This window comes from Melospiza georgiana, chromosome 19, assembly GCF_028018845.1.
Source record: "Melospiza georgiana isolate bMelGeo1 chromosome 19, bMelGeo1.pri, whole genome shotgun sequence".
NCBI classification, from domain to species: Eukaryota; Metazoa; Chordata; class Aves; order Passeriformes; family Passerellidae; genus Melospiza; species Melospiza georgiana.
Genome location: NC_080448.1, coordinates 2,934,381 through 3,201,533, shown reverse-complemented (window position 1 = coordinate 3,201,533; position 267,153 = coordinate 2,934,381). Strand labels below are relative to the sequence as shown.

Here is a 267,153-nt window from a genome sequence, read left to right as displayed (position 1 = left end):
AGGAAAGGGGAAAGGAAAGGGGAAAGGAAAGGGGAAAGGAAAGGGGAAAGGAAAGGGGAAAGGAAGGGCTCTTGCTTTGACAGCCAACACTCCAGGGGGGAGCTGCCTCCAGGACTGAGGGAATTTGGGGGATCTTAAAAAGAGGCTTCAGGATCCAAATGCTCATGATCAGAAATCCTGATCCTTGAGCTGATTCCTTTTTAGAAGTGCGGCATCATCTCCTGCTCAGAAACAGATTTGGAGCATTGCAGAAAGGATTAAAATCCATCTGTGGAGCTTGGGAAAGGCAGCATCACCTGGGGGTGGGAACTGGCCTGGGTGACCCAAAATCGACTTGAGATTTTTATGTAGGTATTCCCTATAGGTCTGAGCTCCCCAAAATGCATTTGAGTTTTTTATACTGGTCTTTTCCCAATCAAATCCAGATTTAATTTGAGGGAAGCCCTGTTGGGTGGGGGAGGTTTTAGGGCTGTGCACTGGATTATTTTGGGATGCCATGGCAAAGCCCTGCCCATCCAGGTGCTGCCTGGCTGCTCTGAGCCCAACCTCCCCCACTCAGATCTCAGCCTGTCCTGCCTCCCTCCACTGAATCATCTTTATTTTTACCTCTCAGCTACCAGGGGCACACTGCAACGGTGTCTCTTCTAAAGCAGAGTGAATAATTCATTAGGAGATCATTACAAGCATTGTAATGGAAAATTGCTTTCCCAGTTGTGTTTAATGATCTCTGGGAGAGATGAGAGCAGGAGCTGGAGCAGAGTGGGAGCCCAGGCAGTGAGGGAGTAGGGGCTGCTGTGCCTCCTTTGGCTTCCCTGCTGCACTGGCCCCAGATGCCAGGGTGGAACAGGGGGGAGCTCTCCAGCCCCTGCTGGGTTATTGCTCAGGGCCAGCTGTGTCTGCAGAGCACTGGGAATGTTCTCTCCAGGGAGAACATTCCACCCTGGAATTGCCCAAACTGCCAAGAGATTTTGCTGAGCTTCAGCCTCAGCTTTTCTTCTCATGCAATTTTTATCCTTTATTCTCAGCTGTCTGCCTCTGCTATATTTGAATCTTGAACCTTTCTCTCTTTCCTTCATTCTTTTCCCATTTATTTTACACCTTTTACCCCTCCCTTCCTCTGGGCTGTGTCTCAGTGGGGTCAGGGAAGGGTTTGGTGCTCAGTGCCCAGCCAGGGTCTGCATTTCCATCTTTTAAATCCTGATATCCACTTGCTGTTAAACCTGTGCCTCAGAACCCAAACAGGAGGGGAAATATTTTAAAAATACCTTGTTTAAAAGTACAGATCAGTCTTTATCAGATGGATCCAAACCCAGGAGAATTGGGAGAAGACTCCCCCAGTTTCACTGCACCTCCCAACCTTCCTCCAAACCTTTTCTTCTCCCTTTGGCTCCTCTTTTGTAAATTATCTCTGAGGGCCTGTCCAGCATCAGCCCATGGCCATTGCAAGGGGCCTCAAAACCCAACAGAGAATTTGGTGTCCCCCTCTGGAAGCCACATCTTCCTTCTGATGGTTTCAGCCCTGGACATCCCAGAATTCCTGGAATTACTCAACCACGGGCAGTTCCCAGGCAGTTTGAAAAGGATCTCAAAGCTCAGGGAAATACTTTCATTGTAGCTTTTTTTGGAAGTGTGACCATTCAATGATGTCCTGTTGTTGTTTTTCAGAATCCAGGGATTGACATTGGGGATGTTTCTGAGAGGAAAGCCTTGAGGAAGAGCCTGAAGTGTAAAAATTTCCAGTGGTACCTAGACCATGTTTATCCAGAAATGAGGAGATACAACAACACCATTGCTTATGGAGAGGTAATTTAGTCCCTTAGCTCAGCCTGCTAATATTTACACTCCCTGATGAGAAACAGCCTCAAAGGAGAGGAGTCTCAATCAAAACTGACTTTTTCTGTATAATTATCTAAATTTGCATAAATCTGCTCCCAGTTTCTTCTAAAAACCAGTTTGGGGATTTGTTGCTGATCTTGAAGACTGTATAAAGTAAAAGATGTTAATACATCATTTAGTGAATTGACAGAAATTACCCATATTTCCCATTGACTCCATGGATTAAGCAGCTGTATTTGTATTTTTAATACACAGGCATCTTCTAAAACCCTGAGACTTGAACTCAGCCTAATTCCTGACAAGGTCTCTGGAGGATTCAGTGCCTTGTCACAGCAGCTTAAGGACAAGATAAAATAAGGGAACTTAATTCAATCTCTGCTGGCTTTGAAACCATTCTGGGGATATAGAAAGAGTCATTTATGGGAACTAATAACAAATACTCTGCTGTAGTGGAATTGATGGAGTGGTGGCACTTGGAGCAGGCTCCTCAAAGCCTGGGCACCCCATATGGGTTATTAATTTTTATTCATTTCAAGAAAGATTTGTTATCAAAGTTACTTAAGGCCTTCAAGCTAAAACCTCACAAAAAATTATATTTTCATAAAAATGAAATTTCAGAAAGGTGTGGGGTGGAAAAAAGCCCATCTGGAACAAGGATGTGATGATTCCAAGGTGATCCTTGTTCCAGTTGGGCTTTTTTCCCTGCCTTGTTAAGCACTCTGAGATTTCACTGAAATCTGAGGGGTTCTGCATTGACTTCTGGCAGCCTAAACCTGGGTTTGTCCCCACCTCCCATGACCAAACACAGAGCCAGCTGTGACCAGGGATGCTGCTCCTTAGAATGGGATTATGACACAAAACCAGCATCCTTAGCCCTGGATTTAAAGAAAGGTTCAGTGCTCTGCAAGTTTTCCTTGCCTGATTATTCCTGGTGACACAGCAGTGAGAGCCAGAGAGGGTAGAGAGGGCTGAGCATCCATTTTCTGCTTCTCTCTGATCAGAGAGGGCCTTAACTCTGCCCCTTCTGTGCCTTAACTCTGCCCTTTTTGTGCCATAATTCTGCCACTTTTGTCCTTTATCTCTGCCCTTTTTCAGCAATAATTCTGCCAAATTTTTGTGCCTTAACTCTCCCCCTTTTATGCCTTAACTCTGACCCTTTTTTGCCATCATTCTGCCAATTTTTGTGCCTTAACTCTGCCCTTTTTGTGCTATAACTTTGCCCTTTTTCTGCCATAATTCTGCCATTTTGGTGCCTTGTCTCTGCCCTTTCTGTGCCATAACTCTGCCCCCTTTATGCTTTAACTCTGCCCCTTTTTGTGCCATAACTCTGCCCTTTTCCTGCCATAATTCTGCCCTTTTTCTGCTATAACTCTGCCCCTTGTTGTGCCATAACTCTGCCCTTTTTCTGCCATAATTCTGCCCATTTTTGTGCCACAATTCTGTCAACTTTTGTGCCATAACCCTGCCCCTTCTCCTGCCATAACTCTGTCCCTTTTCCCCTGGCAGCTGCGGAACAACAAGGCCAAGGACGTGTGCCTGGACCAGGGCCCGCAGGAGAACCACACAGCGATCCTGTACCCGTGCCATGGCTGGGGCCCCCAGGTGAGGCTGTGTCTGTGTTTGGAAAGACAGGAGTCTGCTAAGGAAGGCAGGAGTCTCCCCTGAGATGGAGAATGTAAACCCTCCCCACCCCTCTGAATTGCTATAAATTTTAAATTAAGGGGCTCTCAGGCAAAAATATGGGAGCAGGAAATAACAGTTCTTTAATAGGGAAAGGGGGGGAAAAAAGGATAAAATAAACAATGCAGCCTGACACCCTGTGGGTCAGGGTTGGCAGCAGTCCCATTGGAATTGTGGCTCAGCCCTCCTGCAGTGTCAGGGGTGGTTCTGCTGGAGCAGGGATCCTGTAGAGAGGATGGATTCTTCCTCTGAAGATCCAGTGGGAGAAGAGACAGCTGCTGTTCCTCTGGGGAATCCAGTGGAGAAACCAGTGTGCTGGTTTCTCAAAACTTCCAGATTATATCCAGGTAGGAATGCTTGGCTCCTCCTTCTGGGCTCACATCTCCCAATGGGATGCTGTAGTTCTTATCAGCCATGCAGGGACATTCAATAGCTGTTATCAGCAGATGTCCCCTCCTGAGGGAGGTGTGAATGTGGTCACTCAAAGAGAGAGATAAGGCAAACTGCCCACTTGACAAAAGACAATCTGCCACACAGATGGTAATGGAAAACATCTTGCATTGCAATCTGGGACAGGCTGACACTGCCTTTGCTCTCCAGGGTTAAAAACACCTGGGCATGTAGGAATGTGCTTTTTGTCGAGGGAGTGACAAAACTATCTTTTGTCTCCTTAAAAAGCTCAGAAATTTCTCTTTTTGATTGGGTGAAAAAGCCACTTCATAGGCTTAGGGGATTTCACCTCAAACTTAAGGATAGCTAATTGGACAGAAGCTAAAAATCTTGCTTAGGCAATTTACTAGAAAAAGAAGTGAATAAAGAAACAAATCACTTTTGTAAGGTGTTTTACTAAGAGCAAGAACTTCTGGCACCTAGCTTGATTTTTCTGTTTTTTATTTTGCCTTTTATTGAACATTTTTGTTTTTAACACTGCAATAGAAGCTATCCTACTGATTTTTATGCTTCCAAGGGTAGCTGAGCTATCTTGAGTGTTGTTATAGACCTCTGAGAGCTTATGAGACCTAACTTGAAGAAGCTCCTATAACACAGGTCTCACAGGGGGTTTTCCCAGCTGCTCCTGCAGTGTTTTCTGGATTCCCATCATCCTGCCAGAGCTGCAAGGAAAAGCCTTGAAAGAAATTGGAAACCTGTGTAAATATAAAATGTTGGAAAGTTGATATTTTTGCAATTTGAAACAAAAAAAAATTGAAATTTGTAGTTTAAAATAAAATCTTCCAGACAAAGGTAAATAGCAGTAATCATGGACACAATCTGAGAGCTTCCTTCCCAAGGCCAGGTTGGATGGGAGTTGGATGGAAGGCTGGAATAAAATTATCTTTAAGGTCCTTTCCAACCCAGCCCATTGTGGGATTACTTCTGTTCCACCGGCAGAATAAACCCAGACTAATGGGGTAAAGAAAACAATTAGTGCTGTGGTAATGAGCCATTTCAGCTTGGCTGGAATTTGTTTTCCAGCACTCCTTTTGCCTTTCCAAAAGTTTTGGAGCATCTGGGGCCCAGCAGGCTCGAGGAGGTTCATTGTCAGCTAAAAAATGTGCAGTTCAAGGAATGGGAAAACATAAAAATCCTGTTTTCACTCCACAGTCAGGCTGGACTGAGGGATCCCAGAGCTCACCTGAGCTGGGAACTGGAGGAGCTGGGAGGAAATTCCACTTTGAGTCACCCTGGCCTGAAACAGAGATCAGTTCCTGCTAAACAGAACCTGCTCTTATTCAAAATCCCCATTTTTCTCTTAAATGGCACCAAGTGCCTTTTGCACTTTGTGGCTGGAAATCTGAGCCTCTAAGTGCATTATTGTGTGAGAAACTGTATTGGGCTGCCATTGCCTGCTCACCCTGGGCTTTAGGGTGAGTGGCTGAGAACAGGTTATTTATTTTTCCCTCAGTGTTATTGAGATGAAGCTTATTAATGTTTTCTTTCCCTACTTGAAGTTCTGAAGTCAGATTTTGCTGGCTGCCTGGAGCTTGCCCATTTCATCCTTCCTGGTCTTCCCTGTCCTCATTGTCCCTTCCCTCTTCAGCTGAGAGCCAGTTCTTGGCAGCTCCTTTGTTTCCTGATAAATCCAATTAGTGAAACTCCTGGAAAATGCTGCTTTTCAGCAGCTATCAGCAAGTGCAGAAGCTTTGAAATGGCCTTTGTGGCACCATGAAGGAAATTGGACTTTCCCTACAACTGTTTAATTAATGGGCTGCAGGTTGTAATTTATGGCTGGGGATGGAATTAGAAGTAATGGGAACTCTGGTTTGTATATATATATATATATATATATATATATGTTTAATTTTTATTTATTTGTATGTGTATGAAACCCCTCAGTGAGTTGTTGAGCTCCTTTAGAGTTGTTCACGTCCCAAACCACTCTCTCATGCTCTGCATGCAACTGAGATCTTGCCTTTACTCACTCATCCCTCACTGAGTAAAATTTTGGGGATTTTTCTCTTCTTTTCCCTTCAGCTTTCTGTTCTCCCTGCTTCCATTCACTTCCAGGTCAAATAATGATGAGACTCCATCATCATCCTTTTATCCTGTAATTATATTGAGACTGCTGATGGGTTTTTTCCCTGCTTGATGGCTTCATCTTTGAGGCAATCCCTCATGGAAGCACCTTGCTGTAATGATGTATTACACTAATAATGCAGCCATAGCTCATTGCAGTGACACAGCTATGGTGATATATTAAGGTGATAGAAAGCACTATAATGCTATAAAACTTAAGATAATGTTCACCCAGCAGAGCATTTCATTTAATTATAGGATAAAATATGTTTTGCCCATTTAAGCAGCAGAAGTTGAGGACAAAGCCATCAATACTGAGCTCATGGGGGACACGGCAGGAGCAGGGGTGACCAAACAGCACCCTTTAATCAGATTAAATTGTGGTAAAAGGCAAATCCTGAACATTTTACTGATGGCTGCTAATTGATGTTCTGCTCAGAGCAGAAGGGAAGCTAAACAACCCGAAATTATTTTCCAATAGAGTCAATGAAGGTCATCAAGGCTTTTATTTCCCAGGTGCTGGGATGTCTAATTAACTTTCTGCCATCCCTGAGATGCAGCCAGCCAGAAATCACAAGCACAGGAGATGGATTGGAGGTGCAGCTTTGCCAGGGGGATCAGCCCCAGCCCTGGGGCAGCTGAGGGAGCTGGGCAGGGGCTCAGCCTGGAGCAAAGGAGGCTCAGGGGGCCCTTGTGGCTCTGCACAGCTCCTGACAGGAGGGCACAGCCGGGGGGTCGGGCTGTGCTCCAGGGAACAGGGACAGGAGCAGAGGGAACGGCCTCAGGCTGGGCCAGGGCAGCTCAGGGGGGATTTGGGGAACATTTCCCCATGGAAAGGGTGGCCGGGCATTGGAAGTAGAGTCTCCATCTGTGACAGTGTTCACAGGGGTCTGAAGATGAGGGAAGAGACGAGGATCTGACTCCATGTTTCAGAAGGATTGATTTATTATTTTATGATATATATTACATTAAAACTATACTAAAAGAATAGAAGAAAGGATTTCATCAGAAGGCTGGCTAAGAACAGAAAAGGAAAGAATGATAACAAAGGTTTGTGGCTTGGACTCTCTGTCCGAGCCAGCTGACTGTGATTGGCCATTAATTAGAAACAAGCACATGAGACCAATCCCAGATGCACCTGTTGCATTCCACAGCAACAGATAATCAATGTTTACATTTTGTTCCTGAGGCCTCCCAGCTTCTCAGGAGGAAAACTCCTAAGGAGAGGATTTTCCATAAAACGTGTCTGTGACATCCATTCCTGGAGGTGCCCAAGGAAGAGCTGGAGGTGGCACTCGGTGCTCTGGGCTGGGGACAAGGTGGGGATGGGACACAGCTGAGACTGGATGGGCTGGGAGGGATTTTCCAGCCCCGGTGATGCTGGGATTACCCCCAGGGACAGCTGGAGGTGGGAAGTGGCCAGGTGCAGTTTCCTGGATGAGGGTTTATGGAAGGATGTTCCAGGGGCTGGGCCTGTCAGTGCCTCTGTCTGGGGATGTGGCTTTGGGCCACCCAGACTGGGGAAGGGGTTAAAGACCTCCTCAGTTTGAGCCACTTTGAAATGCTTGGCTTGGAATAGTTCTAAACTGTTTTCCGTTGTGTTCTTTGCTTTGTTTCTTGTCCTGTTCTAGGCTGGGCTGGGGCCCCTGGGTCAATCTGGAGAGGAGCAAATAACAAAAGAGCAATTAGGGCTTGTAATTAACCTGTTCTGTGAGGAGAGGCTGGGATAGCTGGGGGTGCTCACCTGGATAGGAGAAGGCTCCAGGGAGAGCTCAGAGCCCCTTGCAGGGCCTGAAGGGGCTCCAGGAGAGCTGGAGAGGAACTGGGGACAAGGATGGAGGGACAGGACCCAGGGAATGGCTCCCAGTGCCAGAGGGCAGGGATGGATGGGATATTGGGAATGAGGAATTGTTCCCTGTGAGGGTGGGCAGGCCCTGGCACAGGGTGCCCAGAGCAGCTGTGGCTGCCCCTGGATCCCTGGCAGTGCCCAAGGCCAGGCTGGACATTGGGAGCAGCCTGGGACAGTGGGAGGTGTCCCTGCCATGGCAGGGGTGGCACTGGGTGGGCTTTGAGGTCCCTTCAATCCAACCCATTCCATGGCTCTGTGATCACAGTCTGGGCTGCCCCTGACCCCTCCTGTGGGGAGCACCTGGTGAATGAGCATCAGGGAGGTGTGAGGAGCTCGGGGCCTGCTCTGGTACAGAACATTTTCACTCTGGTGTGACTCCAGCAGCCCCTGGGAGCAGAGCCAGGCCCAGCCCAAGGGATCTGGGCACCCTGACCGTGTCTGGGCTCATGAGCTGCAGCCTGACCCTGTTACATTGTTTTAACTTGATTTCAGTGTTTAATTATTACAGCCCAGATAACCCAAACTCCCAGTGGGATTTACTGCCTCTTCCCTGGCATCTGGGTCACAGATATGCTCAGTTAATTAACGGGCTGAATCCTCCTTATTTGTCTGCTGGATAATGGCCTGATTCATAATTTAAATAAGCAGCTGTGGAGATCTTTTCCTTGAACTATAAAAGGCAGGACACTGGCATTCCTTTCTCCTCACTCCAGAATTTCGATGTGTTTAGGGAAATATTGTGGTGGCATTCCTTGAAATGGAGGAGTCCTTTGTGCGCCCAGTGTCCCCAAGGGCATCACCCCTGCCCAGTGCTCCCATCCTGCCTCTCCTGGCAGAATGGTCTGAATTGGAGGCACCTTAAAGCCCACCCAGAGCCACCCCTGCCACGGCAGGGACACCTCCCACTGTCCCAGGCTGCTCCCAGCCCTGCCCAGCCTGGCCAGCCGCTGGCAGCCCTGGGCAGTTGGATCCCATGGGAATGTCTGAGGTAGCTGCAATCCTGGGCCTTTCCCAAGGGCAGATCCAGGCTCCCATCCCAGTTCTTGTGACAGTGTTCACAGGGGTCCCAGGATGAAGGAAGAGATGAGGATCTGACTCCATGTTTCAGAAGGCTGATTTATTATTTTATGATATATATTACATTAAAACTATACTAAAAGTATAGAAGAAAAGGTTTCATCTCAGAAGGCTGGCTAAGCTAAGAATAGAAAGGAAAGAATGATAACAAAGGTTTGTGGCTCAGAGAGTCCGAGCCAGCTGGGCTGTGATTGGCCATTAATTACAAACAACCACATGAGACCAATCACAGATGCACCTGTTGCATTCCACAGCAGCAGATAATCAATGTTTACATTTTGTCCCTGAGGCTTCTCAGCTTCTCAGGAGAAAAAAACTCCTAAGGAAAGGATTTCTCATAAAAAGATGTCTGTGACAGTTCTGGCCCCTGTGGCTGGTGCTGCTGCCTGGCTGGAGCCTTGGAGGCTGTGCCAGGCACCCAGAGGCACCAGCCCAGCCTGGGCTGCCTCACCCAGCAGGGCTGCAGCTGGAATCCAGGGAAAACCATCCATTGCCCCATCCCACAGCAATCCAGAGGCTGCAGGAGTCTGCTCCAGGAGGGGTTTAAGATTTGGAATTATTCCTACCCCTTCCTGTGTCTCAATTCCTCACCTGCATCTGGAAAAACTAAACCCCAGCAGGAATAAAAGGCTGGAGGAAGTTGCGCTTTATTCCTTCCAAAAAACAGTCCCAAGCAGGGCTAAAAGGCTGGAGGAAGTTGGATTTTATTCCTTCCAGCTCTTGTTTCCTTGTGTATCCCCACAGAACGTTCCCAGGGGATCTGGGTTATCCTGGCCCTCTGTGCTGCTGCTCTGGGGTGCTGAGGGACTGGAGTCCTTTGGAAAGGATGGAATATCAACCGGAGCTTTCTTCTTGTTCCTGGGACAGGACCTGGGGCAGATGGGCACTTGTAGGCTTTATTTTTACCACGTGTGAGTCTCCCCCAGCTGATCCCAGCTGTGTGGGGCTGGCTCAGAACTGCTGATCCCTCTGGCCAGCTCTCCAAGAGGTGTCCCATTCCCTGCTGGAGCAGCCTGGCAGCATTTACTGACAGGGAATTTCTGCTTTCCCACACAAGTCCAAGCTCTCCCAAAGGGCTGGGGAGGTTTGCACCACGAGCCTGGACAGACCTGCCTGGCAAGTGTGGAAACTGAGGAGCTTGGGAGAGGAGAATGTTCCCATATGCTAAAGGAGCTGTGTTTGAAGGATATGAGATGTTGAGGGAGATGAAACAGGAAAGCCTTACAAATATGATTGTCTAGCAAAAGATTTTTAGAATATGGAAACTATAAGTGAGATTGAAATGAAAGCAAGCTTTGAGATACCTCAGTTACTGAACAACTGGAAAACAATGGTGTGGCCAGCTGAAGGTGATCCCCTTTTGATGGAACAACACCCTCTGCTTGCAGACAGGCCCAAGGGTCAGAGCAGACCCTACAGCTTGGCAGAAGGGGCCCAAAGAGGAGTTTTTAGGGTTTAAAATGTAACACTGTATGGTAATGTAATGGTTCTTATAGGCTGTATGGAAATGCTATAGGATTTGTATCTTGTACTAGATTGGTTAGTGAGAATCAGAATATTCAACACAGAAGAAGATTTATGGTATTGTAACAGGAACTTCACTCTCTTACCTCTTGTCTCTTAGCTCTTACTTTTCCATGCTCTTAACCCTTTTACTCTCTTACCCTCGCATCTCTGGGGCCTGCTCTGAGCTGTGTTTGGCAGCTCCCAGCAGGGCCCTGCCCCCAGGCCCTTTGCAATAAACCCCAAGTTCGCTGCAGAGATCTCTGCTCTCCATCCATCCCAACCATCCTACCCCCATCAATCCTACAGTGAGGTCTTACTGTTCCCTGTGGCCAGCTCTCCGAGAGGTGCCACATTCCCTGCTGGAGCAGCCTGGAGCATTCACTGACAGCATTTCTGTGTGTCCCCAGCTGGCTCGGTACACCCGGGAGGGTTTCCTGCACCTGGGGGCCCTGGGCACCACCACGCTGCTGCCCGACACGCGCTGCCTGGTGGACACGGGCAAGAGCCGCTTCCCGCAGCTGCTGGACTGCGACAAGGTCAAGAGCAGCCTCCACAAGCGCTGGAGCTTCATCCAGGTGGGTCTGGGGCTGCCCTAGGTGTGCCCACCTCTGCGTGGGAACAGGTGACCCCCAGCGAGGGGAGGAAATGATGCATCTGACTCCACCGATATCAGAAAGCTAATTAATTGTTTTATTATATTACTTTATTAATTTTTATTATATTATTAATTTAATTTATTATTATTTTTTCTTATTATTTACTTAATTATTTTTACTTATTATTGTTTAATTTTACTTATTATTTATTTAATTTTACTTATTTTTATTTAATTTTACTTATTTAATTTATTATTGCTTTTACTTTTTTATTGTTTATAATAAGTAAAATTAATAATAAATTAAATTACTCTAATAAAAATATTAGAGTAATATAATAAAATATTTTTATTATATTACTCTATTAATATAGAGTAATACAATAAAATATTATTTTATTTTATTATTCTATTTTTAATTATTATGTTACTATTATATTATTTAATTTTATTATATTATTCTATTTTTTAATTATTATGTTACTATTATATTATTTAATATTATTATGATTTTTATTATTATTCTATTATGGAGAGTATATAATATATGTTATAATATATATTACATTCTATATATTCTATAATTATATATAATATATGTAATATATTGTATTACATCTAATAATAGTATAATATATTAATATATAATATGTATTATATACTGATATAATTATTATATTATTCTGTATTATATTGCACTAAATCTAAACTGAATCTGCACAAACACCCAACTCAACTGCACTCATCTCGTGACTCTCAGCCCACAGTCCCCACACTCAGACCTGGATCCAATTGGTCAGTGAATCACAACACTCACACCAGACTCCAATTACCAATTCCCTTTAGGTGAACAATTTTCCACAGTGCATTCCACTTGTGGACAACACAGGAGCAGCAATTGAGATAAGAATTGGTTTTTCTCTCTCTAAGGTTTCTCACTGACATTCCCAGAAATATCCTTGGGAAGCTGTGCCTTGGTTTTCTCTGTGAGGAGAAATGTGGCCACACCTCTGCTGTTTCTTAAGGCTTGGCTGGGACACAGCCCCTGGGATGGGGTGGGACAAAGGGGAAATGCACAGCAAATTCCTGAGGCAGAGGTATCAGGGCAGCATTTCGGGACAATTTCTAATCAAAGTTTTCCTTCCGGGTAGCAGAAAAGTGGATCTGGTTATGTCTGATCTGCCAGTGACTTCCAGATTCCTTTGTTTCTTGTGGATGGAGAGTGAAATTCCTTTTGTCCCAAGCAGAGTGTAAATAACTGTAAATAACACTTTTGCCCCAAAGCAGAGTGTGAATAACTGTCTGGGTTTGAAAAGCCAGGTGTCTGCTAAGAAAGGCAGGAGCCTCCCTAGAAATGGAAAATGCAAACCCCCTCCCTCTGAATTATTATACTTTTGAAATTAAGGGTTCTCAGGCAAAGATATGGGACTAGAAATAACAGTTCTTTAATAGGAAAAATAAAAAATAAAATGCAGTAATACAAAGCACCACAGCCAGAGTGAGAGCAGTCCCTGCCCCTGTGTGTCAGGGGGTGTCCCAGCCCCATCCCAGGGGGGCTCAGCCCTCCTGCAGTGCCAGCTGTGGCTCTGCTGCAGCAGGGATCCTGCACAAGGGGGGAGTTTTCCTCTGCAGCTCCAGGGCTGCTGCAGATGGGCCTGGGCTCCCTCTGGCCATGCAGGGCAGCAGAAAGCTGCTCCTCTGGCAGTGCAGGGGGCAAAGGCTGCTGTGCTGTGCCAGGCTCAGATCGGATCCAGGCAGGAATGCTTGGCTCCTCCCCTGGGCGGAGCATCTCCCCATGGGATGCTGGGATTGGATCAGCCCTGCAGGGACACTCAGTGGCCATGGACAGCAGAGATCTGCTGGAGGGAGGGTTGGCTGTGGGAGAGAGAAAGAAACAACTGCCCCAAGGACAGCAGAGAGCTGCCCCAGCTCTGACAGATGGGGATAGAACACACACACACATCTCACAGCCCAGGACAATGATGCAGCTTTTCCAGAAGGGTCCCAGTTCCCAGCAGCTCTGGGATTTAAAGGTTACAGGAGTCCCTTGGGTGCTGTCAGGGACAGGGGATGCTCACTCCATTTATTTGGGGAATTATTTTATTGTTTGCCTTGCCTTCCCACCCAGCTGTGTGCCCCTTCCAGCAGTGCCCAGGGCTGCCCTCCTGTTCCTGCTTTGTTTCCCAGGCAATTAATTCAGCCTATTAATATCTTCCTTTTTCTATCTTTTCCCATCTCCCCACGTGCAGAACGGAGCCATCCTGAATAAGGGCACAGGCCGGTGCCTGGAGGTGGAGAACAGGGGCATGGCTGGCATTGACCTGATCCTCCGCAGCTGCACGGGCCAGAGGTGGACAATTAAAAACTTCATCAAGTAGAGGCTGCAGGAGTCAGGGGAGTCTGACTCGAGCCACGACTGAGGGGACTGATCCACCTGGACTCCTTTGGAAAGGATGGAATATCAACCAGAGCTGTCCTCGTGTTCCTGGGACAGGACCTGGGGCAGATGGGCACTTGTGGCTTTATTTTTACCATGTGTGAGTCTCCCCCAGCTGATCCCAGCTGTGTGGGGCTGGCTCAGAACTGCTGATCCCTCTGGCCAGCTCTCCAAGAGGTGCCCCATTCCCTGCTGGAGCAGCCTGGCAGCATTTACTGACAGGGAATTTCTGCTTTCCCACACAAGTCCAAGCTCTCCCAAAGGGCTGGGGAGGTTTGCACCATGAGCCTGGACAGACCTGCCTGGCAAGTGTGGAAACTGAGGAGCTTGGGAGAGGAGAATGTTCCCAAAGCCTAAAGAAGTTGAGTTTGAAGAATGTGGTGTTTTGCTGGGTCCTTGTTCCCTTTTCCCTTCCCTGAATTTTGGAGAAGCAAAACACCCCCAGCAGCTCCCAGAGATCTTTCCAAGCCCTAATTACAGCAGTTACCCAAAACAATGCAGTGAAATAAACCCCTGAGCTCCCCTTGCCCCTCTCCATCACCCACACACTGCTGGCCAAGCCAGCACCTCCCTCCATGGAGAGCCCAGAGGGATCCCTGGGATGTCTGCCTGCCCTTCTGGGTGGCAGCAGGAATGTCCCCTGAGCCTTGGACACCCCTGTCCTGCCTGCTCAGGCCTGGCCAAGGTCCCCCCGAGCCACTGCAGCCCTTCCTGGGCTGGGAAAGGGACAGGCAGGGAGGCCAAGGCCCCAGCAAACGCCAGCTTGGCTCAAATTCCTGGCCCTGAGGCCAGTTCAGGCTTATTGCTTTGGTGGAGGGATCTCACATGATTTATTTTTGGCTCATAATAATCCTGGCTACCAACTCTTGGCTGCCAAATCCACCTGGGAGTCCTCTGCTGGGGGCTGCCTGGAGAAGGGAAACAGGACCCTGCAGCATTGCTGCACGTGGGTGGGCACAGGCTTTGCTCAGCAGGGAGGAGAAACCAGCCCATCTCCTGCCCTCCTCCCAGAATAATCCTCTTTGTGGCTGCCCTCTGGCTAGGGTGCACTCAAATAGATTAATATATGAGACGGATGTGTAAATATGTTTCCCAAGCTGGGATGTGCACAGAGTCCTTTGCTGCAGAGCACTCATGCCTGTCTTCCATTTGCATCAGGATGAAGCTCCCTGGATGTTTAACGAGCTGGATTTCCAATGCCATGCAGCAGGTTTATAACTGATGTTTTAGTAATTTATTGATCAGAAGCAGATCTATTTCATTGTTCCTTCTACAGCAAACTAGCATCACCTAGGACTGATTGTTCATTTAGGCTTTACAAGGCTCCCTCAACCACTGGGGCTGTCTCTGATTTTTTCCCCCTGCCTTCCTTAATGAAGTAAAACCTCTTAGTTGTCCTGACCTGCAGAGTAGAGAGTCAATGTAGAATTTTGCTCTCTTTTTCGCTGTTGCATCATCCCTTGTGTAATAAATTTGAGCACTTCCAAACCCAAAATTACCACAGCTCTGTGGGTGCATGAGCCAGCTCCCCCTGCCTTTGTTGCTGCCTTCTAAGAGAAGCAATTTCCTGGTGATCCAGGACACCCTGAGGGAGACCCCACAGCTCTGGTCCAGCTGGTAAAACGCCCTTAAACTGAGCAAAGATTGCAGGGAGAGGCTGTGTGGGTGAGGATCAGCAGCCAGACAGCCCCTGGGTGCTGCCTGTGCTGTGATTCAGCCCAGCTCCAGTGCCCAGGGTGGCAGCAGATGGCTTTTGTCACATGTGAGGTGAGGTCCTAGCCCCACAGATGGGATGTGTGGCTGCTCCTGGGCTCCATCCTGGCTGTGCTGAGCCCCTGGCCAGGAGGGCCTGGCTCTGTCCAGTCCCTGGCTCTGTCCAGTCCCTGCCTGTCCCCAGCCCCTGGTGCCACTGAGGTCCCCTTGCCAGGTGGCACAGACACCCAGGGACAGCACGAGGATCCTGCTGCTGCTGCTGCTGCTGAGCCCGGGGATCCCTTGGGATGTTCAGGCTCACCCCTGCCTTCCCTTCGTGCCCCAGAAGGAAGAGCAGCCCCTGAGCCAGCAGCAGGAGGGGAAGGTGGAGATGAACCCTGGGCTCCAGGCCCCTCAGCTGGGCAGAGCCCCGGGGAGGTGTTGGCCCCTTCTCCCTGCTCCAGCTTCCAAACCGCTGGAAACAGGAGCAGAATCAGGCTGGGAAGTGGGAATTGTCTCTGCTGTTCTGTCCTGACACCGCTGGTGACTGCAGGGTGACCCCGGGAGAAATCTGAGATCTGGGTCTCGTTGTTGCATCTCGCTTATTTCTAATCATCTGTTAATTGCTTTAAGAAGTGATCTCCAAGTGATTCTTATTAAATATCTGGTTTGAGCCTTGCCTCTTGAGTGATTTTCAAAAGATTCTCTGCTGCTGAGATACAGAGGCAGTCATTCCTCTGCATTTCATAGAAAAGTGCTGCTGTTTTAATAAAGCTTCCATTTATGAAAGAAATGGAAATGAAGAAGAGTTCAAGAGAGATGGTGGGCACAGATTAATTCCCATTCCATCCGTCCCTGCTGCTGCCACTCCCCAGGATAACAGTTTCACCCCACAAGCTGGAAGGAGATGTGATGTGGCCAGTAAAGCATCACCTGCATTCCCAAGCCCTGGCTGTCCTTAAATGTTCCTGGTGTCACCTGGAGCTCTCCTTGAACCCATTCCTTTCACCCAGGATCTCCTGAGCCCTGGGTTTGAGCTTTCCTGGGTCAGGGAAGGGTCTCTGTGACCAAAGGGAGGTGGGGCACCCAGGTGAGGGCACCCAGGTGACACCTGGGCAGGGGCACAGCCAGCCCCTGGTGGGCTCTGGAGCCACAGAGTTCCTCACGATGGCACAGGATGGAAACCTGAGCCCTTGTGGGGAGCATTTCCCACACAGGGGCAAGATCCATGTTGGAAGATGGCTCAATCTGCTTCAGAGCAGATGGAATCATGGAATCTCAGAATGGTTTGGCTTGGAGGGACTTTAAAGCCCATCCAGTGCCTCCCACTGTCCCAGGCTGCTCCCAGCCCTGCCCAGCCTGGCCTTCGGCACTGCCAGGGATCCAGAGGCAGCCACAGCTGTGCCAGGGCCTGCCCACCCTCACAGGGAACAATTCCCAATTCCCAATATCCCATCCAGCCCTGCCCTCTGGCAGTGGGAGCCATTCCCTGTGTCCTGTCCCTCCATCCCTTGTCTCTCTCCATGTTTTCTGTCAGCTCCTTCAGGCCCTGCAAGGTCACAATTCAGTCACCCCAAAGCTTCTCCTGTCCAGGTGAGCATTCCCAGCTGTGCCAGCCCATCCTCCCAGCAGAGCTGCTCCATCCCTCTGCCCATCCTGGAGCCTCCTCTGGGCTCCTCCAGCAGCTCCAGCTCCTGCCTGTGCTGGCCCAGGGCTGGGGCAGCTCTGCAGGTGGGGGCTCACCTGGGCACAGGGGCAGAACCCCAATCCCTGCCCTGCTGCCCACACTGGGATCAGCCCAGGGCTGTGGGTTCAGGGCTGGGCCATGCCCAGTGCCACCCACTGCAACCCCAGGGCCCTCTCCAGGGCTGCTCCAGCTGCTCATCCCAGCCTGGATGGATCCCTGGCGCTGCCCCAGCTTGAACTTGGCCTTGTTAAACTTCCTGAGATTCCCAAGGGCCACTCCTGGAGCTGTCCAGGTCCCTCTGGATGGCCCCAACCTCCAGGGGTGTCACTGCCCCCTCAGCTTGGTGTCACCTGCTGGGTGCTCTTGATCCCTGTGCGTGCCATTGATGAGGATATTTAGATTCCAGTGCTCCCAAATCTGACCCTGAGGACACCACTGGCCACTGATGTCCAGCAGGACTCTGAGTCATTGGCCACAACCTCTGCAGGCAGCAGGGACTGCTCCTGTGCAGGAGCTTTGTGCTGCCCAGGACACAGAGCAGAACATCCAGAAGGTTCTCTCTAAACCCTCAAATGACAATAAAATCTCATTTCAATGCTGAAAGTTGAACTCATGGGCTCCCAATGGCCATGGAGCAGTTTGGGCACTGATCCACTGCCAATGACCACTGAGACATTTGGGCACTGATCCACTGCCAATGGCCACGGAGCTGAGCCCTCCAGGGGGAAGGGGGCACTGGGAACTCTCCAGCTCCTCCTCACAGGTGGGAAGAAGCCATCCTTGCTTGGGCTGGGACTGGGAAAAGCATCTGTGGCCATCAGGAGTCTCAGCTGGATTTCCAAGGACAGTGGGATGGACTCACAGAATCACAGAATGACTGGGTTGGAAGAGACCTCAAAGATCATCGTGTCCTACCCAGCCCCATCCCTGGCACCCAGTGCCAGATCCAGGCTTTGTTAAACACACCCGGGGATGGGGACTCCACCACCTTTCTGGGCAGAACATTCCAGAACTTTATCTCTTTCTGTTTATCACCCTAATATCCAACCTGTATTTCCCTTGACTTGATGAAGGACTGAGGCCTCTCCTCTGGCACTGCCAAACAAACAATCCTTTAAACACCAGAAAGACTTTGGGCCACTTTAGGGACAGAAATAAACCCTTCCAGCTGAGAAATGTGGGGGGCTGAGCTCATTTTACTGCAAGGCCAAGATCTTGAGGGATGGCTGATCCTGAGTGTTGGGGGCAGGTGGTTCCTGGAATCAATGTTCTCATAAATCAAAAAATTCCCCAAGTCAGTGATGGCTTTAAGTCTCCCTGCAGGCCCCACAAGGCCCTGGAGCCAGGGGAGCTCCTCAGCTCCCTCAGGATTCAGGGAAGTTCCCACTGCTGGGTTGGGAATCTCAGCTGTGCCTTTGACAGCAACACAACCAAATCCCAGCAGAACCGAGGAGCTCCAGCGCCCAGCAATGTCCAGCACCCAGGAGATCCTGTCAGGAGCATGGGGGTCGAGTGTCACACCCCAGAGGATCAGTGTGACTAACACTGCCCATCCCTGCTGCTCCTCGCCCAGGAAGGGCTCAGGTGGGGATTTATCCCAGGGAAAAGGGGCAGCTCCCATCTCCTGCAAACCCCAGCTGGGAATTTGGCCCAGAGGCTTTGGATCCCACGTGGACCTGAGCTTGGCTGTGCTCAGGGCAGTGAGGAAGGAACAGCCTGGGGAGGGGCTCCAGGGGCTCCTGATATTCCTTCTGGAATGTTCCTTTGGGCCTCACTGTCTGCAGCAGCCACCCTGCTCCTCTGTGTCAAGGGTTGCTCCTCTGACAGGAACAACAGTCAACAACCAAGATCTTGAGGGTTGGCTGATCCTGAGTGTTGGGGGCATCAACATGGAGTCAATGTTCTTATAAATCAAAAAAATTCCCCAAATCAATTGTGGCTTTAAGTCTTCCTGCAGGCAGGAGCCCCAAAATGCCCTGGACCAGGGGAGCTCCTCAGGGAGCTTTCCACAGGAGGAAAATCCCACCTGGTATCTTGGAGGTGTGAGGGGTAAGAGCTCTCCAAGTGTCTTTCCTGGCTGTTGCAACCCCAGGTTTTATTGTTACGGGCAAGGACCCAGGCAGGAATTAATTCCTGATTGTGCTCTTGGAAATCCAAGCCTGGGGGAAAATGATCCAGAGGGGCACAAGAGGCTGAGCTGAGCTGCACTCAGCACCAGACCAGGGGCAGCAGCTGAATTTTGAGAGTGGAAGAGCCACCACAGGGATCCTTCCAGCCTCCTGAACTCCTATGAGGAGCTGAGGTGTTTCCAGCAGGATTCCCCACCATGGAAGCATCATCCTTGGAAAACTGGCCCAGGAATGCAGCTCTGGGTGGCAGGACAGAGCCCAGGGATGCCAGGCAGTGCAGGAACTTCCCGGGGTGTGGGAGCATCAGGGGTAGGACATTGGGGATGGACAGAGAGCAGAGATCTCTGCAGCCAGGGCAGGAACTTGGGGTTTATTGCAAAGGGCCCGGGGGCAGGGCCCTGCTGGGAGCTGCCAAACACAGCTCAGAGCAGGCTGAGAGAAGAGAGGGGCAGAGAGGGTGAGAGGGTGAGAGAGTAAAAGGGGTAAGAGAATAAACAGGGTAAGAGCTAAGAGGCAAGAGAGTGAAGTTCCCGTTACAATACAATAAATCTTCTTCTGTGTTGAATACTCTAATTCTCATTAACCAATCTAGTACAAGATACAAATCCTATAGCATTTCCATACAGCCTATAAGAATCATTACATTACCATCCTGTGTTACATTTTAAACACTAAAAACTCCTCTTTGGGCCCCTTCTGCCAAGCTGTAGGGTCTGCTCTGACCCTTGGGCCTGTCTGCAAGCAGAGGGTGTTGTTCCATCAAAAGGGGATGACCTTCAGCTGGCCACACCATTGTTTTCCAGTTGTTCATTAACTGAGGGATCTCAAAGCTTGCTTTCATTTCAATCTCACTTATAGTTTCCATATTCTCAAAATCTTTTGCCAGACAATCATATTTATAAGGCTTTCCTGTTTCATCTTCCCCAACACTGGGTCTGTGGAGATGCTGAGCTGGGAGAGCTGTGGTGGGCATGGCCTTGGCTGGCTCTGGAGAACACCCAGCTGCTGCCAGCCACCCTCCATGGCATGGCAGGGGGAGAAAATCCCATAGAAAATTCCTGAGTGGGAGAGGGCACTCACCAGGCACCACCATGGGCAGGATACTGATCTGGGGAACAATAATTGCATTAATTACAGTTACAGATGGGGTGGGTGGTGAGAGACAAACTGAAACCCCAACAGCCCAGGCTGACCTTCCCCCAGCCATCCCCAGCTCTGCCATTCCAGGAGCTGCAGGTGGATGGGATGGGCTTGGTCCATCCCACTCTGCCTGTGGATCCTTCCTCAGGAGCTCCCCCTGTGCCACCCTGGGGTCCCTCTCATGGGATAAAGTCCTTCAGGAGCTGCTCCAGCGTGGATCCCCCATGGGCCACAGCTCCTGAAAGAGCTCCAGGGGGTTCTGCAGGGGCTTCAGCTTCCCTTGGGGCATCTCCCCCTGCTCCAGGGGCTCTCCAGGGCTCTCTGCTCCCCTCTGGATCCCCAGGGGCTGCAGGGGCCCAGCTGTTCCATGGAATCTTGGGGGAATCTCTGCCCCTGGAGCAGCTCCTGCCCTGGTTGGTCCCTGCTGGGCTGGTTCTCACCCATGTCCCTGCCTGGCGTCTCCCCCAGCAGCTGCACAGAGATTTTCACCCTTCCTGGGAGGAGTTACCCAGAGCTGGCAGCAGCTCCAGCGCTGGCCTTGGCCCTGGCACGGCTGCCTTGGGGGCAGCTGGAGCCCAAAGTGACAATGGGAGCAGGGAAAGGACAGGACAGCTCAGAATGGGGAGGGAGGGGGAGAACACTGTGGAAAGGAGGGGTTATATGGAAAGGGGGGATCATTAAGGAAAGGAGGGATCATTAAGGGAAAGAGGGATCACTGTGGAAAGGAGGGATCGTTATGCAAAGGAGGAATCATAAAGGAAAGGAGAGATCCTTAAGGAAAGGAGAGGTCGTTAGGGAAAGGAGAGATCACTATAGAAAGGAGGGATCACTGTGGAAAGAAGGGATCATTAAGGAGAGGAGGGATCATTAAGGAAAGGAGCGAGCATTAAGGAAAGGAGGGAGCGTTAAGGAAAAGAGGGTTCATTAAAGAAAGGAGGAATTGTTATGGAAAGGAGGGATCACGGTGGAAAGGAGGGATCATTAAGGAAATGAGGGATCACTATGGGGAGGAAGGATCGTTATGGAAAGGAGGGATCATTAAGGAAAGGAGGGATCTCTATAGAAAGGAGGGGTTATTATGGAAAGGAGGGCTCCTTCTGCATTTCTTGCCTAGCTCAGAGCATCAGAGGATGCTCCCCCTCGGAGGGGTCCCTTGGGCAGATCTGTCTCCTCTCCAGCAGCCTGGGGCTGAGGGGACAGTCAAACTGGGGCTCTGCTGTCCCCTCTCCCTCTGTCCCCAGCCCAGGAGCTGTGCCTGGCCCAGGCTCACCCCCTGCCCAGAGTCAGCTCCCAGGGACCTGCACTCCCTTCATGTTTCCACTTTGGTGCTATTTTTGTTCCACTTTGTCTTCAGTGCTGTCTTGTCTCAGTTTTGTGTCTTGGGCTGCCTCACATCCCCTCTTTGTTCTCTGCAGGAGTTTGCTCCATCCCTGTCCCCTCTTGCTCCTTTATTCTCTGTGTGTTTTCCTTTGTTTGCTCCTTTTCCTTTGTTATTCCTTTTGATTGCTTATTTCCACTTCAGCTTTTTTTCACTCTCTCATTCTTTCCTGTTTCATCTCTCTTCTTCTTTTCCTCTTGCTTTGTTTTCCCCTTATTCTTGTTCTCTCTCCTGATGGTTTTGTTCTTTCTGTGTGTTTGGATTCCTCCCCTCCTGCTTTCCTCCCTGAGCTCTCATTTGGGGTGGGAAACCAGCCCTTGATTAAATTTTAATCAAAGTGCCTAAAATCAAAATCCAACTCCTTTTTCCCCCCTTCTTTTTATTGCTAAGAAGGAGACATTAGCACAGCTCCTGGCAGCAACTGGTGCCCATCCTGCTGCAGTGCCCTGGCACAGGCTGGCACATGGGGCTGCCCTGGCCAGAGCCATGGGTTTTCCAGATTCCAAGGGCTCCCAGCTGTTGGGAAGGATGAAAGTTTGACAAGAAAGTCTCACAGATATGTGTGCTTAGCAGAAAGATTTTTAAATGTAGAATCTGAAGAAGGAATAGAGATGGAAGCAAGTTTTGATAGAGAAGAAAAGAATTGCTGAGGCAGTCTCACTGGATAACCAAGGAGGCAAAGGGTGTGTTAGTTAGAAGGGGTTTTTATGGCTTAGAGCAAAGGATAAACCCACCCCAAACAAGAAGATGTTTTTACCAAGCAGAGAGAGAGCACAGGCAAACAAGGCAGCAAATGTGGCAAGTAGAAAAAAGGTCTCAGAATTTTCCACTGCAAGAAAACTGAGAAACAACTTCTAGCTTAAACTGTAATGTACTGACTTTTAGTGATTGGAGAACAGTGACATGAATATGGTAATTACAGTAGTTATGATGGGCTATAGATAAAAGTTAAGGTATAGATTGGTTCTACTGCATGAAGATGCTCAGCAAAGAAAAGTCTATAATGCATTGTAACCTAAACCAAAGGGTCTCCAGGGCTGCCTGCAGCTGGAGCTGACAGCTGTGGGCACAACTCTGTCACCCACCACCCTGGGCTGCTGTGACACCTTGGATGGAATAAACTGCATTTTGTATACAATAAACTGCATTTTGGAGGCTGCCTGGAGTCCCACATCCCTTATTTTGGCCCTTACACCCTGCCATGGGTAGGGGCAGACAACTGGTGGATCCTGGTTTCAAGCAGCAAAAATCCTGGTGCTGGGGAACAGGTCTCTCTGAGGTGTGGGATGAGCCTGTGACGGTCTGGATCACTCATGGAGATCCAGGGGAGTGGCATTCACATTCTCTGAAAAATCCCTTCACCCAGGATTTTTCTCCTGGGAAGCTGAGAAGCCTCAGAGAAAAGGGAAACAATTCTTATCTCATTTGCTTCTCCTGTGTTGTGCTCATGTGGGATGTGTTTGGAGATTGTTTACCCACAGGTGATTGTTCCATTGCATTCTGCTGGGAGTTGTTTTCATTCATTGGCCAATCAGGGCCAAGCTGTGTCAGGACTCTGGAAAGCATCAGGAGTTTTCATTATTATCTTTTTAGCATTCTGTAAGTATCCTTTCTGTATCCCTTAGTATAGTTTAGTATTCTTTAATGTAATATAGTATCATAAAATAATAAATTAGCCTTCTGAAAATATGGAGTCAGATTCATCATTCCTTCCTTTGTCGGGGCACCCCAAAAATACAATACAGGGGGAAAGGGATGAGATCACTGTCACTGATCACTGGTGTCACTGTCATATTTTCTGAAAAAGCCCCTTTGCCCAGGATTCTTCTTCTGGGAAGCTGAGAAGCCTCAGAGAAAAGGAAAACAATATTATCTCATTTGCTTCTCCTGTGTTTTGTTGTGTTGGAATGTGGTTGGAGATTGTTTATACAACATGTTAATTGTTTTTTACTTAATGACCAATCACAGTCCAGCTATGTCAGGACTCTGGAGAGAGTCAGGGGTTTTCATTAGTATCTTATTAAGCCTTCTGTAAGAATAGAATAGAATAGAATAGAATAGAATAGAATAGAATAGAATAGAATAGAATAGAATAGAATAGAATAGAATAGAATAGAATAGAATAGAATAGAATAGAATAGAATAGAATAGAATAGAATAGAATAATACATTAGCCTCCCAAGAACATGGAGTCAGATTCATCCTTTCCTTCCTGCCACGAGGGACCCTGAAAACACCACAGGATGCCCTGGGTTTGGGACATTTGGGAGGGTCACTCGTTCCTGTGGCAGCCCCTGAGCTCCAATCAAGGTGTCAGGCAGGGATCTCCAGCACTGGGCAGGGAAGGAGGAGTCCATGGACACAACTCTGGGAGGGGCCAAAGGGTTAAAAGGGGAAACCTCCATGGTGTGGGTGAGCACATGGTGGGAAACATCCTCTGCTCCAGGTGCTGTAATATTTTCTGTATTCAATCTTTTGTTGTGTTTTTTGATAAGGCTTTAATAAACCTTTTAAATCTTTTTGGAAGTGGGCAGCATTTCTCACACCCTGGAGCCAGGAGCCCTCCACGTTTGGTGCAGAGGCTTCACCCATCCCAAATCCTCGCTGGGAAGAGCCAGAAGAGCCCATCCAGCTGCCGAGTGTGTGACCCAGTGGCCTGACAAGAGCTCGGCCTCACTATCAATTATAATTGCCATTAATTATCGGCAGTCCTCGGAGCCAGGCCGGCTCTCCCTTCCCTTCCCGCTCGGGTAATTCCCTTGACCTCCTGTGTTTAAGCGGAGCAGCTCCTGCCGAGCGGCTTTGTTGCAGTTGATAGCAAGATAATTATAATGCCATCAGTGGTTAAACTGCTTCAATAGCGGCAGGCCCTCTCCTCAGGCCTTTGATGGATATCTCACAGCGCCAGAGATCGCAGATTAATCACTGCTGCTGCTGGCAGCAGAGCGAGCCCAGGCAGAACAGTGTTAGAGATGTGAAACATGCCAATCCCTTGTTTTTAAAATTTTAAAAGTTTAATCATAATAAAATGGTTATTAAAATAGCAATATAATTAGAGTAATAAAAATTTGAACAACTGAGATTAGGATAATACGAAACAGGACAAACAAAGAGTTAGGGACAGTCCGGAAACCTTTTTCTAGGCATAATAAGCCCAAAAAAGGACTCAAGTTATCAGAGTATTAACCCTTACAAGCAACAGCCTGTTGCATATTCATACACCTCATCCATGATGCATAAATTCCATTCAAACACAGGATTCTGTCTGGGCAGTGTCAGCTTCTTCCTCTGAATCCAGACTGCATCTTCAGGTCTGAGCAAGGCAGGAAGAAGTTCATTTCTTCTGATAATGGAGCAATAAATTCTCTTTCTCTGAAAGATTTAGGTGTGCTGTGGCTGCTATCTTGCTGTGAGTCCTTTCTTTATAAAAAGTATCTTACCTAGCATAGTTTCTATTTTAACATTATGTTATAACCTAAAACTATATTTAACACACAACTTAAGAGAATTAATACAGCATAACTTTCTGACATAACACATATAATATTCATTTAAATATCTGTGAAAAGCCAATCATAAAATACGCACTTTTCACATAGACACACATTATAATATTGGCTTGTTGCAAATGTTAAAATGGATTCTCTATGTGTGATGTTAAAGTAACTTTGTTATAAAGATACAGCTTTTATTTCTGTTGTTAATTAAGCTTAGACATATGTCCTGGTTTAGCGCAAATTTAGGAGAAAACCTCCAAAGGGAGCCTCTCCAGAAAGCAAACCCACACAAAACAAAACTCAAAAGGACAATGATGGAATGACACATATTGTTCAGGACACTTGTGGCAGTAGGTGACCACCCAAAAGGAGTATCCCACCACCTGTGTTCAGCATCTTTCCTTACTCTCTCTATGACATGGTGTATTTTTTCACCTTGTGGTGAACAGTTACCAGTGCTTTCTGTTAATTCTTCTTTATCTTCTCCAATATTTTGATTAAGTCCTGACGAAGCAACAATTGCTTTATTGAAGTAATATTCATCCCAATGGGATTAGGTAAATGTCCTGGTTTACGGCAAATTTGGGAGAAAACCTCCAAAGGGGCCCCCCCAGAAAGCAAACCCACACAGCTCCTTCCCACAACCAGTTCAGGAAGGATTCCTTGGAGAGAAGTGGAAAGAACCTGTTTATTTAACAGGCCCAGCACCCCCAGCACACAGAATGAACAATACCAGGTGACAGCACTCTGTCACTGCTCTGACAAAGATGACAAATTCAGAAAGTCTCTCTGGGGGTGGTCGCTCTGTTCTCAGTCCCTCCTGTGCTGGGGCAGCTGCTGCAGCCACAAGGTGCAAACTCTCGGTGTTCCCAGGGCCCAGCCCGGAGCAGGCTCAAGTGGGTCCAAAAAGGGAAAGGAGAAACAGCCCAGGGAAAATTCAGACTGCTTAGCTAAACTAACTAATGAGCAGAAGCAAAAAGCAGGAGAAAGCAGAAGCAAGAAGCAAAAAGCCAAAGCAGCACCATGTACTGCCCTGTCTCTGTGCCCCACCAGCTGTGGGGAAGCGGCTAAGAGCAAAAACAAAACAAAACTCTGCTCCTCAGAGCCAGTCTTGAAGGCACAGAACATGATATCCAGCATGAACAGAACACACCAATGGGGATACAAGCATCATAACGTCGCCCTAGGACATAGTGAAAGAGCTGATATCAGTGTGCTAAAATGCCTGCCTGGATGTGTGAAAAATGCATATTTTATGATTGGCTTTTTGCAAATATTAAAATGAATATTATATGTGTTATGTTAGAAAGTTATGCTGTATTAATTTTTTAAGTAGGGCTATGTTAATGTTTTAATAGTATAGTAAATGTAGTTTTGTAGTTAAAATTTAATTTTTTTAGTTAAAATAGCAACCATGTATGTGGTATTTTTTTTAAGAAAGGAATGAGGTATTTGCACCAGATAGCAGCTACAGGACACCTAAATCTTTCAAAGAAAGAGAATTTATTGGTCCATTATCAGAAGAAATGAACTTCCTGCATGGCTCAGCCATGAAGACACAGTCAGGATTCAGAGGAAGAAGCTGACACTGCCCAGACAGAATCCTGTGCTTGAATGGAATTTATGCATCATGGATGAGGTGTATGAATATGCAACAGGCTGTTGCTTTTAAGGGTTAATCCTCTGATAACGTGGCTCCTTTTTTGGGCTTATTTTGCCCAGAAAAAGGTACCTGGACTGTCCATAACGCTTTGTTTTTATTGTCCCATATTGTCCTAATCCAAATGGTCCAAATTATTATTGCTCTAATTACAGTACTATTTTATAACTATTTTATTACTATTAAACTTTTAAAATTTTCAAAATAAGTGATTGGCGTTTTTCACAGATGGGATAACATCCCATGAACACAGAATGAGGACACCTGTACAGATCTGCCAACCATCAGCCCTCACCCTGTTACAGGTGGATAATGAGATAATTTGCTCTCACAATTAAAAGATAACTATTGTGTGAATATTCAGAAAAGCTTCAGTGATGTACAGTTATGTTATTGTAGTTTAGATGCCCTCTGTTCTCCCCACAGTTCCCTTTCCCCCTGTATTGCTGCCATCACACAGCCTGGGCTGTCCAGCACAGGTACAAAGAAGCTGCACAGGTGTCCCTGGCATGGGGCAGGTGGGGATGGAAAAGCTTGGGGGTGCTCAGGGGGTGAGCATGGCAACACCTGAGCTCCAATCCAGGTACAAAGCAGTCTGCACTGATAAATGGCACAGAAGAGCTGAATGACAGACTTTGGGAGAGGCAGGGCTGGCTGATGCAACCCCCAGGGGTATAAAAGACTGAGCATCCAGCTTGAAGATGAACTGGCCATGTGGTATGCACAAGAGGCAGTTTTCAGCACTGCAAATTTCCCCCTATATAGTCCTTTTGTTGTATTTTTGTCAAGGTTTAATGAACCTCTTTTAATTTCCAAAGTGAGCAGTTGTCTCTCACAACCCTCTGAAGAAAGCACAGACCAAGGGCCAAACTGGAAGTGATACAGAGGAGCCAAAACCACAGCCAAGAAACACACATGCTCTGAAAAGGCAGACCAAGGAGGGGCCGTGTAAAATAATCCTGGAAAATGTAAACTAGTTTATGGATATGCATCAGGGTCTGTGAATATGCAACAGGCTGATGTAATTAAAAGGTATTTAAGGGTATCCCCAAAAATGACAGAGTGCTGTTGGCTGAGTGCCAACCCTAATAACGTTTGCTCTATGGTCCTTATTTCCTATTGTCCTTTATTAATTTTTTTACATTTTCACAGGAGAGTGAACGTGTTTTTTCACTCCTTTGCTCTATGGTTCTTGTCTCCTATTGTCCTTTATTAATTTTTTTACATTTTCACAGGAGAGTGAACGTGTTTTTCACAACATGATGTTCCCAAGATGCACATCCCAAAACCAGAATGTGGGGAGCGTGCTGGGATGTGGAGCTGGCTGCTCACCAGTCCTGCAGGGAGCAGGGAATGCACCTGAAATCCTCTCCCAGCCCTCACCCATCCCCACTAGCACCAATTTCCTTTCCTGGGGGTGCAACAGCAGCAGGCAGAGAAAGGGGATTCACCTCTCAATCTGGCAGGAATTACAGAAGAGTTGGAGTTGCAGGGTAAGGAGGGGAAAATGCTGCTTAAGATGTTCCTTAATATCTGATTGTTGCTGTAAGGTAGAAAAATTATAAGAGAAAGGCCTCATAAAATGAGGCCTGCTCTGTTATTTCAGTCCTTTGCAAGTTCCCTTGTGAAAGCAATCCTGGTGTGAGCAGTTTGTTAACATAACAATCTATTCCTGGGTAAAAAAACAGGCAACAGCACCTGTATAAACTGTTTTTGCACCATTAATTTTCATTTTTCTATCTCTCACAAACAAGTTTTCCTGCACATACACACCAAGGTTTGAGTGACCAATCAATACAGGGTAACAACTTGTTACTAGAATAACTTGGTTTTAGAATAACAACCAATAAAGTAATTGGCAATAAAGCTCCTGACCAACTGGAGTCCCACACAAGGTCTGTAAAGCTGTATAAAAAGGAGTTATGTGAATAAAGAAAGGTTTTTTCCACCATGAAGAAAATGGAGTCTGTGTGATTTATTCTGACATTTGATGGCCCATGGAATGAGGGGCCCACAGTGCTGCAAACCTCCCTGGGAAGAGGCAGGAGGTAAAACATTTATTACCTGAGCCTTTAAACCTTAAAACCTTGGGATCAACCAGCTGCTTTTCATGTTTTAAGGAGGGGTTTCCCCCCACCCCACAAGTTTGTGTAGGAAATTATGGACAGTAATCCACTCCCCTGTAATCCACTCCCCCATTTCTCTGTGATTGTGCTGTTGAGCTGCACCGCGGCACATCCAGCCAAAAATGCTGCTCCTGCTCCTTGAGGGGACCCAGCCACACCTGGAGCCAAAACTCCTCCTGCTCCCACCCTGGGCAAGAAGGATGAAGTATTCTGGAATCACAGAATACCCTGGAAGGTATTCCCAGGGATCATCAGTGCAGTTCTGGCCCAGCACAGACACCCCAACAACCCCAGCCTGGCATCCCTGGCAGCTCCTGGAGCCTCAGGGCTGTGCCCATTCCCTGGGGAGCTTCTTCCTTGGAGAAGTGGGATTGGTTACCCTGTGTAACTGCTTCCTAGAATGTCTCACTCAATGCCTGCACCCGTGCGAGGCTCTGAGCAGCAGGGAAAAGGTGTGATTGTTTTCCAGAGGGTTTTATTTTCCCGGCTGTGATGTGGTGGGAGCACCCGTGGTTCTGTTGGGTTTGCTTTAATTATTGTTATTTGTGTGTAAACACACCAAGAGCTTGTTGGAACCACTGGGCTGGAAAACTGCCTGGGAGGCTCCTGCTCCTCTCAGCAGTGTTTAAAATGGTTCATGACTGTTATTCCCCAGCTTCCCTGCCTGCCTCAGCTCTGGGTGTTTATCAGGACAGACCCTGCGTGCCCCAGGCTGGGCAGGATGGAGCTGCAGCACCTGAGGGGAGGGATGGGGGCTGGGAAGGGGTTTGGGAGTGTCTGCCCTAAGGAGATGTCTGTGTGCAATGTGCTCACCTTTGCCCCTTCCCATCCTGGAGCTCCTGGAGAGCCAGGGAGGAGGTGGGTGCTTTATTCCTTGCTGGATTTGGGCTTTTCCCCTTGCCCTGCATCCCCTTGAGCCCCAGGGATCTCTAAACACCTTCTGTGTTCATATTCCCTCTACAGCCCTCAGCTCTGCCCAACTCTCACCTGGGAGGTGCCACAGGGCACTGCTGTCACCACAAAGCCACTCCCTGTCCCTCTGCAGGGGCTCCTGAGTGTCACCATCCCTGCCCATTGTCCTGCATGCCCCAGGGCTGTTCCCTCTCCCAGGTGGCCCCGGCAGGTGCTGGTGCCCCTTGGACAGGGTCCCTGGTGGCAGCCAAGGGGGGCCTTTCCCCATGTCTCAGGACATGCTCAGAGCACTCCCACCACTGAGGGGCTGGCAGGTACAAAATAAGTCAGATTAAAACAATAAAACCTCCCCCAAACCAGTCAGAAACCCCAAGAGCAGGAGTGGCCTGGAAGAGGATGGGTGACCCTGCTGGGGACAGCACCAGGGCAGAGGAAGGAGGAGGGAAGGGGGGTCACACAGGGTGGGGGGTGCCCCATGCCCAGTGCCCTGGGACAGCTCAGGAGAGCAGGGAAATCAGGAAAGGTGGGAGTGGGGTGGGTCTGGTGCCCAGGGTGGCACTGGCAGCTATGGGTTTGGTGCCCAGGGTGGCAGTGACAGGTTTGGTGCCTGGGGTGGCACTGGCAGTGATGGGTTTGGTGCCCAGGGTGGCAGTGACAGGTTTGGTGCCTGGAGTGGCACTGGCAGGGATGAGTTTGGTGCCCATGGTGGCACTGGCAGTGATGGGTTGGTGTCTGAGGTGGCACTGGTAGGGATGTATTTCGTGCCCAGGGTGGTTTGGTGCCCACTGGTAGGGGTGGGTTTGGTGGCAGTGACAGGTTTGGTGCCCAGGGTGGCACTGGCAGGACGTGTCTGGCTGTGCCCACATCCCTGTCTGTGGGGGGATCCTGCCAGAGCAGGGTCTGAACCCCACAGGGCTCACAGGGATGGGATCTCCTGCACAGAGGGGGAACCTGTGGGGTGGGATTTGGGGTTTTAGGATGGGGGGCACTGGAGATGCCCAGGCTGGGCTGTGCTGGCCAGGGCATGAGGGACAGGGGAATAAGGGGGAATAAGGGGGAATAAGGGGGAAAAGGGGGAAAGGAAAGGGAAAGGGAAAGGGAAAGGGAAAGGGAAAGGGAAAGGGAAAGGGAAAGGGAAAGGGAAAGGGAAAGGGAAAGGGAAAGGGAAAGGGAAAGGGAAAGCTGCTCTCCCACTGCCACCTTGTGCCTGAAAACCAAACAGCCTGGCAGGTCTGCAGGGCTGCCACAGGGGATGGCAAAGTCCAGGACATCCCCACGGGGCTGGAATTCCCAAATGGGGCCAAAAATGACTTTTGGATGAGGCTCCCCCAGAGCAGTCCCTGCTGAGAGTGTGGCTTTAGGTGAAGCTTTACCCAGGCAGGCTGAGCCTGGCCTTCCCTAAAGGTTTAAAAATGCTTTATGTTCACCCCTGCTGGAGGGGGCACAGAGCTGGAGGCTGTGCCTAGGCAACCTCAGGGTACAGCTCCCTGTGCCAGGGCCTTCCTTCCCTGCCTCACAGGAACAATTCCTTCCCAATATCTAACCTAAATCTCTCATTTTTTAGTTTAAATCTGTTCCCCTCTGTCCCGTCAGTATCTGCCCATGTCAGAAGTCCCTTTCCCTCTTTTTTATGAACCCCCTTTAGGCTCTGGAAGGGGCTCTGAGGTGTCTCTGGACCCTTCCCCTGTTCAGGTGAGCACCCCCAGCTCTGCCAGCCTGGCTCCAGAGCAGACTTGGAGCATCCTCATGGCTTCCTCAGGATTCCAGCAGCTCCATGTCCTGTCTGTCAAAGTCTCCAATAACGGGGAAGGAGGAAAGCCTGACCTCTGAGAGCTCCATGGTGGGACACAAGGGAGGGCTGGAAGTGTCTGGGGAAAACAGGAATCTGGGGCAGCCAGAGGTGACACAGTGCTGTGCAAGCTGCAAAAGCATCAGCACAGGGAATTCCTGGGTCTTGAGAGCCTTGGAGTTTTCCAGCACAGAAACCCTGTGAACTTCCAGAACTCTGCCTGAATTACTTGGGAACTCTTTATTAGAGACATCTCTGCACACTACAAGAGACAGAGAGGGCTTCAAAAAGAGGGAAAAGGAACCCAGGAGGAGAAACAAGAAGGGAGGAATTATAAATCTGCCCTTTGGAAAGAGCACCTGGGGCAAAAGGCCTGGAATTCCCAAACCAGACACCCCTGGAGCACCCAGAGGAACGATCCAGTCCTATGGCTCAGAGAAAAACCCCAGAGAAATCCGGATTTCATCTGCAGCCCATGCCAGATCCCTGCTCACAGTGTGGGGCACAGGCTGAAGGATGGGGTGTCCTGGGCTGGGCTCTGCATTCCCCAGGAAAAGCCCAGATTCCCTTGGGAGCAGGGGGGTCCCAAAGCCTCCGGGAGAGGCACTGCAGGCAGTCCATGGTGTGGTTATTATCCATGGTGTGGTTATTATCCATGGTGTGGTGGTTATCTCTGGTGTGGTGGTTATCCATGGGGTGGTGGTTAACCATGGTGTGGTGGTTATCCATGGTGTGGTGGTTATCCATGGTGTGGTGGTTATCCATGGGGTGGTAATTATCCATAGTGTGGTGATTATCCATAGTGTGGTGGTTATCCATAGTGTGGTGATTATCCATGGTGTGGTGTTTATCCATGGGGTGGTGGTTATCCATGGTGTGGTGATTATCCCTGGTGTGGTGGCTATCCATGGTATGGTGATTATCCATGGTGTGGTAATTATCCATGGTGTGGTGGTTATCCATGGGTGGTGATTATCCATGGGGTGATTATCCATGGGGTGGTGGTTATCCATGGTGTGGTGATTATCCATGGGGTGGTGGTTATCCATGGGGTGGTGATTATCCATGGTGTGGTGGTTAACCTCGGGGTGGTGATTATCCACGGAATGGTGGTTATCCATGGTGTGGTGGTTATCCATGGGGTGGTGGTTATCCATGGTGTGGTGATTATCCATGGGGTGGTGGTTATCCATGGTGTGGTGATTATCCATGGGGTGGTGGTTATCCATGGTGTGGTGGTTATCCATGGGGTGGTGGTTATCCATGGTGTGGTGGTTAACCACGGGGTGGTGATTATCCACGGAATGGTGGTTATCCATGGGGTGGTGGTTATCCATGGTGTGGTGGTTATCCATGGGGTGGTGGTTATCCATGGGGTGGTGGTTATCCATGGTGTGGTGATTATCCATGGGGTGGTGGTTATCCATGGGGTGGTGGTTATCCAACCCCTGGGAATGAGAGAGGGGGAGATGGGAGTGGGGCTGGGCTGGGGTTGGAGCTTCACTTGGAAAGCTTGGAATGGCAGGTAGGGGTCTTGAGGCTGCTTAAAGGACTTGCAGGGCTGCTGCAGAGGGGCTTTGCCTCCAGCAGCACCTCCCAGTGCTGGGACCCCCTTGGGGCCAGGTTGGGCAATCCCTGGGGCATGGGAAGGGAATCCCCACCTGAGCTGTCCTGGAGGTGCTGAGCAGGAGCATCCATTGGGGAAAAAGCCCTTTAAATTGCTTCAGAACTTCTTCATAGTAAGAAAGTCCTTGTAGATGACAGAATCATGGAATATCCTGAGTTGGGTGCGACCACAGGGATCATCCAATGCAGCCCTCGGCTGAGGATGCCACCCTGGGCATCCCTGGCAGCTCCTGGAGCTCTGGCAGCCTCGGGGCTGGGACCATTCCCTGGGCAGTGCCAGCACCCTCTGGAGGAAGAACCTTTCCCTGGCAGCCCCTTCCAGAGCCTGAGCACCCTTTCCAGGAAGAAATTCCTCCTGATGCCCAGCCTGCCCTCCTGGGGCCTGTGGGGAGCCCCTGCCTGGTCTGAGGTGTGAGGTGTGACCTCCCCACAGCACTCCAGGCTCAGGAGGGGTGGAACAGCCCCCACTCACTGACAGCTCAGGTCTGTCAGGTTAAGCTGAAAAATACAAAATAAATGTAATTAAAGTGTTAAAAATAACACTTTATAACAAAAAAAAAGTAACTAAGAAGTGTTTTAAAAACTTTTATTCTATTTTTAGCCTCATATAAAAAGTAAATGTTATAATTTACACTATCACAATCAAAAACTATTTCTTAATTATAGTATGTTATAAGTGTTTCCTAGCCTATCAACTTTTGTTACACTATGTTGTAAATACTTTATTATCTAAAATTACTCTTTATAAGCCTTACTACAATACATCTTTTATAGTTCTATTTCTCAAAAAAAATTAGTCTTATTTATAAAACTGTCTTTTAAAACTTATTTCTGATTCAATTTAGATAATAATAATATATATCAATATATATAAATATTAATATTAATATGTAGTAATATTATTTTAGATGTAATATTAATATATTAAAATCTATTAATGATATTCTATTAAATTTAATGATTTTATGAAATGTATTATAATAATGAAAATTATAATGATTATACATTTAATATTTATTAAAATATGATTGATATTTCTCCTATTTTTATTATATTTCTCCTATTGCATAATATTTCTAAGTCAACATTTCTTCTCTCAAAGTTTACATACACATACATGCTATGTGAACCTTCTATTAAACTTTAAAAATTCTCTACAATTCCCACAGGGTCTTCCTCACTGGAACTTTCCCCTGCTGAAAAAAATCCTCAAATTAAACATCCAGCAGAGGCAGATTTATGGGACTGGAGGGCTGAAACACCAACAAGCAGCACAAAGAATTCCAGCTGTGCTCAACCCCAGGCTCTGCTCCTCCAGGGAGGCTCCTGCAAGGAAACACCCCCAGAATCCAATTCCCAGGGGGTTCGTGGTGACTCCCAAGTGTGGCACAGCTGGCCTGGCACCCCTGTGTTAGCATTCAGAAACACATAATCACAAGAATGATTATATGTAGGTGCTTTTATTGAAGAGCTCTGGGTGTCAGGGGTACCAGCCCAAATCTGACTCCGATATGGGTTCAGCATGAACATGTTTTTATATTCTATTGTTATATAACTTTCATGTTAATTATTAAACTTATATTGTTCTATTGTATACATAGATTTCAGCCAAACATGGGCTCCTCATGCCCCCCCCCCAAACTTCTGAAATAGTTTCTCATGATTCTTATGATTATACAATAATTATACTTAATTACTAAACAATCATCACATCTAACAATTATACCATTTATCATACTGCTTACACAGGTGCAACTTCACCTGATCTGGCAAAACACAAAGCCTAACATTTTCAGAGTCCACCTTTAACATTTTTCCAGGGCCCCACTATCACCTGCAGCTCCAGGGTTGTGTGTTTGTGCTGTGAAACCAGGAGTTATCCCCTGGAATCTGCAGGGACCTCACCTGGCACAGGTGGGTGTCCGCAGCTTTCCGAGGGCAGGGGCAGCTGACGCTCTCTGGGGATATCTTCTCTCCTGCTTTCTGATCCCAAAGTTTCTTTAGAGGAGCCGTTCATCCAGCCGGGACCTTCCCTGCCCTTCCCAAACAAACGTGGTTTTACTTCCTACCACGAGAGGTCTCCAGGAACCGAAGGAAAAAAATCCAGTTGGAAAAAGCATCCAGGAGCAAGGCTGGAAGCAGCCGGTGCCCGAGCTGGGCAGGAAAGGTCCCGTCCTCTCCCAGGTGAGACTTCCAACACATTCCTGCCTGCTGGGATTGGGTCTTTGGGGTGAGATCCCCAGATTTCCCAGCAGCTGTGGGAAAACTGAGGTGCTTTAAGAACTCTTCAAGGGAAGAACCAAATTAGGGGAAAAGCAAATTACAGGACCAGGATGCACCAACACAGCTGTGGTGAGGTTGTTCCTCCTCAGTGCTAAGGGGGTCTCCAGTGGCTGGAGTCAAATGTCCAATTTTCAGCTTTTGCCCCTTTCCCAGCCAAGAGGGGCTTGTTCTGTGCCCACAAACCCTTTAGGAGGATAAACACATTCCTGTTAACACATTCCTGATAAACACATTACTGTTAACACACTCCTGATAAAAACATTCCTGATAAACACATTCCTGTTAACACAGAATCCTGGGATGGATTGGAAGGACCTCAAAGCCCATCCAGTGCCACCCCTGCCATGGCAGGGACACCTCCCACTGTCCCAGGCTGCTCCCAGCCCTGCCCAGCCTGGCCTTGGGCACTGCCAGGGATCCAGGGGAAGCCACAGCTGCTCTGGGCACCCTGTGCCAGGGTCTGCCCACCCTCACAGGGAACAATTCCCAATATCCCATCCATCCCTGCCCTCTGGCAGTGGGAGCCATTCCCTGTGTCCTGTCCCTCCATCCCTTGTCCCCAGTCCCTCTCCAGCTCTCCTGGAGCCCCTTTATGTCCTGGAAGGAACTCTGAGGTCTCTCCAAAATCTTTTCATCTCTACTCTGAAGAGCCCCAGCTCTCCCAGCCTGGCTCCAGCTCCTGGACCATCTCTGTGGCCTCCTCTGGATTCATTCCACCAGAATTCATTCCATGTCTTTCTTGTGCTGGGGGCAGTTGTTGCTTTCCTCTGGAAACTGAAGACCACTGAAGAAATTTTTCCTCACATCCAGCCCCAACCTGCCCTGGTGTAAATGGTATTTGACAAAGTCTCTCTGTGCCAAGGGCTGTGAATGGGTCACCTTGTCCCTCCCCTGGCATCTCCACAAAGATATTGGCTTGTGAGTCTAAGGCAGAAACCCAGGATTTGTGCTGATCTTTGAGTTTGGGACTCTTTAGAGAGGGTTTGTAGCAGTGGAAGTCATTCCAGACTAATCAATCATTCCTTTCTAATCAATACTTCAGCAGTTGAAAGAATTGCTTTAAAGGGCCTCGAGCGACAGAGCTCAGTTCATGTAAACACTGCTATTGTCCTACCCTGATCCTCATTAATCCACTTGACACCTCTGAGCCACTCATTGTGACAGCAGGTCGGGGTCTGATGGCTCAACCTGGACCTTCCCAGAGAGGAGTCCTACAGGAGACAACTTTCCAGGGGACTCAGGCGGTCCTTCAGCCACTGGGTAACCTCAGCAAGGGGCAGAAAATTCAGCTCTGAGCAGTGATTTCAACTCTTAGTGTCACTGTCATATTTTCTGAAAAATCCCTTTGCCAAGATTTCTTCTCCTGGGAAGCTGTGAAGACTCAGAGAAGAATGAAAACAATAATTATCTAATTGCTTCTCCTGTGTTTGCTGCTTTGGAATGTGGTTGGAGACTGTTTATCCAACAGGTGATTGTTTGATTGGTCTAATGTGAATTGTTTTTACTTAATGACCAATCACCATCCAGCTGTGTCAGGACTCTGGAAGCAGTCATGAGTTTTCATTATCATTCTTCGTAACCTTCTGTCTGTATCTTTCTCTATTCTTTAGTATCATATCATATCATATCATATCATATCATATCATATCATAATAAATTAGCCTTCTAAGAACATGGAGTCAGATTCTCAATTCCTCCTTTGTAGCCATGATATTTTCTGGAAAATCCTTTCCTTAGCATTTTTCCTCCTGAGAAGCTGGGAGGCCTCAGGAACAAAATGTAAACAATGATTATCTGCTGCTGTGAAATGCAACATCTGTGCATCTGTGATTGGTCTCGTGGTTGTTTCTAATTAATGGCCAATCACAGTCAGCTGGCTTGGACTGTCTCGGTCAGTCACAGGATTTTGTTGTCATTCCATTCCTTTTCTATTCTCAGTTAGCCTTCTGATGAAATCCTTTCTTCTATTCTTTTAGTATAGTTTTAATATAATATAGATATCATTAAATAACAAATGAAGTTCTCTTCCCTCATCCTAGGACCCCTGTGAACACCACCACACTCCTTCATCCTGGGGACCCTGAAAATATCACACTCATTGATTTCAGGTCTGCCTTGTGAGGTATACCCTGACCAACACAGCGACAAAGATACAGGAGCATCGTGTGGCTGTTCCAGAGAGTTCTCTTATTCCAGCACCCTGCCAAGGAGGCCAGGGACAGCAGCTCCCTCCTGAACAGGGCAGAAATTGGGGGTTTAGGGGTTTTTATGGGGAGAATCAGGGGTGGTACAAAGGGGAAAAACCAGTGGGCCCCAACAAATCTACATGGGCTTCTAAAGCATGCTGGGAACTCATGACCACGGAGGACTTCTCAATCCAGGAGGGTTTGAGATGATCTTATCATAACCCATTCAAGGGACAGCTCTCCAAGGGAGAGGGTTGGCATGCTTGTGTGTCTTCCCAACTCCTCCTGCTGTATTTAGTAAAAAGGCATCCCCAACAGCTCTTTTAAAACAACATAAAAGGCAGGAGGACATAAGACAATAAGAATCGCCATAAAAAGCCATAACATACCCTTAACTAAAGATGAAAGCCATCTAGTTAATCCCCATTGTCTGAAAAGTTCACTAAAGATGAAAGCCATCCTGTTAATCCCCATTGTCTGATAAATTCATTGACCCACTACAGTGCTGTGGTTTGTGCTGAGGGCTGGGCCAGCAGTGGCATTTGAACCTCACCAAGGCTTTGTGAGGTGGCCAGGAGTGCACTGCAGCATTTTCCTCCCCCTTTTCCTTCCCTCTTCCCCTTCTCTGGGCTTTTCCTTGGCTTTGTGGGTCCCTGGTGCCCAGGGTAGGGCATCACCTGCCCCCTGTTCTCTCAGTGTCTGTCACAGCAGGAGCAGACTGGGCTGGGTGCTCCAGCTGGGAATTCAGCCCAGGATCCCTGGAGAAGTAGCCTGCACCCCTGGCATGGTGATTCCATGGGCATGGATGCCAACATTAGCAGAAAAACTCTGCCCTCAGCTCCTGAGGCTCCTGAGGCCCTTTGAGTGAGGGGTTTTCCCTTTCAGGGCCCACAGATCTCTGCCAATCCCTGCTGGGCTCTGGGATCTGAGCAGAGCTGTGGGAAGCAGAGCTCAGCCACCAAAGGTGCTGGGTGACAGCCAGAGGACAAGGACAAGCTGGATTTAGGTGGTGGTTGTTGAAGTGCCCAGATCTGGATTGGATTCCTGAAGGTAAACACCCACTGTCCCCAGGGAGGCCTTCCAGTGCTGAAAGGGGCTCCAGGAGAGCTGGAGAGGGACTGGGGACAAGGGATGGAGGGACAGGACACAGGGAATGGCTTCACATTCACAGAGGTGGAATGTTGGGAATGAGGAATTGTTCCCTGTGAGGGTGGGCAGGCCCTGGCACAGGGTGCCCAGAGCAGCTGGGGCTGCCCCTGGATCCCTGGCAGTGCCCAAGGCCAGGCTGGGCAGGGCTGGGAGCAGCCTGGGACAGTGGGAGGTGTCCCTGCCATGGCAGGGGTGGGATGGGATGAGCTTTAAGGTCTCTTCCACCCCAAACCATTCCTCAGTTCTGTGCCAGCCCCTTCTGAGGGAATCTGGCAGGGGGTGAGGCCCTGCTGGGGCAGAGCCTTTTCCTATGGACAAGGCCTGTCCAGCTCCATGGGATTTCTTCCAGCCCTGGGCTCCTGCAGGGCTGAGGCAGCATTTCCATGGAGGGCAGCACTGATAAACTGAGATTATCCTGCATCCTGCATTGACAGCCTGTTATGGTTGCAGGGCCCAGAAGGAATGCCAGGAAGTGGCTCTTTGGAGGACAAGGTGGGAATGAAGGGCACAAAAAGGATGTTTTTGCCCAAAGGTGCCATCTCTTCGTGCTGCAATCAGAGAAGAGCACAGCTACAGCAGGAACTGTGTGCTCTGGGACGTCCCAGAGCCTCTGGGGGGGCCCCCATCCTTTTTTTCAGTGATCCTGCTCACTTCAGACATACTGGGGCTCTTTTCTCACCGTGCCTTGGCCATTTTCCAAAGCAGCAAAGGATGCAGGCAGTGATCCTTTCCGAGAGAGCAGCTCCAAGGGCTGTGATAAAAGCTGGGAGCTCTGTGCTGTTGTTGGTGTGATATCAGCCCACACAAAGGGCTGTTCTCCGTGCCCAGCCTGGAATTGGAATCACTCAGCCGTTGCATGTAAAGCCCTGCCTTTGACAGAGCTGCCCAGAAAGGCTCACACTTTGCACACAGATTATTGTCAGGAGTGCAGTGGGAGTGCAGTGAACCTGCTCTGGAATCAGCCCTGACTGGCACAGCCAGAGCTCCATGCAGGGGGGCATCTCCTCTTACCACTAGATGTCATAAACTGGTTTTTTTCCACATTTTCAGAACCTGCTTTCCGTGCTTTCAGCTGCTCCATCACTTGATGAAGGCAGTCACGTTGATAATCCCTGAATAAACTCCTCTTTTTTGGATTTTGGGCATTTTTTCCCCTCTAAGTCATGCTTAGCTTCACGCTTTTTTTCCCACCTCGCACACACGTGCCAGCACATTCTTGCTGCCATGCTGCAAATGCCACACTGTGGCACGCCTGCTGCAAGCTCTGAGCTCTTTTGGGCTTTGATTTGCATTTTTAAACTTTCAGCTGCTCCAGCATCTTCCCTGAGAGTGGTGGTGACATTCCTGTTCTGTTGCTGAGCAGAAAAAATTGTGAGGTTTGGCTTTTCTCAGTTAAGTCCAGCTCAGAGTTCGTTGTGTGTCTGCTCTGTGCTGAGCCTGGGAAAACTCAGCCCAGCCCTCCCAGGGGAGGCTGCATTTTGTCCAGAGGTGCTGACTCCTGGCTGGGGCACTGGGAGTGGCCCAACAAACCCCTCTGCTCTGGAGCCAGGCTGGGAAAACTGGGGGTGCTCACCTGGAGAGGTGAAGGATCCAGGGAGAGCTCAGAGCCCTTGTAGGGCCTAAAGAGGCTGCAGAAGAACTGGAGAGGGACTGGGGGCAAGGGATGGAGGGACAGGACACAGGGAATGGCTCCCACTGCCAGAGGGCAGGGATGGATGGGATGTTGGGCAGGAATTCTTTGCTGTGAGCCCCTGGCACAGGGTGCCCAGAGCAGCCCCTGGATCCCTGGCAGTGCCCAAGGCCAGGCTGGACAGGGCTGGGAGCAGCCTGGGACAGTGGGAGGTGTCTCTGCCATGGCATGGGTGCCTCTGGATGGGCTTTAAGGTCCTTGCAATCCATAGCATTCCATAATTCTCTAAGTGTCCCAGCTTTTTCAGAGCTGGAGGAGCTGTGCTGACCAAGTAGGACAAACCATCAATTCCCACACTTCATCCCGGTTTAGTCTGAGAACAGTCACTGTAAAATCCCTGCTCTGAGCTGGCCTAACAGACAGCCAAGACTCCCCCTGAATTGTTTCTGGGACATCTCCAGATCCCAAATGGAAAAGCACATATTTGTATGTGAGGTGAGCTTTGCTTTGCAAGGTGTTGGCCCTGCACACCTGGGAGAGATCAAACATTCCTGAAGGCCCAATTACAGATCCAAGACAAATGCTGAGCTAAAAAAATAAGGGCCAGAAAACCTCCTCCTGCTCTTTCATCTGTGGTGCTTCCTCAGAACTGTTCTATTTCCCTAAGGAAAAAGAACTGGGGAATATAACAGAAGGAAAAGACAAATGAAGTCATGCTGCTTCTTCAGAGCAAACAGACTGCAAGGATCTGAAATGCACCCTTTGTTCTTCCAGAATATCCACCTTGCAGCCCAGAGCACTGGGAAGCTTTAGGAATGTCTGACAGCCTGAACAGATTTCTTTTACCCCACACAGATTCAAGAAGGGTCTGGGGATGGGGCCTCTCCAGGCTTTTTGGTGCTCCCAGATGTTGCTTCAGGTGAGGAGAGCACAGGAAGTGCTGGATCACAGTGACAATGCCTCACAAAACCATGGAATCAGGAAGGCTGGAAAAGACCTCAGACTCCCTCAAGCCCAGCTGTGAAACCAGCACTGCCAAAGCCACCTCTAATCCATGTCCCCAGCATGTCCCTGGCCTCAGTGTGGCAGAGGACAGATGGAACCAGCTGTGGCCTGAGGGATCTGTGTCCTGCAGCAGCTCCTGGGCTGTCCCTGCAGTGTCCCCATCCCAGCTCCAGGGCCTGGGCTGTCCCTGCACTGTCCCTGCAGTGTCCCCATCCCAGCTCCAGGGCCTGGGCTATCCCTGCACTGTCCCTGCAGTGTCCCCACCCCATCTCCAGGGCCTGGGCTATCCCTGCACTGTCCCTGCAGTGTCCCCATTCCAGCTCCAGGGCCTGGGCTGTCCCTGCTCTCTCCCCTTTCCTGGGGCTGGTTTGAGGCATGGCTCTGGGGACAGCCCAGCCCCACATTGGGATTTTAGTTTTGTAGTGGTAACGAAGAAGGAAATGTCACTTTTTAGGGAGTCAGTTTTGAAATGGATGGAGTTGAATAAACGGAGGAGCTGAAGGTTGCTGTGGATGTTTCTCCAGTATTTCTGTGGATGGATGTAGAAAGGAGGGAAGGAAATGTCTCCACTAACCCCAGAGAGACCTTCAGGAGATGTGGAGCAGGGCTGTTGGTTTGTCCTGGCTGCCAAGCCCATGAACAGCCTCATTCTGGGAGCCAGCTGAAGGAGGCAGGACTGGTTCTCATGGATAGGATGGATTTATTGGAGTTAATTTCCAAAGATAAACACAATTATCTGAACTGCTCATTACCCATGAATTATCTCCATGGAGTGTGGTTCCCCAGGATGGAAGATTTGCTCTGTCAGAAGTTTCAGAAATATCAAAATAAACCAAACAAACCCACAAACTCAGAACAACAAGGGAAGCAAACCTGCCATAATTAGGTCCCAAGGGATGCTTATTCCCAGCTCGATGGAGAAATTAAGTCAATACAATGGAATGGTTAAATATTGACTGAGCTGTAATATTTAATCAAGAAGGATTCATACTGCTCCTCTTTCAAAAGAGCTTGAGCTGCTTGTTTTATTGGCTTTTTAATCAATGTTTTAATTATATCAGTGCTCTAATTTCATAATAAGCTTACATTAATTAAGACAACTCTTCTATATGCAGAGAGTAATAGGAAAACCAAACCAAATAAGAGGAATGTGATGTTTTCCTGCTTCAGAAGAGACTGAGGCTGTGCTGTTTACACTCATTTACTCTTGCAAAAGGAAATGATACCAGGAATTTGTGGGACTCAGAGTGACCATGAATTCTTTATTTATGTTTAGGGCAGCTCTGCCTCTGATTCAGTGAAGAATTAGTGGAAATAAGAACTTGGCCAAGCACGTAACCAAGGTTGTGCCAGATGTGTACCAAGCTGTGCATCAGATTACTGGGGGAAAAAAGTATTTGGGTCTAATGGAAGATAAATGGGGATCTCCCCCAAAATGAGCCTTGGAATCTTCTGGTGGATGTCAGCTCTGCCAGAGGGATGAGGGTGAGTGGAGAGGACTGAGCTGTTTGTTAAACAGGGACATTCTCCCAGGGCCCGGGACACTCACAGGTTCACACAGGCTGGGAAGCATCATTAAGTTTTCCCAGCATTTTTTCCTTCAGATGGGGAGGAGTGGATGGGTTATCCTGGATCAGCAGAGTGTAGGGCACTGCCTGGACCAACAACTCATTAAACTTCTGATTAGCACTGCTGATTAGCACTGCCCCTCATTAAACTGCTGATTAACACTGCCCATGCCTCACTGCCACTGTCAAAAACCAGTGACTGCTTCAGGGTAACCACAGTTAGGAAAAATCCTGGAGGAAAGATGTTTAGTGCTGTGGTTGGAATAAATCAGGGACTGTCTCTGTTCTTTGCCCTCCCCACCTCAGTGGCACTGGGGACACCTCAGGGCTGTGGCGGCCTGTGAGGTGCTTGTGGCTGGACACTTCTCCTGCAGCCTAATTCCCGCTGCAAACACCAATGGAAAAGCAATTCCTCATCTGTTTTTCCAGAGGCAGAGGCAGGCAGATTCCTCCTGCTGAGCAGTGGCTGGGGAAGGCAGCAGAGTGCTCCTGGTTTGGATCAGGACAGAGTGGGAGCAGCCAGCCCTGCTCCTGAGCCTACCTCAGCATGCCAGGGAAGGAGTGATTCCCTGGGACACAGAGCAGCACTGTCTCAGCCAGAGGCACTAAAACCTTGTGGTGAGATCATGTCTTGGAGCAGGCCATGTTTGGAATGCCAGGAGGATGCTGTTATCCCAGGATTTCTTTGCCATGCAACCAGACCTTTGCAAAGCTGGAGCCTTTGGATACAAAGGATTTTCATTAATGAGGTCACCTTGGCTGGAAGGGCTCCTCTGGCCCTGGGGTCACAGTGACTTTAATAATGCATTATTTCACACTTAGACATGATGCAGACAGAAGAGGATTTGTGTAGCCAGTGAGATAAGGTGTCCCAAAAGCATTAAAAAATGTCTGTGACTGTATAAATAAGTTAGTGGGAACTGGAAAGGGATGTGTTGAACTGGCAGCTTTTTGGAGCTGCCCGCAGCTGACGTTGCCACATCTGGTGATTGTCATCTTCTATCAGCGTGAGGAGGCTGTGAGCTGTAAAGGGAAACTGTTTGCCTTGTGAGGATGCTTCATTGATTTTTATTAACACTGGGGTTTAGCTCTACCTGCTGCTGGAAGCTCAGCTCAGCCAGAGGCGTTCTCCAACAATTCCATCACAAATCCTCATGATCAAACCCAGTGAAAGGGGCAAGAGTATAAACAGCACTGAGCTCCTTCTGCCAGGGTGTGAAGGATGTCTCTATCAGTTACTGTGAGGGCATCAGGATGTCAGTGTCTCCTAAGCTAAGATTAAAAAGAATTAAATGTTAATGCTCCTTTGGAAGGGTGGCAGTGGTGGAACTGCAGCAATAACAAACAGTGAAGGGATTTCTGCCTTGCCCTGGTGTGGGGTTCCTGCCTGTGAAAAACGCCAATCACTTGGTTTTTTAAAATTTTAAAAGTTTAATGAAAATAAAATTGTAAAAATAGCAATATAATTAAGAGTAATAAAAATTTGGACAATTTGGATTGGGACAATATGAGACAATAGAAAAAAAGAGTTAGGGACAATCTGGGTACCTCTTTCTGGGCAACATAAGCCCGAAAAAGGACCCACATTGACAGAGGATTAACCCTTAAAAGCAACAGCCTGCTGCATATTCAAACACCTCATCCATGATGCATAGATTCCATTCAAACACAGGATTCTGTCTGGGCAGTGTCAGCTTCTTCCTCTGAATCCTGACGGTGTCTTCATGGCTGAGCAGGCAGGAAGAAGTTCGTTTCTTCTGATAATGGAGCAACAAATTCTTTTTCTCTGAAAGATTCAGGTGTCCTGCAGCTACTCACAGCTATCTCACTGTGAGTCCTTTCTTTAAGAAAAGTATCTCACATAGCAAAGTTTCTGTTTTAACATTTTATTATAACCTAAAATTATATTTAACACACTACTTAAGAGAATTAATACAGCATAACTTTCTAACATAACACATATAATATTCATTTTAATATTTGCAAAAAGCCAATCATAAAATACACATTTTTCACACTGCCCTAGCAGTCAGCACTGGCACTGGCCCTGCTGGGGCCCTTGGGAGCTGCCCCCACTGCTGTCCCCAGGGTGGCACAGGGGCCAGAGCACATCACACGTGCTGTGTGAGAGGACCTTGAGAGCCATTTCCCAAAGAGCCATTTCCCAGGTGATGGGCAGGTGGGGGTGGTGCTTTCCCAGTGGTCAACTCCCAGTGATAGTGCATCAGTGTCCCCTGAGTGCCCAGCGTGTCCAGGTGTGCAATGTCAAACTCCCAGTGACAGCAGAGCAATGTCCCCTAAGTGCCCAGCAGGTTCAGGTGTGCAGTACCAAAGTCCCAGTGGCACCAGAGCAATGTCCCCGGAGTGCCCAGGATGTCCAGGTGTGCAGTGCCAACGTCCCAGTGACACCAGAGCAATGTCCCCTGAGTGCCCAGCATGTCCAGGTGTGCAGTACCAAAGTCCCAGTGACACCAGAGCAATGTCCCCTGAGTGCCCAGCATGTCCAGGTGTGCAGTACCAAAGTCCCAGTGACACCAGAGCAACGTCCCCTGAGTGCCCAGGATGTCCAGGTGTGCAGTACCAAACTCCCAGTGACACCAGAGCAATGTCCCCTGAGTGCCCAGCATGTCCAGGTGTGCAGTGCCAAGGCCCTGGGCAGGGGCTGGGACGAGTGGAATTGTCATTGATTCCCTGGAGGACACTCAGAGTCTCCTGTGTGTGGACATGTGGGCACACACCTGAGGTGCCCTCACTTGGTCCTGCCCAGCCAGAGCTCCCACAGCCCCTCTGGAATGCCTGGCACGGCCTGGGAATGCAGAGGGAAGCAGAGGAACATCATCCCTGCAGCCATCATGGTGTCCAGCAGCTGCTGTGCCATGGGGCCCCTGAGAGCTCCTGTCAGAGGCTGCTGGGCAGGGATTTCCCTGTCCCTCCTGAGTCCCACACACACCCTGGGTTTGCCCATGGCATGAGGTCAGGTGGATGCCATCAGCTCCCACCAGATCCAGATCCAGCTGCTCCAGGGTAGATCCTCAGTCCCAAACCTTCAGCACCCCCTGCACAGCCAGACATTCCCCTGCTGAGTTCCCCTTCCCAAACCCTGACCCCTGTGTCTGGGAGGTCACAGGAGAACAGGACGTGCTCCTCAACCTTTCAGCCCTGTCCCTTTGGACACTCAGAGGGTGTCACAGCACCAGCAGCCCAGTGTCACCCTGCAGGAGTGACAATGACCTCTGGGGCTCAGCAAGCCTCATGTCCTCCCAGTGCCATCCCACATGTGAGCTCCTGCTGGGCACCAGATTCTCTGGAGAAATCGCAGCCAGGAGCTCTTAGGAGAGAATCCCCAAGTGCTGATCCCTGAAGGGCTTTTTGGGGCCCTGGTTCTGACAGGAGGAGCTGCCTCAGCTTTGCCTTTTGCCTTTGCTGCTGCTCTTCTCAGAGATGCTGTAGCACAGCAGGGCTGTTAAAGGAGATGATGTTTAACTGCAGGTTCCTTCCCATCCCTCGATCACCTGAAATGGTTTTATCTTCTCCAGCTCCTCCATAAAGGAGTCTTTATTCATGGACATTGACTCTGATTCGTTTGAAAATGCTGCAATAATTGCAATTATGAACTGAACTCCAGCTTCATGCCTGACATATCCTGAATGGTTTAAGCAGTTTATCATGGCAGCACTGAAACTGCTTTCCCAAGAAATGCCAATATTTTGTAGGACCCCTGATGTATCACATCTTCCTCTAGAGTCTATTACTGAGACCAGCACAAGCAAACCCATTTCATCAAAGTTTTTTCAGTTTTATCCCAGTCTTGTCCCTCTCATTTCTTCCCTTCTGCCCTATGAACTGATGCTTGCTTTTCCTCCTTATAGGGGACAATAATTTTGAAATACTTGCAAGGTTAATTTCTCCAAGAGGGAGTGAACGCTGTGATCACTCTCCATGTGAATAGGACAGGAGTTAATTGATTTTAAAAATCCTCTCTGAAATGGAGTATAAGAAATAATAAATATTCCAAGCAGAATGTCATGGATTTTCAGGATTAAAGTACGGGTTCTGCACTTTCAAATAAATTTAATTTTGGCAGGTCTGTGTTGACAGGTCCTAAGCTGGAGCCTGTTCCTGGTACTTGGAGATTTCTCTCACCATAAGAAGCAATCCTCATTTTCAGTATTTTTCAGGCTTTTAGGTTCTCTCCAGTTCAAAGTGAGAGAAGACACTAAAATTGGCACCAGCACAGTGGGAGCTCACACAATGTGGCAGGAAGCAGCATCCCCTCTCCCTCAGATCCCAGGGCTTTGGTCACTGGGTTCTTCACGCATCTTCCTGGATCCGTCTGTTCACAGCCCTTCCAGGCTTCTGCTTGTGCTCAAAAAGGCTCCCTGAGAAATGGTGAGAAAATTGCTGTGTCCTGGGCTCTGTGACAGTGCTGCATCCTGGCATCCTGCTCATGAACTACCTTGGAGGGGTGATTGCCATTCCTGACCACTGAATTCAGGAAACCAGTTGTCCCTCCCCAGAGCAAGGCTGGGTTTCAGCCCAAGGTCACCAGAGCCATCCTGAGCAAGGCAGGAGAAGCCCAGAGGTGTTCCAGACACCTCCCACGTGAGGATGCTCCGAGCTGGCCCCATCCCTCCTGCACCAGGGAGCTCCCTGCTGCTCCCCTGGCACAGACGGTGGCAGGAACATGGTGCCAGCCCAGGGGGCTCTGGATGATAATTCAGATTTAGAAATGAGGCTCCATCCCCTCGTACAGGGGGGGGGAGAAGATGAAGAAATCTCTTCTTATGAGAGCCAGGATGCTTGGATAATTAATCACTGTGGTCTGTCTGATAACTTCATGGCAAGGGCTTGTGGAGGCCTCAGGGCATTGCCAGGAACCTGAGGAAGTATTTCTGTACCAAAGGGGTGCTCAGACACTGGGACAGGCTGGTCACCTCATCTTCTCAGAGACATGGTTGATGCCCCAAGCTGGTCAATGTTTAGGAAGAGTTTGGAAATTGCCCTTGAATACCTTGAAAACTTTTGGTCAGCCCTGAAGTGGTCAGAGCTGGACTGATCATAATCATTGCAGACCATTTCAGCTGAAATAAACTGAACTGGTCTGGTCTGGTCTGGTCCATCCCAAGATAAAGAAGTGCTTGGGGAAGCTGAGCGCAGTGAAGACAATTGTCGCAGACATTTTTCCACAGAAATCCTTTCTTTCAGATTTCTGTGTCTTCTGGAAGGCAGAGGCCTCAGAAGGGAAGGTAAACAATTGTTATCAGCTGCTGTGGAATGCAATAGGATTCACCTTGATTGGCTCATTTTCTATGTTTATAATTAAGGGCCAATCACCAGTGCAAGCTAGGGGACTGAGTCCCTGGACACAACTTTGTTTGGGATTCTTTTCTATCTATTCTTAGCTTAGCTAGCAGCTCTGCAAACCTCTCTCTATATTCTATTAGTATAGTAATAACGTATTATATATAATATCGTAATAAATCAAACCTTCTGATCAAGAAACAAGATTCACCGTCTCTCTCTCACCAGCTGCGACCCACTCAGGAGCAGTAATAGACAATCAGCAGGAATGGAATGTGGCAAACAGGGAACTGTGTCCTCTCCATGATCAACCTAAGGCTGATGAATTCCTTGTTCATTCTCTACCACCTCTCTGGAAGTTTAATGCCAACAATCTGCAGATGCCAAAGCTGCTGGTGCTGGCCTGGAAGCTCCACAGCTCCATGTGTGAGACATGCCAGGCCAGGGATGAGCTCCCCTAAGGCCAGTGGGAAGGATGCTCTTGCTATTCCATTCACATTCCTCACTGAACATGCAGATGAGTTTAATTTCTATTTAATCAGCCTCTGAAAACAGCAATCACTTGAGAGTTTTCCTGCCTCACATGCAGTGATTACCCTTCTTCCACCAGCACTGCTCGTACCAGGCTGGGGGCTCTCAGCCCCTCCAGGTGACATCTTTCACTTCAAGGAGGTTCTGGTGCTTTGCTGTGAAATGCTCTGTGAGCTGCAACTTGCTGGATCTGGAGGTTGCTCAGTGGCACCGTGATCACCTTGGGGCTGAGGTGCCTGTGGGATCTCTGCTCTGCCCCTGGAGCAGTGCCAGGCATGGAGACATCAGTGGGGCCTTGTCCAGATCAGCCCTCACTACAGGGGGTGACCCCAACTGCACAGAGAGCCCAGTGCTGGGTGTTTGCAGCACCCCCAGTGCTGTATTTGCAGCACCCCCACTGTTGCATTTGCAGCACCCCCAGTGCTGTATTTGCAGCACCCCCAGTGCTGGGTGTTTGCAGCACCCCCAGTGCTGGGTGTTTGCAGCACCCCCAATGTTGCATTTGCAGCACCCCCAGTGCTGGGTGTTTGCAGCACCCCCAGTGCTGTATTTGCAGCACCCCCACTGTTGCATTTGCAGCACCCCCAGTGCTGTATTTGCAGCACCCCCAGTGCTGGGTGTTTGCAGCACCCCCAGTGCTGGGTGTTTGCAGCACCCCCAATGTTGCATTTGCAGCACCCCCAGTGCTGGGTGTTTGCAGCACCCCCAATGCTGTATTTGCAGCACCCCCAGTGCTGGGTGTTTGCAGCACCCCCAGTGCTGTATTTGCAGCACCCCCAATGCTGTATTTGCAGCACCCCCAGTGCTGTATTTGCAGTGCTTGTGCTCTTGCCCTGCAATCTGTGTGTGAATTCAGCGCTGCAGAGATCAGGGCCAGCTGCTGCTGTCCCAGCTGTGGTGGCAGGACACAGGGAATGGCTCCCAGTGCCAGAGGGCAGGGATGGATGGGATATTGGGAATGAGGAATTGTTCCCTGGAGGGTGGGCAGGCCCTGGCACAGGGTGCCCAGAGCAGCTGGGGCTGCCCCTGGATCCCTGGCAGTGCCCAAGGCCAGGCTGGACATTGGGAGCAGCCTGGGACAGTGGGAGGTGTCCCTGCCATGGCTGGGGTGGCACTGGATGGGCTTTAAGGTCCTTTCAATTCAGACCACTCTGGGATTCTACAGTTTTGGTGTCTCAAACCCAACCATGTGGGCCCCATTCCTGCACCTGCTGGGGTTGTACCCAAAGTCTGCAGTGCAAACACCTCCCTGGCAGGTCCAGCTCCATGAGTTCAGGCTGAGAACTGATGGGCTGGAGGCAGAGACCTGAAATTTTTGTGAAGATTTATAGAGAAAGAGCTGAAGCTTTTGCTCAACTTTACCTCCCAGAATTTTGTCCCTTTGTGTTTATAATTTTAGCTCAGACCTAGAAGCATTTTGCCTCTAACAAAGGGATGATATTTTTCTTGCCCTATGGGTAGAGGACACTGCTCCTTCAATTAAAAGCTGCTCCTTCTGTGGCCCTGAGCAGTCTGAGGATGCTGAAATTGGCTTTCCTAGACCACCAGCATCCTGCTACAGGTTGTGGGCCATGGGCTGACACTTGCATTTAATTCCTGTCTGCAGTGACACCCCTGTGATCATCTCAGCTGTCTGTCATTGCGTGGGCAGTTATTTCTGACAGCTTGTTCCAAAGCAGGTCAGCATGGGCAAGGGGAGATTTAGGCAGTAATTAGGGTTAAAAGAGATTTATTGCAGTGTGCCAGGCGTGGCATTTGAAATCTTCAGCCTGATACTGCCACTTCCAGTGGATTTATCATCTTCCCTTTTGGGGAGGTGATGGTGGAGCAGGGCCTTTCTGCCCAGGAATGGTATTAGAGTAAAATAAAACATCTGTCAGCCATCCCTCACTGTTCTGTGTCCAAATCCCTGTATCCCTGGCAGTTCCTTAATTCTATCTCCTCTTTTCTTCCCCATTCTCCCCTCCAAATTTCCCTGTGCCTTAGCAGCTGGCTGAAAGTGGAATGAAATCATCCCAGCTCCTACACAGACTGCCTCATTTCTGAGGGAGGACCAACGATGGAAATTTCTGCTTCACAAAGCTGCAAAAAAGTAGAAGTCAGGGGACTGATGTGCAGCATTCAGCAAGCCTGGTGCTACAGCAGAGATCAACATCTGCTGCAATTACTTTCTTTAGAACTTCACAATTGTCCTGATAATTTTGGTAGGAAGAAGAACAAATGGGAAAAGATCGGGAAGATACTCTTGGTGAATTTTTTAATTAAAATGTTTTTGATTTGTTGAGGAACACTGAAAGAAGCAATTAAAACAAGATGATATTGGTCTATACTTACAAGGCAGAGCCTTGCCAGGATTAACTGGCTTGGCCCAAATAAATTACTGCCTCTGGATTTGCATTAGCAAATACTTCCTCGAGATGTTAATGAGGAAAGAGCGAGAATGGAGTGGGTGAGATCATAGCAACAAAGGCAGCCTGCAGGGCCACAGAGTCCCAGAAGGGTTTGGGGTGGAAGGAACCTCAAAGCCATTCCATCCAGTGCCATGGCAGGGACACCTCCCACTGTCCCAGGCTGCTCCCAGCCCTGTCCAGCCTGGCCTTGGGCACTGCCAGGGATCCAGGGGCAGCCCCAGCTGCTCTGGGCACCCTGTGCCAGGGCCTGCCCACCCTCACAGGGAACAATTCCTAATTCCCTAATTCCCCTAATATCCAACCTAAACCCATTCTCTGTCACTTTGATCCCATTCCCCCTTGTCCTGTCCTTCCATTCCCCCGTCCAAAGTCTCTCCATGTTTCCTGTCAGTTCCCTCAGGCCCTGCAAGGCCACACTGAGGTGACCCCAAAGTTTCTCCTGTCCAGGTGAGCATTCCCAGCTGTGCCAGCCTTTCCTCCCAGCAGAGCTGCTCCATCCCTCTGCCCATCCTGGAGCCTCCTCTGGGCTCCTCCAGCAGCTCCAGCTCCTGCCTGTGATGGGCCAGGGCTGGGGCAGCTCTGCAGGTGGGGGCTCACCTGGGCACAGGGGCAGAACCCCAATCCCTGCTCTCCTGCCCACACTGGGATCAGGGCAGGGCTGGGGGGTCTCTGGGTCAGCCTGGACCTGCCTGGGGAAAGTGTGGGGTCAAACCAAGGCACTGATGCAGGTTTGAGCCTGGGAAGCCCAGCCACGGCCAGAGGGGCTGTGCCTGAATTTCACTCAGGGTGAGGAAAGGTTTATTTATTTTCTTCAGGACTCATATTTCAGTGATTCAATTCCAGGCCTTGGCCAGGCTCCATTTAAACAAAGCAAGGATCCAGGGTGTGAAGTGTTGTGCTGTGTGGTGACCTAATCCAAATCCCACAAAGTCTGGGAATGTTTCCACTGCCTCCCTGGGAGCTGGATTCGACCTGCACCATCGCTCCTGCCTGGTGCCAGTGCTGGTGCCACAGCAGCAGCAGCCCCCAAAAACCCTGATGGGGCAGGGCTGAAGGATGGGGCTTTTGGGTGGTGTTTTCACAGCATTTCTCCATTAATGGAGAGCATTAAATTAACCATTCAAGTCTCCATTAATGGAGAGTATTAAATTAACCATTCAAGTCTCCATTAGTGGAGAGTATTAATTTAACAGTCCAAATCTCCATTAATGGAGAGTATTAAAATGAAAAGGGAGATAAACAGGCTTTGGTGGAGCTGGGACAATGGTTGTGCTTGTGGCATGGTTCTGGAGAGATAAAGCTGTTTGCTCTCAGGCCAGTTGAGGGGTGTTTTTTCCCTTTTAAAGCTGCTTTTCTCCTGCAGCCAGGGATGATTTCCTGGTGGTGTCACACTCAGCTCTCCAAGGGCTGGTGGGCAGAGGATCTGTAGGAGCCTCAAATTTCAATTTCTGGGCAGCTCTGGTGGCTGAAACTCAAGGCACAAGCCTGGCTTTTACTGAGGGCACTGAACACACTGACCTGCAGGAGAACAGCTCTCAGAGCGGGGTGCAGGTTCTTCCTTCCAGCTGGGAATTCCTTCAATTGCTCACTCTTCCTGTGGTGAATATACAGGAATTCCTGGAGTACATCTGATTAATCCCTGTCATAAATCCAGGCTCATTCCTGGGCCATTTATTGGAACACTCTCCACTGACATGAGAGGTCAATGAGAGTGTGCAGTGCCTTTTTTCCTGCTTTAAATTTGATAAACATGGATTTCCTGCACTGCTTGCTGTCCAGTGGCAATCCCTGCCTGGACTGCAGGGATTGCATGTGTCAGGGTCTCCAGCTTGTCAGAGTGGTCCTGAGAAATGTTAGAAAGTCTCTTTTCCCAGCCCAGCGCTTGAAGAAGGAGTCAGAACTCTTCATTTCTTGGTCTCAAGGTTGTTTATTGTATCTTATCTATAAGATATATTCTTTCTCCTGCCCTGCTGAGGTCTGCTCAGCATGACAATCAGAGGCACTCTGCCTCCCCTGGGGTAGTGTTATGTCTTTATACCCAAAACTGTGTGTACAATATTTACCATAACTTCCCAATACCTATCACCTATGTTACACAGTGAGCTTCTACTCTAAACCAATCTAAGAGTGCCAACATCACAGCAGAAGATGGAGGCCAAGAAGAAGAGGGAGAAAGGCTGGACACACCCAGATCCCTCCACCTTGCCTCCTGAACCCCCTTCTAGAAACCCCAAAATCTACTTTTTCACCCTGTGATAAATTCACTGTCATTCTACTTAATTTGTCGTGGCTTGCAGATCTTCATCTAAGGTTGGTAATTTGCTCCATGGGTCATGATCAAACCCACAGGAGCACCTTGGGCTCTGTGCCAGGGTCTCTGAGCCCCCTGGCAGGGTCTGGGCTGCTCAGGAGAGCCAGAGGGATGTCCTGGGTCCTGACATGCATGGAATTGCTCAGACCCCGCAGATCCACTGTCCCAGGATCCCAGAATGGTTTGGGCTGACAGGACCCCAAAGCCCATCTCATTCCATGGGCAGGGACACTTTCCCCCAGCCCAGCCTCGTCCTGCCATTGTGGCTTGGCCCCACCTGGGGGAAGCTGATTTGCCGACACAACCATTCCCTTTTCAACCTGAATTCAGGCACCAGTGCCAGGAATGGTGTGACAGTCATTAACCTGTCACCTTCTCCAGCAGGACAGGCTGGGCTGGCTCCTACGCAGGAGGGGCTCCAGGGAAATGAGGAATTCTGGATGTTTTAAGGGACAAAGGGCTCTCCAGGAGACCTGAGTGCAGTTAATCCTCCCAGAGCAGCTCTCAGGCCTTGGTAGCACCAGAGTCAGGATTAAAGCTGTGCTCAACATCCTCCTCCCAGCAGTAACAGTGCCCCCAGCCCTTCCAAGCTCAGGGATCAGCCTCTGGCTCTCTGGAGGGATAAAAAATGGCTTTTAAAGCAAGTGCTGACCTTTCTCTCTGAGATCTGACCAGTTGTGGCTTTGCTTTCCACAAAAGAAGTTCAATCCCTCCCTTTGGCCTCCTGTGCATCTGGAATTGCTGATCTCATTTCTCCAGCCAGGAGCTCCTTCTGTAGTAACAGGCTTTTAAATATGTAAATCTATTTTCAAAGCAAAATAACCCCCCAAATGTTCATGTATCTCTCAGAAGGAATAAAGGGTCTCTGTCCTAATATTTTATGCAAATCTTGCTTTTGCTCTTGTACTCGGGCATGAATAAATATCAGTGCTTCAAAAGAGGAAAAAAAAGCTTCATCAAAAGAAAAAAACCTTTATTTCTATTGCATAAATAATGGTAAAATTAAAATATTTTTATACAGATTATATATTTACAGTAGAGTTTGGTTAGAGGGAACAGCTGATACATATGGCATTCAGTTTTCCTTTATACACTCCTTTATACACTCAGATAACTTGTAATAACATAGGATTTATTTCAGTTGCATGCCCAGTTAATTTATATTAATATTTACAGTATTTTGTACAAAGGTTTTTTGTTAGGATTTTTTTTTTTTACTACTATGCTGCTGACTTTGTGAAGTTTTTTCTTTAATTAAAAAGCCATGTCTTTCGTTAACGAGCCAAAAAAACCCAGTGAGTTTATAAACGAACAGTAAATGGCTGGAAAACATGAGCTGGTGACAAAAGGGAGACACAGGGATTAGTGGAGACCTTCCTAGAGATGAATCAGGAGGATTCCTAATAAGGAATTGATTCCTTAGATCCTGCTATGGATTAAATGGCAGCAGCCTGACTCCTGGCCTTATTCCAGTTAACTCAAATGAGTTATTTCTGACTGACCCTGGGGCCCACAGGTAACCTGCTCTCCCCTCCTCACCCAGCCCAGAGAAATCTGAGGAACCACAGCTGGAAGGGCTTTGGCTGCTCTGGAGGGGATGCTCAGGAGGGTGAGCCCACCCCTGGGCTGCTGCAGGGGGAACAGAGCAGGGATTTGGGGATTGATGTCACCAACATCACCTGCACCCTTTGGGATGGCCCCCAGCAGGGACACACAAGGTGCCCAAGGGCTGGTGGCACCAGAGCCACCCCAGAGCTTCCCAAGGTCTCCTGGCTGGCTGATGGAGACACAGCTGGGAAAGGAAAGCTGGAACACGGATCTCACCTAAAGAGGGGCAAATCCAGCTGCTGGTTTGGGATGCTGGCAAAGACAGGCCAGGAACAGCTGGGGAAATGATTGGGTGGGAAATGGCAATTTCATCTAGCAATGGTTTTCAAGGCTACAAAGTATTTTGGTCAGTCTTGGCAGAAAATAAAAAAAAAAACCCTGTGGTACTTTCATCATCAAATTGTCAAGTACTGAGCTCTAGATCCAGAGGATTTCTTTTTTCTCCTTTCTCCCTCTTCTGGGGCTGCAATTATTTCATAGTGAAGATGCCAAATTACAGCACTTTTCCAGACTTTTGCCATTGGAAAGCTGCAAGTGATCACATTTCCAGTTAAAAGGGTCTTAGATTTTCTGCCCACCTTGCTCTTGGTGAAGCTTTGTCACTTCCTAGAGCTGCCCAAAATGTCCTTCTTGAACTGGAGAAATACAGAGCCCATCCTGATAGCAGCCAACAACATAAAGATATGAAAATGTGGTGAAACTTCTTTTTCTGCAATAAATTCCTGGGAAAGGAACAGGTTTTAAGTGATGCCAGGGAAATGTAATTGCCCTGTCAGAGCACAGGAGGGTAAAATAATAGATTGAAACCCAGCAAGTTCTGTACATCTTCATCAGTGGAATGGAAGCATGATTCAGAGCCAAGAAAAAAAGACACTTCATCAGATTCTCATTTTTAGAAGAGTTGGTTTTTCTTCTTTCAAACACTCATCCATAAAGCAGGAACTAAATCATGGATTACAGGGGTGGGTAAAATAAGGGACTTCATTCTTAGAGATTTTAATGTCATTCCTCCCACTGCTTCTCCCCTCACTGATGCAGGGCTGACGGGGGCTGTGCTCCTGTCACCTCGGGGTGGTGACAGCCCTGGCAGCTCCCAGCACGTGCAGGGGCTGAGCTTTCCATGGGAAAAGCTGAGTCTCCCTTTGTCCTGGGGCCTTCTCCAGGAATGGAGCCCCTCCCAGTGCCAGGGGTGGCCCAGGAGATGTTTGGCTCTTCTCCAGCAGGCAGGAGGATGCAGAGTTGGGTTTTGGGACAAAATATTCCTAAACTTCAGTGGAAGAAAGGACCAGTGGCTGCTCGGCTCATCCAAACAGATTTCAGCCACCCAGAGTGGCAGCTTTGGGAATGTTTTCTAGCTTGCCTTGCTTTGCCTGCTTCCTGCCTTTGAGTTCTGGATTTAAAACCCCTCTTTACTTAGCCCAGCTTATAAAGAGGGGGTACCCAAGCTGCTGGAATTAAAGCAACCAACATCCAGCCCTGCCAGTGCACGTGTCCAACAGGTGAAACCTCTGGATAACCGGGATGGAATCTCTCTCATGAACTGGATTTCACCCAGAAATTCAGCCTGGCTCACCGGGGAGCAGGGACAGGAGCTGGGGGTGCTCCTCCCTCCCACCCTCCTGCTCACCCTGGACCTGGGCTCTGTGATCACTGTCCCAGGTGCTGGCAGCGACTGGGGGATATGGGGGTGCCCATCAAGCAGGAAGGAGAATTATTTTGTGAACTCTCTCTAACTCCCTGTTACCTCCCACAGCATGAGGACCAGAGTCCTAACAAAGCCAAGACTTCCAATTTAAATCTTGCAATTATGCTGACATTGGTTCTGATCAGAAATTCCTCCTCAGTGGTGCACTCGTGGAGGGGCCAGGCTCCCATGGGTGGCACCAGAGGTGACACCTCCCAGGTGTCACTGGCTCTCCTGGGCCACCAGCACCACAATCATGGAATATCCTGAGTTGGAAGGGACCCACAAGGACCTCAAGTCCAGCTCCTGGCAGTGCACAGGACAAAGCCACTGCATCTGCCCTGCCTGGAACTCCCCAGCTGTGGCTTTCTCATGGCTGCCCTGAAGGAATGGCTTTGGCTCTGACAGGTGAGCAGTGTTCCTTCAGCAGCTTTTGCTGGAATTCACTTCCCTCCAAATTATTTCAGCATTGGTGAGGCTGCTGTTCCTTCTGCTGGCTTCTCCAGGAGCACGGATCAGGATCACTGCTGAAGCCAGTGGCTGAAGCCAAGGTCAGTGGTGATCAGGGGTGCAGGAGCAGGAACCCAAATCCTTCCCACCAGAGCTTGATCCCCACATGGAGAACCTTCCCAAAGAGTCCTCAGCCAGCCCAGGACAGGCAGTGCTCAGGCTGAGAGGATTTCACTCCCTCCTGAGTTAAACCAAAGCCTCTCTGGGGCTGAAATCATCACGTCCCTTTTGAAGCCTTCCCTGCACGTCAATCCCCTTAATTGCACACAGCTCTTTGTGGCCAAGCCAACAGAGTTGCTCACGAATTCCTAATAATTTCCTAATCCATGAAAAGCCCCTGTGCCAGTGCTGGGAGCTGTTTGCCCATCCCTGGCAGTCTGGGATCATGTGTGCTCTGCCACGGTGGCACCCATGTCACGAACAGCCAGCGTTGCCATGGCAATCTCCTGTTCCTCCAGAACTGCAGGGCTGAAAAGACACTTCAATCCTCCTGGAACTGGCAAGAGCAGAAGTTTAGAGCTTTTTCTGACAGCTCTGCTGCAGTCTGGGTATTTTTTAAAGTATGTTAATTAGCACTTAAATAAGGTTTTTTTTTTCCTTAAAGTATGGGATGTGGGGTTTTTATTTTTATGTCTTTGATTCTTCTGCTTTCTCCCCCCTCAGCTTTTGCCATCAGGTTCCAATCAGAATTTTACTGCTCTATTTTTACCTCCTGTCTGTAAAAGCAGCAAAAAGCCCTATTTTTCCCCTCTTGTGTAGAAAAAAAAAAAAAAAAAAAAAAAAAAAGAGATAAATGGATGTTACATAAATGGAGCCAGGGAGGGAGGTAGGAGACATTCAGTGCTGCTGGATGGGAAGGTTGTGGGGAAGGAAAGGATGGAATAGCTCGGCCTGATCCATCCTGCATTGCCAGGAGCCACTGATTAAAGAAGGGATCTCTTCACAATGCCTGGGGATGGAGGAAGGCTGCTCTAGGAAGGGAAAGGAGACCTCTGGCAAGACATGACCCTGATTCATAATGGAAAAGTGAGGCTCCCTACAGAAAAATCACACCCCAAAGCCCCAAAAATCCTGTACCCAGTAAAATCAGTGGGGAGTTGTGCAATGAACTCTACTGACACCAGGCTATGGCTTTTACCAATATATTCATTATAGGTTTGGCTTTACAAATGGAGCTGGGAGGGGAAGGGTTGGGCTGGAGAATGGCACTATTTACAAAGGTCTATGGGGCATGCAGGAGGCAATTCTGGAGCATTCCAGAAAGCTTCAAGGAATGCAGACAATCCTTGTGCATGAGGTGCTGCTGGGCCTGGAGTCTGCTGGGGGTTTGTGGCACATGGGTGAGGAAATGTGGGGAAATGCCTGGTTTGGGGTTGTGAGTTTGGGGTTGTGGGTTTGGGGTTGAGGGTTTGGGCTCAGTGGAGGCACTGCTCCACCCTGTGCTCCCCCATCCCTCCCCTCCACCTCCATCTGCCCATGCTCACTCCAGCACAATCCCAGGGACAAAATGAGTATTCCTTGGTGGCAAGGAACATTTAGACTTTTTTCTCACAGCTGCCACCTTTCCACAGAGCCCTGAGACCTAAAAGTGGGGATGAATTTCCTCAAAATGATCTCCAAGTTCATTATCTGCAATGCTCAGCACAGAAAATGTGTCTGGGTTCCCCAGTACTGAGAATCCCACACCAGAATATCCCACAGATATTCTGGTGCTGCCCTGTAGCAAATGGAAATCTCTCTGTCTTCTGAGAGACAGAATCATTTTTTAATGGAATATTCTGCAGTTCACCTCTATTGGTCACAGCAGAACAGAAATGCAGGAATTATGTGTTTGGGAAAGGCAGAATAAACCAACTCAGCTGCTGTGGAAAAGGTGTTGTCTTTAGGATGGAGGGGACACCAGGAAAATGGCAGGAAAAGGTGGAGGTGGGACACTGAGACACCTAAAAGTGACATGAGTTTAAAGGGGTGGTGGGAGACAGGACAAGGAACAGCAGATTTTTAAATTAGGCTGCTAAAAATACAGGTAAATGTCACTCAGAGTGGTAGAAAAGAAAGAGCTGGAATAGGTGTTGGGGATGGATCCAGTGTAAGTCAGTGGCTGCAGGGTGGGATGAGGGAAGCTGGGGCTGTGCAAGCCCTGGGGAAACCATCCTGCCCCTCCTGTGGCACAGGGAACAGTCACCTCCACTCCAGGAGCAACATCTCGGGGGTCCTGGGTGTGCCTGGAGCTCTCCCAGCACAGCCACCCCACTCCAGCACCTGAGTGCCTCCATGGAACTGCCTTGGAGCACTCCATGATCACCAGCTGGGATCTCCCAGGAGGGCAGGAGATCATTTCTGTCCTGGTGTGGCACCCAGGGGCATAGTTCCTCCAAAGGGAAATGCATGGATTTGTGTCAAGTTTCAAAGGAAAAACACCTTCCCAAGTCCAACTGGCTGCTTGCACTGCCCCTGTGGTGTCCCTGCTCTGCTCCATTCCATCTTCTCCTTGCTGCTCCCTAAAATGTATTCCAGGAAAACCACCCAAGGCTCCCCAGACCTGGAAGTCTGACATACTCCAAGCACACAGGGTGGGCTCAGGTTGGGCTCCTTCTTCTCCTGCAGAGCTCAGCTTTTCCAATGGCCCCCATCGGAGCCTGCCATGGGATGGGTTGGTGGGATGGATCCTGGGAAGGAATGGAGAAGTTGGCTGGTCAAATCAACACTTTATCATGTAGGAGAAAATAAAACCTCCTCCACAGGATGATGTTCACCATGGAGGTTTCACTGCAGATCATAACCAGGCCGCATGAAACAGAATAAATCAAAATTGTGCAGGCAAGGAAAGGAGAGGAAAGCTCAGGAAGAGCTTCCCTCAGGATTTTCACCTGGGAAAAAATTCTTGAAGACCAATAAAGAAGAAGGGTAAAACTGCTGGAGAGGAAATGTTGAATATGCAGAGAGGCCAGAGGAGAGGGAGGTTTAGCTGGCGCTGGTGGTGGCAGAGTCCCTTGGAAGACTTTGCACAAGTTCAGCAATGCCCAGGTGGGAAAACAAGGGGTGCTCCTCAAGCCCTGATTCACAGTCGGAAAAAAACGTCCAACAGACTCCTGCTACCCCACAGTCTCGTGTCAAAGGTGGAGTTGATGAAGCAAAAAATAGACATTTTGTATGGTGCTGGCAAATTCTCCCCTTTTTTCCTCAGAAAATACTGTACAAGGATGCTCTAGCTCCCCTCTAATGCCGTAAACTCCATGGCATGGTCATAAGGGAAAAGGAAAGTGAAGCTGGAACACGTGGAACAAAAGGAACAGGACTTGCTTGTGGCAATGCTACGATGAACTTCCTGGGAATGCGGGCCCGGCGGGAGCTGCGTGGGACAGTCACTGGGCCCTGGGTCAGGACCAGTCACGAGGCTGGGCCTCCTCCCACCCGCAGAGCGCCGGATCTGAGCGTCCTCCGCGCTGCCATTGCTGTTTCGAAGCAATAATTCGGGACTCCTGGATGTGGGATTATTGCATTAGGAAACAAAACCTTTAAAGCATTAGAACAGCCCTTTGATGTCCCTGCCAAAAGGATGTGGTTGGTTCACAGGACACGCTGCTGGCTCCGGCTCCCGCCGCAGGCGCCGGCTGTGCCCGCGTGTCGGTGCCGTGGGATCGGGGCGGGAGCTCTCCCGGGTGCGCATGCATGGCGGCCATCCCGTGCCAGGACCACTCGAGCCGAGCCGAGCCGAGCCGAGCCGTGCCAGCTACTCCATGCCGCTGCGCAGGATCTGGTTGGCCGCGATCAGCATCACGCTGATGATGAAGGCCATGGCGAAGGCGCAGATGAGGCTCTTGCGCACGCACGTCTGGCGGTTCTGCTTCTGGGCGTGCACTGCGGGGACAAGAGCGGCGTCACACAGGGCAGGGCATTGGTACATGCTCTTTCTGAGCTAGGTCTCACAACCTTTTGGACATTTATATCACAATTAGGATAGCTTAGCTAGCTTAGAAGGCATAAAAATAGCAGGATGGCTTCTGTGGTAGTGTTGGAAACAGAAAAGTTTTAATAAAAGGCAAAATAACAAAAGGTTGTTTATGTTATTTTACTCCAACAATTTTGTTATATACAACAACCATACCACTCTCCATTAAAATAAATAACTGCTCTAGCTGTAACAGCCCTAGGCATTGCTTTAGCCCTAGAAATCTCAAAAAGAGCCCAAACATCCTCACAAAACAAACCCCTCTCTCAAACTTCTCCACATCCCCAGGGTACTTTAACCCTTAATCCACCACCTAAGAATAACTAACTTCCTCAACAGAGGACAAAACATTGCCTCTCACCTAATTTTTCTTCTTTATAGAGAAAACTTGAGCTAGGTGCAAGAGGTTCTTGCTTTTGGTAAAATACCCCACAAAAGCAATTTGTTTTTTCTTTCTTTTCTTTTTCTAGTAAATTGCTTAGGCAGGATTTTTGGCTTCTGTTCAAGTGGCTATGTTTAAGTTTGAGGTGAAGTTTTTCACATCTTATGAGATGTCTTTTTACTTAATTGAGGAGAGAAACTTCTGGGCTTTTATCCTTTTTTAAGGAGACAAAGGATAGTTTTGTCACTCTGTCAACAGGGGGCACATTCCTACAGGAGTTCTGTTCCCTCCTGGAGCAGCTCAGGAACCCTCCTGTTCTCACTGTCACCTCTGCCTCCTGGGACATTCCCAAACAACACACCCAGCCCTGCAGGACTTCCAAACCAGCCCATCCCCATCCTTCCCAACCCTTCAGGAACTCCTTTTCCTCATCATGGCTTTTGATCCTTTTAAATGCTCACAGGCACATTTGGGGTTAGCTGTGTATTTCTTTTAAGTTCTTTGTGAAGTTGGAATCACAGCATGGGTTGGGTTGTGTTAGGTTGGGTTGGGTTGGATTGGGTTGGATTGGATTGGATTGGATTGGATTGGATTGGATTGGATTGGATTGGGTTGGATTGGATTGGGTTGGGTTGAGTTGGGTTGGATTGGATTGGATTGGATTGGATTGGATTGGATTGGATTGGATTGGATTGGATTGGATTGGGTTGGGTTGGGTTGGATTGGGTTGGGTTGGATTGGGTTGGGTTGAGTTGGGTTAGGTTGGATTGGATTAGATTGGATTGGATTGGATTGGATTGGATTGGGTTGGGTTGGGTTGGATTGGATTGGATTGGATTGGGTTGGGCTGGGCTGGGTTAGGTTGGGTTACGTTGGGTTGGGTTGGGTTGGGTTGGAAGTGACCTCAAACCTCATCTTTGTCCCATGAGCAGGGACACCTTCCACTATCCCAGGGTGCTCCAAGCCCTGTCCAACCTGGCCTTGGGCACTGCCAGGGATCCAGGGGCAGCCCCAGCTGCTCTGGGCACCCTGTGCCAGGGCCTGCCCACCCTCCTTCCCACTCTCTGACCTAAACCTCCTCTCTTTCAGTTTGAATAAGTTGTTTCTAAAGTTCTTTAATAGCAATTATCAACCTTGTATGAATCCCTCCGACTCACCCAGGTCAACTGGGAATGAGTGGAAAATCAAGGAGTGCTCCCTGATGACACTCAGGCCCCCACTGTGACAATTCCCAGGAGCATCCATGGCACATTTTCCAAACTTTTTAGGTTTTAGGTTTTCTGTGCTTAAGCCAAATCAGATTTATTAAGAACCTTTCCAAGTGAATGCTTGCAGAATAATTGTCAAAAGAAATGAGAGCAGCAATTAAAAAGCAGATAGAGTTGGGATTTTTAGCACTCATTTTATTTAATTTTACTTTTTGCCAAGCTTGTCAGCGAGAATTCGTGCTGTGACTTAATAAAGCCAGTTCATGACTCTGTCCTGGTCTTTCCACATCTGAATGTCAGAGCCACGGGTGCTGTTGGGGCACTGTGGAGATTTGTTTGCAAAGGCCTTGAAGGTTCCCCCAGGTGATGGCTTCAAGAGCCCAATTATCACCCCAGAGCCACCACCATGGTCACCACTAAACCTTCTCCTAAGTGCCACATCCATACTTCTTGGACATTTCCAGGGATGGGGATTCCACCATTGTTGGACAACTCTTTCAGTGAAGAAATTGTTCCTATTTTTTCATCTAAACCTCCCCTGGCGCAGCCTGAGGCCGTTCCCTCTGCTCCTGTCCCTGTTCCCTGGAGCACAGCCCGACCCCCCGGCTGTGCCCTCCTGTCAGGAGCTGTGCAGAGCCACAAGGGCCCCCTGAGCCTCCTCTGCTCCAGGCTGAGCCCCTGCCCAGCTCCCTCAGCTGCTCCTGGGGCTCCAGGCCCTTCCCAGCTCCATTCCCTTCTCTGGACAATCTCCAGCCCTTGGGGTCTGCATTGTCCTGAGGGGCCCAGGGCTGTCCCCAGGGTTTGAGGTGGGACCTCAGCAGTGCCAGCACTGGGGACAAGCCCTGCTCTGGTCCTGGCACAGCCCAGGTGCCATTGGCCTTTTTGGCCACCCGGGCACACCTGGGCTCATGTCCAGCCACTGGCACCAGCACTCCCAAGGCCTTTCCCATCTGTCCAGCTCCTCTGTCCCAGCCTGGAGTGCTCCATGGGACATTCTGCTCCTGTTGTGCCCCATGGAACAAGTGCAGGACCTGGCACTTGTCCTGTGCAGGTCAGTCAGGGACAGCCAGGAAATCATCCCACCCAGGATGGAGAGCCCTGCCTGCCTGCTCTGGACCTTGCTTTGCCCTGGGAAGCGATGTCCCTGTCACCTTCTCCTCATGGATGGGTTTGTGATGATGGGAAACTTTCAGATGGTTGACAACAACCCCAAAGCAAACCTAAAATGCAGCCAAGGACAGGCTCCAGGTGCCCATGTTTAGAAAGCTGGAAAGGAGAATATTTTTAGAATTTGTGGAAAATCCCCTTGTTCTGATGCAGCCTTGAACCTCATGGCACAGAGAGCCCTGGATGCCAGGTTTGAATCCCAGTTTCTTCCCCCATCACCTCCTCTGGCTAGTGCTCAGCAGTGCCTGTGCCCCAGTCCCAGCTGCCAGTGGCCCCAGCTCAGTGCTAGGGGCACAGAGCCCTCCTTGGGAAGGGTTGGAGCCATCCTGCCCCAGGCAGGGAATGTGAGTGAGGCCTGGCTGTGTTCTGGGCAGGGAATGAGATCCCCCCTGCCAGCAGCTCTCCCAAATTCCTCACTCTCTGCTTGCACTGCTCTGCTCCCGGATTCCTTCTCTGGCTTTTATAACCCACACAGGATCAGTGCTGTGGCTCCCTGGCTTTGTGCACGGTGCCCTGGTGCTTTGGAAAGCTCATTCCTGCCCAGCTGTAGTTGTTGTTTTTAATGTATTTTCTATTATTTCTGTACTTTGAAAGCACTCCCAGGCAGCAGAGAAATCACTGCCAGCACCAGCATTGCTGTCAGGGTGGGGCTGGTGATGGGAACAGCAGCCTGAGGCTGGCCAAGGGTTTATTGGGATAACAAACTCACCTCTCCAGAGGAAAAGAGTAAAATATGCTCGGTGTTTTTGCAGAAATGTCCCTGAACTGAACAACTTCTCCAGGGTTCTGTTATACAACAGAGCCTGAAGGCAGCAGGATGCAGGGAAGTCCCATTTACTGCTCTTTGCCCACTAAAGGGACACCAACCATCCAAATTACCTACAAATAACCCCGGGGGAAAGGGGAATGTCAGCCCAGCCATTCCTCTCGCTGTTGTTTGGGAATGACTCCAGGAAGGAGATGGATATCAGCACTGCCCTGCTCCCTGGAAATCCACAGGGAGGCAGAGGAGCTGGAACTCCTGATGCCCTGATTCCTGGAATTCTTCCCTACAACATGAAGTTCCATTTACCCAGCCCTGCTTACTGGGGAGGGCATGCCCTCAGTTCTCTCCTTTCTCTAATCCATCATCTCTGAGCACAGAATCTGCTTTTCCTGCTGGTTTCCCACAGCTGGCATTGTCCCAGGGCTGGATGCCAACATTTGGGTGCCACTGGCAGCTTTTGCCACCCACGGGACACACCAGGGGTTAGATGTGGTTCATGGGACATGGGCAGAGCCTGAGGCTCCTCTGGAGAAATCCTCAACCCTTTTAGGGGGAAGAGCAACCCAGAGGTTTCCAACATCCATCAGAGCTCTCGAGGCAAAGGCAAATCAAGGCTGGGCCATTCTTCATTTTCTCAACAGTCCCAGGAAGGGCTGGGGAGGAGAACTTGTCCACTGGCACAGACCACAGCCCCCAGGACTCCTCAAGCAGCTGGGGCTAATGGGGCCAGGCTGTTTCCAGGTCACCCTGCCCACGGTGGGTCTGGGATGTGCTCCCAGCACTGGGAGCCTTCTCTCCTGCAGGAGAACAGCTCCTCACAAGGACAGCAGCAGTGTATTTATAGAGGCCTGTCCCAGCCCTGCCACAGGTGAGTGATGGTGCCTTGCTCAGGCTGCCTGGAGTTATTTTTGGTTTAACAAGTCAGTTTGTCATCCCCAAACTGAGCTGAGCAGGACAGGGGGGCAGGGAGGAGCTGCTGGCTGCATCCCGTGGAGGTGAGGGTCATGGCTGAGGGTGGCACCCCCTGGCAGTCCTGTAACCACTGACACTGCTGTGCCACCAGCTCTGTGCCCTGAGTGCTGGATCAAGGGAACTGCCAGGAAAAGGCAGCTGGGCTGTAAATCTTTGGGAGCTGCAAACTGTCCTTTGCCTGTGTCCCAGGAAATCACACAGCCTTCACTGTCCTGCTCTGAGTGCTGATAAAAACAGAGATAAAGCTGAGGACAGAACTGTGCCTCTGCCCTGGGCATGTCCTTCCCCTGAAATGACTGCAGTGTTCAGAGGGAGCTGAGGAAATCCTGGCCTTGGCCCTGACTGTAATACAAATATTGCATTTGGGGTAAGCTGTGTGCTGAGGGGTGCAGGGTCTGCCATTCACAGTGATACTGAAGAAGATTTCATGGTCATAAAGACCTTATTATCTCATTATTCCATAATTGTATGACAGAAATTTCATGGCTTTGTACTGATGGTGATATTACCTGTGCAACACTCTTCAGCACCTGAGCCAGCTCACTCAGGTGTGAAGAAGGGGAATGTCCGGGTGTGGAAAATGGGGATGTCCAGGTGTGGAAAATGGGGGCATCCAGGTGTGGAAAATGGGGACATCCAGGTGTGGGAAATGGGAATGTCCAGGTGTGGAGAAGGGGAATGTCCAGGTACGGAAAACAGGGGTGTCCAGGTGTGGAAAACAGGAATGTCCAGGTGTGGAGAAGGGGAATGTCCAGGTGTGAAAAACAGGGGTGTCCAGGTGTGGAAAATGGGGATGTCTAGGGGTGGAAAATGGGAATGTCCAGGTGTGAGAAATGGGGAATGTCCAGGTGTGGAAAATGGGGATGTCCAGGTGTGGAAAACAGGGGTTTTCCAGATGTGGAGAAGAGGAATGTCCAGGTGTGGAGAAGGGGGATGTCTCTGCCCACAGAAGGAGAAGGGTTTGGGGCTGGTCTGGGATCCAAGAACACCCCCAGAGGTGACACTGAGTGGGGATCCCCCTTTCACCAAGCTGCTCCTGTGTCTCTGCTGTGTTTCCTCCCTTAGGAGACCCCAAAATCTCTGTGAGAACCACTGGGGCTCATCTTGGCTTCATTCCTCCCAGAACTAAAGGCCCTTTCAGTGGGGTGGATGGTACTTTAAATACGGATGGGAGTTGAAAGAAATATTTGAATTGCTGGAATTGAACGAAGAAAGGGAGTTGTTTTAGGGCAATTCATCTCATCCCAAGGTGGCACCTAAATTAAACTCAAAGAATTCCACCCAAAAAGCATCTCCTTCAGTGCACTAATTGGAAGTGAGTGACCCCAGGGACAGCTGTCCCTTAGTGCCACAATCCATGCCATGTAATTCCTGTAGGGATGCTGGTGTTTGAGAGCTGGGAGCTCTGGGGGTCATTCCTGGCAGCCTGGAGAGCTGCAGGGACCCAACCTGTCCTCTCCTGGCAGAAATGCTCCTGTCAGAGCTGTCAGACCAGAGCTGTCCCCTTCCACTGGGACCTGGAGCAAAACTTTGCCCCATTGTTGATGGTTCAGCTGATCTTTATTTCCTGCTGGATTTGTGTGTGTTCCCAACATCTAAAAAAGGGTCTGTTTTGCTTCTAGGTTCTGCCTGGCACCAGCAATGCCAAAACATCCCACGAGAAAAGCTGTTCCTGCTGCACTTTTGGAAACTGGAGCTTCCAAAATGAGACGCTGAGCATTAGGAACCCAGGTTTTTTCTGGGATGGCTCAGCCAAGCTCCCAAAACTCTGCAGCAGTGACAGCTGGCTCCTGTCCCCAGGGATCAGCAGGTCAGTGGGCACCAAGAGCTCCAGGCAAGGAAGAAACATCTCTTCCTCTGTACTCTTCTCCAAGAGGAACACAAAAATTATGGCTTGGCCTGATTCAGGGAGTGCTGCTGCTGCTGCCTCCCTCCTGCAGGGTTTTTAAAATTCAGCTCTGCTCCTACAGCTTCTCTGCCCTGTTTAGTAGAGATGAGGGTGAGAATGGAGCTGCTGCACCCTATTCATCAGCCAGGCCAAAGACTGGGCTGTATTTTCATCCTCTGCTCTTTGTCTCTGCCTGGTGCCCTTTCTGAGCTGTTTGACCCCACAGAATGTCAGAATTCCCCCCAAAATGGTCTAAAGTGGGATTGCTGGGTAGGACACACAGTGGCTCCACTAGGGCACAAACTCTGAGCTTCTCTGTTCCACTTCCCTGGGCTCTTCTGCTCTTGAGATGATTTCATGGAATCACAGATCAGTTTGGGTTGGAAGGGAACTTAAAAACCATCCCATTCCTTGGCTAGAGACTCCTACCACTGTCCCAGGCTGCTCCAAGCCTGTCCAGCCTGGCCTTGGGCACTGCCACAGGCTGAACAACCAGGATCTCTTTGGTTGCTCTCAGCAGCAACACTTCAGAGCAGCGTGAGTTCCTCTGGCCAAGGAAATGAAAATGCTTCTGCTGAGGTGGCTTAAAATGGGGAATGTCCTTGCCAGTGTCAGCCCTGTCCAAGTGCAAGATTTACTGCAGATCCCAGTTCTGATCCCAACTCCTGAAGGAACCACAAGCCCCAAACCAGACCAGCCCCAAACCCTTCTGATCCCCTGAGGCTCTGCTGAAAGAAGGAAATGTTTCCTTTCTCTGGGTGCCTCCAAGCACTGCTCAGCCCTTGGCTTTGCAGAGCTCCTCCTGTGCTCAGAGGAGCTGTCCTGGCTGGGGCAGGTCCTGGCAGCTCAGAGCTAAAGGTCCCCAGGGCAGCAGAGCATGGACCTCTGCTCACTGCTGGTGCTACAGTGCAGGAGAAGACTCGTCCCAGCTGCTCCCTGGGAGCTTTTTTGGGATCTCAGCAGAAAACTGGAGAAGCCCAACACAGTTTGGTAGGGCCTGCCAGTGCCAAGAAAGTAATTCCATGGTAGGATGAGGGAAATGAAGGTGTTTCTGTAGGGAAATTCAGCCTGGCTTAGGCACTGACCTCAGCACATCCCTCTGCCTGCATCCCAGCAGAGAGAGGGGAAACCCCCAGTGCTTCATCCCTGTGCCTGGAAAAGGATCAGCTTTGCTGAGGGACAGAAGAAGTCTGAGGGCAGCTCTTGAGCTTTCTGGGTGTCCAAAACAACTCCGTGCCACTCCCAGGCACCCCTATCCCAGATCAGAGGGAGTTTTAGAGTGTTCCAGATTGCAATGCAAGTTGTTTTCCATTACCCTCTGTATGGCAGATTACCTTTGGCAAGTGGGCAGTTTGCCTTATCTCTCTCTTTGAGGGACCACATTCACTCCTCCCTGGGGAGGGGACATCTGCTGATAACAGCTATTGAATGTCACTGCATGGCTGATAAGAACTACAGCATCCCATTGGGAGATGTGAGCCCAGAGGGAGGAGCCAAGCATTCCTACCTGGATATAATCTGGAGATTCTGGAACACCAGCACGACTTCTCCACTGGGTTCCCCAGAGGAACAGCAGCTGCCTCTTCTTCCACTGGATCTTCAGAGGAAGAATCCATCCTTCTCTGCAGGATCCCTGCTCCAGCAGAACCACCCCTGGCACTGCAGGAGGGCTGAGCCACAATTCCAATGGGACTGCTGCCAACACCCTGACCCACAGGGTGTCAGGTTGGGTTCTGACTCTGTCACTGTTGTTCTAGTGTACTGCATTGTTTATTTTATCCTTTTCTTTTTTTCCTTTCCCTATTAAAGAACTGTTATTTCCTGCTCCCATATTTTTGCCTGAGAGCCCCTTAATTTAAAATTTATAGCAATTGGGAGGGGTGGGGAGGGTTTACATTCTCCATTTCAGGGGAGGCTCCTGCCTTCCTTAGCAGACTCCTGTCTTTCCAAACCAAGACATAGAGACACAGGAAAATTGAGGAGGACCCCAGGACTCTCTCTCACCTTCAAACTCCGTCTGGCAGTTGCCAGAGTTCTCGTTCAAGCTCTCCTCCTCGTTGATGATGATGTTCTCGATGTCCTTCATGGTGAGGTGGTCGCGGAAGGCGTGGTACAGGATGTGCTTCAGCTCCTCCAGTGTTATCCTCTGCATGTCAAACTGTGGGAGACAGCCCAGTTAACCCAGGGATGGGCTCCCAGGAGAGCAGGCCTAGAGCAAGGCCACAATTCCCAGCTTGTGTTTATCAGCCTCATTTCAGCACCTCAGGTGGGTTTGTGCTCTTTGGGGCTGGTTTTACTCCAACAGTTGATGCTGTAAATGGATCTTGGCACTGGTGGAGCAGCAGAGAAACCCAGAAACCCAGCCCAGGGATGGAGAGGCAGCAATCCAGTCCATCCCAACAAAGAGAAAACCCTCAGGGATCCCCCTGGTAGCTCTCACACCTCCCATGAGCCACAACCCTGTTTGTGCCCCCTTCTTTACATTCCTAACCCCCCAGTGGTGCCTGGAGGGAGAAACAAGCAGAGGACACTTCCCTCAGTTGTGGATCCATTAGGAAGTGCTGTTCTTACACCAACCAAGTGTTAACCCCCCAATGTCCTGCTGAATGTGAACATTTTGCCCCAGCAGGACATTGGACATGTGCAGTTTGTGGTAGTAATTAATCACTGCTCATGGTGCAGCAGAGAGCAGACACACTCTGGCTGCTGTGCAGTGCCAGGGGAGCAGAGGAGTCTCTCTGGGTGTAGGAAAGAGGGATGAAACTGCTCCAAGCCATGGTGAGTTTTCCTGAGTGCTGCAGAAGCTCCTGAAAGTGAGGCCTTGCAGCCCCAGCAGGGCTCAGGCACAGCAACCAGGGCCCTCCAGGGCTGCTCCACCCCATTGAGCCACCTCAGGACACCCAGAAAGGCCAAATCTGTTGGGAAGGATGAAAATTTGACAAGAAAGTCTCACAGATATGCATGCAAGACAGAAAGATTTTTAAATGTAGAGTCTGATGAAGGAATAGAGATGGAAGCAAGTTTTGATAGAGAAGAAAATAATTGCTGAGCCAGTCTCACTGGATAACCAAGGAGGCAAAGGGTGTGTTAGTTAGAAGGGGTTTTTATGGCTTAGAGCAAAGGATAAACCCACCCCAAACAAGAAGATGTTTTAACCAAGCAGAAAGAGAGCACAGGCAAACAAGGCAGCAAATGTGGCAAGTAGAAAAAGGTCTCAGAATTTTCCACTGCAAGAAAACTGAAAAACAACTTCTAGCTTAAACTGTACTGTACTGACTTTTAGTGATTGGAGAACAGTAACATGAATATGGTAATTACAGCAGTTATGATAGGCTATAGATAATAGTTAAGGTATAGATTGGTTCTGGTTTATGAAGATGCTCAGCAAAGAAAAGTCTATAATGCATTGTAACCAAAACCAAAGGGTCTCCAGGACTGCCTGCAGCTGGAGCTGACAGCTGTGGGCACAGCTCTGTCACCCTGGGCTGCTGTGACACCTTGGATGGAATAAACTGCATTTTGTATACAAGAAACTGCATTTTGTATACAATAAACTGCATTTTGTATAAAATAAGCTGCATTTTGAAGAGCTCCCTGGACTCCCACATCTCTCATTCAGGCTCTTACACAAACCCCTCTGGCTCAATGCCCCAGTGGAGGGAGGGCAATGCCAGCTCCCAGCTCCCTCTGCCCTGGGAGAATGTGGATGCAGCAGGAAATTCCCATTCCTTCCCCAGCCTTGGGGAGAACAGGACAGAGCAGGCAGGACAGGACACAGGGAATGGCTCCCAGTGCCAGAGGGCAGGGATGGATGGGATATTGGGAATGAGGAATTGTTCCCTGTGAGGGTGGGCAGGCCCTGGCACAGGGTGCCCAGAGCAGCTGGGGCTGCCCCTGGATCCCTGGCAGTGCCCAAGGCCAGGCTGGGCAGGGCTGGGAGCAGCCTGGGACAGTGGGAGGTGTCCCTGCCATGGCAGGGGTGGCACTGGATGGGCTTTGAGGTCGCTCCCACCCCCAGCCTTTCTGTGATCCTGATTCCCTGAAGGCAGAAAAGCCAAACCCACAAACTACAGCAAAGCTGAGATTTGTGTTAGCCTTGAGAATCATCCCTGAGGCAGAACTGGAAGACAATTCCAGCAGAGGTTGAGCATCAGCCCTGAGGAGGTGGAATGGGGTCACCACAGGCTGAGGGGCTGCTCCTGCAGGCAGGGAGTGACAGTGGGGATGGAATGATGGGGTTGCCATTGCTGGGGCTCAGTTCCAGGCTGGAGTTTCCCAGGATGAAGACCCCAAGGAATGCAGGAGAGGGTGTTGGGTGGGAATCCTTGGATTCACCCCCATGCAATCAGCACTGCAGGAACCCTGGGCAGCTTCACTGCCCCCTGCAAACCTCCAGCAACACCCCCAGCACTGCTGCAAGGCAACCAGAGGAATGATCCCAAATTTCCACACCTTCAGTTGCCAGGAGAAACGCTTTTTTTCATGGAACAGGGTGTGAAGAGCACAGCTACTCCCTTTTCAACATTAAAGACAGCAGAGCAGGGCTGGTGAGATTTGTTCATGCACAACAAAGCAGGATGGAAATTGGTGATTAAATCCCAGGGGGATTTGCAGCCCAGCTTTGAACTGGGCACCAAGGAGCCTTTGGTGACAATGGGGTGCTCACTATTTTTAGCTGAATCGCTGAGGAACGAGACAGCAGAAAAACCAAACCCATCAGCCCTGCTGCTCACAGAAATGCTTTCATCTGGACAGAGGCAGAACTTTGTCTCTGGTCCCTGCTGTCTCCTCCCCTGCACATTCCCTGCAGCAGGGTTGGGATGGTGCAGGAAATCAGTGAAGGGAGTTGGGGAAATTGGTGTTTCTGTGGGTGCTGGATAAAACCAGAGGGACGTGTGCAAATCTGCCTGCACACACAGGGATAGATGGGAATATCGCAGGGATAGATTAAGTGAAGCGCACTCATTGTCTTTCATTCACCCCTTGGAGGATGAATGATTTTGCACCTGTGCAATGAGCAGGGGTCAGGGAAAACCTCAGGCTGAGCAGCTTAGGAGTGATGAGAATCCCAGGATGGGAGGGGTTGGAAGGACCTTAAAGCCCATCCAGTGCCACCCCTGCCATGGCAGGGACACCTCCCACTGTCCCAGGCTGCTCCAATGTCGCAGACATCTTTCCATGAAAAATCTTTTCCTTAGGATTTTTCCTCCCGAGAAGCTGGGAGGCCTCAGGAACAAAATGTAAACATTGATTATCTGCTGCTGTGGAATGCAACAGGTGCATCTGTGATTGGTCTCATGTGGTTGTTTCTAATTAATGGCCAATCACAGTCAGCTGGCTCGGACACAGAGCCCGAGCCACAAACCTTTGTCTTTGTTATCATTCCTTTCTATTCTTAGCCAGCCTTCTGATGAAACCTTTTCTTCTATTCTTTTAGCATAGTTTTAATGTAATATATATCATAAAAAATAAATCAGCCTTCTGAAACATGGAGTCAGATCCTCATCTCTTCCCTCATCCTCAGACTCCTGTGAGCACCATCACACTCCCAGCCCTGTCCAGCCTGGCCTTGGGCACTGCCAGGGATCCAGGGGCAGCCACAGCTGCTCTGGGCACCCTGTGCCAGGGCCTGCCCACCCTCACAGGGAACAATTCCTCATTCCCAATATCCCATCCAGCCCTGCCCTCTGCCAGTGGGAGCCATTCCCTGTGTCCTGTCCCCCCAGTTCCTGGTGCAGGGTCCCTCTCTGCGTTCCCCGTGTCCCTCCAGACCCTGGCAGGTGCTGGGATGTCTCCATCACCCTCCTGTTCCCCAGGCTGCACAGCCCCAGCTGCCTCAGCCTCTCAGTCTCTGCCATCCTCTCCCTCTCTCCCAGCACTGCCTCTGAAAATTCTCTGCAGATTCTCTGTCCTCATGCCTCTGCTCCAGGCTGGAGCACAAACACAACTGTGGGGATCAGCTCATCCTCCAATTGTGCCAGCAGTAATGACTTGAGGGGTTTGGGGTCTTCCTGTTCCAGTTAAAGTCTGTGTGGAGGGAAGGAATTGTTCTCTTGACAAACGCTCAGCTGCTGCTGCATCTCAAATGTTATGCTAATAGAGAGAGAAATTATCTTTTTAACTTGTTTTGTTGTCATTTGTATCCTTTAGGAGGTGGAACAACCTCAGATGGGATTCAGAATCACCCTCTTTGGCTCACAGGAGCTGGGCTTGATCTTTGGGGGTCCCTTCCACCTCAGAACACTCTGTCAATTTATGCAGTGATTTTTGGTCTCTGCTTTGCCCTGTGTCACCCTGGCAGAGTGTCCAGGGTGGCTCCAGCTCGGGGCAGGCAGGGACAGGCTCCGCTGGGGCTCCCAAGTCATTCCAATTATCCCTGCTCTCCGAGCCAGCAATTTCCCTGATTCACTTTTCAATTACTCTGGGTTTTATTGTGGTAATGACAGGAACCAGGGAGCAACTCTTAACTTTTATTGACTCTGTGGGGAGGAAAATGGGGACTGTGGCAAGCTGGAAACTTTCTATAGGATTTATAATTAGGGGAAATCAATGGAGCTGCTTGTGAGCCTCAGAATAATTCCCTGTGAGCAGTAAAACAAACTGAGCTGAGGCTGCTCCAGATGCTGCTGTGAATGGAGAGCATCAGGACCTGGGTACTCAGCTCCTGAGGGACCCTGAGGCTGGAGGATGCTGTCCCATGAGATATCTGGGAGGGAAACTGGACCTGGTCCAATCCATCCTGTAGCTTCCTTTGTTCTTGACTTAAAATTCCTGAAGGAAATGAATCCCTACCTCAATTCCTTGAGCCTCCCCAATTGAAATTTCCCAAATTTGTGTCTGCCTTGCCTGCAGAGCCCCATTCCCAGGGAGTTCTGTGTCCTCTGCTCTGTGTAGCAATGGCCCAAACGGAAGGGCTTGCTCCTTGAAGGGGTTAAATGCTGGAGCAGCACTCCTGAGCATTTCATATCAGCTCAGCCTTAAAACAAAAGAGTGGGAGGCTCCTCTGCAGCCCCAGGGTGGCCCTGCAGGTGAGTGAGGCCAGGGGACCCTGCAGGGATGGGAGCAGGGCCACTCTGGGCACCTGCAGGGATTTTTAAAGCCACTTTGCTCCACAAGAGGTGGGACTGGCTGCTCTGGCAGGGAGGTTTAGCTGGGGGAGAACTTAGACCCAGGTTTCCCACATAAACAACCTGGAAGGGTCAGCTGGGGCTGGTGAGGGCTCCAGGTGGAGCAGGACTTTGCCTCGTTCTGAAAATTAACTCTCCAACCCCAAAAGCTCCAAAGGATCAGAGAATCATCTAGTCTGGATGTTGGATAAAGCTTTTTTCTGACCCAGAGATGGGGCAGCTGAGAGGTGTTTTAAAAACTTTTATTCCATTTTCAGTCTCATGTGATGGGTGAGACAATACAGATGTTATAATTCACACCCTCACAATCAGAAGCCAATTAGTTCCTAATTAAAATACACTGTAAGTGTTTCTTGGCTATCAGCTTTTGCCACACCATGCTGTGAATGCCTTAAAGCTAATTATCTAAAATCACCCCTCGTGGGTCCCACAAAGCTGGCGGAGCTGCCATCCCCATCCCACACTCCCAAGGCTGCTGGGAGCAGGAAGGGAATCCTGACACTTCCATGGAGAAATTCCCTGTCCCCTATCGCGACAGGCTCCACCCCTCCCGGAGCTCCAGCAGCAGGACTGGGACACGCGGTGACAAATGGCCCTGGTGACAAATGGCCCTGGTGACAAATGGTCCTGGTGACTGTGAAATACCAAGCTGTGTTTCATGTCAGGTACATACAGGCAATGTGTGTATTTGTGATTGTGATATGTGTGGAAACCGACCATGGGACACCTACAAAGACGAATTCTAATAATAACTGAGAAAAATAAAGCATGGAAGAAGGCCTTTGAACCTATCCTTTGTTCACAATTAACTTTTATAAGTCTTCAGTTGATTTAGGAGCATTTGAATTAAAGCTTTAAGGATGTTACTTTTTGACAGGAACTTTCTGCTCATAAGCCTTAAAGAGTTTGCAATAATAACCTTTTGAAGTATAATTTTAGAATATTGCCTGTAGTAAGGATCTTTTGAAACTATAGCTTTAGAATATATAAAAAGGAAACATGCAGCTTGAGAAAGGAAGATGGACATCAACTCAAGGGCTAATAGTTTCGACCAAGGGAAGGTGGACATCACTGTCATGAGATTTATAGTCCTTGCAATCAAAAGGTGGATCCACATCTGGAGACTGGACTTCACCAGATGGGATACTTCTTCCTTCTTTTGGAAACCGGACCACCACCATCTGGGGATACTGCTTTCGTGATGTACATCCTGAGAAAAACTAAATCACAATGGTGTATAGAACTGTGATGTAAAAATTTGGAATAGAAACTGCTGAGAAAGCTGATGAGTACCCCTATAAATACCTGTAAGCCCCAACTATCAGTGTGCCATTGGAGGGAAAAGTTCCCCCACTGTACCCAGCACTGTATTGCTCATACTTTACCATATTAATTAAAAAATTCATTGTTGCTTGAATACTGGCCTAGTCAAACTTCTAGTTTATAAGTGACAAATGGCCCTTGTGACAAATGGCCCTTGTGTGTGACAAATGCCCATGGTGACAAATGCCCAGCGGGGCTCAGGGCACACCTGAGACATTGCAGCTGGGTTTTAGGGCACAGCACCCTGACCCCAAACACCCAGCCCGAGTCTGCACTGTGAAATGAGGAGGAATTCCAGCCTCAGCCAGCCCTGGGAACCTCCTGTGTGTCCCTGCACACACCCCACAGCCCTCATGGGATCACCAGGGATCATCCCTGGGCAATGTGGGATCCTCTGGTGTCTGTGGGTCCCAACCTGCTCCAGCCTGGGCTCCAAACACCCCAAACACCCCAAACAAACACCCCCTTTGCTCCCAGGGATGAGGGATTTTGTGGCTGTCCCGTGCAGGGCCAGGAGCTGAACTCAATGGTCCCTGGGGGTCCCTTCCCTTGGGATATTCCACAATGCCCAGGGTGGATCTGGAGCATCCCTTAGAGCTGCTGCTGTGTGACTCCTGGGACAGGGGCTGGAGTGGCCCCCTCGTGTCTGCCAGGAGCCCCCAGGGACACCTTTGGCTCTGGAGATGGGAAATGCTGCTGGGCTGGGCTGCCAGGAAATGCTTTTCCATCCAAAAACAAACCCAGAGCTGTAATTCCCTCCTGGAGATTGAATTCCCTCTGCTGAGGCTGGTCCCAGCCTTCCCTAGGCCCAGACTAATTCTGGGGCAGGATTTAAGCAGGGCAGTGGGAGTTTGGCTGTGCCTCCCCTTCCCAGCTGGGATCTAAAATGGTTCTTAACTGGGCTGAGAGGAATGGGCCCCCTGAGAGGCACCACCTCCCCTGCACACAGCAGGAATGTTAATGCTGGCCACATTCAATTAACTGGAAATAGTTTAGTAAACCACAGAGAAGTGGTGGTTTGGTGGTTTTTTAATTAGAGAATGCTCGGAGGCTGCAGCACAAATTAACAGGCCCCAGCAATTTCTGTGGTGTGGGTTCAGGGCTGCCAGGCCTCGCCTGAGGGCTGATCCCAAACCAAGGGAATCCCTAACGAGGGCTGCACCTTCCTGACCATCCATGGCAGCTTGGGGGTGCCTCTGGGGCAGCAAACTCCTCACAGATAATGGGGATGAAACTGGGAATTCCCATCTGGCCCTGACCATCCTCTGCCTCCCTAGATCTGGAGCTCTCATTGGCTCCTGTGCTGGGGTAAATCCAGCACTGGGCTGAGGTAAAACTGCCCTGATGGTGCTGTTTGGAAATGGCAGGTGGCAGCCTCAAAAACAGCAAAATAATTCACACAATAAATAATTCACACAGAAAAAAAAAAAAAAAAAAAAAAGGACAGGATTTTTCAGTGTAGGACACAACAGTTGTTAAATATTTCAGCAAAAATTCACAGCATGACTGGCTTGGAAGAGACCTTCAAGACCATTGAGTCCAACCCAGCCCAAACACCTCAACTAAACCCTGGCACCCAGTGCCACATCCAGACTTTGTTAAACACACCCAGGGATGGGGACTCCACCACCTCCCCAGGCAGCCATTCCAGAACTTTATCACCCTTTCTGTGAAAAACTTCTTCCTCATATCCCACCTGTATTTCCCTTGGTGCAGCCTGAGGCTGTGTGCTCTGGCTGTGTCAGTGCTGCTGGAGACAGAGCCCAGCCCCAGCTGAGCACAGGCACCTTCCAGGAGCTGCAGAGTGATGGGGGCAGCCCTGAGTCTCCTTTTCTCCAGGCTGAGCACCCCCAGCTCCCTCAGGGGGTCCTCACAGGGTTTGTGTTCCCAGCCCCTCTGGATGTGCTCAGTGTCCCAAGGTCCTTCCTGGTGATATCCCATGATATCCCATAATATGAAATCCCATGTCCCTCTGCAGGAACAGGATTCCACCCTGAGCTGTTCCCCCTTGGCTCACAACAAGGGAGTTTGGGGTAGATCACTCTGAGGCTGTGCCAAAGCTCCAAATATTTCAGGAAGGGAAAATCCTTCTGTGCTTGCCCCACAAACCCTCCTCCATCAGGGCAGAGCAGGGGCTCTGCACCCCAGGGGGACTCTCAGGCTGCTGTGTCTGGTGTTAGGAAAATTAATCCACAAACACCAGAGGTTTGTGTCCAAAGAGGAGACAGAGGAGCTCTTTTACTTTATTCCAATAAAAGGAGAGGCCATGGGGCATTCCCCTGGGATCTCTCAGATTTGTGGAGCACCCAGCCTCCTTTTTATCCCAATTTCCCAGCCACATTTCCCTTCTCTCTTTCCCCCTTGGCTGAGGTACTTGAGAGGTTCAGACTTCCCAAAACAGCTGACCTCAAAGATTTCCCACTAATGTATAACCCTCCCTTTTAATTTTTAATTCTTACAGAATTTAGGAGCTTTTCTTCCCCATTGTTTCTTTCATCTTTCAATGTCTAATTTCATTTATCAGCAAACCTAAAGTTTATTTGTAAAAGCAAATCTCTTTTTCCATTCATCAATCAGTGGAATCCTTCCCATTGTTTCTTTTAACTCCCAGTGCTGGTTTTATCTACCAGCAGACCCACAGTGTGTTTGTAAAGACAAATCTGCCATTCCTCTCACTGGGAATGCTGGAATTCCTGATCCAGGCAGCAGCAGGATGTGAGGGCACCTCTGCTGTGTGCCAGGTGAGGCTGGTGCCACGCCAGGTGCCCAGGACAGATACAGCCTGTGACAACAGTGACACAGACACAGTCTGGGACAGCAGGGACACAGACAGAGTGAGACACCTGTGACACAGTGACAGCAGGGACACACCTGACAGCACAGGGACTGTGGGGCCAGGGGAAGGCCAGGCCCTGCAGAAATCCCCTCCCCTGGCAGTTTCACTGAGCACTGACCCTCAGGCCTTCTCCCCATTTCCCTGCCTGCAGAGGGGATCTTGAATCTACTCCTGGGTGGGATGAGGCAGCAAAATCTCGAGTGAGGGGAATGAATGGGCCCTGCTGCTGCTGTCTCCTGCAAGCCCTCAGCCAAGGGAAACCAATTTTTATTTAACAGCTACAAATGTCCTGAGAACGCTGGGAGAAGTGGATTAGAAGGTGAGACCTGTTCCTGGGCTGCACAAAGGACACAATCATTAATAAAGGCTTTACAAACCAGCCCCAGAGCTGCTGTAGGGGACTTGAGGCATCCTTGGCACTGGTGATGGTGGTTAATGAAAAATAATAACAAGGAGGCAGCAAGGAGAGCTCCTAATCCTGCTGTGCAGCACCGGCCAGAGCCAAGACAGAATCCAGAATGGGTTGGGCTGGGAGGGACCTCAAAGTTCATCCCTGACATGGCAGGGACACCTTCCACCATCCCAGACTGCTCCAAGCCCTGTCCAGCCTGGCCTTGGGCACTGCCAGGGATCCAGCTGCTCTGGGCACCCTGTGCCAGGGCCTGCCCACCCTCTTAAGCAGAAGGGAAAAGAGAAAAAAATCCCAACGTTTTTATTCTCTATTTCCATCAGCAGGCGATGTTCAGCCACTTCCCAGGAAGGACTCCAGCCCTGGAGTTTCCCCAAAGGCAAATATGGTAAATAACAAATTCCCCTTTCCTCCCACTTTTCTTAGCTTTTATATCTGAACTGACATGGTCTGGAATAGCCCAGGACCTCAGGACTGGCACCTTCTCATTTGCAGGGCATGAAATATTGAAAAGACAATTTTTTTTTCACAGTGAGAAATTCACCTGAAGCAGGAGAAATTCATCTGTGCTGGGAAAAGTCATGATTTGTCAAACTGGCACTTTGTAAGGAGAAGTAAGAAATAACAAATTTGAAATGTCACCCATTCCTGACATGGCTAATGGGGCCCAGGAGCTGCCAGAGAGGAGGTGGAAGTGCCACCAGCAGCATGTCCCAGAGGGGCCTGCCCAGTGCCCCAGCCCAGCATGCACAGCCAAGGCACACAAACACCACTTTGGGGTTATTTTCCAACTCTCCCCTAAGCTGCAGGAACCAGAATGTTGCAGTGTGTTTTTATTTTGCAGGTTATTGTTTGATTTGTTGTTTGGTCGTTTTTTCGGCCTTTTCCCCCTTGCTTTTAGAGTGACACAGACTTGTCTTTGTTATTCAGTTGAGCCAGGTGTTGGTTTATCTCTTTGCTACTTAGCTACTTTTCTGCCAAGTTTCAAACCCTTTCCTCCCACATCCAGTTGTTAACCCCTCCTGTCCCAAGCAGTTTTCCTCCCTTGTATCCCTTGCCCTTGTGTTCCACCCCCAGTTCTCCTGATTAGCTGAACATTGTATCCTCCCTCGAGACCTGCCCCTGTGACCACTCTTCTGAGGGAAGAGATGAGAATGTTGACTCCATGTTCAGAATGCTTGATTTATTATTTTATGATATATATATTACATTAGAACTAACTAAAAAGAAATAGAAGGAAAAGGTTCATCTCAGAGGGCTAGCTAAGAATAGAATGGAATGAATAACAAAGGTCTGTGGCTTGGACAGAGAGTCCAAGCTCTCTGGTCTGTGGTTGGCCATTAATTGTAAACATTCAAGATGGGCCAATCACAGACACACCTGATGCATTCCACAGCAGCAGATAACCATTGTTTACATTTTGTTTCTGAGGCCTCAGCTTCTCAGAAGAGAAAAAATCCTCAGAAAGGATTTTTAGTGAAAAGATGTCTGCAACATCGGAGAGTGTAACATCAAATAAAAGAACCCAGTGCCACCCCAGGCCCATGCTGCTGCTGTGGCCTTTTTGTTCTGTGTTGCGCCTCCACTGGTAGCTGGGATCCTGTGGGGCCCCAAAAGAGGGGGACTGTCACCCCCCCCACTGTCACCATCCAGCCAGGACAGGTGACAGCGGGCGCCCAACGTGGGGCACAAACCTACAACCCTGGGATTAAGCATCCCATGCTCTACCAACTGAGCTAGATGGGATGTGCAACAGCTGGCACCCAACGTGGGGCACCACCTGTGACTCTAAGAGGAGCTGAGCAGTAAATTTAAAAGGCTCCTGGACTCTCTCCTGCCCTTCCTGGTGTTCGGATGCGTACCCAGAGGCAGAGAGAGAAAGCTCACCAGAACACCCTGAGCAGACAGCATCAGGGTGTCTCTGAAGCCCACCCCATCACCCCCACAGCCCCACATGTGCTGAGAGTGGCAGGGCAGCTCCCCTGGTGCGGTCATGGATCTCTCCAGACATATCAGAAGCCCTGAGGGAAGTCAGTGAATCTCAAATTCACACAGTGCAAACCCTCCCCTGCTGCAGCTCAGCTCAGCAATTCCAGGGCACAGGATGTGAAAAATTGGTGCTGGTGCACCAAGGCTCAGAGGATGGGAAGGAAGGACAGAAATGATTTGAATATTTTGAATTTGTTTCTCTCTGTCACCTTGTGCTGGGACGCGGATTTGTCTTTCCTTATATTTGCATGTTGTAATTATTTTTATGCCACCTTTTGCTCTCCACATAGCAACCATTGTTTGAAACCAAGATTAATTCAGCTGAAAACCACAACATCAAAACTGAAGCCTGGAGTATCTGCTCAGTTACTCCAGTGCAGAGAGTCCATGATTTTTTTCTTTGCCATGCTTCAAACAAGGTGATCACTTCTGAAGTCCCCTCCAGCAATTCACTTGGCATTTGTGAGCTCCTGGCAGCGACCAATAACATTGTGAGAGAGCAGAAAATACAGAGCAGCTGTCAGTGCTGAAAAATAAACTTCAGCAGAGTGATTTTAATGCCTGACTCAGTCTGCAGCAAGGAGGGAGCCCTGGCTCTTCCACTCTGGGATAAATGAGCAGCTTTTCCTGGAGGAAAGCTCAGGGAAAGCAGGGGCAGAGCTGGGTCCCTGCACAGGGGATCCCACAGCAGAGTGCAGGTGAAATATGGGAAGAGCTCACCTGGGGAACTCCTGGGGACAGCAGGGATGGTGCAGATTTGGAACACATTCAGGAGCTCCATGTGTTTGTTTGAAGCCCACTGGGAGTGCAGTGGGACCCTCCCAGCAGCACCTCTCCATCCCATCATCTGCACCAGGAACAGGGCACAGGAGGACCCCAGGGCTTCCTCAGAACAGAGCACACAGCAGATGGGGCAGGTGCAGGGAATTTTCCTTCCCTGCCTTGTGTGAACTGCCCCATCATCAGATTTTGCTGGGCTGTATCACAATATATAAATGCCTTTGGATTGTATTTTATCTTTTATTAGAGGGTTTGGATTATCTTTTATCTTGGGGTGTCTTATGGCAAGTCTGACCATGAGTCTCTGGGGAGCTGAATGTAGAATCACAGAATAATCACAGAATATCCTGACTGGAAGGGGTGCCCAGGGATCATCCAGTCCAGCTCCTGACACCCCAACAATCTCAGCCTGGGCATCCCTGGAGCTCCTGGAGCTCTGGCAGCCTCAGGGCTGGGACCATTCCCTGGGGAACCTGGGCAGTGCCAGCATCCTCTGGGGGAAGAACCTTTCCTGAAATCCAGCCTGAGCCTGCCCTGGCACAGCTGGGGACTGTCCCCAAGGCAGGAGAGCCCTGCTCCATCCCAGCCCTGAGCTCCCACCTTGGAGCAGCCACAGCACAGGAGAGAGCTCTGACCCAAGCCTGTGACATCAGGCTGCTAATTGCACTTCAGTTCTGCATGAATTAGAGAAATATTTAGCTCAGTGACACTTAAGGGCTCTTGTCCCACTAAAATAAACGGAATAAATTGTCACATGGCAGCTCAGCTCCCCCACCCTGTGCCTTGGAGAGCCCAGGGACAGCACCTGGGGCCAGATCAAAGCTTCCAAACAGAGCCCAGTGCTGGGGATGGAGCAGCTCTGCTGGGGGAGAGGTGGCAGAGATGGGAATGTTCACCTGGAGAGCAGAAGCTCCAGGGTGACCTCAGTGTGACCTTGTAGGGCCTGAAGGTGCTGACAGGAAACATGGAGAGGGACTGAGGACAAGGGATGGAGGGACAGGACACAGGGAATGGCTCCCACTGCCAGAGGGCAGGGCTGGATGGGATATTGGGAATGAGGAATTGTTCCCTGTGAGGGTGGGCAGGCCCTGGCACAGGGTGCCCAGAGCAGCTGGGGCTGTCCCTGGATCCCTGGCAGTGCCCAAGGCCAGGCTGGACAGGGCTTGGAGCAGCCTGGGACAGGGGAAGGTGTCCCTGCCATGGCAGGGGTGGGATGAGATGGGATTTAAGGTCCCTCCAATACCACCCATCCTGGCACTCTGTGATGCTGGACATGTAAAATGAGCTTTATGCCACACCGAAATCTCCCTCCCTCCCTCCCTGATTCCTCCTGACACCAGAACATTCCCCTGGCAATAATTCCCTATTTCTCTTTATCCCACTGAGTCCAGGACCTCATCTGGAGCCTTGCTGAAGCCTCTTCTGCTCTGCAGGCATCAATCTAATTTTCTCACCAGATTATGAAATGTGTTAATAAAATCCTGCTCATTCCAACCCTGGAGCCTTCAGCTTCTGCCCCAGCCCTGGAGAAGGACATGAAGCTTCCACAGCTTGAGCAGGGATATTTCTCTAATAGGAAATGTCACTGATCCATGAAAACTCTGAGCCCTGACTTCATTAAAACCTCATTAATTGGAGGCCTAATGGTGAGAGGGAAGGACCTGGCAGCCCGACCCAAGCTGACTGCAGACCCTGGCAGGGACCAGGAGAAATGGCATTTAGAGATGTGACCAATTCCATCCCTGGAAGAAGAACCTGTTGTGAGGGACACCAGCACTAGCTTTGGGGTGGCCTTTTGCCTGGAAAGGATCTCAATTTCATCAGTCCTTGAGTCCGGTCTTGGTTTCATCAGTCCCTGGGTGTGGGTCCTTTGCAAATGTTACTTCATGTTTGTTATTTGCCCAAGAGCCTTGGCTCAACGGCAGCATTTTCATCCCATTCCATCTGCTGGAGAAATTCCTTTTCTTGCAAAATAAAAATTCACAGATTTTGCAGAAGGAAAAGCTGAGGACAGAGGCTGGATCAATCCTGTGACAGTCAGTGGAAGGGAGAAGGACCAGGCTGCAAAGCCAGGCTGTGCTTTGCCTTCCCTTCAGCCCTGACCCAGGAGCATCTCCAGAGCTCCATTTGCAGAAGACAAAGTGTCTGCTCAAGTCCACATGGGATTGTGATCCCTGGGAATTTGGGATCTTAACACATCCATCCTGCTGGGTGAGGGAGGGTTGAGTTTGCCAAGGATTTATCTTGAACTTTGCTCATTTGTCTGAACCAATGCAAATCCTGCTGCATTCCTGCCCTGCACGGGGACCCTGTGGGTTTGGGGTCGGGCCTTCGGTGACCCTGTGGGTTTGGGATCAGGCCTTGTGGATCCCCTCAGCTCTCACAGTGACCCTGTGGGTTTGGGGTCAGGCCCTGCACAGTGACCCTGTGGGTTTGGGGTCAGGCCTTGTGGATGCCCCCAGCTCTCAGAGTGACCCTGTGGGTTTGGGGTCAGGCCTCATGGATCCCCCAGCTCTCACAGTGACCCTGTGGGTTTGGGGTCAGGCCTCATGGATTCCCCCAGCTCTCAGGGTGATCCTGTGGGTTTGGGGTCAGGCCTTGTGGATCCCCCCTGCTCTCAGAGTGACCCTGTGGGTTTGGGGTCAGGCCTCATGGATTCCCCCAGCTCTCAGGGTGATCCTGTGGGTTTGGGGTCAGGCCTTGTGGATCCCCCCTGCTCTCAGAGTGACCCTGTGGGTTTGGGGTCAGGCCTCATGGATCCTCCAGCTCTCACAGTGATCCTGTGGGTTTGGGGTCAGGCCCTGCACAGTGACCCTGTGGGTTTGGGGTCAGGCCTCATGGATTCCCTCAGCTCTCACAGTGACCCTGTGGGTTTGGGTTCAGGCCTCATGGATCCCCCAGCTCTCACAGTGATACTGTGGGTTTGGGGTCAGGCCTTGTGGATCCCCCCTGCTCTCACAGTGACCCTGTGGGTTTGGGGTCAGGCCCTGCACAGTGACCCTGTGGGTTTGGGATCAGGCCTCATGGATTCCCCAGCTCTCACAGTGACCCTGTGGGTTTGGGGTCAGGCCTCATGGATCCCCCAGCTCTCACAGTGACCCTGTGGGTTTGGGTTCAGGCCTCATGGATCCTCCAGCTCTCAGGGGGATCCTGTGGGTTTGGGGTCAGGCCTTGTGGATCTCTCAGGGTGACACTGTGGGTTTGGGGTGAGTCCTTGTGGATCCCCCCAGCTCTCAGGGCTGACACCCCCTCAGTGCCTGCCTGCACAGGAGCCCTTTGGAAAGGTCCTGCTCCTTTCCTTGCCTGGGCTCAGGCTCCACCAGCAGCTCCAGAAAGTCCTTTTCCCTTTTCCTTGGTGACACATGTCAAGTTTTCTGTTTTCCCTGCTCACAACAAGCTGCCTTTCCCTGCAGGGAATCTGAGCTCCCTGCCCAGCTGTTCCAGCTCATCAGCTCCTGTCATCCCTGACACTTTTCCTGGCACTCTTCATCCTGGTCTGAAATCCCTCAGGAGAGAGAAATCCACATCTGCTGAGGGTTTGAGTGGCTCCTTTTCTGCTCCTTTTCTGCTCCTTTTCTGCCCCTTTTCAGCCACACTGAGGGGAAGCTGTGCTTTGCTGCCCTAAGAATCCTTTCACAGCAGCTGATTTCACCAAGGAGTGGGTGAAAGAAAGCAAAAAGAAAGGAACAATCTAAAATGCACCAAGAGCTGCTGCTCTTTGGTAGCTCAGAATTGCTGAATCCCAGAATGGTTTGGGTTGGAAAGGGCTTTAAAATCATCTCCTGCTCTGGGCAGGGACACCTTCAAGAGACCAGGCTGCTCCAAGCCTGCTGTTCCATCATCTCTGTGCTCCCTCTGTGACCTGCCCATTTAGTGTGCAGCAATTTTGCTGTCAGTGCTGGAGCCAGGCTGAAATATCTGCTCTCTACCTGAGTGTGTCAAGTGCACCTGGATTTTATCAGAGAGATAAGGTGAGCAGACTCTGTCATATCTGCCTGGGGCTTAGGCATCAAAACAGGTCAATTTTTCACTGATTTGGTTTTTTTTTCCTAGTAAAGGGAAATGTGGGTTCTTTAGGATTTGGTTTTGGGTTTTTTTTTGTTTTTTTTTGTTTTTTTTTGTTTATTTTTTGGTTTGTTTTGGTTTTTTGTTTTTAAATTCTGTTTGTGTTTTTTCTCTTTTGGCAACGTGGTTGATTGAATAAAATTGACATTTAGGCAACAAAAGTTCACAACAGACTCTGCCACTTTCTGTATTAAAGCCTTTCTTTCCTCTGCACGCTCTGCTTGGAGAAGTTTGATGTTGTTGTTGATTCTCCAAGGGAAAAGCTGGGAAGAGCTGCAGGGAAGAGAGGCCCTGAGCCCCCAGAACTGCTCTGGGTGTGTGTGTGCACATCCACATCCATCAGAACTGAGGTAATCAATAGGAAGGCATTGAAAAATATAATTTGAAGCAGTTTGCAGCATTCATGCATAATTTTCAAATTATTTGGGAACAGAGAAGTTATCAGAGTTGACAAGGCAATGTTATACGCAGTGAGAAGGAATGAAACTTAGTCTTCAATTTATATATTCTGTCAATTAATAAAGAAATGGATATAAATGAGGTGCTCAGGAGCTGGGAGAACAAAGGGGAATCTGCTTCTCTCAGAGCTTAAAAAGCCAAAGCAACACGTCCTGGGGAAGATGGGAAAAGACACCCTGGGAACAGGTGTTGGTGTTAGCTGCTCTTTAGAGGTGCTAATGAAAACTCCTGAAATGAAGGGATCACAGGGAATCCTGAGGATTCGATAAATTTCCGGGGTTTGGCTGTGTGAATTTGACATGCCTCCATCAAGGAGATGTTATCACTCCTCGAGTCAGCCCTGCAAACAGCTCCGGTAAATTTCCCTGAGCTAATTGCTCTTTAATAGTTTGTTGTGTGAGCACTCGCTAATTACAAGTCAGGCAGCTTTGTGAAAACACATCTGAAATATTCCTACAGGTGAGTAATGGGTTTGGGGAAGAAAGGGATGTTTGACAGAGTGTGGTTTCTGAGTTTCTTGGCTGATCTGAAGTCCTGCTTCAAACACCAGCACTGAGGCAGAGCCTTCTTGTCATTAGACATAAATAATTCATCAGGTGAGGAGACCCAGGTAGCTCTGGCCTTTCTCTGGGTGCTGCATTTTAAATTAAAAATAACCCAACTCTTTATGCTGTTGTTTGTTTCTTAATTATTGCAGCTTTCCCTCAGACTCTGCCCCTTGGGCTGAGTACAGGACACAGAGGTTGATTCCAGCCTGGAGCATTCCCACAGAGATGGGGAAGGGGAGCTGCAAATTGGGGCTGGGGGGACCCAGGGATGTGAGACACTGCTGAGACCCCTCAGACCCTGGGCTCAGCCCTGGGCCCCTCAAGACAATGCAAACTCCGAGGGGCTGGAGGTGTCCGTGGCAGGGAATGGAGCTGGGGAGGGTCTGGAGCCCCAGGAGCAGCTGAGGGAGCTGGGCAGGGGCTCAGCCTGGAGCAGAGGAGGCTCAGGGGGCCCTTGTGGCTCTGCACAGCTCCTGACAGGAGGGCACAGCCGGGGGGGTCGGGCTGTGCTCCAGGGAACAGGGACAGGAGCAGAGGGAACGGCCTCAGGCTGGGCCAGGGCAGCTCAGGGGGGACAGCAGCAGGAATTTCCCAATGGAAAGGGGGCTCAGCACTGCCAGGGGCTGCCCAGGGAGGTTTGGAGTGCCCATCCCTGGAGGTGCCCAAGGAAGGGCTGGAGGTGGAACTCAGAGCTCTGGGCTGGGGACAAGGTGGAGATGGGGCACAGGGTGGTGTTTGAAGCAGGACTTCAGATCAGCCAAGACTCACAAACCGCACTCTGTCAAAAATCCCTTTCTTCCCCAAACCCATTACTCACCTGTAGGAATATTTCAGATGTGTTTTCACAAAGCTGCCTGACTCGTAATTAGCAGTGCTCGCACAACAAACTATTAAAGAGCAATTAGCTCAGTGATCTTGGAGGGATTTTCCAGCCCCAGTGATCCTGGGATTCTGTGCAGCAGCACCAGGGCTGGTGCTGAGGTTCCTTAGGAGACACAACAGCAACCCCAGTCCCACCCACCCTTATATTGCATTTCTCCATCTAACTTCAGCCTTTACTGAGATTTCCAGATCGGTGGAATGGGATAAATTCCTGGCAAGATGCAGACTCTGCTAACTACAGAACCAAAGGAAAGGCAGAAGGAATCCCCAGATGTCATTAGTCCTGATTGTAATTTATGCAATAAAAATAAAAAGTGATGGCTTAAATTGGAATTTTCAGTTGCCTCTGGGAGGATCAATTGGACTTTTTATCCCACATTTAGATGCTAATGGTGCAATCCATCACTGCAGGGCCATTCTGGTGCAATGCTGGGGTTTAGAGGTCGATGAGAAGCAAATTTCTGATGAATTATTGAACGCTGGAAGAGGAAACATTGAATATTGGAAGAGGAAATATTGAATGCTGGAAGAAGAAATATTGAATGTTGGAAGAAGAAATATTGGCTATTGGAAGAAATATTGAATGCTGGAAGATGAAGGAGATACGGTGCTGGCTTTCAGAGAACATCAGAATTCATTTTCTCCATTGGTGGTGGACCAACTGTGGGGTCTAGACTGCTGAGGTTCAAGACTAGGGTTTATCACAGCTGCTATTTGCATATCTCATGGAAAGGAAAAAGAGCATAATGTTCACTTTTAGTATCCCCTAAACTCCCTCTTTTTCTTCGGGAAGAAGTTTTCCTCCTGGTGGATGTAATAACCCATGGATGGACACGTGCATGGGCAGGTTCAGAGCAGATGTCAGGGGGACAATCCCACCTTCACTGCAGAAGGGAGGAAGAGAGACCTCAAGCGAATAATTTGTCAAGTTATTTTGGGAAGTTCTGTGAACTTCCAGCACATCCAACTTGTGCTGTCAGGAAATTTCACACCTTGCAGGAGAAATCCTCTCCTTGGGCTTGCTCTGAAACTGTCTCCTGTTTCACTTGTACCTCCCCAGCTCCAGTCATCACCTTCCCAAATTCTGACATCGAAAAGATAACCCAGTTATCTTTTTCTCCACCTAAGTTTCTTTTTTTTACCCGCTTAAGTTTCTTCTTTTTAGCCACCAAAGTTTCCTCCAGGTGAGGAAGCACCACCTGGAATTGATGAAGGTCTCCTCCTCATTAACTTCTCCCATCCCACCATCTTCCACGGCATGGTGGAGAAGATCCCAATGACATCCAAGAACTGAACACACACCACGAGCTGGTTTTTCCCTATTCCTTTCTCAACCTTCCCCAGTTTTCCACTTGCTGAGGGCTGAGCTGACATTCCCATGGAGCTGCTAACAAGAAATTCAGTGTCTCATTCCCGAGTGGTGCCAGCCTTCTCTGAGCTCAGGGCTGCACAGTGTGGAAAAGGTTTGGTGTCACTCTGTGTTTATTTTGCCATGGAAGGAGGGCACCAGGGATAAGCATCAAAAGCATCTTTCTTCTTCAGAGCATCCCAGGTGTTTTCCACACCCTTCTGCCTGTGCCTGTCTCCCTAAAGTGAGGGATGTCCTGGATTGTCAAGGAAATTTTATCTATTTGCCATCTGTATGGCAGCTGTCTTCTGTTCATTGGGCAGTTTTCCTATCTCTCCCACACCCACTCCTCCCCTGGGGAGACATCTGCTGATAACAGCTATTGAATGTCACTGCATGGCTGATAAGAACTACAGCATCCCATTGGGAGATGTGAGCCCAGAGGGAGGAGCCAAGCATTCCTACCTGGATACAATCTGGAGATTCTGCAACACCAGCACGGCTTCTCCACTGGATTTCCCCAGAGGAACAGCAGCTGCCTCTTCTCCCACTGGATCTTCAGAGGAAGAATCCATCCTTCTCTACAGGATCCCTGCTCCAGCAGAACCACCCCTGACACTGCAGGAGGGCTGAGCCACAATTCCAATGGGACTGCTGCCAACACCCTGACCCACAGGGTGTCAGATTGGATTCTGACTCTGTCAGTGTTGTTTCATGTACTGCATTGTTTATTTTATCCATTTATTTTCTTCCCTATTAAAGAACTGTTAAACTTTTATTCCTGATCCCATATTTTTTGCCTGAGAGCCCCTTAAATTTACAGCAATTCAGAGGGAGGGAGGGGTTTACATTTTCCATTTCAGGGGAGGCTCCTGCTTTCCTTAGCAAACACCTGACTTTCCAAACTAGGACAGGGGAACACAGACACTGGCCACCATCCAGATGCAGAGATCAGCCACCTTCACTCTGGAGACAGCTGTCCACTGGCTCACAGCTCCCACAGGAGAGCAAACCTGCAGGAGAAGCCTCTGAGGTGGCAGGGAAAGGAGCACAATCCCCATTCTGGTACAGCTGTCCAGCATTTGGGTGAAACTGGAGCCCCACTGGAAATGGCCCTGCTGGTGTCCTCCTCCCTTTCTCAATGCAGTGGTTCCCTTCCCTCAGTGCTCACTCCTGTGGTATTCACATACTCTTTGAACAGAGAGAGACATCATTCTCTCTCCCAGGATTTTTCCTGGGGAAGGCAATCAGAAAGCTCCGATAGAGAAGAGAAAATAATTCCTATCTCTACTTGCTGCTCCTGTTGTTTGATACATGTGGAATGTGTTATGGAGATTGTTTACCTGAAGAGATTTGTTAATTGGACTCTGGTGATGGTTATTTGGACTGATTGACCAATTAGGACAAAGCTGTGTCGTGACTGTCTGAAAGGGTCATGGGTTTTCCTTTAGTAGTATAGTTTAGTATAGTATGTAGTGTAGTAGTATAGCTTAATAAAGCAATTGTTCAGTGTTCTGAATCATGGAGTCATTGCATGTTATTCCCCCATCAGGGGCTCCCTGCATGGATCTGCTCCTACCGCTGGAATTTTAATTCTCATGGGGTTTCAAGCTGGAAAGGCATCAGTGTCCTCCATCCTCTCCTGTCTAACCCAGGTAGGTGTTTGTAAATGCTCAACACAGGGATTCACCTCTTTGGGAAAAGCTGCTGTGGCAGTGTATCCGAGGGATCTGTCCAGCAGCCAGATGGGAACAGCTACAGCACAAGGAAGCAATTTTAACTGTGACCCAGGAGCCAGGATTCCCAGCCTCTCCATGCACCAGCGCCTAGGGATGTGTCCATAAAATCCCACTGTGAAGAGAAAGCTCTGCCCAGGGATTGCCTCTGGCTTTGGGAGGAGCTGGGATGGCTCCAGCCTCAGTTCTTTACCAGACTGATCCCTCAGCTGATCCCTGCTGCTCCTGGGGTGCCAAATCTGCTTTTGGGTCTCAACCTGCCTGCTGGGATATGGAGGAGAAACTCCAGACACTCCACGCTGGCCCTGGAGAAGAAAAGGCTGCTTCTCAAGGAGCATTTCTCAGTTTGAAGCTGTTTCACACTGTGGGGCACAGGCTGGAACAAGGGGAGTTTTAAGGCCCCTTCTTGCCCAAACTATTCAAGGATTCCATGATTTCATGGCTCTGGTATTCCATGATTCCATGGTTTCATAACACTGTGATTCCACAATTCCATGATTCTATGATGTAATGATTCCCTGATTCTGTGATTTCATGATTCCATAATTCTATCATTCCATTTTTTCATGATTCTGTGGTTCCATGATTTCATGATTCCATGAATCTGGTCTATGTTATGTATATGTTCCAATGTTCTATGATTCTATGATTCCATGACTGTGATTTCATTATTTCATGTTGTAATGAGCCATATTTTACATTTCTCTTGAATCCAGGGACTGTTTGGCCCAGTGGGTTTTTACATTTTGGAGAATTGTGGCATTTTCCTGCATTTTAAGGGCTGGTGGTAATTACACTGGCAACAACCAGACACCACCTGAGTTTTTTGTCTCCACTTGAGTTTTTTGTCTCCTTACCCATGGAAATTTGGCTCATTTGAATGGATAACACAGCTCATTGATGTGAACCCATCCCCTTGTCACATTTTGTTATTTTACACCAACCCCTGAACCACCCCTTTGATCCCAAAGCCTCAAAGTTCACCAGCTTCCAGGACAATCCCAGTTTCCAAATGTGCAGTTTAATACTTTGGACTACACATCCAATTTCCCACTAGAAAACAAAAGGGAAACCAACTTGTTTATCAAAGTTTCATTTTGGCAGAGCGCTATCTTCAACTGCTCCACACGAGCTCCAGTTGCTGCCTCAAATTCAGCGTGGGAGGGCTGAGACTCCCCAAAATCCCACAGCAGGCTGGGAGCACAGCTGCAGCTGAGCTCCAGATGTGCTCCCGCTCAGTCAGACTGGCTGCAAACAGAGGAGAACAAAGAGGGCGGGAGTGGGAAGGGATTTTTTTGTTGGGTGTTAAGAAAGTGGAAAATGGATATTATGGGTATAAAAGGCAAACATAAAATCATGGAATCAGGAGTGAATGGTGAGTTAATAAGTTGAGTTTGCATTTTCAGTGTGTGAGCAAGGAAATAATGGATTGGGGTTAGGAGGGGGGTTGTTTTTATGCCTTTTATTACTGAGACTGCTTCCCTGCCTGGCAATTCTTCTGAGAACTCCTGATTTCATCCCCAGCTCCACAGGCACATGAAAACAAAGGAAAGATGGAGGAAATGTCAGGCAAGCAGTAGGAAAAAGGACCCAAATAAAAAAAACAGAGCAGCTGAGTGCTTTCCAGGGAGAATGGAGCAGGTCTTCCCATGTGGGAGCCCATGGCCAAGGCTCAGGTAGGAATTAAACACAAATCCAGGTGTCTGCATTGTCTGGGTTATCTGCAATTGTTCAACACACATCCCAGCAATGCACTGGACTCCAAAGCCTGGCTCTAAGCACAATCCAAGGCACAATGGCCACCCACAAGGTCAAAAGGAGAAGGGCAAAAAATCAAATCTGAAAACACAAAACATTTCTTTTCCCCCAGCAACCAACGTTTCTTGGTAAAATGGCAGACTGGAAAAAGGAATAAAAAACTGGGAAAAGGAATAAATGTTCTTTGGGTGCTCCATTGGGAGCAAGGCAAGGTGGCAAATCCATGCTCTGGCTTCTTAGGGTGGATCTCAGGGAAAAGTTCTTCCCCAGAGGGTGCTGGGCACTGCCCAGGCTCCCCAGGGAATGGGCACAGCCCCAAGGCTGCCAGAGCTCCAGGGATGCCCAGGGTGGGATTGTTGGGGTGTCAGTGCAGGGCCAGGGGCTGGATTTGTGATCCCTGTGGTCTGTTCCATCTCAGGACATTCCATGACTCTCCTGGGAGATGGAGAGTGCTGTCTTTGTCCCTCTGGTCAGGCAGAGCTTGGCCCAGGAACACCAGAGCAGGGAAGCAGCAGAAGCTCCTGGGTTTGGAGTGTGCAAAGTGAGCATGGCCCAGCAGCTGCTCCTTCATGTTATCCCTCCTGATGGCTTCCAAAGCCGGGCTCTCAGCATGCCCTGCTGCTCCCAGCCCTGCTGCAATGCACAGCCAGAAGGTCTGCAGACAAACTCACTTTTCAACAAGATCCAACCTCTATTCCCAGTGTAAGGAAGCTCCGAAGCTCTGCTGGATGGAATTATTTATAAAAGAAATGTAGACACACACAGTATTTACAATAATCTTCCATTACCCACTCCACAGGCAGCTTGGAACAATGCACGTGGAGCAGGTGCCCCGTTGCTCTCTGTTCCTATCAGAACTGATTTTGTGAGGATGAGATTTTGCTCTCAAATGTTGCAGAAGCAAGTGAGGAACAGATGGGGAAGGAAGCTGCACATGGGCAGCCCGAATTCCACCCTGTCTGTGCTAAAAGCTCTTGGTGCAAGGAAAAGTGATGAGCACAGGGACATTTTGGGGCAGCAACAGCTCAAAGGAAGGAATGCAGCAGGCTGGCAAATCAGGCAGGGCTGGGGAGCTGGGAAAAAAAACAACAGGTTTTCTTGGGATTGAGTAAACCCAGAGGTCCAGAACTTTGGGAAATGCCTTTCTGTGCAGGAAGAAGTTTGCCACATGGAGACAATGCAGGTTCTGTGGCAGAGAATTCCAGCTCCATGGCTGGGATCTCTGGGATTAAACCTGCCTGACCTTCCCATGCTGGGGCTGAGGAACTGGGGGAAAAAGGGAATCTTCCCTCTGGCACATCCTCCTGGCTCAGCTGTTCAGGTGCTCCTCAGGGTGACAAACAGAGGCCTTTTGAGTCATTGGCAAGTGGCACTTGAGGCAGGCTGTGACAGGAGGCTCTGAGCCATCCCAGAGCACGGGACCTCACTCCTGAGCCATCTCTATCCCTCCCATTCCCCGCCCTGCCATCCTTCCTGCCCCAGGGAGTGGCAGCAATAATAACCCCACATCCCTCAGCATCACAAAGCTCAGCTCCTGTGGGGTTTGTTTCCAAGGAACACTGAAAACTGGAACATCCATTAAACCTGGGAATCGTTGTAATTTAATTAAAATTTTATCTTGTTGATCCGATCACATCCTGAAAGCAACCACAAGCTCTGCCTGTGTGATCAGATCAGTTCCTGGGATTTCAGGAGTCCTGCTCCCCTGGCAACTCATCACACCCTGAGACTGAGGGGATGTGAAATTCCTGCTTCCTGCAGAAAGAAGATGGAATGTGCAGCACTTGGATTCCCCAAGGAGCCAAAGGAGAAGGGAATGAGGGAAACAGAGAGCAGTGAGAGAAACCAGAGCAGTGGCAGTGGATGTGCCCAGGTACAGGCTGGGCTACAGACAGGAGAGGCTGCTTCAAATGGAGCCCCAAGTCTGTACTGCTTGGAAAAAAGGGGGATTCCTATTCATTGTGTGGCACATCCAAGGGAGAGTTTGAATCACAGGGTGCAAACCCCAGCATGGGCAAACCTGTGCCTGTGCTGAGGGGAACACATGAAAAGATTGCTAATTAAAGCCATTAACTGATTGTCTTCTCCCCTGAGCTCAGTGGAAATAACTTCCCAAAGCCCAGGCTCCTGCTCCCTCCGTGTGAGGCTCAGCAGTTCCAGCAGGGAAGGAGGTGACCAGCAGATCCCTCTCCTGTGACAGCTGAGTGCACTCCTGAGGCACAGCTGCCCCTGGGGTTCTGCTCTGTGCTGGGTGTCTGGTAGGGAATGCTGGTGGAGGGATTCACTCCCTGATCCAGCCTTTTGTCACCTTCCAGGTGCCCCTTGGGTGCTCTGCCTGCACAACTGTGGCCCTGTCACCTCTTCAGGTGTTGGTCTCCATCCCCACAGACTGAAAATCCGATTTTCTGGGAAATATTTCCATCTTAGGCACCTTCCCCTGCTCTAAAGAGAACAGAGACTTATGAATCACTGGGTTCATCATGTTGAAAGAATGTGACTTTTTATTGTCAGTGATATTTGAAGTGTTTAAAGTTTGAACATGTCTTGTTCATGCTAAAAGGGAACGGGGCTTCATCATCCCCCACCCACGGTGACCTGCACACTGACAGGGAACATTGCTGCCTCCTCAAAGTCACTGCGGCTGTCATTGCCCAGAAGATTCTCCAGTTTGGCAAAACTGGCTAAAAACAATTGGCTGAGAGCCCCCTGACACTGCTCCCTCCTTGTACTGACTGGGGACTGTTTTCAGTCAATGCTAAACCAAGGTGTCATTTATTGCTATGATCCAGCAGCTCTGAAATCCCATTCCACATCTTCAGTATCCAGGCTCTCCTCCTCAGATTCCCATTCCAGTGATAGGGTCAGAAGGATGGATCTATTTGTGTTTGATATTCTCCCCTATTTCCTGTATCTCCTTCCTGCCCTTTCCTTTGCCTTTAGGTTGGGCTTGATGATCTCAAAGGTCTTTTCGAATTTTAATTATTCTCTAATTATGAAGAAGAAATGTTTCCATCCCTGCCGTGAGCTGAAGCTTTGACCTCTGCAGCTTTTCAAATGCAACACCAGTGATCCAAGCCCTCATAATCAGGGATTTTATTTATTGCCAGCTACAGAAAAGCCTTCTCAATGGAATCCCAGATCTCATTTTCTGTGCAATTGATCAGTTGGGATGTGGTGGCTGCACCTGCTTGGGGTTTGTGCTAAAAGAGACGGGCAGGTTGTTTGAAATGAGCTCTCTGCACCTCCAGTGTGAGCACAGCAGGAGCTGCTGATTCTCCAGAGCTGTGTCCTGCTTCCCAGAGCCAGGCAATCGTGGAATCACAAAAACACGGGATCATGGAATCACAGAAACACATAACCATGGAATACCACAATCACAGAAACACAGAATCATGGAATCTGTACATCTCAGTGAAGCTGGGGCTGCCTCTGGATCCCTGGCAGTGTCCAAGGCCAGGCTGGACAGAGCTGGGAGCACCCTGGGATAGAGGAAGAGGCTGGAACAAGGTGGGTTCTAAAATCCCTTCCATCCCAAACCATTCCAGATTCCAGGGATCTCCTCCTGCCCCATTTTCAGTGAAGGCATTAGGATAGGAGGGCCCCAAGACCTGACCTGGTGAAGCTGCAGTAGTGTCTGACCCAGAGCCATCAGCAGCACCACTGTGTCACCAGCAGGGACAACCACCGGGGCTCCTGGGGTGAAGAGCCACGGTGGGGACAGGTGACAGCCAGGACAGGAGTGTCCCCATCCCCTGTGTGACCAGAGGAGCCCTGGCTGTGGCAGAGGGGGCACAGAGGGTGAGGGGACACAGAGGGGAGGGGACACTGCAGCCCCCAAAGCACTGCCACCCCCCAAACAATGACCCAGGAGTGACAAAAAACCACTCAAAGGCTTGACTGGGAGTTCACTCAGCCTCCCCCAGCCCCTCGGGGGCTCTGCCAGCCCTGAGAGCTGGGGCAGCATCACTGCCCTGAAATCCCATTCCACATCTCCAAAATCCAGGCTCTCCTCCTCAGATTCCCATTCCAGTGATAGGGTCAGAGGGATGGATCTATTTGTGCTTGATGTTCTCCCCTATTTCCTGTACCTCCTTCCTGCCCTTTCCTTTGGCTTTAGGTTGGATCCAGGGAGCTCCTGCCTGGACTGACAGGAGTGACCTGAGGTAGGGAACAGCTCCAGGGCTGGGATTTCATGGTGCAGGTGCTGAGTGAACTGACTGCAGCTTTAATTGCAGAGCAATTTCCATCTCTGTCAAACAGCACAGGCCGGGAGGCTCTGAAAGCAGCCAGAGGCAGGAGGGATAATGTAAATTATCCTGGGCAGGTTTAAGGTCTCTTAATGAGGTCTGTGATGACCTTGGGGAGTAAGAACTGGGGTGTTTCTGATGTTGTGGAAAAGACACTTTCAGGGAAGGGAAGTTCAGAGCATTTCCAGTTTCACATTCAGAAAACAAGAATAAATATGATAAAGTTATCATAATAAATATAATAAAGCTACCACACTCCCCAAAAATTCCTGAGATGCAACAAACTCCCCACCACAGAAGTTGTCAACTCTTGTTGCAATTCAATTTCTAATATCATCCATAAGTCTCCTGTGTCCCTGTGTTAGTGTTCAGGAACACATAATCACTGAATGATTACATGCAGGTGCTTATATTAAACAGCTCTGGGTGTCAGGGGTACAGACCTAAATCTGACCCACATGGTTTTTGGCTGAACATGTTTTATATCCTATCATTATATAACTTACATATTAATTATTAAACTTACATTGTTCTATTGCATACATTGATTTTATCCAAGCATGGATTTCTTGTGAACCCCCTCAAACCCCTAACACAGTTTCTCATTATTCTTTAAACAATAATTATATCTAATTACATCTAACAATTTATCATATACTGACTACACAGGTGCAGTTTCACGTGATCTAGCAAACACAAGGCCCAACATTTCCCAGTGCCTACCTTTAACATTTTCCCAGGGCCTACTAAGCCTAACTTTCTTTGTAGCTCCCCAAATTTTCTATGATTTTGTGAAAAATGCATTTTTTATGATTGGCTTTTTTGCAAATATTAAAATTAATATTATATGTGTGATGTTAGAAAGTAATGCTGTATTAATTCTCTGAAGTAGTGTGTTAAATATAATTTTAGGTTATAACATAATGTTAAAAGAGAAACTATGCTAGGTAAGATACTTTTCTTAAAGAAAGGACTCACACCAGATAGCAGCCACAGGACACCTGAATCTTTCAGAGAAAGAGAATTTATTGCTCCATTATCAGAAGAAATTAACTTCTTCCTGCCTTGCTCAGCCCTGAGACGCCGTCAGGATTCAGAGGAAGAAGCTGACACTGCCCAGACAGAATCCTGTGTTTGAATGGAATTTATGCATCATGCATGAGGTGTATGAATATGCAACAGGCTGTTGCTTTTAAGGGTTAATCCTCTGTCAATGTGGGTCCTTTTTGGGCTTATTTTGCCCAGAAAAGGTACCCAGACTGTCCCTAACTCTTTGTTTCTATAGTCTCATATTGTCCTAATCCAAATTGTCCAAAATTTTTATTACTCTAATTATTTTAATATTTTTATAACCACTTTATTACTATTAAACTTTTAAAATTTATAAAAAAACAAGTGATTGGCATTTTCCATAATTTTAAAATATTTTACTATCATCTGGAAGAGGACAGAACACTTCCAGGGTGTTTCCTCCTGCAAATTCCAGGCCTTGTTTTCTATAAATCCGATTATTCTTGCCTGGTTTTCTGTGTGCTGTGAGATGGGGCAGCAGCTTCATGCCTGAGCAGGGGCACTGTGTCAGGGCTGATCGCTAAAGTCAGCACTGATTACCCAACACCCGGAAAGGAGCTGGGCTGGAAGTGGAGAGAGGATTAGAATCATTCCTGGTGCATTTTAATGGCCTTTAATCAGCCACTCCATGCTGATTACCAAACGTTTCCTCTCAGTGTGCCTGGCTGGGGTGGATTGGGGTTTAACTGCCCTAATTTAATTCCTGCTCAGCAATCAGAGCTCAGCTGGCTCCAGAGCCATGCAGGTGGGGAAAGGAGAGGATTCCTCAGAGCTGGGAGAGCCTCCAGCCCTGTGTCTGCTCCTTCTCCCATTGCTCCTTCCCTGCCCCAGCCCTGGCAGAGCCCTGCTGGGCCCTGGCTGTGGGAAAGGAACAAAATTCCTCACTGGGAGGGTGGGCAGGCCCTGGCACAGCTGTGGCTGCCCCAGGATCTCTGGCAGTGCTGGACACTGGGGCTTGGAGCAGCCTGGGACAGTGGGAGGTGACCCTGCCATGGAGGGGTGGCTCTGGATGGGCTTTGAGGTCCTTCCCACCCAAACCATTCAGGGGTTCTGTGAATAATGAGGGAGGGGTGGTGGGCAAAGCAGCCCAGGCTGCCAGAGCAGTGCTCATCCTCCAGGACATGGATCAGGATCATCTTTAACCCAGGGAGATATGGGGGAAGGTTGGAGAGAGAATAAATCACCACTGCCAGAGAAGAAAGGGATTCAGAAAGTGCCTCAAAAACCCATCCCAGGATCATGGATGGGTTGGGTGGGAAGGACCTCAAAGCCCATCCAGTGCCATCCAGGGACGCCTCCCACTGTCCCAGGCTGCTCCCAGCCCTGTCCAGCCTGGCCTTGGGCACTGCCAGGGATCCAGGGGCAGCCACAGCTGCTCTGGGCACCCTGTGCCAGGGCCTGCCCACCCTGACAGGGAACAATTCCTCATTCCCAATATCCCATCCATCCCTGCCCTCTGGCACTGGGAAGCCACATCAGTGGGGTACTACTATGGAAGTACCTTTACATGTCCTGTCCCCAGCCTTGGGGACACCTGCCCCAGTTCAGTGCCAGCCTGGCCACGTGTGACAACCCCATGGTCACTCAGGACTGCTCTGAGCTACAGAAATGCAAAACCCCACATCAAACACCTCAAAGTCATTTTCCTTTGGCCCAGTGCTCCATTTTCTGTTCCAAATGATACAAGAGAAACCCCATTTGATTTGTTTGCTGAGAAACAGGCCCAGATAAATGAGGGTGTTGTGTCACTGCTGAGTGAAACACATTTTCAAATACACTGATGAAAACCAGGCACATATTCAGGAAAAACAGGGCAGGAATTCTGAGTGTAACAGCAATTTCCAAGCCTTTGATCAAAGGCACACTTGGGTAAAAACAGAGGGCAGTTTGAAGGGAATTGGACTGACAAAAATGTGTTGGTTATTCCCAATCATCAGTGTAAATATTCTCTGATATTCACCTACCCAAAATGAACCCCCAAATTCAGCACAGGAGGAAGGAGCACAGCACACGCAGAGCAGGCTCAGCTCGTCCCTTCATTCCCAAGATCCTCATCTTGGGAGATTTATGCCGGTATTTCCCTGCCTATGCCAGGCCCAGCATGAATCAAGATGTGAACCAAAACACAAACCTAAAATCTAAGTCTAAATCTACCCAACAAGCTGAGATCACACCTAAAGGTTTGGTGCAGGGTACCAGGACACCTCCCCTGCCAGCCCCAAAGAGGGCTGGGAGCAGTTTAGGAGCTGCTCTGGGCCAGTTCAGCCCTGCCCCACACCAGTTTGCCTGTTCCTACCCAGCTCTGCTCTGAGCCACATCCAACCCTGATCTGCTGGTGTTTTTCCCCAGATGAGGTTTAAACTCAGCTCAAGTGCTTAAACTGAGCCCCCGTGTCCCATGGGAAGTCAAGGAAAGCTCAGAAGGGGCTGAAGGTGCCAAAGGCTCAGCTGGCTCAGGACAGCAGGACAGAAGGGAGGCTTCTCTCCACTCCCTCCATCCTCACAGGGCTTTGTCCTCCTTCTCTGGAAGTTCACAAAACAGCAATCCTGGACAAGAGGGGTTATTTTCCACGCCTATCCTGAGCTGAACCAGCAGTTCCTGGGAGGTTTCATCCTCAGTTCATTCTGTGATTATAATAAATTCCGCTTCTACCCTGAAAATGCCCTTGAAACCGAGAACTTTTGAATGGCAGTAGGAAAAAGAGGTGCAGGAACATCCACACAGGGGGTTTTGAGTATGAGTTCAGCAGAGCTTTCCTTCTGTGTTAAAAATGTGGCATTGCAAAATGCCAGGACAGGGCTGACACAGCAAAAGGAAGCCAACATTGGGAAATAGATAAATTTAACCTAAATCTGAATTCCCAGCATGGTTTGGGTTGGGAGGGACCTTAAAGCCCATGCAGTGCCATCCAGGGACACCTCCCACTGTCCCAGGCTGCTCCCAGCCCCATCCAGCCTGGCCTTGGGCACTGCCAGGGATCCAGGGGCAGCCACAGCTGCTCTGGGCACCCTGTGCCAGAGCCTGCCCACCCTCACAGGGAACAATTCCTGCCCAATATCCCACCTAACCCTGACCTCTGGCACCTTAATCCTGGATAATGTTGTGAAAGCATGCACCCACACACCAGCTGGCCATAAAATAAATATTTATATTGCTTCAATTGTCTGTGTACAAAGGACACAAGTGCTGGAAGCTGAGGTTCAGGGATTTATCCTCACAGGGAATCAGAGTCCCTGAAATCCCTGGAATGTGGCACTTGCACCCAGCCTGGCTCCCTCCCTGACAGCTCTGCTCCTTTCAAATGCCTCCACTTGTTTTCTGATAGATGAGCAATGCTGTGGTTGGCTCTCACAATTAAAATACAAATATCATGTATATATGTGAGGAGCAGTTTTATAGATTTATAGTTGTGTTTTACCCCCTTGTGTTGTTCTCAGGGGTGCCCTGGGTTTGGCACATTTGGGAGGGTCACTCGTTCCTGTGGCAGCCCCTGAACTCCAATCAAGGTGTCAGGCAGGGATCTCCAGCACTGGGCAGGGCAGGAGGAGTCCATGGACAGAACTTTGGGAGGAGCTAAAGGGTTAAAAGGTGAAACCTCCATGGTGTGGGGGAGCCCATGGTGGGGAACATCCTCTGCTCCTGCTGCTGAAATATTTTCTCTATTCAGTCTTCTGTTGTATTTTTGATGAGGTTTTAATAGACCTTTTACATTTTTAGAAGTGAGGATCATTTCTCAGTTTCCTTTGTCGCTGTAGTGCTCTGTCACTCCCTGAGTGTGAGGCCACTGGAGCTGCAGGGGCACAGGGGAGCAGCTGGAGAGACAGGGCCCTGTTTGATAATGATCTCCTGGGCAGGGGACCCCCGGGGGAACATCAGAACCAACCCCCAGCCGGGGCAGGAGATGAAAAACATGCAGATCACTGTCAGGGATGATTCCCCCATCCCTTCCCCAGGGAAGGCAGCAGCTCCCACTCCCTGCTCAAACCCTTCCATGAGCTCCACCTTGCTGGGTGATCCCAAGGGTTGGCTCTGCTCAGAGCAGGAAATTTGGACACTAAAATCCATCTCTGGAGGGAACTGCAGCCTTCTTGTGGCTCATTGTGAGCAGAGATCTTCTTTTATGCCTGATCTACTTATTCACTCTCCAAAATGATAAAAATCAGTTCTGAACACTTCCCACTGAGCTCACACAAATATTGGATGCTTGCACAGCTCCCTCAGGTTGCTCTGGGCCCCTGCTGTGGCTACATTCCTTTAACTGAGTAAATGTATTGGATCACAGAATCATTTTTTCTAATGACCACTTGATAGACTTGTGTTCTCAACAGCAAAAATAACAAAACAAATATCTGTACAGCACATCAGCACTGCTGGCTCTGGAGGCTGCAGCCACCTCAGAGTGCAGATTTCTGTCTTTGTCAGCACAAAAATAACCCCAAACCTCCTCAGACAGAGAAATGATGGTGCAGAAAACACCCAGACAAAGGAACAGGTTCTGAGTAAAATGGTAAATGTGCTTAAAGAAAAATCCTCAAGGAATTTCTCTTGAAGATCTGCATTGTTCCACTCACTTGGTAGAACTGCATTAGAGATCTGCTGGGAATTTTGCTGATAAATTCAGAGCCTGGGAAGGATCTGCCTGGCACTGGTGCAGTGATGTGAGATGGTCACAGCACCACAAACACCCTCAGTCCCTGCACATCACCCAAAAGCCCAGAAATTAAAGAAAAAAATAAAACAAATTGAAATAAAAAAAACCCAAACTCGAAAAAAAACTTCCAAACTGAAGCACAGTCCCAGTGGCAGCACTGGTGGCACAAGTGCCTGGAGAAATTAGGGCAAGGTCCCAAAGGAAGGGGAGGGAGGGGGCCCTGTCCCATCTCCTGCCAGCAGCAGAGGGGCCTGGGGGACAGGGTGGAGCTGAGCCTGCAGGACAGCCAGGCCATCTCCACCCTGGTGGCCACAGGAACGTCCCCATCCTGGCAGTAGCTCAGGACAGCTGGGCTGGGCGACTCTGTGAGGGCCACCAATGATGACACAGGTGACAGCTGTATGGGCATGAGCAAGAGGGGACACCTCCCTTCTCCACGGGCACCTGCAAACTGCTCCTCGTGCCTCTGCAGGGCAGGAGCCCAGCCCCAGGTGGCCCTGGCAGGAGCTGAGCTCAGGAGACACCTGGAGAGCATCACAAACCCCCAGGACTCACTCAGGGCCTGGAACCTCCAGGGGGTTCTCTCAGAATCCCAGAAGGGTTTGGGGTGGAAGGGACCTTCAAAGCCATCCCATTCCACCCCCAACACCTTCCACCATCCTCGGCTGCTCCCAGCCCTGTCCAGCCTGGCCTTGGGCACTGCCAGGGATCCAGGGGCAGCCACAGCTGCTCTGGGTCCCCTGTGCCAGGGCTTTGGTGCCAGGTTCCAGGTGCACCTGAAATCTGGGATACACACTGGGAAATGGGAGTTACCCACTGGGCTGCAGGGATTCCCTACAGGCCTTTCCTCCCCTCACTCCAAGGAACTCCAGCACTCCCCACCCCCAGCACTGGGATCTTTGCAGCTTCTTCATTTACATTTTTCCACAGGTCTTTTTTTCTTTTTTCTTTTTTTCTTTATTTTTTCCCAAAGCAGGTAATTTATTTTTTTAGATTTTTCTTTCACAGAAAAGGTCATTTTCTTCCTAACACATTTCTTTGTTGCAAATGCCTCGAGGTTTCTGCTTGTTTATGAACGATGGAGTGTTTTTTTCCTGCTTTTCCTTCTTTTTCAAGCCTTAGTTCAGTTTCCCTGATATTTTTACTCCACTGAATGCCAGAGCTTGGAGGCAGAGCAATGTGTAGATTTTTATTTCACAGTGGGGATCCTTTAGAAAAGAAGAAGAAATAAACAGGCCAAGTCTGTTTTAAGTTCCCAATCTCAGATCTCCACGAAAATCAGACTTTCCTTTGAGTCAATTAAGATTTCCCTCAACAAAATTCCTGCAGTGCAGTGAGAGGTGATTTTGTTACAGGAATGGGAAGAATCCAGGGAAGCCAAAGGCAAAATCCTGCAGGATTGGAGCTGCTGCAATAGATGGATGGATGGATGGATGGATGGATGGATGGATGGATGGATGGATGGATGGATGGATGGATGGATGATGGATGGATGGATGGATGGATGAGGGATGGATGGATGGATGGATGGATGGATGGATGGATGGATGGATGAGGGATGGATGGATGGATGGATGATGGATGGATGGATGGATGGATGATGGATGGATGGATGGATGATGGATGGATGAGGGATGGATGGATGGATGGATGGATGGATGGATGGATGGATGGATGGATGGATGAGGGATGGATGGATGAATGGGGGATGGATGGATGGATGATGGATGGATGGATGGATGGATGGATGGATGGATGGATGGATGGATGGATGATGGATGGATGAGGGATGGATGGATGAATGGGGGATGGATGGATGGATGATGGATGGATGGATGGATGGATGGATGGATGGATGGATGGATGGATGGATGGATGGATGATGGATGGATGAGGGATGGATGGATGAATGGGGGATGGATGGATGGATGGATGGATGGATGGATGGATGGATGGATGATGGATGGATGGATGGATGGATGAGGGATGGATGGATGGATGGATGGATGGATGGATGGATGGATGATGGATGGATGGATGGATGGATGAGGGATGGATGGATGGATGGATGGATGGATGGATGGATGGATGATGGATGGATGGATGGATGAGGGATGGATGGATGGATGGATGGATGGATGGATGGATGGATGGATGGATGGATGATGGATGGATGGATGGATGGATGGATGGATGGATGGATGGATGATCCTGAGATCTGGATTGGGATTTAAGGCTGGGTGGAGCCTCCTCTCTGTCAGAAACTCCTTCCTCACACTGGGAGTGAGGGAATTTGGGATTTGCCCTGAAAGTCCCCTGACTGAAACTCATCACCTCTGCTCCACCACCCAAAGAGGCTTTTCCAAAGGAAAAATGATCCCAATTCCAATTAAACCAGCACTGAAGGTGGATCCTGGTCCTCAGGGCTGCTGGAGATTCTGATCCCCCTCAGAAAAAAGCCAGGAAGCCTCTCCCAGCTCCATGATGCTGGGAGATCAGGTAATGCTCCCACACATTCACCTTTCCTACAGGCTGCTCCTAACACTTCCAAGCGAATCCCTGAGAAATCCACAGCAGAATTCCTATTTCACGCACCAGGCAAGAGAAAAAAAATCTCTCAAAAAAAGCCCTGAGGCTGCAGACTGAGTTTATAAATAAACTGGCACAGAAAGAAGAACCTCTGGACCATGAGAGCTGCTGGAGGAAGTGTCCCTGAGCGCTGCAGAGGGTGCACAGAGCCCAGTCACACCTTCCAGGGCAGCCAGATCCTGAACCCAGCAGGCAGGAACCCGTTGGATACCAACTGCCTGCTTTAAACAGGCTCTGAACCAAAGCTGCAGAGCATTTCTGAGGGCTAAATGTGCTGCTTGAAGCTCAAAACCACAGCTGGGCAAGGAAATCCTGCTTTTCTCCTGCTTTGCTGCTTCCAAAACCTTACCATCTCCAGCTGTAAACTCTGCCCTGGAGGTCTGGAGGGTGGATTTTGTTGCAGGGGAAATGTGGTGGTGGAAAGGAGGTCCCTTCACAGGCAGGTGAACGTGAGGCCTGCCAGAATTGCTGTGGTGGATTCATCCAGGGCTCCAGGGGCACGACAGGGACACTGTGCCACCACCAGCCAGGGCACGAAGCCCTGCAGTGCTCACATCTGCTCCAGCTGTGCCAGCACATCTGGACACAGACCTTGGCACAGGGAGCAGTGTCTGGAGATGGATTCATCCCTGCACAGGCTCAGCTCTCCCTGTGCTGCCACAAATCCACAGGGAGCAGCAGGGCCAAAATGTCCTGGCAGCAAAGGGAGGCTCAGTGGGGCAGCAGAACTGCTCCCCTTCCACTGATAACAGCACCACAGGGCTGGAACTTACACCAAAAAGGCCTTGAAAGCCTTGCTGGGACCCATGAGGTGACATTTAGCTGTCCCCAGTGCACACAGCTCCACCTGAGCCACTTCCCTCCACATTTTTTGTACCAAAGGCAGTAAAAATGGCACTTCTGAAGCACAATTTATCCCTTCCTGAGGCTGATGCCCAAAGCAGATCCCTTGAATTGTACCCTGGAAGTGGCTGTTTCCCTCTGATAGCTCCAAGGGACACTCTGAGAGTGTCCCAGGTTTTCTGGGATGAGGTCATGGACACTCTGAGAGTGTCCCAGGTTATCTGGGATGAGCTTGAGCTCGTGGACACTCTGAGAGTGTCCCAGGATATTTGGGATGAGCTAAAGGACACTAAGCAGTGTCCCAGGTTTTTTAGGATGAACTTCATGCCAGCCACCTGCAACCTCCCCATGGAAAATCTCACCTTTTAAATATGGATATGAGGAAACTACGACCTAAACTGCAGGAGAAGCTGTCACAGGAGATCTAATTCCTGAAATTAGGATATGATCAGGATGCTTGAGGTCAGGGGCACTGGTGAACACAATGACCAAGCTGGGTGCCCAAGAAAGGTTTCTGCCTTGGCTCCCAGTTCACTTTGCAGTGCTTTTGCAGGATAATCAGTGCCAAGGTTTCCAACCTGTCCTTTACTTTTCCAACTGGGAAAACCCAAGAAATGGTGGATATTTTAAATGTACAGAATTTTTTCCATGGAAATCATTTGAAGATATCTCAGGTTCAGCAACCAAAAAGTGCTGCCCAGAATGAGGGAAGCACTCATTTGGTGGAAGAGGATTTGGGGAGGTGTTCCTGGTGCCATGGACCAGCCGCAGTTCTCCATCTTTGTCGCCACCCATGCAATTTGCACCCAAACTTTCAGTTGCATTTCCTGATTTAAACCCCAGAGCAGCCACCCAGAGGGAGGGCACAGGATTTGTGAATCACAGACATGTGGAATGGATTGGCTTGGATGGACCTTAAAGCTCATCTCATTCCCCCCTGCCATGGGCAGGGACACCTTCCACCATCCCAGGCTGCTGCAAACCCTATCCAGCCTGGCCTTGGGCACTGCCAGGGATCCAGGGGCAGCCACAGCTGCTCTGGGCACCCTGTGCCAGGGCCTCAGCACCCTCTGAATAAAGAATTCCTTCCCAATCTCTCACCTCTCTTCCTCCCCAGCAGTCGATTTAAGGTTCTTTTAAAAGCTGACACAGCAGCTCCTGAAATCCAGGAATTGAGATTTTTGCAGCAGAGCAGCTCAGCACCAGCAAAAAAATTCTGCTGCAAGATGTAAAATGTCCCATCCTGTGGTTTTACAACATCCTGCACCTGCCCAGAGGGGCTGCACTGCCTCAGGAGGAGGAGGAGAGGGAAGAAGGGCTGACCCCAGAGGGGCACCTGGAGCTGTTCCCACATCAAATTGGACACAGACACAAAGGATTCCTCTGCAGCAAGGCTCATTTGCTATCATCAGATTAACTCCTCTGCAGGGACAGCAGGAGGAACTCACACATGGGAAGCAACTGCAGCAGCTTTATCTCTGAAACTCCATAAAGAAAAAACTGTCTTCAGAGACAGCCCCAACACAGCCCCTCACTCCCTGCTCCCTCATTCCATTTCCCTCATCCCTCTTCCTCATCTCCTCTCCCTCACCCCCTGCTCCCTCATTCCCTTCCCTCTTTCCCTCTCCCTCATTCCCTGTTCCTTCCCTCTCCCTCGCTCCTTTCTCCTTCATTCCCGCTCCCTCCCTCCCTGTTCCCTCAACCCCCTGTCCCCTCACTCCCTTCCCCTCACCCCCTGGTCCCTCACCCTGTTCCCTCACTCCCTGTTCCCTCATCTCCTGCTCCCTCACTCCCTCCGTGCCCTGCCCTGTGCCACGGCCATTCCCTCACATTTTCCCCTTCATTTCACTCTATTAAGGCACTCATTGATTGACCAGATCAGGAGAGCCCCGATGTGTCCCCTGGGACTCTCCTGCATTCCCAGCTGCACGGGCAGAGCAGGAAACCTGAAACCTCGAGGCTGGGATCGGAGGGGAACCTCCGCGTCCCAGCCCAGCCGCGTCCCAGCCCAGCCGCGTCCCAGCCCAGCCGTGTCCCTCTGCTGTCCCGTGTCCCAGCCCAGCCGTGTCCCTGACCAGCCGTGTCCCTCTGCTGTCCCGTGTCCCCAGCCAGCGCCGATGCTCCCTCCTCTTTCTGAATTCCCTCCCCAGCAACCCCAATGCACCCTCACAGCTGCATGAGGGCCCTGCTCCGTTTTCCAGGGAACAAAGTGTCCTTTGGGGCCTGTGCTGGGGGTGCAGCTCAGTCAGGAGTTCCTGCTGCCCCTGGCCTGCCCCTGCTATCCCTCCCTGTTCCTGCCTGTCCATGGCCTGTCCCTGCCTGTCTCTGCTGTCCCTGCACTTCCCTGCCTGTCCCTGGCTCATCCCTGCTGTCCCTGGCCTGTCCTGGCCTGGCCCTGCTGTCCCTGCCTGTCTCTGCACATCCCTGTTGTCCCTGGCCTGTCCATGCTGTCCCTGCACATCCCTGGCCTGTCCCTGCTGTCTCTGCTGTCCCTGGCCTGTCCCTGCTGTCCCTGGCCCATCCCTGCCTGTCCCTGCTGTCCCTGGCCCATCCCTGCAGTCCCTGCTGTCCCTGCACATCCCTCCCTACTCGCACAGGGGTGCTGTTGGATTTTTGGCCGTTCCTCCTCACCCGTCAAGGATCACAAACCCCAGGCCATCCCTCCCCCTAGCAAAAGTCTGTGAGAGCCTGGAGAAAGGAAAAGGTTCCCCCAAACCCAGAGAGCACAAACAGCTGCTGAGCTGTTCCCTGTGCAGGACTGGTGGAATATGAAATGCAGGGAACTCTCAGAACTTTGGGCCTGTAATCCAAAGTTTAGGATTAAACACAGGATTTGATCTGAGACCTTGGAAAAGGCTTCCAAACTTAGGTGCTGGAAGTGAGAATGTGGATTTATAGTTTAAAGCAGAGACACATTAAGCTAAGTAGAGGAAAGTTTAGAGTTTCAGAGTTTAAGATATAGAAAAAAATAAAAGTAGTTACAGAGAGGTAAAGAAGGAGTTTAGCATGCAGCACTGTAGGTTTGTGTGTCATAACATGATTGGCTAAGAAAGCTTACCCTGTAGCAAGGGTCCATTAGATGAAATATTTAAGGATTGGGTCAAAAACATAAATATCCTTGTTGGCAGTGTTTTATTGGTCAATAACTCCTTAAAAAGTCTTGCAACTAAGAGTCTTGTGACCTTGTGAACCGTGCAATGAAGATGTGAGCTGAACTCACCCTTCCTGCCCATGTAGAAGATAAGAAAATAAACCTCATCATCAAAACCAGCTCAGAGGTCCTGTCTCAATTTCCTTCTAAAATTGCCCACAAGTAAATTATCACACAGGACCTGCCTCCCCAAACCTGCAGGGACATCCTAGCAGTGAGAAATGAGAGCTCTGGGCAGCATCTCCCCATTGGAATTCTGCTGCTCCTGCAAAGCAGCTTTGTTTATCCCCAAATGCCCAGGCTGCTCCTGATGGCATGCACGGGTACCGTGGCTGAGGGGATGATCCAGCCCTGTCCCCTCATGCCACACAAAGCCCCAGATGTCCTCCTAAATTCCCTGCAGCCTCCCTGTCCCCTGATGCCACACAAAGCCCCAGATATCCTGCCTGAAACTCCCTGCAGCCTCCGTGTACACACAGCAAAGGGAAAAAGGGGAAAATCAATCAGGCAGCACTTTGGCTCTCAGCTGGTCAGGTATAAAGTGTACTTGATAATTTGGCTTTTCCAAATCACCTTATCAGTGCTGTGGGCACAGAATTTCCCCTGCCCCCAATGCAGATGCAGCTCTGTTGTTTAACAATGCCACTTGTCCTGACCTCCCAAAGCATTTCAGCCACCACAGAGAGGTTCCTTCCATTCAAAACCTCTCATCCAGGGCTGTTATTCTCTCTGGGCCTCACAGCCTGGAGCTCCTCTGTCACAGACATCTTTTATGAAAAATCCTTTCCTTAGGATTTTTCCTCCTGAGAAGCTGAGAGGCCTCAAGATCAAAATCTAAATATTGATTATCTGCTGCTGTGGGATGCAATAGGTGCATCTGTGATTGGCCCATGTTGGATGTTTCTAATTAATGGCCAATCACAGTCAGCTGACTTGGACAGAGAGTCCGAGCCACAAGCTTTTGTTATCATTCTTTCCTATTCTATTCTTAGCCAGCCTTCTGATGAAATCCTTTCTTCTATTCTTTTAGTATAGTTTTAATGTAATATATATCATAAAACAATAAATCAGCCTTCTGAAACATGGAGTCAGATCCTCATCTCTTCCCTCATCCTTGGACCTCTGTGAACACTGCCACACTCCTCCACATTCCATCCCCAAGGAAGTGTTTAACCCTGGAGCCTGGAGGTCTTTGCCCTTAGAAATGAGCCTGGCAAAGACATCCCAGCGTGGGGAGGGCTGGAGGGCAGCTGCTGGGATGGAGAGGGGAAGGCACTTTTGGGATGCCCACATGGCTCCTCTCTCCTATGGGACTGATTGAAGAAGCTTTGGAGTGAGGTTTCATGGTGGCACTGCTCAGCCAGGTGTCCCTTTTGTCCCATCCTTGTCCCCCAGCCCTGGGCATGGGCACAGCCTTGTGGGCACCATTCCCTCCTTAAAATCCTTCCTTGGGAGTGGCTGCAGGGCTGAAGGGCTCTGTCAGCAACCCAGGCTCAGCCCCTGAGCCAAATGTGCAATTTCCACATTTTCTGGCCACTCACTCCAGAAAATGTGGAAATTGCACATATGGGGAAATGGGGAGCATGGCCAAGCCCTGGCTCCCACAAAAGCTTGGCTTCCCATCAGGGGTCCCACTGGAGATGCTGCAGAGGCAGAAATGCTCAGGGATGAGGTGACTGATGGCCCTGCAGAGGGATTGGTAAAGGCAGGGAGCAATGGGCAAAGAGAACCTGTTCCCTGAATAACATTTCCATGATTTTTTCTTGCTTTGTCTTTGGGAAAAAGCTGCAGAGATATTGTACTCCAACCCCAGAGGAAAAGCAATCAGAGCTCTTCAAGGGCTCAGAAATCCAGGGAAGTGCTGAGTAAAGAGGTGGTAAAGCCCATAACTGCTGTTCTCCAATGCCATGGAGCACTGGTGGAACTCAGTCAGAGCTTTGCTGCCTGAAGGAGCCCCTGAGGCTGTCCCTGCCCACCAGGGCTCCCACCTGGAGCCTCTGCTCCCTTTCCCCTGTCCCATCACAGCCAGAGAGGCACCAGAGCCATGTCCCTATGGAAGCTGATCCCAGGAACCCACTGCCCTAAATCCAGGCACAATCCCGTCTCCCAGCCTCATTCCAGGCATTTGCAGGGGTGGGAGTGTCACTAAAAGCAGTGGGTTAAACTGTGAGCGGAATTCTCAGCAAGGCTCCAGACTTCTCTGCTCCCCATCCAAGAGCTCAGCTCACAAACCTGATTTTCCCACCAGGATTTTTGCTTTTTGAGCAGCTCCTGAGGGGCTGGAATTCTGGAAGGTGCCAACAGCTCCATGGGATGGGATGGGGCTCCCTCCTCTCGCTCCCAGCCTGGGATGAAGCTCACAAGGAGCAATGGAGGCACCAAAACACCCCTGGCACCCAGTCCTACTCCTCCTGGTGCCATTTACTCCCCCCAGATGCATCACAAACCATGGGGGCTTCACCAGCACCAAACTCCTGCTTTGACAATCAAATCCTGGAATCCAGAGCAGGATTTTCAGGGTTATTCCTGTCCCGTGCCAGAAGGCCAGGAACAAGTTTTTAAAAGCCTTTTAAAATACTCTTCCAAAGCTCCACCCAATTCAGTCTGGACAGGGCTGGAGGGTTGTAAAAGAAGGCAGAAAATCTCATTTCCAGCTTTGGCTCTTTTGCTTCATTAAACTTGAGAACAGCCAAAGTTTCTCAGCAGGCCAGGGTTGTGGGATGGTCAGTGAAAGGAGCTGGAATCCCACAGGAAGCCACACATTTGAACCATTGGCAGCAAACGTGCAGCTCTGTGTTTTGGAGAATTTTTGATCCTGCCATAACAGCCTGGACTGCTTTTCCTGGAAGGTCCAGCTCTGTTTAAAGTCTCACTGCAGGGCAGGCAAAAAGCAGCTCCCAGTGCTGGATCTGTGTCCTTCCAGTGCCTGGGTCCAGCAGGACCAAACCAACCCAGGGCAGCACCTGGGGCAAAACTTTCTCTGGCACAATACAGAGTGCTCATCCCTAAATTCAGCAGAAATCCCAGTGGGACCTGACCTGCCCAGCACATTCCCTCCTGTTCCAGATTGCAATGCAAGATGTTTTCCATTACCCTCTGTATGGCAGATTACCTTTGTCAAGTGGGCAGTTTGCCTTATGTCTCTCTTTGAGTGACCACATTCACACCTCCCTTTGGAGGGGACATCTGCTGATAACAGCTATTGAATGTCACTGCATGGCTGATAAGAACTACAGCATCCCATTGGGAGATGTGAGCCCAGAGGGAGGAGCCAAGCATTCCTACCCAGATATAATCCAGAGCTTTTGAGACACCAGCACGGCTTCTCCACTGGATTCCCCAGAGGAACAGCAGCTGTCTCTCCTTCCCCTGGATCTTCAGAGGAAGAATCCATCCTTCTCTGCAGGATCCCTGCTCCAGCAGAACCACCCCTGACACTGCAGGAGGGCTGAGCCACAATTCCAATGGGACTGCCACCAGAACCCTGACCCACAGGGTGTCAGGTTGGGTTCTGACTCTGTCACTGTTGTTCCAGTGAACCGCGTTGTTTATTTTATCCTTTTATTTTTTTTTTCCTTTCCCTATTAAAGAACTGTTATTTCCTGCTCCCATATTTTTTGCCTGAGAACTCCTTAATTTAAAATTTATAGCAATTCAGAGGGGTGGGGAGGGTTTACATTCTCCATTTCAGGGGAGGTTCCTGCCTTCCTCAGCAGACTCCTGTCTTTCCAAACCAAGACACCTCTGTGTGGAACAACCCCTGCCACAGCCAAGGGACACTGGACAGGGACACACTTCTGGGAGCAGCTGAGTGGCTTCAAGGTTCCCAACTGAAAAGATTGCTGGAGAAAAATGCTTTTCCTTCCAGAAGTGAATCCCAGAGTCCCAAAGGTGCTGCACGAGTCTTGGGGTGCTGCTGTGTCCAGCTGCATCCATCCACAGGTACACAGGGCTTGGCTGGACACAATTCTCTCCCCCAACATGGAATATTGTCCCACAGCCCCCAGCATGATGGACCTCAACACCCTTTCCACAGTCATTCCCACTCAGTAAAACATCCTGTGCTCCTCAACAAATCCACTCTGGAAGCTGCTGAGAGCTGCCTGAAGCTACAATTCAAGCAATGCTGACTTACCTGCCAGAATATGCTGTCTATTGTATTCCCCAGGAAGCCATCCCTGCCCTCCGACGACACCAGCTTAGGTCCTAGAATGGTCATAAATTCATCAAAATCCACTTGGCCATCCCCTGGAATGAGAAGAAAAGATCAGAGACTCAGAAATCAGAGAGAAGGTTGGGTTGGAAGAGACTTTTAGAGGCCATATAGTGCAGCTTGATGTGAATAGGGACACCTTCCACTATCCCAGGGTGCTCCAAGGCCCTCCAGCCTGGCCTTGGGCATTGCCAGGGATCCAGGGGCAGCCACAGCTGCTCTGGAAATCTGTGCCAGGGTCTCACCACCCTCATTATTATAAATGAATTACCCTTTCAAGCCCAACATGCCCCTCTGGACCAGCTGCACATCAGCATCCCCACACCCTGGGAAACCTCCACAGCAGCTTCCTGGTGCCCACAGACCCAAATCCTTTGCTGTGCCAGGGAATGACCCCTGTTATGTCCCAGATGGCCCCAAGGACAGAATCAGGCCGTGCACTGAGGGGAACAGGTCATTCCCCAGTTCCAGACAGTCCAGAGGCAGCTCCCAAAAAGCCATTTTGGCAGGGGGACAGGAGCCAGCAGCACAGCCAGGGCTCTCCCTCTCAGGTTTTGCACATGATTTACAAGGCCAGACCCAGGCTCCAGAGGGAGGGAGAGGGAGAGCAGGGGCCAGGCCATTGCAGATCCAGCAGGCAGAGCAAGAGCCAGGCCATTGCAGATCCAGAGCAAGAGCCAGGCGATTGCAGATCCAGAGCAGGGGCCAGGCCATTGCAGATCCAGAGCAGGGGCCAGGCCATTGCAGATCCAGAGCAGGGGCCGGGCCATTGCAGATCCAGCAGGTTTTTCAGCCCTGCTTGCCAGCAGCATCCGTGTGTGCCTGGCATGCAGAGCAGGCAGTGCAGGCACAGCCTCAGTGCCACCAGCAGGGACAGGTGACAGGTCCTGCCACTAATGAGCTGAGCTGGTGCAGTGCTGAGTGTGGCTCCTGCTCTGAACAAGGCACGGGGCTGTTTGGAGGGAGTTTTGTACCCTCCACAAAAATAAAGGAAAAAATAAATTTTCCCTCCACAAAATAAAGGGATATTCCTACCTGCTGAAAGATCTTTAAAATCCCTGTCTGTCTGAGCAGTTCAATGCCCAGATCTCCTGAGAATGCTTAACCTAATCTTGTGGAAAATCTCCTTCATTGATCAGGCCACGGACATCTCCTCCTCCATGTTAATGAACTGATGGGCTGGGTAAATCAAACCTGCTCCCTGCACTGGTAGGATTTGTGGGGGGTGTGTTTTACTCCCATTCACGGGGAAGTGACCGCATCCAGCCCTCCCTGGAGCTGCTGCTGCTCAGTCCCCAGGTGTGAGAAGTGTCTCAGACCGTGAGGCTCCAGCAGATCAATGCCAGGGCCGCGATTGAAACACCAGCAGTGCCCATGGCAGTGCCGTGTGCCAGCCCTGCCACCGGTGCTACCTGTGCTTCTTATCACACCTGTGCATCTGTGCTTCTAATCAATCACATCTGTGCTTCTTATCATATCTGTGCTTCTTATCACACCCGTGCATCTGTGCTTCTTATCAATCACATCTGTGCTTCTCATCAATCATATCTGTGCTTCTTATCAATGATATCTGTGCTTCTTGTCAACCACATCTGCACTTATCACACCTGCGCTTCTTATCAATCACATCTATGCTTTTTATCAATCACATCTATGCTTTTTATCAATCACATCTGCACTTTTTATCAATCACATTTGTGCCTCGTATCACACTCCCGTGTGCAGATCTGAGCAGCCGCGCAGCTGATCGCGATTTCCCGTGCCCTTATCTTGGCACAAACGCCGTGGGAAAAATCACAGCCTGAGTCCAAAACCGGCACAGCCCGGGCACAAAATCAGCACAGCCCGAGCCCAAAATCGGCACAGCCCGGGCACAAAATCAGCACAGCCCGAGCCCAAAATCAGCACAGCCCGAGCCCAAAATCGGCACAGCCCGGGCACAAAATCAGCACAGCCCGAGCCCAAAATCGGCACAGCCCGAGTCCAAAACCGGCACAGCCCGGCCACAAAACCGGCGCAAACTGAGCCCAAAACCAGCACAGCCCGGCCACAAAACCGGCACAGCCCGGGCTGGCTTTGGGCTCGGGCACAAAACCGGCACAGCCCGGGCCCAAAACCAGCACAGCCCGAGCCCGAAACCGGCACAGCACGAGCACTCCCTGGGCCGAACTGGGATCTCCGGGCTCCAGGAGATCTGGGATTTCTGGGAGGGAATATTCTGGGGTGAGGCTCTGCAAGGGATGCTGTAAAATGGGAGGGATCCGCTCACGGTCCCGCTGCTAAAGCCGCTCCCAGCTGCGGGGCTCTGCAGGACCGAGCTCGTTTCTGGGCTGGCACATTGAGGTAAGGGGTGGGCAGCGCATCCCCTGGAGAGCCATTCTGTAAAACATTTCTGGGCAGGGGGAAACGCGTTCCTCCGGCGCCCCTGGGCTGGATCGGTCCCGGCATGTTCCGTTCCCGGCCGGATCGCTGCGGAAGGGAACAAGGTGACAGCGGCTCCCGGTGATTTACACCGATGGCACCGACAGCAGCGAATCCGTGCGCTGGGATGCAAATCGGGATGCTTTGGGATGCTAATTTCTTTAAATTAGCCAGATTAGCAAGAAAACAATTTGCATTTTAAAGAGGTGCTGGTACCTGCCCCCGCATTCATTTGGCCTGTGCCCGTGTGACCCCGAGCACGGAGTTACTCGGTTTGGGTCTCTCCAATGTCACTCCACCCTCAGAGGCCACGCAGGACTCGGTCCCACACGTGATTCCAGAGAAAACAACTGCTGGGCTCTGACTTTGTGCAAGACTTTGGGCAGCCCTTCGCTCGTGACTTCCCTCTGCCTCTGCCAGGGATCATCACTAACTTCAGAGGCTTTAATTGTCAGCTTAATGAGAGCATCTTCCACAGCCTCCAAAGAAAGATGCCGCTGAAAAATGCATTATCCCCTTATTGACTGCTTTTTCAATTAAAACTCTTAACTAGCAAGGCAGCTACACCCCACTTTTGCCTGGTAGAAATATCCCTTTAACATTCATGTGAAGCTGCAGAAAACAAACCTTCCCTGCCATCAGCACCTCAGGAGACTGCAGCATCATTTCATCAACAGAGAGAAATCACGGGTTTGTCTGAAAATTCCTTTTGACAGCCACGAGAGAAATGTTATAAAAACCAACACTAAAACCTGCACGGGGGTGCTCTGCACAGCCCGGGCACCACCACAGCCCGGTTTTCACATCCCATCCTGGGAGCACAGTGTGGAATTTGGGTTTGGCACAGGCAGGAGCTGCCCAGCTCACCCTCCTGCTCCTCCCCACGGCGCGCACCAGCGCAGGAATCAAATCCAACCCTCCCATCCCTGTGCTGCAGATGTGCTGCTCTCCCCAGGGTCCTTGGGATTCTGAGCCATGTGTGGATTATCCACAAATTAACTCACAGTTGGTTTAAGGATGGGGACAAAAGAGAAAAAGGCTGAGTGGGAGCTGGTGTGCTGCCTGTTTTCCCAAAATCCCTGACCCCAGCAGTGCTCACAGGACCCCAGTCCCCCTGTGAGATGTGTGCTGGTCACATCCTCCCCTCCTCTGCCTCAGTTCATCCCACAGGATGAGAACCCCTGGGAAGGCTGGAGGGGCACAGCAGGACAGCTGCAGCCAAGGGGAGCAGGATGTGCTCCCTAGCCCGGGACAGCTCCCTCCTGTCCCTGCTCCCTGGCACAAACACAGATTTATAAACCCCACTGGGCTGAGCTCCCTGACTGAGGAAGGGAAATGGTTCCATGGGGACCGGGCAGCGATGGGTTAATGGCTGCACCTGAGGGTTTCAGAGCTCCTTGCCAGCTTCGTGATTCCATGATTCCAAGGCACTCACACATTTCCAGAGCTTATTTACAAACTGGGAAGGCAGGGAAAGCTAGGGGCACATTGGGGTGGGGTCTGCTGGGACAGGGAAACCCTGGGAATGGGGCTGAGGGGTCTATTGGGACATGGAAACCCTGGGAATGGGGGTGAGGGGTCTATTGGGACATGGAAACCCTGGGAATGGGGCTGAGGGGCTGCTGGGACAGGGAAACCCTGGGAATGGTGGTGAGGGGTCTATTGGAACACAGAAACCCTGGGAATGGGGCTGAGGGTTCTATTGGGACATGGAAACCCTGGGAATGGGGCTGAGGGTTCTATTGGGACATGGAAACCCTGGGAATGGGGCTGAGGGTTCTATTGGGACATGGAAACCCTGGGAATGGGGCTGAGGGGTCTATTGGAACAGAGAAACCCTGGGAATGGGGGTGAGGGGCTGCTGGGACATGGAAACCCTGGGAATGGTGGTGAGGGGTCTATTGGGACATGGAAACCCTGGGAATGGTAGTGAGGGGTCTATTGAGATATGGAAACCCTGGGAATGGTGGTGAGGGGCTGCAGGGACATGGAAACCTTGGTGTGAGGGGTTACTGGAAAAGGGAAACCCCTGGGCATGGGGGTGAGGGGTCTATTGAGATATGGAAACCCTGGGAATGAGGGTGAGGGGCTGCAGGGACATGGAAACCTTGGTGTGAGGGGGGTGTGAGGGGTTCCTGAAAAAGGGAAACCCCTGGGAATGGGGGTGAGGGGCTGCTGGAACAGGGAAACCCTGGGAATGGGGCTGAGGAGCTGCTGGAACAGGGCAGGCTGGCAGGTGGCAAAGGGGGTGAGCACAGAGGGGCTCCAGGCCCATCCCTCAGGATTCCATGCCATCCCTGAGGTCCTTGGGCCAAGGGATGGGTCACTGCCTATGTGGGTGATCTTTGCAGAACACCAGAGCTGAGCTCAAGCACTGGTTTAAAGCCACCTAAAGCTCTCCTTGATTCCCTCCCAGCAGTGCCCTCACATTCTCCTCCCCTGTAAAGCTCCGTGTTAATCCTGGCATTAATGTCACCGAGTCACCCGGGGGCACCAGCGCTGAGGCTGAGCCTCATGACTCAAACAATGACTCAGAACCTCTCTGGCCACCCCAGCAGAGCCAAATCAGATCAGCTCATCATCCCCAGGCCCTCAGCTGGGTGAGAAGAGCTCCAGGTGCCCACAGACCTTTGCTCCCTGCAGGAACCAGGGAAGTGTGACAATAACAAGGCATGGCACTGGTGAGCCTGGCTCGTTGTCCCATCGTGGGAAGAGGATGCTGAAGGCACCAAGCAACACCTCTGGGTTCTCTGGGAACCTTTCCAGTGCCACAGACCTCGTGTGGCCAGCAGGGACTCACCAAAGCTCCCCCTCACTGCTCGTCCATGGGGCGCAGAGAGAGCCTGGGGATAATTCCAGCGTGAGGAGCCCCAGCATCAACATTTGCCACGTGTGAGCTCAGTCTGGCCACTCCCAGAGCTCCACAGAGCTCCAGCAGGGAATCCTGGGCTCTCATGGTACATCCAACACCCTTGTGCCCAGTGTGGAGATGGCAGGGCTGGTGCTGGATCATCTCTAAGGTCCCTTCCACCCCAGACTGCTGGGGCTCTTTGATTCCAAGGGCATCAGGGATGATGGAGCAGCAGCAAAGAGCAGTGAGGAGCTGGGAATTCAGGGGTTTTCCAGACCCTGCAGCGCAGGGAGATTTGCTTTGGACCTGAGTGACTCAAGAAAGGCATGTCTACACCTCTGCAAAATGTCCAATGGGCCTCCTAAATAAACCTGTGGGACCACAAAATCATGGAATCATTGAGGTTGGAACTGACCTCCAGGATCACCAAGTCCAACCTTCCTCCAGCACTGCCAAGGCCACCAGTGACCCCTGTCCCCAAGAGCCACATCCACACAGTTTCTGAACATTTCCAGGGATGCCTGACCACCCTTCCAGTGAAGAAATGGAAGTGAACATATCCACACAGTTTTTGAACATTTCCAGGAATGTCTGACCATCCTTCCAGTAAAGAAATGTTCCCAAAATCCCCCCTGAGGCTGCCCTGGCCCAGCCTGAGGCCGTTCCCTCTGCTCCTGTCCCTGTTCCCTGGAGCACAGCCCGACCCCCCCGGCTGTGCCCTCCTGTCAGGAGCTGTGCAGAGGAGATGGGACACAGGAAAAAGAAAATCATCAATGACTGAACACCTGGAGGGGGCTGGAAAAGCACCACTGCCCTCCAGGGAGCAGACTGGGGGTTGGACACCATCTCAGGGGAGATGAAAGAGCCTACAGCCCTTTGGAAAGGCGATTTACTCCCTAAGCCACATCCTTTCAACACCAATTCTCCTCCAGGTTCTGATCCCACATCCCCAGAATCGAGAGGTTCCAGGTGGCACCAGCTGCTCCTGCTGGTTCTGCTGGTTCTGCACTGGTTTGTGAGAGCTGAGCACAGAGAATTCCCACCCTCTCCTTAAGCTGTGAGCTCAGACAAAGGATTTCATCTTGCCTCAGCCCTTCACTACGGGGAGCAGGGGAAGCTGGATCTGCTGGGATGGGCAGCAGGAACCAGAGCCAGAGCTGTGCAGTCATCTTGCCAGGGCACCAGCAGCCCCAAACAGCCCCAGATGCACCCAAACCACCCCCTGAGCCCATCCCACCTCCCCTGGTCCTGATCCCACAGGATCCACCCTCAGAAATCTGCCCAGGCTGGAAATGCCAGGCAGGGAGAGCAGGGTCCAAATCCCCTCATCCCAGGGAGCAGCAGTAGCTCCTGGGAACTCCTGCCTGAGCTTTGAGGGAAAGAGGGAATGCTCAGAGGAGCAGAGGTGACCCCATCCCACCCCATTCCCATGGGATTGTCCCACCCTCAGCCCTCAGGAGAGACCCCTGACTCTACAAACATCTCCTGTCCCAGCCACTGCCTTGGAGGGTGGAATTAAATCTGGAGAAAGAGCTGGAGAGGGGAAGTGGAGGGGGAAAACATGGCTGGAAATGAGAGGGAGGAAAAGGAAATGAGAGGGAGGAAAGGAAAATGAGAGGGGGAGAAGAGAAATGAGAGGGGGGAAAGGGAAATGAGAGGGGGAAAAGGAAAGTGAGAGGGGGAAAGGAAAATGAGAGGGGGGAAAGGGAAATGAGAGGGGGGAAAGGAAAATGAGAGGGGGGAAAGGGAAATGAGAGGGGGAGAAGAGAAATGAGAGGGGGGAAAGGGAAATGAGAGGTGGAAAGGAAAATGAGAGGGGGGGAAAGGGAAATGAGAGGGGGAGAAAGGGAAATGAGAGGGGGAGAAAGGGAAATGAGAGGGGGGAAAGGGAAATGAGAGGGGGGAAAGGAAAATGAGAGGGGGGAAAGGGAAATGAGAGGGGGAGAAAGGGAAATGAGAGGGGGGAAAGGGAAATGAGAGGTGGAAAGGAAAATGAGAAGGGGGGAAAGGGAAATGAGAGGGGGAGAAAGGGAAATGAGAGGGGAGAAAGGAAAATGAGAGGGGGAGAAGGGAAATGGGAGGGGGAGAAGGGAAATGAGATGGGGAAAAGGGAAAATGAGAGGGAGAAAACATTTCTGGAAATGAGAGAGGGTGAAAGGGAAGTGAGAGGAGGGAAAGGGAAATGAGAGAGGAAAAAGGGAAATGAGAGGGATAAAGGAAAATGAGAGGGGGGAAAACATTTCTGGAAATGAGAGAGGGAGAAGGGAAATGAGAATGGGGAAAGATGCCTGGAAATGAGAGGGGGGAAAAGGGAAATGAGAGGAGGGAAAATGAAAATGAGGGAGGGAGAAAGGAAATGAGGGGGGAGGGGAAAGGAAAATGAGAGGGGGAAAAGATGCCTGGAAATGAGAGGGGGAAAACGTTCCTGGAAATGAGAGAGGGGAAAGGAAAATGAGAGAGGGGGAGAAGGGAAATGAGAGGGGGAAAACATTCCTGAATTTCATCACCTCCACCCCCGGGCAGAACGGACTTCGCCTGGGTTTTCAGAGCCTTGTGTATCGAATTGGTTGGATAATGCTCACTGATTGCTCCCTGAATGAGCCTTTCTCTGGCCATTCTCAGGATAATCAGGTCCCTGGCAGTTCCCTGCGTGGCCCGGGCCGGGGTGAGGATGAGGATGAGGATGAGGATGTGCGCTGGGAGCTGATGAGCGCCGCGCTGCTCCTGCCGAGCGTGACCTCCAGCGAGCAGCGAGGTGAGATATTTAAAGTTAATGAGCTGGGTTTGCAGCTCGGGGCCCCGAGCACACAATGCTGTTTATTTTTATTCTCCAGCAGCTCCCTGCGGTGCTGGCCGGCCCGGGCTGGGTCACTGCCGTGCCCAGCTCAGCCTGGCAGGGCTGGCACGGGCTGGACAAGGCTGTGCCCTGGGGTGAGGCACAGGATGAGCCGGAACAGCTCCAGCCTCAGGAGATTTCCCAGACAAGGCGTTCGGTTTCAGAGATTGGGAGGTCAGAGCCTCCTCAGCAGCCTGACCCCTCGCCCAGCACGAGGCAGAGAATTTCTCCCTAATTACAGATCAATCAGGGGAAGTCTGGCACAAAACTTTGGCCTTGGAAAAGAGTTTTAATTATAGACAGCTCCAGTGACTTCTGGGAGGAGAGGAACAGCTGCCCCCACTGCCAGGGAGGACGTGGGTCTGTGGGAGTGAATTCAGGAGAGCACAGAGCTACTGCAGGGCTGGGACACCTCTGGAGCCAGGCTGGGACACCTGGGGGTGCTCACTGGAGAGGAGAAGCTCCAGGCAGAGCTCAGAGCCCCTGCCAGGGCCTGAAGGGGCTCCAGGAGAGCTGGAGAGGGACTGGGGACAAGGGATGGAGGGACAGGACACAGGGAATGGCTCCCAGTGCCAGAGGGCAGCGATGGATGGGATATAGGACAGGAATTGTTCCCTGTGAGGGTGGGCAGGCCCTGGCACAGGGTGCCCAGAGCAGCTGTGGCTGCCCCTGGATCCCTGGCAGTGCCCAAGGCCAGGCTGGACAGGGCTGGGAGCACCCTGGGACAGTGGGAGGTGTCCCTGCCCATGGAATGAGAGGAGCTCTAAGATCCCACCCAAACCATTCTGGGACTCCATGAAATTCAATGGATCTGAGGAAAGGATCAAACATCTCCACTGGAGCCCCTCTGTCCCTAAAGTCCCTCCACTCCTGCAGTTTTCAGAGCACTTGTGTGGATCTGGCTCCATGACAGCCCCACAGAAAATCTCCATGGATTGCAGGGACCATCCCTGCAGGAGGGGGTTCCATGGGCTGGGAGGCTCCAGCCCAGCCCAGAAGGGAGGAGCAGGGGGGTTTGTCCACCCCACTGAGTAAAGCTGGAGTTCCTCACTCTGGCACCCTTGCCTTGTCCTGCAGGGGAGGAGCAGCTCCCCAGGCCTGGTTTGTCCCCTTAAAACGAAATCTGTGACCACCCTGTGTCCCAGGGACTGAGGGGACAGGGACCTGCTCCAGCACAAGCACTCAAACCAGTAGGGAAAGCCCAAGGCAAACAGGGCTGCAGTAAGGAATAAATGCCCATCAGACACCTGCCAGCTCCACAGCAGCCCCAGGGAGCTGCAGGATGCCCAGGGACCAGCCCTGCCACCAGAGATCCCCAGGGAAGGGCTCTGCAGGGGCTGCTGAGGGGGTGTGAGTCCCCAGAGCCCCCAGCCCTCTCTGAAATCCCCTCCCTGTGCGCCCAAACCCCTTTGGCAGGTCCGTGCAGACTTGGGTGCATCCCCAGCAGGGAGCAGTGGTCCCTGTGTCCCATGGATCAGGAGCACTGGGACCACCCCAGAGTGCCCAGGATTCCATCAGTAGCTCTGCCCCTGCCCTGGGAGGGGCAGAGAGCTCTGGGTGCAGCTGGGGAGCACCAGCAGTTCATCACTGTGGGTGCTCCCTGGGGCACACACACCCTGGCGAGCCACAATGATCCCAGGGCGCTGCATTTCAGCAGGAAATCAAATTCCACAGGGATGGAAACAAAGCACAGGGCACGAGGAGCATCCCAGCCCAAGCACGGGTGGGTTCCAGAGGGGGCTCTGCACTTCAGGCCTTCCTTTTGTGCTGGGCTGCACTTCAGCAGAGGCAGGGTGGGATATTACTGGCTGTAATTTGATGTAATTCGGTGTAATTTGATGAACCTCTTGCGGCTCCTGAGCTGCAGATTTGACAGGCTGCAGCAGCAGCTGTAATTACTCCTCATTTCTGCAGTGAGAACACAGAATGGGATAAAATGTGATAATCCTCATTGTCCAAATGAGAGCAGACATGGAGAGAGTGGCCCCATAAATCCAGACACATCTCATCAAATCCATCCTGCTGCCCAAAATTCCCAGCTCAGCAACACATTTTAAAGGACAGCCAGGCTGGAATGTGGCTGGATCGTTTCTCACACTGAAAAATCACTTTGAGATCAAAGGACAAACGCCAAATCCATCATAAACCATTGCCCCTGGGTCCCTGGGAGTGCCCAAGGCAAGGCTGGATGGGGCTTGGAGCAACTTGAGATAGTGGAAGGTTTCCCTGCCCATGGCAGGGGATGGAGTGAGATGATTTTTAAGATTATTTCCAACCCAAACCTGAAATTCTGGGATTCTCTGACTCCTATGAACCCTGATTTTAACCCAGAAATGGTTTCTGGTCCCCCTCCAGCAGCCTGAGCTCTTTTGTACTGAAACACATTTTATATTGAGATATAAAATGAAATATTTTATCCAGCTCTTTTCATGCTGAAACAAAAGAAAACATCCACTACAGTAAAAAACTTCGGGAAAACCCAAAGAAGAAAAGTGTGAGAGACAAAAGAAGCAGAGAAAATGTTTCCAGCTTGGGAATGTCACCATTGTCCCTCACAGGGCAGCTCAAACTGAGCCTGTGGACAGAAGCCAACATTGCATTGATCAAAGGTTGGACAGGATGATCTTGGAAGTCTTTTCCACCCTTAATGATCTTGTGATCCTGGGATTTGTCCAACCTTAACAATCCTGTGATCCTGGGATTTGTCCATGCCAAAGAACAAGGGATTGTCTTCTGTCTGCCCTGGGGGAAAGCTGAACAGTTCATTTTGAAGGAGAGATTTGCTGTGTCTCCAGCCCATGTCCCTTGGCCATCCCTGTCCCCAGCCCTGGTGTCCCTTCCCTCCCCAGCAGCCAGGGCAGGCAAACAAAGCAAAGTCCCTGGGGAGTCATGGACAGCAGGACAATGGCTGGAGGGACACGGTGACCGTGACACCACACATGGCACTGTCACTTCCTCCCTTTCCAAAGAGAATCTGGGACATTCTGGGATGTGTCACCTGCAGTGACACAGAATTGGAGAGGTGACATCCTGGGGGGCAATGAAGAACTTGGGGGGGGGGGGGGGGGAATCTCAGTTTGAAGTTCTAACAGAGTCCTGGAATCACTGAGGGAAAAGACCTCCAAAGTCATCAGGTCCAACCAACCATGGCCACCAAACCACAGCACCAATGGCACTTCTGCCTGGGTTTGAACACCCAGGACTGCCTCAGGTTGTTCTGGAAACACCCAGGAAAAGTTTAGGTTGGATATTGGGGAAATGTCTCCATGGAAGTGCTGGTCAGGCATGGACACTGCCCAGGGCAGGGTGCAGTTCCCATCCCTGGAGGGGTTTAACAGCCCTGTGGCACTTGGGGACATTGGCAGTGGTGGCCTTGGCAGTGCTGGGGGTGGTTGGACTCAATGACCTCAGAGATCTTTTCCAACCTCAATTATTCCATGACTTTCCTAGAATGGGAAGTTGAGATTCCCCCATTTTCCGATGCTCCCAAGGATGTCACCATCCCAGAATGTCCCAGAGGTTCCAGGCAGGTCCCTGGTGAAACCAGCTCAACTTTTGCTTCATCAAAAGACTCCCCATTCTCATCCCAATAAATAATTTGACATCCAGGGGTGGATTTCCCCCCGCTCTTGTGGTAGCCTGGAGTTATTTTTCCAGCTGCTCCTCTAATTAGTGCACCAAGTGCTCATTTTATTCCTCAGATAAAAATCCCAACGAAACCATTTGTGACACTTAAGTCACACATTCATCTCTTTTATGGCAAATCCTGCTTAAAGAGGAGGAATCCCAGATAAGGCCACACATTCCATGTGTCATTTCCCAGCGTTTTTATCAGCAATGCTGCCAATTGGAAGAATTTACAAATAATTCCTTTTTTCAGCACAGAAATGTGTAAAATATTTCCCTTTCCCTGTGCTGGCAGAACATTCCAGCTCATTCCCCAGCTTGCAGAGAGAAGCACTGACCCCTCTCACAATTTGTGTCCATGAAATGCAGAATTATGGCTGAAAATTAGGGGAATCCGTGGGATAAAGGTGAGATTTGACTTCTAGGAGCATTCCCAGAACAAAATATTGGCTCCCTACAAGGCACAGCCCCCAGAGGGGTGTCCAGGTCCACCAACAACCTCTGTGGGAACAGCCCCACACTTCCAAACAAAGCTTTGAGCTAAAGGAAATCTCAGAACCCCCAGCCCTCACCTCCCTTCCTAAAGAGAAACATTTTTGCCCACAAATCCCTTTTTTTCCTGTCCTGTTCTGGCACTTCCCATCCCAGCAGTGTCACAATGTCTCCTGGAGTTCACAGAAGGAGGGTTCTGAGGATTTCTCGGGATTTCTCTGTAGACCTTGAAATATTCCAAGGAGAATCCCATTTTTCTCCATGACTGAGGGGGTTTTATGCCAGTTAGGGATCCAGGGGATTCCCAGCCCTGCTGCTCCCCTGCCTCCAGGGAGGAGTGGCAGGAATGGGATATTCCCAGGAAATCAGGGCATGCAGAGGGGCTGAGGGCAGAGCCACTCCCTGCACTCCTGGCAGTGCCAGGCTGGTGGCTGGTGGCACATCCCTCTGCTGGCCTGTCCCCTCTGCAGGAAGGCTGGTGATATGTCCCTGTGCAGGGAGGTGCTGGCAGCCCTCAGCAGCCATGGAGGCATCAGAGGTGACATCTGTGAAGGGCTCCTGGCCCAAATCCCAGCTGTGCCAGGGCTGGTTTTGCTCAAGCTCCAACAGTGTTCTCTCTGTAACCCCATTTTTCCTCCAAAAGTGATGAATTATGGAGCATCCATTCCTTCCTGCTCTCTTGGGAGCTCTGAGAGCATCACTGAGCAGCTGCACACTGTGGCCCTGGAGGCAGCTCTCCCTGTGCCATTCTCTGTGTCTGTCCCTGTGCCATTCCCTGTGTCTGTCCCTGTGCCACTCCGTGCCATTCCCTGTCACAGACATATTTTATGAAAAATCTTTTCTTTAAGATTTTTCCTCCTGAAAAGCTGAGAGGCTTCAAGATCAAAATGTAAACATTGATTATCTGCTGCTGTGGAATGCAACAGGTGCATCTGGGATTGGTCTCATGTGATTGTTTCGAATTAATGGCCAATCCCAGTCAGCTGGCTTGGACAGAGAGCCGAGCCACAAACCTTTGTTATCATTCTTTCTTTTTCTATTCTTAGCTAGCCTTCTGATGAAATCCTTTCTTCTATTCCTTTAGTATAGTTATAATATAATATAATATAATATAATATAATATAATATAATATAATATAATATAATATAATATAATATATATCATAAAATAATAAATCAGCCTTCTGAAACATGGAGTCAGATCCTCGTTTCTTCCCTCATCCTAAAACCCCTGTGAACGCTGTCACAATTCCCAGTGTCATTCCCTGTGTCTGCCCCTGTGTCTGTCCCTGGCTCAGTGGCAGGAGGTGACACCAGGTGTGAAGTTCTCTGGTCAGGTCCCTTTATGCTCAGCCCCAGCCCAGCTCCAGCCCCTGGTTCTCCTGGTTTTTGCTGGCCCTCAGTGAAGTTGGCCATGGCAGATGCAGCCCCTCTGCCACGCTGGAAGTCGCTGATGAAAACTGCATGTTGGGGCTGCTCAGGCTGGCTCAGCTTAAATCCCAAGCCCTGCCAATTTTCTTACCTCATTTGCAGGCCCTGGCAGCAGCTTTGATGGGAAGGAAGGAATGGATGTCTGGCTGCTCCACCTGCCAGCACACCATAACTCACGGCACGGGGCAGGGATGTGCAGGGGATTTCAGCTCCCCCCAGCTCTCCTGAGCACTGGGGACTCCTCCCTGAGTGTGACCTTTCATCCACCCGAGCTTCCAACCCATCTAATGCCAGCAAGAACCTGGAAAAGCTCAGCAGCCTCCCCAGGAGTATATGGGAAGGTGGTCAGGCTGTTCCTGGGAGCGCTGGGCACAGCCAGCATTCCTGCCCTGCTCCTGCATGCTGCCCTTTCCAGTGGGAGAGGAGGGAGGAGGCTGCTGCTGTCCCTCACTCCACAGTCCAAGTTAAATCCCAGGAAAAGGAGAATAATCCATTGGAGAAAAAGTAGCCACGATAATATAAATTCAAGCTGTACAGCACTAATTCAATTTGCAGGCAAGGTAAATCTTTCACAGAACATTCCCCTCTTTGCTCAGCGCCTCAGGAATTTCCCATTCCCTGACTTTTTTTTTAATCCATGGCCCACTTGACCTTCCCCTGGCACAGCCCCCAAAGCCCTGCTCCAGCACTGCACCAGTAGAGCCAGTTTGGAGCTGGAGGATCAGCTGCCATCCCTGCAGAGAGCACACAGAGCTGCCTGGAAAGCCTCAGCAGGAATTTACCCCTTCCCTCATTCCAGGTTTGACTGCACTCCCCAGCCCGGGTCCCTCCACAGCAGCAGTCTGCACAGAGCAGTGCCAGAGCCTGCCAGAGCCAGGGAAGGACTGGACATGAATCAGAGCTGGGAGCCAAGTCCCAGCCCTCTTTTTCCAAAAAAGCTCAGAATTTCGGGAAAAGACCCCAGGAGCTGGCAGCACACTGAGCCTGGCTTTGCCAAACCTGAGCCCGAGTCAGTCTCTTCCAGGAAAGGCCAGCACAGCAGGGCAAGGGGCAAACAGCAGCTCTTGGACAGACACTTCTGAAGTGATGGATTCCTTTCTTCCCCTTTTCTTTAGGGAATGAGATCATTCCACAGCAGATCTCCTGTCCCTGCCAGGCTGTGCAGCCCTTTCTGTGCAGAACCTCAGCAGGGTGACAGCCCTGCCCTGGTGACAACTGTCCTGTGCCTCCCAGGGACATGGGGAATGCCAGGGGACAGGGGAGTGTCACTGCCCCTTCTCCCCAGGCTCGGCTCCCCAGTGTCCCCAAGGATTTCTCCAGTGTCCCCAAGGGTTTTCCCAGTGTCCCCAAGGATTTCTCCAGTGTCCCCAAGGGTTTTCCCAGTGTCCCCAAGGGTTTCCCCAGTGTCCCCAAGGACTCCAGGCTCTCCCAGATCCCCCAGCCCCTGCTCTGTGACGGTGTTCACAGGGGTCTGAGGATGAGGGAAGAGATGAGGATCTGACTCCATGTTTCAGAAGGCTGATTTATTTTTTTATGATATATATTATATTAAAACTATACTGAAAGAATAGAAGAAAGGAGTTCATCAGAAGGCTAGCTAAAAATAGGAAAAGAAGGAATGATAACAAAAGTTTGTGTCTGGGACAGAGAGTCCGAGCCAGCTGACTGTGACTGGCCATTAATTAGAAACCCCATGAGACCAATCACAGATGCACCTGTTGCATTCCACAGCAGCAGATAATCAATGTTTACATTTTGTTCCTGAGGCTTCTCAGCTTCTCAGGAGGAAAAATCTTAAAGAAAAGATTTTTCATAAAAGATGTCTGTGACACTGCTCTGGCAGGATCCCAGCGTTCCCCCTCTGTCACAGCCCTGGGACAGGGTTATCTCTGCACCCCAGCTCCTGGCAGCAGGGAGGGCTCCCCTGCCCTGCCAAGGACATTTTAAAGGAATTGTTCCTTGTGCTCAGCTCTGCAGCAGCTGAAATCCCTCCCTGGCTCCAGCATCCCGATCCTGCATTTCCCTCCCTAACGGGGGTTCTGTTGCTTTTATTGCCTCAGTAATTGTTCGATGAGTTCTCCCAGCAGGACCTGGCTCGGGATGATTCCGCCCCTCAAAACTTCTCCTGGCAGAGCAATCAACACCTCCTTGGAGCAGCTCCCAGCCCAGCAGCTCCGGGACTGTGGGGAATCCTGCTCCAAATGTCAGCGGCCAGGGCTGCCCAGGAATGCACAGGGAAAGGTTCAGAGAGCCTGGCAAAGATTATCTGTGCAAGGTGGGATTGTTGGGGTGTCTGGGCCAGTCCAGGAGCTAGACTGGATGATCCTGGGGGTCCCTTCCAATTCAGGATATTCCATTATGGTGATGGCATCAAAGGAATTGCTTCCATCACTTTCAGCCTGGCTCAGCTTCTGATATCTGACTTTGGTTTGTGTTTCACCTGTGGGATGTCCCCCTCCAGGCTGGGACAGCCCCTCACCACTCAGAGAGGGGAGACTCAGCTCCTCCTGAGGGCCAGCTCCCCTCTCTGCTCTGCGTGACAGGGACAGAGAACAGCTGGAGCTGGGCCAGAGGGGGTTAAGCTGGATTTTAGGGAAAAGTTCTTGCCCTTGTGAGAAACGACTGCTCACTTTTTCAAATGTTAATAAACTTTAACAAAAACTTCAACCAAGGACTAAATAAGGTAAAATTACAGCGCTGAGAGCCCCCTGTGACTACCAGCCACATGCTCCTCCACAAAATGGATGCTCTGCTTTTTATATCCTTAGCCCCTCTTAAAGTTTTGTCAGCCAACTCCTTCTGTGCCATCCATCGGTGGAGATCACTTTTTACACCTTGAACAGAGGTCAGGTGTTGTCATGCTTTGCCTCCTGGTGACAAGGCAGCCTCCTCTAAATGTCCTGACTACTGAGGCTGTTACAAGGAGGGGAGGGAAAGAGGATTGTGGAATGACATCTTACAATAACATTACCGTACATCTGTGTAATATCTGTCTCTTAATTGAGAGAGCCAACTATTACATTACTTGTCTATAACACCCCCAGGGAATGGTCCCAGCCCCGAGGCTGCCAGAGCTCCAGGAGCTCCCATGGATGCCCAGGCATTGTTGGGATTGTGGACTTTGCTCTGGGTTCACCCAAGCTGTATCCCACAAGGGATGATCCATCCCTCTTCCATGGATTGCCTGATCCCTGGGATCACCCACAGCAGCTTCACATCTCACCTTGCCCTTTCCTTTTGTGTGGAGAAAACAAAGTTCCCCAGCTCCCCTCCACCCTTCCCCTGGTGAGCAGGAGTTGTTGGATGAGGACCCAAGGCCTGCCAAGCCCCTGTGTCGCTACAGGACACGAAAGAACACAAGCGCACACCACTGTCTTTAAAGTGAAGAAGAAAAGAGAAATTTATTTTCTGACTCTAACATTTATAGTTTTCCAAGAGTGACAGTGGATTGGAGGGTGACAGTGCCACCTCTCCAAAGACACTGGACTGACCAACAGTCCATCAACTTTTTCTTCTTCCATAAAGGAATGCAAAACGATGAGTTATTTACAGAAAGCGTGTGAGAAAGTTCGCTACAAGAATGTCAACATCAGAAGGCTTAGAAAATCTTAAAAAAAAACCAGGGTGACAGCCCTGAGCACTCACCATCCATGTCCAGGCGCTGCATGATGATGGCCAGCTCCACCTCACTGGGCATGTAGCCCAGGGAGCGCATGGCCATGCCCAGCTCCTGCTTGGAGATGAAGCCATTCCCATCCCGGTCCAGCACTCGGAAAGCCTCCCGGATCTCTGCGCAGGGAAATGAGAGAAACAGCCGCTCACTTCGGAAAATTTCAAAAGGTTTATTAAACCTCAATGAAAATACAACGAAAGGACTGTGAAAAAAATGCATATTTTATGGTTGGCTTTTCGCAAATATTAAAATGAATATTATATGTGTTATGTTAGAAAGTTATGCTGTTTTAATTTTTTAGTAGTGTGTTATAGATAGGTTTTTAGGTCATACCATAATTTTAAAATAAAAATTTTAAAATAAATAATAATTTAAATAATAATTTTTAGGTTATAACGTAATGTTAAAATAGAAACTATGCTATGTAAGATACTTTTTAAATAAAGGACTCGCAGTGAGATAGCAGCCACAGGACACCTGAATCTTTCAGAGAAAGAGAATTTATTGCTCCATTATCAGAAGAAATGAACTTCTTCCTGCCTTGCTCAGCCCTGAAGATGCTGTCAGGATTCAGATGAAGAAGCTGACACTGACCAGACAGAATCCTGTGTTTGAATGGAATTTATGCATCCTGGATGAGGTGTATGAATGTACAATAGGCTGTTGCTTTTAAGGGTTAATCCTCTGTTAAAGCCCTTTTTCGGGCTTATTTTGCCCAGAAAGAGCCAACCAGACTGTCCGTAACTCTTTGTACTTATTGTCTCATATTGTCCTAATCCAAACTGTCCAAATTATTGTTACTCTAATTATATTGCTGTTGTTATAACCATTTTATTATCATTAAACTTTTAAAATTTTTTAAAAATCAAGTGATTGGCATTTTTTGCAGGACTACATAAGGAAAAATTTGCAGTGCTGGAAACTGCCCCTTGTGCATACCACATGGCCAGTTCATCTTCAAGCTGGATGCTCAGTCTTTTATACCCCTGGGGTTGCATCAGCCAGCCCTGGCCCCTCCCAAGGTCTGTCATTCAGCTCTTCTGTGCCATTTATCAGTGCAGACTGCTTTGTACCTGGATTGGAGCTCAGGTGTTGCCATGCTCACCCCCTGAGCACCCCCAAGCTTTTCCATCCCCACCTGCCCCATGCCAGGGACACCTGTGCAGCTTCTTTGTACCTGTGCTGGACAGCCCAGGCTGTGTGATGGCAGCAATACAGGGGGAAAGGGAACTGTGGGGAGAGCAGAGGGCATCTAAACTACAATAACATAACTGTACATCACTAAAGCTTTTCTTAATATTCACACAATAGTTATCTTTTAATTGTGAGAGCCAATCATCTCATTATCCATCCATAACAGAAGGGAGAAGGGAGGAGCTGCTATGGTGGAGGACTCTGTGGATGCTGAGCACAGAAGCAGCAGCTGCTGCCTTTTCCAAGGTTAATTGTGAATATTTGATCATCCCGGGGCAGGATGATCAGGATATGTTAATGCACACCCACAAACCTCTGTGCACTCAGGATATCCCAAGATCAGAGACACAGAACTGGAAAAGCCTCTAAGATTGAGTCCAACCATTCCCCCAGCACTGCCAAGGCCACCACTGAGCCATGTCCCCAAGTGCCACATCCCCAGGGCTGTTAAACCCCTCCAGGGACTCCACCCTGTGCCACCCTTCCAGTGAGGAAATAATTCCCAATATCCGACCTGCACCTCTGCTGGCACAACCTGAGGCTGTTTCCTCTTCTGCTGTTGCTGTCACCCTGGGTGATTTCCTTCTCTAGATCCTGCTCAGAGCTTTTCTCTAATTTATAACGTTTTTACAGCACTAAACAGCCTCAGATCAATAAAAATACCGATGGAACATAAGGAACCACTTCCATCAATCGTCCTTAGCTTGGCTCAGCTCCTGATATCTGACTTTGGTTTGTTTTTTAACTTTTAACTGCTCCAGCCTGTGGCAGCCACTTGTGTGAGAGGAGACACTGAGAGGGCAGCTCCAATCTCTGCTCCTGGGACAGGAACAGCTGGGGCTGGGCCAGGGCAGGTTTATGTTGGATTTTGGGAAAGGTTCTTCCCCCAGAGCATGCTGGCACTGCCCAGGGAATGGGCACAGCCCCGAGGCTGCTCCAGATGCTCCAGGGATACCCAGGCTGGCATTGCTGGGGTGTCTGTGCAGGGCCAGGGGCTGGACTGGACGATCCCTGTGGTCCCTTCCCACTCAGGATATTCCATGGTTCCATAATCCACCGCCTCAATGTCTCTGCTCACAAACCTCTCAGCTCCCAGATCTGAACTCCCCAGATCTGCCTCTTGCAAATGCCAGAGAAATTGTAACTTCCCAGGAGCTGGGAGCCTGTTTCACTGGAAAGGTTGGAGCTGAGGAGGGAAAGAGGCGCCAGTTCCTCAGTTTTGGTGAAGCAGTCTTTGCCCCATGCTTGGAGAAGGAATCAGGGGATGCTCCATCATCTCCCTCTGGGAATGAGGATTTGGGAACAGCCCAGGGCTCCCCGCAACTGCTCAGAGGATTTTCACTTTCACTTAAAGCATTTCACTGGAGAAGTGGTAGGGAAAACTCAGCAGGGTTTTTTTGGGAAAAGAACCCCTAACTAATTTAAAAGTTCTCCATTCTCAACCAGGAAGGAATCCATTGGAGGATGGAAAATGTTTGGCCTGCCTGGCATAGTTCAGGCTTTAAGGGAAATATTCCCAGTCCTCCATGGGCTGCCAGAGTCCCCCCCATCCTGTCCCCAGGAGTCAGGGGCTGCCAGACCCTTCAGAGGGGCCTCAGAAAACCTTTGGATGTTCCTGGGAAAAGGGCAGGAGCAGCAGAGCCCACCAGGGAATGGTTCTGATGGTCTTTGCTAATCTTTATTTAAAGCTTTACAATTCAAAATCTGCTTCTAAACCTCCTCACCCAGATTCAGCCACTCCCCTGCCCCCACCAGACCGCTCCCATTTCCAGGGGCAGGATCTTGATCCCATTTACAGGGCAGAATCCTGTTCTCATTTCCTGCCCCCATTTCCATGAGCAAGATTCCGCTCCCATTTCCAGGGACAGGATCCTGTTCTTATTTCCTGTTCCCATTTCCAGGGCAGGATCTGCTCCTATTTCCTGCTCCCATTTCTAGGGCCAGGATCCTGTTCCCATTTCCCATTCTTATTTCCAGGGGCAGGATCCTGCTCTCATTTCCTGTTCCCATTTCCAGGGCAGGATCCTGATCCCATTTCCAGGGCAGGATCCTGATCCCATTTCCCATTCTCATTTCCAGGGCAGGATCCTGTTCCCATTTCCAGGGCAGGATCCTGATCCCATTTCCCATTCTTATTTCCAGGGGCAGGATCCTGCTCTCATTTCCTGTTTCCATTTCCAGGGCAGGATCCTGATCCCATTTCCCATTCTATTTCCAGGGCAGGATCCTGATCCTATTTCCAATTCTCATTTCCAGGGCAGGATCCTGTTCCCATTTCCAGGGCAGGATCCTGATCCCATTTCCAGGGCAGGATCCTGATCCCATTTCCCATTCTTATTTCCAGGGGCAGGATCCTGCTCTCGTTTCCTGTTCCCATTTCCAGGGCAGGATCCTGATCCCATTTCCCATTCTCATTTCCAGGGCAGGATCCTGATCCCATTTCCCATTCTCATTTCCAGGGCAGGATCCTATTCCCATTTCCTGTTCCCCTTTCCACGTCTCCCTGCCAGCCCACCCTGCTGGGAGGGAAAGGTGGGGAGGCAGCTCAAAGCTTGGGCTCATAATTCCAGGAGCCTTTGGAGTATTCAGGACTGAATCCCTGAATCCCAGCAGACTCTGCCAGCTGCAGGGAAATCTCCTTTCATGTGTGGTCCTGAGAGCTCAGTGCAGTAAATATCACACCCAGATCAATTAATGGGAAAACAAACTTGTGGCAGCTGAAGGCAGAAGAATGAGATTCATTGCAGGGAGAGGATTTTAGAGAAGTAAAACATGAATCTGGAAAAAGTTTACATGTGAGACTGATCCAAATGCCAGGGGTAAATGCCAGGGATGAAGGACACCTGTCCAGGGCTCTGCTGGGGAATATCCACACAGCAGCTCCAGCTGAGGGCCCTCTCCAGGCACACCCATCCCAAAAGCTGCAATTTACAGCACTCAACCCTTGAGCCTTGAGCAGAGCAAACCCCCCACACACATTTGGGGCTTTCTGTTCCTCGCAAAGACCTGAACTTCAGACCATGCTTGGCACATCCTCCCCAGCTCCACTGCCATCACCAACCAGAGCCTTTCCCCTCCCCACTCTATAAATACCACTTGTGCAGAGGTAGATATCAGCTATTTATAGGCTGAACACACTGTACAGGGAGCAGTGTGACCTCAGGCACAGCCTCCTCCTGATCTTACATGGAACAGCTCCTCCTCATGCCCTTCTCTTCCCAGGGGTTATTCCCAGGCTCCTGCAGGTGCTGCCCATCCTGAGCACCCTCCCCAGCCCAGCCCTGCTCCCAAACCCCGCTCCAGGGCCCTGTGGCCCCTGGCTGCCCCTCACCTTCCTCTCCAGCTGTTCCATTTCATTACCCAAAGCTAAAAATACAGCCTCCCTTTCCCCAGATGCCTTTCCCCACCAAGTCTCCATGGCAACAGATGCTCCCGGCTCAGAGCTGCGAGGGGATGTGGTCCACAGAGTCAATCCCTCCACAGACAGCGCTGGGGCTTGGAGAAGCTTTGGGATCTTTCCTATTCCAGCGTCTCCACAGGGATGCTTTGCCCTGATGCAAAATAGCAGAGCCCTGTTCTGGCTTTAAGGATCACAGGGGGGAGGGTGTCGAGGAGCTGCTGCCCCAGGAGCTGCCCTGTCCCCCTGCCCAGCCTGGGTGGCAGCAGGGAAAACCAAGCATGTGGGGATCAGAAATCCCAATATTTATTCCTCTTTCCCTAAGTAGTGTCTTCATTTACTCCCAAACGTGGGCAGCTGACACAGAACTGTACCAGAGGAGAAAAGGGGGAAGAGATCCCAGGAAGAATCAAAGGACAGGAAGCTCATCCTGCCCCATGGAATCCCAGAGTCCTGCAGGGATTGGGGTTGGGAGGGACCAAGGCTCCTCTGGTCCCACTATCCCAGGCTGCTCCAAGCCCCAGCCAGCCCTGGCCACCCCATCATCCCAATTAACACCTTTGTTAATGACCTCAAAGACCAGCAGCCACAACGTGAATTTAATTCCCAAATGAGCCAAGGCTGGGAGGAACTGGAAGGGTGCAAGTCCAGCAAGAAGAAAGGAACAATCAGTGAGGGTTTGGGGGCAGCAGGAGCAGAGCTGACCCTAAAAGGTTTCCCAGGAAAGTTGATCCGGATGTTCCTCCCTGAGTGTGAAGATTCCCATTCCCCAGGAGCCCAGAGCACAGCACTCCCTTCCCAGAGTTATTTGAGCATTCCAGAGCTGTGGAGGGGAAGGGGAGGAGATGTGTTTGCTTTTAATTCATTCCCTCTCTCTGCTGCCATTGAACAGCTGCACGTTACAGCATCCCGATTACCCAGCACATGTCCCATCAACCCCCCCTCCGGGAGAAGGAGGGGAGAAGCAGGGAAAGGAGGGGAGAAGCAGGGAAAGGAGGGATCTTCATTGCCTTTCTGAAGGGCACAAACAGCGCTGCCAGAGCTGGCCCTGAAATCCAGCCCAAAAGTGCTTCACTGCCCCAAATCCATCCTCATCCTCATCCTCCCCTCCCGCTAACCCTGCTCCATCCCCATCCCTCTCCCTGCTCCATCCCATCCCTCCCCTTCCTTCTCCCCACTCCAGCCCGACCTTCCCGCTCATCTCTCCCCCTGGCCGGGTTTATTTCCACTGATTTCCCTGGGCACCCATCGTCATTCTGTGGTGTCTCCCGAGCAAGGATGAATAATGATTCCCCGGAGAATTAATTCCATCACATGCCCTGGCCGCCCTGGGGTGGTTTGGGGTGTAAATCCCACCCCAAAAGTGTCATTACCCCGCTGTCATTGGGGAGATAAGAGCCGAGATAACACCGCCCCAAATCTCCCCACTCATTGCATCCTTAATTGTCCTTAATTGCACCTTTGGGCCCCCGAGTACGGAGGGAAGGATCTGAAAGCTGCAAACAGCTCGTCCTTGAGTGAACCGGGGAGTGAGGCTTGGCACTACTACGGCTAAAAATTGGAAATTTCCAGCCCTCCATCTGCTATTCTCACTCTTGTTTTTTTGGGTGGGTTTTTTTTCCCTGCCGCAAATTGCGACGAAGTGTCAAAATAATCCTGTTTTTATCTAATGGCAACGCCCCCCCCATCGTATTCCAATGGGAAGTGTCAAAATATTTCCCTCGGTTTTTGGGATCTCAGCGGAGCAGCTCAGCAGTGCTCTCACTGTGCCCTGGGCTCACAACTCAGGCCTGGGGCTGCTCTTGTTCCACAGAATTGGGCAGATTTTTATTCATCTCTCCCTTCCCCAAGACAAAAATGATTTGTGGAAAAGACATTTTTGGTGCTTCTGCTCCCAAGCACGTTGAACATTTCCAGGTAACCTTCGGGTGTGGATGTGACAGGTTAAACAGACAAACTTTCCCAGGCATTATTGTCTTAGGGAAGTTGTGAGAACGCTCAGAGAAAGAATTAAATTAATTCTTTTCTTAATCTCTGCACCTGGTGCTTGTGAACATGTGGAATGTTTGTAGGCGATGTTTATGGAAGGATATTTTACAAAAAGGTGTTGTTCCTAATTAACCAGTGGTGTGAGGGGTGTTGTTTAAGGACCAATCAGGTTCTGGGCGACCAATCAGGTTCTGGATCCTGTCTATAAATATGTGTAGTTCCTAATAAATCTCACTTCATCCCTTCTGAGCATGGAGTCAATGTTGCCTTTCTTCAGCGGTTCCTAACTCAATGGTGACATTTGGGAGCTGCCATTCCCATGGAAATGCAGGACAGAACAAGAGCTGCTGCTCTCAGATCCACCCTCAAAGGGAAGCACCTCAAGGACTGGGAACCCTTGAGGGCAGGCTGGGGGGCAGCAGCACTGTGATCCTGCAAGTGTTGAAAGGATTTGGCAAACCAGCAGCTTCCACTGTTGTGTACCGATTTCCCTGCTGTGGAAATCCCTGCAGGACAGAGCAGGGCTCAACCAGCAGAGAAGGGTGAGGCTGGAGAGGCCATGCTCTGACCCCCCCTGTAAATCAGGAGGAAGAGCCAAGCTGTCAGTGCCTGGGGAATAATCAGGAGGAACAATCACCTCCTCTCTGTGCTGGGAAATGGCCAGGCTGGGCCTGAGGGATGAGCTTGGAATGAGGGAAGTGAAGAGGGTGATGGAGAGGAAGACAGGACTCAGCTCATGGAATCCTGGAATGGTTTGGGTTGGAGGGAAGCTCAAAACCCATCCAGTGCCACCCCTGCCATGGCAGGGACACCTCCCACTGTCCCAGGCTGCTCCCAGCCCTGTCCAGCCTGGCCTTGGGCACTGCCAGGGCTCCAGGGGCAGCCACAGATGTGCCAAGGCCTGCCCACCCTCACAGGGCTTTGATTTCCACCTCTGAGGGGACAGGAAGAGGGAGGGGACATTCCAGGGACAGGGAAAAGCCATTTCAGGTGAGGAGCACCACTGGTGTAGGAACAAATGGGTGTGAGAGGATTTGGCCTCAAGGAGGAGGAAGTTCCAGGGGTCAGCATTGGGAAATGGGGCTCTGTCTGTTCTGGACAGCTTTGGTGACCAAGTCACCTCCAGCAGCAGCAACCTCAGCCTCCAGGGACCTCTTCCAGCCTGCTGAGAACGTTTTTATTCCAAATATCTCAGTCTTGGTATCCTTTATCAAATATTTCAGTGCACACTACAGTAGTGAGCATAAACACACAGGGATTCCAGGGTAATTCCTACAGGTGATCCCAGGGTAATCCCTACAGGTGATTCCATGGTCATTCCTACAGGTGATCCCAGGGTAATTCCTACAGGTGATCCCAGGGTAATTCCTACAGGTTATCTCATGTCCTTACAGTTGATTTCATGTTAATTCCTACAAATGATTCTATGTTAATTCTTACAGATAATTTCCTGTTCTTACAGGTGAGTCCATGTTAATTCCTGCAGATGATTCCATGTTAATTCCTAGAGATTATTCCATGTTAATTCCTACAGACAATTCCATGTCAAACCTTAGAGGTAATTTCTTGTTCCTACAGATTATTCCATGAGAATTCCTAAATGAGGGCTCATGTTCTGAGCTGCAATCACTGCTTGAAACCTTTCCTCAGCTCCCTGCCCTCCCCTCCTGCTGCACCCCTGGCTCCCTGAATCTCTCCCAGGGTTTTTTGGGCACCCAGCCCTGGAATTCTGAACAGCAGCACCAGGACAGGGGCCCTGCCCAAGCCAAAGGCCCAATTCTGCTCCCTGGATAAAAAATCAGCTTTTTGTGCCACATCCACTGCAAATCCTTGTCTCCCTGCAGAGATGAGTGTGGGGACAGCACCTCCCACCCACTCCAGGAGGGGTTTGGTCCCCTGGCACAAACTGTGTGACCCTGAGGTGCCACCACAGAGACCCCTCCTTTGACTTTGTGAAAGAGGGGCTCCAAACACCCAGACAAATGCAGGGAATGCCACAGCACTGGCACAGGCTCCTCCTGGGCTGCCCTGCCGTGGATTATTGCTCATGGAAATGCCCTGGGAGCAACCCCAGAGCTCCCCTGCCCTCGGGGTCCTCCCCAGCTCTGCTCCCCAGGTGGGGCTGGTCCAGAGCCTGGAATTCTGTGGGGCTTCCTGCAAGTTCCATAACCCAGGATGGGCAAGGCCAGGGAAAAATGTGTTACCCAGCCTCGATGGAAAAGGAAGAAGAAAATGAGGCAGAAAAAGAAAAATAAAGAGAGGGGTTTAGAAAAAAGAGATAAAAAGAGAAAGAAGAAAAATAATAAAGAGAGGAGATGGAAGAGAATAAAAGGAAAAAGAGAAAAGAAAGGGAAAGGGGGAAAAGAAGAAGGAAGAAGAAGAAAGGAGGAAGAAGTAGGAAGAAGAAAAAGAAAAAGAAGAAAAAGGAAGAAGAAGAAAAAGAAAAAGAAGAAAGCAAGAAAGAAGGGAGAAGATGAAGAAAAAAAAAGAAGAAGAAGAAGAAAGGAATGTAAGAAATAAGAAGGAAGGAGAAGAAGAAGTAAAAAAAAAAAAAAGAAAGAAGAAGAAAAAAGGAAAAGAAGGGGGAAAAAAGAAGAAAAAGAAGAAGAAGAAAGAAGAAGAAAAAAAAACCACCCCAACACCCACACTGAAAGGAGATTAGCGCAACAAGGCAGATAAATTCCAGATTCACGCTACGACTTTTGTTTACAACTCCAGAACCCGCTGCTAAAAGGCTGAATGAGGAGGGAATAAATTTCCAGTGTTTTCCAAAGAAAGCTCCATCTCTCTTTCACAGCTCTCTTTATCAGCAAACAGCCTTCTCCCCTCCTCCTCCTTCCAGAGCAGCACAGAGCAGAGCACTGCCCTCCCTGAGCCTCCCCCGCTGCAGCTCCCGCTCATCCTGCTTGTCCTGGACATCCCCCAATCTCTCAATCCCTGACATCCCCTCAAATCCCCCAAACCCTCACATCCCCCAATCCCTGACATGCCCTCACATCCCTGACATCCCCTCACATACCCTCACATCCCCTTAGATCCCCTCACATCCCCTCATATCCTCCAATCCCTGACATCCCCTCACATCCCCTCACATCCCCTCACATCCCTCAATCCCTCACATCCCCTCATATCCCTCACATCCCTCACATCCCTCACATTTCTCACATCCCTCACATCCCCCAATCCCCTCACATCCCCTCACATCCCTGACATCCCCTCACATACCCTCACATCCCCTTAGATCCCCTCACATCCCCTCATATCCCCCAATCCCTGACATCCCCTCACATACCCTCAGATCCCCTCAGATCCCCTCACATCCCCCAATCCCTCACATCCCCCAATCCCTCATATCCCCCAATCCCTCAGATCCCCTCACATCCCCTCACATCCCCTCACATCCCCTCACATTTCTCACATCCCTCACATCCCCCAATCCCTCACATCCCTCACATCCCTCACATCCCCCAATCCTTTCACATCCCCTCACATCCCTCACATCCCTCCACATCCCTCACATCCCTCACATTCCCCAATACCCTCACATCCCCCAATCCCTCATATCCCTCACATCCCCCAATCCCTCACATCCCTCCACATCCCTCACATCCCCTCACATCCCTCACATCCCCTCACATCCCCTCATACCCCTCACATCCCCCAATCCCTCACATCCGCAATTCCTCCCTGCTCCCATCCCTGCTCTCCCAGCAGCCACGTGGGATTGTTCCCTGTGGCTGCTGGATGGAATTTTGATCCTGCCCCGATTTCCTGCTGGAATGAGCTCTGTAGGTCTCCAACCAGTAGCTCTCAGTCTATGCCCAGCAGGAAGCAGAACCTCTCCCTGCATGTGCAGCTCCTTCCCTGGACCTCCCAGAGCCTCAGCTGGACTTCGAGCACTCTCTGTGAGGAATTTGCTGCCCAGTATTCCTGTGTCATGTGGAATCATGTCCTTGGGACAGCCCATAGGGATCATTGTTACAAACTCTGAGACCTGGCTGTTGAAGGGGATGGGTTGGGATCCTCCTCCCCATGCCAAACTCACCCTTCAGAAGGACAGGCAGTGCCTGCAGCAGGTTTTCCTGGAGTTCCATTGCTCTCCCAACCCCTCTGCCTTTAATTAACTTCCCATTAAGCCCTGGTTAACAAGGCCTTACTGTGGTTTTACTCAGGACCAGAGAAGGACCTTGGGCCCTGTTGAGTCTGCTCAGGACTCAGGAGTTGAGCTCACAGTGAAATATTCCTTCTCATCCCCCCAAATCCTCCAGGTGGGACAGGAGCAGCACCTCCAGCATCCCTCTCATCCCTTTCCACTCAGCAGACTTCACAGAATCACAGAATGGTTTGGGTTGGAAGGGACCTCAAAGCCCATCCAGTGCCACCCCTCCCATGGCAGGGACACCTCCCACTGTCCCAGGCTGCTCCAAGCTCCGGGGCAGCCACTCTGCATCCCTGGGATTAATTCCTACTCCTTGTTTCTCCAATATCCCCACCCAAGGTGAGCAGCTGCCCCTGGGAAGGACCGTCCTCTGGTTTCATGCTTTTCATCCAAAATTCCTTATTCCTGTGCATTTTCTGCTCTCCAAGTCCCAAAATCTTTTCTATCCTGGAAAAATCTTTTCTCCATGAAGTCCTGAGTGATTCTAGCAGAGAAATGCTTCCCTGAGAGCACAGCTGGTGATCAGGAGCCCAGCAATGAATCCCACTCCACACATCCTGCCTGTCCCTGCCTCCTCCCTGCTGGGAGCTCAGGGAAGGAGCCTCAGTCCTGGCTCCAGAGCAGGAAAGAGGCAGCACCAGCTCTGTTTGGAAAGGAAACTCTGGGAAGGACTTTGCCATGCCAGAATTCCCCTCCTGGTTCCAGCCTCAGACACAAACTCTGTTCTTTGTGCACAGAACCCCAAACCCGAGTGCAGAATTAAACTCAGAGTTTTGCCCTTGCTTTGGGGCAGTTTTCCCCATTGTTTTCCCTTTCCCTAAATTGGGCACTTTCTCATTTTGGGGCTGCCAATCCCTGCCATCTCCAAACTGCACCCAGCACTTTCACTTCCCAAGGGATCTCTGAAGAATCCCAAATCCCTGAGGAACAGGAACAGCCCAACAGGTGAGGGGCTGGGACCTCAGTCCTCAGCACCTGAACTGAACCTGCAGCCCCAGGCTCCTCAATGCCCCTGGAAATGCCCCTGGAAATGCCCCTGGAAATTCCCAAACAAACTCAAGATTGCCATCAGGCAGAGAGCAGAAAGGGCAGATGGATGTGGGAGCAATCCCACAGCAGCAGAGGGAAGGGTTGGGAACTGCCAGAGCTGGAGACAGAAATCACAATTCCACGTTCCATTGGATTTGGGGGAGCCTGGCTGCCTCTTCCTCAGGCTCCTGGGAGCTGGGATGAAGCAAAAAGGGTTAATTCCAGATATTCTGGCCAAAAGAAAGGTGAGGAAAACTCAGAAAAATAAGAGAAAGAAGAAGAAAATGAGAAAGAAAAAGAGGGAAAAGAGGGGAAAAGAAAAAGGAAAAAAGAGAAAGAGAAAAAGGTAAAAAGAAAAAATAATTAAAATTTTGAAAAATATGAAAGGGAAAGAAAAAGGAAAATTAAAACAAAAAGGGAAGAGGAAAAAGAAAAAGAAAAAGAAAAAGAAAAAGAAAAAGAAAAAGAAAAAGAAAAAGAAAAAGAAAAAGAAAAAGAAAAAGAAAAAGAAAAAGAAAAAGAAAAAGAAAAAGAAAAAGAGAGAAAAAGGTAGAAGGAAAAGGAAAAAGAAAAATTAAAAGAAGTGTAAAAATCAAAAAGAAAGAGAAAAAAGGAAAAGAAAAAAGGGGGAAAGGAGAATAAAAACAAAAAGAAACAAGGAAAAGGAAAAGGAAAAGGAAAAGGAAAAGGAAAAGGAAAAGGAAAAGGAAAAGGAAAAGGAAAAGGAAAAGGAAAAGGAAAAGGAAAAGGAAAAGGAAAAGGAAAAGGAAAAGGAAAAGGAGCTTTTGGGCAGCCTGGCTGCCTCTTCAGCATTCTGGCACCTGGGATCAGGCCACAATGGAGCAAAAGGCTCCAAATGTTTTGGCCAAAAGAAAGGTGAGGGAATTTGGGAACTACTCCACCCCTTGGTTTGCTTTGCTTTCCTTGCCGTGGCTTTGCAGTGGAACAGAACCAAAGCTCATCCATTATTCTTGCTGGGAATGGGTTCCAGAAAAGGCTTCACCCCACTGGAGTCCCAGTATTTCATGACCCTATTATTTAATATTTTAAACACTGAAATAATCAATTCCAAAGGAAAGATTGCAGCATTCCCAAAACGAAGCCCTTCCATTATTTCTGGCTGAAAGGGTCATTGCCAACAGGGAATGGAATAAAATCTGCATTCTGGGGATGGAAAAGGTTTCCATGGAAGAATTCCAATTGGTGAAGTCCAAAGCAGTTTGCGAAAGCTTTTCCCAAAGCATCACTGGGATGTTTCCCTTAAGGACATGGAGCCCCAAAAATCCCACAGCAAAACTTCAGTGCCTCTGAACAACTGACACGGCAGCTTTGGCAGCAATTCCCAAGTATTGCCCTGTGCAGAGAGCAGCAAACTCATTGCAAACCCCTCCAGAAATCTGAATTTTACCCTGGAGGTGCATTGTGAGTGCTCATTTGCTCTGCCTGAAGGTCCATCCATAACACCACAAGTGATGCTGGGACTGGAATTCCCCTGGATTTGATCTCCAGGCAGATCCTGGCACGTACGACAGGCTCCGTTCTGTATTTGTTGTCCCCAACAGTACAAAAAACAGGCCCAGCCTGATTTCCAACCAAAGAAATCCAGGGAGAGGAGTTGTAATGGCAGTTTCAAACATCCACCTCTGAAATGTAAAGGGATATTTGGAAGCTGCTCACTGATGGGAACAAATTCAGTCTCATGATTTGGGGACTCCATTCCTGAAGGAGACTCAGTGGAACCTGCCAGGTCCCAGGGACATGAGAGACCTGCAAGGACCCTCCCAATTCTGCAAATCCAGAGGGAATTTCCACTTCCAAAGTACTTAATAGCAGGTGTGGGAGAAGCTTTCATGGGTTTCTTTTCCCTCTGTTTACCTTTTTCAGAAAACAGGAAAAACTGTTGTACTATAAACCTTGAATCCTCCAAATGTTCCAGGAGAGTGACTGAAATATTTGCATTTCTCTCCTGTTTGGTTGTTTGAATGAAACTGCAATTTCTGCACATCAAAGGCCTGTTAGAATAAAGCCTCTCTGAGAATAAATCCCTGTTCTCTCTCTGTGTGCTGTGTACCTGAAAGCAGCCCTTGAGAATTCCATTGGAAAAATGTGTTGGAGGCAAGCACAGACAATCCAGCTTGGAAAGGATTGCCTTCCTTGCAAGCTTTAATGATACTTTCAACAATGCTGAAGAACTCATTTCTTTTCATTTCCTACCTTTTGCTAACATATTTTTCTTTTTATTTTCACTCTTTTTTTTTTGTCCCATCCCAAAAGCAGGAGCTTGGCAGCTCTTCCTCTGGTGGAATGAAAACAAACATTGCTGGAACGAGAAAGAGAAGTGAGATTTGGGCTCTTTGCTGGTGCTGACTGCCTTGACTGGGACACCAAAACCCAGCATAGTTATTTTATTGCCTGTAGATGATCAGATCCATCTGGGTGAGGCAGCAGTTGGCAGAACCCCCCTGGGGAGCTCCTCCGAGGTTTAACAGTCTCTGAAGGCACTGTGGAGTGGATGAATTTTAAATCCTCCCCAGGTTACATTCCCAGATCCTGGGAGCAGCCCCAAAGCCCCTCTGTGTGCATCAAACACCAGAGAAAGGGAACCCAAACCTTTCTGGCTCTGCTCTGACCCCAGTAGGTGCCCAGGTGGCCAAAAGCATCGTGGGCTGTATCAAAAACAGAGTGGCCAGGGCAGGGATTGTTCCCTTTGTCCCCCTTTGTCCCCTGTTCTGCCCTGCTGAGGGCCTCGAGGGCTGTGTCCAGTCCTGAGCCCCTCAGGATGGGAGAGCCCTGAGGGCCTGGAGCCCCAGGAGAGGCTGAGGGGGCTGGGCAGGGGCTCAGCCTGGAGCAAAGGAGGCTCAGGGGGCCCTTGTGGCTCTGCACAGCTCCTGACAGGAGGGCACAGCCGGGGGGTCGGGCTGTGCTCCAGGGAACAGGGACAGGAGCAGAGGGAACGGCCTCAGGCCAGGGCAGGGGCAGCTCTGGGTGCTGTGTCCAGCTCTGGATCCTCAGCACAGCAGGGACAGCAGCTCCTGGAGCGGGGCCAGCTCAGGCTGTGAGGATGAGGAGGGCCTGGAGCATCTCTGTGCCCAGCAAAGGCTGAGGGAGCTGGGGCTGCTCAGGCTGGAGAGGAGCCCCAGCTGAGAGGGGCCCTCAGGCCTGGCTGTCCCTGTGTGCAGGGAGGGGCAGAGCAGGGCCCAGGCTCTGCTCCAGGCCCAGCAGTGGCACCAGAGCCACGGGCAGGGCCTGAGCCCAGCACTGCCCCTGCCCAGGAGGCACAACTTGTGCCCTGGGCAGTGCCCAGCCCTGAGCAGGCTGCCCAGGGAGGGGCTGGAGTCTCCCTCAGCACTGGGGATCCTGCAGAGCCCTGTGCACACAATGCTGTGCCCTGTGCTCGGGGATGGCCCTGCCTGAGCACGGAGGTGCCACCAGGGACCCTCTGGGCCTTGCACAGCCTGGCCCAGCATTCCAGGATTCTGAGATACCCAGGAGAAACAAGAACTACACCAGGATTGCCCTGTAAGTGTGTCACAGATCACAGACTTTGGGATGGAGATAAGGCCACCAAAAGTGAGTGGCACAGCACAAAGGCTGCTCCTCCCTCCAGCACCTGGGCTGGAAACCAGCCTGGCTCATCCCAGTAAAACTAGAGGTGGATTCCATCACATCTCCCATTTCCCAAGTATTTGTTCCCATCCAGATGGATGCACTGAACACCAGAGCTGCCTTCAGAGGCTGTTTTGTGCTTGAGAAGGAGGCAGCAAAGCTGCCAGCACTCAGGCTCTTCAGAGGGCTGCTTTAATTAACTGGTGTGATCTCAAAGCTGAAGGACTCCTGACACACAATTACAGGGCATTGTCTGAGCTGGAAAAAGCTGTGTAACCCTTGCCTTTATCATAATCTCACTCCTGTTCACTCAATACCTCCAAAATACATCCCATGGTCACGTTTCAGTGGCCACTTCTCCATCTGCTGGTCCTTGGAACAAATGAGTGTTTCTAAAAATACCAGGAAATCTCAGAACCTGAGCACACAACCAAGCACAGAGGCTGCAACTGCATTTCAGAGCTGACATTAAAATTCAAGTGTGCTGTCTGAACTCTGGAGAAGTCCACCTTAAGCTCTGCTTTAGAGGAGATAATTTATGCTGGGCCATCCATCTCTGTCTGGGAGGCAGAGCCACACCTGGGGTGGGGACAGCATTGCCCAGAGTGCTGAGGTGACACAGGCAGCCACGGCTTGTCTGTGTGGCTTCAGGTGCTGAGCCATGGGAGAGATGCTGCCAGGATACAGGTGATGGCTGGAAAATCCTCCAGCAGGTGTTAGAGCCTCTTCCAGCTCATCCTCCCCACAGGTGCACTCCTGGAGTGCCTTTTCTCCAAGGGTTCCATCATTCCCTCCTCTCCTGCCCCACCACTCAGGGAGATCCTTGTCCCACAGGCACCTGGGGCCATGTCCTCCCACACTCCAGCTTTGAGTCATTCCTGATTTAATCCCTTTCTCTCACACCAGCCTCGTGCTGCCCCTTCCATTCTCTCCTCCAATTCCCTCATTCCTTCTCAGCTGCATCTCATGGACAGCCCCAATGCCTGCCTGATTCCAAACACAAGGGAATTGTGCCCGGATCCCAAATCCCAGCCTGAATCCAAAATCCCTGCCTGAATCCCTGCCTGATTCCCAAATCCCTGCCTGATTCCAAACACAAGAATCCCTGCCCCATTCCCAGTCAGAATCTCTGGCTGAATCCTCAATCCCTGCCTGAATCCCAGCCCCAATCTCTGATGGATTCCCCAATTCCTGCCAGATTCCCAGCCTGAATCCCTGCCTGATTCCTGAATCCCTGCCTGATTCCCAGCCCCAATCCCTGCCTGATTCCAAACACAAGAATCCCTGCCTGATTCCCAGCCTGAATCACTGCTTGAATCCCAAATCCCTGCCTGATTCCCTAATCTCTGCCTGATTCCCTGCCACAAACCTGGCCAAATATCCCAAACAAATACACCAGAGCTCCTTTCCCTGCCACAAACCTGGCTGAATATCCAAAAAAAATATCCCAGAGCTCCTTTCCCTGCCCCAAACCTGGCTGAATATCCCAAATATCCCAGAGCTCCTTTCCAGCCACAGACCTGGCCAAATATTCCAGAGCTCCTTTCCCTGCCACAAACCTTATGGAATATCCCAAACAAATATCCCAGAGCTCCTTCCCTGCCACAAACCTGGCTGAAGATCCCAAATATCGCAGAGTTCCTTTCCTGCCCCAAACCTGGCTGAAGATCCCAAACAAATATCCCAGAGCTCCTTCCCTGCCACAAACCTGGCTGAAGATCCCAAATATCCCAGAGCTCCTTTCCAGCCACAAACCTGGCCAAATATTTCAGAGCTCCTTTCCCTGCCACAAACCTGATGGAATATCCCAAACAAATATCCCAGAGCTCCTTTCCTGCCCCAAACCTGGCTGAATATCCCAAATATCCCAGAGCTCCTTCCCTGCCACAAACCTGGCCAAATATTCCAGAGCTCCTTTCCCTGCCACAAACCTTATGGAATATCCCAAACAAATATCCCAGAGCTCCTTCCCTGCCACAAACCTGGCCGAAGATCCCAAATATCGCAGAGTTCCTTTCCTGCCCCAAAACTGGCTGAAGATCCCAAACAAATATCACAGAGCTCCTTTCCCTGCCACAAACCTGGCTGAAGATCCCAAATATCCCAGAGCTCCTTTCCAGCCACAAACCTGGCCAAATATTTCAGAGCTCCTTTCCCTGCCACAAACCTGATGGAATATCCCAAACAAATATCCCAGAGCTCATTTCCTGCCCCAAACCTGGCTGAATATCCCAAATATCCCAGAGCTCCTTCCCTGCCACAAACCTGGCTGAAGATCCCAAATATCGCAGAGTTCCTTTCTTGCCCCAAAACTGGCTGAAGATCCCAAACAAATATCACAGAGCTCCTTTCCCTGCCACAAAACTGGCTGAAGATCCCAAACAAATATCCCAGAGCTCCTTTCCCTGCCACAAACCTGGCCAAATATCCCAAACAAATATCCCAGACCTCCTTTCCTGCCACAAACCTGATGGAATATCCCAGACAAATATCCCAGACCTCCTTTCCTGCCACAAACCTGATGGAATATCCCAAACAAATACCCCAGAGCTCCTTTCCCTACCCCAAACCTGATGGAATATCCCAAATATCGCAGAGTTCCTTTCCCTGCCACAAACCTGATGGAATATCCCAAATACCCCAGAGCTCCTTTCCCTGCCACAGACCTGGCTGAAGATCCCAAATATCTCAGAGCTCCTTTCCTGCCACAAACCTGGCCAAATATTCCAGAGCTCCTTACCCTGCCACAAACCTGGCCAAATATCCCAAACATTAATATTTTAGGGGTTATTAATAAACCAGCCCCGAGAGCAGGCGTAAGCAGAGCCCCACACTGGATGCAGAGTGATTTATACACAAAGCAAAATAGATCAGTCTCACGTTGCTGGAAAAGGACACCAGATGCCTTTGACGTCACCTAAATTATCTCTATTTTTATAAGTTACTCTTTCCCATTTGCTGCCAACTCAGAAAGTCCAATTTGCCAAGATAATCTATCGAGTGGGGATGAAGATTTCCAAAGTTGAAGTATCAGTCTCTTAGCAACCGTAGTACTCTTTGTATTAAAGTGAGCCCAGGCGTCTCCTGGAGCCTTTTCTGCACCTAATCAGTGAATTCCCATTAAAGACACAATATTGGAGAAACGTCACTTAGGATCCAGGATACATCTAAACACATCAGGTCCGTGCTCTCTCTGCTCACAGGGATATTTATAGCAGGGAGACATGTCAGGGAGGGATGTGGCATCTCTTATTCATGCAAGGGACTGGATAAGAAATGAGAATGTAGGAAGAAAAAAAAGGTGCAGCAAGAGCTGATAAGAAAAACAACATAAAATCATGGGGAGAACTTCTTCCAGCTGGGTCTGGTTCAAGTTGGTGGCCTTTGGGTGGTGGGAAGGGGTGACAGAAAAGCAAAGCTCCCTTTCCTTGCCTGCTCTGCTTCCAGCCTGGTGTTTGGAGCCGTTTGATGCCTCCCTTTCTCCAAGCCTCCCAGAGTTCTGGAAAGGGCTTTTGCCTCCCACATCCACATCTGCTTCTCCCAGCCCAGCACAAAGCTCTGACTGCTGGGAAGCTCCCCCTGTAACACCCCCAGGTGCTCTGCAGAAAGCTGCTGGAGGAAGTGACACTGGTTGGGATGGAGAAGGGGTGAAACAAAGCCACTTCTGTGTCCTGTCCCTGTGGAGCTCCTGCTCAGCAATTCTGGCCTTTTCCCTTCACAAATGCAACAAAAACTTTAGAAAGAAATGGAAGCACGACTCCCGAGTCACTATTTCATTACAGATGGCCTAAAGATGGTTCCTTACTCTCTAAAGATGGCTCCTTCTCTCCTTGCCCCCCTGCAGGCTCTGTGCTGGGGCTGTTGCCCGATTGATAAATGACACAAAACTCGGATAAGTTTTGTGGGTGCTTTATTAAGGGCCTGGGGAGCTTGGGGGACTCACGTCCCTAAAACCCGAGCCCCCAAATTCACGTATGGGTGCTTCCCTCTTATACATGCGATTCACAACAAAGTCTCCAAGAAACAGTTTCCCGTTCCCCTTGCCTGGTCACAGACCCCTTATGATACATTCCTTGGTTCACAAACAAGATCATTAATCCTCTGCTTATCTTATTCTAAGAGCATTGTATGCTGCCTCCAGACAGGTCAGCATTCTTACTTTCCTGCACTAGTTTAATTATTTATTAAATCTCTAAGACTACCTGCTAGGTTACACACAAAACTCAACACACTTTTCAACGGCTACAAAACTACTTTTTAACAAACCAGTTCACACACAACTCACTATAATTAAATATTTTGCTAAATTTCATTTCTTTTTCAACAGGGCCATGCCCTGTCCCTCTGTGCCTAGCAGCAGCCTCGAGTCTGCCTGGGCTGTCCCCAGCCTGCTGAGAGTGGGAGCCATGGAAAATCCCTGGGAGCAGGGCCAGGGCAGGCTCTGCACGTGGAGATCAGAGCACAGGGATCAGCACTTTGGGATTTTAGGCACTGCCCTGTGCCCATGGCTGCCTCCCACAGCCTGCTCATGGGTCACACCAATCCTGGTGGCTGCAGCTGGCCAAGAGTGAGGGCAAGGAGACATTTCCTGCTCCTGGAGCCATTGGATTGGACCTCTGGGCTGACAGGAGCAGGAGCAGCTCTGAGCTGGGCCGTGCCCTCCCTGCAGCCATCCCACAGCCCAGCCCAGGGCAGGGGTGGCCAAAACCACATCCCAGTGCTCACAGGTGTGACTGTCACAGGTGAGCTCCAGGTGAACCTCCTGGAGCAGCACACAGCCTTGGATAGGAGCAGGATCCTGGAAGCAGCCCTGGAGCTGACACCAGACACTCCCCACTGAACAGCCACAGCTCCAAGAGCTTTGGGACCTCCCTGTTCCTTATCTCCCAACAGATAAGAAGAAAAGGAAATCAATTCCACCTCTCCTCTGCTCCAGCTCTGATCCTGGCTCTCCAAGTACTGCTGACCCTATTTCCAGAGCACTCTCCAAAGCATCCCAGAAATAATTCCATTATTGCCTGGATTGTTATTTATCACAATGTGGGGGTTGCTCTGCACTCAGGGGTACAGGGAAGAGAGGCCCTGTAGTGCAGAGCAGCTTCCTCCTTTCCTCTAGCTGGATTATTCAGGGTGGGTTTGCTCCCTGGCACATGAAAAATGCTGGGAAAATGATCCTGAGCTGGGTGTGCAGCACTGGGAGCAGCCAGTGTGACAGGAACCTGTGGCACTGCCAGGGACACTGGGAGCAGTCAGTGTGGTATTTTCTGGGGTCCTCTGTGGCAGGAAGGAATGAATCTGACTCCATGTTCTTAGAAGGCTATTATTATTTTATTGTATTATTATTATTATTATTATTATTATTATTATTATTATTATTATTATTATTATTATTATTATTATTATTATTATTACTCCATGTTCTCAGAATGCTAATTTATTATTTTATTGTACTCTATCATATTAAAGAATGCTATACTAAACTGTACTAAAGAACAGAGAAAGGATCCAGACAGAAGGCTAAAACATAATAATGAAAACTCATGACTGCTTCCAGAGTCCTGACACAGCTGATGGTGATTGGTCATTAAGTCAAAACAATTCACATGAAACCAATGAAACAACCACCTGTTGGATAAACAATGTCCAAACCACATTCCAAAGCAGCAAAACACAGGAGAAGCAAATCAGATAATTATTGTTTTCATTTTTCTCTGCGGCTTCTCAGCTTTCCAGGAGAGAAATCCTGGTGAAGGGATTTTTCCAGAAAATATGATGGTGACAAGTCAGTGTGACAGGGAGCTGTAGCGCTGCCAGGGACACAGTGCAGTGCTGCAGCAGCAGGGTCACTACAGCCTCAGTTCAGATATTCAATATTTCAGTGTATCCCCACAATACCCATGCACAGTATGAGCACAGACACAGCAGCCTAAACCTCCTGGTCTGCCTGGAATACAAAGTGCAGCTGGTCCCACCTTAAAATTCCATTGAATTTCCCCAGGCAATAGTGGAGTTGGTTGATAAAATGACTCTGGAAGTATTTCTTGCAAATTTGAATCGATTTAGATTGATAGGAAATAGAGTCGAGCCCACATGACTGCTCTTGGCAGCCTGGCTGTTAAATCCATAACTCAATTCCAAGGAAACCCAGCCCTGGTCTGGATTTCCAGCACAAAGGAAAGAATCCAGCACTAATCCCTTTGTCCAGGACTGCTGGGGCTCTTCCAGGGGAGCACAGCTGCCCTCCCTGGGAGGGGATCCTGGTCCAACACCTGAATTCAGGAGTTTGCTATGAAAACATCTCAGGAGAGAGGGGGATTGTCTCCCTGAGGAAGGAGTGAGAAGGGAACAAAGTTCCTAAGCCTGTTCAGGGGGAAAACCCAAAGTTTCTGTGACTTTCCCACTCCTCTCCATGGAAGCAGCTGCTCCCTCAAAGCAGAAACTGCTGCTGGGAAGCAGCTGCTGCTTCCAGAGGCTCCCACATCCCTCTCAGCTGGTCCCACTGTGCTGGACAGAACCTGCCTGTTATCCTGGAGACACTGAACTGCACCTCCAGAGCTCAGGAAAAGCTGCTGTGAGTTCTGCAGGTTGCCAAGAGCTCCAGGGGACTCCACAGTGGCCAAGGAATAACGAGGAGCAGGGAAATCCCAGCTGTGCTCCTTCCACAGGCTGTATCCCTGTGCCAGCTGCCTGTGGAGAGGGACTGCAGATCCAGGAGGGATCCTGGACACGGAGGATCTGGTCCAGGACCTCCCCAGGCCATCCAGGGTGTAGGGGAAGGATGAAAGCAGCTCCTTGCTCCTCGTCTCCATCTGATATTCTCTCCTAGGGTATTTTAGTAACAGCACAGAAGAGCAAAACAGGAGCAAAATCTCAAAGAGTTCTGCCAGTTTGACAGAAACAGAGCTTCCTGAGCTGGAAAAATCCACAGGGACCATCCCAGTCCAGCTCCTAGCCCTGTACAGGACAGCCCCAGGAATCTAGAAGGAGTTTATTGCTGCAGGACATCATCCATTCCTTCCCATCCACTCCATGCCAGGTGCCAGCAGGGGCTGGGAGTGCCCTCACACATTCCCTGTGCCTGGATGGAGCTCACCAGGACAGTGTCCATGGAATCAGGGATCATCCAGTGCCACCCCTGCCATGGCAGGGACACCTCCCACTGTCCCAGGTGCTCCCAGCCCTGCCCAGCCTGGCCTTGGGCACTGCCAGGGATCCAGGGGCAGCCCCAGCTGCTCTGGGCACCCTGTGCCAGGGCCTGCCCACCCTCACAGGGAACAATTCCTCATTCCCAACATCCTATCCATCCCTGCCCCAGGGCACTGGGGAGTCCAGCTGGCTCCATGCCTGCCCAAGGAGGGGCACTGGGGGCACCTGGAATGCCCAGCCTGGCCCAGGGACAGCTGCAGCTCCTGCAGCTCCAGCAGCTCTGACTCCAGGTCAGGGCAGGTCTGATCCAGCCACAAGGCCCTTCCTCAAACAGCCCCACGACCCTCACAAATGCTCCCATTCCCTGTCAGGATCACATTCACTTCAGTTTCCCTGCAGGAAGGAGTCCCATGGATTACCCACGCCAGCAGTGCTGCTCCACTTTCTCCTCTCCCAAACACCTCCTCCAGCTCCATCTGACATTTGCAGCTCTGCCTTGGAGCAGACAGCCAACAACTGCTCCCTGTTCTCCTTCTGCACACCCTTCTCCCACTCTGCAGCCTGGATCTGCCACATCCTGGGCTCTGCTCAGGCTGGGAGCTTTGCTGAGCTGTCACAGCTTCTTGTCACCTGTCCCTCCAACGTGGCCCTTCATGGACCCTCCACGGTCACCAGAAACACAGAGCTGCCACCAGATCCTGACAAGAACCTGAGAGGAACAGTGGATTTGTCTTTACAAACGAACTGTGGTAGATAAAACCAGCACTGGGAGATAAAAGAAACAATGGGAAGGATTCACTGATTGAAGAAAGGAAAAAGAGATTTGCTTTTACAAATAAACTTTGAGTTTGCTGATAAATGAAATTAGACATTGAAAGATGAAAGAAACAATGGGGAAGGAAAACCCCTAAATTCATAAGAATTATAAATTAAAAGGGAGGGTTATATATTAGAGGGGAATCTTTGGTATCAGGTGTTTTGCGAAGTCTGAACCTCTCAAGTACCTCAGAAATGGGGAAAGAGAGAAGGGAAATGTGGTTGGGAAATTGGGATAAAAGAGAGGCTGTATTCTCCAAAAATCTGAGACCCCAGGGGAATGCCCCATGGCCTCTCCCTTTACTGGAATAAAGTAAAAGCACTCCTCTGTCTCCTCTTTGGACATAAACCTCTGGTGTTTGTGGGTTAATTTTCCTAACAAACCTCTCCCTACTGCTGAGCCATGGGCAGGGGAAGAAAAGAAACCTCCAGGCACCCACCCCAATCCCTGGAACACCTGAGGTGGAAAACCCACACTGCAGACTCTAGCACTGCTGGCAAAGCTCCTTCGGGCACAGGAGCTGCCCCAGTGCCACAGCCAGGAGCTGGGTCACATCCCCATGTCCCCCAGAAGGGACAGGCCAGGATCTCCATTCCCTGGGAGCCAACATCAGTCTGCAGTGACCTCATGTTGAATATTGCAATGCAAGATGTTTTCCATTACCATCTGTATGGCAGATTACCTTTGCCAAGTGGGCAGTTTGCCTTATCTCTCTCTCTGAGTGACCACATTCACACCTCCCTCGGGAGGGGACATTGCTGATAACAGCTATTGAATGTCACTGCATGGCTGATAAGAACTACAGCATCCCATTGGGAGATGTGAGCCCAGAGGGAGGAGCCAAGCATTCCTGCCCAGATATAATCCAGAGGTTTTGAGACACCAGCACGGCTTCCCCACTGGATTCCCCAGAGGAACAGCATCTGCCTCTTCTTCCACTGGATCTTCAGAGGAAGAATCCATCCTTCTCTACAGGATCCCTGCTCCAGCAGAACCACCCCTGACACTGCAGGAGGGCTGCAGCCACAATTCCAATGGGACTGCTGCCAACACCCTGACCCACAGGGTGTCAGGTTGGGTTCTGACTCTGTCAGTGTTGTTCCAGTGTACTGCATTGTTTATTTTATCCTTATTTTTTTCCTTTTCCCTATTAAAGAACTGTTATTTCCTGCTCCCATGTTTTTGCCTGAGACCCCTTTAATTTAAAATTTATAGCAATTCAGAGGGGTGGGGAGGGTTTACATTCTCCATTTCAGGGGAGGCTCCTGCCTTCCTTAGCAGACTCCTGTCTTTCCAAACCAAGACACCTCACCATCCCAGCTCCCCTGCTCCAGGTTCAGGATCCCAGCAGGGCTCTGACCTCCCCTCATGGCCAGCCAAGGCCCAGGTGGGCCATGGGCAGCTCCTGTGGTCCCAAACCAGCCCCACAGCCCAGGCCAGCACCTCCAGCCCAGCCATCTCCATGGGAACTATTCTCACCAGCCTCTCTGGAGCTTGGGCACCTCCAGGGCCTCCCCTCCAGCAGCCCCAGCTCTCAGATGGGCTGTGAGGGCTGGACTGGCCATTCCCTGAATGGCCCCATCCCAGAAACACAGGAGAAGCCACAGCTGGCAGGATCTGCCTCTCCCCCTCCTCATTTTCCTGTTCTCATGGAAAAGCTGCAGCAGCATTCACATTTCGTCACAGGAACTATGCACACGGGGCCAGCTGCAGGGCCAGGGCAGCTCTGTCCCTCTGGAATAGCCTCATTCCCTCATTCCTGGCAGTTGTATCCCTTTGGAAAGGCCTCATTCCCTGAGTCCTGGCAGTTGTATCCCTTTGGAAAGATCTCATTCTCTGATTCCTGTCAGTTCTATCCTTTTGGAAATCTCTCATTCCCTGATTCCCAACAGTTTTATCCCTTTGGAAATCCCTCACTCCCAGATTCCTGGCAGGTAATTCCTTTGGAAAGGCCTCATTCCCAGATTCCTGGCAGATAATTCCTTGGGAAAGGTCTCATTCCCTGAATCCTGTCAATTCTATCCTTTTGGAAAGGCCTCATTCCTAGATTCCTGGCAGATAATCCCTTTGGAAATCCCTTATTTCCTGATTCCTGTTAGCTGTATCCCTTTGGAAATCCCTCATTCCCTTCTTCCTGTCAGTTCTATCCCTGTGGAAATCCCTCATTTCCAGATTCCTAGCAGCCCCCAGGTCTCCCAGCACCAGCCAGGGCAGCCCCTGGAAGTTTCTTGCTCTGGGCTAAGATTTTGCTGATCCTATTGTCTAAAAATGTCTCAGGAGAATTTGCTCCAGCCCAAATGGCTCACCTGAAAGGGCTTCAAACCTCAAACACCTGCTGGGAATTGGGGCAGGGGCTGCCTTGGTTTGCCTGCCCTTCTCCCAACCTCAAACAGCTCCAGAGCCCTGAGCTTGGCTTCACCAAAACCCTGGTCCCACCAAAATCTGAAATGAAAACTGAAAAAAAAACCTGGGCTAACATTTCCCTCCATCCCTTTCCTGCATCCTCAGGTTTCCTGTTGGTTTTCCTGGATTTTCTGGGCTGGGCTCCCACAGAGTCCCTGCATGAGGAGCAGTGGGAGCAGAAGGCAACTGGGACCAGTCTGAAACCCACAGAGAGTTCTGGGCCTCCCTAAATCCTGCCCTGAAGGTTGAACTCTTCCCAAGCCCTTTGCCTGTGGAACCCAAACCTGGGGGAGCGTTCCTGGGAAGCTCTGGCTGCCCCTGGACCCCTGGCAGTGCCCAAGGCCAGGCTGGACAGGGCTGGGAGCAGCCTGGGACAGTGGGAGGTGTCCTTGGTGGCACTGGATGGGCTTTAAAGTCCTTCCAGGCCAGCCCATGCTGAAATTATGTGTTCTTTGTGACAAGTGTGCCACCCTGGGGTGTCCCAGAGCTCCCCAGGGCAGCAGGGGCCTGCTGGAACAGTTTTCCATCTGGGCATCCCAACCTTTGCTGGGCCACAGCCAAGGGAACAAATCTGGGCCCCCTTTGTGCCAGGCTGGGCCATTTGAACCACGAGCTCTGCTGCTTTCTTTGGGCACACCCAGCCCCGTGGCAAGGTTGTAATTCCAGCCATGCTGAGATTCCAGCACTGAGGAGGCTCCAAGGGAACCTCAGGGACCTCCTGGTGCCCAGGGAGGGCAGAGCCAGGAGCACAGAGGGCCACGCTGCTCACACTTCATTGGGAAGCTTCAGAAATTAATTGGAGTACAAAGTCAGGTCTAATTGATGTTTGTATTGATTGAACTGCTCCAAGTCTTAATTTTGGTTGTAAAACTTCCTTTAAAACAGAGCCATTTATAATTAAGACAGGATCTGTAATTAATGGAGTTTTACACTCATAAAACTGCCTCTCTCATCAGTCTAAATTAAACTCCACATGAAAGTTGGAGCAAATTAAATACAGTAGATGCCAAAACTACTTTCTCTGAACTCTTTGCTATTCTTATTCATGTCAAAACAGAAGAGATGTGAAGGTGTGGAAAAGTGTTGGAAATCCATGTTCGGAGAGGAGACAGAGGGAAGGACACCATGGTCTGTGCCCACCCCGTGCAGGGTGAGCACAGGGACATCCCCATCACCCTCCACACCAGGCAGGAGCCACTTCCCACATTCCAGCTGGAAAATAAATACTTTCATATTTAAAAATTAACATCTTGCCCCTCTTGCACCATTCTAACAAAGAAACCTTCCTGGAGAAGTGTTTTGTTCCACCAGAGTCACATGAGGTCGCCACAGCCAAGGGAGGGCTGGCAGAAGTTCCCTTCACGTGCCAGGGGTTATTTAAAACAAGGGTTAATTAAAACAAAAGTTAATTAAAACAAGGTTAATAAAAACAAGGGTGAAGATGGGCCTGGCCATGCCCCCAAGTCCCCACTGATGAAACTCCCCAGCTCTGGTAACAGTGGTTGACCAAGTGACTCTTCCCAGCCTGATCCACTGGAAATCTTTCCAGCCATCAACCACAATATTTACACAGCCCAGACAATTCTGAGCTCGTGGCAAGAAAATAAATCATCGTGGACATATGTACAGAGCTCCAAACTCCCCAATAAATCTGTTTGCCATGTTTGTCTCATCCATATCTAGGTAATTAGTAATTCCCTGCTTTAAATGCCCCCATTTAATTGGGATTGCTGTTTTAGTGGAATATCGTTTCCTTTTCCCAAAAGGGCCATTGCTATTTTTGTACCATAGGCTTTTTCCTGGCTGCCACATTCTGCTCTCCCCACTCAAATTAAAAAAGCCACTGCAGCCCTCAGCAAGTATTTATGGCTCAAAGATTCCTACACACATCCCTGAGCTGCCATCCAGAGAGCTCCTCACAGCTGCCCAGAGTTACCCAGGGCTGTCCCACGGAGCTCCAGGCTCCAGCTGGAGCCCAGGCTGCTCAGCAGCTGTGGGAACCCAGAATGTCCCTCTGGCTCTCCTGAGCAGCCCAGACCCTGCCAGGGGGCTCAGAGACCCTGGCACAGAGCCCAGAACACCTGTGGGTTTGATTATGACCTATGGAGCAAATTACCAACCTTATGTGAAGATCAGCAAGCCACAACAGTTTAGTAGAATAATAGTGAAGTTATCAAAGGGTGGAAAAGTAGATTTTGGGGTTTGGGGTATGAAGGCTCAGGAGGCAAGATGGAGGGATCTGGGTGTGTCCAGCCTTTCTCCTTCTTCTTCTGGACCTCCATCTTCTGCTGTGATGTTGGCACTTACAGATTGGTTTAGTAGAAGCTCACTGTCTAACATAGGTGATAGGTATTGGGAACTAACTGTAAATATTGTACACGTAGTTTTTAGTATAAAGACATAACACTGCCCTGGGGACAGGGAGAATGCCTTGGGCTGTCTTGCTGAGCTGACCTCGGCAGGACAGATAAATTTTTTTTTATAGATAAGATACAATAAACAACCTTGAGACCGAGAACTGAAGAGCTCTGACCCGTTCTTCAAGCTCCAGGCTGGGAAAAGAAACTTTTGAGCTTTTCTCGAGTCACTCTGACAAGCTACAGACCCCAACAGGCAGCTGCTGTGAGGAGCTGCTCAGGCACTGCCTGTCCCAGTGCCACCCTTTGGGATGACCAGCTGTCCCCTGGGCAGCAGCAGTCAGGGGTTAGGGGCTGGGAAGGGTGAAAGTTGGACAGGAAAGTCCCACAGCTATGTGTGCCTGGCAGGAAGATTTCTGAATGCAGAACCTGAGAATGGAATAGAGATGGAAGCAAGTTTTGATACAGAAGAAAAGAATTGCTGAGCCAGTCTTAGATAACTAAGAATTCAATGGGTATGTTAGCTGGAAAGAGGTTTTATGGCTTAGAGCAAAGGATAAACCCATCTCAAACAAAAGATGTTTTTACCAAGCAAAAAGATTCCACAGGCAAACAAGACTGCCGATATTGCAAGTAGAAAAAGGTTTTCAAAAAGCTTTTCAAAAAGGTTTTCAGGTTTTCAAAAAGTCTTTCAGAATTTTGCGCTGCAAGAAAACTAAAAAACAACTTCTATCTTAAACTGTAACTACTAATTTTTAGTGATTGGAGAACAGTGACATGAATATGGTAATTACAGTAGTTATGATAGGCTATAGATAAAAGTTAAGGTATAGATTGGTTCTACTGTATGAAGATGCTCAGCAAAGAAAAGTCTATAATGCATTGGAACCAAAACCAAAGGGTCTCCAGGGCTGCCTGCAGCTGGAGCTGACAGCTGTGGGCACAGCTCTGTCACCCACCACCCTGGACTGCTGTGACACCTTGGATGGAATAAACTGCATTCTGTATACAATAAACTGCATTTTGTATACAATAAACTGCATTCTGTATACAATAAACTGTATTTTGTATACAATAAACTGCATTTTGGATACAATAAACTGCATTTTGAAGAGCTACCTGGACTCCCACATCTCTCATTCAGGCTCTTACCCTTAGGGAAGGCTCAAGGAGTGCTCTGGGTGAGGAACTCTGGCCAGTGCCACAGCAAGGTTTGTCCCCTCCCTGGGGCAGGGTTTGTCCCAGCTGCCCCTGAACAGGCACAGCCAGAGCAGAGCTAGGGCTGATGGAGGGACAGGAGGTGCCTCCCTGAAAGGGTGGGAGGGAGATGCCCAAGCAGCACCAAACCCCTTTGTTCCCTTTGTTTGATCTGTTCTAGACAAACCCAGAGGGGTCTGTGGCCCTCCTGCCTCAGAGCCTCCCTTTCCAGCCCATTCTCTTCATTTCTGCTGCTCTCATCCCATCAAAGCCTCACAGGCCTCGGGAGCAGGAGAGGCAAGGGAATGCAGAGAGTTGATTATTAATGAAGCACATCAATTCTATACTGGTAATTACCCAAAGGGCCAGGTTCAAAGAGCCTCTCTCTGTTCCAGCACTGATTCCCAGCCCAGCCTCTCTCCCAGCCAGGCCCACACCAGTGACAAACTGGGCTGGCACTGGGTGTGTGCCCAGGGGCTGAGACCTGCTCAGCCTGCAGAGGCAGGGTGGCAGGGTGAGCTGTGCTCATGGGCAGCTGCACCCCAGAAACCCCCAGGAGGGGATGAGACATCCAATCTTCCAGCACCCAGAAAGGGGAAACTTTCTCTAGGAGCTGATCCCTAAAAGGTTTCTATTAGAATGAGAAATAGACTCTAAGGACACCAGCAGCTGTCTGACTCCTTCAGTGCCAGCCCAGCTCCATGGATGGGAATTTCCATGCCTCCATCACTGGGATCAGGATTCACATTTGGGAAATTCTGCACTTTTCCCTTGGGAGCTGTGAGAGTCTGTCCGAAATATCCCTCATCTGCCTCACGATCGTTACTGGGGACACCACCGAGAAAACAAAACCCCGCATGTCTGCCGATACCGTAGGGGGAAGTCATGTGCCTGAGGCCTGAAAGCATTGCTAAGTTATTGTTTTCACAGGTGTTGTTTGCTGTATGCTACACTGAGCTCACAGGGCACCCTGCCCTTTTGCACAACAGCTCTGGAATCCTCCCCTCCTCTCGGCCTGGCTGTTTGAGCTTTGGGGTGATCCCCCCCCAAAAGGAAGACCCCTCTTGCCCATTCATAACCACCATGACAGACAAGTAGAGATGTAAGCAGCCTCTTCATCAAAGGACCCAGACATGAAATCCCTGTGTGAGAAGGCCCCTCTCACCTTCCAGAGACTGGGACTGAAACCCCCAACTCGGGGGAGGTGTATGGGGGGGGGGGAAGGAAAGCTGCCCAAAGCAAGATGGATGTTACAGGTGCAGGCAGAGGGCCACGAAAACAATGGCTCTCACCTGCTGCCTAACTGGGACTGTGTGTGCCCTTATTCTTCCCCCCTGAAGATACAATAAACTGCCTTTGTTTCAATTGCAAAATCCATCCCCCTTCCCCCACTGAAAAAGAGTAGAACTGGGGTCCAGATGAACTGTACCTCTGAGATCTCCCCAAACGTGGCCTGGTGAGCTCCATCGGCTGGGTCCCAAAGGACTCTGCAGTACCACGTTTGGTAGCTATAACCCATTCTTCTTCCTCCCTCTTTTCCCTTATTTTCTCCTTTTTCCCTCGGTTCCCTCCCCAACACATTTTTGCTGTGGTTATTTCAATAAAGGTGCATTTGTTTTGATTATCACTGCAAACCCCCTGTGCCGTGTCAGTTTTTTGCACCCTGAGATCACCCCACGAACCATCATGAACCCCGTTTGTAAGGACAGATTGTGACAGGAGTCACCCAGGCCCTCCCCAGGCTCAGCTCTTCCCTTGGCTGAGCAAAGACACCAGCCCTGCTCCTCCTGAGGAACATCCCATGGGCAGCTGCTCCATGCACAGGAACTCCAGGGATGCGCCACCTTTGGCTTCAAGCACTGATGGGATGGAGGAGCAGGAGCTCCCAACACATCATCAGGAGAACTTTCACCTGCCACACCTGGTTCCAGCCCCAACTTATGGGTGAGAAGCTGAAATAATCACCCTAAACAGCTGAAAGCAGCAGCTTCAGCTCTCTGTTCTTGCAGATAGCCCTAAGCAAAGACATCCCCAGAGCAGAAGGATTTAGCCCTTCCCCACAGCAATGACCATGAGGTGTCCCTCAGGCTCAGGTGGCACCAGGTGACACCCAGGTGTCACCCAGCCAAGAGCCCTGGCCTGCTGCTCTCTTACAGGGGAAATAAACTGAACCCTTCAATCATTTAAAAACTCCTCTCCAAACCCCCCAGAGCTGCTGAGCAGCAGCTCCTGAAGTGAGAGCTGCTGTCTGATCCCATCTCCTTCTGCCAGGCCTGGAGGGACACCTCAGCCTTACTCTCATTGATGGGAGCTGCAGAAATCAAAGCACATTTTCTTATCCAAGGAGTAAAAAAGCAGATTGGAAATGCCAGACCCCGTGCAGGACAGCAGGGAACCCGAGGAGAAGCCAGACTTCCCCTCCAGAGCCCTGGATTTTTTTACCACACTCTTGATTTGCCATTTCCTCAGCTCAGACATTCCAGCCTCTCCTTGTGAAAAGTCAGAGCCAGACAAAAGGGAGGATGGGGAATCCAGCAAAGGAAAGCTGTGCAGAAATGAGCTGACTGAACCCTGAAGAAGCCATCAGTTCCATCAACTCAGCCCTTCCCAGAAAGGGGTGGGGAGGGTCCCTCCTGCAGCCCAGCCAAGCTAAACCCTGGGGATTTTCAGTGCTGGGCTGGAATGGCCATTCTGGGCTTGGCCAGAGCCTGGGCTGGCTCCTGGGAGCTCCTCAGGGAGCAATGAAAGCACCTGGGCAGGGCCCTGAGGGCACAGGGGTGGCTCAGGTGTGACCCAGTGTCCTGGTTTGAGAGGAAGTGAGTTTTTTGGGATGCCATGGTCCTGGGGCTCCTCTGCCAGCATGGGAGGAATCCCTGCCCCTCCCTGTCCATCCCTGCACATCTCTGCCCACCCATGCTCTATCCTTGTACATCTCTGCACATACATCCCTGCCCCTCCCTGCCCCTCCCTGTCCATCCCTGCACATCCCATCCCATCCCATCCCATCCCATCCCATCCCATCCCATCCCATCCCATCCCATCCCATCCCATCCCATCCCATCCCTGCCCATCCCTGCACATCCCTGCACATCCCTGTCCATCCCTGCACATCCCTGTCCATCCCTGCCCATCTCTGTCTATCCCTGTCCATCCCTGTCCATCCCTGCCCCTCCCTGCCCATCTTGCCCCATCCTGCCCATCCCTGTCCATCCCTGTCCATCCCTATCCATCCCTGCCCATCCTGTCCATCCCTGCCCATCCCTGTCCATCCCTGCCCATCCTGTCCATCCCTGCCCATCCCTGTCCATCCCTGCCCATCCATGCTCTATCCTTGTACATCTCTGCACATACATCCCTGCCCGTCCCTGCCCGTCCCTGCCCCTCCCTGCCCATCCCTGTCCATCTCGCCCATCCCTGCCCATCCCTGCCCATCCCTGCCCATCTCTGCCCATCCCTGCCCATCTCTGCCCATCCTGCCCATCCATCCCATCCCTGCCCATCCCTGCCCATCCCTGCCCATCTCTGCCCATCCTGCCCATCCATCCCATCCCTGCCCATCCCTGTCCATCCCTGCACATCTCTGCCCATCCCTGTCCATCCCTGCCCATCCATCCCATCCCTTCCCATCCCTTCCCATCCCTGCCCATCCCTGTCCATCCCTGTCCATCCATCCCATCCCTTCCCATCCCTGCCCCTCCCTGCCCCTCCCTGTCCATCCATCCCATCCCTTCCCATCCCTGCCCCTCCCTGTCCATCCCTGCCCATCCCTGCCCATCCCTGCCCATCCCTGCCCATCCATCCCATCCCTGCCCATCCCTGTACATCCCTACTCTATCCCTGCCCGTCCCTGCTCTATCCCTGCACATCTCTGCCCATCCCTGCCCATCCCTGCACATCCCTGCACATTCCAGCCCATCCCATCCCATCCCTGTCCATCCCTGCCCATCTCTGCACATCCATCCCATCTCTGCACATTTCTGCCCATCCCTGCCCATCCCTGCACATCCCTTCCCATCCCTGCCCATCTCTCATCCCTGCCCATCTCATCCCTGCCCATCCCTGGCCCCGCTGCTGTGCCCCTGGCTGGGACAGAACCATGCCAGGCCCTGTGTCCTGCAGAGCTTTCCCCAAAGCAGATCCAGCCTCTCCTGACACCTCATCAGCTCCCAGCCCATGTCCAGGCTGCAAGGAAATGCTTGGATTTGCTCTCTCTGTGGAAGCTGGGAGCTGGCCAGACAAAATCTGCACGTTTGCCACACCTCCAGGGCAGAACTGAGTGAAAAAGCTCAGACTCAAAATGAAACACTTTGTTTTGGACCAGAATGAGAATTCTTTTTGCTGCCATAACTTCCGATTCATGGCAGAAAAATGCAAAAATTCAAATGTGCTGATTTGGCTCAGATTAAAAATAATAGAAAAAAGTAGGGGTATCCATTTACTTTTAAACTCCAATAAAGTGCACAATGCCCTATTTGCAGAGCTGCACTGGGAGGCAGAGCCTGTCCTGGGGCTGTGAACTCTCACTGCAGTCCTTGAAAACAGATTTGTACAATCAGGGACCTTGTTACTGCTGTGCTCCAGAGAGGGAACCTCAGCCCCTCTCATTCCACTTCCCCCAGGAGCAGAGCAGGACTGTGCTGGTGTTCACAGGGTCCCAGGACAAGGGAAGAGATGAGAATCTTGACTGCATGTCTCAGAAGGCTGATTTATTAGTTTATGATACATATTATATTGAAAGAAAATTATATGTTAAAACTATACTAAAGAATAGAAGGAAAGGGAAAGGGAAGGAAAGGAAAAAGGAAAGGAAAAAGGGAAGGAAAAAGGAAAGAGGAAAGGAAAAAGGAAAAAGGAAAGGAAAGAGGAAAGGAAAAAGGAAAAAGGAAAGAGAGAAAGGAAAGGAAAGGAAAGGAAAGGAAAGGAAAGGAAAGGAAAGGAAAGGAAAGGAAAGGAAAGGAAAGGAAAGGAAAGGAAAGGAAAGGAAAGGAAAGGAAAGGAAAGGAAAGGAAAGGAAAGGAAAGGAAAGGAAAGGAAAGGAAAGGAAAGGAAAGGAAAGGAAAGGAAAGGAAAGGAAAGGAAAGGAAAGGAAAGGAAAGGAAAGGAAAGGAAAGGGAAAGGAAAAGGAAAGGATTATAAAATCTTGTGACTGACCAGACTCCCAACACAGCTGAACCTGTGATTGACCATTAATTAGAAACGACTCACACGGACCAATCACAGACACACCTGTTGCATTCCACAGCAGCAGATAATTATTGCTTTTCTTTTCCTCTGTGGCTTCTCAGGAGAAAAAATCCCAGCAAAAAAAAAAAAAAAGGATTTTTCATAAAATATGTCTGTGACACAAGACAGACCATCCAGCTGTCTCTATTTTCTCCTTTTGCCTCCTGCAGCACTGGAATCACATTTCCAAAGCAGTGACCAAGCTGCACTGAGTGCTGGGCAGTGCATCCCTCAGAGACACTCAGAGCTGTGCTGTGAGGAACCCGACAAAGGAGCAATGATAAGGAGGACTCCACTGATATCAGAAGGCTAATTAATTACTTTATTTTACTCTATTATTCTATACATCTAAACTGAACCTGCCAAGCACCCAACCCTGCACACACTGCACAGAGCTCATGACTGTCACCCAACAGTCCTGACACACACATGTCATGGACATATTTTATGGAAAATCCTTTCCTTAGGATTTTTCCTCCTGAGAAGCTGAGAGGCTCAGGAACAAAATGTAAACATTGATTATCTGCTGCTGTGGAATGCAACAGGTGCATCTGGGATTGGTCTCATAGAGTTGTTTGTAATTAATGGCCAATCACAGTCAGCTGGCTCAGACTCTCTGGTCAGTCACAAGATTTTATTATCATTTTCCATTCCATTCTCTTTCTTTGCTAACTTTCTGATGAAATCCTTTCTTCTATTCTTTAGTGTAGTTTTAGTATATAATTTTCTTTTAATATAAAATATATCATAAAATAATAAATCAAGCCTTCTGAAACATGGAGTCAAGATTCTCATCTCTTCCTTCATCCTGGGGATCCTCAAACACCACCACACACACACACACACACACCTGGCCCTGACAGGCCAAGGAAACAAAACCCCATAACTGTGGGTAAACAATCTCCATATTGCATTCTACTTTGGCACAACACAGGCACAGCAAATGAGATAAGAATTGTTTTTCCTTTCTCTGAGGTTCAGAGAATGCAAAACCCAGAAATATTCCTGGGAAGAATTGTGCCTTGCTTTTCTCTGTGAAGAGAAATGTGGGGCTACACACGCTGGTAAAGGCAGCTCCTGTTCCAAAGGCAGAAATTTCTGTGTCCCTGCCCAGCACAATCCTCTCCTCATGTGCCAAGGGAGGAATTACTGAGCACAAAACTGCTCCAAGGCTTTTGTACCCCTGGGAAGTAGCAGCAATTCCCATCAGTTCCAGAGCCCCTCCCTGCCTGTGAAAAGTGCATATGATATGGCTGCACGCAGATATTTACTGTATTTATTTTGTTGTATTGATTAGTAGTGCTCTATTAACACTTTATTAGTATAGTAAATGTAGTTTTGTAGCTAAAAGATAACTTTTGTAGTTAAAATAGGAACTGTGTATGTGGGATATTTTTTTAAGAAAGGAGTGAGGTACTCACACCAGATAGCAGCCACAGGACACACTGAATCTTTCAGAGAAAGAGAATTTATTGCTCCATTATCAGAAGAAATGAACTTCTTCCCACCTTGCTCAGCCCTGAAGACACCGTCAGGATTCAGAGGCAGAAGCTGACACTGCCAGACAGAATCCTGTGTTTGAATGGAATTTATGCATCATGGATGAGGTGTATGAATATGCAACAGGCTGTTGCTTTTAAGGGTTAATCCTCTGTTAACGTGGGTCCTTTTTGGGCTTATTTTGCCCAGAAAGAGGTACCCAGACTGTCCCTAACTCTTTGTTTCTATTGTCTCATATCGTCCTAATCTGAATTGTCCAAATTATTATTACTCTAATTATATTGCTAATTTATAACCATTTTATTATCATTAAACTTATAAATTTTTAAATAAACAAGTGATTGGTGTTTTTCACACTGCCCCTGCCTGCCCAGGGCTGTTCACACAATCTCACGCCCTGGATTAGATTTTGTTGAAAGGAAAATAATGAGATTTGTGTTTCCTCACAAATTAAAAAGAAATTGCCCGAAAGAATAATCCTAAAGTACAAAATACTGCCTCATCCCAGATGTTTCTAATAGGCTTGTGTTCTAATGGCTTATTTAGAGAGACTTTTCCTAAATGACATCTTAATGATGTGCATTCAGGACCATGAGACACAAATATAATTCACTACCAAAGCTTGGGGCTTTTCTTTCTTTTGTTCATTTATTTTTTCTCAGAATTGTTATCAAAATAAAGGAGACATTTTCAGAAAGCTTTTGTGCTGTTCTGCACTAGTAAAGAGTGAAAATTCCAAATGTGAATGGTTTTGGGAGCTTTTCTCTTGCTCTTCCTTGGCTCTGGCTGCCTGCGGCCCTTGAGCAGCTCCCAGCTTGTCCAGCCCATCCCAATTCCAGCCAGGTTTGGCTCCCAGCTGCTTTTCCCCGCTGGTGAATGTGCCAGGACTGCAGCCCTGGGCGCTGAGCCCACCATCTCCTGCCCTGTCACTCTGAGTGTTGCTCCATGTGATGCTCATGAGGGTCCTGCCCCAGCACTGCCACAAGAGCTCCATGGAGGGGGGTGAACAGGACACCAAGGCAGACAGAGAGGTCCTGGCTCAGCTTGTGCCCCAAACCCCACCTGGACAATGCCCCACCAGCCCTCCCTGCCCAGCATCCTCAGCCAGGAGGGAGGGCAGCACCTGGGACTGAGCTCAGCCTGCCAAAACCACGGCTCAGCCTCAACTCACTTCATTTGGAGAGAGAGCAACACCTGAGCCAGGCTGGCAGCAGCCCTGGGAGCTGCAGTGCCCTCACCCTGCAGAGACTGAGGGCTCCCAGAGCGCTCCAAAACTGCAGCTCCTGCCTGGCCCTGGGAGCTCTGCTGCTCTCCCTGTGCCCCTGGGCACTGTCTGTGCCCCTGGGCATTGTCTGTGTCCCTGGGCATTGTCTGTGCCCCTGAACATTCCCTGTGCCCCTGGGCATTGTGTCCCTGGGCATTCCCTGTGCCCCTGGGCATTCCCTGTGCCCATGAACATTCCCTGTGCCCCTGGGCATTGTCTGTGTCCCTGGGCATTCCCTGTGTCCCTGAACATTCCCTGTGCCCCTGGGCATTGTCTGTGCCCCTGAACATTCCCTGTGCCCCTGGGCATTCCCTGTGCCCATGAACATTCCCTGTGCCCCTGGGCATTGTCTGTGCCCCTGGGCATTCCCTGTGCCCATGAACATTCCCTGTGCCCATGAACATTCCCTGTGCCCCTGGGCATTCCCTGTGCCCCTGAACATTCCCTGTGCCCCTGGGCATTCCCTGTGCCCCTGGGCATTGTCTGTGCCCATGAACATTGTCCGTGCCCATGAACATTCCCTGTGCCCCTGTGCATTCCCTGTGTCCCTGAACATTCCCCTCCCCATGCCCCTGGGCATTCCCTGTGCCCCTGGGCATTCCCTGTGCCCACGAACATTCCCTGTGCCCATGAACACCCCCTATGCTCCTGGGCACTCTCTGTGCCCCATGGCATTGTCTGTGCCCATGAACATTCCCTGTGCCCATGAACATTGTCTGTGCCCCTGAGCATTCCCTGTGCCCATGAACATTCCCTGTGCCCATGAACATTCCCCGTGCCCCTGGGCACTCCCTGTGTCCCTGTTCCCTCCTGGTACCAGGGTTAGACCAGGCAGCAGAAGGGGCTGGGCCCTCCTGTTCCTCCCTGCTGTTCCCAGAGCATCCTTGTCCCTCACAGCCCTGTGAGGGCCCTGCAGCCCAGCCCAGCCCTGGCAGCACCACGGTCCTGGCACAGGGGCACCCCATGGATGGGTGTCCAAGGCTTCCAAGGGCTCCTGCAGATCCACAGGAGATGGAGAGCAGCCCTGCCTGCTGGACTCCTGCTCCATCCCTGGCCCTGGGCCCGTCTGCCTGCAGGGTGTGGGGTCCAGGGACAGCTGGACAGGGCTCTGGAACAGCAAATCCAGGGCTGGAGGTAGCAGCTCCTCTCAGCTCCTCCCCAGCTCCAAACCCTCTGCTCCCTCCCACCCATCCTGCCCCATCCCCTGGGGCACAGCTCCATCCCCCCTGTTCCTCCTCTCCTGCCTCCCCCAGCTCTGCCCTTTTGGGAACATGCAGTGCAGATCCTGGGGCAGCATCCTTGCACAATCCAGCTCATGAACCCAGCCCTGGCACCTCTTCCCATCTGAGCTGAGCTGAGGAGTCTCAGGAGCCACGGCTGGCAAGGGGAGCTGGGAAGCACAGGATTCCAGCCAGGAGAGGACACCCAGGTTTGATTCCAGAGTAGAGGACACCCAGGTTTGATTCCAGCCAGAGGAAAGGACACCCAGGATTGATTCCAGTCAGAGGACACCCAGGTTTCATTCCCAGTTTGCTGACACCCCTCTGCTGGCTCCACACCCTGCTCACTGTGCCAGGGCCTGGCCTCAGGACAGGAAAGGCACTTTGTGGCCCACAGGGACATGGGGGACAGCACTGCAGTGTCCCCAGCAGAGCCCTGGGGTGCTGGGCTGGGATCCTGCAGTGCCAGGGGCTCTGTCCCCACCCCAAACCAGGAGCACTGACCTGGACACCTGGGGCTGAGCCAAAGGCTCTGCTCCAGTGGCCTCACCTGGAGAAAGCCCTGCAAAGGCACCAGTGAGACCCTCTCTGTCACTGGGATTCTGTCCCTGCCACTGCCTCAGGACCTGGTGCCACCCCCGTGTCACCAGCAGGGACCACAGGGACACTGGGGAGTCCAGGCAAAGCCACTGCTGGTGGGGAGCAGCAGCCACAGAGTGGCTCTGGCAGCTCCCAAGGCCTGGGGCAGCTTCTCCCCCTCCCCAAATCCCGGTAAACTGAGGCACAGAGACATCAGTGACAGCCAAAAGATCCCAGTGAAGGACGAGCAGGGATCTGTCCTTCTGCTTCTCCAGTGTACACACAACCCCTGAACCCCCTTATTTAGGGGAAAACCTATTTCTGAACTCTCCCCTGTGCAGATCAGTGGGGTTTGCAGGGGTTTGTGCCTTGGGGAGGAGGCTGCTCTCAGGATTCTGCTGGGCTGGGTGTTGGAGAATACGAGACAGGAAAGCCTTATAAATATAATTGCCTGGCAAAAGATTTTGAGAATATAGAAACTATAAGTGAGATTGAAATGAAAGCAAGCTTTGAGATCCCTCAGTTACTGAACAACTGGAAAACAATGGTGTGGCCAGCTGAAGGTGATCCCCTTTTGATGGAACAACACCCTCTGCTTGCAGACAGGCCCAAGGGTCAGAGCAGACCCTACAGCTTGGCAGAAGGGGCCCAAAGAGGAGTTTTTAGGGTTTAAAATGTAACACAGTGTGGTAATGTAATGATTCTTACAGGCTGTATGGAAATGCTGTAGGATTTGTATCTTGTACTGGATTGGTTAGTGAGAATGAGAATATTCAACACAGAAGATGATTTATGGTATTGTAACAGGAACTTTGCTCTCTTACCCTTTTACTCTCTCACCCTCTCACCCTCTCTGCCCCTCTCTCCTCTCAGCCTGCTCTGAGCTGTGTTTGGCAGCTCCCAGCAGGGCCCTGCCCCCAGGCCCTTTGCAATAAACCCCAAGTTCCTGACCTGGCTGCAGAGATCTCTGCTCTCTGTCCATCCCCACCGTCCTACCCCCCAACACTCCCACAGCTGGGCTTGGTTACAGCTGCTGTGCTGAAGTGGATGTCACCTCCTGGCTGGAATCCCCACAGCCCCAGGGACACCTGGCACTGCACTGCCCCCGCCAGGACCCCCTCCAGGCCCTGCAGGGTTCTGAATCAGGGTAATTAGAGATGGATCTGCAAATGCCAGCCCTGAGTCCCTGTCTGAGTGGGCAGAGCCCTGCAGCCCCCTGGGCCCCTCTGCCCACCCAGGGCTGCCCTGCTGGGACCCCCCAGAGCCCTCCTGTGCCAGCTCCTGCCCTGCAGCTTGGGCAGCCCCTGTCCAGCCTCCCTGAGCTCCTGAGCACCGAGAGAGGCCCCAGGAACTGAAATAAAGCGTGAGCCATTAGCTCAGCACTCAGTGCCACCAAGGGATGCCTAAGGCAGCTCAAATCCAGGGAAAAGGGCAGGTTTGTGCCTCTGCCTGTGCAGTTAAACGGGAAGAAATGGCTTTTCAGAGGGATTTTTGTCAGAATTCAGGACATCCCTCTGGCTGTCCTGGATTGCCTGAACCCCTGCCAGGGGGCTCAAAGACCCTGGCATAAAGCCCAAGACCCCTGTGCCTTTGGTTATGATCCATGGAAAAAATTACCAGCCTTATATGAGGATCTGCAAGCCATGAAAGTTTAAGTAGAATAATAGTTAGTTTGTCACAGGGTGAAAAAATAGATTTTTTGGGGTTTTTAGAATGGGGGTTCAGGGGGCAAGATGGAGGAATCTGAATGTGTTCTGTCCTTCTTCTTCAGGACCTCCATCTTCTGCTGTGATGGTGGCACTTTTGGATTGGTTTAGAGTAGAAGCTCACTGTCTAACATGGGTGATAGGTATTGGGAAGTTATGGTAAATAATGTACACACAGTTTTTAGTATAAAAAGATAACACTGCACTGGGGCAGGGACTGTGCATCTGTCTGACCTGCTGAATGGACCTCAGCAGGCCAGAGAAAGGATTTTCTAGATAAGATACAATGAACAACCTTAAGAACGAGAATAGAAGAGTTCTGCCTCCTTCTTCAACTGCCAGCCTAGAAACAGAGACTTTCTAACACATCTCAAAGTCACTGTGACCAGCAGAAGTCCCAAGAAATTTTCAGCTGGGGACCAATGCTCGAGTCCCCAGGGCTGCTGTGCCTTCTGCAGCACTGAGGCCTCTCCAGGGCCTCTCTCCTGTGCCCAGGATGGACAATTCCCACCTAATCCCAAGGAGAGGCCCTTTATGGGGTGGGAGTGATGCCCCACATCTGTTCTGTGGCACTGCCAGCCCTGCCCAGCCCCAAAAGCCTTGGGCAGGAACTGCCTTTGCCAGGGAAAGATGCTCTGGACAGACTGACCCCATCCCAAGGGATCATGAATGATGTGCACAGTAGATAATGTGCAGGAATGATGTGTCTGGGACCTGGCTGGGTGTGCACAACACACCAACACCTCCCTGAATGCACAGCTCTGCCCCTCCTGCAAAATGGGGGACACAAAGCACACAGCCTCCAGGGAATATCCAGGGAATGTACACAGAATGTACACAGAATGTCCAGGGGATGTCCAGGGAATGTCCAGGGAATGTCCAGGGAATGCCCAGAGAATGTGCAGGGAATGTCCAAGGAATGTCCAGGGAATGTCCAGGGAATGTCCAGGGGATGTCCAGGGAATGTCCAGGGAATGCCCAGAGAATGTGCAGGGAATGTCCAAGGAATGTCCAGGGGATGTCCAGGGAATGTCCAGGGAATGTCCAGAGAATGCCCAGAGAATGCCCAGAGAATGTGCAGGGAATGTCCAAGGAATGTCCAGGGAATGTGCAAGGAATGTCCAGGGAATGCTGAGGGGATGTCCAGGGAATGTGCAGGGAATGTCCACAGAATGTCCAGGGAATGTCCAGGGAATGTCCAGGGAATGTCCAGGGAACGTCCAAGGAATGTGCAGGGAATGTCCAGGGAATGTGCAGGAAATGTCCAGGAAATGTCCAGGGAATGCCCAGAGAATGTGCAGGGAATGTCCAAGGAATGTCCAAGGAATGTCCAGGGAATGTCCAGGGAATGTGCAGGAATGTGCAGGGAATGTGCAAGGAATGTCCAGGGAATGTCCAGAGAATGTCAGGGGATGTGCAGGCACTGTCCCAGGGAATGCCCAGGAATCCCCAGCTCTGGGCTGCAGGAGCCCCATGCCAGGCAGTGCCCCAGCCCAGCAGAGCAATAAGGCAGCAGTGAGGATGAGACCCCTGTTGGCATCCAGGAACACTTCCTGCAATAGCAGGGACTTGCTAAACCAGCTTTAGCACCAGGGACTGAAGGACTTGTAAAATTAATGATCCAGCCTAGGAGCTTGCATCAAAAATTAAAAAATCCCTATTAAAAATTGGATAAACGTGTCACAGCCAGCTTGCAATGCCTGTTAGGGCAGTTTAGCTCCTGATGTGGATTTGCTCCATTGCCATGGCCAGAGGGCACACAGGCAGTGAGTTCCCAGCCCCAGGAGCATCAGCCTGGCAGGATCCATGGAATGCCAGGGAGCACCTCTGCTCAGAGACACCCACAGCAGCCCAAAAGAGCTGCACCCAGGCATTGTTTGGATCCCTCTCCCCAAATCCATCCTTTTCCAGCTCAGACAAGCTCCATCTCCACCACAGCAATCCAGGAGTCCTCCAGCCCTGCCCAAGGATATCTGAACATCCCCCCAGTAGCTCCCTGTCTCACCAGCCTGCTCCCAAACTGTGTCAGCAAAGCTGGATCTCAAACCATCCCCTTAATTGTTGTCCAGATGGTGTCCCTGTCATTTTAATTTGTTGGCAGCCAATCCCATTTTATTTGTGCTCTCTTGCTGCAAGGACTCTTTCCTTGGAGCTGCTGCTGCTGCCTGTTCGTGCATTTTGGGGGCAGGGAGTGCAGGTGACAGGGACAGGGGCTGTGGGCAGGGGAAGCAGAGCCCTGAGCTGGGTTTGTTCTCCCTGGAAAATCAGCCTGCCACAGTCCAGCTTCCTTGTGCAGGGCTTGGGGTCTAAAGGAGAATGGAAATGCTTCTTGTTCCGGGAGTACAAGAAGTATTTCTGTTCCAAAGGAAGGAATGGAGGGTGGCAGAAAGCCTTTGGGTGGGGGAAGCTTTCTGCCACCCTCCTGCTGAGAAGCTCCAGAGCTCAGAGCTCATCCCTGTTGGGGAAGATGAAACAGGAAAGCCTTACAAATATGATTGCCTGGCAAAAGATTTGAGAATATAGAAACTATAAGTGAGATTGAAATGAAAGCAAGCTTTGAGATCCCTCAGTTACTGAACAACTGGAAAACAATGGTGTGGCCAGCTGAAGGTGATCCCCTTTTGATGGAACAACACCCTCTGCTTGCAGACAGGCCCAAGGGTCAGAGCAGACCCTGCAGCTTGCAGAAGGGGCCCAAAGAGGAGTTTTTAGGGTTTAAAATGTAACACAGTGTGGTGATGTAGTGATTCTTATAGGCTGTATTGGAAATGCTGTAGGATTTGTATCTTGTACTAGATTGGTTAGTGAGAATGAGAATATTCAACACAGAAGAAGATTTATTGTATTGTAATGGGAACTTCACTCTCTTACCCCTTTTTACTCTCTCCCCCTCTCTTCTCTCAGCCTGCTCTGAGCTGTGTTTGGCAGCTCCAGCAGGGCCCTGCCCCCGGGCCCTTTGCAATAAACCCCAAGTTCCTGCCCTGGCTGCAGAGATCTCTGCTCTCTGTCCATCCCCACTGTCCTGCCCCGATGCTCCCACACTCCCCAGCTCCAGTGGTCCTGACAGCAAAGCAGCAGCTCAAACCCTCAGAGCCTGGGATTCCTCTGCAGCCCCCTGTGCTCCCACCCTTTGGCTGGCACACACAATGCCCTGCCTGTCTGGGGGGAAGTGATGCCAATTCCAGGGACAAAGAGCTCTCCTGAGGCTGAGGGAAGGTTGGTGGTGCTGGAAGTGTCTGTGGCACACAAGACCCCACTGCCACAGGGAGCATTCCCAAAGGGAGCAGAGGACAATGGAGCTGTGCTGGGCAGGGCCTCCCCTCAGCAATGCTGGAGGCTCCTGATGGGACAGAGCACAGGGAATGACCCCAAAACCTCTGCATGGAGGATCCTTGCAGCCCCTCAGGGCTGAGCTGTCCCAGCTCAGGGACAGGGACTCACCCCTTCCCCACCCAAGAACTGTCTGGAGCAAATGGGAACCCGCAGCCCAAGAATTCCTGCAGAATTTCCTGTGAGGGTGGGCAGGCCCTGGCACAGGGTGCCCAGAGCAGCTGGGGCTGCCCCTGGATCCCTGGCAGTGCCCAAGGCCAGGCTGGACAGGGCTGGGAGCAGCCTGGGACAGGTGGGAGGTGCCCCTGCCCCCACTGGGTGGGCTTTGAGGTCCCTTCCAACCCAAACCTTTGTAGGATTCTGTGATCCTCAGAACATAACACTGCACCAGATTTTACCGCTTCTTTAGGGAGGCTCCTTCATACCTGGATCTCCCAAGTCTCAAGGAAATCCACTCTGGAATTCCAAGCAGTAGCTAGAAAATTGGCAGAAGGAGCTCAGCAGAAGGGACAGACAGAGCTGCCCCTGTCCCCAGCAGCCTGGCCATGGTGCTGTTAGTTTGATATTCAGGGACACAAAACCCCATCACAGCTCAATAGCAGACAGAAATAATTCCATTTCCAGCCTCTCACAGCACAACACTGGGGATGAACCTCCCTTGGAAGAGCTCTGGGAAACAGCAAATGAGCTTTCACAGTCCCAGGCACTGCAGGAATGCTTGCAGGGCTTGCACTGAGCTCCTGGGGAGCTGGGCAGGATCCATGCCTAGAGCATCTCCTAGCCTCTTTTTCCTTTCCCCTTTCCTTTTTCCTTTCCTTTCCTTCTTTCCTTTCCTTTCCTTTCCTTTCCTTTCCTTTCCTTTCCTTTCCTTTCCTTTCCTTTCCTTTCCTTTCTTTCCTTTCCTTTCTTTCCTTTCCTTTCCTTTCCTTTCCCTTTTCCTTTCCTTTCTTTTCCCTCTCCTCTCCTCTCCTCTCCTCTCCTCTCCTCTCCTCTCCTCTCCTCTCCTCTCCTCTCCTCTCCTCTCCTCTCCTCTCCTCTCCTCTCCTCTCCTCTCCTCTCCTCTCCTCTCCTCTCCTCTCCTCTCCTCTCCTCTCCTCTCCTCCCCTCTCCTCTCCTCCCCTCTCCTCTCCTTTCCCCTTTCCCAGGTGTTTTCCCCTCCCTGAGCCCAGCAGGCTCAGCCTGTTTCTCTCCATGACTCAGCCCTGACTAATGCCTCTCCCCTGGCTCTCCTCCTGCTCCTGTTGCCTGGATCCCACCTGGCACACAGAGATAACCACTCAATCCCTCAGGGAAGGCTGGAGGGACTCTCCCTGTCCTTTCCCCTCTCCCTCCTGTGCCACCCTGCAGGCTGGCAGTGCCAGGGAAGGCTCAGCCTCTGCAGAGGGGCAGGAGCTGGGGCACAGGGAACCTCACTGAGCCCTCCTGGACACAGCACAGCCCCAGCTGTGAGCAGCCCCAGCCTCCTGGCTCACAGGGCTGTGTCAGGTAACAGCCCCAGAGGAGCCCGGCTGGGGACAGAGCCCTGCAGGGCCCCCAGCACCCAGGAGTGTCACCAGAGGTGTCACCACAGGAGGGTGACAGCCTGACCTGAGCTGACTTTCAGAGGCTGGGGCAGGATGGCACAGCTGTGTTGGTGATTTTGGGCCATTTTATCCGGGGTGTGTGACCCCAGAGTGTCCCCAGTGTCCCTACAGTGTCCCCAGAGTGTCCCCAGCCCTGCTCCTGGGGCTGCAGCCCCCCCAGCCCCTTGGCACTGCCTGGGTTACTGCCAGCAGGAGGCAGCTGCTGATCCCACTCCATGTGCAGCAGCTCTCAGCCAGGACCCCGAAATTCACTCGGGAGCTGCTTCCAGTGACTCAGGAGCTGCTCAGGGATGTCTTCTCCAGCCAGGAAAGAGAGACCAGCTGGGAGCTGCTGCCAGAGGGGAGGTGCTGGGAAGAAGCAGCAGGAATCAGGCACCTACTGTGGTTTGTAATCCATGAGGATGGAGAAGCCTCCTGGTGAGGGAAGTCCCCACATTCCTGCCCTGTGTTCCTCCTGCAGCCCCTTTCCCTGTGCTCTGCTCACACCTTCAGCTCAGCCAGGACAGCCCTGGCACTGCCACCCTCCTTGGGGGCTGTGCTGTGACCCTGGCACACTCTGCACAGCTCCTGAAAGGTGCCTGTGCTCAGCTGGGGCTGGGCTCTGTCTGCAGGCACTGACACAACCAGAGCACACAGCCTCAGGCTGCACCAAGGGAAATACAGGTTGGATATCAGGAAGAAGTTTTTCACAGAAAGGGTGATAAAGTTCTGGAATGGCTGCCTGGGGAGGTGGTGGAGTCCCCATCCCTGGGTGTGTTTAACAAAGCCTGGATGTGGCTCTGGGTGCAAGGAATTAGCTGAGCTGTTGGGGCTGGGTTGGACTCTGTGATCTTTGAGGTCTCTTCCAACCCAGTCATTCTGTGAATTCTGTGATTCTGTACAAATCCCAAAAATCTCCCCCAGTCTAGAAGAAACGCCACAGACACCCCAGCCCCACCTGAGGCAGGAGCTCCCTGGGTGAGGCAGCAGAAGCCAGCACTGCCCTGCAGCAACATCTCCTCCTGCTGATTCCCGAGGCACCTGGCTCAGGTGAGGATTTATTGGGATGCCTGCCTGGGCAAATGCTGCTGCCATGCTTCACATTTGGGTTTCTCTGCAAGGCCCCACTTGCATCTCCCCCAAGCCTGCTTATCATGCATGTGCCTCCCTTCAGGTGAGATTTGTCACATTCCCACTCTGGAAATGTTTTTCCCTCCTGACAATACCCTTTAGATAGTGCCTGTGGAGGTGGATGACTCAAGCTTGACATGATTATTTCCATCCAGCATTTTTTATTAAAAATACTCCTGGTGGTTCAGAACGTGAGGACAGGGGCTGCCTTGAAAGGGACGTGGAAAGCTCAGAGTCTGCACAAACTGTGCCATGATTTCATGTCAACCAACAAGAGCCAGAAAATCTGTGTAAAACAGCCCCTCCCAGCCCAAATTTATCCTTTCATGCATAGAAACCTCCAAGCACATGGCACTAACATCCACCCCAGACCCCTCCACCCCTCAGAGCCAGGTTATGGTGCCACTTCCAGACCTGGGCTGGCTTTCAGAGGCAGGGTTAGGGTGGCACAGCTGTGTTGGTGATTTTACACAGGGTGTGTGACCCCAGAGTGTCCCCAGCCCATCTCCTGATCTCCCTGTTCTCCTCCAGCCCCAGCTGCAGCTGAATCAGGGAGAACTCCTGGCTATTCCCGGTGGGATGAGCAGGGAGCGGGGTCAGGCTGCAGCACCATCCCCTGCAGGATCCCAGAAACCCTTCCCAAGGGAACAGTGCTGACACACACACAGCCAGACACAGAAAAAACAGAAATCTGCTGGAAAGAACCCAACAGATCAGGCACTTGTTGGAGCCTTGAGTGCAGAGGAACGTTATAGAAAATTCCCAGTGACTCCTTCAGCTCCAAACCTATCATAATTTAATCTGTGTGACTGGAATTTCTCAATAGGCTGGAACTCCCTCAGGACCAAAATCTCATTGAAAAAGAAACCAAGGAGAATTTTGGCATCTCTTCCCCAGCCTGGAAGATGAAATGCAAATCTGTTATTGGCATCGAGCTCTCACAGCTTGATCCATCCACAGAGCTCCAATAGCCTGACATTAACTTCTCAAGGAAGAACATTTTGTTACTCATCCTCAGACAGTTTATGCTTAAAGGCAGAAAGACTAATTCTGTTTGGGGTTTGGGCAGTGAACCTTCCCCAATTACCAGCACAGTCAGGCACTGATCTGGTATTAGAGACAAAACACAGGGAGATGGAGACTGCCGACTTCATTTTAAATATAAATTCCAGAGGCTGAACACTGCTGGCACATGGAGGAGCATCTCCAGCTTCTCCTGCTGCCCTGGCTTTGAATCGATCTGGTGCCATGGCTTTGAATCGATCTGGTGCCATGCTGTGTGTGCAGGTGGAGATGAGCTGAGGTGGAGCTCGGAGCTGTGCCGGAGCTGGGACATCCTCATGGCAAAGGCACAAGGTGTGGGGTGTGGACAAGAATGGACCCTCATTCACATTCTCACGGCAAGGGCACAAGGAGGGGTGTGGACAAGAACGGACCATCACTGGAGCCTGTGCTCGGCAGGCAGGGATGGGGGGATGCTGAGGCGCAGAGCTGTGTCCGGGCTCCGGAGTGAGGGGACACAGGGATGCCCCTGCAGTGGGACACGGACTGGCGGCTCTCGGCTGCTCCTTCCCCAGGGCGGCTCCTCCACACCCCATTGCCCTCATTTCCCTCATTTGCCGTTCATTACCGGCGGCGATCCGCGGCTCCGGAGCGCGGGTTCTCCCGGGGCCGGGCCGGGCCGGGCCGGGCCGGGCTGGGCCGGGCAGCAGCTCCTCCCGCGGGCAGAGCCGCGCCCGAGGCTCCGGGATCCGCTGGGATCGGGACAGCAGGGCAGGGATTGAGGCTGGATTCCCAGCCCGGTTCCCTTCTCTGACCCAGCACAGCCCGGTTCCCTTCTCTGACCCAGCCCAGCCCAGCCCACTTCTCTGATCCAGCACGGCCCGGTTCGGTTCTCTGACCCAGCCCAGCCCTGTTCCCTTCTCTTACCCAGCTCAGCACATTTCCCTTCCCTGACCCAGCACAACCCAGTTCCCTCTCACAGCCCAGCCCAGTTCCCTTCCCTGCCCCAGCCCAGCCCAGTTCTCTCACCTAGCACAGTCCATTTCCCTTCTCTGGCCCAGCCCAGCCCGGTTCCTCTCCCTTCTCTCACCCAGCCCATTTCCCTCACCCAGCACAGCCCAGTTACCTTCCCTTCTCTCACCCAGCCCAGCCCGGTTACCTTCTCTGACCCAGCTCGGCACATTTCCATTCCCTGCCCCAGCCCAGCCCGGTTCCCTGCCCCAGCCCAGTTTCCATGCGGACGGGACGGGGGAAGCAGAGCAGGGACGAGCAGAACAAGGACGAGCATCCCCCGAGCATCCCCCGTGCCCTGCCCGGCCCTGCCAGGGCTTCCAGCCCCGGGGCCACTCAAAGCAGCTCCTGACAGGTCTCTGCAAATCCAGCAGGCAATGCCAGCAGCCGTGCTTTAATGGGGACAGCACCGACAGAAAACCCTCGTTTCTGCAGGAGCTCCTCCTGCCCCAGTGTGCTCAGCAGCCCCCTGGCCCCACCCAAGACAGGGCAAACCTGTGCCATGCTCTTGGCATCTCTGGGGTGAGTGAGGGGAGGTTGAGCCAGCTCAGTTCAGCTGAACTCAAACCTGCAAGCCAAGCTCCAGGCAAGAGCCCAGAATGTCACCTTGGCAGTGCTGGGGCTCCTGGCTCTGGGCTGCACTGAAGTGGTTTCTCAGGCTGTCTCTCACCTGAGCTGTGTCCTCACACCCTCACTGGGAAGAGGAAAACACTGTTGGTACCTGAGCTAAACTCATGTAAAGCTCACAAACCCAAATCCAAAGGCTCTGAGGTGGAAAGGCTGGGAAATGAAGGTTTGATTTACCAAAGCACACAAGAAAAGGGGCAGGGTGGTCAGAAATGTTGGCCTCCTGTTTCTTCAAAATGCCTCCAGCCTTTGGAGTTCCACTTTGCACCCTTCCCTTGATCCTTCCCTTAAAAAGTTCTCCATGGAGGCCCCTGATTGTGACCATGGCTTGTACCAAGCGTCCACTGGAGAGCAGACCAAGAGCTCCAATTCATTCCACAATACTCGACAATATTAATTATTTAACTCAGGTTAAGCCACAAATCCTCTACAAAAGAGACCTGAATCAGATGGGGACCTGAAGCTTTACCTGGCCACACATCCCAGGCCAGGGCAGAGAGGATTAACAGCAGCAGTTCCAGGGGTAATGATGGGATCCTCCAGGCAGCACATGTGGACACCCTTCCTGATGGCCCATGCCAGACTAGGGCTGCTCTGTGCTCCCTACCACTGATCTGGAAAATGGAATTTTAAAGCTCTTTCCATCTTCTTAAGCCACAAGCCACCTCCATGCATCTTCTTATACCGAGACAAGGAGAGGAACCTCCCTTAGGGAAGGCCCCAAAGCAAATGAGACTTGGTGGGAAGGACAGACTCAGCTCTGCAGGGCACCAGGGAAGGCTAAAGACACCTCTGGGGCAATGTGACCCTAAATTTTCTCATTTTTCCATAAAATGCAGGCTTAATGTTTCAAAAAGCTGCAGAAGGACAAAAGCTAAGACTAAAATCACTCCATAGCTCCCAGCACAACTTTGGTCAGGGACGTTCTCTATGTCCCTGATCTGCTGAGCCATCACACTTCTTGTCACCTTCATATTTTCTGAAAAATCCCTTTGCCCATGATTTGTCTCCTGGGAAGCCGCGAAGCCTCAGAGAAAAAGAAAAACAATTTTATCTCATTTGCTTCTCCTGTGCTGTGCTCCTGTGGAATGTGTTTGGAGATTGTTTACCCACAGGTGATTGTTCCATTGCATTCTGCTGTGAGTTGTTTTCACTCTTTGGCCAATCAGGGCCAAGCTGTGTTGGGGCTATGGAGAGAGTCAGGAGTTTTCATTATTATCTTTTTAGCATTCTGTAAGTGTCCTTTCTGTATTCTTTAGTATAGTATAGTTTAGCATTCTTTATATAATATAGTACCATAAAATAATAAATTAGCCTGCAAGAACATGGAGTCAGATTCATCATTCCTTCCTGCCATGGGGGTCCCTGCAAATACAATCACTTCCCAGGTGCCTCCTTGCACCAGGGCCAGGTGCAGTGAGCCCATCCCAGCCCAGCCCAGCCCATCCAGCCCCACTCACCATCCAGCTCCTCCACAGAGATGTTGGCCAGCTGCTCGCTGTCGCTGCCAGCCGAGAGCGAGCGGTTCAGGTAATTGCCCTTGTACAACAAGCCAGCTGTCACATGGTGGAATGGCATCTTCTCCCTGCCACCAAAACAGGAAAAGAGAGGGGCATTGTGGTTATCTGCCTTTGTGTCATGGGATGGAGCAAAGGCTGGAGGGAGCAGGGGCTGTGTCGGGACCCAGGACATTGCTCTGAATGCCCTGAGTGATTTGAGACCCTGGCACAGAGTCACAAACACCTGTGCCTTCAATTTTAACTTATAGAAACAATTACCAACTTTGTGTGAAGATTCACAAGCCACAAGGGTTTGAATAGAATGATAGTGAATTTGTCACAGGGTGAAAAAGTAGAATTTTTGGGATTTAGAATGGGGGTTCAAGAGGCAAGATGGAGGAATCTGAGCATCTCCTGACTTTCTTTTTCTTCTTCTTGTCCTCCATCATCTGCTGTGATGGTGACACTTCTGGATTAGTTTAGAGTAGAGACAGACTGTCTAACATAGGTGATAGGTATTGGAAAATTATTGTAAATAAAGCACACACAGTTCTTAGTATGAAAAGCCAACAGCACCCCAAGGGCAGGGACTGTGCCACAACCCAAGCTGCTGGACAGATCTCAGCAGGTCAGAGAGAGAATGGAACAGATCAGAGAAAATAAACAACCTTGGAAAGCAGAGCTGCGGAATCTCGACTTCTTTAGTCACAGGGCTGGGAAAAAAGAGACTTTAATGCCTCAGGGGTCATTCCAGCAACACCAAAGCTGAGAGGGCTGGAGCAGCAGCCCAGGTGGGTGTGAGAGGGGTGGGCTGAGCTCAGAGCTGGGCTCTGCGGCTGAAGGAACAAACAGCAAAGCAGCTGCAGCCTCTGGCCACTGGAGAGGAGTGAGGGGAGCCAGAGCAGCGGAGCCTTGGGGAACAGGATTGCCCAGCACTGAGCCTGCAGAGCTCAGCCTTGGTAATGATTACAGAGAGCACTGGGCCCTGCACTGACCTGCAGGGAGCAGGTTACAGCACTGTGGAGTGTTAGGGTTGGAGAGGACTTCAAAGCCCCTCCTGAACCACCCCTGCCATGGCAGGGACACCTCCCACTGTCCCAGGCTGCTCCCAGCCCTGTCCAGCCTGGCCTTGGGCACTGCCAGGGCTCCAGGGGCAGCCCCAGCTGCTGCCCAGCACAACTTCCAAAGGCAGGGAAGGGTCTGGCACCCCTGAGACCCCTCCTGAAGCACGCAGCCCCCTCAGAGGGCCCAGCCAACTCCCCAAGCAAGGGGTTTGTCACTGCAGGGCCCTCTGAGAGCAGAACATCCACACTGGAGCAGGGCCCCACAGAGAACTGCAGGGCCCTCTGAGAGCAGAACATCCACACTGGAGCAGGGCCCCACAGAGAACTGCAGGGCCCTCTGAGAGCAGAACATCCACACTGGAGCAGGGCCCCACAGAGAACTGCAGGGCCCTCTGAGAGCAGAGCATCCACACTGGAGCAGGGCCCCACAGAGAACACTCCCATCTCCCTGTCTGAGGGCTGAGGAGAAATCCCACTGCATGGGAGGCTGGGCAGGGAGGTGTTTGCCAACCCCACAGGTGCCAGCCCAGGGCAGGGCAGGCACTGCCAGGCAGGAGTGGGAATTGCTGTCAGCAGCACTCACCCTGTGATTTAGGAGGCACGAGGAGGAGGAGGCAAGTTTGCCAAAGCCAATTGAAATATTAAGAGGAAGATTTCTCATGCCCGGGGCTGGATTCAATCAGCACAAGCTCATCCCGGGCCCATTGTGCTTTGGGCTGCACATTTCCAGCAGAAATAAATCATCAGAGCCACCCAGAGCTGGCCAGGGCCTGCCTGGGCCTGGGAGAGGCTCTGGGAGCCCCTAGGGCTCTCAGTGCCCAGGGCAGGGGCTGCTCAGAGCCCACCCTTGCTCTGTGCCCAGGAGGAGCTGCCAGCTCTGCACCAGCATGGTCTGGCTGTGCCTCAGCCCATAACCCAAATATCAGACAATGCAGATGAATTCAGTGGGAACCAAAGCCTCCCTGCTCCCTGGGCTGGGCAGAGCTCGGAGAGACCCCCAGGAGCAAACCAGCCTGGAGGGAAGCACAGAGGGAGAGCAGGAGGCTCCCCCTGCACTGCTCAGCACGCTCCAGGAATCTCCCTGGCAGTAATTATGTAAATAAATCCTAATCGTAGTTTTAAGTATTTTTATTTGGGAGCCAGCTTGCTCCAGCAGCACATCAGAAACGTAAACAAGGGGTTCTGTTTCATTAAGCACATCTGTAATTTCCCAGCCCTTGCCAGTTCATGGGTTTCACTCTGAGGCATTGCTCCCTCTGACACTGGCTCGGCACTGAAATGGGAATTCTGCCTGGCCAAGGGACACGCAGAGGCAATGCCAGCTCTGCTTTCACTGCAGAGACACTTCCAGCCCTTTGCACCACCTTCACTTGCTCCCAGCCCCACCGCAAACCATTCAGGCAGTGACCAACTCCTGATTTCTCTGGACAATCACCCCCAGGGTAAGCACAGACCTGGAAGGGACCCACAAGGGCCATCACATCCAACCCTTGAACATCCCCAAGAAGCACTAAAAGCAATTGCACTGAATTTTCAAATCACTTGACAGGAGTTCTGTCCCAGACATCTTTTATGGAAAATCCTTTCCTTGGGATTTTTCCTCCTGAGAAGCTGTGAGGCCTCAGGAACAAAATGTAAACAATGATTATCTGCTGCTGTGGAATGCAACAGGTGCATCTGGGATTGGCCCATGTTGGATGTTTGTAATTAATGGCCAATCACAGTCAGCTGGCTGGGACACAGAGCCCGAGCCACAAACCTTTGTTATCATTCTTTCCTATTCTATTCTTAGCCAGCCTTCTGATGAAATCCTTTCTTCTATTCTTTTAGTATAGTTTTAATGTAAAATATATCATAAAATAATAAATCAGCCTTCTGAAACATGGAGTCAGATCCTCATCTCTTCCCTCATCCTGGGACCCCTGTGAACACTGTCACAGAGTTCCAGTGTCCCCCTGGGTGAGCCCTGCACACTCACTGAGCCCATGGGGTTGGGCTCTGGCACCCCTGGCCCAGCCCCGGGGGGAAGGAAACCCCAGCCCTGCACCCCCTCAGATGGAATAGCAGCTCACCATGGATTTAAAGCATTCCTAAAATCACTTTCGCAGCCTTGGCTCCTACAACCATTAAAAAAAATGACAATGCCTCTCCCCTGAGGGCTGAAGAGCTGAAAATCAGCTCCTACCTGGATCCTGTCGTGTGTTTTAGTGCTGGAGGAGAGCCATGATACCCTGGAGTGAGAAATCCTGGATTAAATTCTGCTGCCCAGATATATTAGGGTATAAAGCTGTAACATCATTCAGCAGAAACCCTGCAGAGCCCCTGGAATCCAGCACCTCTCAGGTCTAACAGGGGATGCTCCAAGGGGCCCAGAGGCCCCCAGGGATGTGGAGCTGTGCCTCAGGAGCACTCAGCATCCTCAGACAGGAACCTGCAGCCAAAGCCAAGCCTGAAATGAGGAGAAAACAGCAAAAAGGGGCCCAGGAGGGGCAGGTGGGTGAGAGTTCCAAAGCACCGTGGTGGGAAAGCCCTTAGGGTGGTCCCAGACTTTTTTTTTATGAAAAATCTTTTCCTTAGGATTTTTCCTCCTGAGAAGCTGAGAAGCCTCAGGAAAAAAATGTAGACAATGATTATCTGCTGCTGTGGAATGCAACAGGTGCATCTGGGATTGGTCTCATAGAGTTGTTTTTAATTAATGGCCAATCACAGTCAGCTGGCTCGGACTCTGTCTGAGACACAAGCTTTTGTTATTATTATTTCTTTTTTTATTCTTAGCTAGCCTTCTGATGAATTTTTTTTCCTATTCTTTTAGTATAGTTTTAATATAATATATATCATAAAATAAGAAATCAAGCCTTCTGAAACATGGAGTCAGATCCTCATTTCTTCTCTCATCTTCAGAGTCCTGTGAACACAGTCACAGGGTGGGATCCATAAAAGCTCCATGGGAATATGTAGGTGCCTGTGTGGGATAAAAGGCACAGCCAGACTGGGCCAGGCTGGCATTCCCATCCCTGGGTGTGCTCAGGGTCAGGATGGAGCAGCCTGGGACAGCAGGAGGTGTCCCTGCCCGTGGCAGGGGTGGCACTGGGTGGGTCCTTCCCAGCCAGGCCAGTCTGGGATTCTGGGACAGGCTCACTCTGAATGCAGCCAAAGTGTCCAGGTCAGAAACACAGAAACCTCCTGCAGCTTCCCTGTGGCTGCTGCTCCCAGTGCCCAGTGAGACCTGGGACACCCAAACCACAGCTGGACTCCATCCCATCCCTGAGCTGCACCTCCATCCCTGTGCTGTGACAGTGTTCACAGGGGTCTGAGGATGAGGGAAGAGATGAGGATCTGACTCCATGTTTCAGAAGGCTGATTTATTATTTTATTATATATATTATATTAAAACTATACTAAAAGAATAGAAAAAAAAATTCATCAGAAGGCTAGCTAAGAATAAAAAAAGAAAGAATAATAACAAAAGCTTGTGTCTCAGAGTCCGAGCCAGCTGACTGTGATTGGCCATTAATTAAAAACAACTCTATGAGACCAATCCCTGATGCACCTGTTGCATTCCACAGCAGCAGATAATCAATGTTTACATTTCTTTCCTGGGGCTTCTCAGCAGGAAAAATTCTAAAGAAAGGATTTTTCATAAAACATGTCTGTGACACTGTGCTGCTGACCCCATCCGCATGGTGGCACCTGGCACCATCAGCAGCAGAGGCTGAGTGGAGGGCACCGACAATGTTTTACCTCTCCAGATGTTCCATCTGAGCCTGTGCCACCTCCTCAGGGTGGCCCTGGGTTCCTGCCCCTTCCCCAGTGCTGCCCAGCAGCCCCTGAGCAGGGAGCTGGGCTGGGCTCTCTAGCACAGACACCTTTTCCATCAGGACCTTGTGAACCAAACACGGTGTGGGGATTCAGGAGCCGTGCAATCCCCTTAGATAACATCATGAAAATACCACAAAAACATTGGCATTGAACCAGAAATCCTTCAAAGACCCCCTCACCAAGTGTGTGGAGATGTCCCCATGGTACCTCAATGTCTAAGGCTGAAATATTTAGCTGGGTGTGTGTTCTATCCCCATCTGTCAGAGCTGGGGCAGCTCTCTGCTGTCCTTGGGGCAGTTTTTTCTTTATCTCTCCCACAGCCAACCCTCCCTCCAGCAGATCTCTGCTGTCCATGGCCACTGAGTGTCCCTGCAGGGCTGATCCAATCCCAGCATCCCATGGGGAGATGCTCCGCCCAGGGGAGGAGCCAAGCATTCCTGCCTGGATCCAATCTGAGCCTGGCACAGCACAGCAGCCTTTGCCCCCTGCCCTGCCAGAGGAGCAGCTTTCTGCTGCCCTGCATGGCCAGAGGGAGCCCAGGCCCATCTGCAGCAGCCCTGGAACTGCAGAGGAAAACTCCCCCCTTGTGCAGGATCCCTGCTGCAGCAGAGCCACAGCTGGCACTGCAGGAGGGCTGAGCCCCCCTGGGATGGGGCTGGGACACCGCCCTGGCACACAGGGGCAGGGACTGCTCTCACTCTGGCAGTGGTTTGGGTTTTTGTTTGCACTGTTGCATTTATATTTTTAATTTTCCTAATAAAGAACTGTTATTCCTACTCCCCCATGTTTGCCTGAGAGCCTCTTAATTCAAAATTATAATAATTGAGAGGGAGGGGGTTCACATTTTCCATTTCAGGGGAGGCTTCTGCCTTCCTTAGCAGACACCTGGCTTTCAAAGCCCCCTCACCAGGTCTGTGCACTGTCCCCAGGGTCCCCTGGCAGGTTCCAGTCCCTGTCCAGGCTCCCAGCAGCTCCCACCCCTTTGTGCCCTGCCAGCCCTGCTCCTTCCTCTCAGCACAGCCACCTCTGTGGAATTTAGAAGACTTTCATAGCAATATTCCATCAGGATAACAAAAGCCATCTCCACACTGCTCATGTGCCTGTGGCTCCCATTCCTCAGCAGCCCCTGTGCTGCTCTTCCCAAAGAGGCTCAGAGCCCGCAGAACCCCACAAGACCATTAAAACATTTAATGGTTCCAAGATCCATCTCTGAGACAGAACTGGAACCAGATTTTGCTGATCCTGGATCTCCTGGCTGGTCACACTTCAGAAGAGGTTCCTTGTTCTTCTCTCTCCCATGTGCAGCCCAAAGGGTGCCCGGGAATCCACCCTGGGTTGTCCATCCTGGTTTTCCAGCCTCAGGCATGGAACACACAACCTCCCTGGCACTGCCTTGTGTCCCACCCAGCCAGAATCCTGGGCTTGCCCTCCCCATGGAGCTGCAATTCCATGGGTCCCAGGGCTGGGAGCACCCTGGCAGGACCCCAAGCTGGATGTTGAGCCCTGTGGTGTCCAACAGAGCAGGCAGAAAGGAGGAAAAGTGGGATGAGGATAAAATGGAGATCTTCAGCTCTGCACAGGCTGTGCTGAGGGAGGCTGAGCTGGAAGAATGGGAAGCACATTTCCATGGATGGCCAAGGACAGGAGGGGAGCACCAGCACAAGCTTTGCTCTCCTAGCCCTTCCTCAGGGCTGGAAGGAACCCAGGAATATATTGAAAATCCTGGGAGCAGTCGGGAAACTGGAACAGGAGCTGAGAATTCCCTGAGGTCACTTTTAAACTCTTTAAAAATTCATCAAATGAAGTGGTGGTGTTGAAGATGCTTCTCCCTGGGCACAGCAATGTTTGAACATCTAAAGCAGAGCAGGAAATGATCCTTTGGAGGAAATTATCCCTGAGGCACTGTCCCTGTCCTGGGAGTGTGATCCTGTGTGATCCTGTGGGATCCAAAGCCCAGCAGAGCAAACACAGCCTGGTGTCACCTGGGGTACCTGACCCTCCATGAGGCACCAGCCAGGGGACACCTCCCAGAGAGGCTCCTCTGCTATTTCTGGTCCTTTTCCACGGTGCTGTCCCTGCTTCCCTCTCTCTAATGACAGCTGAGGGTCATGGTTAGGCCTGGCTTAACCTCTGCCATGGAGAGGCTGAGCTGGACTAAATCCCCACGGTTGCTTTGAAGCCAGCCCAGTTCAGGGAAGGCAAAATCCTTGTGCTGGGAAGAGTCACTTTGTCCCTTGTCACCTGCATTCCCTGTGCTAACAATAGCTTTAAAGATTTTTTTTTTCTCTTTTTTAATTTACTTTGTGCACAAACTTGGCACCTGGAGTGCAATCTGAGCCCAAGCTGGCCAGGGCAGAGCCTGCAGGGCTCCAAGGGCTCAGAGCTCAGCAAAGTGTGAAGGGGATGAACTGCCCAGGTCTGGTTTAACCAGGCTCAGGCTCAGTCTGTATACAAACCAAGAGAAGTGGCCTTGGAAGGAGCCTTGGGATGGGGAAAAATTAAGTGTGGATCTTTTAAGATAATTTTCTGTCTAAAATAGAGCATAGATCCTGCCAGGGAGGGCAGTCCTGAAGGAAGCCTGTGATTGCTGACTGCTGATCCCAGTCTTTATTGATCCCAGAGCCCAAACCCCAGGAAGGCACATTTGGGATATTTATAAACAGGATAGAGAGGAACAGGCTCCTGCACAGGGCACTGGACCCTCTGGGCAGGGCTGGGGAGCCACATTTGCTCAGGCTGGGCTGAGGGGGCAGTGAGCCCTAAAAGTCCCTCTGAGAGCTCTTCTGGGACACAGGAGGGCTCCCCCTTCCCTGGCTGGGTACCAGACCTTAGACCTGGCTTTTCCACATGCATTTTCAGACAAATTCCACCTTTCACAAGGATTTATGGACTGCAAACACAAGATCTGAACCCACACACGTGAGATTCACCGAACATCTGCTGCTGGATATCCAGGTAAAATCCAAACTGACCTCCAGGGACCACTCCCAGTCCTGACCCATCACATCCCCACATGCCCTTGGCACACCTTCATGGCATTTGGGCTCTATCTGATCATTTCTGGGCACAATCCTAAGGAAATATTCCTCTGATTCAGGCAGGAAATGCAGATCTGGCATACCTGGCTTGGGATGCCAACAACAAAGCACCTCATGGTGATCGCTGGGTAAAAAACCCTTTACAAACACATCATTCTCAGCTTTCAAAGATCAACTGGGAAGAAAAAAAAATTCTCTGCAAGGCAGAGAACAAGATCTGAGTGACAACCTCATGTAATGTACAGCACCCCAGGAGCCACAAACTTCCACCCTCGAGAGCTACAAAGCACTTGGAGCTTCAGAAGGTTTTGTGCTGGGGGTTCTCCCACCTTCTGCAGTAAATTCCAAATGAAAAAGCAGAGGAAGGGCACTTGAAAAGACAGCACATCTCGACACAACTGCTGCTGCTGCTGCTTGAATTCTGGCAGAGAGGGAGAGCTGAGGGTGCTGGGTTGGGATCAAACCCAGATCAAACCCAGCATTTCTGACTGGGAGAGCTGAGGGTGCCAGGTCTGTACCAAACCCAGAATTTCTGTCTATGAGAGCTGAGGGTCAGATACCAAACCCAGCATTTCTGTCTGGGAGAGCTGAGGGTTGGGTACCAAACCCAGCACTTCTGTCTATGAGAGCTGAGGGTGCTGGGTCTGTACCAAACTCAGCATTTCTGTCTATGAGAGCTGAAGGTGTGGGATCAGGTACCAAACCCAGCATTTCTGTCTGGAGAGCACAGACAGAGCCCAGAGCTGCTGTTTGTTATTTCTGAGCCGTGCCTGGGGCTGATCCCAGCTCGAAGGAGAGGACTGGAAGGACCTGATATCTCCATGTGTCCTCCCAAGGGGTCAAAGCCCCTCTCCTCTGCAAACAGGTTTAAAGTGCCCCATTAATGAACTTCCTCTCACCTCAGCTCCCACACTCATCCTCACCTCCTGCAGGCAGAAATCCCCAGATTTGTGCTGCCCTCTTCCACTTTCTGCCCCCACTTGTGTTTAATCAAGATTAGTAAAAAATAAAAATCGATCTTCCAGGTTTGGAAAGCCTCTGAGCTGATGGTGTAAAAAAAAAAAAAAAAAAGCCAGCAATGCAACAAAAGTCTTGAATCTCTTCTCCTCTCTAATAATTCACCTGGAAATATGAAAAAAAATCAGTTTGGGAATGAAAGTTTTATCCCTGGGGAGGCCCAGCCTCTCATGCCCTCCTGTGGGACAGAACACCAGGGACAGCAATCACACAGGGTGCACAAAAAAAGCCTTTTTCAGGTGACAGGGATTTAGGGGAGGAAACCAACACAGGCTACAAAAACCTCTCAAATCTCCAGGCAGAAGGGAAGCTGAAGGATCTGCACATGGGGAATTGAGGCAGACTTCTCTCCCTAAGTAAACTAAAGAAAGACTGTTCTAAAAACAGTAAACCAACTAAAATTTAAAGTTTTATTTACTTACATTATCAATAAAAAAGTAAGAAGAAGAAATATGTTCTAAATGTTTTGTTCTAATTCTTATTACTCCTTTATGACTCTTTCTTTTAGTTACTATTAATACATTTTTCTTTATACCCTTTTAAAGTTTTAAACCTACTTCACCTTTCTCCTAATCCTACCTCACAACAAGAAGTAAATACACCAGTAATTAACCAGCCCTAAAGCCACCACAATCATTAGTACATTAACAAAAAAATCTCAAAATTAACAAAATCTCAAATTAACAAACCAAAACCACTACACGTGGCAAAGCTGATCAGCCTCTGGAACAAACATCCCAGGAGGGACACACCTGTGTCACCAGGGGGGACATGTCAGTGTCACCATGATATTTTCTAAAAAATCCCTTCACCAGGATTTTCTCCTGGGAAGCTGAGAAGCCTCAGAAAAGAATGCAAACAATAATTATCAGATTGCTTGGGACTGGAGATCATTTACCAACAGGTGCATCTTTGATTGGTTCCATGGGAATTGTTTTTAATTAATGACTAATCCCAGCCAGCTGTGTCAGACTCTGAGGAGTCAGTCAGGAGCTTTCATGATCATTTTTGTCAAGCTTTCTGATGTCTCCTTTCTCTTTCTTTAGTATAGTTTTAGTATATCATTTCTTAGAATAGAATAGAATAGAATAGAATAGAATAGAATAGAATAGAATAGAATAGAATAGAATAGAATAGAGTAATAAATCGGCCTTCTGAGAACATGGAGTCAAATTCTCCTCTCTCACCTCATCCTGGGGACCTCACAACACCACAATCCTGTGTGACCAAGGGGGACACACCTGCCTGACCAGGAGGGACACCTCCAGCCTGTCCCCAGGCCCTGGTGCCTCATTGGAAGGTGTTGTTGGAGTTAAAGGGTGACAATTTGGGGCTGTTGATGGATCATTTCGCACACTGGAGGCTCTGAGCTCCCCCTGGGCCCTAAAACCCAGGAGGGTCTGCCCTGGATGGAGCTGCTGGAGCTGCCAGGTCCCAGAGCAGCCCCTGCAGCCCCATTTCCCTGCCCAGCCACTGCTGTTGGTGCTGCAAGGGCAGCCAGAGCAGCCTGTGCCCAGCAGGAATCCCTGCAGCACGGACAGGGGGCTCCTCCTGGCCCCCTTTTTCCCAGCAATCAGCTTCTCCAGGAGTCAGGGTGGATAAAGGCAGTGAGAACAGGTTCAGCTGAGCACCCAGGGCGGCTCAGGGGTGCCAGAGAGGCTTTGGGCATCACCCAGCCCTGCCTAGCCCCACAGCCCTGGCTGCTCACTCACTAAAGGATCCCAATTCTCTTTCTCTGCAATACTCAGGTCTTTTTTTGTTTTTTTTTTTTTTTTTGTTCCCTGAGTACAACAAGAGATCACTCAGAATTAAATGATGGGAACGAGGTCCTTGTTGACAGCAAGAAAAATAAATATCCCAGAGCTCTGAGCTGAGGAGCACATCAAAGCAGGGAGGAAATGTCACCCCCACGCCCATAACCCATCCCTAATACATTTCCCTGCTCTGCTGAACCCTTTTCTCCTGCACTCACAGCTGCTGAGTGTTTGCCCATTGAGCCTGGCCAGAGGGGACTTTTCTGAGCTTCTGTTCATCCCCTCCTGTCCCGTTCCCTCCCTGGCCATAAATCAGCCCTGGAGACACGAGCAGCAGCGGCTGCTGGCACCCCCAGCACCCTGGTTCACAGAACAATACACAATGGATTATTCAGAGCACACCCTGCGTCACACACCAGTAATTATAAACATGAAATCTATCAAATAATGACAATTAACAGCGGATCTGACAGGGTAACACACTCCAAATAGCCTGGTGGTTGATTACGTCTTATTAATGAAATGCCAAAACATTGAGGGCTCTTAGCAGGACAATTAATTGCTCCCAATAAATCTGACTTCTGCCAGACCTCATCTTTGAAGGAGGCTCTGGGACATCTGGTGAGGGTTATTTTGTAAAGCAATGGCTGATGGTTCCTACAGAAAATTCCCTGGGAGCTGGGAGGGCTGGAGCCACCAGCACACAGAAATGAGCAGAAGGGAATTAGAGACAAGGGCAACTCCAACACTGGAATAATTTTATATAAACTGGGGTGGATTGTGGTGTGAGATTGCAACCAAGATCCACTCCCAGCACTTCCCTGCAAACACCCAGGGCCAGCAGCTTCCTTGGAAAAGCACCCTCAGACACAATGGCCCAGATTCAAGGGGATGCAAGGAGGATACCAGGCTGCTGGGAGAGGGTAAGCAGACCCAAAGGGAGACCTGTCCCCCCAGAGTGCCCAGAGCAACCAGGCTGGGGCTGTCACTGCCAGGCATGGGCTGTGGGGACAAAGGCTGCAGGGGCTCTTGTGCCAATGGCTCCACTCCTGCAGACACTGGCAATGTCAACTGCCCTGGACACACAGCACTGCTGCCAAAGGTGGTCTGTGTGTCCGTCCATCCATCCATCATCCATCCATCCATCCATCCATCCATCCATCCATCCATCCATCCATCATCCATCCATCCCCATCCATCCATCCATCCATCCATCCATCATCCATCCATCCATCCATCCATCCATCCATCCATCCACCCATCCATCCATCCATCCATCCATCCATCCATCCATCCATCATCCACCCATCCATCCATCCATCCATCCATCCATCCATCCATCCATCCATCCATCCATCATCCATCCATCCATCCATCCATCATCCATCCATCCATCCATCCATCCATCCATCATCCATCCATCCATCATCCACCCATCATTCATCCATCATCCACCCATCCATCCATCCATCCATCCATCCATCCATCCATCATCCACCCATCCATCCATCCATCCATCCATCATCCATCCATCCATCCATCCATCCATCCATCCATCCATCCACCCATCCATCCATCCATCATCCATCCATCCATCCATCCATCCATCCATCCATCCATCCATCATCCATCCATCCATCCATCCATCCATCCATCCATCCATCCATCCATCCATCCATCCATCCATCCCCTGCTCTGTGTGGGGTCACTGGGATCACTGGGCCCTTTCCAGGGCCAAACCCCAGAGCTCTGGGCACTCCCAGCCCATGGGGGAGCCCCTCACCATCCCTGATTCCCCAGCTCCTGTCAGGGAGAGCGGGCTCAGCCTGTGCTGCTCTCCCTGCAAGCTCCTGCTCCTGGGAAGACCCAGTGGAGCTGTTCCAGGAACCCCAGGGATCATTTCCTGCTGGAGCAGTGTTGGGCTCTCAGGGTGGCACAAATTACAGCATCCTTATTTTTATTTCAGCCTTTATTTGAAGGGAACGTACGAGAGAAATCTGACGCTGGCTGGGCCTGGAAGCCACAAGCACTCTGTAAACAAGGTCTGCTCTGAGATTTCCATGTTTCTTCCTGAAACACCAGGAGAACCAGCAGCACTGGCTAATTGGAAACAGCTACAGAGACTTTCATTCTCTTGTTTTTTTCTGGGATTTGCTCTCGGGCTGGCTCTTCCCAACCTTAATACCTGGCAGGGTTGATCAACTCTTTGGAATGTCATTTGCATAAGGGTTGATGTGCTAAGGAGAAATCACTGCCCTGGAGAGGCCAGGGATGTCCAGGGGAAAAGGAGAGAGACCATTTCTCCTTGAGTGCTGCTTTAAAAGGGGTCAGAGCAGAGCCTCTGACCTGAATGAATAAACAGACCCCAAGGAACACTTTACTGTGACATCCTTGGGAGCCTCTGGACACGTCCCCAAACCCTTGGGGACATTTGCCAACCAGCAGCAGAGACACGTGTGGGTATTCCAGCCCTGCCCTCGGGGGCACAGCATCCCTGGAGGCAGCAGCACCTCAGCTCCTGTGCTGGGACAGGCTGGGACAGGCTGGGAAAGGCTGGGACACCTCAGCTCCTGTGCTGGGACAGGCTGGGACACGCTGGGACACCTCAGCTCCTGTGCTGGGACAGGCTGGGACAGGCTGGGAAAGGCTGGGACACCTCAGCTCCTGTGCTGGGACACGCTGGGACACGCTGGGACAGGCAGCAGCACCAGCAGGGCTCACCCAGGCCGGGTTTTCCTCCTCAGTTTGCCCAAGGCTTGGCAGGAAGGGTCTCAAAGAGCTGAGCCCTGCACACCCTGAGCCTCTTCAGGCTCCTGCAGCTCCTCAGCTCCGGGAGCCTGTGCCCCCCTGAGCCCTGCAGAGCCCTGGGCAGGAACAGGGCACAGACCCTGGGATTGGGGCTGGCATGGAGGAAGCCAGGCTGGATTTGTGCAGGGCACCTTCCCACCACTGAATGCATCCCAGCTCCTCGGGCTGCCTCACGTTCTGGTTCAACAGGAGAGGAGATGCACACAGATGTGCTCCCTGCTGTCACCTGTGTGTCTGCAGGAGCTGTCACCTGTGCCAGGCACCCTGCAGGACACCCAGTGACCACGGGCAAGCCCCACTGCCCTGCCCTGCTCACATTTTAACCTTCCAAAGCCCTGCTGCAGGGAAGGACCTCAGAAAAAGGCAGGGAATGCAGGAGGGTGAGGAAAAGGGCTCAGAGAGTCCCAAAGCAGCTCCTCCAGCAGGCACCACTCACTGCTGGGGTTCAGACATGAACCCACTGGGCCCTGCCACCCCACTGGGCAGTGTCCCCACCCCAGGGACAGCCACCAAAACTGCAGGGATGCCAGCACAAGAGGGAATGGCTCCAGGCATGGAGCAACACAGACCCAGCTGGGTGAAATGCTGGGTAGTGCCTGGGAAAGGGAGGGCCAGGAAAGGTCCAGGACCAAAAACGGGCCTGGAAGCCCCAGCTAGGGCAGACCTGAGGACAGCAGACAGATATCTAAGGGACAGACCTGAGGACAGCACACAGATGTTTGAGGGACAGACCTGAGGACAGCAGACAGATGTCAGAGGCACAGACCTGAGGACAGCATTCAGTGCAGATGTCAGAGGGACAGACCTGAGGACAGCAGACAGATATCTAAGGGACAGACCTGAGGACAGCATTCAGTGCAGGTGTTCCAGGTCTGCTGTTCTCCTGCTGTAAAAATGCAAATGAAGGATGCCCAGCAAGCCTCCACAAGCTGATGTTAAGTTCAAGGAATGAGAGGGCACTTTTAGAACCACCCACTGAATTTCTTCACATCCTCCAGGTCCTGCCATGGACTCCAGGTTCAGCAGACTAAATCCAGACTGTGGTTTTTATTACCACTGCTTAATGTCTTTATTCTGAGAACCATTTTCACATGTTAGTGCTTTTATCAAAGGAGGCTGCAGTTAATTAAAAGCAGACCTTTAAACCAGTTTGTTTCTATTGCCCTTTTTTCATGATAACCCAAGAACTATTGCATAATACCCAGGATTTACTTGAGTTTCTGCCTCACACTTTTAACACTAACCACATTCACAGGTTAAAAGCACAATTAAAGCCTCCCCAGCCTGGCAAAGCTCTGCCATATGATCAATTCCCAGTACATCATTACCTGGGGACTGGATGAACTGAATAAAACTGACTTGGTCTTTTTACACAACATTAAAAACCCTCTCAGTTCACCTCAGGAAGGCACCTGGCTACAATGAATGCTCCCAGACCCTTCTGACATTCCCAGCATTTTCTGAAAAGGCTCTGCCTGTCTGAATTTGCATCTCCTCATAGATTGCCTGCCATATTTCATCCCAAATCAATAAAAGCTCTGTGAGCACAGATGTAAAATGATGGTGGAGGGTATTTCTAGTCCAAGGAGTTTCTCAATGCGTATTTTGCTCAGTTCACCACAACTCTGGAAGACAAAACATGCACGGCACCATCACTGCACGGGTCAAGCCACGATTTTGCTTGGAAATGAGGACATTTCAAAGGAAACACGACGGGAAAGTTGCATTGCTCTGAACTGCCAGGGGCAGGGGGAGCCGCACGGGACCGGCCATTGCAATGGGACTGGCGGGGCTGGGGCAGGGCAGCTCGGACAAGCAGCCCCAAAAATGCTGTTTCTAAGCCCATCTGTGGTTACAGAGGTGCCGAGGGATGGAAGGGATGGGCTGCATCAGCAGAACCCTCGAGCACATCGCGATTGGGCAGAACCTGCCTGGAAATGGAGCCAAGGAGGGGGAACCAGGCTCAGCCCCGCTCCCCCATGGGTGAGGCAGGCAGGAAAGAGATCGGGGTTAAATTTCCCTTTGTGCCTTTTGCTCTGTGTTCATCGGGGTTTTTTCTCCTTGCAAGCCAAGTCGTGCCCTGGGCTGGATGGCAGAGAGCCGCTCCCGAAGCGCTTTTGTTCCTGCTGAAACCCCCTGCCCCACCGAGAACTCAGGGGAAGGCGCTGTGGGAGCCGGGCGAGCTCAGCACCCTCCCGAGGGATGGAGGAGCAGAACGCAGCTCCTGCAGGACAAACCCACCCCAGGGAGAGCCCTGCACCCCCGGGAGCCTCACCCCGAGCAGGACCCCCCATTCCCGCTGGGATTGTGCCGCGCAGACCCCTCCGGGCACAGCCTTTATCCACAGGTGCAGTGCAGAGAGGATCTGGTTACAGGTCCAGAGCATCCTCTGAGCAAAGAGCCGAGCACCCACCGAGACTGCCCGGACTGAGAGGGTGAAGCGTCCCCATCAAACCCTTCCCGGGAGCAGAGTCCCACGCATGCATTCCTGGGGAAGGGGAGCGTGCAGAGACCCGCGAGGAGCCAGCTGGAAAATTCCCTGCTAAAGAGCTGGCAGTGGGAGCTCTTACCTGCTCGGATTTGTATTCCCAGCTAGCGGCACACCTACAGCCCCAGGCTCTCAGGGGGCATCGCGGGGGAGCCGATTGCTGCAGGTCATGGGTGTGTACAGCCAGAAGCGCAAAAAAACCGACCCAAAACAACCCCCCCAGAATCCCCCAAAAGCCACGACATGACCCAAATGAGATCCCTGCAACGGCTGCCTCGTTACAAGCAAGATGAGATGAAGGAGGGGTTTTTACTTGCTCTGAGGCATCATATGGAGCTTAATCACAGCAGTTACGTATTGGGTTCTTTTGGCCTTCAATCAAGTGTGTCATTTCGGTGGCAGCTGCCTACGTGATGCTCGCACCCTGGGCGCTCCAGTCCTGTGCCACTGCCGGCCTTGTGCAGCTATTCTACCGCTCAACAACGGGCAAATTCCATTCCCCGGGCTGCGGGAAGCTCCTCCTGTAGTCCAGCGAGCCCCTGGAGCCAGCCAGGATCACACACCTCTCCTCCGGTGCCCAGAGCCCACCGCAGCGCCCGTCCCGCTCTCATCTCCCGGCACGGCCCATCCGTGTCCCGAGGACTCGCAGCACTCCCAGAGCCACCGGGAGGGGACACGGCTCGCCAGGCGCTAAGGGGGAGGCAGCTGCTCCATGGAAAACAGAGAAACTTGGTGGGTGGGAAAGGTCTGAGGAGCTGCTGAGTAACCGCGGAAGGGCTCGGGAGGAGCCGACTCAGCTCCAGCCCCGCTGCAGCCCCGGGGATGCTCCGGGGGGGAAGCAGGAGGCGAGCGCTGCAAATCAGGTGTTGGAGCTGCTGACTGAATCAGCTGAAAGCAGCCGGGGCTGGGCTCGGAGCGGCTCCGAGCGGGCAGCGGGGGTCGGGCAAGACTCTGCCCCGAGCACTTCGGCTGCCGACAGCGGCATCGGGAGGTGTTTGGGGCCGGATTCCTCCGTCAAGTGCATTTGTTGGGTTTGACACATTGATAAGGACCCGTCCATTCAAACAGATGGCGGATGCTCCCTCTGCTCCGGGATCTGGGATCTGCACCCGTGTCCGGCTCCCCGAGAGCAGAACACCGCATAGACACCGAGCTCTCATTACATCACCCGCTACGGACGAGCAGGGGGCCAGCAAGCGAATTAAAAAGGTTTTCTGGGCAGCCCAAGTGCTGTTGTGCCGCTCCATGGCAACTCCACAAACACGCGTGTGAGCGCCCACAGCCGCACAGCGCCGGCTCGGGGGGCACGGCCGCGGATCCGTGTACCGAGGGGAGGGGATGAGCATCCCGAGCATCCCGAGCATCCCCCCACGGCCTCCCTCGGGGATGGCTCGGCTGCCGGCCCGGCTGAGCCCCAACAGGTTCCCGGTGTACCGCGGTGCCCCCGGGCCGGGGAAGGGAGGGCGCTGCCGGCTCCCTGCGAGCCCTCCCTCCGTCCCCGCCCGGCCGGGGGACAGCCCGAGCTCTCCCCATGCTCGCCAGCTCCTCACTCACCTCTCCACCAGCCGGCTCCTCCGCCACAGGTTCGCTCGGCTCCACTGTCCCCCCCCCGCCCCTCCAGATCGCTCCCAGACGAGTTATTGAGAGGAGGATGGAGGGAGGCGGCACACAGAGATCTGGGCGGTGGGGATGGCGGAGCGCGCGAGAGAAAAAAATAATATAAAAAAAAAAAACCACCGAGCGAAGGGATGAAATCAAACCAAAGAAGCGAAGAAGCGGACTGAAGGGAGGCGATGCAGGAGCAGGAGGAGCAGGAGAGCGGCGCGGCGCGGCAGCCCCGGCTCAGCGCCCCATGGCCGGGAGCGCAGCCCCGAGCGCAGCCCGAGCCCCGCCGCGCCGCGCCGCTCCCCCGGCCCGGCCAGGGACCACCCTCCCTCCGTCCGCCGGCAGCCCTGCGGCGCGGCCCCGCTAACCCCTTCCTCGCCGGGCTCCCCCGGCCCCGGCCCCGGCCCCGGCCCCGGCCCCGGCCCAGCCCGGGCGGGGATGCTGCGCGCAGGGAGCGGCCCCGGGCAGGGCAGGGCCCGCGAACGGGGGAGCCGCTCTGGGGACCGAGCCCCCCTCGGCACGTTCCGTCTGCAGGTCTGCTCTCGGCAGGGAGCGGGGTTAAGCCGCCGGTTCCTTTTTTAGAAGCACGGAATGGCTGTTTGGAAGAGACCTCCAGGATCAAGTCCAGCCATTGCCCCCAGGCCACCAGTGACCCCCGGCCCCAAGTGCCACGTCCATCCCTCCAGGGACGGGGACATCACCACCTCCCTGGGCAGCTGTGCCAGTTGCTGACCACCCTTTCCATGAAGGAATTTCCCCAAAATCCCCCCTGAGGCTGCCCTGGCCCAGCCTGAGGCCGTTCCCTCTGCTCCTGTCCCTGTTCCCTGGAGCACAGCCCGACCCCCCCGGCTGTGCCCTCCTGTCAGGAGCTGTGCAGAGCCACAAGGGCCCCCTGAGCCTCCTCTGCTCCAGGCTGAGCCCCTGCCTAGCTCCCTCAGCTGCTCCTGGGGCTCCAGACCCTTCCCTTCTCTGGACACACTCCAGCCCCTCAGGGTTTCTCTTGTGAGAGGCCCAAGATTGCCCCAGCACTGGAGGTGCCCCAGCAGTGCCAGCACAGGGCACAGTCACTGCCCTGGTCCTGCTGGCCACACCAGTGCTGATATTGGTCAGAATGGCCTTAGACTTCTTGGCCAGCAGCAGTGGAGTAGAAGAATCCACAGCTGCAGGTGCGTCCTATGCTCTGTGTGCACAAACTGTGCTGCTCCCTGCACCCAGGGCCCCCAGCCTGCCTGGCCCCACGGGCAGAGCCACATCACCATCCCAGGGGCTGGGTTTCTGCCCTGGGGAGGAGGAGGTGCCTGCAGGAGTGCCCTTCTCCCAGCCACATCTCCCCTTTCCCTGCTGCAGTCACCTTCAGCTGGCAGCAGCACTCAGTGGAGCTGCCTTGGCTGCCCAGCTCCTGTTGGAACGCTCTGAGGCACACAGCCCTTGGATCCCTGCCTGGCACCAGCACAGCCCCTGACCCCGGGGACAGCTGGGCCAGCATGCTCCCAGCAGGGGAAGTTTGGCTGAAACCAATTTGGGCTGAAAGGAAGCAGAGATGCTGTGCTGTGACAGCAGCTGACTGCAGGAGAGGCTCTGATGGGAGCCCAGCACGGCTCAAACTGCCTCAATTGGATCTGGAAAACAGCCTGGAGAGGCACCTGCCATCTCCAGCAACTCCCACAGCCCTGTGTGCATCAAACAAAGCCTGCAGAGTGTGGGTTTTAGGGCTCAAAGGTGTTTAATTCACATCTTGTCTCCCTTGTACTTTTCTGATGTAAAATCCTTCCTGTCTCCTTCCCTTCAGCCTCGCGGGTCATGTGTTCCCCATATTGGGATTTACTGGGATCACAATGAACATGGGCTGCAGCTCAGCACCCAGGGGCAGAGGGATTCTGGCTCTCTGCTCCCTGTGCAGACAAACCCCACAGAAACCCCATCTCCACTGATGTTCAACTCCTTTTGCTCCACCAGCTCAGCTGTCCTGCCCCAGGGGGGATTTCTGCATCCCTCTGCCTGGACATTGCCTGCACGGACATTCAGGAATTCAGCCACGCTCCAAGTCCCTCATAAACCATCAGCTACATCCCAGAGTTTCACCATTTTTATGAAGTTATTGGCATTCAGTGAGAAGATAATCCCTGCTCCAGGAGCAAGGCCCTCAGCACCAGCGCTGGAAGGTGAGTGATGGCACCAAATGTTGTTCCATCAGAATGAGATGCAGATGAATCTCATCCTTTCACTTTTCATTCCTATTTTTTCCCCTTGATCCATGAGAAAACTTTCACCTGCAAGTTCTGTCATCTCCATCTGGGCTGCCTATGTGTATAAATGGGGGCAAACCTCCTCATGTGGGAAAGTTATTCCCTGCCTTTAACTAATTTCCTTTCCTCAGCTCTGGAAAACATTAACCAAAAAGGTCCCCACCTTCATGGCTGAAAACAGTAGCTGGAAAATCCATTAGGCCAATATATTTATTATTAAAATTTCTGAAAGAATTGAGTCCTCATTAATCCCCAAATAGATCCAGAATATCTCCAGGTTGTGTCCATATCAATAGGGACAGCCCGTGGCTCTTTTCCCTTTTTTCTTTGTCACAGTGCAGAGCTGATCACTCCAAACCCTCTGGTTTGCAGCTTCTCCTGGGGCTGAGGGGGGGGGATGGAGCTCTCCAGGAGGATGGGAATCAGCCCTGGGATGTTTGGAATGCACTCCTGGAAATGATACAGCAGAATCAAGAAAACCCTAATGTGAAGCAGGGCAGGCTGCTGTCCCTGCCTGGGGACACTGTGGGTGTCACTCCCAGGGTGACCAGCACTTGCTGAATCCCCCAGGAGCTGCTGAATTCTCCAGGCAGGCTCCTTCCATGGGGCCCAGAAAAGCCACCCCCAAAAGGGCAGGGCAGGGTCCTGGTTTGGGGTCAGGAGCCCAGCGAGGGGTGAGGGACCACGGAGCAGCAGCAGCAGCAATAAAATGGGTGTCCAAAGGGAGGCAGGGCAATCCTGGCCATGGCTCCAGGAGAGCTGTGTGCCTCTCAGAGATCCCTTGCAGCCAAAGGGGAGGCCTGGAGGGCCAAACTTTGAGGTCCCTCGCTGTCAGAACTCAGCACATCCCTCTGGGTGTCCAGAGCTCCTGAGGACCCTGCCTGGGGGCTCAGAGACCCTGGCACACAGCCCAGAACACCTGGGGATTTGACTTTGACCCATGGAGCAAATTACCAGCTTTGTATGAGGACCTGAAAGTCACAGAAGTTTGAATAGTATAATAATAAAATGATCACAGGGTGAAAATGTAGATTGTAAGATTTTTGGTACAGGGGTTATGGGGACAAGAGGAGGAACTTGGGTGTGTCCAGCCTTTCTTCTTCTTCTTGTTCTCCATTTTCTGCAGTGATGTTGGCACTTTGGGATTGGTTTAGAGTAGAAGTGCACTGTCTAACACAGGTGATAGGTATTGGGAATTAAGTGTAAATATGTTATATATAGTTTGCAGTATAAAAGGACAACACAGAGTGCCTGTGGCTGCCCTGCTGAGCAGATCTCCACTGGGCAGAAAGCAAAATTTTATAGATAAGAATTGATAAACAACTTCAAGACTGAAAACTGAAGAGCTCTGACTCGTTCTTCAGACGTGCAGGCCAAAGCACAGACACCCTGCACATCTGGGGCAGCAATTAACAATCCAAAACCCGAGAAAAGTCCTCGATGGGATTAAAGAGCTTTGCTCTGTTAGTCAGGGATGACCCTCTGGAATGAAAAGCCCAGAAAATGGGGAAGGCCCTTGGAGGGGGGAGCTCTGCAATCCTCCCTTCCCCACAGCCCTCAGAGGGGGCTCTGCTCACTCCAGTGTGGGATGTCCTGGGCAACACCCACTGACTGTCTCCAGCTGGGGAGGGCTCAGGAGCCTTTCCCAGCCTCAAGTGCGAGAGGTTTTCCAATCCCCAGCCCACATTTTCAGTATTGCTTAATTCCACCCCGTTATTTCTAATGAAACACTTGATGGAAGGAGTACAATTGCTCCCTAGCCTGGATTTTCATGTTTTAATGGTGCTTAATTATTCCAGGAGAAACTTTTATTTTTCCTTTTCCTCCACCTCGCTTCTGCACTGGATGCTTTCTCCTGGAGTTTAATTAGCACATTTCAGAATGGAATATTGAGATTAAATCACTGCTGGGCGAGCTCTGCTCCAGGATTGATGATCCTTGGGCACAGCTTTTGTTGGAGCTGCCAGCTCAGGCTGTGGATTTATGGATCAGAGGGTTCTTTGGACCGGGAGTGGTGCTGCAGCGGGCTGGGGACATGGGCCAGGCTGCTGGCCTTGATTCCTGTTGGAGAAGATGAAACAGGAAAGCCTTACAAATATGATTGTCTGGCAAAAGATTCTGAGAATATAGAAACTATAAGCGAGATTGAAATGAAAGCAAGCTTTGAGATCCCTCAGTTACTGAACAACTGGAAAACAATGGTGTGGCCAGCTGAAGGTGATCCCCTTTTGATGGAACAACACCCTCTGCTTGCAGACAGGCCCAAGGGTCAGAGCAGACCCTGCAGCTTGGCAGAAGGGGCCCAAAGAGGAGTCTTTAGGGTTTAAAATGTAACACAGGATGGTAATGTAGTGATTCTTATAGGCTGTATGGAAATGCTGTAGGATTTGTATCTTGTACTAGATTGGTTAGTGAGAATCAGAATATTCAACACAGAAGATGATTTATGGTATTGTAACGGGAACTTCACTCTCTTACCTCTTAGCTCTTACTCTTACCTCTTGTCTCTTAGCTCTTACCCCTTTTACTCTCTTACTCTTTTACTCTCTCACCCTCTCACCCTCTCTGCCCCTCTCTTCTCTCAGCCTGCTCTGAGCTGTGTTTGGCAGCTCCCAGCAGGGCCCTGCACCCAGGCCCTTTGCAATAAACCCCAAGTTCCTGCCCTGGCTGCAGAGATCTCTGCTCTCTGTCCACCCCCACCGTCCTACCCCCCGTCAGTCCTACAGGCTCCCCTGCAGCCACAGAAAGGATGGATGAGGGTGCTGGGGGTGGTGTCAGGGTGGGCAGGCCCTGACATGGAGCAGCTGTGGCTGTCCCAGCCCTGGCAGTGCCCCAGGCCAGGCTGGAGCTCCCTGGGACAGTGGGAGGTGTCCCCAGGGCAGGGGTGGCACTGGGTCCCTGTGAAGGGTGGCACTGAGTCTCTTTGAAGGGTGGCACCGGGTCCCTTTGAAGGGTGGCACGGGGTCCCTGTGAAGGGTGGCACTGAGTCTCTTTGAAGGGTGGCACCGGGTCCCTTTGAAGGGTGGCACTGGGTCCCTCTGAAGGGTGGCACCGGGTCCCTCTGAAGGGTGGCACTGGGTCCCTTTGAGGGGTGGCACTGGATCCCTGTGAAGGGTGGCACTGGATCCCTTTGAAGGGTGGCACTGGATCCCTGTGAAGGGTGGCACTGGATCCCTTTGAAGGGTGGCACTGGATCCCTGTGAAGGGGTGGGATTGGATCCCTTTGAAGGGTGGCACTGGATCCCTGTGAAGGGTGGCACTGGGTCCCTGTGAAGGGTGGCACTGAGTCCCTTTGAAGGGTGGCACTGGGTCCCTTTGAAGGGGTGGCACTGGATCCCTGTGAAGGGTGGCACTGGGTCCCTTTGAAGGGTGGCACTGGGTCCCTCTGAAGGGTGGCACTGGGTCCCTGTGAAGGGTGGCACTGGGTCCCTCTGAAGGGTGGCACTGGGTCCCTGTGAAGGGTGGCACTGGGTCCCTCTGAAGGGTGGCACTGGGTCCCTTTGAAGGGTGGCACTGGGTCCCTCTGAAGGGTGGCACTGGATCCCTGTGAAGGGTGGCACTGGGTCCCTTTGAAGTCCCTCCCAACCCAGAGCACCCCAGGTTCCCCCTGGGCAGAGGGGACACCCTGCAGCCCTGCAGGCCCCAGCAGGGCAGGCACAGCCCACAGCAGGGCTGGCACAGCCCACAGCAGGGCTGGCACAGCAGCTCCTCAGCCCCACCATCTGTGGCATCCATGGCAGCCTCTCCCAGAGCCTGGGGCTGGCTGCAAACATCAGATGTAGGCACAGCTCTGGCTCCAGGCCAATCCCTTTCCTGCTGCCTCAAATGCCAGCATTTTGATTCAAGCTCATCTGCAAATGCTAAAAAAGCTGCAGCTTTGCCACAGAGTCCACCCTGGTGGAGCTCACTGAATGGAGACCTTGAGGGAGGGGGAAGATCCCAAACCTTTAATTGTGTTCCCTCACCCAGCTAAAGGCACAGACACCCACAGAGATCTTCTCACAGAGAGGCTCCAAACACTTGTGGCTTCCTTGGGGCCAGGGAACCCTCTGTGGACAGGAATTTTTGCTTACAGCCCTTGCAGGAAGGCTCCTGTGAGGGGGATTATCCCAAAAACTCCCAGCAATGCCCACGTGGGAGAGAAGAACACCTCCAGTTCATGCTGCTGGCTTTGCTCTGGTCACTCAGAGCAGCTCTGGCACAGAGTGCAGCAGAATTTGGTGAGGTTTCACCCTTCAGAGCCCACAGACTGAGCCCCAGCCCCAAAACCAGCAGGAATTCCAGCAGCCAGGGCTGGGGGGGCTCTCTGGGGTTTGTTTTGCTCTTCGAAAGATAGCCCTGTAATTTAGTGACTCATCCATTCTCCAGCCTTTGTTGCTTTTCATTTTCAACATCTTTAAGCTGTTTGTAGAGAATGTGCTTATTTTTAGACTTCCCATCAGGGAGAGGCATCTGAGCTGAGGGAAGAGCTCCATTGAGGCTTTGGTGTCTGGGGTGTTAATGGGCAAATTTCATGCTGGGGAGAGATTTCCTTCCTTTCCTTCCTTTCCTTCCTTTCCTTCCTTCCTTCCTTCCTTCCTTCCTTCCTTCCTTCCTTCCTTCCTTCCTTCCTTCCTTCCTTCCTTCCTTCCTTCCTTCCTTCCTTCCTTCCTTCCTTCCTTCCTTCCTTCCTTCCTTCCTTCCTTCCTTCCTTCCTTCCTTCCTTCCTTCCTTCCTTCCTTCCTTCCTTCCTTCCTTCCTTCCTTCCTTCCTTCCTTCCTTCCTTCCTTCCTTCCTTCCTTCCTTCCTTCCTTCCTTCCTTCCTTCCTTCCCTCCACTGGGAGCAGGAGGGGTTCACAGGCTGTGAGTCTCTGGGGTGCACTGAGCTCTGAGCCCCTGGAGGGAGGAGGAGGAGGATGGATGCAGGGAAAACCAACAAATCTTGGGGCATCAGGAATAAACAGGCCTCAGGATCTCAAATCATCCTTATCAAACCTGCAAATCCCTGTCCATAGTCAGAAATTCTCTGTCCCATGGCACAGGCTGGCAGCAGGAAGGGCAAAGGGGGAGAGCAGCCCTCAGCCAAGAGCCAACCCCCATTTCTCCCCACTACAACAAATCATGAAGAGTTTTGAGTATTTCTGCCTAATTCAGATTTGTTTGTTTTTTCTTTTTAAAAGCAATGTTTTTATTTGAAAAAAGAAGCTTTTGCTTTCCAAAAAATTGACAAAACAGAAGATGCTTTTGGAGTTAATGAATAGGTTTGGGGTTGGGTTGGTTTTGTGAAGTCTGACACCTCCTCATTTTGGTTTGCAGCTCCAAATTCTTGTGGGGAGCTTTAAAATGAAAGGAAATTTCAAAATGAAAATTGGCTCCGTAGCACACCGAGCCAGGCATCTGATCAGAAAAAAAGAGGAAAAAAAAAAGCCCAATCCTGCCTGCTTCTTTCTTTCTTTCTTTTTTTTTAAATTTAATTAAGTCAATGGAGAACGGAAAGGCCTCAAATGAAAACCACACTGGCCCCAAACGTCTCCAAGGCTCCAGATGTGAATTCCTGCACCTTCTGCTGGCGAGCACATCCTGGCTGTCCTCCAGCACTCGGGCACAGCCCCTGCTCAGGAAGGAGAGCAGGACCCAGGGATGGCCTGGAAAAGGGCAGGAGGTGGCTGCAGTCCATGCCTGGAATGTGGGATCATCCAGAGCTGAGCTCAGCTCTCAGGGCACATCCCACAGACTCTGCTTTGCCCCATGGGGCCATTTGGGGTTTGCCATCCTGTGCCACCCCCTGTCCCCAGTGTAGGAGCATTGGGGTGGACGGACGGAGAGCAGAGATCTCTGCAGCCAGGTCGGGAACTTGGGGTTTATTGCAAAGGGCCTGGGGGCAGGGCCCTGCTGGGAGCTGCCAAACACAGCTCAGAGCAGGCTGAGAGAAGAGAGGGGCAGAGAGGGTGAAGAGTAAAAGGGGTAAGAGAACGAGGTTCCCGTTACAATACAATAAATCATCTGTGTTGAATATTCTCATTCTCACTAACCAATCTAGTACAAGATACAAATCCTACAGCATTTCCATACAGCCTATAAGAATCATTACATTACCACACTGTGTTACATTTTAAACCCTAAAAACTCCTCTTTGGGCCCTTCTGCCAAGCTGTAGGGTCTGCTCTGACCCTTGGGCCTGTCTGCAAGCAGAGGGTGTTGTTCCATCAAAAGGGGATCACCTTCAGCTGGCCACACCATTGTTTTCCAGTTGTTCAGTAACTGAGGGATCTCAAAGCTAGCTTTCATTTCAATCTTGCTTATAGTTTCTATATTCTCAAAATCTTTTGCCAGGCAATCATATTTGTAAGGCTTTCCTGTTTCCTCTTCCCCAACAGGACCCAGACAGCCCTGTCCTGGCTGTCCCTCCCCCGTGCCTGCTGTCCCTTCCCTGGTGTCACCAGCTGGGCAGGGCAGGGTGCTCTGCATTCCCCGGAGCAGCTCTGGAGCTCCTGGCCACGTTTCACCTCCTGGCACAGACACAGGACCCGAAGCTGCTCAGCCACAGCCAGAGCTCTCCACTCTACTCTGCTCTGCTGTCCCCACCCCACGGCCCCGTGGTGGCACAAAGGACTCCCCTGGGGGAGCGCCCTCACCCACCTCGTGTTTCCAAGGTCCTGCACCCTCTCTTTCCATTTCCTTATATCGTGGAATCACAGAATCCCAGGATGGGTTGGGTGGGCTTGGAAGGACCTTAAATCCCACCCAGAGCCACCCCTGCCATGCCAGGGACACCTCCCACTGTCCCAGGCTGCTCCAGCCCTGTCCAGCCTTGCCTTGGGCACTGCCAGGGATCCAGGGGCAGCCACAGCTGTGCCAGGGCCTCACAGGGGAGAATTCCCTCCCAGTCTCCCACCCATCCCTGCCCTCTGCCTGGTAAAACCATTCCCCATGTCCTGGCACTCCATGCAAAGCTCAAGAATGTTTTTTTGTTTCATCTAAAACTTTCCATGAGCCACAGCGGGGCTTTGGGGTGACCCCAGGCCTGGGTGAAGGCCCTGATGGAGCAGGTGGGGAGCACACCTGGAGCACAGAGAGAGGGATTCGCTGCTCAGGAACAGCCCCTCTGAGGAGCTGGCTCAGGGAACACCAGGCAGGAGGGTGGATGTGCCCAGGCTGGGGCACAGTGACAATGGGATGCTTTGTGCCATTATTTACCACGCCAGCTGCCCCAGCCCACCCAGCACCTGTCCCAGGAGGGCTGGACACAATCCAGAGTTCATCACTCAGTGCTTGGGCCCACAAATGCAGTGCCTTGAGAGAAAAATCTCACTGTATTTATTTTTTTTTTAATAAAAGCCTTTCTGCAGTAGATTCAACCCAGAAAAACCCTGCTCAGTCTGTGGATTGCAGGTATGAGCCAAATACATGGTGAAAAGGAGATAAACACTGTGTCCTCCTGCATGGCCACAGGAGACAAATTCCCCATTTAGAAAGCCAATAAAAATGTATTTTCTTTTAGAACAACTGCATTCACGGCACATTGTTTCTCTGAGAAAAATATGTTAGTGACTTTGAACTCCTCCAATGCCATCCAGAACATATTTTTTTTCCCCCAAAGTGTCTCGAAAGTAGCAAAAATTACGAAAGAATTAATGACTGTTAACAGCTGAAACAGATGGTCTGCTGTGAGTCCCCACAGCCTCATGCAACTGTGAGTCAAGCCATTTTTCAAAATGGTGAAGAAAGAAAAGTAATAAATTAAAAAAAAAAAAAATCAATTCCTAAGGCTACCAGGCTTCCAAAATTCGGCTTCCAAAATTCCACTCGGGCTTCCCAGGCGGGAGAGGAGGGGCCGGCTGGGTCAGACCCACTTTTGGCTGCAGCCCGGGGTCCCTTTGCCCTCCCGGGAGATGCTCGGGGATTGTCCGCGCTCAGCAGCGCCTGGGGCGGGTTCTGCTTCAGGGTCAGAGCCAGCATCCCCCCCGCACGCCGGTGTCCCCACGGCCACCCCGGGGGCAGCAGCGTCCCCCCATCCCCTCCATCCCTCCCTCCATCCCTCCCTGCCAGCAGAGCACAAATCACTTGCCAGGAGGGGAACTCCGGTTGCCGGCTCCGCTGCGGCGGCTCCTCCTTCTCGCCGGGAGCCCCATCCCCGCGGCCACCTTCACGCTTGGGCTGCCCCTCTGCCGGCTCCTGGATCAGCCCCATCGGGCACTCGAGTCGGCGGGGCCCGGGCGCGGGGCGAGCTCATCATGGGGCCAGGCGAGCCCGGAGCGCGACTCTGCGGAGAGCGACACAAACTTCAGCGCACGCACGGCCGGGCTGCATCATTTATTGAAACCCCCCGGGTCAATAATTCATGGCAGGCAGCACCGAGCGGCCACATCTGGAACAGATGTTGGGTTCCCAGTAAAAGCGGGGCTTGGGGGAATGGGCAGTGCCAGGGGACGGTGCAGGGCATGGTCCTGCTCCTCCAGGGCACCAGCCAAGGGCTCCTGGGCTGGCAGGGCAGGGCTGGCACAGAGCGGCTGGAAGGGGCACCAGCCACGGGCTCCTGGGCTGGCACAGACTGGGTGTAAGGGGCACCAGCCATGGGCTCCTGGGCTGGCACAGACTGGGTGGAAGGGGCACCAGCCATGGGTTCCTGGGCTGGCACAGACTGGGTGGAAGGGGCACCAGCCATGGGCTCCTGGGCTGGCACAGAGAGGATAGAAGGGGCACCAGCCAAGGGTTCCTGGGCTGGCACAGATTGGGTGGAAGGGGCACCAGCCATGGGCTCCTGGGCTGGCACAGACTGGGTGGAAGGGGCACCAGCCATGGGCTCCTGGGCTGGCACAGAGTGGCTGGAAGGGGCACCAGCCACGGGCTCCTGGGCTGGAACAGAGAGGGTGGAAGGGGCACCAGCCACGGGCTCCTGGGCTGGCACAGACTGGGTGGAAGGGGCACCAACCAAGGGCTCTTGTGCTGGCACAGACTGGCTGGAAGGGGCATCAGCCATGAGCTCCTGGGCTGGCACAGACTGGGTGGAAGGGGCACCAGCCAAGGGCTCCTGGGCTGGCACAGAGAGGATAGAAGGGGCACCAGCCACGGGCTCCTGGGCTGGCACAGATTGGGTGGAAGCGGCACCAGCCACGGGCTCCTGGGCTGGTGCAGTGCAGGTGGAAGGGGCACCAGCCATGGGCTCCTGGGCTGGCACAGATTGGGTGGAAGGGGCACCAGCCATGAGCTCCTGTGGTGGCACAGATTGGGTGGAAGGGGCACCAGCCAAGGGCTCCTGTGCTGGCACAGATTGGGTGGAAGGGGCACCAGCCAAGGGCTCCTGGGCTGGCACAGAGTGGCTGGAAGGGGCAGGGCTGGCTCCAGCTGCAGCCCGGGCTGGGGGAGCTCAGACCCGCAGCTGCCACAGGCACCCCTTGGCAGCGCTGGGCACACAGGAGCTGGAAAGGCTCCTGCACGCACCCACACAGGTTTCCATGAGCCCCCAGCCAGGAGCCACCAGTGCCAGCCCAGAGTGTCTTGCTTAGGGCCCCCTCAGTGGCCTCAGCGCTGTGCCAGGAGGCGGCACCAGGCAGGGCTCACTCCCGGGCTATGCCGCGACAAGAGGAGCTCCTTTCATTGCCAGATGTCACCCCCAGGGTGTCCCCTCAGCGAGTGTCACCCCTCTAGTGGTGACACACAAACCCTCCAAGCCTGACAGCCCCTCTGTGCCGTGTCACCGAGCCCTGCCTGTCCCCACAGGGCCCTGCCCATCCCCACAGGGCCCTGAGGCCCAGGCCACAGCTCCCTTCCCCTCCCATGCCCAGCGTGGCCATGCCAGGCCCCTCGTGCCCACAGCTCCCCTTCCTTCCTCCCTGCAGCCAGGACACGGCCATGGCAGGGCCCCTCGTGCCCACAGCTCCCCTTCCTTCAGCCAGGACACGGCCATGGCAGGGCCCCTTGTGGCTGGGACTGGCTGGCCCTGTCCCCATTCCTTTAGGGACACCAGCTGTGAGCAGGGAGCGATGGAGCAATGCTGCCAGGCACCTGCTGGGCTTTAGGGACAGTCCTGTGTGGGGCCAGGAGCTGGAATTCACCATCCTTGCGGGTCCTCCCCACCCAGGACATTCCATGAACCTCTGATCCTTCAGCCAGTCTCTCTCCGTGCTCTGACAGACACTATTGATTGATTGATTGATTGATTGCTGCCCCCAGGTGCCCCACAGGTACCCCTCGTTATCCCTCCTGACACCGGCTCAGGGCCAGCCGCGCTCCTGCCGGGCCCCGGGCCCCGCCCCGGCTGTCCCCTCCCTGTGTCCCCTCCCTGTGTCCCCTCCCTGCTGTCCCTGCCCATCTGTCACTCGCCAGCTGGCCTCGCTCGCCCTTTCTGTGGAAGGTGAATTGAAAGCAATCATTTCTTTGCCTGCAATTGTACAACACCTCAAACACCTGAGCTCTGACCCAGCCCTCCGACATGTATAATTATTAATTATAATTATTATTAATTATAATTATTATTAATTGTAATTATTATTATTACTACCAGCACTGTTATCCCAGCCCTCTGAGGGTACCTTCTTGACACAGTCCTTATGTTTCGGGCTACCTCTTTTATCTCTGTGATTTGCAGCACCTCCTCTGATATCTGAGCTCCACTCTTTGGGTAATGCAAACTTGGAGATGACTTGCAGTGCAAATTTTCTCCCTGAAAAGAAATTATTTTCTTGCTCCTCTTCCCAAATGTGAACCTTGCACTTTACCCTGCCAGCCGGCCACTTAAAGCCAGTAAGAAATGGACTTTCCTTTTCCCTAGCTAATGACTGATCTTGCAGATTGGATAATGAAATAAGTAATGCCATTAGCAGCCCATTAATCAGTGGTGAGCAGTGAATAATACCGAGATTGCTCCTGAAGGACAGGGAAAGGGGAGCTGGACAGAAATGGGAAAACCACCCAAAATCCAGTCCCCTGCTCCCCATGTTTATTTTTACTGCCAAGGAGTAACTAACAATCAATGCCTGGGGCATCCAGCCTTGTGCCAGCCTGTCCAGGTGAGGTGTCTGTGCTCAGGAGGTTCCCTGCACATCCTAGATCCTGCTGAATTCCACACTTAGCAGGCATTGTGAAATCACTTCCTTCATTTCTGTCCCTGCCTCGTGCAGGATGTGAAAAAAGAGGGAGGAATCCAGGAGGGCCCTTCCCTGCAGTGCCATTAACAGTGGTGGTGGCACAACATGGCCACAGCTGCAGCAGGACCTGTCCCCATCGGTAGGACTGTCCCCATCTGCAGGCCCTGTCCCCATGCTCAGGACCTGTCCCCATGCTCAGGCCCTGTCCCCATCCTCAGGCCCTGTCCCATCCCTGGCTGTGCCTGAGCCACATTCCCAAGCGTTCCCAGTGCTGGACCAGGGGCTCACTGCTCTCCTGCCAGTGGGTGAGAAAGAGGAGATGCTGGAGCAGATCAGCAATGAGATCTGAGCAGAGTCACCCCAGGGCAGCAGCTCCCCCTGGAGCAGGGCTGTCCCGTGCCTCTGGTGTCTGTCCTGTGTTATCTCCACCCACAGAGAACCTGGCACCCCTGGGCTGGGTCTCCAGTCCCCATCCAGACACGGCTCTACCAAAGCTCAGCTGCTCTGACAGCTCCCCTCCATCTTCCAATCCCAGGATCACTGAGCTTGGAAGAGATCTGCAGGATGAAGTCCAAGCTGTGCCCTATCCCCACCTTGTCCCCAGCCCAGAGCTCTGAGTGCCACATCAGGCCTTCCTTGGGCACCTCCAAACCTCCCTGGGCAGCCCCTGGCAGTGCTGAGCCCCCTTTCCATGGGGAAATTCCTGCTGCTGTCCCCCCTGAGCTGCCCTGGCCCAGCCTGAGGCCGTTCCCTCTGCTCCTGTCCCTGTTCCCTGGAGCACAGCCCGACCCCCCCGGCTGTGCCCTCCTGGCAGGAGCTGTGCAGAGCCACAAGGGCCCCCTGAGCCTCCTCTGCTCCAGGCTGAGCCCCTGCCCAGCTCCCTCAGCTGCTCCTGGGGCTCCAGACCCTCCCCAGCTCCATTCCCTGCCCTGGACACCTCCAGCCCCTCAGGGTCTTCCTTGGAGAAGCCCAGAACAGAACATGGGGCTGGAGGTGCCTCATCCTCCAGGTGTGGCCTCCATCTTTATGCCAAGTGCCCAGGCGGGGATTTTAGGAACAGCTCCATCGTGGATAAACACCACCCCGAACTGCTGAGAACCTTTCCCCAGGAGGGCTCACTCTGGGAGAGAGGAAGATCAGGAACAACAGCCCTAAAAATAAAAATTATGAAAGAGAAGACCGAATGAGACCCTTTTAAACCCCCTCCTTAAGACACCTCGTCTATCCTCACCTCCAGCCTGTCTCCCAGCACCCAGTGAGCTGTGAACACCTCGGTGTCCCTGAAAGGGTTAATTGGGAAGGCATTTTCCGCCCAGCCCCTCGCTGGCCCGGCACTGGAGCTCCTGGCCCTGCTTCCCTCTCTCCTTGGAGCAAGCCCGATGTGACTCACGGAGCTCAGCCCCGTTTAGTGACACTTGTCACCCAAATGTGCTGCTGGGGACAGCCAGGAGGGGACAAACACGGGCAGGGAGCAAGGTGGGGCTTGTCCTAACCCTGCTTTCTTTTCTCTGATAATCAGTGCTGCTCAGAAGAGGAGCAACCAGCTCCAAGGGAAAAGAAGGGTCCTCACATCACTTCTTCCATCAGGCTGACACCTCTTCATCTCGGGGAGTTTAACATCTGTTACATAATTCAGGGAACATGTGGTTATTTTCCAGGCTTATTAATAGCCCAAAGCCCACAGCTGAGATGGAAATGAGCAGCTGCTCCAGACTTCACCCCTGGAGCAGGGCTGGGAGCTGGGAGCAGGTACGGGCAGGGCTGGCCGGGGCTCGGGGCTCCCCCTGCCGCAGCCGGGGCTGATGCTCACACAGCTGCACTCCCACATCCCCCCGAGCCTCCTTCTCTTCACAGCTCGTTTTTCTTTCCAGGAGAGGCAGAGGACGGTGGAGAGGGGCACAGATGTGACAGAAAGTGCAGAGAGGACAGGAGGGAGACAGTGGATCGTTGTACACCTCGTCCCAAAACAATTCCTTTCACAGGTCGCTCAGTCACTTCCCAGATGTCCAACAGGGCTTTGCAGGCACTTCCATGGCAGGATTCAATCCTGAATGCCTGAGCTGCCCTCTCATTTGGCGAGCAGGCTGAGGGAAGGCCTTGGCACCTGGACAGCAGTGGGAAGCTGTGGTGGCTCTGTTGCTGTGGGGATGAAGGGCAGCTCCATGAGCACTCCTCTCCACCCTGGAATAGTGCCTTGGATGCTCCTGCTGTTTCCAGGTGGGATTTGGGCTCAGCAATAGGTGAAGGTGGGGCTGTAGCTGGGACACAGGTGTGTACAGGATATTCCTGAGACACACAAACACAGCTCTCACCAGGCAAAGGGGAGGCAAAGCCCTCAGCTGTGACTGTGTTCACAAGGGTCTCAGGCCAAGGGAAGAGATGAGGATCTGACTCCATGTTTCAGAAGGCTGATTCATTATTTTATGATAAATATTACATTAAAACTATACTAAAATAATAGAAGAAAGGATTTTATCAGAAGGCTGGCTAAGAATAGAATAGCAAAGACAACAAAGGTTTGTGGTTCAGGCCTTATGTCTGAGCCAGCTGGGCTGTGATTGGCCATTAATTGGAAACAACCACATGAGAGCAATCACAGATGCACTTGTTGCATTCCACAGCAGCAGATAATCATTGTTTACATTTTGTTCCTAAGGCCTCCTTTCTCAAAGAGGAGGAAAAATCCTAAGGAAAGGATTTTTCATAAAAGATGTCTGGGACACTCCGCCAACCCAACCCATGCAGGGATACATTCATGGATCATACAAATGATCTCCTCACTCTCTGATGGTCTTAGCAGAACCCAAAGTTCATCTTGATTCAGTCCCAAATCCCTCTGTGGCTTTAATCCAGCACAGAAAACCCAAAGCTGACGAACGATGGGGGCTGGGGAGAAGCTCCTCATTTCCTGGCAGTCCATAAGAGGCAGGAAGACCTGCCCAGAGGGAGTGAAGCCACTGAAGCCTGCAGGGAGGAGGAGGAGGAGGCTCTGGGCAGCTCTGGGCACTCTGGGTGGCAGTGGGAGCAGGGCACCGTGCCCGAGGGTCAGGCAGGGACTGGGCACAGCAGGGGAGAGCTCCCAGCTCAGGAGCTGCTCCAGCTCCAGGAATGCCTGAACACCCCCAGAGCAGGGCAGGGCAGGGCAGGGCAGGGCTCACCCAGCTCATCCCAGGGGACAAGCAGGCAGGAAACTGGGGGTTCTGCATGTTCAGTGATGTCAGTGATTCACACAGGGCAAACCAAAGCCCCCAAAGCCACGCTGGGAGCTGGAGGTGACTCCAGGGAAAGCCTTGGCTCAGGGCTGCCTTCAGCAGGAGCTGCCTCCAGGCACCACATCCCAGCCTCTGCCTCCTGCTGCACCAAGGCTGAGCCTCGGCGCTGCAAACTGCAATTTCCATGTGCTCAGGAACCACAGACTGTGCCTGGGAGAGCTGCAAGGGCAGCATGGACAGAGCCTGGGGCTGGGCTGGCACTGGGGATTATCAGCAATCTCCAGACCCTGCTGCCCTGGCTGTTCCCAGCCCAGGGATGGGCTCAGCTCTCCACTCTCCCCACTGGAGAGCTTCTCATGCAAACTAAAATGATCTGGTAAACAAAAAAAAAAAAAAAAAAAAACCAAAAAAAAAAAAAAAAAGTGAACAATTCCTTTAAATCTGAAATCAACAAATCCAAACTGCTTCTACTGTCCCCAAACTCCTTCTACTGCCCCCAAACTGCTTCCTGACCCAAACCAGAAGGGACCATTTCAGCAGAGGAAAAGAGTTGTGAACTTCAGCAGAGTTTGACTCAAATTTTCTTTTTTTCCCCTCCCTGTAGCCACCTTTTTTCATCCTCACCCAGCTGGAAGTTCACTCATTTTTACTTTTCCAGGCATATTTTCCCTGTTCACCAAGCCATGCTTATCAGACCTCCTGGATCTGTAACAATCATTTCTTATTCCTTCTCCTGTACCTGCCCTGATCCTCTTAGTTTTGCTGGAAAGGATTTGGACAAAAATACTATTTTGGACATCCTGGGATTCTTTGACAGATTCTTCCATTCCAGCTGCTATTTTTTGCCTACATACCCTGCTCCCAAAAGCTGCAGGGTGGCAGTTCTGGGGTCAATTTGACTTAAACAATTCAGTTTATTAGCACAAATACAGAGCCACAGGATATTAGAGAAGGGTTGTTCTGAGTACCTAAAGCTCTTGGAAATGTAGAAATCATCCAATTAAGTCTGTTACCCAACAAGGGCTTCACACACTCCTCACAGTCTTTAGAGAAAGCAACTGGCAACGTCAGAAAAATTATAAATTGACAATTCCCAGTGATTGACCTCCTGTTCCTATTGTGCATTTGCCATGGAACGAAAGAAAAACAGGAAAGTAGTCTTGCCAAGGTATGGGGAAGGAAAAAACAACAACAAAAATGAATGAGATTTTGTTGGCAGAACTTGCAAATTATTGCTGCTCCCGTTCACCCAACTTCCGTCACATAATTGCCGTGTGCTGCAGCAAATTCCCTGGAAATGCTTCTGCTGGGAGGATGGAAGCAGCATTTGTGCAGAGCAGGAGGCTCCTGTCTCAGATCCCCAGCCAGGAATGAGGCAGGAGAAGCAAAGAGGAACAGGGTTCAGGTCCAAGCAGGCAGGTCTGGCTCTAAGCCAGGCTCCAGCAGGTGCTTGTGAGGATGGCCAGGATGGATGGCAGGAAATCAGTGTGGAGTGGCACAGAGCTGGTATGGAATGGCAGAGAGATGCCCTAAGGAATAGCAGAGCTGCCCTGGAATGGCACAGAGCTGGTATGGAATGGCACAGAGCTGGTATGGAATGGCAGAGAGATGCCCTAAGGAATGGCAGAGCTGCCCTGGAATGGCACAGAGCTGGTATGGAATGGCAGAGAGCTGCTCTGGAATTGCAGAGAGATGCCCTGAGGAATGGCACAGAGCTGCTCTGGAATTGCAGAGCAGCCCTGGAATGGCACAGAGCTGCCCTGCAATGGCAGAGCTGCCCTGGAATGGCACAGAGCTGGTATGGAATGGCAGAGAGATGCCCTAAGGAATGGCAGAGCTGCCCTGGAATGGCACAGAGCTGGTATGGAATGGCAGAGAGCTGCTCTGGAATTGCAGAGCAGCCCTGGAATGGCACAGAGCTGCCCTAAGGAATGGCAGAGCTGCTCTGGAATGGCAGAGCTGCCCTGGAATGGCAGAGTTGCCCTGGAATGGCAGAGCTGCCCTGGAATGGCAGAGTTGCCCTGGAATGGCACAGAGCTGCCCTAAGGAATGGCAGAGCTGCTCTGGAATGGCAGAGCTGCCCTGGAATGGCAGAGTTGCCCTGGAATGGCAGAGCTGCCCTGGAATGGCAGAGTTGCCCTGGAATGGCACAGAACTGCCCTGGAATGGCAGAGAGCTGCTCTGGAATTGCAAAGAGCTGGTATGGAATGGCAGAGCTGCCCTGGAGTGGCAGAGCTGCCCTGGAATGGCAGAAAGCTGCTCTGAAATGGCAGAAAGCTGCTCTGAAATGGCACAGAGCTGCTCTGTGGACTGGCAGAGCTGCCCTGACTCAGAGCTGCAGCCTCAGGGCCAGGGGAGGTGCAAACCACACTTTGGGCTCTCAGAGATGCCCAGAGGTGCTGAAACTCAAGCAGGGCAGTGTGAGGGTTATGGATGTGCTCAGGCAGCCAAGGAGGCCTCTTCCATGCCACCTCCACATCCTGCTCCTGGCTGCAGCAGCAGCTCCTGGAAATCCCAGCAGGGAAGCCAAACTCCCCCAGCCCACACTGCTGCTCCTCATGGTGGCACTGACCCAGCCTGGAGTGTGGGCTCAGGAGGGACAGAGGGGATCTGCTCCGTGGTGGGAATGACCAAAGCAGTGCCCAGGGCTGGCCTCAGAGCAGGGAGAGCTCTCCCCAAGGGTCCTGCAGGCTCTGAGCTCTGTGAGCACAGCTGAGTGCTGGAGACATTCAGGGGAAAAGGGAGAAATTCCATCCACTCTACCCAAAAAGCTGGGTCAGGAGCAGAGGCAAACAAAGCTGCAGTGGAGGTGCAGCCAGGGGACAGGGTGGGAACAAAGATACCTGCAGGGAATGAAACACCTGGGCTGGAATGGGCTCCATGGGCAGGGTGTGGGTGGGACCATGGTGAGGACCATGACCACTCAGGGCATCACAGAATCATGGAATGTCCTGAGCTGGACATATAGATGGACCCACAGGGATCATTCAGTCCAGGCCCTGGTCCTGCACAGACCCCAGTAATCCCACCCTTGGGCATCCCTGGAGCTCCTGGAGCTCTGGCAACCCCAGGGCTGTGCCCATTCCTTGGGCAGTGCCAGCACCCTCTGGGGGAAGAACCTTTCCCAAAATCCAACATAAACCTGCCCTAACCCAGTTCCAGCTGTTCCCTGAGTCCTGCCCCACAGAGCAGAGATCAGTGCCTGCCCCTCCTCTGCCCCTCATGAGGACGATGGAGCCCTGATGAGTCTCCCCTCAGTCTCCTCCAGCTGAACATTGCAGTGCCCTCAGCTGCTCCTCTTCCCCCCAAGGCCACTCACTTTCTTCATGGCCTCCTTTGGATGCTTCTTAATGGATTCGTGGCTTTCCTAATGGTTTTGTGGCTTTCCTAATGGATTCATGGCTTTCCTGCATTGTAGAGCCCCAAAATTCACCCAGCAATTGAGATGAGGCTGGCCCAGCCCAGAGCAGAGCAGGACAGTCCCTCCCTGGTGGCACTGGTGGCCCCAGGACAGGGTCACTGCCCCCAGGGCTCTGACAGCTCCAAGGCTTGATCCCAGCCTTTGGAAACATGGGGAGCACTGGGATCCAGCTGGTGAATACCTAAACCCTTGTCAGCTGTGCTGGCAGCTCAGAGTGCTCCTCTGGAAGTGGCCCTGTGCTGCAGAGCCACATTTATGGGATCTCTGAGGCTGGACAGAGCCCCAGGCCCATCAGGTGTGACCTGTGCCCAATGCTCACCCTGCCCCAGCCCAGAGCAGAGTGCCAGGTGATTCCAAAGATCCAGGGCTGTTACAGCTCGCAGCTCTTGGTGCTCCTGAGGAAATCAGGAACTCCTTTTCCTGGCTCAGGAAAGCAAGTGTAAGGATTTGTAAGAAAAAAGGACAGAGTCTCTGCACCTCAGTGTGTGCTCTGTGCCATTGGCTGAAGTCACTGCACTTGAATTTACATGTTTTACTAAACCAGGACTTGCCTGGCAGCTCTTGAGATTTCTAAAATAACTTTTTCTATGCTGCTGTTGTTCTTCAGCAGAACTTTGGGCTATTGCTTATCAAAAGGGGCCTCATTTCCCCAAATTAAATAAATCTCTATAAAGCATGGGACGTATAAATTAGTCCAATGTACTTTCAAACATTCTGGGGTTTTGGTAAACAAAATCTATTCTGTATTTAAACTCTACAGCTTTACCTCATGCAATATCACTGTGCAAAAGTTTTAATCTGATTATACATCTTATTAACTGTGCTCTCGTACGTCCTCCCCTCTTTCTCCTGTTCTACTTATTTACTTTAAAATAAAAGCCAATCATGGCTCATACAGCACTGCAATTTTCATCAGAATTCTTCTGCAAGCTGCTAGCAAAACATATTTAAGGCTGACCCCGACAACCATTCTCATTTTCCTTCAAACATTTCAATTATTACTTAATTTAGGCCTGCTTGAATAGTCCTGCCACCTCTCATTTGACCACTGTCACAGCAATGCAGGAGTGACTTCAAAATGAAAGGGGTTTGAAATGGATGAGTGGTGATGGTTAATTATGACTTCACTCAATATTGGTGGGGCCAAAACTCAAATCTGGGGTCAGTCCTGAGTCCCTCACTGCAGAAAAGACCTTGAGGGGCTGGAGCATATATTATTATATTTTATAATTAATATAATTTTAATAATTATTATACCTAATAATTAATATAAAATATATGTATTTACCACATACATATTATATTATAATTATATTATAATTATAATATATATTATAATATACATGTATTACAAAATATAGTACATATATATTACAATTATATATATATTACAAATATAATATATTACAATTATATTATAATAGGAGTTATGTTCACACCTGACTATATATATAGTATGTATTATAGTATATATTTATATGTATATAGTATATATATGCATATAGTATATATATATATATATATATATGTATGTATGTATTGTGGTAAATACCTACATTTTATATTAATTATAAAAAGGTATAAATGTAGAAACACAGAATATACTGATTGTTATATAATTAAAAATTATATAACGCATTAAAAATTGAGAATCTGCTCAAATAGGAATAAAAAAGGAGAAGTTAAAAGATTAAAATAACTGCTTTAAACTCTTTATTGCAAACCTGGAATAATCACAGACTGCCAAACCAACCAGAGGTAAAAGGAAAAAAGGTTGTGCAGCAACCCAGCAGAGCAGGGGAGTTAAAAGGCACTGCTCAAAGTGTATCCAGGGAGGAAAGAGACCCCTGGGTGTGACAAACTGCTCAGAGAGGAGCAAGGGGACAGCCAAAAAGGGGCCTGAACAACAACTCTGAATAGGGGACACCACAGCCTGGTCAGAAGCAGGAGGGGAAGGAATTCTGGCAGGGGTGAGGAAGATGGGTGAGCACCCAGCACAGCTCAGGAGAGGCTGAAAGGGCCAGGGAATTGTTTGCATTCCTTTTCATCCCGGAGGAGATGGGGAAAGGAGGCAGAAACAAAGATGAACAGTCAGTTTTCATCATGGAAACCACTTCCCAGAGAGCCCTGTAAAATAGACCCACTCAGTGCCTGGGAAGGTGCCTGGGGACTGGAGCTGTGTGAGTGCAGTGACAGCTTCCCTTAATGGCACAGAGTCGAGCAGGATCAGCAAACCCTGAACTGCTGCAACAGCTGCACAAAAATCTTACAAAATCCAACATCTAAGATCTAAAGAGCTGAATTTCAGTGCCCAATCCTGCTCAGCAGAAAAGACCCCATGGTGTCCCTACCAAATGCTGAGCTCTGCTGGCCAGGAAGGAGTCACTGGGGGGATGTGGAGGCTGCTTTGGAAAGAGCCACAGGAAAATGCAATGTGAGAGATTTCTGTCAGAGAAACAGAGCAAACTGAGCTGTGCTGCTGTCTGGGCACCTGCAGCATGAACAAATCCCTGCTCAGATAGCTCAGGAAGGGAGATAACAGAATGAGGAAGGGTGAGAAGGGGAAAGGAGCTTGGACAGAGGCACAGAAATAGATTGACAAGTCAGGGTCCTTCAGTCTGGCAAAGAGATGCTTGAAAGGGATGTAGGAAACACTTATTTAAACCAGAGTTTTATCACATTCTCAACATCACGGAGCAAAGGCAATAGAGAACAAACACTTGCTGTTTCTCACAGCACCAGACCCAAGAGATACACAAGGAAATTACCAAGAAATGGTTTCAAAAAAAGAAAAAGGCAGAGGAAGTGTTTTTGCAAATAGTGCCCAATTATGTTGTTGAATTTTTCCTGGAAGACATTAAGTGCTCAAAAGAGGAATGAAATAATGCATTGAGAGTGACAGACAGCCTTCAGCTCAGGAAGTTTTCAGCAGGGGTTGAGAGGAGCTGGGGAGCTGCATGAGGAATGGGCTGCACTTGTCCTTCTTCAGGAGATGAGGTGAGAGGGGAATTTGTCCTCACTAGAGAGAGAATCCCAAGGATGGAGCTCCAATACCAATGCCCTGAGGCTCTGTGGCTTTTTCCTACTGCCAGAAAAGCAAACATTTCCTCCTGGAGCTACTGGACACTGAGAGCTGCAAGACATGTTCCAGCAATTTTCTGTGGATCACAGTTGGGACATAAAGTGTTTAACTAATGGTCAGGAAGAAGCCCAGTGAATCATCACTGGTCACCCTGTGCTTTGCACAGAGCAGGTTCTGTTCATAACTCACGCTCTTAAACTGAGCTAATCTGTTCTTTCAAACTCTTTAGGATGGATCTCAGGCATGGCACCACCAAAACCAAATAGCTTTAAGGGATTTTGATGAGCTTGCCTTGGGTAGTGGCCTGAAGGGTGGCAGGGAGGGAGGAGGAAGGCACCTGGCACACTCTGGTTTCTCCAGCTCCCACAGGGAGTTCTGGGCTCTGCTGCAGGACCAGAGCCTGCTGTGCTGTACAAATTCTTGTGCAAAGGATGCTCTCCATCCCACACTGCTCTGCAGCCCTGCCTGGGGCTGCAGCTCAGCACCAGGGGGTGCCAGGACCCCCCTCACACCTCCCCCTCTCACCCTGTCATTAATTTTATAAACAAACCTTATTTTGGTGTGTTCTCTCCAGAGGCGCATGAGAACACACAAAGGGGGAGCCCACATGGGACAATGTTCAGGACAAGGACAGGGCAGTGGGGAACCTTGTTTTCCCTTACAACTCCACTGCAAATCTTCTCTGGAATCTCTGGGAAAGATCAGGGAACCTTCCCAGCCTCCCCCTTCTCCTTCCCTTCCTGCCCCTTGTGCCTGCAGCTCCCATGGTCACCCTTCCCTGCCCTCAAATGCCAGGCTGTCAGTCCAGGCAATCCCCTCTGCCTTTGGGCTCCAGGGTCCCAGAGCTGCTGAGCCACAGCAGCAGCACAAGGATGTCCCAGTGCTGTGGGGTGGCACCAGGGTCCCCCCTGTGAGAGTCTGTCTGAATTTTCCTCATCTGCCTCACAATCATCATTTGAGGATCACTGAAAAGAAGACCGTCCTGTCTTCTCTGTAGGAGAAAGTCACACACCAAAGGCCCTGAGACCTGAGAGCACAGTGCTAAGCTGTTGTTCACAGGTGTTGTTTGCTGTGTGCTACACTGAGCCCAATGAGAAGAAGAAGGGGCACTGTGCCCTTTGTGCAACAACAGCCTTGGGAGCTGTCCCACCTCTCCCCTGGCTGGACTTCTCCTGAGTTTCAGGTGGTCTCCCACACAGACCCTCACCTGTTTTACACCCACCGTGACAGACAGACTGAGATGGAAGGAGCCTCTCCATCAAGGACTGAGACATGGAACCCCCATGTGCAAAGGCCCCTCTCCATCAAGGACTGGGACATGGAACCCCCATGTGCAAAGGCCCCTCTGCTCCTTCCAAGGACTGAGACACGGAACCCCCATGTGCAAAGGCCCCTCTCCATCAGGGACTGAGACATGGAACCCCCCTGTGCAAAGGCCCCTCTGCTCCTTCCAAGGACTGGGACTGAAACCCCCAGCCCAGGGCAGGTGTGTGGGGGAGGCAAGCTGACCAAAGCCAGATGTTTGCCTGCAGGTTGTGACCACTGGAACAAGAAAACAATGGCTCTCATTTACTGCTGAGAACACGGACTATCTGTTACATCTATTCCTTATTGTATTTGTTTCCCCCCCTCACAATTTCCAATAGAATTATCATAATAAAAACCTCTGAGTTAGCTTGAGATTTTGAGATGTCCCTGACGTAACAGACGGATCCTCGACTGGAGTAAACCAAAGGACTTCATCTCTATGTTTGGTAGCTATAACCCCCCCTCTCTTTTTTTTCTCTCTTTCTCTATCTTTTCTCTCCCTTGACCCTCTATTGCATTTTGCTGTGGTCATTCAATAAAGGTGCATTTGTTGTGATTATCATTGCAAACCCCCTGTGTCATGTCGGGTTTTTACACCCTGAGATCAAATCCCTGAACCATCACAAACCCCGTTCTAAGGACGGATTGAGGCCTCAGGCAGTCCTGTCTCCTGTCCACGGACACAGCAGCTCCTCTCACCTAGCCTGCACCCCCAGACAAGCATCTGCCAGGGCTTCTCATGGATCCCAGAGTGGTTTGAGTTGGGATCCATCCCATTCCCCCCTGCCCACAGGGACACCCTCACTGTCCCCAGCAGTGGCTCTGACACTTTGGCACCTGAGCCTGGAGCAGCCTGGGGCCCAGCTCAGATCCAGAGCCAGCTCTGCTGGGTTGTGCAGAGCACACAGCTGAAATAGGGTCAGGGTTCCCAAAGGAACCAGGGTTTCCTGATGCCTCTGGCTGCTCCCAGTCTTTCTGGAGCTGCAATGGTTTTCTCAAGCATTAAATGAGACCCCAGGTGGAGCCCCCTTGCCTTTAGTGCCAGAACAGGAACAATAAGCCCTTATCACCTCATCATCCACCCTTCCACACCCTTCAGCTGGGCTGCAAAGAGAGGGACAGCATTTTCCACAGATCCATCTCCTTCCTGTATCCCAGAGCAAGCCCCTTTTACAGCTTCCACCCCAGGAGGGAACAGGATATTCACCAAATACCCAAAGAGAGCACTGTGGGCTTCAATCAGGTCACAGGACAAAACTGCACCTTCAGTCCCTGGCACAACCTCATGGAGAAAAGAATCCATCGACTCTTCCAGCTTGTTTTTATGGACTGTCCAAACTGCCTGATCTCCTTTCCACGGAGCATTCATCAGGAACAGCTGTGGGCTCCATGGGCTGGGGGCAGTGGGACTGCTGCTATGCCAGGGTGCAGCTGGATGGGGTCCTGCCCCCTCAGACTTTTCTCTGGGTTTTTTTGGGATTAATGCCACTGCTGTTATTTGCATTATAACAGCTCTGAGATCTGCACCCTTTGTTCCAAAAAATGGGATTTTGCTTGTGAACTCATTGAGGGGAACTTACCAAACCAACACAGTCTGCATGGACTGAGGTGCCAAGGGACAGTGCCACAATAAAGTTGCTTGGCTGTCACAGCACCACTGTGACAGCAGTTAACATGTGTGACAGCCACACCTCATAAAAGCCTCCTATCCATCACCAGGATAGAGGAACTTTGCCCTTCCCAGGAGCCACCACTGACAGTGGATCCCTGCCCGTGGTGACACTTTGCCAGAGGGTCAGGAAGGGATCCTTCCCCCCTGCCCAGCCCTGGGGGCAGCTCTGGGTGCTGTGTCCAGCTCTGGATCCTCAGCACAGCAGGGACAGCAGCTCCTGGAGCGGGGCCAGCTCAGGCTGTGAGGATGAGGAGGGCCTGGAGCATCTCTGTGCCCAGCAAAGGCTGAGGGAGCTGGGGCTGCTCAGGCTGGAGAGGAGCCCCAGCTGAGAGGGGCCCTCAGGCCTGGCTGTCCCTGTGTGCAGGGAGGGGCAGAGCAGGGCCCAGGCTCTGCTCCAGGCCCAGCAGTGGCACCAGAGCCACGGGCAGGGCCTGAGCCCAGCACTGCCCCTGCCCAGGAGGCACAACTTGTGCCCTGGGCAGTGGCCAGCCCTGAGCAGGCTGCCCAGGGAGGGGCTGGAGTCTCCCTCAGCGCTGGGGATCCTGCAGAGCCCTGTGCACACAATGCTGTGCCCTGTGCTCGGGGATGGCCCTGCCTGAGCACGGAGGTGCCACCAGGGACCCTCTGGGCCCTGCACAGCCTGGCCCAGCATTCCAGGATTCTGTGACACTTTCCTGCTGTCTCCTGCACAGCCCCAGGCCTGGAGCCAGCTGAGCTGTCAGGGGGGTTGCCGATCATTACAAGGCACAAACATCGCCGGGGCAGCCAGGCCGGTGACTCCTCCACTCCAGCAGCAGCTCCACAGCAGCTCCTTGCTCTTGAGAACCAGCAGCTTTCTTGTGCTTAACCCCTGGGAGACCTTCCCTCTTCCCCAGTTAATCCCTTCCCAGCTCTGTAGGCTGCTTTGCCACAGTGGATTTGTGAGGCAGCAAAAATCAAAGCACACTCTGAATAGGTTCCTGTTCCATTTGCAGCTCGGGGGGTGCCAGCCCCTTCCTGCCTTTGCTCCTGCACTGGAGCCTCCAGGAGAAACCTTTCCAAAATCAGCAGGGGCCTCCCTGCCAGCTCCCAGCGAAGCATCAGCAGCTCCTGAGGGTTTATTAATCCCCTTTGAAACAGTGCCTGAGGCTCCCAGAGCACTTGGGCATGTCCCAGACTGGAGTCCAGGCTTTGGCCAGAGCCAGAAGCAACCCAGAGTCAGTCAGTTCTGAGCAGCAGAGGATTTAAAGGGTGAAACCTGCATCAAACTGGGCAACATCTGTACAAGACTTTCCTGAAACTCTGCTCTCAGTGGTCCCCAGAGCTCCTGACATGATGTAACTCTATTTAAAGAGCAGCCTCCAGCAGACATGGATTTCTGGCAGCCTCTGGGTGACCATGGAACACAAGGTTTGCATTGTCTGGGCAGCCTCTCACCTCCTTCCATTCAAGTGGGGGCTTAAAATAATGCACTGGGAGTGGCTTCTGCTCAAAAGGCTAAAACATGTCCTGCAGGAGGGGAAAAAAAGGGTAAAAACACCAAAGAAGACAAGAGCAGAGTGTGAGGTGGATGAACCTGCTCTGAAAGGATGAGCACAGCAGATGACCATGATCAGGATGATCCATCCCTGCAGGTCCATGTCTGGATCCTGCCATCCCCTGGCAGTGGCTCTGACACAGTGTGCTGGTGTCTGTCCCTCAAGCATTTCCCTCAATAACTGTGCAATTTCACTCATATGCTGCGTTTTTACCACTTCAGACTTCTCTAGGCTGCTTTTAATTTATCAGACTAATTCCAACTGCAATACCCTGCCAGTGATAGAGAATGGGCTTGACAAACATCCCTTGCTCTAAATAGAAGAATCTATTAGATTCTAGCAGTTCCAAGTAGTAAATTTAGGTTTTATCTCCGCCAGATCCATATTGGTCCCTTCCTGCTCCAGACACCCTGCTGGGTTCCTTTTGTTTAAAGGTGACTGGCAAAGGGAAAGCAGAAATGAGAGCTCTGCCTTCTGTGCCTGGGCTCTTTCCACTCTACAGTCAAGGAGGTAGGAAAGGTTATTGCCAACAATAAAAATAGCATTATTTTTCTGCCTCTTTCTCAGAAATTCAGCTCTAGTTTGGAGCAGGAAAATCTCAGCTGCTTGGAGATGGACAGGCAGGACAAGATGGAGCAAAAGGCCTGGTGGGACCTTTCAGCTCAGCCCTTTGTGCCCACCTGGGGATGGTCCCTGGTGGTGCTATCAAGGAGCCTGGGGAGGGAAAGGGCTCTGGGGCTGCTCAGAACCTGTCCCACAGAGTCCAGCCTGTCCCTGGGGAATGCTGGGGACTCTGCCACACTTTCTTAGAGCCTGCTGCTCAATCAAGGTTCAAATTCACCCTTCCCACCTGCATCAGCCTCAGTGGCCACCTCCAACATCTGCCCAGATGGGGAGGGACAAGCTTGGCACTCCTCACCATTCCGGGGTGAAGAAAAGAGGGGTGGGTAAATGCTAAAGAGGCCTTTTCATCCCCACAAAGAGGAACTCAAACTCAATTATCTCCCTTTAGAAAACAAACCCTGGTGCAGATCACCTTTAACATGAGCAATAAATTCCAGGTGAGCAATTCCCTGTCCGTGCCTGCCAACCCTCCCAGCTCCTGGGTTCAGGAGTGACAAACCCTGCATTCTGAGTTCAGTTACAGAGCACGAAACACCAGATCACACTAACTGCTGACCTCAAAAACATCCCCTCACCTCCCCTGTTAACTTCAGTGTTCCCAGAAAGAAATGGAAAAGCCAAACCTGGGCACGCAGCCCTTCCCTGGCAGCGCTGCTCCTCCGGCGCTCAGGCATCCAGCGGGACACGGATCCGGCCTCGGGCAGCACAGGGGGCTCTGCAGGGAGCTGGGAGCTGCCAGGGAAGCTCCATCCTCCCACTGGGAGCAGCTCCCTGGATCCCAGGCTCTGCTGTGTCTCCAGGCTGCTCTTGGGAGCGCTGGAGATACGAAGGGCTGGGCCCGGCAATGATCCGTCCGTGCCAGGACGCATTCCCTGAGAGTCAGCAAAACTTTTCAGCCCTTCAATTCATTCTATTATTTCTGCTGATGGCACTATAAATAATTACTCCCCACCCTCCGTGTGCTTGAGCTGCTTTGCTGAAAAAAGATGCACATTTTGTTCATCTCTCAACACGCTGCCTGTATTTTTTGGTGGTTTGCAAGCCCTGCTCGGTGTTCTCCAGCTCTGCAGGATGGAGGGAACAGGTTCCAGGGGCCTCTCCCAAGAGGAGCTCATCTGCAGCCCTGCTCAGACCACGGGAACAGGGCTTCCTAACTTTCAGGCACTTTCAGGTTTCCTTGCCAGGTCATTTTCTTCCCCTGGAGCTGGGAACAATGGAGCCATTATCCCACCTCTCCTCACAGGGGACAAACTCCTTCCTAAATGTCGCCAAGTCACAGATGGCTAAAGCACTACCAAGGGGTGGGAACAGCTGAGGAAAGCAGGGAAAACCAACGACCCCAGAGCCCTGGGGTGCCCAGCATCCCTCTGCCTGCGCTGCCCCGCACTCCATGAGTTCAGCACGGAGCTGTGCCATGGATTGCCCTCTGTCCTGGCACCTCTGCTGTTCCTTGCAGGCTCTGTGCCCCCTCCTCTCCAAGTTTCACTCCTTCACTGCTCAAGGCAAAGTGTTTGGCTGCCCACAAACCCACTGATCCCGGCAGGTGCTGCTGCTCAGATGCTCATTCTCTGACCCACAGCTCTGCTCTCCAAGTTCCCCATCCCGTCTCTCCCTCCTTGGTGGCAAACACCGTGTGTGAGGAGAAAACCCCCATTTTCCTGACCCAGCTGTGCAGCCCCACGGTCCCGTGGGCTTTGGGCCGTGCTGAGCACACAGAATTCCCTCCCCAGGCCCTCCACCCTGGGAGATGAAGGCAAGGCAGAGATTTTCCCGGTGGATTAAGAAAAGCGGGATTTTTCTGCTGTGCTAATGCCTCGACATGCAGTACATAAACAGCTCCTCTCCTGATTTCCTGAGAGGTGGCCACCATCGAGCACTTCTCAAGGAGATTAGTGGCTGCTTTTCCAATCCTATTTCAAGCCTCGAGGAGGCTGCTATTTGTCAAAAGAGTTATTAACCTCCAATAGGCACCAGGATAAATGTTTGCTGGCACAGCCTCTCTCCTGCATGGATCCTGAGGGACAGAGGCTCCCAGGGACCCAGCCTCACCTGGGACCTGGCTGCAAGGACTCAAACAGGCTCTCATTACAGTCAGGGCACCTTAAGGATGCACCCACCTGAAACGGGGATGAAGGAACGACAATCCATGATTTAAGGAAAAAGCCACGTTGCGTGGCTTTTAATAAATAAACAGAGAGCCACTCGGTTAAGGAGGAGAGGGGGAGAGGAAAATCACTGGCTGAGTGGGGCAGTTCGCAGTTAAATATTCTCTGGGTACAGGGCTCCTGCTGAAAGGAGATTTATCAGCCCAGCGGAGGCTGAAGTGGGTGACAGCGCCGGGGAGAGGAGACTCCAGCGTGCAAACAACGCTGTCGTTCCCAATAACCCGGGATTCGCTCCGCGAGGCTCTCCAGAACTGCTCTGCATTGCGAGTGCAATGCGCATGGAAGGATGTGGCAAAACTCCCCTAACCTGGGAGAGCCGGGGGACGGAGCGGAGCCGGGCGGCGGCAGCGCGGCGGGGACCAACTTCTGCCGTCATTTATGGGCCAGGCATCCCAACTCAGCTTCTGCCGAGCGGCAGCTCCGGGATTTAAACAGCGAGGGGGGGAAAGCCACAACTCCGGGTCATGCACTCAATAATTTAAAAGGGAAGGAGGGCAGCGGGAAGGGAGCGGCGGTGCCGGACGGGCGGCCCCGGCCCCAGGTGCGCGCTGGGAGGGCTCCTGCTGCCCCGGCCCCGCGTCAGCCACAGCCACGCGTTCCACTCTCTCCCCGGCACGGGAAAACACACGGGGAAAGCGGGGGGATGCTCCCAGCCGGCAGCCGGGAGCGGGGGGAAGCCGTGCCCGAGCCCCGTCCCTCGCGTACCTCCAGCCGCCGGTGCCCGGTGCGGCGCGGTGCCCGTCCATGCCGAGCCGGAGCCGGAGCCCGCCGTGTCCTGGGGAAGCGCGGGCGGCTGCCGTGACTTGGGAATACAGAATATGGTACAAGCTTTAATTAAAAGAGTCTGAAGGCTCTCTCCTGCTCGCTCGTCCTTTTTTTTGCAGTACCGGATCGGATTTAAAGGGCTAGAACCCCAATTTGGCAGTGCTGCTGCCCCCGGAGCGCCGCGCTGCCGCCCGGGCCTGCCAGTGCCAGCATCCTCCTGCCGCCCGTCGGGGGCATCCTGGCAGCCCGCGGGGCCGGATCCGGCAGCACCGGGAGCTGCGCTGGCAGCAGCGAGCTGGAAATCAAGGCTGGCTCCAGCAGGAACGGTGCGCGGAGAGAGGGGATCCCACAGGCAGCGGGGTGGGCGAGGGCAGCCCGAGCGCTCCCGAGGGTGCACGGAGCAAAGTTTGTGCTCTACCAGTGCTCCAGAGAAGTGGGAGGAGGAGGATGGTGTCCCTGTGTCCTGGTGATGCCACCAGCCTGTGGCAGTGCCCAAAGGCGTTGCCCTCCCAGCGCCAGCCCTGGGTGGAGCGGGGCTCTTGGGAAGGGCTGCGTCACCCAAGGCGGTGGGGAAGGGGAAGGGCTGCGTCACCCCAGCCCAGCTCTGCAAGACGGGGTCCTCAGCTCCTGCCCGCATCCCGTGAGCAGGGAAGCAATTCCATTTGGATTTGGAGGCCACTTGCTGGTGCCAAGGCAGTGGGGAGACAGCCTGGCACTGGTGGCGTGCGAGTGACGCTGGTTCCTCCTTCAGCTCCAGGTCCCTCTCCAGATCCAGTCGCTCTCCAGACCTCCATGAAAACATTCATCTACAACAGGCTGGGTTCTCAGGGCCCCTCGGGCTGCTCAGCAGGGCAGGGATGGCCAAAACACAGTGCCAGCCTTCCATCCAGCTTTCTCAAAAGCAGGAAAGAGGGGACGAAGAGCAGAGTTTCCATGGAGCCCTCCTTGGTTCGGATTTTGAGCTCAAATGAGGAAAACCAAAGGAAACAAGGAGCACATCTTTCTTCTTCTTCTTCTTTATCTCCTTCTGCCTGGTTTGACCCCACAGTGCCACCCTCCCTCCCCAAGTCTGGCTGGGAACATCCCACTCTGGGTGTCTGACCAGTGCATGCCGTGCTCTCGGGCTGACCCGCATGTTCTGGCTTCCTCTCGCCTCATTAATTACACCCAGGGGTGGGTGCCAAAAGGAAAAGCTGGTTCTAATTCCATGCTGCAACCCAGCTCCAAGCTGCTGGGATAATTAGCAGGTTATTAATGAACGAGAATATTCCCACCATGGAGGGAGGAAGGATGGGGAGGGAGGGGAAGCACCATTTGGGCCTGGTTGGGAAAATCGCATTGGAGCGGGAGACTCTCCCTGAGTCCAAGGCTTTGAGCCACCTGCAGTGCCTGGGGAGTCACTCACAGCCCTGGGGCTGCTGGATGGATCCACAGAGCAAAATCCAAGGGCTCTGCTTGGCTGGGGGCCACGCTGGGAGAGGATGGCTCTGTCTCCAGCCCCAGCCTGTGGGCTCCCATCTGCCTCTGGGCACACAGAGGAAGAGGCTTTGGAGCCTCCTTCTCCATCACTCCTGGGTGATGTTGACTCAGGGCTGTGGGGTTTTTGGAGCATCACCATCTGCCAGTCTCCTGCTGGGGGCTGGAGGCTGTAATCACCCCAACACTTCTCTTTGAACCCCTCATAAACTGTGGGAACAGCTCAGTGTTCCTTCAAAATCAACCTGAACCAAGCCTTGGTACCAATTCCCTGGGTTTAGGCACCTGCTGAAAATTCCTGGGAAAGGCATTGCCTGGCAGACCCTGCTGGGAAAGTGCTTCTCTAAACACTGAGGGGCAGCAGGCAGGGGTGAGATTCCAGCAAATCCAGGGTGTCCTCAGAGGCTCCAGCCTGAGCTGCTCGTGTGTCTCTCCAAGGCATGTGGTTGTTGTTCCTTTAATTATTAATCCTTGCATTGACGTAATCAAATGTGCCCAAGCCTTTAACGAATGCCTCAATGTAAAAAATGAAGAATAAATTTCTTTCCCTCCCTGAAAACTTGTTTCAATCCCATGACCAATTTTATTGCCGTTCTGCTCTAATTTTAAATATAACGAGAAACATTAAGGTTTTCAATTAAAAGATCCCTTCCTTCAGATATTGGAACATAGCCTGAAGTGCAGACCACGTGTGATATTTTTCATTGGGATGGTGTGGGCTAAATCTGATTCCCAGATCAAACACAGTCAGGCTCAGGCGTGCAGTTGGCCAGGCTGGAGAGGCTGAGCTGTTCCACTTTGGGAAGAGCCTCAGCCTTGTTTGTGTTTTTAGCTGACTCCTCGTGTTTCTGCAATGAACCTTGCATTTATTCCTTCTCTTCTGTCAGCCTGGGAATCTGTGGTGAGGGGCAAATGAACCTCATGATGCCACCCTGGACTCATGGAATTTCTGGCTTTTGACTGATACATTTGGTTTTTCCCTTTTCTTTAGAATGAACAGATCATGGCCACAACAGAGGAGATGTTCCTTGTGCAGTGAGCTCAAACCTCAGTTTGATGCCATCCTGGAATCATGGAATTTTTGGCTTTTGACTGCAAATATTCACTTTTCCCTCTTCTTTAGAATGAGCAGATCCATGACCTCAACAGGGGAGATGTTCCTTGTGCAGTGAGCTCAAACCGAGTTTGCCACAGTTTCAGTGTTGGCTTTGTTGGACACCATTAATGTGAAGTTTGGGTCACAGAACATTTTTTGTGTGTTCTTTTCCACAGACCTTAAATCTTGCAGGTGGCCCCATCTGGGGCTGTCTCCTCCTGTCTGGGAGGGTTTGCAGCTGGCCAGATGTTCAGCCCCAGCAGCAGTGGGTGTTTGCAGGAGCGAGGTGCCAGCTGGGCTTGCTGGGGTCAGCAATGCTCCTCAGCCCTGCAGGAGCTCATTTCATCCTGCTGGGTTTTGGTTTCCTAATGGAAGTGGCACCACTGATTTCACTGTCCCTGAGCCTGCTCAAGGGCTGTGTTGTATGGAAACATCAGGTTTGTGCAGATGAGATGGGAAGACAGAGGCTTCCATAAAGCACCAAGGCAAGGACACTTCAGGTGAGAGGAGTTGGACCAGAGTTTGGATCAGCCCCTGGCTCCAGCTGCCTTGCCCAGAGTCCCCAGACTCTGCTGGTGCTGCAGGAGGCACCTCTGGTTCACAGCAGCTCAGCCACCCTTCCCAGGCAGGGCTCTGGGGCCCTTGGAGGGGTGGGAAGGGCTCTGGGACAGGGACAGGGACATCACCCCCAACCCTGGCAGTGAGGTGGCACAAACCATCCCTCAGGGGCAGAGCTGGGCAGGATCTCATCCAAACACCTCATCATGTTCCTGCTCCATTCCTTTTCCAGCTCAGTGAGGCTGCTTGGAAAGCCAGGAGTGGCTGAGCTCACAGGAGAGCTGAATTTTCCACTCTTGAGCCAAAGAGTGTTAACTTTATCTTTCCTGAGCCCAAGAATGTTAACTTTGCCATTCCTGAGCCCAGGAGTGTTAACTTCTGCCATTCCTGAGCCCAAGAATGTTAACTTTTGCCATTTCTGAGCCCAGGAGTGTTAACTTTTGCCATTTCTGAGCCCAGGAGTGTTAACCTTTGCCGTTCCTGCAGGTTTTGATGTGTCAGGATGCATCTTGTCTCACTCCATCAGGTGTTTTGGAGGCCACACCACCTCACTTGCTTTGGTTTCAGGTTTGGCTCCCTCGTTCTGAGTTCCCAGAGCACAGAGCAGCTCAGCCCTCCCTGGGGCTGAATGAAGGAATTCCTGATTCCCAGAGGGGTTTCTCTGACATCCCTGCTGTGCTGCATGGAGCAGGACCGTGTCAGGCCAAGGAAATTGCCAGCTGAATTCACAATGAATCACCCAAATTACAGTTCTTTAATAAAGATAAAAAGCAGAGGGAATAGAACACGCTGCAAACCTATGGGCAGGTCTCCTGAATCCAAAGGCAAAGCTTTGAAACCCATGTTGGCTTGCACAGGGGGGTTGTTTTGGAGAACTTCAAAAGGAATTTGGAAACAAACAAACAAAAAAAAAAGCTGGTTAAACATGAGGGAGCTGATAATCACAAATTATTCCTTTTTTCCCCCCAGATTTGTGAATTAAAGTGCATTACTGCCACATGGATGTGGCTTTTCCCCATCCAAGGCTTCTGCCTTCCTTAATCCTGCCCAGCCCAGGACAGGCTTCAGCCTGATCTTGACCCTGCTCAATGCCAGGTTGTCCTCTAAGGAGAGACCCCTTCAAAAGCTGAAATTCTGGCAAAAAACCCAGCCTCACCTGTGTTTGAAAGGCAGAAATCTGCATCAAATTAATCTTTACAAGGTCTGCTGTAAGGGGATATGATAATGACAGATAAAAAGCAGTATCTGGGTTCCAGATATGGAAAAAATGGGATTTTTTTTTTGTTTTCACAGTTGGTGGGTGATATTTTGTGCAAGACACACTGAGAGCCAGGGCTGGGCAGGACCCTGGGGGATGGTCCATGGACAGATGATGGGAATCCCCACTTCCACTGGCAAGCAGCTCAGAAGGAAAATGTGAAGGAGACCTAAATCATCCTGTTTCAGGCCATAAATCAGCCTCTAACTGACAGTGGGAACAGAAGAGCCCTTATTGATGGGCTGGGTTAGGTTCTCCAAATGTAAAAGAAGAATTAAGGAGCTGTGAGCTGACAGCTTTAACAAGTGCTGCTCCTCCCTGGCTGCTCCCAGCTGCAGCCTCAGGAAAAGCCAAGGTCACAGAGCCCCAATCCCTGAACTGCCCACCCTGCTCCCTCCTGCACACACTGCCCAGCCCAGACTCCATTTCATCCTGGAGCAGAGATCCCAAGGGTCTGCTCTTCCATCAGAGTTCAGGACAAGTGGTTGAATAAGCCCAAAATAAAATCTGCGAAAGAGACAAATTCAGCTCTGCCATGTGCAGAGACAACATCACTGCCCAGCCCAAATGTGGGGTTTCAATCCCTAAAATCACAGATCCAGTGAGGCTGGGAAAAGCCACAGCCAGGTGGATTTCAAACTCTTCTGGGCATGGGGACTCACCCCTGCCCTGGGCTGGACAATCCTTCCCCAAGGCAAGTTTGCTGCCAGGCTGGTGGGGCTGAGGGAAGGAGCTGAGAGTGCTGGATGGAGATTTGAAGGCCATAACTCCATAGAAAGCAGCTCCTGTTGGCTCTGCTGCCCACAGGGTTGTTTAGCTGCTTTTTCTTGCCTTCAGCTGAGTCAGACACAGCTGGAAAAATCCAAATTGCCTCAAATCAGGAAAACTTTCAACTAAAACACCCCAAGGTTTTGTCCCTGCAGTCTTTTCTGCTCCTGGCATGCCCTCTCTGCCCCACACCTGCAGGCTTGGCTGCACTGGCAGGGCTCCCCCAGCCCAGCAGTGCCCCCCTGCCAGCCCAGCCATGTCCATCCATCCATCCATCCATCCATCCATCCATCCATCCATCCATCCATCATCCATCCATCATCATCCATCCATCCATCCATCCATCCATCCATCCATCCATCATCCATCCATCATCATCCATCCATCCATCATCCATCCATCCATCCATCCATCCATCCATCCATCCATCCATCCATCCATCATCCATCCATCCATCCATCCATCCATCCATCCATCATCCATCCATCCATCCATCCATCCATCCATCCATCCATCATCCATCCATCCATCCATCCATCCATCCATCCATCCATCCATCATCCATCCATCCATCCATCCATCCATCCATCCATCATCCATCCATCCATCCATCCATCATCCACCCATCCATCCATCCATCCATCCATCCATCCATCCATCCATCCATCATCCATCCATTCATCCATCATCCATCCATCCATCCCTCATCCATCCATCCATCCATCATCCATCCATCCATCATCCATCCATCCATCCATCCATCCATCCATCCATCCATCCATCCATCATCCATCCATCCATCCATCCATCATCCATCCATTCATCCATCATCCATCCATCCATCCCTCATCCATCCATCCATCCATCATCCATCCATCCATCATCCATCCATCCATCCATCCATCCATCCATCCATCCATCCATCATCCATCCATCCATCCATCCATCATCCATCCATCCATCATCCATCATCCATCCATCCATCCCTCATCCATCCATCCATCCATCCATCCATCCATCCATCCATCCATCCATCATCCATCCATCATCCATCCATCCATCCATCCATCCATCCATCCATCATCCATCCATCCATCCATCCATCCATCCATCCATCCATCCATCAGGCAAAGGCAATGAGGGTCTCAGCAAAGAGCCCACCCTGCCCATTCCCTGTGCCTGGTGCATTTTTCAGGCTGTTGGGGTCACTTCGGTGTCTTTGCTCTTTCAGGAGGACACAGAGCCCACATTTAGGATGGAGTGATCCAGACTTTGTTACAAGGTCCAGCAGCCACATCCCCCTGTGTGTGGTTTTTACACATCCCCGTGTGTGGTTTTTCCACGTCCCCTGTGTGTGGTTTCTCCATGTGCCACCATGTTCTCCATCCAGTGTGGCCAAACCAGTCCAAGGCCAGCTCCAGGAGCCCTGTCCTGGGGTCACCAGTCCTGTTGGGTGGCCCTGGCAGTGTGGGACAGACGTGGTTTTGAGCTGGGAGCCCTCAGCCCTAGGGAAGCTCAGTCCCTGAGCCCAGGCACTGCCTCCTCCATCTGAGATCAGTCACTTGGCAAGTAGTTCCCATGTTTTCTTGGCATCTCCCTGCTTCCCAGCCCACCAAGAGCCAGGGAAAGGGGTTGGCACCAGGCTCAGGTGCTCACACAGGGCAGCAGCCCCTGCCCAGGAATGGGATCCTGGCCCAGCACAGGGACCTGGTCCCAGTCCCTGGCCCTGGTTGGGGAATGTCCCCAGAGGGGAGGAGAGAGTTTGGCTCCCAGTTCTCCAGAGAAGGAAAACAGCCATCCATGTGCACTGGGAACAGCCCAGAAACCCCAAATCCTGCCCTGATCCCAGTGTGGGCAGCAGGGCAGGGATTGGGGTTCTGCCCCTGTGCCCAGGTGAGCCCCCACCTGCAGAGCTGCCCCAGCCCTGGCCCAGCACAGGCAGGAGCTGGAGCTGCTGGAGGAGCCCAGAGGAGGCTCCAGGATTGTTGTGGTGTGCTGTGATGTCCCATTTTGGCCTTCCAGGTCACTTTCCCAGGTGTGCCCATGCCTCTCTCCCTTCCCCCTTGCCCCCATGCTGAGTGAGTCCTGTCACTCAGACTTAACATTCCAGCAAGGCGTCGTGTGGTTGGTCAAGTTCAAAGGATGCCCCTCAGGCCCAGAGGTCATTGGCCTGTCTGGTGTCATCTTCCCCTGAGACCCTGCCCCTCTCACCTGGTTGGTGCTCACCTGTACCTCCCCTGCCCCTGTCCCTGAGCTAAAAAGGTGATCAGACCATGCAGTTGGGTTCTGTTGGAGCAGTTGCTCACGTTCAGACCTCTGTAACCATGGAATAAACCTCTGGACATTAAACCCTCCAGCAGAATCCTCTCCTTTTTCTCTTCACCATTGCCTGAAGCCATTCCTCCTGAGGTAAACGGGGTTCCTAACAAGCCTGGACTTGTTCAGTGCCCAGCTGCAACCACCAGCAAGCCAAGGTATCTCTGGGGTGACACACCGCAGTTGCTGCCTTTGGCCCAGCAGCGAGGGTCAGACTGGCCCAGGCACAATCTAACTGGGAATATTGGGAGCCTTTTTTTTCCAATACAGGATGAGCAGAGGGATGGAGCAGCTCTGCTGGGAGGATGGGCTGGCACAGCTGGGAATGCTCACCTGGACAGGAGAAACTTTGGGGTCACCTCAGTGTGGCCTTGCAGGGTCTGAAGGAGCTCTGGGAGAGCTGGAGAGAGACTTTGGACAGGGGATGGAGGGACAGGACACAGGGAATGGCTCCCAGTGCCAGAGGGCAGGGATGGATGGGATATTGGGAATTGGGAATTGTTCCCTGTGAGGGTGGGCAGGCCCTGGCACAGGGTGCCCAGAGCAGCTGGGGCTGCCCCTGGATCCCTGGCAGTGCCCAAGGCCAGGCTGGACAGGGCTGGGAGCAGCCTGGGACAGTGGGAGGTGTCCCTGCCATGGCAGGGGTGGCACTGGATGGGCTTTGAGGTCCCTTCCAGCCCAAACCATTCCATGATTCTGTGATTCCATAACATCCTGAGGATTTCAGTCACATTCCAGCCCCTCCAAGCTTCTCTCTGCTGTGATTTTGGGTGGATTTTGGATCGTTGGGGCCGTGGCAGAGGCTGCCGTGCCCTCGGGCTCCTTTCTGTCCCTCGATCCCTCCCTGGCAGCGCTGGCAGAGCTGGTGCCAGAGCAGCTCCTGCCCCGCTCGGTGCCTCCGGGGCTCAATGCAGCCAGTGACGCGCCCTTTGAAGCGCAGCTTTTCTTCCCTGCAATGCAAGGCACGATTTAGCGCTGTGTCACTGCCCCGGGGGGACACGACCCCCGCCCACCCCTCCTGTGCCCCGGGCCGAGCACACGGGGAGCAGGAGAAGGGAAGGGTTCAGCCTGGAACGGAATATTTACACCCACACGGAGCCGGGGCAACACTTCAAATAAAACCCCCTCGTTCAGCCGTGCCAGTGATGGCAGCGCGTGTTGGCAGCCGGGAATGTCTGAATGTCTGTCCGCTGTCCCCTGTTCCAACGGATGCTGCGGGATCGGGTCGGTGCTGCCGGGATGTGCCAGGAGCAGCTCCGGCTCCTCACCTTGGCTCCCGGCTCCATGGCCGTGCTGGGCGGCATCACCGGGCGCGGGGCCAGGGAGGGGCTGGGCCGGGGGTGGGCTGGGGTGGGGTAATGGGGTAATGGGGAAATGGGGAAATGGGGAAATGGGGAAATGGGGAAATGGGGTAATGGATGGGGTAATGGGGAAATGGGGTAATGGGGTAATGGATGGGGTAATGGGGTAATGGGGAAATGGGGTAATGGATGGGATAATGGGGTAATGGGGTAATGGGGTAATGGATGGGGTAATGGGGTAATGGGGTAATGGATGGGGTAATGGGGTAATGGGGTAATGGGGTAATGGGGAAATGGGGTAATGGGGAAATGGGGAAATGGGGAAATGGGGAAATGGGGTAATGGATGGGGTAATGGGGAAATGGGGTAATGGATGGGGTAATGGGGTAATGGGGAAATGGGGTAATGGATGGGATAATGGGGTAATGGGGAAATGGGGAAATGGGGAAATGGGGAAATGGGGTAATGGATGGGGTAATGGGCTAATGGGCTAATGGGCTAATGGATGGGATAATGGGGTAATGGGGTAATGGGGTAATGGATGGGGTAATGGGGAAATGGGGTAATGGGGAAATGGATGGGATAATGGGATGGGATGGGATGGGATGGCATGGCATGGCATGGCATGGCATGGCATGGCATGGCATAATGGGATGGCATGGGATGGGATGGGATGGGATAATGGGATGGGATGGGATAATGGGATAATGTGACAATGGGATAATGGGATGAGATGAGATGGGATGGGATGGGATAATGGGATGGGATGGGATGGGATGGGATAATGGGATGGGATAATGGGATAATGGGATGGGATGGGATGGCATGGCATGGCATGGGATAACGGGATGGGGATGGGATAATGGGATGGGATGGGATGGCATAGCATGGGATGCGATAATGGGATGGGATAATGGGATGGGATGGGATGGGATGGGATGGGATGGGATGGGATGGGATGGGATGGGATGGGATGGGACGGGACGGGATGGGATGGGATGGGATGGGATGGGATGGGATGGGATGGGATGGGATGGCATGGGATGGCATGGGATGGCATGGGATGGCATGGGATGGGATGAGATGGGATGGCATGGGATGGGATAATGGGATGGCATGGGATGGGATGGCATGGCATGCCATGGCATGGCATGGCATGGCATGCCATGGCATGCCATGGCATAGCTGCTGAGCTGCCTGGCCATGGCCAACCCTCCCCCAGAGGAAGGCTGGGAAGATGGACAGGCCTCCACTAAGGCTCCAGCGTGAGCTAGGCTGCCAGCCAGTGGGGGGTACACTGTTCAGCCTGTGCCAACACCTGCTTCGACTGTAGAAGACGCTAGGAGGAGAAGGAAGGATGGGGGGAATAGTCAGAAGTTTATGTTGTTTATTCGTGGGAATGCTATGTCTGAGGTTCCAATTATTAGAGGAACCAGTCAGTTTCTAAACCCTCCAATTATAATTGGTATAACTATCAAGAAAATGATTCAGAAAGCATGGGCTGTGACAGCTACACTGTAGACTTGGTCATCTCCTAGAAGTGGAGAGCCCAGTGGAGGGGCTGCAAAGTCACCTCCAGCATCACCTCCCTGCTCCCCACCCTTGGCACCACGCTGAGGAGAGATTTTGTCACTCTGTCACCCTGTCCCCTGCACGGGCAGTGCCAGGCCCTCCATGGGTACAGCTCACCACAAAGACCATCTGCAGCTTTGGGGGTTTGCTCTTGTGCATGCAAAGAAACCCTCAAATCAAAGTCAAAGCCCTGTGCCCACCTGGAACCCTGAGGAGTGCCCAGATAATGGGATAATGGGATGGGATGGGATGGGATGGGATAATAGGATGGGATGGTGTGGGGTGGGATAGAATAGGATGGGATAATGAGATGGGATAATGGGATGATGGCTCTTCACCTTGCACCTGGCCTGCAGGCAGATGTAGTGTCCACACTCACCAGCCCTAATGCAGCCCCCAGGGCAGAGATGTCCTGAGGCAAAACCAAAGATAAAAAATTTGCTAAACCCCAAATTTGGCATGAAGAGCTTATTAAGGGGTCTTGGAAGGGGGAGGAGAAAGAAGAAAGATGTTCTGGGTTTATTTACATTGGGAACCACTGGGATTGTCCCAGGCCCATCCACCCCCAGGCTGCCCCGTGCCTTTATCCTTCCCTAAATCACCTCTCCTCAATCACCAAAGGGAATTGTTTGAACGAATTTTAGATTAAAATTAAAGAGTGAGAGCTTCTCCCTCCTAAAACCTCATTTTGGGTTAATCCTGTATTTATCCTAAATGTGAATGAATCAAATAACTGAAGGACAACGACGTGAGAACAACAAGTATCATCATGGAGAGGTTCCCATTAGCCTGTGTGGGATTACATCCATTCCATTCCTGCTGGAGAACCTGGATTAACCCTTCCTGTGGCCCCATCACATCCCAGGAACCCTCTCTGCTGCTGTGCCTGGCTGTGCCCGGTGCTGGGGGAGCAGCAGGAGAACAGCCCATGGAGCACGCCTGTGGGATGGAGAGGGAATAAATAACACAGTCCTGGCAGGTCCTGAGGGGGAGCAGGGCAGTAGCAGGATGGGGGAAACTGGAGAGAGAGATGGGAATGAAATGGAGAGGACAGGAGGGTGACAGTGTGCCAGTGGCACCCTTGGCTCGGCTGGCTGCTCTCCCTGTGGCCAGGCAGGAGCTCCTCAGGGATGGAGGGGGCAAGAGGGGCCAGCCTGCAGGAGAAATGCCTTTGGACACACCTGGAATTTTGGTAAATGCTGTTGGACACACGTGGAGTCGTGGTTTGGGGAGCTGCTGGACAAAGGGGATCCTTCACACAGGGTCCACCTGTGGAACTCTCTGGAAACTCCTGCTGGAGCTGCTGGAGGAGCCCAGAGGAGGCTCCAGGATGAGCAGAGGGATGGAGCAGCTCTGCTGGGAGGAAAGGCTGGCACAGCTGGGAATGCTCACCTGGACAGGAGAAGCTTGGGGGTCACCTCCCTGTGACCTTGCAGGACCTGAGGGAGCTGACAGAAACATGGAGAGAGACTCCCTGAGAGCCAGGAGGAGCTCAGAGAAATGAAATCCCTCCATGGACTTCCATAGGGATCATCTTTGGCTGGGAGTGTGACCCTGAAGAAAGACCTGGAAGGGCAAAAGGAGTTCTGGAGATGGGTGGGAGGAGAGGCTCAGGATCAGCAGGAAGAGGGAAATGAGGGAAGCCCTGGCATGGGCTGGTTCCCATGGTCACCCCTGCTGCTCCTTCCCAGCCCCTTCCCAAAGCTCAGCCTAGCCCAGACCCCTCCTGGGGGGTGGGCCATAGCCCCAGGGCCCTCATGCAGGAGCTTGGGAAGTTTTCCCAGAAGGATTCAGAGGCCCAGGCAGGAGCAGCACCAGGGATGAGCACAAGTTTCCATGCAGGAAATGCCCCAGCCAGGACAGTGCTCAGGAATGATCCCCTGGCCTGCTCCAGAGCAGAGAGGGGAACTCCCCTCGCTCCCCTCTCCAAAGGATTACCCAAGGAGACATCAGCAGGACAGCCCTCACCAACACCTCCTCCCCAGGAGCGTTTTTCCTCCTGTGCTTGTTCAGTGAGTGACAAAAGGTCTCAGGATTTTGCCACAAATAATGAAAACCAGGTGCAGGAGCAGGTTCCAGCTCCAAGATTCCTTTGTGATTCCTGGCAGCTCCTGAGGCAGCCTGGCTTTGCACAGAGCAGAAGTGAGGCTACTAAAAACACAAACCTGCTCCTGGAATCCAAATAAAGGATAAATAATCCTTTATTTGGATTGCAGGAATCCTCACGTTCAAGGGAAAAGTGGCAGCACCTGCAGCCTGCACTGGGCCATCTGAGCAGTGCAATCCTGTCTGGCACCAGCCTGCCAGAACCCCTTCATCCATGGAAAGCACATTTCCCAGGTGGAACTGACAGTGGAAATCCCTGGGCAGCAGTCCTGTTCCAGTTTCCTCTCTTGTCACTCCCAGCTGGGATCTGCTCTGCCCCCACCTCCCCTGGCTGTCACACCAGGAAAGGTGGAGGGAGGGCAGCAGTTTCTGCAGTTTAGGGGAGAGAAATGAAGTGGTGACGCTCATGAGCTCAGATGTCAAAGAAAAGAAATAAATAAAAGAAGAAAACTTTGGAAGAAATGAAAGGGAAACAAATCCCAAAGCTGGGGCTGTTCCTGTGAGAGGCACCCTGAGGAATGAGCAGCACTGAATAAGAATGGATTGAGGGAATGAGAGCAGAGAACAGTCCCAGTCATGGAATCACAGAACAGCCTGGGTGGAAAGGGACCCACAGGGATCATCCAGGCCAACCCCAGACACCCCAACAATCCCACCCTGGGCATCCCTGGAGCTCCTGGAGCTCTGGCAGCCTCGGGGCTGTGCCCATTCCCTGGGCAGCCTGGGCAGTGCCAGCACCCTCTGGGGGAAGAGCCTTTCCCTGATCTCCAGCCTGACCTGCCCTGGCCCAGCCCCAGTGGTTCCTGTTCCTGTCCCAGGAGCAGAGATCAGCCCTGAGCAGTTGGAGCTCAGAGCCTCAGCAGCCCCTGCCCAGCCCCAGCAGCTCTCCCGGTCTGTGTGCCTGGCTTTGGAGCAGGAATGCTTCTCCCCCAAAGCTTTTGCTGGGGGCAGCTGCTTCAGTGGGTGAGAGACAGGCCAGGAGGGCACGGGCTGGGGAAGGGCCTCAGGAGCCTGAGGGGTTTGGCTGCCCCAGCCCAGGATGGGCAATGCCAGCGAGGAGCTGCTGGCACCATGTGCCGTCCCCTGGGTGGGCTGGGACTGGCAGCAGCCGGGGCTGCAGGGATGCCTGGGCTGTGGGATGAGGCTGGTGGTCACAGCTGAGCGGGGCCAGCCCAGGCCGTGCCGTGCCCAGGGGAATGCAAACCCTGCTCCCTGTGCAGCCCGGGCCATGCTGTGCCCCGTTCCGTGCCCTCTGCTCACGCTCTGGCCAGGGCAAGGCTCTTCCCTCCTGTTCCAGTTTTCCATTACCATCTGTATGGCAGATTATCTTTTGTCAAGTGGGCAGTTTGCCTTATCTCTCTCTGAGTGATCACAATCACTCCTCCCTCAGGAGGGGACATTGCTGATAACAGCTATTGAATGTCCCTGCATGGCTGATAAGAACTACAGCATCCCATTGGGAGATGTGAGCCCAGAGGGAGGAGCCAAGCATTCCTACCTGGATAGAATCTGGAGATTCTGCAACACCAGCACGGCTTCTCCACGGGATTCCCCAGAGGAACAGCAGCTGCCTCTTCTCCCACTGGATCTTCAGAGGAAGAATCCATCCTTCTCTACAGGATCCCTGCTCCAGCAGAACCACCCCTGACACTGCAGGAGGGCTGAGCCACAATTCCAGTGGGACTGCTGCCAACACCCTGACCCACAGGGTGTCAGATTGGGTTCTGACTCTGGCAGTGTTGTTCCAGTGTACTGCATTGTTTATTTTATCCTTTTATTTTTTCCCCTTCCCTATTAAAGAACTGTTATTTCCCGCTCCCATGTTTTTGCCTGAGACCCCCTTAATTTAAAATTTATAGCAATTCAGAGGGGTGGGGAGGGTTTACATTCTCCATTTCAGGGGAGGCTCCTGCCTGCCTTAGCAGACTCCCATCTTTCCAAACCAAGACACCTCACCATCTCCAACTTCAAACATCATTCCCGAGCCAATTCAACCCTCACTTCAGTTCAATTGAAAAAAAACCCAACAAATTAATCCAAAGGAATCTTTTTGCACGACCTCAATCCATTTAAGGCGGGATCTTTTCCAGGATGATAGAAGCCATTTATCATTAAAAAAAAATCTGTGTCACATTATTGCCTCTGTGACTGATGGCATTACAGACGCTGATGGAGCATTAGATGTGACATCACAGATTTCTGTTATTTAAAGGGACAAAGTCAAGTTAAATTTACCAGTCAGGGGGATGAGACAGGGAACAAATCCGCTTCATTAAAACTGCTCCTGACTCCTGTCAGAGTGCTGTGATTTGTTCAAATACACATAATTTCCTTTCCCATTCTGTTAGTACTGAAGAGAGAGACATGGTGTCAAAATCCAGATCAAAATGATGGAGCACTGCCAGAGACACCCAGGGTTTGTCAGCCAGGGCTGCTGATCCCTCCAGGAGCAGAGGAGTTGTGAGGAATTGTGTCCTGCTGCTCCCCAGGCTCCCCCAAACCTCCCCAACACTCACCTGGCTGCACAGCCTCTCTTGGAAAAGCCTCAGGGGAGCAGGGGAAAACCCCCAGCGTTTTTTTTGCCTCAGAAATCCCTGATTTCTGGAGCTCCTGGGCCTGGCACAGGCTGCAGCTGGACTCAGCATACAAAGTGCAGGGAGCCAAAGGGAGCAGGAATATCTGATGGGATGGAGGTGGGAAAGAGAGTGAGGGACCAGGCTGCTCAGAGGCTGCAGCACTTCATGCTGTGAGGAAAATAATGAACACCTCAAATGAGAGGGGACCAGAGCCTGGAGATGCCAGGACAGGCAGGAAAGGAAATGTGCCATGGAGGGTCCAGGGAAACGGCAATAAAGGTGCAAGTCAAGATTTTCAACAGTGGTTTGGGGATCTTAAATTCTCTTTTATGTAGGACTTTAATTTGCATGGGCTGCCAGTGAGATCTGAGCTACAGAGAACCTGACCTCAGGATATTTAAATACCTCAAACACAGTCTGGGCTCAGAGGATGGAGGGTTTTCACTCTGAAGAAGTCCCTCAGCATGACCAGTATCTTCCAAAGCCTCTGGCCAGGCTCCTGCAGATTCATCCCAGGAGCCTGAGCCACTGCAGGAATGGGATTGGAGGCAGACTGCAAGCTTTGCCCAAAATCCCATTTCTGCAAGTGAACAGGGCTGAGTTTGGCCAAGGAGCTGTCTGGAGCAGGAGCCAGGCCCTGAGCAAGGCCCAGACTGGAGACAGGGCAGGAGGAGCCAGCTGGGACCCAAGGGGATCACAGGCTGTGGGAGAGGCTCAGAAAACATGGAAAACATGGACAAGGAGGAGAAAGCAGCCGCAGGGAGCCCCCAGGCCCAGCCCAGCCCTGCCCTGCCCAGGCCCTTGTCACGATCTGTCCTTACAAACGGGCTTCATGATGGTTCCTGGATTTGATCTCAGGGTGCAAAAAACTGACACAGCACAGGGGGTTTGCAGTAATAATCAAAACAAATGCACCTTATTGAAATAACCACAGCAAAAATGTGTTGGGGAGGGAACCGGGGAAAAAAGGAGAAAATAAGGGAAAAGAGGGAGGAAGAAGAATGGGTTATAGCTACCAAACGTGGTACTGCAGAGTCCTTTGGGACCCAGCCAATGGAGCTCACCAGGCCACGTTTGGGGAGATCTCAGAGGCACAGTTCATCTGGACTCCAGTTCTACTCTTTTTCAGTGGGGGAAGGGGGATGGATTTTACAATTGAAACAAAGGCAGTTTATTGTATCTTCAGGGGGGAAGAATAAGGGTACACACAGTCCCAGTTAGGCAGCAGGTGAGAGCCATTGTTTTCGTGGCCCACTGCCTGCACCTGTAACATCCATCTTGCTTTGGGCAGCTTTCCTTCCCCCCCCATACACCTCCCCTGAGTTGGGGGTTTCAGTCCCAGTCTCTGGAAGGTGAGAGGGGCCTTCTCACACAGGGATTTCATGTCTGGGTCCCTTGATGAAGAGGCTTCTTACATCTCTACTTGTCTGTCATGGTGGTTATGAATGGGCAAGAGAGGTCTTCCTTTGGGGGGGACCACCCCAAAGCTCAAACCAGCCAGGCCGAGAGGAGGGGAGGATTCCAGAGCTGTTGTGCAAAAGGGCAGGGTGCCCTGTGAGCTCAGTGTAGCATACAGCAAATGCACCTGTGAAAACAGTAATTTAGCAATGCTTTCAGGCCTCAGGCACATGACTTCCCCCTACGGTATCAGCAGACATGAGGGGTTTTGTTTTTTCGGTGATCTCCCCAATGACGATCATGAGGCAGATGAAGGATATTTCAGAACGATTCTCACAGCCCTGCTCTGGCCCTGCCCTGCCCATGCCCTGCCCTGGCCCTGCCCATGCCCTGCCCTGCCCAGGCCCTGCCCTGCCCAGGCCCTGCCCAGGCCTTGCCCAGCCCTGCCCTGCCCAGGCCCTGCCCAGGCCCTGCCCTGGCCCTCCCCAGCCCTGCCCAGCCCTGCCCTGCCCAGGCCCTGCCCAGCCCTACCATCCCCGCCCTGCCCAGGCCCTGCCCTGCACGGCCCAGCCCGGTGCCAGGGACAGCAGCACAAGGGGACAGTGCAGAGTCCATCGGGGTGCCCAGCACAGAGGGTTTGGGAGCACAGGAGGGGCAGGGCTGGGAAAGGCACCCCAGAGCCCTGCTGTTCAGGATGGGTGACTCGGGCACAGTACTCTGCCCCAGGGCCCAGCTGGTTTCACCCCTGGTGAAGCAGCTCCAGGAGAGGCTCCCTGTAATGCTGCAAGGAGGAACAGCTAAACCCCTCCAGTGAAAGGGATTTTCTGTTCCATTCCATTCCCACAGCCAAGGAAGCTTTTCCAGATCCATTTGATCTCCCCTTATCACCCAGCCCAGGAGGGACAGGGTAGTCTCCACATTCCACTCCAATTTCCATGTCCATCCATCCAGGAGTTTTCTCCTCCCAGGAACCCTCTGGCCCATCCCTGGCCAAGGCCAGGCTCCCCAGGGATGCTCTCCAGTGCTGTCCAGCAGGGACATTCCCCCTCCACTCTTCTCTTCCAGTGCCAGCACCCAGGAGGGAGCTCCACACCAAATTCCTCACGGGGAGCTCCTGGCTCCCTAGTCATAGTTCCAGGCATCCCCTCTCCAATGGGACACCCTGGTGGGTGTTAAACCCCTCCAAAAGTCCCCTGAAGACCCTCCCTGAGTGTGGGAGTGCCCCTGGGCACACAGCCTCAGGCACCAGGACATGGAGCCCATCAGTGATCCTGGATTTCCTCAGGAGGCTCCATCCCCCAGGGGCAGCAGCTGTGCAACACCAGGAGGGGCAGAGAGGGCAAAGAAAAAAAGCAGAGAAGAATCAAATGTGACTCACTTCAGGGTCTCCAGCATTTTGGCTGGCTCAGTGCAGTTCTCCCCCTTGTCCCGGTTCCTGCCAGGGCTTCATTTCCTCATCCCAAAAGTACAGAATGAACAGAGAAGCTCTGGAGGATTCAGGCACTTGAACGCATCACAAATGTGCTGCTTCATAAATCCTGCTGTGGCTGAGGGCTTGGAAGCTGCAGGAAGGGATTGATGGATGGGGTTTTCCATTCTTATTAAGCCTAAAAAAACACTTTCCCAGGAGCCAGAAGGCCTTGAAACCTCCTTCCTCCTGTGTTTGGGACACTGAAGGGAAAGGGAAAAAATAAGAATATTCCTTCTCCTGCCATTTCCTCGAGTGGACACAGAGCAAATCCCCTCATCTCTGGAAGGTTTTGTTCTCCCACTTGTGCAGGTGGGGCTTGGTCAGGGAATTCCTGCTGTACCTGGGGGTCTGAGGGAGGGGGGCTGTGCCAGGCTCTCCATGGACACAGAACCCACCTTCCTGTGCCCCTTGGTGACAGGGCCCAGAGTCCCAGGCCTGTGATGGATAAAGCTCCATCCTGAGCTCATCAGCCTCACAAAACTTCATATTTTTGTGCCTCCAGGTGAGGATAGAATGTCTCCAATCCATCATTTCCAGCAGAGCAGGGAGAATGTGGCTGCAGTCCCAAACTGTTGCTCTGGGAATGGTGTTCATGACTCAGCCACGGCTCCTGGTGTGGAACTGGACAAGAATTAACCCCTCCCTTGTCCCTCTGCCACCTGCAAGGGCAGCTCTGAAGGGTCCATTTTGCTCCCAAATTTTTCCCGCTCTTCTGTTCTAAAATTGGAAACTGCCATGGCCAGAGATGGTTGGAAAAGTCACACAGTCACAGTCACACAGGCTTTTCTTGCACAAATTACAGAATCAGAGAGTCACTGTGGTTAGAGATCTCCTCTGAGATCCCAGCACTGCCAGGGCCAGCACTGCCCCATGTCCCCAAGTGCCACATGAACAGAGCTGTAAACCCCGCCAGGGGTGGGGACTCCACCCTGCCCTGGGCAGCTGTGCCAGGGTTGAATGACCCTTTCCATGAAGGAATTGTCCCAATGTCCACCCTGAGCCTCCCCTGAGGTTCCCTCTGCTCCTGTCCCTGTTCCCTGGAGCACAGCCCGACCCCCCCGGCTGTGCCCTCCTGTCAGGAGCTGTGCAGAGCCACAAGGGCCCCCTGAGCCTCCTCTGCTCCAGGCTGAGCCCCTGCCCAGCCCCCTCAGGAGTTCTCCAGCCCCTTCCCAGTTCCTGGGTGTTTCCACCCTGAGAATCCACAGCTCATTTGTGCTGACTCAGCACCTCCACTCAGTGGCTGTCACAGCCTGGGGTCTCTGAACAGCCAGCCCTTAATCCCTTGGGATTTCACCCATAAAAAAGCCTCAGTGAGGACACTGAGCCACTTGTCATGGGCTGATGGCACCTGGTGGCCATGAGGCCATGTTGAGTTTTTTGGGCTGTGATGGGTTTGGGAGTGACAGACAGAGACCTCTGTCGCAGACATCTTTTCATTAAAAATCCTTTCTTAGGATTTTTCTTCCTGAGAAGCTGAGAGGCTTCAGGAACAAAATGTAAACATTGATTATCTGCTGCTGTGGAATGCAACAGGTGCATCTGGGATTGGCTCATCTTAGATGTTTATAATTAATGGCCAGTCACAGCCCAGTTAGCTTAGACTCTCTGTCCAAGACACAGACCTTTGTTACTCATTCCTTTCTATTCTTAGCTTAGCTAGCCTTCTGAGATGAAACTTTTCCTTCTATTCTTTTTAGTATAGTTATAATGTCATATAGATGTCATGAAATAATAAATCAAACCTTCTGAACAAGCAGTCAACATTCTCGTCTCTTCCCTCACCTGAAAACCCCTGTGAACACCATCACAGAGCTCAAATGGAAATGCCCAAACTCCCAACTGATCCAGTCCAGCTCTTATTAGAAATGCAAGGGAAGTAACCAGGCATATGCAGGTAGCAGCAGGATGATTTATTTTATTACCCCTACAATTATTATTAGAGCTCAGGAGCTCCTGAGGCGCAGCAGGACCATTGGAATAAAGCATGGAAGCAAAGTGCAGAGGAGGAATAGAACAGAAGTGAGGTATGCAAACACCCCATACACCAGGAAATCCTGTGATCCAGGATTAACAGTGCTCTGGAAATGGGAGCCTTCCTTGGGAAAGCCAAGGAGCAGCTGTTGGAACTTTTCAGGCAGCACAGAACAGTTCTGGATTTTGGAGGGAATGCCAAGACTGGGGGATCACAGGGAGGAGAGATCACCTTTGGTCACCCTGGGGCTCTGCTGGAGGTGAGCCTGGATGGACAGAGCCAGCTGTGGGCTCAGCCCCAGGGCACACAGAGTGACCCCAAGCTGTCCCTGCAGCCCCTCCCAATCCAGGGCTCCACAGGGTCCCTGGAAGGGAACAGGCTGGGGGTCCTTGGCTCAGGAGCAGAGCTGGGAACCCCTCCCTGCCTCACTGCATCCCCTACACTCAGTGCTCCCCAGCCTGGCTGGGCTCCTGCTCGCTCCAGGGGCCATGGGGATCCTCCCACTCCCAGGTTTGCCTGGGTATCCATCTGGGATCCTCTCCCATTGAGTCCCCTGGAGTAGCAGCTCAGCCCAGCCCAGTAAACCCACCAAACCCACCAAACCCACTAAACCAACCCACCAAACTCATCCAACCTATCCAACCCATCCAACTCACCAAACCCACCAAACTCATCCAACCCATCAAACCCATAAAATTCATCCAACCCATCAAACTCATCCAACCTATCCAACCCATCAAACTCATCCAACCTATCCAACCCATCAAACCCACCAAACCCATCCAACCCACCAAACCCATCAAACTCATCAAACCCACCAAACTCATCCAACCCACCAAACCCATAAAATTCATCCAACCCATCAAACTCATCCAACCTATCCAACCCATCAAACCCACCACACCCATCAAACCCACCAAACTCATCCGACCCATCAACTTCATCCAATCCACCAAACTCATCAAACTCATCCAACCCACCAAACTCATCCAACCCACCAAACTCATCAAACTCATCCAACCCATCAAACCCATCTCTGTGGTATGAGCAGCTGCAGGGCTGGCAGTGCTGATGCCTTAAGGAGCTGGAGCAGAGGCCAGATGGAGTTCAGAGGAATAAAGTGGATATTTATTGAAGTGCCATCATAGGCCACACCCTGGCAGTACCAGAGCCACAGTCATGGCTCTGCCTGGATGGATCCAAGATGGAAGCAAAAGAGAGCTTGGTCATGAGATCTCACATTTTATAAATTTTAGTCCATTTGCATATAGGAGCCAACTGTCCAATTAACAGCTTCAAATTATGAAGTTTCATCCTTCTTGCTTTCTTGCCCGCCTTCCTCTTTTCACATTGTTTATGCTTTGAGCCTGAGGTTTGAATAGATTGTCCCTGAGTCTCCAGCTAGAATGGGATTGTTTTGTCTTCACCACCCTGTGAAAAGATCCTAGTGACACTTAATGTAAAGCTAAAAGCTGCACACCAAAACAGAACAGAAAAACTTAAACCCAAGGTATCAGTGACAGCCCAGGCAGGGGTGACACCCACACAGAGCAAAAGCCACCACAGGTCACCTTGTGTAGCTTTTCACCCCTCCTGGAGCCCAGGGCTTCAGCAGGGCCCTGACTGCTCAATGCCAAGGATCAGGAAAGGAGAAGAGATGGAAAACCAAAGGCTGGGACGTTGCTCCTGCAGCAGAAACCTGGGGTGGCTCCAGACCTGAGCCTGTAGAGCAAGGGACTGGAAAAGGACAGGAAAGGAAGGCCTGGCCAAGCAGGACTCTCTTGGTTATCCTGAACAGCCCCAAGCCTCTCTTGGCTCCTTGGGTATCCTCTCCTGGTTATCCCACCTGTTCTCCCTGGGTTTCCAGTGGGGCCTGAACCTGCTGAGCCCACAGCAAATCCCTCCTCACCTCCCAGCTGAGCTCAGGCAGACATGGAGCACCTCTTTCAAAGCAGAGAAGACATTTGGTTTTGCACAAATGTTCCTTGTGCTCTGCACAGGAGGATGTGGTTAGGAGGGCATCAAGCTGACATCCCTAAATCCAAGTCCTGAAGTGAATCCACCATGGAGCCCCATCTGCCCAGGGCAAGGTGTTCACAGCAGCTCCTTCACTGGCTGGGAATTCCTCCCTTCTCTGCATGTGCCAGCAAGACTATTTCCATTTTTCAATTGAGTCTCCATCAGTGTTTTTGCATTTTTCCTGAGTTTTGTTGGATTTCAGGACCGTGCCAGTGTGAGGTTATCAGTAAAGCTTTCCTCAGCTCGTGGATGTGGTGCTGAGGGCAGGTCAGGGTGGGGTTATCACTGCAGCCCTTCCCTGCTGGCTGATCCAGCGGGAGGCAGAGAACTCCAGAGTGGGTTCCTGGCCCCAGGACCTTGGCCAGGGCTTTGCTTTTGGTTCAGTCCCTGCGGCTGCTGTGAGCACGCCAAACCAGGCTGGGGTGGATTAAGGGCTCAGCTCCATTGCTTTCCCAGGGAATCAGGTCACCTCTGGAACAGCTGGATTTCCCAAGAAAAGAGGAGGCTGGGCTGGGAAGGGCTGGGGGCGACTGCCCCTCAGTTCAGAGAGGATGAGAGCAGGCACAGCTGGGCCAGGGAGGTCTCACCCCTTGGCCTGGCACCAAAAGCAGCCTCAGCATGTGAGCCCACAGGCAGCAGCCACTGAAGGAACACCAGACAGGTGTCCATGTGCAGAACGTGTGTGACGGTGTTCACAGGGGTCTTAGGTTGAGGGAAGAGATGAGGATCTGACTCCATGTTTCAGAAGGATTGATTTATTATTTTATGATATATTGGAATAAGATCCCAATATTACCAGGTGGAACGTGCCTGGGCTCGTCTGACCCTTGCTGCTGGGCCAAAGGGGGCAGCTGTGGTGTTTCACCTCAGACACTTTTGGCTGGCTGGAGGTTGCAGCTGGGAGCTGAAACAAGTCCAGGCTCGTAGAAACTCAGTTTACCTCTGGTGGAAAGGCTTCAGGCTAGAGTGAAGAGGAAAAGGAGACGGATTCTGCCGGAGGGTTTAATCCAGAGTTCATTCCATGGTCACAGACATCTGAATCTTGGTAACAGCTCCAACAGAATCCCGAGCACATGGTCCTTGGTGACTTTTTAAGCTCAGGGACAGGGGGAGGGGAAGGGACAGGTGAGCACCAACCAGGTAGGAGGAGGAGGGTCTCAGGGGATGAGGGACACATAGACAGGCCAATGACCCGAGGCCTGAATTGCATCCTTTGAACTTGACCAACCACAGATGGCCTTGCTGGAATGTTTAAGACTGATTGAGAGCCCAGCACGGGGCGAGGGGGGAAGGGGAAGAGAGGTATTGCCACACCTGGGAAGGGACTGGGAAGTTTAAAGCAGGAAATTGCAACACACTGCAACATTGATATATATTACATTAAAACTATACTAAAAGAATAGAAGAAAGGATTTCTTCAGAAGGCTGGCTAAGAATAGAAAAAGAAGGAATGATAAAATCTTGTGTCTCGGACAGAGAGTCCAAGCCAGCTGACTGTGATTGGCCATTAATTACAAACAAGCACATGAGACCAATCCCAGATGCACCTGTTGCATTCCACAGCAGCAGATAATCATTGTTTACATTTTGTTCCTGAGGCTTCTCAGCTTCTCAGGAGGAAAAATCCTAAGGAAAGGATTTTTCATAAAGGATATCTGCGACAGAACATGCACCAGGAGCCTGTGAAACCTTCCTGGCCTTAGTGGGGCTCTCACACAGAACTGAGGCAGAGGACAAAGTCAGGAAACGGTTCAGGCAAAGACCCAGGAGAAAGAGAACTTCCAAAGGTGCTGGTATTTCCAAACTGCAGGGACAAGGGTGAAGTGCAGGGACTGAGCCCAACCCCTTCTTCCAGAAACCACTGCTGTGCTCTCAGCAGTGCTGCAGCTGTGCCTGCCCTGTGCCTTTAACTGGAGTTTGGTCCTGCAGTCACCACAAACCCCTGTCAGCGTGATGAGTGTGAGCACTAAAGGCTTTGCATTTTTAATGGAGGAGCAGAGCTCTCACTGAAGGGAAGCTCTGGCCGAGCAGCCCTCCTGCCTGTGGAGCTGGCATTGGAGGGGAAGCTCAGTTTGGCCTCGTTTATTGGTGCAGAATGTGCTGTGCCCAGCTCCTGCCCCACCAGCACAGCACCGAGCTCAGAGTCCCGAGCAAACCCTGCCCAGCCCAGCCCAAACACTGCCCAGGCAAAGGTAAAGCCCTGCTGTGCCACCACCCCCCTTCCCAGGAACTGATGAATAATGAATGCAGCCACTTAACTCCACTTGACCCCGAGCGTTAATGTTGACAGCCGAGGAGAGCCCAGACAGGGCTGGGATCCTGCCCTGGTGCCACCAACCTGTGTCACAGACATCTTTTATGGAAAATCCTTTCCTTGGGATTTTTCCTCCTGAGAAGCTGGGAGGCCTCAGGAACAAAATGTAAACAATGATTATCTGCTGCTGTGGAATGCAACAGGTGCATCAGGGATTGGTCTCATGTGGTTGTTTGTAATTAATGGCCAATCACAGTCAGCTGGCTCAGACTCTCTGTCCCAGACACAAGCTTTTGTTACCATTCCTTTTCTACTCTTAGCTTAGCCAGCCTTCTGATGAAATCCTTTCTTCTATTATTTTAGTATAGTTTTAATATAATATATATCATAAAATAAATCAGCCTTCTGAAACATGGAGTCAGATCCTCATCTCTTCCCTCACCCTCGGACCCCTGTGAACACTGTCACCAACCTGGGCACAGAACTGGAGCAGAGATGGTGAACAGCCCCCAGGATGGTGAACAGCCCCCAGGCAGCCCCCAGGCCCTGCAGGGTCCATGGGTCTGAGGCTGTGCCCACTCAGGGGCTGCTCTGCACCATCCCTGGGAGAGGGGGCTCCAGGAAAAGCCCAGCAGGGTGGGCAGGAGAGGGGAGAGGCAGATCCAGCTCCTGCAGCTGCTTTCTCACTCACACCACAGCATCCCAGGCCTTCCTCCCAAAGCTTTGCTGTTCAGGGTTTAACAGCAGCAGAACAAATCCATGGCCAGCAGAATTGCAGGGGGCACTGAGGGCACAGGAGTGAATCCAGGCCAAGGGGGTAAAGTCTCACAGCATTGCTTTGTTTGGGTCCATTCCTTGGCTGAAGCACACTGGGACAGATCAGGGCACGCAAGGGCAGTGAGGTCCAGCAGGCAGAGCTGGGTCACAGGGGAGTGGAACCATCCTGCAGGAGCTCCTGGACCCCTCTGGAGCAGAGCTGTATCTGCATGATGCGTGTGAGATCCAGAGAACCTGGAGCCACAGTAACACCAGGGTTTCTGGGGATGTTTCTGGGCTCCTGCCTGTGGAAAAGGAGCTGATGAACATCCTGAAGCTGCCTCTCCTTGCTCTGCACAGCAGATTTACAGCACAGCCCTGCAAGGACAGCTCCGTGTCCTCAGAAAGGACAGGCACTGCCTCTCCTCCTCCTCCTCCGGGCCCAGCAGCTCCTTCCCTGCCTCTGAGACGCTTTATCAAAGTCCCAGCCCTGGCTCCTCCCCAGGCTCAGCTTTTGTCCCCTCCCTGCAGAGCCCCCGGTGCTGCTCTGGAGCTGGACTGGCTCTGCAGGGACCTGCCCAGGGTCACCCCAGCCTCTGTCCCCTCCTCTCCCTCGTTCCCAGCCCCGAGGCCCCAAATCCCTGCTCTGCCTCCCCAGCCCCTCTGCTGTGGCCGTCCCCATCCTCCTGGGCTCAGGTCCCTGAGCAGAGGGGCCCTGGGAGCCCTTCCCTGGTTCCTGCACACAAATGTGTTCCCATGCTCCCAGACATTCCCATCATTAACTGTGATGAGATTAAACATTTTCCATTTAACAATTTCCAAGTGCCCGAGGGCTCTCGGCTCCCTTTGTTCTCCCTCTCCCTTCCCACTCCTGCAGCCCAGAGGAGCCCATGTGGGGGAGATCCACCCTGCTGGCCTGGCTGGAGGCACCCAGCCCTGCAGGGCTCCTGGAGCTGTTTCTCCCTCTGGAACAGGGAATACAGCTCCAAGTGACACCAGTGTTCATGTCACCAGTCCCTCCCACCCTCCACGAAGCTCCTTGAGGCTCACTGGAATTTTTGCCACAAGGTTTTTTATTTGATTTTATATGGGTTTATTTTTTTCCCCCTTGCAAACACAAAACTGCTCCTGCTAAATGCTGTCCCTGCTCTTGTGGCTCCTCCACTCATCTCTCTCATCCATTTCCCCATTTCCACCACCCTTCCGTCCCCTCCCCGCTGTGCCCAGGCTTTTCTCTCATGCATCATTCATCCCAGCTTCGTGCCTTCTTTCAGGGCAGCCTTCTGGGAGCTGCACATCTCCTCGAGTTCCTCCTCTCCTCCTGCCTTGCCCTGCTTTGCACTCACACACACTTTCCCTGGAGTTTTCCTGGGAATGTTGCATCCAAGGCAGAGCAGGAAGGAGGAGAGCAAACCTTGGGAGACTTCCATGGGATTTTGATGTGCAGAGCCTGGCACTGCCACATGGCCAGGAGGAGGGGCCAGGGGGACACTGTGGTGTCCAGCGTGGTAAAACTCCAGGTGGAATTGTCCAGGAGCTGCCAGGAATGTCCCCCAGGTTTTGGGAGTGCTCAGGGATGCTGTGCTGGCTTCCCTGTGCTGGTCCTGCTCCCAGCAGCACCTCTGGGAACAGAGCCCATCCCTGCACCTGCCAGCTGGAATTTTAACTGGGATCACACAGATCCATCCCTGCACCTGCCAGCTGGAATTTTAACTGGGATCACACGGAGCCCATCCCTGCACCTGCCAGCTGGAATTTTAACTGGGATCACACGGAGCCCATCCCTGCACCTGCCAGCTGGAATTTTAACTGGGATCACACAGAGCCCATCCCTGCACCTGCCAGCTGGAATTTTAACTGGGATCACACAGATCCATCCCTGCACCTGCCAGCTGGAATTTTAACTGGGATCAAACTCCCCCAGGCCACTGAGGTGTCCCTGCAGCTGCCACCACAGCAGTGTCCAGCACTGAAAGGGACAATATTTCCAGCCTAGATATTTCCATTGCAATTCTCTGTTGTTTGTGGCTGCCCCTGGGAGCCCAGGCCAGGCTGGGTGGGGCTCTGACCAAGCTGGGATGGTGGAAAGGGTCCCTGCCCATGGCAGAGGCTGGAAGAGAGGAGCTTGAGGGTCCCTGCCAACCCCAAATGCTCTGTGACAGCACAACAGAGCAGAAAACTCCCCCAGGTCCCCCAGAATTGCATTTTTTGTGATACAAATGGCAGTCCTGGGGAGCACAAAAGACAAACACAAACAGGAGGAAAAGCTTGGGAAGGGCTTTCCAGCCCCTTGGTGGAGCCTCCCAAATTTCTGTTGATGACAGAGAACTGTGAATGTCCCAGCTCTGTTCCTGACCCTTTTTAAGGGTCTAAAAGCTGCTGAGGACTTCCCAGCTGTGCCCAGGGATGCCAGGAGGGCTCCAGCTGGGATTTGGGCTCTGCCTGGGAGGAAGGAGGAGGCAAAGCCATCCCCCCCCTCCTTCCTTCCATCAGGAGATGCTCTGGGTGTAATTCCCTGGAGTGTGGGACGAGCACAGGGCCAGAAATGCACACCAATTCCAGAGGCAGAGCATGGCAAATTACTGCTGAGGAGACAGAGTGGATTCATCCCAGCAGCAGCTCCTCTGCTGCCTGGGCACTCAGAGAGCTTTTCCAAGCACCTCTGTAGCTCTCGTGCCTTGGGAGGGTGGATAAATAAAAATAACTATAAATATATAAATATAAACTTAAACATATAAATATAATTATATGTAAACATAGAAATATAGATTAATATGTATTAACTATAAATATGTAAAAGATAAATATAATTATAACTATAAATTATACATATAAATACAAATATATTTACATATTTATCACTATTATATATTTATTATATTAATATTACATATAATATAATATAATATAATATAATATAATATAATATAATATAATATAATATAATATAATATAATATAATATAGTATAATATAGAAAATATAATGTAATAGAAAATAAAATAATATAATAAATATAATATATTAATAGATATTATGAATTATATATAATGTAATATATTAATAAATGTATTATATGTAATGTATTTATATATTATATATTTTTATTACTATTAATATATATTAATACATATAAAAGAATAAATATAAATATAAATATAAAATATAAATGTAAATGTAAATGTAAATATAAATGTAAGTATAAATATAAGTATAAATATAGATATAGCTAGCAGGTACACACTGCAGCCACATGGTTTTCCACCTTCCTTTTGGGTTGTTGGATGTTTGGCTGCTGTGCCCCAGGGGCTGTGGAAGGGCTGGAGCAGAGAAAGCCATCGGTGGGGAGGGATCTGGCCATGGGCATCTCCATCCAAAGCATCCCTGGAGAGCTCCTGGGAGTGCTGGAACTTCTCCAGGTGGGTGAGGCCCAGGGGAGGCGCCCTCCAGGCAGCTCAGCCACGTCCAGTGGCAAATCCCAGGGACCAGGGATGTTTGGGTGTGGGAACTCAGCACATTCCTGATGTCCAGAGTCACTGAGACAACCCTTGGGGGGCTCGGAGGTCCTGGAACGTTGCCTGAAGTGTTTGGTGGCTGGACTTTGATCCTGCACAGAACGTGACAGCTGTATGAGGATGGGAGGCTCACACGGGGATAAATGGTGAAGGGATAGGTTAATTATAGTGTGAAACACAGGGTTTAGAATCTCGGTACAGGGGGGTTTTTAAGGGACAAGATGGAGGAATTAGGGCGTGTCCTGTCCTTCTTCTTCTTCTTCTCATCCATCTTCGGTGGTGATGGTGGCACTTTGGGATTGGTTCTTACTGAATGTGCACTTGTCAATAAAGGTGAAAGGTATTGGGGATAAAAGGTGAATATCTTACACGTAGTTTTTGGTATAAAGATAAGTGACCGCCCCGAGGGCAGGCAGTGTGTCCATGGCTGGCTTGCTGTGCAGACCTCTGTCGGGCCGGGGGAAAATATTGTAGATAAGAATTAATAAACAACACTGAAGACCGAAAAACCTGAAGACTCCTTTCGTCCTTTGGAGCACAGGCTGCCCCAAGGCCATCCAGAGCCTTTCCAGGCCATTGGAACAGCCGAGGGACGGGACATTTGGGCTCATCCCAGGGTGATGCTGTGACTCCCACCCAAGGCTGGGATCCAGAGGAGGGGCCCATCCAGCTGTGCCCAGAGCACGTCCAGGAGGAAAGCAGGACACCAGGAGTGCTCCAGGGTGGGCTGATCCCACCTGGAGCTCCAGGCCTGGAGGGCAGGGATCAGCTCCAATCCCTTACTCAGCGTTTGCAGAGCCCCACTCACTGCAGAGGGGATTTCAGATTAAGCTCTTTAAGCAACAAAGCAAGATCTCTCTTTTAAAGCTCTGCTTAATCCCATAATCCTGAGGGAAGGCCTCTCCTCCCCCTGGGGAAAAAGGAGAAGCAGTTTTTGCTGAGGGAGACATAATGACTTCATCCCCACAGAATCGGGTGATATTTGCTGATTGGGCACAGAGGGCCTTGGGGGAAGCTGGATTTGGGATAACAGCTTAAAGATCTTGAAGGAAAAACCAGACACCCCCAAAAGCACCCTAAAACCATGGGAAGAGACAATGGGGAGAGGGAAAAGGGTGTGAACACTGTGAACTCTGTGTGACCGTGTTCCCAGGGGTCCCAGGATGAGGGAAGAGATGAGGATCTGACTCCATGTTTCAGAAGGATTGATTTATTATTTTATGATATGTATTATATTAAAACTATACCAAAAGAATAAAAGAAAGGATTTCATCAGAAGGCTGGCTAAGAATAGAAAAAGAAAGAATGATAACAAAGGCTTGTGGCTTAGACAGAGTCCAAGCCAGCTGACTGTGATTGGCCATTAATTACAAACAACCACATGAGACCAATCCCAGATGCACCTGTTGCATTCCACAGCAGCAGATAATCAATGTTTACATTTTGTTCCTGAGGCTTCTCAGCTTCTCAGGAATAGAAATCCTAAGGAAAGGATTTTCCATAAAAGATGTCTGTGACAGGGCTGTGGTGGCAGAGAGCAGAGTGAGTTTGCCTTGGCTGCAGCAGGGACTGGGCACTCTGTTATGGGACAGGGAGCAGAATCCCCCAGTGCCTGGCTGGGAACCATTTGGGCTGGCCAGGACAAAGCTCAGCTCTTCCATGGAACAAACCCTGGCTATTATGGGATGGCAGGCAGCTCTGGAGGCCTCCAGCCCAATCCTCACTCAGTGCGGTCACTCCGGGGCTGGTCCAGGTCACAAAACCCTGCAGGGACTGAGGCATCCCTGCAGCCAGACCTTCCCCTGCACCTCCCCAGGGAGGGAGGAGCTGCCACTGCCCCTGCAGGAACTTTGGGATCTCCAGGCTCAGGGAAAACAAAACACAAGGAGCACAAAGCCAGCACAGCCCAGCTTCACTGCCTGGCTTTGAAGGCTTTAGATGGGAGATAAGAAACATCAAAACCTCACATTGTGCTATCAAAAGAGGAGTGAAGTCTACAAACAGCCTAGAAAATCCTGAATCCTATTGATAAAAGATAATATCGAATCTCTAAACAATGCGAGCACTCATTTTCTGTCTCACACTGATTCTGCTACGAGTATTTCTGAGTTTATTCAGCACTACTCATAGTTCAAGTGATTTCAGCACTAATACCCAAAGGAAGCAGCCAGTGTGAGCTGGAAACCTGTTAGAGATGTGGAGCAGGTGACTCCTGCCAACATTCCTCCAGAACTGCTCCTCCCTGGGTTCAAGTTTGGAGTCTCAGTCTGCAAAGGAGAGAAAAACTCTGCTGGGAGCTGCTTGTGGAGATGGAAACAGCTCCAATTGCAGGAGCTCTGCTCCAGGGTGTTTAATGAGCACCTTGGGCCATCCCACAGCTGAGAAAGGAGCTGCAGGTGTTTCCTTGGAGGAGTCAGAGTCACAGAACCCTCAGGGCTGGAAGGACCAGCGGGATGCAGCTCCTGGCCCTGCCCAGAGCCCACCCTGGCACCCCTGGCACTGCTGGCCAAGGGCTCCTGGGGCAGCCTCAGGGCTGGGACCTTCCTGTGGGAATCAATCACACAGACTCCATTGTCCTCATGGTGGAAAAATCCCCTTCTTTATTCACCTTACTCATTTTTATACACTTGTACAGACCCCATATGCAACTCCAATTGGTCAGGAGCTTTCTTGCCAATTACTTCATTGGTCACTAACAAGTTGTTATTCTGTATTAATTGATCACTCAAACTCCAAGGTGCACATGCAGGGAAAGTTGTTTGTTTGAGAGAGTTTTCATTTTTCTATCAAAGGTGTAAAAACAATTTATACAGGTGTTGGTTGTTTTTTACCCAGGAACAGATTGTTATGTTAACCAACTGCTCACACCAGGATTTTCATGCTTTCACATGGGAGCTTGCAAAGGGCTATCCTGACAAGGCCAGCCACTGATTTTAGGAGAGCAGCTCTGATTTTATGAGGCCTTTCTTTACAATTTTTCTACCTTACTGCAACACCTTTCCCTGAGGAGGACAAGTCTGTCCAAAGTTCTGAGAGGAACAGCAGATTTGTCTTTCCAAATCAGCTGTGGGTCTGCTGGTGGATAAAAGCAGCACTGGGAGATGAAATAAACAATGGGAAGAATTCCACTGATTGATGAATGGAAATAGATATTTGCTTTTACAAATAAACTTTAGGTTTGCTGATAAACGAAATTAGACATTGGAAGCTGAAAGAAACAATGGGGAAGAAAAGCTCCTAAATTCTGTAAGAATTATAAATTAAAAGGGAGGGTTATACATTAGAGGGAAATCTTTGGGATCAGGTGTTCTGGGAAGTCTGAACCTCTCAAGTACTTCAGAAATGGGGAAAGAGAGAAGGGAAATGTGGCTGGAAAATTGGGATAAAAAGGAGGCTGCATCCTTCAAAAATTGGAGAGACCCCAGGGGAATGCCCCATGGCCTCTCCCTTTATCGGAATAAAGTAAAAGCACTCCTCTGTCTCCTCTTTGGACACAAACATCTGGTGTTTGTGGGTTATTTTCCTGACAGTTCCATCACCCATCAGTGCTGAGGCTGAGCAGGGGAGGAGCAGCCCTTGCTGCCTCACAGGAGGGTGTGGGGGTCAGTCAGGAAGACACAAGGGGAATTGGGGTTTTACCTGCCCAGCCTGAGCCTGGCAAAGAAGCAAATAAAACAAAAGTCCGAGTGAAACCTCCAGGCTCAAACAAATCCATCTGCACTGCTCTGGCTCTCAGCCACAGGATGGTCGAGCTGGGCTAGAGGAGTGTGAGGAGCTGCCCCAGTCCAGAGGGGCTGAGGGGGGTGGGAGCCCCAAACCCCTGAATCCCACCTGGGTGTGCCCTGCAGGGGAAGGGGAGCAGGATCTGAAGCTGTTTGAGCCCAGCGGGGTGCAGAGGTTCAGGGATATCACACCATGACCTACATGATCCAGTGAAGCCAAATTTATTATCCCTAAAAAGACTATATTTAAAATAAATCCATACTGTCTGTCTGTCTCTAGCTAACACAGGATTGGTTCATCCCAGCTGCTCACGTGTCTAAATTAGAATGCTGATTGGATCACCTGATTTTTCACGTGTGTTGCTGTGGTCGTCTAGCCCACCCATGGCTCACTTTTTTCTTACCTTCCCAAGCTTGCTGACAAACCTGCTGAGTCCTGATGACTCTTCTTGTATCTCTTTCAAGGATATACCAACCCCATTTCTGAATATGTCCATGATTCATTGCTTGTGCACGTGTCCATTGTCCATTAGTACCAGCAGGCTGGATTGTGCATCAGCTGAACGTGGCCATTGTCCTGCAAGAACTCCTCAATCTGCAAAACACTCTCAACACAGCCCGACCCCCCCGGCTGTGCCCTCCTGTCAGGAGCTGTGCAGAGCCACAAGGGCCCCCTGAGCCTCCTTTGCTCCAGGCTGAGCCCCTGCCCAGCTCCCTCAGCTGCTCCTGGGGCTCCAGGCCCTTCCCAGCTCCCTCAGCCTCTCCTGGGGCTCCAGACCCTTCTCTGGGCTCCTCCAGCCCCTCAGGGACACTCCAGAGCTGAGGATCCCCATGGCCAGGATGCAGCAGGGGCTGCACCAAACCCATTCCAATGCAGAACTCTCCAGCCAGGCCCCATTTCCACAGCTCAGCCCTTCCAGAGGGCTCGGTGCCAGCCCGGGTGGGCATGGCCCGGTGCCCATGAGGATGATGTGACAGGAGCTCCAGCTTTCCCAGAAAGGCGCCCCGGGCTGCTCCGGGGTTTAGCAGCTGATTATTGCTGCCTTTGATGCTCTCCCTGCTTCCCAACCAACACGGCTCAGCACTGAGATGATTTCACAGCCGAGCCGAGCCCAGCCCCGGGCACAGAGAGGGAGTTCAGCAGTGCTTGATCTCCCAGATGGTGCCCCAGAGGTGAGGATTATGTTGTTATCAGCATCCCTAAAAACCCCGGTGGTGGGAACAGCAGAGACACGGAGAGGATAGAGCATTTCTCCTGTTCAGGATTTCACCACCTTTTCATAAGTAATTGCTGGTTTCTGAATTTTTTCAAGATTTTCTTTGGTTTGTTGTTTTATTTGTTTGTTTGGGTTTTTTTTCTGTTTGGTTAGTTGGAGTTTTTTTTGTGGGTTTATTTTTTTGTTTTGTTTGTTTAGGGTTTTTTCTTTTTTCTTTGTCCTTTTTTTTTTTTTTTTTTTCTGGAGTAATTCCTTGCAAGCCTTCTCATTGACTTCAATGTGTCCTGAAGCGATGGGGATTTTTTTTTTGGTTTAAAAATTTGTATTAGAAGATGCCCCCAGTCACTGCTCCTGGGGGTATGAGTCCCCATGCCCAGGGAGGCATCCCCCCTCCCCAGCAGCTCCAGAGGGCCTTGAGCCTGTCCTGGACTGGGATGGGGAGAAGGTGGAAATGCATCCTTGAGGCAGAACTGAGCTCCAAGGAATCCCAGAATGGTTTGGGTTGGAGGGACCTTAAATCCCACCCAGTGCCATCCCTGCCATGGCAGGGACACCTCCCACTGTCCCAGGTGCTCCCAGCCCTGTCCAGCCTGGCCTTGGGCACTGCCAGGGATCCAGGGGCAGCCACAGCTGCTCTGGGCATCTGTGCCAGGGCCTGCCCACCCTCACAGGGAACAATTCCTCATTCCCAATATCCCATCCAGCCCTGCCCTCTGGCACTGGGAGCCATTCCCTGTGTCCTGTCCCTCCATCCCTTGTCCCCAGTCCCTCTCCAGCTCTCCTGGAGTCCCTTCAGGCCCTGCCAGGGGCTCTGAGCTCTCCCTGGGGGCAGCTCCAGGGCCCACTCTGGAATTTGGCACTGGGTGGTGACAGCCATAAATCCCCTTCACTCCACTGGAATCACCCCCACCCTCCTTGGCCTCCCTGGTGCTGCTCCCGGGTCTCAGGGGGCAGCTCTGGCCTGGCAGGAGCTGGGCTGGTCCCTGGCTGGGTCCCCTCCTCCCCAATGTCCCTGCTGGACCTGGGGCCAGCAGCTCCAGCCACCTCCAGCCCCTGCTCCGACTGCTGGGCTGGGCCAGGGAGGGCACCCAGGGCAGGGGAACTGCTGAGCTCCCACCCTGGCACAGCTCTCTTGTCTTATACATAAAGAGTTCTATTACCATTATGGTGTAAGGATTCCACACCAGCAGAGTTTCATACCCCCTCAATGTTTCTCACAGGCAGTTCCTCTGAGCACTGACTGTTCCTGATCCCTACAGCAGCCATCTGACTCCAGAGCCCACCAATCCACTCTTTCACACCACTGTTCTTATTGGCTACAGCTGTGGCCTGTTAACATCAGGCCTGCTCCTAATCTTTGGTAATTGGTTCAGCTGCTACTCTTTGGGGGGATAAGATTACATTCTACACCACCTTTACACTGTATCCCCCTACACAGCTCAGCTCCAGCAGGGCCAGGGCTTCCTTTGCAAGATTCCCTGGGATTTATTGGCTCCCCTTCCCCACAGTGAAGGAGCAGAAATGTCCTGGCTGGGTTGGGTCCCTCCCTCTGGCAGCTCCTCAGTTTGCAGGTGACAAAATGAGGAGGTGACAAAATGAGGACGATGCCCTTCCTTCAATTAATTCCCATCTCTTCTTCCTTCCCCCTCAGGGCACAGCAGCAGCTCCAACATCATAAATGATTTAGGAGCGGAGCCAGATGAAGCCAGAGCTGATGGATGACAATGCTCTGCTTGGGGGAATGTTTTCCTGTTGGAGGTTTTTTGGAAACAAATATATTTATCCTCATGCAAAATTGAAGCGCAGCCCAATGGCAGGTGAGTCAGCCCTGAGTCAGGATCCTGCAGGAGCACAGCTGGGAGAGCCCAGGAGCAGCCAGGAGGCTCCAGGCTGTGCCAGGGAAGGGGGAACTGGAGCAGGACTCCTCAGGGCTCCTCCAATTCTCCCTGCCTTTAAGGGGTTCAAATGATTTTTGTCCATTTTGCCCCTCAGGTGGAACTTCCTGAGTGTCCAGGCTGGGTTTGGAAGCACCAGGTGCCCCTGGCAGGAAGGGGCAGCCAGGACATGCTCTGTGCCTTGGCTTTGGGGAAAACCCCCCAGACCTGGGCAGGGGGCAGCCATTTGGGGATCCTGAGTGTGACAGCGTTCCCAGGGGTCTGAGCATGAGGGAAGAGATGAGGATCTGACTCCATGTTTCAGAAGGTTTGATTTATTATTTTATGATATATATTACATTAAAAATATACTAAAAGAATAGAACAAAAGGTTTCCTCAGAAGGCTGGCTAAGAATAGAAAAACAAGGAATGATAACAAAGGTTTGTGGTTCAGACACTGTGTCCGAGCCAGCTGACTGTGATTGGCCATTAATTAGAAACAACCACATGAGACCAATCCCAGATGCACCTGTTGCATTCCACAGCAGCAGATAATAAATGTTTACATTTTGTTCCTGAGGCCTCCCAGCTTCTCAGGAGAAAAAATCCTAAGGAAAGGATTTTCCATAAAAGATGTCTGTGCCACCTGGGCAGTGCTGGGGGCAGGAGGGAGGATGGGGAACCCCAGCAGCTCCATGCTTCAGATCAAAGCCTATGGAAAAGGGGGTGGAATTACAGGTATTGAGTCAGATACACTTAGGGCAGCATGAGAGTGTGGGCTGGTCCTGAACTGTGACACCAGAGAGGTTCTCCCAGCCAGGATCTCTCACTCCAGGGCAGAACTGGACCCTCCCTGAGCTCGGGTCACTTTTCCCAGGGTGCATCCATTCCCTGGGCAATGCCAGCCCTGCAGCCCCTTCAGCTGCACCAGGAGCAGCTCCAGGAGGTGCTGCAGATCCCTGCTCCCAGCAGGGCAGAGCCTCCCTGGCACAGCCAGAGCAGGTCCCACAGCTCCAGCTGTGCCAGCCAGTGCCCAGTTCTGGGTGTCCCCAAACAGCCAGAGGGCTCTGTCCTGGGGCCTTGTGTTCTCTTGTGCCTCGGGAAGTGCTGGGTGGGAGCACCCAGCTCACCTGGGTGGGTTTGGGCACTGGGAGATCCACCCTGAGCACGAGGCAGCCCCAGGGGAACTGCAGGAGCAAATCCTGCCCTGGCTGCTCTGGGAGCAGCTCCAGATGTGGCCCAGGTGGGTGTGGATCACAGGATTTGGAACATGCCTGATACCAAGGCCTGAAAGTCATTCATGCAACAAAT

At 51.3% G+C, this 267,153-nt stretch overlaps 2 protein-coding genes across 5 annotated transcripts in view; one reads left to right on the top strand and one right to left on the bottom strand.

Annotated features, from left to right (window-relative positions):
• GALNT17 (polypeptide N-acetylgalactosaminyltransferase 17) overlaps positions 1–15,859 on the top strand; it is a 240,778-nt gene extending 224,919 nt beyond the window's left edge. The window contains exons 8-11 of the mRNA XM_058037426.1: positions 1,666–1,803; positions 3,343–3,438; positions 10,870–11,037; positions 13,307–15,859. Coding sequence (XP_057893409.1) covers positions 1,666–1,803; positions 3,343–3,438; positions 10,870–11,037; positions 13,307–13,435 — 531 coding nt within the window. The 3' untranslated portion in view covers positions 13,436–15,859. The remainder of the gene's footprint in view (positions 1–1,665; positions 1,804–3,342; positions 3,439–10,869; positions 11,038–13,306) is intronic.
• A 38,598-nt stretch (positions 15,860–54,457) lies between these two features.
• On the bottom strand, positions 54,458–231,125 carry CALN1 (calneuron 1). 4 transcript variants are annotated; one of them, XM_058037500.1, is made up of 7 exons: positions 230,558–231,125; positions 209,829–210,027; positions 181,908–182,028; positions 130,971–131,114; positions 113,590–113,702; positions 69,647–69,800; positions 54,458–61,168 (listed from the first exon to the last, which is right to left on the bottom strand). In XM_058037500.1, exons 2-7 carry the CDS (start codon positions 209,952–209,954, stop codon positions 61,041–61,043), a joined length of 786 nt encoding a protein of 261 aa, XP_057893483.1. In that variant the 5' UTR covers positions 209,955–210,027; positions 230,558–231,125; the 3' UTR covers positions 54,458–61,040. The 4 variants fall into 4 exon arrangements, with proteins under 4 accessions (XP_057893483.1, XP_057893484.1, XP_057893486.1 ...); XM_058037501.1 differs by lacking the exon at positions 230,558–231,125 and adding an exon at positions 228,311–228,473; XM_058037503.1 differs by lacking the exons at positions 209,829–210,027; positions 230,558–231,125 and adding an exon at positions 199,489–199,552 and having other exon boundaries at positions 181,908–182,032.
• Between the last annotated feature and the right edge of the window lie 36,028 nt (positions 231,126–267,153).

Coding starts and splice junctions, on each gene's coding strand:
- CALN1 (XM_058037500.1), bottom strand. CDS start 209,954: ATGGGGCTGATCCAGGAGCCGGCAGAGGGGCAGCCCAAGCGTGAAGGT. Junction 182,029..209,828: donor CGGAGTTCCCCTCCTGGCAA/GTGATTTGTGCT, acceptor GGTGGCAGGGAG/AAGATGCCATTCCACCATGT. Junction 69,801..113,589: donor TAGACAGCATATTCTGGCAG/GTAAGTCAGCAT, acceptor TGTCTCCCACAG/TTTGACATGCAGAGGATAAC.